Below are 254,042 nucleotides of genomic sequence, written 5' to 3'. Positions count from 1 at the left end.
ATAATTAACAAGGAAACACATAATAAAATGTCTTTGATAAACCATTGGAAAATAATACTGCTTTTCCCCACACACTCTTTTGCTAATGGACAAAAAGAACAAAGCATTTTGACTGGATTCCTCCTTTGATCCTATCAAGTTTCCTTTTATAGTCTTGTATTATACTTATTTTCAGAAATGCTAAATCGATTTAATAATTACCCTCTTCTCTTTGATACTGTCTTCTCTCCAGGCTTTTGGGACACTATACTCCTAGTTCTCCTCCTACCTATCTGACAATTCCTCAATCTCTTCTGGATTTTCATCCTGGTTATACCTGTTAACTATGGGTGTCCCACGGGACTGTGTCCTGAGCCCTCTTCTCTTATACCTCTACAATTCTTTCCTTGGTAATCCCATCAGCTCAGTATTCATCTGTATGCTGATGATTTTCAAATCTATTATCCAACCTAAACCTCTCTGTTGATCTCCAGTCTCACATCTCTAAATACCTATAAATATCTCAAACTGGGTGTCCTATACATATCTTAAATGTAACATCTCCAAAACTGAACTCGTTATCTTTCTCCCTAAATTATCTCTGCTTCCAAACTCCCCTGTTACTGTCAAGGCACCACCATCCTCCCAGTCCCCCAGGTTCTACAACTTAGGTGTCATTGTTGACTCCTCACTAACTCTTACTCCCCATATCCAAACTGTTGCCAAGGCCAGTTGATTTCACTTTTGCAATATCTCTCCTCTGACACCTGGTGCAGGCCCTCATCTCCTCTAACCTGGATTATTGCAATTGCCTATGGGCTGATCTGTCTGCTACAAGTCTTCCTGACTCCAGTCCAACCTGAATTCAGTTGTCAATCATTTTCCTGAAGTGTAGCTCAACCACATCACATATTTTCTCTCTCTCTCTGTGTCTCTCTCTGTCTCTCTCTGTTCTCTCTCTCTCTCTCTCTCTCTCTCTCTCTCTCTCTCTCTCTCTCTCTCTCTCTCTCTCTCTCTCTCTCTCTCTCTCCCCTCCCTAGCACTTATAGAATCAAACATAAAATCTCCTGTCATTTAAAGCCCTTCATAACTTAGTCCTACCCCTTACCTTTCCATTCCTCTAACATATTACCTACCACCATGTAACTTGCCATCCAGTGACACTAACCTTCTTTATGTTCCTCAAACATCATACATATCAGATTGGCCAACATGGCAAAACAGGAAATTGATAAATGTTGGAGAAGATGCGGGAAAATTGGAACACTAATGCATTATTGGTGGAGTTATGAACTGATCCAACCATTTTGGAGAGCAATTTGGAACTATGCCCAAAGGGCTATTAAAATGTGCATACCCTTTGACTCAGCAATAGTACATCTACAGCTGTATCCCAAAGAGATCATACAAATGGGAAAAGGACCCACATGCACAAAAATATTTAAAGCAGCTCTTTTTATGGTGGCAAAGAATTGAAAATTGAGAGGATGCCTATTATTTAGGGAATGGCTGAACAAGTTTTGGTATATGAATATAATGGAATACTATTGTGCTGTAAGAAACAATGAGCATGTCACTTAACCCCAATTGCCTTTAAAAACAAACAAACAAAAAAGAAATGATGAACAGGCAGATTTCAGAAAAACCTGAAAAGACTTGTATGCTCTGATGCTGAGTGAAATGAGCAGAACCAGGAGAACGCTGTCCACAGTAACAGCAATGTTGCGCGATGACTAGTATTAATAAACCTAACCCTTCACAGCAATACAAGGATCTAAAACATCTCCAAAGGCCTCTTGATGGAAAATGCTATCCACATCCAAAGAAAGAACAATGGAGTTTGAATGCAGATCAAAGCATACTATCTACTATTTTTTTTCTTCTGTTGTGTTTTGTTTCTTCTTTCTGGTGATTCCTCCTATTGGTTCTAATTCTTACTTACAAAATCACTGATGTGAAAATGTGTTTAATAGAATGTATATGTATAGCCTATATCAGATTGCACACCATCTTGGGGAGGGAGGTGGGGAGGAGAAGGGGAGAAAAACTTAAAACTCAAAATCTTATGGAAGTGATTGCTGAGAATTCAAAATAAATTAATTTTAAAAAAAGAAAAAGAAAAAACAAGACACTCTCAACTCTGGGCATTTCATCTGGCTGTCTCCTATGCGTGGAATGCTCTCCCTCCTTAACTATGCCTGCTATCTTCCCTGGCTTCCTTCAAGTCCCAGATAAATCTTACCTTCTTCAGGAAGCCTGTCTGAATCCCTCTTCACTGTAGTGCCCCGACCTTGTTGAAAGCTTCTTCTTTATCCTGTCCATAGCTCAACGACATACAGTTATTTGCCTGTCATTTTCCGTATCAGAGTATGAGCTCCTCATAGGCTGAGATTATTTTATGCATTTTTTTTGTATCCTCAGCACTTAGCATAAACATTTAATAAATGCTTTGTTTAATTGAACCGGTTTTCGTGTTAGCAGTTCTTGTGGGGAGGTTATTGAGAGGTGCTTGAGTGGACTGTCAAACCCCCATTGAGAAACTCCTTTTCTAAAGATACCAGAGGGATGACTACTTTGTGCTGCTATTTCCAAACCCAGATGAGAGGAAGGGATGCTTTGAGTCACTACCAGAAGGCTCTCTGGGCAGCTCCTTACCTCCTCAGCAGTCATTTTGATAGACAGTACCTACACAACAGAGGACTACCTTTTCTCTCCCTACTAACCCTCCAGGTTAAAATGCAATTGGGAAATTTTTTTTAAATAAATGAAAATAGAATAAAACATAAATATAGTTAATATTGTTGTACCAAGAAATCGGCTAATGAGACCCAAATGTAATTTAAAATGTGGCTTTATTAGCGCGGCTGCAAGGGGTATGCACATCCAAATCAAGCAGCCCCGATCAGGGGTCGAGCTAGGGTTTATATGGAAAAGAGCATGGGAAAGAAATGCCAGGAACACTGATGAGGTAATCCAAAGGTGCAGGTGTCTTTGGGGGCTATGGATGGGAAATTACAGGGAGTATACTAGACAGGGAGGGGTATGCATCTTTGGAGTCTTGCAGGAGGAAGAGTCCTTGGGCTGGCCAAGGACACCCCTCTCCCTCTGTCTTGATAAAAGAATGCTCTGCAACAAGGGAAAGCTTTCTCACAACACAGGAATTGGAGGCTTCCAGAGACATGATCTGAGGGCTGGGGCCTGAGCAGCCCAGCTCTGTGTAGCTGTACCAGGGAGGGAGATAAGGGTCATGCTGAGGCCCATGCGTGAATAACTGCTAGGCACAGTGACCTTGGGCTGGGGAGTGGTTGTCAGAGACAGTGTTTCTGAGACTAGGGAGAAATTGGGGCACAAGTACAAGCACAAGCACCCGAGCACCCCATCATTACAGGTCAGAGATCACACGAACTAGACCAGGTGTCCTGGTCTCTGGTATAAACATAATTATCTAAAGGATAATTGCAAGCTTTCTTATCCATTTGCATTGGAGGTATGGGCTATGCTGAGCTATGCAAGGGTACATTTCACTATTGTTTAGATTTAGGAGGAAAGAGGTCTGGGGCAAGATTAAGCACCAACTTTTGCTTTCCATGGCTTAAAGGACCTTACTAACCTAAATGGCAAAATAATGTTCTGCATTACAATATGTGGTTTTCTGCAAGGATCCTTGTGTAGGGAGGGGTTAGTGGCCTGTTTCTATTCGAGTTTGACATCACAGATCTAGACAGTAAACAAAACAGCAAATCAAGCCTTGATTTGTAGCCTCTTTCTTGATTTCCAAGGTGTAAATGCTCACACTGAAAATTTAACAATTGGCATTTCCAGACTGGTCAGAGCAGGCACCAGCATACCCCTGCCTGGGGTATTAATTAATTCCAACTCAGACTTTTATTGAGTACCTCTGACACAAGTCACTAATGCTAAGTGTTGGGGGTAGGGGAGGTTATAAAGACACAACCAAAAATAGTTCCTGCCTTCAAGGAGCCCACATTCTACTAAGATGCAATATATCCACAAATTAGAATTCTACCCACTAACTACTTTAAGGATCAAGGAAGGTTTCACAGATAAAGTCAGCTAGTTAGGCAAAATAAACATTTATTAAGCACTTAATATGTGTAGGACCAGGTTGGGGGGGAGGCAACAAAACAAGGTGAATACCTAGTTCCTGCCCTCAAGGAGTTTACATTCTAATGGGGGAACAATCCATAAATAACCAAGTACTCAGAAAAAGTATACAGTGTGAGTATACAGTGTACATGGGAGGTAATCTGAGAGCAGAAGGCATTAGCAGCTAGGGAGACCAGGAAACGCTTCCTGAAGAAGACGTAACTTGAACAGAGTCATGAAGGAAGCCAGGAAAAGTAAGGGGCAGAGGTGAGGGGACAGACAGTGCAAAAGCACTGACATGGAAGATAGTGGGTGCATTCGAGGAATAGCAAGTTGGCCAGTGTAGTTGGGTCCTAGATTACACAGAGGATAGTCCAGCGTAAGAAGAGTGGAAAGGGACCAATTACAAAGAGCTTTGCTTGACAAACAGAGATGTTTATATTTGATCCTGGAGGTAATAGGGAGCCACTGGAACTCATTGATCAGGGGAGTGGCCACACCTGCACTTTTAGAAAAATCATCTTTGGCAGGTAAATGGAGAATGGATTGGGGTGAGGTGAGACTTGAAGCAGAGGGACTAGTTAAAAAGCTACTGAAATAGCATAGTGCCTGGCACACAGTAGGCCTTTAATAAATGTTTATTGATTCATTTATTGATAGTCTAGGTGAGGAGTGATGACAGCCTGAATTAAGGTTGTGGTTGTGTGAGTAGAGAGAAAGGGAGAGATTTGAGAGACACCGGAAAAGTAGACATTCAATTGATTCAATTAAAATGTTTCAAAATTCTGTGATTAGATTAATTGAGGCAGAAGTGGAATACCCACCCTTACACATTCAACTTTCAACAAATGTTAAGGAGGGCCAGGCGCAGTGCTAAGTTGAGAGGAAAATAGAAAAGTAATTAAGTCCCACCCAATTCCTGCTCACAATGAGCTTGTGATTTAATCAAGATATGAACTGAGAGGCAGCATTGCAGAGTGGAGAGTGTCAGACTGTGAGTCAGGAAGACCTGTGTTCAAATTCTGACTCTGACACTTCTGGCTGTGTGATCATCAAAAAGTCACTTCACCTCTCAGTGTCCTAGGCAACTCCTAAGACTATAAATTGCAAGAGGGTTACAGAATTTCCTCACTAGAGTTCCCTATAAAAAGTCATGATCTGAATTTTTTTAATACAATAATTAATTTAATAGAAAGTAAAATATGATAGGTGTGTATGTGAAGTAGAAACATAGTCCTAGGAGAGAGCTGAGAAGGAAACAAAGCATTACGTACTGGGGTAAATCTTGATTGTCTGAGAATTTACCCCTCTCAGAGTTAGCTAAGAATGGGAGAGTCTCAAGTGAACTCACCTGAACTTTTGTCTGATCCAAAACGTGAATGTTAAGCTATAGAATTGGAGGTGAAGAGGGGCTTCAAAGTTGCTGAACTCTTTCAGATGGAGGGGTGAAGTACTGAGTGATTAGAATTGGAAGAGGATGGACAAAGACAACCTGACAAAACCTGACCTTATCAACTCATAGGGAACAATGCTAAGTCAATGTTTAGGCACATTTAACTCTGGTTTCTGAGTGTTAGGGTGTATGGGTGCAAGCTAGAGAAGGTGCTTTTTTAAAAAAAAATTAATTAATGCCTAAAATTGGTTTCCTGCGGACAAAAATGATAGATTACTATCCTATCCACTAACCATGATATTCTGCTAGTGAGGCAGGGGCTTATGGAATAAAGGGAAATAAACTGGATATATGAGTAAGGTTTCATTTAGGGGCTGCCTTCTTCATCTCCCTCACTCTTGTTGTTATAATTTAAAGCATAAGTTACTACTTAGCCATGACCTTGGTAGATGATACAATGACCCCTCCCCCACCTTCATTTCTAGTGGCTCTGGTTACTAACTGGGAAACTGTAACAAGATCCCTCAGACCCTGAAGCAATCAGACAAGTGACTTACCCCAGGGCAGCATGCCTGAAAAGAGATAATGATCCTAGTTCTTAAAACCAGCACTCATAGCTCTAACCCCTTTGACCCTCTTGATGAAATCTGGGCAACTGAACTACTTCTTCAAATGCAAATATTAGTAAGAGGATGACTAATTAAGCTTCAACTACCAGCTCTGAAGCTTGCCTGGGGAAGTGCTCCATAGGCATTAAGTTGGCCCACTTGTTCTTCACACCTAAGTACGAAACAGTTTAATCAGCCCACTTTCCTCTGCGACAGCTACCTGTGGGCAAGTCCAGGGTTTTTTTCCTTTTTGGGGTCTAGATCCCACCCTCATCAATACTCACTAAAGATACTCTTACTCTTATTGCAAAGAAGTGTCATAGAAGGCACATTAAGATCATTTAATTATGGATGTAGATGACAAGGTAATATGAGCGGTATCTGTGATTTTGTCACCAAAAGTAATCATAGATATTTTCTTTCTTTTTTATCTTAATGTATTTTATTTTTTAAAATTGTGAACTTACATACCCAAGAACATTTCCATAAACAAAATAGAACACAAAAAGAGGATTGTACATGAAACTGAGTCTCCATTTTATGCTGTTTGATTTTTTTATTTGTAAAAAATTCTGTTGCTTTCAACACTGTACTACTTATCTGTGCTTTCTTATATTTATTTTAAATTCTATTTTATTTGTTTTTATTAATCATAAATGTTTTCATATCACATTGCAGCTACTACAGATATCTCGAAGTATCATTTACACTCACTACTATGTAGAAATTGCCAAATATTAGACCTACCATTAGTTATATTACTGTGTTTTAAATTTATCTTTTCAATATCTTAAGGCAATGGTATTTCAACATAAGTTAATTTCCTTTGTAATCCCATGCATTTTATTTTACTCATTTAAAAACATTATCTGGAGATGGGGTTCGTGGATTTTGCCAGATTGTCAAAAGGGACAGAGAAAAAGGTAAGAACCCCTAATCTAATTCATATCCCTCCTTTTATGATTGAGGAAACTGAGACCTAAAAAGATTAATTAATTTGCCCAATGTCTCATAAGTAGTAAATGACCAAGCTAAGATTCGAATCCAGTGCCTCTGACTCAGATCCAGCATTCTTTCCATTGTATAATGCTTTCTAAATATCATTATCATTTTCATAATTTTTGTCAGTGCCATCAAAAGTTTAGGTCTGAATTAATCTGCAGAGATTCAACACTGCATTCAGAAAAAACCTTAATGAAAGGTAAAACTGAAGCCATTCTGGGAGGTAGAATTTCTCATCTGTCAGGAGAAAAAGTGCTTTATTTTCCAATTACACCACTTTCTAGGGTTTCTGTAACTACCGTATGTGAATATCAGGGGAACTAGACCATCTGCTCAATAGTTTACCAAGGAGGGTTTCCACCCAGAAAATGACTTGTCATTTCATTTTCTAGCACACAGGATTAAACATGTACAGGATTAATCTCACAGCTGAATGTCACACTGAATGCTAGGGCATGAGAGCTACATTCTATATTTAGCCTTTGTTCCCTGCAGATCTAAAAGCTGTGATTCTAGAAAGGTAATGGCAATCAGAGATGATTGAAATTAACCTGGAAAAGTCATGAAATACATAATTGATACCTACAGAGATTTATCCTTTGGCCTACCTGACTTTTTTCATAGAATGAGGTTTCAAGGTTCCTATCCTCAATCCTAGGATCACCATCATTGCATTCTCCATGTGCTTTCTCTCAGATGGGGTTATTATTATTTGCCTCATGCTGTGAATAGATGGCATGCTTTCTGAAATAATGCAAGGTTATAGTAATTTACTTGACTTTTCCGCAAAGAATTTGCTAACTACAGTTCACCTCCAAATGCTCCTCTAGGTTCTTTTTCGTTGTCAATCATCCCTAAAAGGGATCTTTTAGCAAGATTTGATGTTAGGCATGGTGGCAAATCCCTGCTTCAGGGAAGGCTGAACTTGGCAGATCTTTTGAATTCTAGCATTCTGAACTGCAGTGGGCTAAGCTGATTGAGTGTCTGAACTAAATCCAGCACCAGTATGGTGAGCTCCCAGAACAGGGGTCTATCAGGTTGCCCAGGTTCCAAATCAGCCCAGATAAAAAAACAGGTCAGGTCAAATCGACTCCTCTGATGATCAGTAATAGAATCTGACTGAGAGTGACCACTGACTTTCAACCTGGGTGAGACAGGGAGACCCAATCTCAAAAACAAACAAACAAACCAAGATTTGATAAGCTAAAACATTGAAACTGATCACACAAGCATTTTGATAGGAATCCTGAGGCTAAATCCTGGCCACTGGGAGATAGGTGTAGGAGTAGAAGGAGTGGAATCCTGAAAGAACATGAAGAGCCTAGCTGTGTTATGGGTATATTCAGTTATTTTCTGTTCTGCAGAATCTGAAATCAAGGCATAGAACAGGGAGCGGCAGAGGAGGGAAAGTCATTGTGAGTGATACCTCAGCAGAACCTTCAAGATGATCACTTGGGTATGTGGCAGAAGAAATCCTTGTTCAAGCAGAAATTGGACTAAGTGGCCTCTAAAGATCCCTCATGTGAGGGGTGAATGAGGGAATAAGAAGGAAAGAGACAAGGGAAGGTTTTTCACTATTCATTAGGAAGCACAAGTCACAGGAGGAAAGGCTTGGGGTTTCAAGTATTAGATTTGTTTATTTTTCAGTTTCTAGATTCTAACAGTTTACCAAATGGAAGAGGTGAGGAATGGCTTCAACGGGCTGCATCATCTTGGACGTGGAGACTAATTTCCAGGAACCGGAACACAAAGACACACCAGAGTCCATGGATCTTGAAACACATTGAGATCTCTAGAAGGGACATCAAAACATTCCTGTTTTATTTCACCTTTCATCATCTCCAACTCAGTTTACTTTCTGCAAATGGGTGGCTTCTTATCACTATAGGAACAGGTGAGATGAAATGTGATGCCCTCAGAGACCTAAGACTATCTTTTTGCCTTTCAAAAATTTTTTCTGTGCCTGTTGGTGAAACCGTTCCATTTTCAATGAAGCCATGATGTAATAGAGAAGTTTGACCAAATGAAGCCCTGCCTCCCACTACCCACACCCAAACTGCACCCCCACCCCCTTGCATTAGGCACTGATCATTGTAAAAAGTTAGAATGCTGGTCATTTGCCTTGGGATTTTTGTTGCTGCTTTTGTTCAGTTGTTTCAGTTATGTCCAACTCTTCATGACTCCATGTGGAGTTTTCTTAGCAAAGATACTGGAGTGATTTGCCATTTCCTTCTCCAGCTCATTTTGGATGAGGAACTGAGGCAAACAGGGTTAAGTGACTTGCTTAGGGTCACATAGCTAGTAAGTATCTGAGGCCAGATTTGAGCTCAGGAAGATGAGTCTTCCTGACTCCAGGCCCAGCCCTCTATCCACTGCACCACCTAGCTGCATATAGAATGAGATATAGGATTACAAAGGAAACTAATTATATTGAAATAGAGTTCTTAAAATATTTTTAAATGACCCAAAGCACAGCCCTTAATTCTGTCATTGCTCCTACTGAAAAATCTATGCACCTGAAATCCATCCATGAATCCCTGTGTTGTCTGTGGATAACAGGTCTTGACAGCAGGTCAAGAACCTCTGCTCTAAAGAAAGTCATCCTTTATAGAGAGTCCTTGGTCCTACATCATCCATACAAGTTATTCCCTGTGTGAAGGTGACATTGTGGAGCTGTCTTTTGTTGTTTCTTGAATCCACTATCACATGGACCAAGAGCATAGTCTGAGTACTCTTCTGCACAATGCCCAGGGACTCTTCTGCATGGTCTAGGGATATTACTACCTGGTCCAGGAGCTCCTCTGTTTGATCTCCTTCATCTAGTGCCAGTTTTTCAATGCATTTGGTTTCTTGAAGAAGTCAAATGAATATCCATTGCTCCCTCCAGGACATTGAATCTGAGTCTGTATCTATTTTCTCTCTATTTGCTGTCTCCTGTATTCTTCTAGGCTCTAGCATTCATGAGTAACCCTCTGTTCCCATTTTTAAAGACCAAGCCTAAGGTTATGACAACTGGCTATGAATCATCAAACAATCCTTAGAAATGTGGTATCCGTAGAACAAAAAGTACTTGGGATAAGTCAAGGCAATACACCTCATCAAAGAGACATCATTAATGCCTGAAAAACATCTTTACGGATGTAATTAGGACTTCACACCGTAAGGTGATTTCCTCAATGCCAGAACTAAATGGACAACAAGAATCAAGAACAATGCTTGGGTATACCCACTGGGCAGACAAAAGAGAACACGTCTTAGGAAGTTGACAGTGATATCCTGGAAATAGTATTGGGTAGTAGTCCAACACTTGGGTTCAAGTTTCGGCCCTACCACTTACTAATGGTGAAGCCTTGACATTTATTACGTGTGTAAGTTATGAGCAAGTCATCTCATCTTTGCAGGACTCAGTTTCCCGGGCAGTAAAATTGGGAGGTTGGGCTAGATGTCCCTGATCTCCTCTAGTTCTGAACTGTTTGGATTGTACAATGCAGATGCCTTGTTCTACATCAGACCAAGTGCACCTTTTACTTCTAAACCCTTCCCAAATGGCCCTCACTCATCAGAATTTCTGAGAACAGTGTAAATAAGAAAGTTGATAATATTTATTGAATAGTTGTTGTATGCCAAGTACTGTTATAATTGTGAGTCTGGTCAGATTTGTTTATCGAGTACAGATTTTCTCTCTGGTTCCACTCAGTAGAGGATATGGGGAGAAGGTGGCCTCTCTCACAGTAGGGGGGCTCCTTTAGCCATCCTTCTACCACTATCCATCTCACAGGCTTCTGAGTAAAGTAATTTGTAAAATATAAAGCATTATGAAAACATGAATCATCCGTATGCTTATTACTATCATTATTATTATGCCAGGAATTAGTGCCTCCCAGTTGAGTGCTCTTTGTTCAGTAATGCATCATGCAAAAGCAATCTCCTGTGCTCCTCACCCAGGAATCCCATGAGGTTTCCGAGAACCAGAACTAATTGTTCCTGAAGTTTCTAAGTGTTGTAGACTACAGATCTACAACTCTGCTCTTGTAATCCTTAATTATAGAAACAGCAGATGATTGTTCCCCAAGATGAATAGCTTTTAGTGGCTGTCATCTCCCTAGGACAGCTTTGTGCAGATAATTAGAGTTCCCATCTCCCCTGGAATTCTTGAAGAAAATACTGAGATTCTGTTTTCTCAACCAGAGAGAAGCAAGAGGGAGATTGGCAAAATTTCAAGACCCTATCTTCATTGACAGTCTGTTGTGCTGGGATGACTGTGAAAAGAGCCAACTCTCGGAATAGAGAAAGCAAGCTGGGAAGACATTTCCTTCTTCATTTCTGGCTTCAGAGGATAGGGCTGTTTTTAGTCAATAACCAGGGAGAGAGCATCTGTTTTCCCTTCCCCCACTCCTATACAATATGTGAAAGTCACGGACTGCTCAATAGCAATGCAGACAGCATCAATGTGTTACCAGGTGGCTATTTATAACAATTGTGAAAGGAGCTAAACAGTGTTTCTGAAGTGTGCAGTTTCTGTATTCACAACAGCCAAATGCTTAGGTGACAGAATGGGAGTGGGTTGACATTGGAGAAGTCACATGAAGAAAGACCATATATGAGTGTGCACATGCATGTGTCTAAATATGCAGGGCAAGCCCTACTAGGAAGTGAAGTAGGCAGCCCCCTATATGCTACCATTTGAGTGGTAGCAGGAGGTTCTGCCCATAAAGAAGCAATTTTCCCACTGGCTTAGCATTGTTCCACATCCCCTTCTGAACCCATCTGAAATCCTCTCCATAGGAGTCCTCTCACTGGTTAAGCAACATAGGAGGGAGACTGCAACATGTTTCATAGAAAGGGAGGAGTATCTCTAGTATTTGAGAGTGGGGGAAGGGGAACCTATCCAACCCATTTCCATTAGCACAGATTAATTTACCAAATCATTGTTAGTCCTCACTGGAGGCAGGGAGACAGTCCTTAGGCAAAGGTATGCATCTAGAATGGACGCCAGAATAGCCAGGATGGGTGATAGAGCATACCACTGAGGAAGGGCACCATTTCCAAATTAGGCAGAGCTTTGCTTTGGGTTGTGCTCATAAATGTATTGGTAGAAAAACAGGGCTTCTCCTCAGGGGTTAAAGAATGAAATGGATGATCAGCTACAAGCTCCAGGGGCATAGAGTTGCCAGCTGACTGGTGTCTTTGAGAACAGGAATTATGTTGCCTGCTGAGCCTTTACAGACTCCCTGGTATGCCTGGAAGTTAGAAAGAACAAGAAAGGCTTCCGCTGATTTCCAAATATCCATATGTAGCCCCAGATCTAAGATGGAAATTCATGGTTCCAACCAGAGTTCCAGTAACAAAAAACTCAAAAACAGCCCCAGCCACTGTCTCTTTCAGTGCCTCAATGTCACAAATAAGCAAATATATTGTCTATAGAATAAGTGTCTCGTCCATAACTGTATTAGTGAGGGGTTTTTTTTAACATTTGTAGGTACCATTATGATTAACATAATAAAAATTCGTTTGACAGCATTTTTGAATTCACAGTAGATTTTAGCACCATGTGTCTTCTCAATCAAGAGATGCTAACAGTGCAACTACTACCATGAGAGTTCTCATAATCAAAAAGGTTAGGAACCACTGGCCAAGGCAATTCAGCATGTTAGTGGAGAAGTGACAATTCATTAATGTTGATGAGGAGAACTCTCTATTGCTCTTATTGGAGAGTTCAGTCTAGTTCAAGGAGCACTGCTACCAAAATTTAGAGAATCTGATGCTGCGAAATTGAGAGGCAGCTAGTAGATATGAATAGACCAAGTTTAGCTAATTAAGCTCCTAGTCACTGCTAAGGAGTCTCCTATTCAGCCTACTAGTTCTTACTGTCCCATTGAGACAGATATACTGAGCTGTCTTCTGCGTGGTTGTCTGAGAGTCCTTGCTTCTTTATCCCTTAGCTCCACCTCTTACCACAGGGTAGGGTCACTGGTTATCAAGGAATATGTGAATTTGTATATCTAGCAGTTAGGACTTAGCTCTGAGAAGACCACGTGTGGATCACTGCATACGTGTAGGTCTTGACTGACGTGTTGGTTAGATTTGCTGAATGTAATTTGTCTTTTTATTCCTTGTTATAATGAATGGCTCTCTGGATGGGAGAAGGGGAAGCATATTCTGTTAAATGAAGGTGTTGTTTGTCTTTTGTTCTCAAAGGGGAAAGTGACATCAGGAAGGTGATGCTATGACTTGCAAGTGAATTGGATTTAAGTGAGGGAGGTCGATGCAAAGTCAGCAGCCTCACTTTCTCCTTGGGAGCCACTTGGGTCCAGTGGCAAGATATAGGTCAGGATGACTGGAGATGGCCCTGCTGTTAGGAAGATGTCAATAAAAATTTCAAAGGAAAAAAATTTTTAAGGAAAAAAATTTAAATATTTAACTCTGAGCCCCTACTCACTAGCTAATCTTACCTCTAATATTTCAAAAAGTGACCTAGGCATAATGAAGTTGTTACAGTTTCATTTCAGTGGTGTCCAATTCTTTGTGATCCCATTTGGAGTTTTCTTGGCAAAGACATTGGAGTGGTTTGCCCTTTCCTTCTCCAGCTCATTTTACAGATGAGGAAACTGAGGCAAGCAGAGTTAAGTGACTTGTCCACGGTTATACAACCAGTAAGTGCCTGAGGCTGGATTTGAACTTGGGTCTTCTTGACTCCAGGCCTAGCACTACAAAAAGGTAATACACAGTAATAAATAAACATACCACATTTCACCACATAATCTTTGCCACCACATAATCATCACCTCCACTTTTTTTAGTCCAAAAATTAAGCTTCATGGTATAATTTTGTCACACCACCTAAAAGGTAAACAGAGTAGCAATGTATCCACCAGTGGCATATGGATATACATTTATCTCACATGCATTGCAAGCTGTGAGTCTAGAATTCTCAGCACACGTGCATTGTCAGTATTCAATTTTAACATATCTTCACAAGTATTCTATGCATCCTAATCTTCCACCAAAGACAGTTTAGCAATAAATGATTTCCAAGTAATACCAGAACAATATATATTTTTAAAGAAAGCTTTACATAATGGTCACATCCCATTTTTTGGGCACAAATTTGGCATAAATTCTATGACGATTATGCGGTGAAATAAGTTATACAAAAAGTTGCAAGCCTACCATTCTCCCATATCCCTTTCCCAAATCCCTAAAATGTAGGATCATTCTGGACTCAGAAATTCTAGAACATAGATAGTTCGAAGCTTCCCTTGAATGGGGAAAGTACTGAAATAATATAGTTACCACAAGAGGATGACTAGACAAAGGCCCTCAGCCTTCCTATTGAGGATTTATGGGAGGACAAACATAAGAACTGCACAAGGTGGGCAGGCAAAGACCAGCTCTGATCTACTTTGTCATAGAGAGTATCCACATTGGTAAGATCATAGATCCATCAGAATACTGGAGGCAAACTGTAAATTCCTGAACCAGGTTAGAAGGCATCCACTGGAAGGTAAGCTCCTTGAGGGCAGGGACTGTTTCATTTTTGTCTTTTTAACCCCAACACCTAGCACAAAGCCTGGTTACTTAGTTGGCACTTAATAAGTGCTCCTTGAATTCAAAGGAATTGAAAAAGAAGAAGGAAATCAGATTAGTGGGGGAAATGGATAAAAGGAGATGTCAGGACAATTAAGGGAGGACTCTGTCAAAGACTTAAAAAATTGTCATCCTAATGAGATCCTGAATATTGACGTTTTTCAATAAGAATTGTCTATCCTTGACTATGGAAGTACTGTAGGTATCTGTGCATACTTTTTAACCAAGAAAAAAATCTAGTTAGAGATTATACTTACTCCACTGTTCTGCACCCAGTAAGTGCACAATGAATGCTTACTGACTGACTATGAAACCTGATTTACTCTTCCAGGGCATGACTGGCTACATCTCCTGAAGGACTGTGGTGTTTGTCTCCAATGCTATTGGCTCGTATATCCATTTTGGTGGGTTCTGTCCATTGTGAGTCTTCAATGGTATTAATTCCAATTCTGCTTTTTAAGGCATTCTTCTACTCATTGGGTTTTTTTTGGATCTCTTTTGCCATTTGGGTTAGGCTATTTTTTAAGATGTTATTTTCTTCAGTATTTTTGGGGGTCTCCTTTAGCAAGGTGTTGACTTGTTTTTCCTGATTTTCTTGCATCACTCTCATTTCTCTTCCCAGTTTTTCCTCTACTTCTCTTACTTGCTTCTCAAAATCCTTTTTGAGCTCTTCCATGGCCTGGGACTCATTCATATTTTTCTTTGGATGTAGGAGCTTTGATTTTGTTGTCTTCTTCTGGTTGTATGTTTTGATCTTCTTTGTAACCAAAGAAAGATTCTATGGTCTGACTTTTTTTTGCACAGTTTGCTCATGATCCCAGCCAATTACTTGAGTTATAAACTCTTTGTTAAGGTAGGGATCTGCTTCCAGTGTGGAGAATGTACTGTCCCAAGCTTCCAGGGTTTTGTGTAGCTGTTTTCAGAGAGACTTCTAGGGACCTGTAAATTTTCAGTTCTCCCAAGGTGGTACAATCAAGGATGAGGTGTTTACTCCTTTCCTGAGCTGGGCTCTGGTCTACAAGAGACCACAAGCACTCTTTTCTGCCTTGAAACTGTGAGAAGGATTCCCACTGTACCACCACTACAAGCTCCACCATGCCAGTGCTCCTCCTTGCCCCAGGACCACCACCTAGAACTGTGACCCAGATCCAAGCACAAGCAAAGCAAGAGAATCCTGCCTCAGCACCACCAAAGAGATCCCTGAAATCCTCCTCTGATCAGCCACTCGATTCCCCCTCAGTCTGTGGGCTGAACTCTGGAAGCAGCAGCCTCAGCAACCCAGGACTGGGTTGGTGTTTGTGGATTGAGAAGTCTGGAAACCACCACAGCTGCCATGATTCAGTCCTCTGAGGGCTGCTCCAGGTTTGCTGAGGCCTGTTTTGCCTATGTGCCTATGCTGAACTCCATTCCTCTCCCAGCCCAGTGTGATAGACCTTTCCAATCAACTATCCAGGTTGTCTTGGGCTGGAAATGTGTTTCACTCTGTCTTTTTGTGGGTTCTGCTGCTCTAGAATTTGTTTACAGCCATTTTTACAGGTATTTACATTTACAGGGTTTTGGGGAGAGCTTAAGCAAGTCACTGCTTTTACTCTGCCATCTTGGCTCCACCCTCAATGGTGTTAATTCTTATAAAGGGACCAAAGTATTATAGAAGGGAGTGTGCCCCCAAATATGGGGGCAGGGTGGTTGTATTTCTGATTTTGCTGTATCTTCAAAGTATACACATTTCCCCACAACACCTAGGGATACACCTTCTCCTATGCCATTTTGGCCCTTGGAAGAGTGGATTCAGACAATGCAGTTTCTATATAGCTTTGGTTCCACCAAATTCACATGAAAATGTGTAAGAGCTGATGGATGAGTTTGCATTTCAGCTATGACTGGCTGATCCTGAAGGTCATTCCTTGAGGCCTCAATGCTTGGCTGGCTGCAAAATCTGACATGGATTCCAGCTCCAGAACTCTAGTGACTTGCTCCCCTGACCTTTCACAGATCATGAGGTCATGGCTATTTCTAATTTCCTTCAATTAAAACAAAAAATAAATACAAAGAAGCAAAGAACAGAAACCCATATTCACAGGCCACATATCAGCCTCTCCCTTACAGGGGAGGGCCCAAGGTCTGATGCCTTATAGAATTAATTGTCTCACTAGAATTCAGCCAGGGGAAAAAAAGTCTGATCAAGAGCCTGGCTCTGGCTGACTAGTGCCTTTTGAACGTACCCCAGTTCTGATGATGTACTTATCAACTGTCTGCCTCTTCATCACACGATTAGCAGAGTGGAACCAGAATGTCTACATATACTTTAACTTTGAGAGCATTCCATTACACATTATAACACCCTTCTGGAAACAGGCTCTCCAGCCTCTTCTACGTAGGGGATTTCATCAGTCCCTCTATTACAACTGAAAGATTTGTAATCCAAGTGACAAAGGGGCCCTACACACTGAATTCTAAGCCATCATATCCTGAGTTATGGATTTGAAAGCTGTAAAGCTCTTATCATCATCCTTTTAGGAGAATGGTAAAAAGTGGCCTCAGGGATCATGGCAGTTTTTCTATCTCAGTGTCACCGTAGCATGTAAAAGACTCTTATTTCAGGGGCATGTCTCTATTATGTGGAAAAGCCTATAAGAATTATTCATCTAATTCCATAACTGGAGAACAGAGATGTGGAGCCTCTGACTGATCCAATCAATTTCATTAGATCCTTGAAAATTTTGTAGAATTATATTGAAGTCAATAAACATGTACAAGGAACATGCTATGTGCAGAGCACTGTAATTAGAGGGGACGGTGTAACAGAGGTTCCCAAAGTGAGTGATACCACCCCCTGGGGGGTGCTGGAATGATTGTGGGGGGGTGGAGATAGTAGCCTCAAGTACCACTGGGGGCATTGAATAAAAATAAGAGGGTGGTAGAAGCATAAGGAAAGAGAAGATAAGACAATTTTGAAAAACTGCTTGTACATGTTTCATCTGTCGTGTAACAGAGTTAAAGTTATAGTGATTACATTATTTTCCAAATAAACACACAAAATGCAAGTTATAACTGAACAGTGGTCAAGTTGGCCGACCAGGTCTTAATAAACAAGTGTTGGCAGGCAAGCTTGTTGTGCATTGTTGGGAAGTCCAGCATGCATTGGTAGGAATATGTATGTGTAATTGTTGAGGTTTAGAGATTTAGGAGTACTGAGACCCCAAAATTACAACACACAAGTCCTGCCCAAATGAATTTAACCCGAGCCTTCTTTCAGCCAAAGACAAGGTTTATTAGAACATCTGTCATATTTGCCAGTCTTAAGGAATCTAAGCATTTGTATCACAAATGCAAGTGGGCCAGATCTTAAGAATCTGAGCCACTAGTTAAATTGTAAGAATCTGAGCACTTTAATGGAGACTAGATGAATCTTATATACAGAAAGACTGTGGGAGGGATCCAGGAGTGGTCAAGTAGTCTAGAGTGACTGGAGGAGGGGTCTAAGGAGGATCTGGATAGGAGTGGCTAGTAAACTAGGGTGAACAAAACACCAGAGACCTGGAAGATGTGGTCAAGGGAGAATGGAGTCTAGATAGGATTAAGGGTGGGCAGTGGCGAGGTACAATTGGGAAGTAACAGAACAGAATTGGGAGATTGGGCATAGCCACAAGGAAAGGCCAGTTGAATGGATTACAGCCTCAGGCAAATGCCAGAGACTTGGGAAAAGTAGAGGGATTTTCTTTTTGGGGGTCCAGATCCCAAAGACATGGTCCTTTCCTTTTAGAGGTTCAGATCCCATTCCCGTTATAATGACTTGTTTGTAATAAGATACTATATGGTTACATGATGCAATATTCCATCATCAAAATTTCAATGCAGAGAAATACCACAAATTATATTTTTTCAAATGATGCAAATTTCAAAAAAAAAAAAATTAAGAGGTTAGAGATTGCCAAAAGGGTACTAAGTAAATTTCTTTCTTTTTAAAAAAAGAGAGTGGTAGCCAAATAAGTTTGGGAGCCTCTGGAGAGGTAAGATGTAAACTTTGGATAAGCCAAGATTTCTTCTCTTGTAGACCTAATAGTCTAGTAGGGAGACAAGATTAAGTGACTATAATACGTGATAAATACATGAGAGAGATGCAAAATAAAGAGTCATATGAGTTCCAAAATTGGGGAAGGTCTGAATGAATAGTGGAGATTAGGAAGACTTTGTGGAAAAGGAGGTATTTGTGCTACACCTTGAAAGGTCATGAGGAAATCAATGAGGGAAAAGAAGGGAAAACATTCCAGGCATGGGGACTGGCAAAAGCTGGGGTGGTAGTGGTGGTAGGTAACGAGTAAGGAGGTAGGAAAGTGAAGGACATGATGAGAAACCCTATAAAAATTAGTCTAGTCTGGCTAAAGCATAGAATGTGTGGTGAGGAGTAGTATGAGTTGAAGTAGACATATAGGATGCGGCTAGATTGGTCCTTCAGAGCTGTAACCAGAGTGGGCAACTGGAATTCTTTCCCAGGGCACCAACATTTAGAGAATACTAAATTGTGAACTAATCATGTGAACTATATGTAGCAATTAGCAAGAATAATATTTAAAACAGGAATCTATTACATTTGGTACCCCCGCAACAGATCCCCAACTGGGGATTTAATTGGTCTTGTCTGCCTGCTGGCAACCTTCTTCAGACATAGCTTAACAGTGTCTTGGAGTCTTTTCCTGTCATCTCTCACCACTGGTGCTGGTTTACTGGGCCCTCTCTCCCTTCCTACTCAGCTGAATTTATCTTAATTATTTCAATTCTTTTCAGATTATGAGTTATAAAGTTGAACTAAGGCCATATTTATGCTACTTGCCCTGGATCCCAAAATTGCTATCTAATCTAGACAGAATAAAGTTGTCTCTCCTTTGAGCAAAGAAGAGACATGATCATGTCTATGAATAAGGAAGATTACCTGACAGATAGGTATGAAGGATGGAAAGAGAAGATAGTGGAAACCATTTGTTGCAATAATACAAGTGGGTGGTAATGAAGAATTACTAGGTCAATGGGAATAGAGAGGTGGAAACTGACAAGAAATACTGCAGAAGTAGAGTTGAGAGGATTTGATAAAATTGGATATGGAGGTAGAGGGAAGAAACAAATAAAACATCAACATTTTAGATTCAGGGAATCTGGGTGAATGGTGGTGCTATGAACAAAAATAATGAAAATAGAAGAAGGAGCTGCTTTAGGGGGAAAGCTGGGCTTTGGATATGTGGAGTCTGAAGCATAATGGGATATTTAGATGGAAATAACCTATGGAAAGTTGAATATTCATGCATGGAACTCAGGGGAGAAGTCAGGGCTAGAGTTACAATGTTGGAAATTATCAGGGATAGTGGAAACTATCAGACGGGCTAAGAGTGCCTAAGAGGAGAGTAGATTGGGAGAAGAGGGTGAAGCAAACCACCTTGGGGGAACACCTAACTTAAGGGTTTCTAGGACATGAGAAGTGAAGTAGAAGCAGCAGCACAGAGCCATTAATTAGCAGGGTGGGGAAATGGGGATTGGGGAATGGCTAAGCAGAGCACCTTAGTCTTTCTCACCATTGTATTTTGTTTTTCTCATTTACTCTTCCTTCTTGAAGTCAGTGTCATGGGATCATTGCTCTAGAAGAGAGCTCTAGAACTAGAAAGGACCTCAGGGGACACCTAGGCCAACCTCTCATTTTACGAATGAGGAAACTGAGTTCCAGGGAGGTTAAATGACTTGACAGGTAAAATCAGAGAGCAGATTTATCTCATTTCTTCCTTCCCCCCACGCATTCTTCACCCCTACCCTTGCCCCATGTTTGTTGTTATACTATTGCCCCTAAAGCTATATGCAAAAAGGGGATCATTCTAAGAAACAGCCATCGGAGCATCACCTCTTGACTTCTTCCCTTCTCATTTCTGCTGAGGGGAATCCATCTCTTGCTTCAAAGCTCAGCTTTTCAGGCATCTGTTCTTCATTCACTATAGCTAAAAGTGCTCTCTTCCAACTTAGATTTTCCTAGAACAATTTGAAGCATCCTTTTGCCTTTATCACATCCTACTCTATCATATTTATTTATGTACATATTGTATTGTAAGCTCCACAAGAACAGAAAGTGTGTCCTTTTCCCCAGAATCAGACTTTCAGAGTTCAAAGGAACTTCGGTGGCTTTGACCCATGCTTGAATGATAAGCCTCTCTATAACCTACTTGATGAACCTCTGCTTTAGCCCTCCAATGATGGGGAACCCATTACCTCCCACAGTAGCCCCATTCTGCTTAGGGATGGCTCTAATCATTAAGAAGGTTTTCCCTACATAATCACTTCAACTTCTATCTAGTTCTGGCCTCAGTGGTCAATCTCTCCTTCCAGGTAACAAGCCTTCAAACATTTAAAGACGTTGTTTATCTCCCCTCTCCAAATCTTCTCTTCTCTGGGCTCAACAGTTCCCTCAATTGATCCTTTTGCCATTCTATTTGTTCTATGCTAAATGATCTTCAGCTTATCAATATCCTTTCTAACATGTGGAGTCCGGAACTGAACCCAGTACTCCTGCTGTGGTCTGACCAGGGTAGAGGTCACAGGTAATATCACTGCTCATTCTTGGAAATGATACTGCTCTTAATGCAGCCCAAGATCCCATTAGCTCACATTGAGCTTGCAGTCTTCTCATGACCTCCAGATTAATTTGGGTACAAGCTACTCCTGCCTCCCCCACCTTGTGCTTCTGGAATGGATTTTCTGAATCCAAGTGTAAGACTAACATGGATCCCTTTTAAATTTCATCTTGTTTGATTTGACTCGGTGTTCTAGCTTGTCAACATCCTTTTGCATACTGTGGTCCAGTGTGTCGGCTAGCCTTCCGAGATTTGTATTATTTCAAATAAGGTGAGATGGGCCTGAAGACTAGCAAGATTATTCTTATGGATCACTAGGCCAGCAGGCACCAGCTGTGAGTAAGGAGAATTGTAGAGATTTGCCTATGCCAAGTGCACAATTGATTTAATATTTTTCCACATCTACATGGAAAAACAATTTTTAACATTTTAAAAAAATTTTTGAGTTCTAAATTCTCTCCCTCTTTCCCTACTTCCCTATCCTTCCTCACTGAGAAAGCAAATAATTTGATGTAAGTACACATGTGTAGTCATACAAAACATATTTCCACATTAGTCATATTGTAAAAGAAAACAGATCCCCCCCAAGCAGCCCCCCAAGAAAAATAATATAAAGAAAAATATGCTTTGATCTGCATTCAGACTCCTTCGGTTCTTTCTCTGGAGATGGATAGCATTTTCTCAACATAAAATCCTATGGTATTCTCTTGCATTATTGTATTGCTGAGAATAGCTAAGTCATTCACAGTTGATCATTGTACAGTATTGCTGTTCTTGTGTACAATGTTCTCCTGGTTCTGTCCATTTCATTTTGCAACAGTTCATGTAAGTCTTTCCAGGGTTTTCTAAAAGCATTCTGCTTGTCATTTCTCATATCACAATAATATTCCATTAAATTATATACAACAACTTGTTCAGCCATTCCCCAATTAATAGACATCCCCTCAATTTCTATTTTTGCCACCATTAGAAGAGCTGCTATAAATATTTTTGTACACATAGATCCTTTTCCTTTTTTTTTCCAGTCTCTTTGGGATACACACCTAGTAGTAGTATTGTTTGGTCAAAGAGTATATGTGGCTTTATAGCCCTTTGGGCATAGTTCCAAATTGTTCTACAGAATAGTTGAATCAGTACGCAACTTCACCAACAGTGCATTAGGGTGTCAATTTTCCTGCATCCACTCCAACATTTGTCATTTTCCTTTTCTGTCATATGATCCAATTTGATAGTTGTGGGGTGGTAGCTCAGAGTTGTTTTAATTTGCATTTCTTTAATCAGTAGTGATTTAGAGTATTTTTTCCCCAAGTACAGAAAAAAATACTCTAAATCACTATTGATAAAAGATTTGAAAAGAACGTCTTCCTTTCCAGAAGAGAAAGAAACCCATGTTGACATAATGCAGAGTGCTATACTTGAGTAACAATAAACTGGGTTCAAATCTCACCTTCAATAGTTACTAGCTATGGTATCCTAGGCAAGTCAGTGAACTTCCCAACTCCATAAGGTACATTGACTTTCACAAATGTGTCATGTATTAGTCCCATAGTTGTTGTGAAGGTGAAATGAATTACCATATGTAAAGTGCTTCTGACACCTTAAAATACTATGTGAACACTAGCTATTGTTAAGGACATGCATAATTCACATTCACATAACCCTTTTAGATCAACAAAGTGCTTTCCTCACAACTCCTTTGAAAGGTAGATGATGATAATAAGTGTAATCATCATAATACTCAACATATTGAGAACATTAAACAATAGATGTAATGTCCAACACCCAAGGACTTCTGCAAAGCAGTCAGGGAAGGTTTCTTCTTATATCTCTTCTTTGGGGTCAGGTTCATTCTTCATCCTTTTGTAACATTCAGTTCTGATTATTCTGTGCTTGTTCTTTCCATTTATATTGTTGTAGTCATGTTGTAGCTTGTTTCCCTGAACAGGCTTTCCTTGCTTCTCTGTATTCATCATGTTTGTCGTTTCTTACAGCACAACAGCATTCTGTGACATTGGTGTGACATTCATTTCTTTCTTTCTTTCTTTCTTTCTTTCTTTCTTTCTTTCTTTCTTTCTTTCTTTCTTTCTTTCTCTCTCTTGCTCCTTTCTTCCTTCCTTCCTTCTTCCTTCCTTCCTTCCTTCCTTCCTTCCTTCCTTCCTTCCTTCCTTCCTTCCTTCCTTCCTTCCTTCCATCCATCCTCTTATAAGTCTTCCTAAATCATCACCCAATCATAAGTATAGAACCCAGCTGTAGAAACTGGAACAAGCAGCTGGCATGGCACTGGATGAGCAGGAGAGTAAAATGTGAAACTTTTAAAAATGCACTATGCCTGTACATAGGAAGAGTAATTTGTGTTCCTATATATTGTGAATGGGTAGGCATTTAAAAATTCTAAGCAACTAATATTTATTGAGCATCCGCTATGGCCCTGGGACTGTCTCAGGCTTTGGCATGAATGAAGCCTGGACATGTTGCCTTCCTAAATCATTCCAATCTTTTTCCTCATCGTCAAGCCATGGGGTTCAGGTGTGCTTTGTTTAGTGGATGTTTCTTTAAGTGGAACTGTTACTTTGTGAAATTCAAGGCAGATTTCTTATTTGCCCCAATTGAAACAACTTAATAACATCAATGTGACAGAAACTCAGCTGGAAAACCCACTTTGATGCATTAGAAAATCATCTCTTGAAATTACTGTGTAGCAATTCCCAAACAATGGTGGCTCTAGGCCCAGCTGCTGCCATGGACCTGAGCCTTTTGGACTCTGCTCTTTTCACTTTTGAATGACAGATTGGCCCATAAACACATAAAGGATGCCTGAAAGACACAGCAAGATCTGCTGGTTGAAGAGCACAGTCCAGAAGTGAAGAATGTTGACTAGAAAGTCACATGAGACTCACTCCCCAAATCTTCCTCAATAAAAGTGACCTCTCCCACTCCACATGAAATTCCTAGCACCAGGTATGTATTAAGGACTTAGGTCTTAAGGACTAAGACATTGTTGCCTGAGAAAAGTTACCTATTAAGTAGCTTAGTTATATTAGTTCAGTTGATTAAATCTTTACCAACTCACACTTAAAGAGCTTTACCATTTGCAGACTTTTCCCTGTTACAATGCTGTGAGGCAGGTATTACATTTTAACAAAGTTAAGTGACTTGCCCAGGGTCACACAGCTAGTAAGTGTCAAGTGTTTGGTCTGAGGCCGGATTTGAACTCATCCAGTTCCTCCTTTTATAGATGATGCAACTGAAAGAGCCATAGAGATTAAATGATTTGCCCAAAGATATACTTGCAGAAACAGGATTCAAACCCAGGTCCTCTGATTCCAAAGCTAAGCCTCTCCACTGTGCTATTTGCCCTTCCTTTTCTGTTATGTATGTATGTATGTATGTATGTATGTATGTATATGTGTGTATATGTATGTATGTGTATATTATATATGTATACTATATATACATATACCTAAACACATATATGTATATATATGTTATAGATAGATAGATAGATGGATGGATTGATAGATTCTTCCATGAGAATATAAGTTCCTTGAGAACAAGAGCTGTTTCAATATTGTATTACAGAGTTTGGGACAATACCAAGCACATAATAGGTGCTTATTAAATGTTTGTTTATTGATCATGTACAATTGGGATAAAAAGTCAGAATTCACAATTCCTGTCCTCAAGGAACTTACATTTGGTCTGGGGAGGAGGAGAGATGGATAACCACTCAGAAAGCTCAGGAATGACCTCATATCAGAGGAGACAACTGAGTATGATTCAAGAGGAAGCTAGGGATTATTGTTCCTCTCTCCTTCTGGAAAAAGACCAATGATATTGAAGAGGTCTAGAGGTTTTTGGTGTGCTGCTGGGAGCCCCTGAGATTGCGACGCTGGGCCCTGTCTGCATGAATTCAACCCAAATCTTCCAGCCAGAGGAAAAGTTGATTAGTGATAAATCACATAGGCCATAAGGATGAGCAGGCATGAGAAAGTCTCGGCCTTTTGGGCATGAGATTCTCAGTGTCTGAATGGGGGGCCAGGGTGGATCTTATATACAATAAAATCATTTTGGGTGGCCAGAGGAGGGGGCTGGGAAAAGGGTCTAGGTAAGAATTCTGATCGAAAGGTCTGAGAGATGAAATAGACAGTGGGAATAGATAATGAAGGGAACTGGAAGGCATCTGAGTAAGATCAAAAGGTGGGGCTAGGGCTTTCAAAGGGAGATAAGGAGCTGGGGTCTGTAGACATATGGGAGACAGATTCCCTTTGGGTCAAGGGGCAAAGATCTTTGCTTGAGCTCACCCCATCAATATCACAAGAATGAAGTCTTGATTTGCTCCTGAACTGGATTTGAATGAGGCAGAGCGCAAAAAATCATCAGCCTCACTCTGTCTTGCAGAGTCATGGAAGTCCAGTGGCAAGACAAAAGTCAAGACTCCTGGTGATGACCCAGGATGCAGTGGGTGACTTTGGTCTTCTCAAATTAAGATCTTTCTTGGGGCAGCAAGGTGGCACAGTGGATACAGCACCAGCCCTGAAGTCAGGAGGACCTGAGTTCAAATCTGGCCTCAGACCAAACACTTGACACTTACTACCTATGTGACCCTGTGCAAGTCACTTAACCCCAATTGCTTAAAAAAAATCAATTTGTCTGAGGCAGCTCTCATTCAATGGCTAAGGTGAGAATTGAGACAACAGATGCCCTAATTTACTGTCACAAAAAGATCAGTCTGGAAGGGAAAGACCCTCAAAGTTTTTGGCCAGAACAGGAAACAATGGCTATTTACACTCATTCTAAATCTCCAGAACCTAAACAACGAGCCACAGAGGCTTGAACTGGGGGCTATTTTTTTTTCTTTTTTAATATAAATTTATTTATTTTTTAGTTTTCAACATTCACTTCCACAAGTTTTTGAGTTCCAAATTTTCACCCCATCTCACCCCTCCCCCCACCCCAAGATGGCATGCCTTTTGAATATCCCTTCCCCTAGTCTGTCCTCTCTTCTCTTATCCCGTTCCCCTTCTATTTTCCTGTAGGGCAGGATAGACTTCTGTACCCCATTTCCTGTATTTATTTCCCAGTAGCATGTGAAAACATTTTTTTAAACATATGTTTTTAAAACTTTAGGTTTCAAATTTTTTCTCTTCCTCCCTCCCCACCCACCCTCATTGAAAAGGCAAGCAACTCAATATAGGTTGTACATGTGCAGTTATGAAAAACACTTCCATAGTAGACATGTTGTGAAAAACTAACTCTATTTCCCTTAATCCTATCCTGCCCTCCCATTTATTCTATTCTTTCTTTTGACCCTGTCCCTCCTCAGGAGTATTTATTTCTGATTAAACCCCTTTCCCAATCTGCTCTCCTCTCTATCATCCCCCTGCTCTCTTGTCCCCTTCTCCCCCTATTTTCCTGTAGGGTAAGACAGATTTCCATACGCAATTGAATGTGTATGTTATTCCCTCCTTAAGCCAAATTCTATGAGAATAAGATTCCCTCATTCTCTCTCACTTTCCCCCGTTTCCCCTCCACTGTAAGAGATTTTTCTTTTCTGTGAGAAAATTTACCCCATTCTACCTCTCCCTTTCTTCTTCTCCGAGTATAATCCTCTCTCATCCCTTAATTTTATTCTCCAGATATGACCCCTTAATCTTCAACTCACCCTGTGCCCTCTATCTATCTATCTATATATACATACATATATTTTTTTTTCCTCCAACTACCCTAATACTGACAAAGGTCTCATGACGTATAAATATCATATTTCCATGCAGGAATGTAAACAGTTCAATCTTAATAAGTCTCTTATGATTTCTCTTTCCTGTTTACCTCTTCAAGTTCCACTTGAGTCCTGTATTTGAAAGTCAAATTTTCTATTCAGCTCTGGTCTTTTCATCAGGAATGCTTGAAAGTCCTCTATTTCACTGAATGACTATTTTTCCCCCTAAAGGATTATACTCAGTTTTGCTGGGTAGGTGATTCTTGGTTGTAATCCTATCTCCTTTGCCCTCCAGAATATTATAGTCTGTGCCCTGCGGTCCTTTAATGTAGAAGCTGCTAAATCTTGTGTTATCCTGATTGTGTTTCCACAGAACTGGAATTGTTTCCTTCTGGCAGCTTGTAATATTTTCTCCTTGACCTGGGAACTCTGGAATTTGGCTATAATATTCCTAGGAGTTTTCCTTTGGGGATCTCTTTCAGGGGGAGGTCTGTGGATTCTTTCCATTTGTATTTTGCCCTCTGGTTCTACTATATCAGGGCATTTGTCCTTGATAATTTCTTTTATTTTTCATTGTCAAATCTTTTTTTTTTAATTTAAGTTTTTTAATTTTTTTCCATATGCTTTTGAGTTGAAAGTTTTTCTCCCTTTTCCTCCCCCCCACCCTCCCCATGACGGTGCACAATCTGATATAGGCTTTACATTTACATACCCATTAAACATATTTTCACATTAGTGAAGTTGTAAGTAAAAATTAAAAACAATAGGAGGAACCATCAGAAAGATGAAACAAAACTCAACAGAAGGTAAAAATAAGTGATAGCGATTCGACTTCCATAGTTCTTTCTTTGGATGTGGACAGCATTATCCATCCCGAGGCCTCTGGAAATGTCTTAGATCCTCATAATGCTGAGAAAGGTTCAGCTTAACAATCTTAGTCATTGCATAACATGGCTGTTATTGTGTACAAAGTCCTCTTGGTTCTACTCATTTCACTCAGCATCAGACCATATAAGTCTTTCCAGGTTTTTCTGAAGTCAGCCTGTTCATCATTTCTTATAGCATCCTTGATAATTTCTTGAAAGATGACGTCTAGGCTCTTTTTTTGATCATGGCTTTCAGATAGTCCAATAATTTTTAGATTATCTCTCCTGGATCTATTTTCCAGGTCAGTTGTTTTTCCAATGAGATATTTCACATTGTTTTCTAATTTTTCATTCTTTTGGATTTGTTTTATAGTGTCTTGATTTCTCATAAAGTCACTAACTTCCAATTTCTCTATTCTAATGTTTAAGGAAGTATTTTCTTCAGTAATCTTTTGGACTTCCTTTTCCATTTGGCCAATTTTTCTTTTTAGGGCATTTTTCTCCTCATTGGCTTTTTGGACTTCTTTTGCATTTGGGTTAGGCTATTTTTTAAGGTATTATTTTCTTCAGTATTTCTTTGGGTCTCCTTTAGCAAGCTGTTGACTTGTTTTTCATGATTGTCTTGCATCACTCTCATTTCTCTTCCCAGTTTTTCCTCTACTTCTCTTACTTGCTTCTCAAAATCCCTTTGGAGCTCTTCCAAGGCCTGGGACTGATTCATATTTTTCTTGGAGGCTTTGGATGTAGGAGCTTTGACTTTGTTGTCTTCTTCTGGTTGTATATTCTGATCTTCTTTGTCACCAAAGTAAGATAATATAGTCTGACTCTTTTTGCACTGCTTACTCATGATCCTGGCCAATTACTTGAGTTTTAAACTCTTTGTTAAGGTAAGAGTCTGCTTCCAATGTGGAGAATGTACTGTCCCAAGCTTCAGGGGTTTGTACAGCTGTTTTCAGAGATACTTGTAGGGACCGGTAAATTTTCAGTTCTTCCAAGGTGGTATGATAAGGGGCGAGGTGTTTACTCCTTTCCTGGCCTGTGACCACAAGTATTCCTTTCTGTCCTGTAACTGTGAGGAGGGGTTTCTCTTCACAGCCACTACCAGCTCCACCACGCCAACACTCCTCCTCATCCCAGCACCGCTGCCCAGAACTGTGGCCCAGATCCAAATACGGGCAAAGCAAGAGATTCCTGCCTCAGCACTGGCAAAGAGATCCCTGCAATCCCTCTCTGATCAGCCACTGGATTCCCCCTCAGTCTGTGGGCTGGAAGCTCGGGAAGCAGCTGCCCCCCACCCAGGGCCATGCTCTTGGGCAATGGAGCTGAGACCCTGCCTTCCTCTCTCAGCACCGAAGAAACAGACTTTTCCCACTGACCTTCTAAGTTGTCTTTGGCATTGGTGAATTGAGGAGTCTGGAAACCTCCACAGCTGCCCATGATTCAGTCCTCTGAGGCCTGCTCCAGGTCCACTTTGGCCTGCTCGCCCACACCACCCTGCTCGATATACCTTTCTGATCAATCATCCAGGTTGTCTTGGGCTGGAAATTTGTTTCACTCTGTCTTTTTGTGGGTTCTGCTGCTTCAGAATTTGTTGAGAGCCATTTTTTATGAGTATTTGGAGGGGTTTGGAGGAGAGCTCAACCAAGTCACTGCTTTCACTCTGCCATCTTGGCTTCTCCCTGAACTGGGGGGCTACTATTTGCTATTCAGTGAAAGTCAGAGTAATTTGGGTTTAAAGATATAGTCAAGTAGCTCAATTTGAAACACAGTGGGCTCTTCTAAAGCCTGTTTTCTCAGAGCTGTATTTCAAGAAATCATGAATAAAAGCTGCATAGGAAAAAAAAAGTAAATTATGCCAGCTTTTTAAAAAGTAATAAATAAATAAAATAAAAGTTTAAAAAAAAAATCTACCCTCAAACCTCAAAATGGTTTTCAAAATGAAAGTGACCAAAATTTCATTCCTATGGACAGAACACCCACATGTAAGGATATGGCAACCCAAGTAGAGAGAGGAGCACGTGTGGTAACGGAAGAAGGAAGAGGAGGAAGGGAGGAAGAGGAAGGAAAGAAGAAGAAGATGAGATGAAGACAAAGACAAAGAAGATGGAGAAGAAGAAAAAATATTGTGGAGATTAAAGCATTAAAATTTAGCAGCTGAATGGATATGGGTGAAAGGTGAGGTAGACGGTAGGGTCAATAATGAATCTGACTTTGTGGATTTAGGTGACCAAAGGGTGGTGGTATCTTTAGTGGAAATAGGGTAGTTTAGTGGAAATAGGGAAAGAACATAGGGGAAATATGATGCACCCCATTTTGAATATGTTGAAATTTAGAAGTCTACAGAACATCTAGGTAGAGATGTTCAACAGGATGGTTTACTAATGTGAGACTGGAGTTCTGGAAACAGGTTAGGACTTAATACACACATTTGGGAGTCAGGAATTGCTTCAAGATGTCAATTGTACCCATGGTGGGGGGAAAAGCATCCAATGAAATCACAAAAGAAAAAGAGTATAAAGAAGATGGGGCTTAAGATAGGGCTTCAAGGGATGCTCACACTTAATGGACAGAAGAAAGATAATGATCCAAAAGAGGACTGAGAAGGAATGGCCTCATTGGTAGAAACAGACCTTTAAAAAGCAATATTGTGGAAGCTATGTAGGAGGATAGAAAGTCCCCGAGAAGATGGGATGGTTGACAGTTTCAAAAGCTGCAGTGAGGGCAAATAGGATGAGGAATGAGAAAAAGCCGTTATATTTAGCAGTTAAGAGAGCATTGGTAACCTTGGAGACAGCAGTTTCAGATGAGTAATTTGGGGGAGAAGGAATGTTGTAAGGAGTTAAGATGGGAGTGAAGGGGGTGGAAAGAGAGGAAATCAGTGCAATGAGAGCAGATGATGCTTCCTAGGAAATATGAAATGATAGCTTGAGAGGATTTCAGGGTCAAGGGAAGGGTTGTTTTTTTTTTTAAGGATTGGGGAAACTCATAGGCATGTTTGTAGATGGCAGAGAAAGAGCTGGTAAATTAGGAGAGAGTGAAGATGAGAGAAAGGGAATGATTAAGGACAAGATCCTGTAGGAGATGGGGAAGATGTGAAGGGAGAAGAAGGAAATAATCTTTATATAGCCCCTACTGTGTGCTGGGCACTTTCCTAAGCGCTATCATCTAAACAGCTCAGCAAGGTAATTGGTGTTATGTAATGTAACCCATTTTACAGATGAGGAAACTGAGGCAAACAGGTTAAGTGACTTGCCTAGAGTCTGAGCCTGGATTGGCACTCAGGTTTTTCTGACAGAGTTGGGCAGCTAAGTGGCACAATGGATAGAGTACTGGGTCTAGAATCAAGAAGACCTGAGTTCAAATCCAGGCTCAGACTCTAGGCAAGTCACTTAAACTCTATTTGCCTCAGTTTCCTCATCTGTAAAAAATGAGTTGGAGAAGGAAATGGCAAATCACTCCAGTATCTTTGCCAAGAAAACTTCAAATGGGGTCAGAAGACTTGGACAGGACTAAACCAACTGAACAGCACTTTCTGACTTCAGGCCCAGCACTCTATCTACCGTGCCACCTCATTGCCTCTAGATAGAATGAGATATTACAAAATTATTATTGCCATTTTACAAATGAGGACACTGAGGCTCAGAAGTGTTACAAGATTTTCTGCAAAGTCACATAACTAGTGAGTGTATGAGCTGAGATTCAAATTTAGCTTTCTTTCTTGAGTTATCTAGTTCTCTCTCCACTATATCACTAGGATACCTAAGTCTGACTCATTTAGGTATAGAAGGCAACCTGTTCTCAAAAGCAAGGTACAAATAGTCTCTACTATGCTTGGAGTGAATTGATTAGGGTTCTAAGGACATACTGGATCTGCTTTCTGAGAAACAGCCTAGCTAAGTCTGGAGAGGCTTGTCAGTGGTAAACTGGCTATCTGGTGATGAATTCTTAGCCCATAGCTATAGGCATGGCCATCGTCATTTAGCAAGAACAGGGCCATCAGCTTAAGCTTTGATGGAAGAAGGAGGGATCAGGAACACCACAGGGAAGTGGGAGCAGAGTGGAAAAGGTAGTAGAAGAGAAGACATAAAAAGATAAGGTGGAAAGAATGGCAAAGACTATTTCACAATTTTTATTTTCATACCACCTTATACTTCTCTCTTATGTACTTGTTATGTTCAATTTTGTAATTTGGTGTGGAGTATATGTGTGTATATGTGCGTGTGTGTGTGTGTGTGTATGTGCCTGCCTACTATCCCCCACAGAAGACTGTCAGGTCTAGGAAGGCAGGGACCTCTTATTCACCTTGCTATCTCGGGTAGGCTTTGCACAGATTTCTGCACATAATAGATGTTTAAAAAGTGAGCTGAATTTCGTTGGATTGCTGAGGGCAAGAATAGTCTATTTGACTACAGATAGCCAGAATTTACCCAGTGTTATTGACAAATGGCCACAATGATGATTTCCCCCTCCCAAAAAAATTTTAATTCTTGATTCATGTTTTATACTGACAGATGTTTGTATTATCCATCCATTTTTCTCCACATTATAATCTTTTTCTTTAGGTTTTTCAAAAAAGACATAAAATTACTTTTAATTATTGTATCAACACACAGAGAGAGACAGTGTGGCATAGTAGATATGGGCTTGGAATTAAAATGTTTTGTTGGGATTAAAAAGTCTTGTCCAACTCTTCATGACCCCATTTGGGGTTTTCTTGGCAAAGATACTGGAGTGGTTTGCTATTTCCTTCTCCAGCTCATTTGACATATGAGAAAACTGAGACAAACAGGGTTAAGTGACTTTCTCAGGGTCACACAGCTGGTAAGGTTGTATTTGCCGGTCTTTGCCAAGAAAACTCTGAAGAGCAGGACATGACTGAAATGACTCAACGCCTTCACCAACTTCCTGGTTCCAGACCTGGCACTCTATTCATTGTGCCACCTAGCTGCCCCAGAATTAGAATGACCTAAGTTCAAATTCCACCTCTAAACTATACTGGCTTTATGACCCTGGAAAGCCATTTAAACTCTCACCTTCTACCTCCAACTCTCTGAGACCCAAAGCTGCAGAGCAGATGCAGAAGTACAGTAACGTAAGGAGTTTCCTCACTGGAAATTTCCCATACCAGTGAAATCACAGATCCCAACTCAGGGGGAAAAAAAAATCACCAAAACACCTGCTGTGTCGATCCTATTCAGATTTTTAAAAATTTTTGTGGATCTGTGACTTCATCAGTGCATCAAGTTCCTTGATGAGGAAACCCCCCCTCTACCCATGCAAATCCACAACTGTTTTGTTAGAGAATTACCTGGGGTAATTAATTACCTTTTTAATGTCACACAGCTAGTATGTGTCAGGGACTGAACTTCTACCTGATTTCCTGACTCAGAAGCTCTCTTTTTATTCATTATGTCATGCTGTCTCTCAGCCAACACACATTACATATTTATGGGGGAACCTGGTGCTAAATCAGTCACAGACTACCTGCTTCTGGGTTGGGATCTCATCTGTACCAAAGCAGCTACCTCACTGTGATCTATTGCATTATTCAGATACAACACATCGTGGGCGAATGGGTGTTAAGTGTATCCAATGGTGATTGTTTCTAGTGCCAAGAGATCACAGGTAATGTCTCATTACAAGGAACTTTAAGAAAGCATCCAAATTCTCTGGCTGTACTAGAATTTTATTAGAGAAAATAAATGGACTATTGACTGGCATACTCACAATGCTTTTTGTTAACACAGATATTTTTGAAATGGTATTTAAAATCTTTCAAGCCTAATAGGAGACTTTACAGATCATTTAGCTCAATTCTTTATTTTACAGATGAGTAGACTGAGTACCAGAGAAGTTGTGTCTTGCCCATGGTCACAAAGCAAGGTGAAACAGGCCAGGGACTAGAACCCAGATTTGCTAAATCTCAGCTCTTTCTGACTTACCACCACCCTGCTGCTTGGAAATTTGTCCTCCAAAACATTTGTCATCACTTGCTTATCAAGCAGAAGTGTTACAGGATTGCTAAATTCTATAAAGTATTTTTGTTATCTTTCGTGGAAGATTCTTTGTGAAAATATCTCACCATTCCCAATGACTTTCAGACAATTGCTGGAGAGTGATTGATATATATTTTTTTAATCTTATTTTTCCACTGGACTTTTTTTTTTTGCTAGCTGACCGATGTGTGAGACATTGAAAAGCCACTAAACTTTGGCCTCCAAACAGAATCTGTATCTTTGTTTCACACACAGAGTATGAGAGAGTATATATGTGTGTCTCATATATTTCTATATCCAAGTCAGTCTGATCCGTCTCAAAGAAGTCAGTGTTCACCACTTTCTTTTGCATTACCTTGAGTTACATGAATGCTTTTATGTGCAAGCATATGAATGTATTCATGTATGCACACATCTACATTTAAGCAAATATCTATACACAGTGGATGTGGATAGTATTCCTGAGTTGGACTCAGAAGACCAAACTTCAAATCCTACTTCTGACACTTATTAGGGGTGTGACCTAGGCAAGTCACTTAACCTCTATGAACCTTAGGAAAGGCAAAGTAAGTCAAATCTACAAGTATTCTAGTAAACATCTGCCAGGTACTGTGCTAAGTGCTGAGAATACAAAGGCTAAATAATTTGCAGTCCCTCTCCTAATGTTCTCACAGGCAAACTCCCCAAGACTCATCTATATCTATATATCTAGGTAGATAGAGGCTTTTAGCACTCTTTTTAAAAATATTTTCTTTTTTTAGGCAATTGGGGTTAAGTGACTTGCCCAAGGTCACACAACTAGTAAGTGTCAAGTGTTTGGTCTGAGGCTGGATTTGAATTCAGGTCCTCCTGACTCCAGAGCTGGTGCTCTAACCACTGTACCACCTAGCTGCCTGGATACAGGCTTTTAGACATTAAATTTAACCCATCCTGGGCCCGTCTCATGATTACCTTACAGTTCTCACACTGGCAATAGTCTTTGATCCTCCTATCTGATTGCTCACTTGGCCAGGCTTTGTAGGGTTCTGAACTTTCCTGAAGGCTGGTTAGGTGCTCCCAAGAACAGTAGAGTATAGTCAAGGACAAGCCAGGTACAGCAACTCCTCTAGCTGCTATTCCTTTCTCAACCTCCAAACTCCACTGCTCAAATGTTCCTTCTGGCAAGTATCTCGTGTTATTTCAACCCCTGACATCTCTGACCAACTGGTCTCTGTTTTATGGTGGGGGCTATCCTGAGACAAATGGCTTAGGGTTCATCATGTGGGCAAAGATATAACCCTTGCTATGTTAACACCCAGTCTTTCAGAGAATTCAGCGTCTTCCAAAATCTACACTATCCATATGCTCACACGATCCTAGATATTGGTTCTTTCTATTTGCAGAAGCTTCCAGGCCCCGCTGCCAAACCACTATTTAACATACTCCAGTCCTGAAGTTATTTTGTGAAACTACTGAATGGCATCGAAATTGCAGATATTTGGTTCCTCTCACAGCCACCCCCAATGCGAAGGAGATCCAGGGATGGATTGACTTGGCCTTTCTTTCAGCATCCGAATAAGCTTCAGTTGTGAGAAAGCTTTATACATTGCAAGGAGGAAAATGGGGAAATGAAAGAGAAAAACTTTTCTCTCTCAAAACCAAAGTAGAAGTGTTTATAAAATATTACTGGGCTCAAACAGGAGAATCAAGTGTTTTGAACTTCTGAGAAATGATGTATTTAGCAAAGCCTCAAGTCCCCAATGCCACATTCATTCCTTCTTGTTTCTCCTCATCCCCATCCCATCTCTCTCTCTCTTATCCTTTCTTCCTTTCTTTTTCTCTTTTCTTTTTTCTTCCTTTCTCATTCCTGGTTTCCTTTTTCTTCTTACACCTTTCTCTGCTTACTTTTCCATATTATCTATAAATATACTCAGATCTTCCCATTCTTTAAAAAAAAAACACCTTTCACTTGACCCTGCTATCCCCTGAAACTATCATTTTACTTCTCTCCTGCGTTCTACTACCATATTCTGATTTTTAAAAATAATAACCAACAATCACTGTCTCTTTTTTTAAAATTCACCTTTCAACCCTCTTGACTTCTGTTGTATTCACCACAGTAAACAACAAGCTCTTCAGTTGCAGAAACTATTTTATATCTTTGTATTCTCAACATAGAGTACAGTGTTTTGGACATAGTAGGGGCAAAGTTAGATTGCTTTCTGTTTGCACTGGGTATTCCTTGTATATATGTAGTAATTTGCCAGTTTTCTCTTCTTGAAATGTAATCTCTTTGGAGACTAGATTTTTGTCTTTCTTTGTATCTCCAGTGCTTATCACAGTGCCTAGAATGTAGTACTTAATAAATGCTTGTCACAGAACCAGGAGAACATTGTACACAGTAACAGCCACATTGTGGGATGACTGACTTTGATAAACTTAGCTCTTTATAGCAATGCAAGAATCTAAGACAACTCCAAAAGACTCCCGATGGAAATTGTTATCCACACCCAGAGAAAGAACTATAGAGTCTGAATGCAGATGGAAGCATACTATTTGCTCTCCTCTTCCTTTGTTGTTTTATTTTATTGCTTTATTTTCGTGGCTTCTCCCATTATTCAGCACAGGCTGTCCAATCTTACTGAGAGGAAGTGGGACAAAGGTCAAGAGTCATTCAGTTTTCTCTAATTAGCACAGCCATTGCTATGTTCACAGAAAAGAAGAATTGATACTGAGAAGATTAAAAAAGATTTGTTCCTGAACTATCACTCAGCTACTTTTCTGTTTGATAAAGTAGACCTCAGGAGACCGCATGAGGGGAGGGGAGGAAATGATGAGAGCCAGAGAGAGGAGGACTCCAGGGCCTCCAGTCTCTGGGGTCTCTGCTGTGACTTTGGGCACTGCTAGCTTCCAGCTTTGAGAGAGAAGGTGGAAGATGTCAACCCTCCTTCATGTTACTGAAGGTTAAATAGGAGATAATCGATAGAGGGAAGGCTCTAGGATGGAGGGGAGTTGAGACAGGCTTCAGTAGAAGGTGGGGTTTTAGCTGGGACTAGAAGTAAGTCGGGGCAGGCTGGAGATGGAAATGAGGGTGGAGAGAAGTCCTGGCACGGGGAATGTGGGGAGAAAATGTCTAGAGTCGAGAGATACGGTGTTTTGTGTGAGGAGCAGGCATGTCACTGGATCACTGAGTCCAATGAGTGGAGTGGGAGGAAGAGTAAGGTATAAGAAGTTCTGGAAAGGTAGCAGGGGGACCAGTCATGAAGAATCCGTCTGCATTGTCTAGAGGGTCCATATCTGTTGTGCACAACTAATTCAGCTCACCACAACAGTCAGGATCCTATACTAACTTTGAAGGGATAAGACCAGCTTAACCTTCTATCTCGAATGCGCATTGATGAGGAGGGAGACAAGATGGAAGCAACTCCATTTATTTTTAGCAAAGCACTTACTTATATAGTAAAATAACAGGAGCTCTTTCTCAAGTTACAATGACGTATAGCCCACGCTGTGTTCAAGGACAGTGCATGCATGTCCTGTGCGCTTATCTGACTCCAATCCCAGAATAGACTGCTAATGACCATGCAATAACTAGGGGAGTTAAAGATTGTTAAAGATCCATACAATGGAGCACTGAACCAGGCGACCTTTGCTCAAAGATCAGCACCCGGGAGGGGCCTTCACCCATCAGTGAGACCTCTCGAACAGCCTGTGGCCCTCTACATCCTTATAGATCCCTAACACATATCCCTTTAGCTGTTTTACCTCTGTCTGAGAGGCAGCGTTAAATGGTAGAAAATAGACTGGGTTTGGTGCCAAAAGACCTGGATTCAAATCCTGACTATGCTTCTATTAGTTTTGTCTGTAATATTGGGCAAGTCAACAAGCACTTATTAAGCTCCTACTATATGCCAGGCACTGTGCCAAGTTCTGGAGACACAAAGAAAGGCCAGAAAACAGTCCTGCTCTAGATAAAGTAGACCTCAGGGGATACTTATCTCAGTCAAGGGAGTACAATAAGACTAAAAACTAACAGGGACTTCTAACCAAAGACAGGTGACAGCTGAACTGGTAGGGGAGACAATAAGGAACCCCCAGGATCAGTCCCAAGAGTAAAAGATCAGAAGAGTTCAAAGGGTAAATCTGATCTTGGCTGAGACTCCTGGTAGCTTTACCGACTTCTTATTGTATCTGAGATTTTAAAAAATAAATCTTCTTTTTGACTTTTAAAGCCCTTAATGAACCCCAACTCCTGGCTAGGGGACATTTAAAACACAAAGAAAGTTTGAAGTTTAAAGAGAGACCTGAAAGATAATGGGCTAAGAGGCCTACTTGGTTCAGGGGAACAGTGCCATCCTCATTAGTCAGTGATCTGACAACCAAACCCTCCCCAGTAATGACTCAATCAGCGCATATTAGCCACCTACTGCATTCTAGGCACTATGCTAAGCACCAGAGATACAAAAGACAGTCCCTGCCCTCAAGGAGCTTATATTCTAGTAATGGGAGAAGTCAAGACTACATAGGAATAGGAAGACGTACCTAGGTGGTAGGTGGCACAGTGGATGGAATGTATTTAGAATTAGTATTTTGCCAAGAAAACCCCAAATGGGGACATGAAGAATTGGACACAACTGAACAACAACGTTTATTTTCCAAGTAGCTAGGTGGCTCAGTGGATAGAGTGCCAGGCCTGGAGTAAGGAAGACTCATCTCCCTGAGTTCAAATCTGGCCTCAGACACTTACCAGCTGTGTGATCCCAGGAAAATCACTTAACTCTGTTTGCCTCAGTTTCATCATCTATAAAATGAGCTGGAGAGAGGAAATGGCAACAAAGTAAAATGTGTACAGCAGAGAGCAAAAGAAAACACAAAGAAAAGATGGACAATTCTCAACACAACACCTAGTATTTAATATATAGGCTTTCTTGAAATGGAAATTTATTGGTATATATTTTGAATCCTCTATGTTTGTTCTGCTGTGCAAATGATGTGTTTTTTTCTTTATCTTATTTTACATTTAAGTTTTAATACATAAGTTTATAGTATGTTTCTTTGTCTTTTCTTATTATGTATTTAAGTTTTAATAAAAAAAAAAAAAGAAAAGAAAAGAAAAAGAAAAGGCATGCCGCTTCAGCATTTTTTGCCACGAAAACTCAAAGTGGGGTCATGAAGAGTTGAATGTGACTGAAACAATTTAACAAGCTCCTGAAGTCTTAGGAGGTGGTAGTTATGGGAAATGAGTAATGAGAATGCTCTCTGTTGGATTTAAATGCTTATTTACCTTTCATTCTTTTACTGTGTATTTCTTTACTTTATTATGATGTCACATGATTATTTTGGCCTGAGAGACACTTGTGGGCAATGGAGGTTCTTGAGCTATAGATTGGACTAGGTTCTTTGAGTGATGTGGACCTGGAAATAGACACCTGGAAGACTCATCAGGGGGCTTCAGTGCTACCCACAGATAGTCCGAAGCTTTGTATGCCATTTTTGCAATTTCTAAGGCACTTAGGTCATAGGATTTAGGAGTGCATCTCATCCAAATGCCTCCTGGGGAAACCAAGGCCAGTGACCTGGCCTGATCTTCTAGTTGCAAGTTGCAGTAGGAGGAAGAGTGAGAATGATAGGTCCAAGATGACCCAAATAGTCCATATAACTCTGGTTCCATCCAAGTTCTCTAATTCTAAAGCTAACACCCATCTTCCCCTTGCCATTCTTGCATTACTTCTGGCCAATACTAAAATCCTCACCTGATGATGGAAGGCAGCACCTTGAAAAGGGCTATAGCTTTCCACAACCCTCCATTTGTCAAATAACACTGCATTGTAGTTATCTGGGATTGAGTCTTATCCACCTATTAGACTGAAAGGCCCTGGAGAACTTTGCATCTCTAACAGTGCCTGACACATAGCAGGGCTCAGCACAGGAGACACTAAATAAATGTTTGTTTAGCAAATAAATGATGGTGAAAAATCCTCTGAACTGCAGGTTAGTGCTCCACCCAGCAGCTAAGATTAAATAAATGCCACAGGGCTGTACTCTAAATATGATTCCACATAAGCCAATATATCCTGGTGGGGGAAAAAAAACAAAACAAAACTAAGATTTCTCCAAGACAGATACCATGAGTCATTTTAGCAAAAACGCTCTATGGTTTAATATGGTTTTTATGCTGTCTATTAAGCATAACTTACATTTATGTAACAGTGGCTAAAGTTTACAGAGCACTTTTCTCATAGCAACTCTATGAGATAGGTAGTGCATGAATTCTATCCCTGGACCTCAGTTTTCTCATCTGTAAAATGAAAGGACTGGCCTACATGCCTTCTGAGTTCCTTTCTATCTCTAGAGCTATGATTCATTATCCTATGATCCAAAGGAACAAGGAGGTGGTGGGGCAGTAGAGGATTAAAGAGGGGATAAGGATAGATTTGGATCACAGTGTCTTAAGAGACAAGGATAAAATTTGGATGTGGAGGGGGCTGAATACAGAGACTTCAGGCCTTGGGTGCAATAATTTTCAAGGTGTCCAGCAAGGGGCACCCTCCAGAGCTAACAGCTCAGGCTGTCTGGGCTTCTGACTCAACTGACTCACTTCTTAATAGCAAAGAAAGTCAATTGTTTTAAACTGAACACCTAGGTGTTTCTAATTAGTTTTCCACTCTGTGGTGTCATAGGCAGATAAGTACCAATTAGCTAGCAAGTACCAATTAACTAGCTGGAAGGCAGAAGCAAGGAAAATTCTCAGTTTATGGGTTATAGGGAAAAAGGAGAGGGAAGACAGTTGAAAGAAGGAGTAGGGAACATGTCTATAGTAGAAATATCTTGTCACAAAAATAAAAATTTTTTAAAAACCCTAAGCCCAGAAAACTAGAGGTTTTTCTGGAATACCACAATACTTAAACAGGAATAATATTTTCTTTGACAATTCGGAATTGACAGAGGCTTTTCCAAGTTATACACAGTATGTACAGAAAATTTTTTTAGTGTAATTATCCCTCACTTAATGTTTTTTTCTACCACCCACTGTTCAGTGAAATCAGTCTCACTTTCACTCTTGGGACTGAATCATCCTCTCTGGCAACATGGGGATGGGGTTGTAAAGATAGATCACAGCTAGAAATCTCCCATCTCACTTCTGGCAAATGTGGAGAAGTGCACACTCTATGGACTCCAGGCTGGGGACCAGGCCTCCTGAACAAGTTTTGTGCTGTCTAATAAGGGAAATATTCGGGGTCAACAGGGATATTGTGGGCCAAGCACTGAACTAATTGAAAAAAGAGAGCAAATGTCCTGGTGGTTCATAGGTAAAAACCACCAAGATCTAGGGCTGGTATCAGTTTCCTCATTTTGCGAGTGAGAGGGTCAAATGAGCTCATTCCTAAGGTCCCTTCCAGCTCTGACATTTTAAATCCTAAACCATTCATACCCTCCTGGGAATTCTTTCCATCGAATTCCTGGATTGTCTAATAGGAAGTAATTTGGGTGTATGAGATACTCTGGCGAAGCACTTTTTCTGATTAAAAACTCCTAAAACAAAGGGATCATATTTACCATTTCCTTTCTTATCTCCCCAAAGTGCAGTTCAGTGTACAGGTTCCATGAATGTTTACCAGTCGACTGAACAAACTAGCTAGTGTTGCCCCTGCCACCCTTTCCTCCCCTCTTCTATCAGCAGCATAGGCTGCAGATTATAGGATGTGATTTCATAAACTTGGAGAGAAACATGCCCTCCTTCCCACATCCTCACACACATCCTCTACCTGCTCACTGATGCCTAAGATTCCACAATTAGAATCAGTCTCTCCATATGTATAAAGGCTATTGCTTGTACTACTTAACTCATGGGTACCTCCCAGAGTTGCCCCAGATGCTATAGAAACGTGAGCTACATTGGGGCAGCTAGGTGGTGCAGTGGACAGAGCACAGACCCTGAAGTCCAGAGGACCTGAGTTCAAATGTGACATCAGGCCAAACACTTGACACTTACTAGCTGTGTGATCCTGGACAAGTCACTTACCCCCAGTTGTCTAAAAATAATAATAATTAAAAAAAGAAATGTGAGCTACTGTTATTTATTCCTTTGGCTAAAGGCTTCTTGTCAAGGATTAAAATGAAAATAATTGGGGGGGGGACAAGGTTTAGCACACTAAACCGTATGGATCACATAATCCTCTTAACGGTAATGATTTATCAGAGCTTTTCCTCAGAGCAGTCAGAATGGAGAGGGAGACCATGAGGATGCTGAGAGGTTAAGGAGAAACAGAGGGACCCAAAAGGAGAGAGGGGCTCCTGGGGAACTTCCCTAACCAATCTTCACCCATATCACAATTCTTTCCCAGGTCAGTCCTATTTCTCTCTTAAAAAAAAAATCCTACACTCTTCCCTCCCTCTTCTTTTCCCATCAGCCCTATCTCTAGCCTGGAGATAGGGACCTCATTATTTTGAGCTCCCTATGAGAACAGCAATGTAGTTATTAATACAGATGGTATTTCCTTCCTATCCTAAGGCCTGGACCAGCTGTGAAACACAAAACAATAGACTTTTAAAAGATTCGACTTCAATTTCAGGAAGATTCAGATGGCCTGTTTCTAGAGGGAGCTATGAAACACACACATGCACACACATATCATGATCACTTTAGGAAAGATGACTTTCTCTTTGTTTTTTTTTTTAATTAGAGAGGAAACATAACATGTGAAAATAAATGCATTGATAAATTATCTTCAGAATATTGTCCTCATGACATTCAGGAAATGAAAAGGCTTTGAACACCAATGACAGATAATTACTCCCTTTTAAGGGAAAGAAATGAACAACAAAAGATAATAAAAGTAAAGGAAAATTAACCTGCTTCCAAACCTATAAACCCATAGGATCCCAGATGTAGAACTACAAGGAATCTCAGGGTCTAAATTTCCACTACTCCTCCCCACCCCCTACCTTTTACATATGAGGAATTGGGGAGCTAAGTGATTGGCTCAAAGTCATGAAGGTATTAAGTATCAGGACTTGAATACTTCTAGAAAATAGATTTGCTGCTAATACTGAATGATGATGATGATAATAATAGTATAATATATAGTAATATGTATTACTATACATAACAGTAATATAATATCTAATATAGTAATATAATAATGGTATAATATTTAATAGTATAATGAAAGTAATAATAAACTAGAATATTGATTTCCAAAGCATTTTTTATACATTATTTCATTTGCAACTCTGTGTGGTAGGTACTGTCATAATCTCCATTTTATAGATGAGGAAACTGAGGGCCAGGGTTGTTATGTGACTTGCCAGGATCACACAGCTAGTAATAACCTAAGGCAGTTCTCTATATATTTTAGAAGTGAGGCCTGTATCAGAGATACTGGTTGTAAAAATTCTTTCCCAGTTTTCTGCTTCCCTCCTAATTTTGAATGCAGTGGCTTTATTTGTGCAAAAGCTGTTCAATTTAATGTAATCAAAATTGTTCATTTTGCATTTCATAATGTTTTCTATCTCTTGTTTGGTCACAAATTCTTCCTGTCTCCATAGATCAGAAAGATAAACTAACCCTTGATCTTTTTGTTTGTTTATAGTATCAGTCTTTATATTTAAATCATGTATCCATTTTGACTTTAACTTGGTATAGGGTGTAAGATGTTGGTCTATGCCCAGTTTCTGCCATACTTTTTTCCAGTTTCCCCAGCAGTTTTTGCCAAATAGTGATTTCTTATCCCAGAAGCTGGAGTCTTTGGATTTATCAAATAGTAGATTAGTATAGTCATTGACTACTGTGTCTTGCATACTTAGCCTATTCCACTGATCCACTCTATTTCTTAGTCAATACCAAGTAGTTTTGATGATTGTTGCTTTATAATACAATTTAAGATCAGGTACAGGTAGGCCACCTTTGTTTGAATTTCTTTTCATTAGTTCCTTTGATATTCTGGATTTTTTGTTCTTCCAGATGAATTTTGTTATTATTTTTTCTAGCTCTATAAAATAATTTTTTGGTAGTTTGATTGGTATTGCACTGAATAAATAATTTAATTTAGGTAGAATTGTCATTTTTATTATATTAGCTCAGTCTACCCATGAGCAACTGATATTTTTCCAATTATTTAGATCTGACTTTATTTGTGTGAAAAGTGTTTTGTAATTGTGTTCATATAGTTTCTGGTTTTGTTTTGGCAGGTAGACTCCCAAATATTTTATAGTGTCTACAGTAATTTTAAATGGAATTTCTCTTTCCATCTCTTGCTGCTGGGTTTTGTGAGTAATATATAGAAATGCCGATGATTTATGTGGGTTTATTTTAAATTTGTTTATTATTTCAAGTAATTTTTCACTTGATTCTCTGAGATTCTCTAGATATACCATCATATCACCTTCAAAGAGTAATAACTTTGTTTTTTCTTTGCCTATTCTAATTCCTTCTATTTCTTGTTCTTCTCTAATTGCTAACAGCTAACATTTCTAGCACAATATTGAATAACAGTGGTGATAATGGACATCCTTGTTTCACCCTTGATCTTATTGGAAATGTTTCTAGTTTATGTCTATTGCATATAATGCTTGCTGATGGTTTTTGATAGGTGCTATCTATCATTTTAAGGAAGACTCTGTTTATTGCCATGCTCTCTAGTGCTTTTTTTTTGAGGCAACTGAGGTTAAGTGACTTGTCCAGGGTCATACAGCTAGTAAGCATCAAGTGTTTGGTCTGAGGTTGGAGTTGAACTCAGGTCCTCCTGACTTCATGGCTGATGCTCTATCCACTGCACCACTTAGCTGCCCCTCTAGTGTTTTTAACAGGAATGGGTGTTGTATTTTGTCAAATGCTTTTTCTGTATCTATTGAGATAGTTACATGGTTTCTGTTAGTTTTGTGGTTGATATTGTTATATCAGGCAGTTCTCAGAGGAAGAAACCAAAGCTATCTATAGTCATATGAAAAAATGCTCTAAATCACTATTGATTAGAGAAATGCAAATCAGAATGACTCTGAGGTACCACATCACACTTATCACATTGGCTAACATGACAAAACAGGACAATGATAAATCTTGGAGAAAATGTGGGAAAATTAGAACACTAATACATTGTTGGTGGAGTTGTGAACTGATCCAACCATTTTGGAGAGCAATTTGGAACTATGCCCAAATGGCCATAAAGTTGTGCATTCGCTTTGATGCAGCAATACCACTTCTAAGTATGTATCCCAAAGAGATCATAAAAATGGGGAAAGGACCCACATGCACAAAAATATTTATAACAGCTCTTTTTGTGGTGGCAAAGAATTGGAAATTGAGGGGATGTCCATCAATTGGGGAATGGCTGAACAATTTGTAGTATATGAATGTAATGGAATACTATTGTGCTATAAGAAATGATGAGCAGGCAGAATTAAAAAAAAAACTTGGAAAGACTTACCTGAACTGATGCAGAGTGAAATGAGCAGAACCAGGAAAACATTGTACACAGTAACAGCCACATTAAGGGATGACTGACTTTGATAGACTTGGCTCTTCTCAGCAATGCAAGAATCTAAGACAACTCCAAAAGATTCATGATTACTATCCACAATATGGAGTCTGAATTCAGATGGAAGCATACTATTTACTCTCCTCTTCCTTTGCTGTTTTATTGCTTCACTCTGGTGGTTCCTCCCATTAGTTCTCATCGTTCTTTATGTGATGACTAATGGGAAAATATGCTTAACTTGAATGTATATAGAGAGCCTATATTAGATTGTACGCCATCTCAGGGTGGTGGGAGAAGAAATGGGATGGGGAGAAAACTTAAAACTCAAAACCTTGTGAAAGTGAATGTTGAAAACTAAAAATATATAAATAACCTAAGGTAGGATTCAAAAACAGGTCCAAGTCCATGTAGCTCAAGGATGCACTCTCTATAGACACAGATGGTTATCCAGGGAAGTTGAATAGATGTGTAAGCTTCCCCCCAGTCTTTCCAGGGACACGAGCTCTGTGTGAATTTTCTGTGTGTATAACCCCTTTCTTCTCTGTTCCTCAGTACCAGTGGAAAGCAAAGTCTGAGTTTGCTCCTCCATGCCGTGGCTCTCTTCCTCACTGTTCCTTGGTTATGGCTTTCAATAATAATAATAACCCTGCACTGATGTAGTACTTTAAGGTTTGCAAAGTACCTTGCATGTGTTAGCAACATCCCTGAAAGGTAGGTGTTATTATTGTTATTCCCATTTTGCAGATGAGGAAAATGAAGCAGACAAAGATTAAGTGACCTTTTCCAGAGTCATACAACTAATAGGTATCTGAGGCTGGATTTGAACTCAAGTCTTCCTGATTCCAGATCTACTTCTATAATCATCTCTAGGTCTAAGAGTTTCCCTAAGACACTGCCCAGCTATGCAGGCTTCCCTTCAAAAGGACCTGTGTTCAATCTCTGTTGGGCAGCACTTTTTTCCTACTTGCTCTTCTTCATCTGCTGCCATTTCTGGGATCTTCCTCTCTAGGATCTTACTCTTCTGGAGTGAACTGGTTCCCTGACACCTATGTTCTCTGGAAGGCATACATGGAACTGTGTCAGCTTTCCTCCAGAGAACTGGAGCCTTGGTGTGTCAAAATGGCCTCTTTCTGTCTGCCTTGGTTATAATTTTCTCTGTGTCTCCTGTGTCAGCTTTCCTCCAGAGAACTGGAGCCTTGGTGTGTCAAAATGGCCTCTTTCTGTCTGCCTTGGTTATAATTTTCTCTGTGTCTCATATCTCCAACTCCAAGGGTAGAGCCTAGGTATTCTAAAATTAGAGGAAAATCATCTTTAATATGGTATCAATGGTCTAAGGAGTCCTCAGAAGCAAAGAAAATTCACACCTTAACAAGTAGACACCATCAATTCCAGATCAAATCTGGTTAAAGAATTTAGCATCTGATTGGCATTTCCCTGGAACACACTCTATTTACTATAGCATCATCTTATACATCTTATTTTTAACTGAGAGGAAGTAAAGTCAGGAAAGTGATAGGCATTTATTATACTCTATGTGCCAGGCATTGTGCTAAGTACTAGGGTTACAAATACAAGCAAAATGAAAAACAGTCCCTGTCCTCATGGAACTTATTTTCCAATATGGGAATGCAATACACAAAGGGGAGCCAAAAAGAGGGGTGGGAGGGAGGGAAGAGCAGGGAAGTTACCTGAGTGGGGGCATGATGACAAAGTCCAAAAAGTCAGAAGCAGAGTAGGGAGGAGAATGATGTTGGGCCAGCTTGGGTCCCTCCCCAAAATGGAGGCTCCAGGAGAAACTTTCCAGTGGGAGAAAGGAGCTGGCATGATGGAGGGATGTCCCAGGGTAAAAAGGTTGCAGAAGGAAGATTGAATATTCTAGGGTGAGGCACTAAGGAAAGTTCCAGTAACTGAAGCATGATGGCAAAGTCTCACAAGGTGGTAATGAAAAGAGCCCTGGATTTGGAATCAAAGGAACTGATTCCAAATTCTTATTCTACTCCTTGCTTAGATATATAGCTTTGGGAAAGTAACATCCTTTGGACCTTGGTGTCTGAGTTCATCTGTCAAATAAAGGGGAAGAATTAAAGTAGAGTTATCCTTTCCACATCACAGGTCTTCCTGACCCCAGACGCCAGTGCTCTATCCACTTTGACACCTGGCTGCCCAAAAAAAATTATTTGGTACTGGTTAAAAATAGAATAGTAGATCAATGGAGCATATTAGACAAGGAAGAATTAGAAATAACGGAGCTCAGTAACTTAGTTCTGATAAACTAGACAACACCAATTACTTAGGAAAGAGCTTTCTTTTTGACAAGAATTATTAGGAAAACTGGAAAGCAGTCTGGAGAAATTAAGTTTAGACCAACACCTTATGGAATATATTGTATGTTCAAAACTGATATATCATACGAATGTTAGAGATCATACCATAAATAGCATTATTAGTATATTCTACCTCAACATACCTTTAGCCATTGCCATGGGAGCTTTGGAATTAAGAAGTGACTACTCATGGTAGCTAGGTGGTGCAGTGGATAGAGCTCTAGCCTTGGAGTCAGGACGACCTGAGTTCAAATCTAGCTTCAGACACTTGACACTTACTAACTATGTGACCCCGGGCAAGTCACTTAAACCCAAATGCTTCACCAAAAACAAAACAAGAAGTGACTCTTCAAACATGAGCAGATATTTCCCCCACAGTAGATAGTATTTTATTTTTTTCCAATTACATGTAAAGACAATTTTTAACATTCGTTTTTCATATAAATTTTGAGTTCTAAATTTCCTCCCTCCCCTCCCTAAAATGGTAAGCAATTTGATATAGGTTACATATGTGCAATTGTGTAAAACATATATCCCTATCAGTCATGTTGTAAAAGCAGAAACAGACCAAAAGGAATAAAGAAAGTGAAGATAGTATTCTTCAATCTGTATTCAGACTTCGTCAGTTCTTTCTCTGGATGTGGAGAGCATTTTCCATCATGAGTATTTTGGAATTGTCTTAGATCACTGTATTTCTGAGAAGAGTTAAGTCATTCACAGTTGATCATCACACAATGTTGATGTTACTGTGTACAATGTTCTCCTGGTTCTGTTCACTTCACGCTTTATCAGTGCATCTGAGTCTTTCCAGGTTTTTTGAAGTCCTCCTATGAGCAGACACTTTTATCCAGAGATCCCAAATGATGTTGACACTGGAGTAGAGGACACCGGGGTAGCCGTGGGCACTAAGTTATAAACCTTGATGGCTATCAAACCTGAATCTGTTTTGTTATTCAATCAAGGAACAAGATAAAGAGAGAAGGAATCCACAAAGAGAATACTTATACCTCTTAAAGAAATAGTGTATCTGTAGAGAGGGAAGCCAGAGCCAAGGAGAGTGTGTATATATTTCAATCAGTCAGTCAGTAAGCATTTATTAAGCCCTTCGATGTGGCAGCACTGTGACTGGGAATATAAACACTAATAAAAAGAAAGATAGTTTCTGTCCTCAAAGAGGTTATATTCTAATGGAGAAGCCAACACACAAAAACAGCATGGGCAGGAGAGTGAAAGGAACTAGTGTGATGGGCAGGTCATGATGGAGAAATTCAGAGGAGTACAGTCAGGTGGGAGATGAAGAAATGGCTAGCCTTGTCCTCTTCCTTAAATGGATGTTCTAGGAGGAGATACTTTCATGCTTTCATATATTTCATGATTGATGCTTTCATAACCTTTAAGAATCTATACAGTCCCATTCCTACCCTAGAGTCATAGAGTGGGAATCAGCTTCAAGGTTGCTAAGGGTGTCAAGGCTGGCAGAGAGGTTGAAAGTGATGAGGCTGCCATTAGTCTTGGCAGAACTGGAGATCCTTGGCACATCCACCCCATGGGCCCCTTCTTCCTTGGGGATACTTGACACCCACTGTATCTCAGTACTAATATAAATTAAAGCCCTTGACAGGCTGGCTCTAGCCTACCTTTCCAGGCTTATCACGCATTAATCTTCTTTCCACACTCTACCTCCAGCCAGATTGGACTTCTTGCTGTTACTTGACAATCCATGACTTCCCTGGTGTCTTTGCGCAGTCTCTTCCTAATGCCTGGAACTAGGGACACCTCATCCTTACCTATGTGTTCAAAGCCTGGTTCATCTTTACATGAGTCTCTTTGTGATCCTTTCAGCTCCCTAGCAACTCTGTATTTACTTTCTAGATCTAACCACCAGGGGGAGCACATAAGTGAGGTGAGGTCCTATGGTGGCATCACAAGACACAATTTAGAGCTCTTCGGCTCAGCTGCTGTAAGAAACAACTTTTATTTTCCCACTTAGTACCATTTTGGGCTTGCTCTATCCAAAGTGGAAGGTATTTAGAAATATCTCAGACTTTATATTTTGGGTTTGTTTGTTTTAAACCATGCTTATGAAGCTCTAACACTAATCTTTCCATTTTGCTCTCCCTCTTGGGTCCAGTTCCCAGATCCATATTGGCTGAGCCAAATGTGTATTTATGTAATAACCCCTCTGGGCTTATCTCCCAGTTTGCTCTCATGCTTTTGGGTATTCTCCATGGGAATGACTGCTCTCAGATTCTAGTGTATCCTGTGGGTAAGCTGCTTCTAAAACTAGAGGTCACAAGCCCACACTAGGGTGCTTTGGTATAGCAATTGGCCAGTAGATGCCATTGAATCTTAGCAAAGGCATTTATTATGATGTATAGTAAAAGCAGCAATCAATAAGGGTTATTAAGCACTTACTGTGTGCCAGGCTGCATGCCAAGCACTGGTACTAAGTACTTTCTTAAGGAAAAATAAGGGGAAAAACAGTGCCTGTTCACAAGAGCTCACGTTCTAATGGGGGAGACAATATAAGAACAACTATGTTAGTATAAGACATATACAGGCTAACTTGGAAATTAGTTCAGGGAAGGTACTAACTAGGGGTGGGGGGAGGCCTTTTACAGAAGGTAAGATTTGAGCCGAGTCTTAAAAGAAGGCAGGGAAGCCAGGAGGCAGAGATAAGGAGGGAGAAAATTCTAATTATTGGGAACAGTCAGTGAAAATGTAGAGATGGAGTGTCACATTCAAGGATCAGCAATAAGGCCAATGTAAGTGGATTATAAAGTACACGGAAGAGAGAAAATTATTAAAAAGACTAGAAAGGCATGATGGGGCCAGGTTGCAAAGGACTTTAAAAGCCAAACGTGATTTTGTGTTTGATACCAAAGGTAATAGGGAGTTACTGGGTTTTATTGAGTAGGAGAGTGGCTGCACTTTTGGAAGATCCCTTTTGACAGCTGAACAGAGAATGCACTGAATTGGAGAGAAACATGGCAGGGAGACAAACCAGCAGGCTATAGTTTAGGCATGAGGGAATGTAGGTCTATACTAGGGTGGCAGCAATGTCAGAGGAGAGAAAGGGGCACATATAAGAGATGTGATGAAGATAGAATCAACAAGACTTGGCAACAGATGGGATATGTGTAATGAGCAAGAATTATGAATTGAGGATGATTCCTGGATTGGGAGCCTGGATGATGGGGAGGTGGTGGTGCCCTTAAACAGTAAGGGGAAAGTTCAGAAAAGGGAAAGTTGAGGGGGGCACAAAGATGATGAGATCTATTTTGAACATGTTGAATTTAAGATGTCTATGGGGCATCTAGTTAAAGATGTCCATAGGCAGTTGGAGATGTGAGACTGGAGGTCAGAGAGATCAGAGCTAGATAAGGAGATGTGTGGATCATCTGCATAGAGATGAGAATTAAATCCATGTCAGTTAATGCAATCTTGGAGCTAGTTAGCATAGAGGGAAAAGAGAAAAGGGCTCAGAACAGAACCATGGATTGGGGGGCGGGGCACCCATGGTTATCTGGAATGAACTGGATAAAGATCCAGCAAGGGAGACTGAGAAGAAGCAGTCAGACTGGTAAGAGAACCAGGGCAGAGCAACCTTACAAAAACAGGGAGAAGAGAATATTTCCAGGAGAAGAGGGTAATCAGTGATGTCAAAGGCTGCAGAGAGGCCAAGGAGGATGAGAATTGTTACAAAACATTCTCCACATTGTTGTTCATCCTTCATTTTTTAACACATAAGTCAGGGACGAACTCTCCCACAAAAATGTGTGCATGGCTTGAATTTAGATAATGAGGCACACTTGGGATACACGTGTGACAAAGGCAATCACAAGTCCTGTTATTTCAAATCCTGGAAGTTCGAATTTCTTATTGAATTCTCACATAGCTCCCTTTGGGCACAACATTTCTGCTGAAAAGGTTTACTCAGCTATTCCCAAGATCTACTTCTCTCTGTGTCTCTCTCTCTTTCTCTCCCTCTCCCTTTCTTCCTTTCTGTCTCTCTTTGTCTCTCTCTCCTTTTACTCCCTTCGCCTTTTATAGGCATTCACATTTCATTGATTTTTTGAATTATTGTTTTTTTATTTTTAAAAATTAATTTATCCCTTCTACCATTCCTTTTCTGCTGAATAAATTTTAAAAAATAAAAAATAAAGCCCTCAAAACATGGCTGTTAAATAAATTCCTATTTTATCCATATCTGAACATTTAAGTATCTTTCTTCATTTCAAGTTCATCACTTCTCTGTTAGAAGGTGGGTGGCATGTTTCATCTTCATTCTTTTGGACTCAAGCTTTATCATTTATTGATTAGAATGCTAAAGAATTTAAAAGTTGTTTTTCTTTACAATATTGTTATCATTATTCTCCTAGTACTGCTTACTTTTTACTCGAATCAGTTCATAAAGGTCTTCCTAGTTCCCTTTGAAACTGTCAATTTCATAATTTCTTATGGTAAATAATATTCCAGTAGATGGTGCGGTGGATAGAGTGCCAAGCCTGGAGTAAGGAAACTCATCTTCCTGGTCCAAATCTGGCCTGACACTTACTAGCTGAGACCCTGGGCAAGTCATTTAACCCTTTTTTTGCCTCAGTTCCTCATCTGACAAATGAGCTGGAGAAGGAAATGGCAAACCACTCCAGTACCTCTGCCAAGAAAACCCCAAAATGGGATTACAAAGAGTCGAACACCGGGAGTCTGCATTCCATAACTCTTCTCATGTAGTTTCCTGTGATGATGTTCTATTGCTACTTCCTATATGACCCTTCAACCTTAAGATCAGGATCAAAGTTGGAGCCTAGACTCATCTTCATGAGTTCAAATCTGGCCTCAGACATTTACTGCCTGTGTGACCCTGGGCAAGTCATTTATCCCCTATTGCCTCACCAAACATACACACACACACACACACACACACACACACACACACACACACACACACACCTATTGAGAAAGGTGGAAGAATTAGTTTATTCCTTAGACTATTTACTCTACTTATTCTAATATCACTGGGTTTTCATTTGAATTTAATCCATTGGATAATCCTCCTGTGTTAGATTTACCACAGAAAATGAATAAGAGTTGCATAGGATGGGCAGGCAGGGATGAGTTGCAACTTGCATTAATGGGGGGGTCCTCACATTGATGCAATCATGGATCTAGTGGAATATTGGAGTGTATTGGAGTCCGTGATGAACTAGAGCAGCATCGATCAGATCATTTTCAAAATGGCAGATTTTCTCTTATGAGCCATAATATGTACATGGAATGAAGTTTTGGAAGTAGAGGGTCCAGGAAGTTTTATCAAAAATTGTAATGGTGCTGGGCTTCAAATTTCTTGAGCATGTAACTGTACTATATTACAAAGAACCCAGACCTCAATCCAATTATGCCTTGATGTTTCCTTGTTAACACTCTTGAACCTTTACTGAAGCCCATAGTTACCTTATCATCAACATGACCCCAGGTGTAGTAGGTTAGGGGCAGGGGAAAATTATGAAAAATGTTTCTTACAGTACATCTCTTGGGATTCTGGGAGATAACATTAATGTAGTAGAAAGAACATTGGTCTAGGAATCAGGAGACTGGATTTGGAATCTGATTCTGCTATATAATGATAGGAAAATCATATCTGCTCAGTAGACAACAGTTTTCTTATCTACAAAATGAGAAGACTGGAGTAGGACAGTTCCCTTCTGTCCCTAAAGTTCTGTGATCTTTCTGTTCTTGGCATGCAGAGCTTCTCTTTCCATCTGTAGCCCCTAAACAATTCTCTTCAGGATCTCATATTTAAAGGAACAAAACATGAAACCTAGGAATCTTAATCCATTTGTTTTATGTTACTCTGAGTTGGGCCAGAAGCAGATCCCAGCTCTTCTGAATTGAAGCCTACAAACCCAAACCACTGGCCACCACAACCTCCTAAAAATAGTTCCTCAGAGCTAATAGCCAATCACTTTAGCTTGCCCCATATGGCAAAGGCAGAGCACAAATCAGAACTAAAGGCACTGCAGCCTTCAAACTGGGAGGGTCACAGCAGGCAAGAAAACAAATATAGCCTGGACTGTATTGTCCGAGGAAGGTAGTATAAATAACCAGGGATGGCATTTTCCTATGTACGGTCATGGTCAGGTTACCCATCGAGGACAGCATGACTAACAGCGGTAGGTGGTAGTTGAACAAAGGACACCACCATGAGCTCTGCAGGAGGATTGGTGTACAGTACCGTGACCCCCGCGATTTCACCTGGACAGACAGCTAGCCTCCAGGACATTCTTCCCTCCCTCCCCCAACTTTGGCTGGGAAGGCTGGTGTTTGGTTGCAACATCTAAAGTTGCAGAGGGAGATTGCTGGTTTGGATGAAAGAGAATTTGTTACTGTGGCAAAGAGCACAGGAACAGGGGGTGTGATCAGAGATAGATGGGGAGAGAGCTGCATAAATGAGACCCCAATGGCTTCAGTCATCCTCTTCCAACCTGAGAGAGTTCTGGCTTTAGAGTTATCATGGAATAGTTCCACTGAACAACCAGAAGCCTCTTCCCTCAATAATGTCTTATCTTTGTTTCTCTCTCTTTCTCTCTCTCTCTCTCTCTCTCTCTCTCTCTCTCTCTCTCTCTCTCTCTCTCTCTCTCTCTCTCTTTCTCTCTCTCACTCTCATTAGCTCCCACGGATTAAACTATCATATCTATGAAGATTGTTTATGAAATTAAATGGAATTGTTCCTCTACATGTTGCCCTCCACTGTAGCCTTATATATGTATGAGGAAATAAGCTAAGGTTAAATGACTTGCCCAGGATCACCCAGATTGTAGGTATCTGAGAAAGAAAGGCTTGACGCCCAGGCCAATCTTCTATCTACACCATCTAGCTGCCTCTAAATAAGTACTATTATTGTTCCCCTATTTTATAGATGAGGAAAATGAGCAATCTAGGATCTATATTTGCATTTAACAAAATGTTTCAGTGTCAGAGGCTGGTCACATAGCCGGAGTGAGGGATACCAGATAGGCCCACACTCATTGGGTTCCATATGTTAAGAGACCTAGAGGAAGGCCACCCAGAACATTAGAGGACTCTCCAATGGAAAATTTACAGGTGGAAATAGACAAGAATCCATATGACTTTTACTAGTTTTCTAAAACATGCAAAGTTTGGTGTGAACTGCATAATGAGAAAGCAGGTAAAAACAATCTGCCTTGAGAGTTTTTCCAGGAGCTAAACCTGGTCTGGGGTATCTTGTCCCAAGGTTTAGAGACCATTCCATTAAACTTGCCAGAAAGAAGCAACATGATAGATATTCTTTGATGGTGCAAACATACGGCCCCTCCCTGCTAAATTCCATCCCCAGCAAGGGCTGAGGGCACTGGCAAGCCTGAGATCTGGAAAAGTTCCATTGGCTGTAAGAGGAGGCCATGGAAGCACCTGGGGCCTAATTATACATACAAATCAGAACCCAAGATGTTCAGTCCAATCCATTCAAGGAATGAAGGAAAGCTGATATCCCAGGAGAGCCTGTACCCACTGGCTCTGGTCCCAGAGGCCCAGGGCACTCAAGCCTAAAGGACCCAGAAACTCAGGCTTTGTCTGTCTGAGATTCTGTAGCACCCTATATAGAGACAGATGAGCTTCACTGGAGAGAATGAAAAACATCTGACACCTGCCAGAAGGTTCCAGAAACCTTGGGTGCAAGGGTAGGCAGCAGGCATGGTCAGGTCTCCAGTGTAGCAGCATAATGTACTATCATCCTCTCTGCCTTTTCACATCACTCTCTGTCCATGCTCTCAACCACACAGTGCCTGGGGGATCCTAGGAAAGCCTTCGGGATGGAGGTTCAGGGCAGTGTAACAGGAAGGGGAATAGAGCTTCATAGTTTGTCAGTATGGCTTGGAGATAGCCATTCTACAGAGAAGGACACTGAGGCATATGCCTTCTTTCATTTATTCATTCAGAGGCATTGAGGTGGGGCAGTGGATAGAATTCTGGGCCTGGAGTCAGAAAGAACTGAGTTCCAATCCAACTTCAGATAGCTGTGTGATGCTGGGCAAGTCACTTAATCTCTATCCACCTTAGTTTCCTCAACTGTAAAATGGGGTTAATAACAGCATATACCTCCTAGGGTTGTTACGAGGATCAAATGAGATAATCGTTGTAAAATGATTATCAGAGTGCCTGGCACGTAGTGAGTTCTTAATAAATTAGCTATTCCCTCTCCCCCTTTAGCTGTAGGGATTTGCCCAGAGTCCAAGTGCTCAGTCTCTAATCGGAGTTAAATTACACGCCCCCCCCCTTCCTGTCTCTATGAGACTCCAGGGCCCTTTCCCTTCCCCATGGAAAGAATTCAGGGCTCTTTCCATTGCTATTATAGCCAGATCCTGGTTCTGGGAAGCCGCAAGGCCAGTAGAAGAAGTGGCAGACAGTTTATCCCAGCTTTCATCATGAGATGGGTCACAGAGGGTGCTCTAATCTGATCCCATGGCATGTTTTCTTCTGACCTTATATCTGTCTGACCAGTTAACCTCCAGCCCTAGCCCTGACCCTAATCTGCCTCAAAGGGCCAGGAAAGGGGGCCAATGGTGGCTGCCCCAGGGCTGAGACAGGCAGTGGGCACAGTGAGTCCAGAGGCTTGCCAACTGGCTTGGCTGAGTGGTTCTTCCTTCTAAGGTATTAGCTTTCATGACTGGCAGCGCTGCATGTCCAGGGGGTGAGGGGACTAAAATCTTAGTTCCTTTAAAAGACTCTAGGTGAATTCCAACCTATCTATGGTTACTGGGGAAGCTGGTCCTATCTTGGAACAGGAGCCCCATATAGATGTCTTTTGAGACCTAACCCAGGAACCAGGATACCCAGGTCTGTTACTTACTTCCTGAGTGATACTAAACAAATAAGGCCACCCTTTGTGCCTTCGTTTTTTTGATCTGAAAGGTGAAGAAGGAAAATAAATGTTGGTCGTTGTCATTTCTGACTCTTCATGACCCCATTTGGGGTTTTCTTGGCAAAGATACTGTAGTGTTTTGCCAAATCTTCTCCACTTCATTTTACAGATGAGGAAACTGAGGCAAATAGGGTTAAATAACTTGCCCAGGGTCACACAGCTAGTAAGTGTTGAAGGCTAGATTTGAACTCAGGTCTTCCTGACTCCAGGCCCAGCACTCTGCCCACTGAACCACCTAGCCACCCTAAAGTAATATATAGCCCCTCTCAATCGCATTGGGTATGTGGGGAGGATTCTTATAGTTCCCCACACCTTTTTATTTTTTTAATTAATTAATTTTTTTTGGCTAGGCAATGGGGTTAAGTGACTTGCCCAGGGTCGCACAGCTAGCTAGTAAGTGTTATGTGTGTGAGGCCAGATTTGAACTCAGGTCCTCCTGAATCCATGCCACCTAGCTGCCCCTCCCCATACCTTTTTGAAGAATAAAGAGATATTGGGCAGCTAGGCAGCACAGTGAATAGAGCTCTGGCCTTGGAATTAGGAGGACCTGAATTCAAATCCAGCTTCAGACACTTAACACTTACTAGCTGTGTGACCCTGGGCAAGTCACTTAACCCTGATTGCCTCATCCCCCCCCAAAAAAAAGAATAAAGAGATATATATATATATATATATATATATACCTTAGATATGTTCCACTCATCCAACATGAAAATGAAATAATATCACTTTTACTGTAAAAATTACAAGATCTAAAATGGTTAATCAATCAATTGATCCTTATTGACTGTCTACAACATGCAAGGGACAGCATTAGGGAATAATAAAGAAATGTGTATATGACCTTTCACATCTGGTGCCAAGGAGCCTGGAGTCACAAAAGATTTGAGTTCAAATCCAGCCTCAGTTACTTCCTAACCTAAAACGTGACCTTAAGCAAGTCACTTAACCTCAGTTTCCTCAACTGTAAAGCGGGAATAATAATAATAGCACTTGCCACACAGAGGTGTTCTGAGGATGCTAAGCAATATGCTTAGCATCTTAGCAGGCACCGGCACATAGCAGGTCCTGAAAGGCTTGTTCCCTCCCATTCCCTCTTTAGTTCAACAAGCCTTTATTGAGCACATATAATATGCCACGTGTGCTAAGATCAAGAAACAAAACAATCCTTGCCCTCAAGGAGTTTATATTTCCTTCCTTTAAGGAAGTTCCCAGTTTCATGAAGAAGAGAAAATAGCAAATGAAATAAAAAGCTACCATAGAGGGCAGTATGCAGTCGTGTCTTGGTCATGCCTTATAGATCACCAATGGGAAGACCCAGTCAGACTCTCCATGAAGAGTTGTAGCCTGTCCTTGTCCTCACTCCTCTGTCCCTCAGCATGACCTTTCCACAAACGACCAAGGAATGAGTAATAAACCAGGGACTCAAACTTCATTGTATTTCAATCTGATGCTGCCTTTCTAGACTCTGGACTATTTAATTCATCTCTGTATGCCTTAGTTCTCATATCTGCAAAATGAGGCTGACCATGGACCTAGCTACTACCCAAGCAGTCTGTACAGCAGAGGTGTCAGACATGTAGCCTTCAAGCCACATGTGGCCCACATCACTCTTGTGTATGGCCTGAACCTGATTAAAATGTAATTGGGAAATATTTATGAGCAGCTAGGTGGCTGAGTGGATAGAGCACTTGACCTGAAGTCAGGAAGAATCTGAACTCTTCCTAAGTTCAAATCCAGCCTCAGACACTTCCTAGCTGGATGACACTGGGCAAGTCACTTAACCCTGTTTGCCTCAGTTTCCTCATCTGTAAATTGAGCTGGAGAAGGAAATGGCAAACCACTCCAGTAACTCTGCCAAAATAACCCCAAATGGGATCACAGAGAGTCACATACGACTGAAACGACTCAACAACGACATCATGGGAAATATTTAACAAAATAAATTTAAAACAGTAGATATAGATACTATTAATGTGTGGTTTTCCAAGTCAACATGTGGCCTGTAGTGATCCTTCTGTATGACTTAGTGCCCCATTTCCATTTGAGTTTGACACCACTGGTCTACAGCATCTGGGGACCACAGGAAAGGAACCGTGAGGGAAATGATAGACATTGTTTTGAAAAATAATCAGCCAACAAACATTGACTGAGCAACCCAGCGTATACAGAATTACATATTGGAGGAAGGAGAGAAGACGCTGTAAAGAATAAACCTGATCTCTGTTCTCCTGTTCTCCAGAAGTTTATAATTAGTCAGTTAGATCATGGTACGAGGTCATAGGTTAGAGCCCATGATGTATGAAGTGCTTCTGTTCCGTGAACACAGGCTCCAACCCTGCTCCCAGTCAGATTGTCTCATGAATATGGCCCTCAACACAGTCCAGGGATATCAGGGACATCACCAAGGGTTCCATCTGATTGGGCCTGCAGTTTGGAGGATATCTGGAGATGGAGGAGGGGAGAATTATAGACATCCAGCTATAGTTCCCAGGTACCCCTTATCTCTAGTTTTGCAAGAAGTCCTAATTAAAGGCCTTGAAGGGCCTCAGTATACCCTTCCCCAGGAAATTATCTGTTATTTCCTTCTCTATACATGCATTAGGTAGGCATCATGGGACAGTAGAATACATGGAGATGCTGGAGTCAGAGGCCTGCCTGGGATAAAATCCTTCTTCTGACATTTGCTAGCAAACCTGGATCTTTATTTCCTTAAGTGAGGGGGTTATCCTCGATGGTCTCTGAATTCTCTTCTCTCTCTGGGCCTAAGATCTTATGATGTCTGAGCTCTGCACTTCTCTGGAGCCAAGCTCAGGTTTCTCCAAGAACAGAAACTGCCTGTTAGTTCCCTCCCCTTTTTTTGGGGGGGGGGTGGATGGAATACAAATGAGAGAACAGCTGCCCACATCCAGAGGATTTCCCAGAAAGGAGAGATGTTTGTCTTAAGGTGGCTGCTGTCTCAGCTGTGACCCCAGGGTATATGGATAGGAGGTTTGAAGGAAGCTCAGAAATTTGATAATAGGACAGAGAATCTCCACCCTCTTTTATCTACTCACCAAAAACCCTTGTTATCTGTAAGCAGTAAGAGCAAACATTCACCAGCTTTTGGTGAAATTTGCCTCAGCCCAGTTCAGAGTCCAAATATCACCAGAGCTGCTCCCATGGTGGCAGGGTATCGTGGAAAAACAATGGACTCAAAGTTAGGAGAGTTGAGTTTGTTTCCAGACTCCTAGACTTACAGATGTGACCTTGGCCAAGTCCCTTCAGCTCTCAATTTCCTTACTTGTTATTTGTTTTTTATTGACCTGGAAGTCTGATTCACGGATTTAGGGAATTCCCTGTATGTAAACTTCTTCTACTAGTGCAGGTCAACATAAGCATAGTCTTAAAAAGTTGCCCAGGATGAATGTAATGGAATATCATTGTGCTATAAGAAATGATGAACAGGCTGACTTCAGAAAAACCTGAAAAGACTTGTATGCTCTGATGCTGAATGAAGTGAGCAGAACCAGAAGAATGTCATACACAGTAACAGCCATGTTGTGAGATGACTAATATTGATAGACTTAACCCTTCTCAGTAATGCAAAGATCTAAGACATCTCCAAAGGCCTCATGATGGAAAATGCTATCCACATCCAAAGAAAGAACTATGGAGTTTGAATGCAGATTGAAGCATACTATTTGCTATTTTTTTTCTTCTGTTGTGTTTTGTTTCCTCTTTCTGGTGGTTCCTCCTATTGGTTCTAATTCTTACTTATAACATCACTAATGTGAAAATGTGTTTAATATGTATATGTATAGTCTATATCAGATTGTGTGCCATCTTGGGGAGGGAGGTGGGGGGGAGGGGGAGTAAAATTTAAAACTCAAAAGCTTATGGAAGTGATTGTTGATAAATCAAAATAAATTAATTTTTTTTAAAAAAAGAGTTGCCTTGGGTACTGAGAAGTTAAGTGATTTGTCCAGGGTCACACTGACATATATGATTTATGAAAGTGAAGCTGGTGACTTTGCACAGCCCTTCCTTACTTACATCCAATTCACTTGCAATTATCTATCTATGTATCTATGTATCTATGTATCTATCTATCTATCTATCTATCCATCCATCCATCCATCTAATAGACTCAGAACTTGAGGCCAGGTCCTCCTGATTACTATCTGAGGCCTGCTTTCTACCTACTAGGCCACAGCTGTCAAACTCCCCAAGTATAGCCTGAACCAGATTGGAAATATAATTGGGAAACATTTAACAAGACAAAAAAAAATGCAATAAGACATTTATACTAATTACATTATATATAAAATAAAGTTAAGGAGTTGGATTAGATGGCCCCAAAAGTCTATTCCAGCTCTGAACCCATGATCCTCTGATTTAATCAATCAATCCACATTTATTAAATGCCTTCCATGTGCCAGGCACGGCTAAGTGCTAGGGAGGCAAGAGGCAAAAGAGAATCATGCCTTCAAGGAGCTCATCATCTAATGAGGGTGATAAGAAATTTAAAAAAAAAACACATACAAACAAGATCTATGCAGGATAAAGAGGCAATAATTAAAAAAAAAAGAAAAGCACTGGAATGCTGAGGGATTCCAGAAAGGCTTCCTAGAGAAAGTAGAATTTTAGTTGGGACTTAAAGGAATTAGATCATCTTTTTCAGGTCAAAGGGGATGAAAAAAATATTTATTCCCTTGTGGTTTACTTTTCTCAGGGCTCTGAAATATGCCTGCGCTCTTTGTGATTCACTAAGCAGAACTCATAGTCCAGAAAGGAGTCATCCCAGCCAAGCTGTTTCCAGGAGGAATGTCCGCTGGCCCCCGTCCTGAGGAAGCTTCCCCTTTCTCAGAGTATGAGTGGCACTCTTTGCTGGGGGAAAGGGCACACAGTGGCAATCATGACCTCAAACTCTCTCAGCCTTTACTATCTTTGAGTACCCTGAGCTCTGTGAGGTAAGGGATTACTGGCCACATACCAGACAAAGGAAGAAACTAACCAGCCTCTTCAAAGTGCCTTGTTACAGCTGCCATGGAAACATGTTAAGCTGAGAATAGGGACCTTATGAATAAAAATTTGTTATTCTTAAGATACATTTGAAATATTTAAGGTATTTTTTTTTGGTGAGGCAATTGGGATTAAGTGACTTGCCCAGAGTCACACAGCTGGTGAGTGTTATGTGTCTGAGATTGGATTTGAACTCAGATCCTCCTGACTCCAGGGCCAGCGCTCTATCCACTGTGCTGCCTAGCTGCCCCAAAGGTATTTCTTCTTAAGAGATCCAATATTTGGGGGCAGCTAAATAGCAAAGTGGATAGAGCGCTGGCCCTGTAGTCAGGAGGATCTGAGTTCAAATCTGTCCTTAGACACTAGCTATGTGACCCTGGACAAGTCACTCGATACCGACTGCCTCCAAAAAAAAAAAGATTCATAATTTCAGCAGTGTAACCATTGTAAATGGCAATCCCTCTGAACCTTTGTGACAAAGGTTTTCACTAGCTTCCAGGGCCAAACAAAAATATGATCACCTTGGTATCTAGTCTTCTGGTAATGAACTATAATATAATGTAGAGTTTGTCTGTTGCTTCTGTAGATTTTGTGTGTATCTACAAGGGATTGTCTGAATGTGGCTTCTGGTGAAGAATGAATAGCTAGTTTTGGAATCTCACCTATCCCTCTCCAATGGAGACTTTGATTCCTGCCAGGAAAGGAGCAGGAGATTGGGGCAACAAAGCTAGCTTGCCTGCTCTCCGGAGATAGGAGGCAGTGGAATAGCATTTTATCTATTTGCTCCCTTAAATAGTTAGTCTAGGGGAAATGGTTTTTTTGGTCTAAACTTCTTCCCTGATCACTATCTCTTATGGGGAAAGGGGTGTAGCTGATACCTGAAGGTTTGGTTTCTTTCCACCAACTGTTAATTACACAAAAAACCATGAATATTGAATAAATCAATTCATTCCCCTCTCAGCCTTAATAATCCTAGTACTTTCATTTCCTCCTTTTATTCTTTCCCTCCCACGTAATTTTTAGCTTCCTTTTGTGTGTTTTCATCCCCCATTAGAATGTCAGCTCACTGAGGTCAGGAACTCTCTTTCTTTTTGCTTTTATTTGTATCTTAATACTTAACACAGTGCCTAGCACATATTGTTTGTCCTTAATTTTTGAAGAGATCCAGTAGGGTCATGGGGTGATGTCTTGACTTCAGTATGAAATGGATTTAAATGAGACACAGCCGCACAAAGTCATCAAAGTCACTCTCTCTTCCTGGAATCACTGAAGTCCAGTGACAAGACAAGAGTCAAGATGACTAGTGATGGCTCAGGATGCAGTAGATGACCTTGGTATCTTCGATGTCTACCAAATTCTAAATGCTCAATAGTGCCTGCTTCAGCTGCCTTTACGGCTGTTGGAACAAACTATTCTCATCCACTCATTCTGCCGGGGGAAGTCTTCACATGCTTGGAATGGACACTCCCCCCACAACTCACTGATGTGTTTGAGACCCATTGGCTACCCTAGACCTGCTTTAGCCCATCTGCTGAGATGACTTACTGGGGTGTGGGTGCTACACATGCTATAGCTTCTTGGAGTCACAGGTAAGAGTTGAGTGTCACATAGACCCCAAAGGTGGATGAGTGGCTCTGAAAATGGCTCAGCAAGCCCTCACACCTTGAATAGCTCTTAATAGATGTTTCCTTTTTTCCTCCCTCCTTTCCTTTCCTCCCTCCCTTCTTTCCTTTCTTTCTTTCCTCTTTCCTTCCCTCTCTTCCTTTCTTCTCCCTCCCTCCTTCCTGACGCATAATAAGCACCTAATAAATGCCTGTTTCCTTCCCTCCTTCCGCCTTCCCTCCCTTCCTTCTCTCCCTCCTCCTCTCCTCTCTGTCTCTGTCTCTTTCTCTGTATCCTCTCTTTCTCTCGCTATTTCTCTCTGTCTGTCTCTCTGTCTAATTGTCTCTGTGTCTGTCTGTCTGTCTGTCTCTCTTTCTCTCTTACTCAGACACACAAAATTAAATCATGATCTTCTCCACCCATGAGGAGAGTCAAATACAAATGATCCAGCCCTACAAACCCCAGATTACAATAACATAACAGCAATCTCAGTGGTGATCATGATTATGGCCATGATATTAAATCACGTTGCAATGTAATGGAAAGAGCATTGGATCTGGAATCAGAGGATCTGTGTTCAAATCTTGGCTCTACACTATTTGACTTTGGGTAAGTGTCTTAATTTCTCTGGACCTCTATTTCTTCAACTGTGAAATGAAGAACATGTACTAAATTACCCAGAGGTTCCTTTTCCCTTGAAACCTATGATTCTATATACACTATTATTATATAGTTAATATATTAGTAAAAAATATCTAATGCTGTATATTTCCAATGCCTATTAATGATACTATAAAGCACTTTCCTGGGAAATTTGCCCCCTTGTACCTAGGACTATCTAGCCTTTTCTGATTCATTGTTTACTCCCTTCCCCAGAGCGTGTCTCCAGGGGGGAATGATCTGGCAATTCTTTTTGCCTACATGCAGTGGCAACTCCAAATGCCTCATTATCAGAAAGGTGAAGATCTCCATGTAAGAAGGAGGGATTGCTTTTAGAATTCCTATTTAGGCTTCTAATTATTCCCTCTGTCCTCAGCCTCTGCCATCAGAATCCCATCCACAATGTGGAAGGCTTATTTAACAAGTCAGATATAGCCTGGCATGAATTTAAAAATAGAGAGAGACATGATGCAGGGAGCCATGCAACGTGACTCAGAAGCCAGACTGCCAGTAGGGAAGCCAATCAGATGTTTGCTGGGGGCGTTCATTGAGTTGTGCTGAGCTCTTCCCAGCATGGTTTCTGAGGAGCAGATACCCAAGGCAGTAAATCATGGTTATTTAAGGTGGATTTCTCTGAGGCACTTTAACATTCCTTCTTGTTGGTACATAAGTCAGGAGGGGGTGGAAAAGCAAAACATAATTACAGAGCTGTTTGTTCTATTTTAATTTTTGTCCTATGGTAATCTCCCTCTTCCTCCCCTCCAAGAATTCCTCAGCCTGACGATTTCCTATAAGTTATTTGGTCCAAATAATAAGCAGAACCTAAGCCTGTCAAGTCGAAAAGCAAATGTGTACTGGGTAGGGAGAAGAAATCAGCTATAGAGTATGAAGACCTGAATTCGAATCCTGTCTCTGCCAAGTGCTACCTGGGTGACCTTAGGAAAAGTCTTCAAAGGCAGAATGGTGTTGTCGATAGATTGTTCGATTTGGAGTTAACAGGATCTAAGTTCCAATCTGATTCAGACACTTTGTAGCTGTGTGGATCTAGGAGAGTCAGGGCCTCTCAGAATTCCTTTTTGGCATTTGTGAAATGTGAATATCACTCATCTCACAGGGCTGTTGTGATAATCAAATGAAATCATATGTGTTAAAGTGTTCTGCAAATGGGAGCTATTGTTGAAATCACCGAACCTCAGCTTCCTCACAAAAGAGAACGTTAGATGACCTCTGAGGTCCTTTCCTATCCATCATGGAAATGCATCCTGATATGGACTAGCACAGAGCTCAACTCTTGGTTATTTCCAGGTAAGAAGGGATCAGTGAAACCCACAACTTAATCCTTAAACCTCACTTTTGTCTTAGAATCAGTTTCTCCCCTTACCAAACCTTTTGTTAGAGCAACTAAAAGGTAGCCCAAATGACTAATAATAGCAATAGCTGATGTTTATTATGCTTTAATAGTTATGTAGCAGAGATTGAACTGACCTACAGGGCCATTCCAGGGACTATATTCCCAGAGTTCCTCCAGAAATTTCTGGGAAACTCCAGAGACATGGTGCTTAGGCCCTTTCAGAGATGAAAGGACTGGTCACTTTGGTTTGACACAGAAAACTGTGAGTGGTACCTTGGTCTCCCCCTTCTGCCTCCCCACACAGCAGCAGGGGGTGGGAAGAGATGGGATGCTGTGTCAAAAGGGGAGACATTCACTGGCTCCTTCTCTCTTCCTTTACAAGTGGTAAACACACACGCATACACATACACACACACACACACACTCTCTCTCTCTCTCTCTCTCTCTCTCTCTCTCTCTGAGTAGATAAGGAAGTTAGATAGAAGCAAGGTAGTGTAACCCAGCTGGTAGCTTTCTCACAGGGCACCTGAGGGTCTGGACCACCCTCTTCATCCTTTGTTTCATGATCAATGAAAAAGAAAAATGACACAGGGCTGGCAACAACAGGTGTGTTGACTCACACAGCAAGGTGTGATTTGAAGAAAGCTGGAAAGCCTCTCCTCCCGTCCTTCACCTCCAAATATGCCTGAAGTTCCCATGAATTCCTATAAGTTAAGCCTTAGATCCAGAAACACCCTACTAAAATCCAAACGTGGCACCATTAATCTATTAGTTCTCTAGCTGAGAACATGTCCTAGGAGGATGAGAGAAAAGACAAGCAAGGTAGGCTGCCTGTTGGGGTGGGCTCAGCAGAAAGACTTCATTGTTCCAATGTAAGAATTTTGCCTGCAGTCCTAGCACATCATACCTTGCCTTTACCTCTGGAGCAGTCCTTTGAGCTCGCCATTGTCATATGCTTGAGAGGACTGCAGTTAGATCCACCTTCCCAGAATAACCAGAGGTTCAAAGGTGACATTAGTTCTGAGAGTACAAGCCACTTTTTCAGCATAAATGCCAAGAAGCTCACAGCAAAGGCATCAGGATTTTATTTTTAAGTATTTTAAAATATTTTAAATTATTTTAAGTGTTCATCTGCTAGAATTTGCAAGAGAAGCAAACAGTCACATAAAGTGTTCATGAGGTCCATGACAGGTGGGCAAGTCTATGGGGAGCTGGGGTGGAGACAAGTCATTCATTTCCTCGGGGAAGATTTCCATTGCCTTTGGGATAATAGAACCATAAATTTAGAGCTAGAAGAGATTTTAGAGATCATCTAAATGTGGATAGAGCTCTGGCAAGACTCACGTTCCTGAGTTCAAGTCTGGCCGCAGACACCTACAAGGGGTGTGACCCTCGGCAAGTCACTTAATCCTGTTTGCCTCAGTTTTCTCATCTGCCAAACGAGCTGGAGAAAGAAATGTCGCACCAAAAACCTCAAATGGGATCACAAAGAGTCAGACACGACTAAAAACATCTTAACAACAACCTCCTGTCTTTTTAGATGAAGAAACTGAGGCCCAGAGAAAAGAAGTGATTTTTCCAAATGGTGCAGAGGCAACTAAATGGCACAGTACATAAAATACTAGTCTTGGAGTCAGAAGGACCTGAGTTCAAATCTGGCCTGAGACACTTACTAGCTGTGTGACCCTGGGAGAGTCACTTAACCTCTGACTGCCTCAGTTTCCTCAACTGTAAAAAAGGATAATAATAGCACCTACCTCCCATGGTTGTTCTGAGGATCCAGGGAGATAAACAATTGTAAAGTGATTAGCACAGAGCCTGGCATATAGTAGGTGCTTAATAAATATTCATTTATTCATGCAGACCCTCGATGCCGGCTTAGGTCCTTTGACAAAGTCCCTTCAGATTTTGAACTTGAATTGATTGTCAAGAGTACCTCCATTTGGGCAGCTAGGTGGCACAGTGGATAGAGCTCTGGCCTTGGAGTCAGGAGGACCTGAGGTCAAATCCGGCCTCAGACACTTGACATTAGCTGTGTGACCCTGGGCAAGTCACTTAACTCTGATTGTCTAACCCCCATCCCCCCCAAAAAAAAGAATGCTGAAAATGATCTTAACATGTAATTAGAAAAAATAAAATACTATAAAAAGCTAAATAAAAAATATTTAAAGGGGACAGCTAGGTGGCACAGTGGAGAGAGCACTGGCCTGAGTTCAAATCCAGCCTCAGACCAAACACTTGACACTTATTACCTGGGCAAGTCACTTAACCCCAATTGCCTAAAAAATAAAAAAAAATTTAAAAAAGAGTACCTCCGTTCTCCTAGTCACCAACATTTAGAATCTAAGAGACATCCTTGACTATTCACTCTCCCTTACCCCACATATCCAATTAGCTGCCAGGTTTTACCTGCACATCTCATCTCAGTGAGAGTTCCTACCTATGCGTGGGTATATATATGTTTTTGTGTGTAGGTATGTACATGGAGGAGACATACTCCCCTCTTTGACATTTAAAGCCCTTCACTACCTGGCTCCGGTCCACCTCTCCACGATTATTTTTTGCTATCTTCTCTCTTACCTCTCACGACACCTCTCACATTTTCACCTTCTTCTCCACTCACAGGAAGGACACCCATCCTGGTACAGGCCCTTATCGTCTCTCATTTGACCATTTCAGTGACCCTCTAATTGATCTCCAGGCCTCAAGTCTCTGGCTTACCATTCCATCCTCCTCAAAGCTTCCACAGTAACATTCCTAAAGCACAAGTCTCACCCTGGTATGACCCGGCTCAGTAAACACCAATGGCGCCCCTCTGCCTCTAAGATCAAAGGGGAGTTCTTCTCTTTGACGTTTAAACCTGGCTCCGACTTATCTCTCCACGCTTATTTTCTGTTCCTCTTCCTTGTTGTTGTGCAGTTGTGTCCTACTCCTTGTGACCCCATGGACCATATTGTCTATGAGGTTTTCTTGGCGGGGATACTGGAGTGGCTTGCCACTTCCTTTTCAAATGGATTAAGGCAAACAAAGGTTAAGTAACTTGCCCAGTGACACACAGCTAGTCAGTGTCTCAGGGCTTCCTGACTCCAGTTCCAATATTCTATCCAATGAGCCACCTGGCTGCCTCCTAGGCAAACAAGGGTTAAGTGACTTGTCTAAGGTCGCACAACTAGTCAGTGTCTGAGGCTGGATTTGAGCTCAGGTCTTCCTGACTCCAGGCCCAGTGTTCTACCCACTGAGCCATCTAGCTGCCCCTTCCTCTTTACAATTTTGTATACCCACTACCTGTAAGTACTTAATAAAGGCTTGTTGATTGATTGATTCAGAATGATAAAAATCATCAGCGATTCCAAATATTTCCCTTCTGTTCTTTTTTGTTCCTTTGCTCTACTTCTCTGCTAATGAACTATCACATAAGGTTTGGAGCTTCACAGAAAACTTTTCTTTTTCTCCCACCGTGGCCTCAAAATTCAGCCCCAGGAGCTACTACTCAAATGGGGTGATCTAGAATTGTGGCAGCTAGGTGGTGCAGTGGATAGAGCGCTGAGTCTAGAGCCAGGAACACCTCGGGTCAAATCCAGCCTCAGAAACTTACTAGCTGTGTGACCCGGGGCAAGTCACAACTCTATTGGCCTCAGTTTCTTCATATGTAAAAGGAGCTAGAAAAGGAAATGACAAACCACTTCAGTATCTTTGCCAAGAAAACCCCATATAGGGTCAGAGTCAGACACAATTGAAAAATGACTCAACAAAGAATTATGATGCTAGCCAGAATTCGCTGCCCTTTATTCTATTCTTTTTCTTTTTATATGTGTGTATATGTGGATGTGAATGTGTGTGATCCACTGATCAATTAGCCACAGGGGAACACAAGGTTACAACTAAGGTCATACTATAGCACTCATCAGCAAATTATTGGCTTTGTGTCAAACTATACAAGCTGGGTCAGCACCTAAGCCTTGAATAGCGTCAAGGTCTCCCAGATCCCGGGACTCTTTTCTTTACTAGAGTGTACAGCACAGAGATGAAAGGGACAGGCTTGTCTAAAAGTCCCTTAGCAGCATTTCATAACCATGTCCTGAGCTTTGTGGTTCCAGGGACATTAGCTATGTTCCTAATCCCCCCCAGCTGTCTTATAAATGCATGCCTTTGATCACAAGTGGTAGGGGTTTGAATAAGAGAGTATAGATGGATCAGCATCAAGAATTAAGCAGCAAGCCTGAGACTGGGGAAGGGGGAAAGGAGGGAGAGAGCTTTCCCCTTTTATCTTACCTTCTTCCATTTACTCTGTATGTGCCTTATATGTGCTTAGTCACTTACAGGTCTCCCCTGTTAGAAAGTAATCTCTTGGCAGTCAAGGAGAACTTTTGCCTTTCTTTTTTCACTTGCAATTAGTACAGTGAATGGCACTTAGTAAGTGCCTAATAAATGTTTGTTGACTGACTGTTAGAAGGACTGTCGGCACTGGCCCAAGATAAAGTTGTGAAGAACACACATCTTGCCTTTGGTGTCCAATTTCCCCTCCCTCCTCTTTCAGTACCTCCCTCTCTTAGCACCTCAATGCCTCTAGCTAAGGAATTAAGGCATTACTCCTTCCCAGAATTATTTTTATAAATCTCATAAAGATTAGAAGTCTTAAAGGACCCAAAAGAATTATTTTCTTTGATTGCCTGATGGATTCTTGATCTTACAGATGAGGACTGTCCTCCTCACCAATGCAGAACATGGTAATCCATGCCATTTAAAAAACATTTTTACATTTAATTTTTTCCCTCAATTACATGTAAACAAAAATGTTTAACATTCAATTTTTAAAAATTTTGAGTTTCATATTCTCTCCCTCCCTTCTCTTTCCCTTCCTTGAGAGGGCAAGCAATTTGACATAGATTATACATGTGCAGTCATTCAAAACACTTCCATATTAGCCATACTGCAAAAGAAAACTCAGACCAAAATAAAATAAAATAAATCCCAACAAGTATAATAAAGAAGTAAAAAAAAAGTATGTTTCAATTTGCCTTCATATGTCACCATTTCTTTCTCTGAAGGGGATAGCATTTTTCATCACTGAGTCTTTCAGAATCATCTTGGATCATTGTATTGCTGAAAATAGCTAAGTCATTCACAGTTCATCAATGTACAGATTTGCTGTTACCGTGTACAACGTTCTGGTTCTGATCATTTCACTTTGTATCAGTTCATGTAAGTCTTCCCAGGTTTTTTTTTCCTGAAGTCATCCTGCTTGACATTTCTTATAGGACAACAGTATTCTAGCACAATCATATGCCATAACTTGTTCAGCTATTCCCCAATCGATGAATATCCCCTCAATTTCCAATTCTTTGGCACCACAAAAAGAGCTGCTATAAATATTTTCATATGTATATGTCCTTTTCATTTTCCTTTGATCTATTTGGGGTATAGACCTAGCAGTGGTATTGCCAGATTACAGGGCATATATAGTTTTATAGCCTTTTGGGCGTAGTCCCAAATTGTTCTCCAGAATGGCTGGATCAGTTCACAACTCCACCAACAGTGTATTAGTGTCCCTACTTTTTCATGTCCCCTCCAACATTTATCATTTTCCTTTCTGTCATATTAGCCAATCTGATGCATCCATGCCATTTTATCCTATGCAATTCTTATTAAAGCCTTCCCATAAATCCTGCATAGAGGAGCTACTTGTGTGTTGGAGGCTCTCTTCAAGGTCTTTTAATGATTCTTTGATTGAAGTACAAAACTTAGACAATTATCCCTTGTTCATATTATTTGACCTACACATTTCCTTTTCTAGTCCTGTGTTCATGATAATGATTTTCACTCCATTTCTTACATGAAAGTCATCTGTGGCACTATACCTAAACCTACTAACAAGCATCAGGGAGCTTTCCATTGCCTTTTAGGTACTTCTGAGATAATAAGTTCCATGATTCCTAGTACAAAAGAGTAGGAAGGACTGCTAGAGCAAGGTCTGAAAGGCAGTAGTTGGAATGGAGTCACTGGCACAGGTAAAAGCATTAGCCTTCGTGAATAGAGGAGACATCTCTTCCATGAGTAGAGTGAAAAAGAAAAGAGAGGGTAATGATGGTGCCATGGTTTGATAAGTGAAGGAGGAGGGCTCAAGAATATCAAATTGACTCATTCTTCTCAGTGAATTAGGAGGCTAGGTTGTTGGCTATAATAGGGTGGGGGGAGAGGTAAAAAGGAGGTATGAGATAAAGACCAAATAGAAGGATGGAATAGGAGGATTATTCATAGCAGGGATAGCCCTGATGAAGTTCTGTACAATGAACCCATAATTATCTTCCATTAAGAGGTTCAAAAGATAAATGAATTTAATCTGAAACCACGTGGTTGCTACCAGCCTTTGTCCACCTTTTCCCACTCCACCACTTTCGCTGAGGAAAGTTAAAAGGGCACACAAAATTTCAGCATAACTGGTATTTTTAAAAATATCACAGACTGTCTTGCCTAAAAAGAGTCATCATTTACTTGCCAACCTTCTAGGAATGAGCCTCTCTGTTCTTGATTAGATTGGACATTGGACTGCAGATAGCCTGTCTCCAGGACTATATCCAAAGTCTTTCCAATTTTATATAATCTACCAGAGATTGTGTTTTGCTGGCACAGCCTTCAAGATTCCAAGATTACCTCCAGATCATGATGAGGATTTTTGTGGAGGAATGGACCTCTAACTGGAGAAATTCATTCACCCCATAGGCTATTTGGAATGTTGTGGTCCAGGACACTAGAAAACTTGGGAGGCTTGAGGTAATCTCTGAATTCTCACAATACTAATCAGTGCTGTTGTAAACAAAGACTCTATGGAGCTGACCTGAAAGCTTATGAGTTAATTTTGTCCCCAGGAAGATCAATATGGGATCCTGATGGGAGCTCCTTATGCAACAACTATATGAAAGCAGTTTTACTATGTTATCAAAGGCTCCTGAGAGTCCAGGCAACTTCCTTGTTGACTGTTTTTAATATCCTCACTGGTAGTTTTTACTTTCCTGGATTTATTAGTGCTTTGGTGACTGCTTTTACCATTGTTAGATGTGTTTTTATTAGAAGACATTTATCTGGACCCTCAGGCTTTGAGTTATACATTGAACTATACAAGGAATTGCAACTTGGATTAGGGGATATTTGAGGATATCAATGAGTTCCTGTGTTCCAGCTAAACTGGCCCACCTACTATTCCCAAACTCAGCATTTCATCTTCTATCACTATGACTTTACAAATACTATCCCATGGAGATGGAATGTACTCCCTATTCTCTTGCTTCTTAGAATCTATAACTTCCTTCAAGGCTAATATGATTTGCCACTTCCTTTGGGAATCCTTTCCCAATCCCCTTGTTTATTAGTATTCTCAATCTCTTTAAATTATTTTCTACTTACTTATCTGTAAGTGTTACAACCTGTTCTTAACAGAGTGCGAAATCTTTGCAGTGAGTCAGTACAACCATTTGGGAAAGCAATTCAAAATTATGTAAATAAAGTGACAAAAATGTCCATACTGGGATTCTACTACTAAGCATATAGCCTAAATAAGCCAATCAACTGGGGAATAGTTGGGGTTTTTTTTAAATGTAGTATGTGAATGTAACAGATTATAACTGTGCTTAAGAAGGACAAATTTGATGAATCCAGAAAAGCATGGAAAGATTTGATTCAGAGGGAATTAGGCAGAGCTAAGAAAACAATATACACAACTAGTTGTGTGATGTGTAATATTCAACAATGTAAATGAATAAAATAATCAAAAGTGAATGTTGTAAAATTACAAAGAATAAACATGATTTCAAAGAAAACATTCTGACTCCACTGCTTTGCTGAGATAGTAAGATCAAGAGTGTGGTACACTGCACCTATTTTCTGACTTTTTTCCATGTATTGATAAATTTTGCTGATCTTTTTGCTCTTTTTTTTCTTTAGAAACTTTTCTTGGTTATGTGGGATGGCTCTCTGGAATAAAAGAGAAGGAGAGATACTGGAATAAATTTTGGTTATGTTAAAAAAAAGATGGAAAAATTATTTTAAAAAATGTTTTTAAAGGAAGTTCTTCCAGTATTCCCCAATTGATAAATGGCCAAAAGATATGAATAGGCAGTTTTCAAATGAAGAAATCAAAGCTATCTATAATCATGCAAAGAAATGCTCTAAATCACTATTGATTAGATAAGTGAAAATTAAAACAACTCTGAGGTACCACCTCATACCTATAAGATTGGCTAATATGATAGAAACGGAAAATGATAAATGTTAGAGGGGATATGGAAAAATAAGACACTAATGCACTGTACATGGAGTTGTGAACTGATCCAGTCATTCTGGAGAGAGATTTGGAACTGTGCCCAATGGGCTATAAAAATGTGCATACCCTTTAATCCAGCAATAGCATGACTAGTCTGTAACCCAAAGAGATTTTTTTTAAAGGCTGGAGGAAGAGAGGGAAGGACCTATTTGTATAAAAATATTTTTTTGTGGTTGGCAAAGAATTGGAAATTGAGGGGATCATCAATTGATATATGACTGTAATGAAATACTATTATGCTATAAGAAATGAAGAACAGGATTCTTTCAGAAAAACCTGGACTTAAATGAACTGACATAAAGTAAAATGAGCAGAGGTTGTACACAGTAACACCAATATTGTATGAGGATAGACTGTGAATGACTTAGCTATTCTTAGCAATACAATGATCCAAAATAATCCCAAAGGACTCATGATGAAAAATGCTACCCACCCCCAGAGAAAAAAAAACTGATAAAGTTTGAATGCAGATTGAAGTATATTCTTTTTCACTTTTTAAATTTTTTATAGTTTGTGTACGTGTGTGTGTGTGGGGGCAGGATGTCTATATTTTCTTTGGCAACGTGATTGCACATGTATAACCTATATCAAATTGCTTACCATCCCAGGGATGGTGTAGAGAAGGGAGGGAGAGAATTTGGAACTCAGAATAATTTTTAAATGCTTAAAATTGTTTTTACATGTAATTGGGGAAAATAAAATATTAATTTAAAAGTTCTTCCAAAAAATACACTCCTTGAAAGAGATTTTATATTATCTCTGTGACCCTAGTATAGTACCTTGCACACAGTAAATACTTAATAAATGCTGATTGAATTGAATTGACTTTCCGCTGTATCTCAGCTTATAACAGTCGGGTGGCTGATGGGGCAGCTAGGTGGAGCAGTAAATAGAGCACCGGCCCTGGATTCAGGAGTACCTGAGTTCAAATATGGCCTCAGACACATAACACTTACCAGCTGTGTGACCCTGGGCAAGTTGCTTAACCCCATTGCCTAGCCAAAAAACAAACAAACATATGGGTGGCTGATGATTTATTTCACCAACTCATGAAGTTGAGCCTTTTGATTATAGCTATTTTAGGAGATAACAGACCAAGTCCTGACATGATCATTTTTACCATAAGAATTTTTGCATTCCTCTAAGGTTCAGCTGAGGTGCTTCCTATTCCATGAAGCCTTCCCTCAATTGTTATGCCCTCTTAATCCTCAAATATATTTGCCAAGCAAAGAGACATACATATTATTTCCACTCTATCCCTTGAGAATAGTGAGATCTGGAACAAGGGGTAGGCAGTCACCTATGATGTAGCATGCCAGGAGGATATAAGGTATACTTGTTAATATTATTATAAATAATGTCCACCAGAAAATTGTGCTCTCCATATTCTATGAGGATTTATTTTGCAATAAGGTATATATATTGTGGTGAAGACTCAATCTCTGCTGAGAGTGAATGAGCATAATTTTTCAGACATTGTCTAGAACATAAAAATGCCTATTTCTGCCTGAGAAAAAAGCTGTATTTTTCAACCTTTCAAATGCTTCCTTTCACCATCCCCTTGAAGCTTCAGTATCAGATGAAGCTACCAGGAAATAAAGAAAAGACAAATGCAGGGAGCTGCTAGCACAGAGATCTATAGGCTATGAGGGAAAAAAAAATATGCTTATGAGTTCTATGACCTTCTTGCCAGCCTATCAAAGTACAGTCACTCCAGTTCCTGTCTCCTATTGCCACTTTCCTTGTAGCTATGACCTTACTTCACAGTGACAGTGAGGAGGGAAGGGGGACAGAAGAACTCACTAATAGTAGCTTAACAGGGACAACTTACCAGCAACACTGAAATCTAAGGGCTATTTTCTCGGCTTCTTTGTGATTGAATCATTTAGCAATAGAGATAAAAGATTTTAAAGGGGAGGGTCTGTTTGGGGATTCTAAGCATCACTTTGTTGACAAGTTATTAGATTTGTTGTTTCTCCACAAAGAAGACTACTTGGTTAAGAAAGCTTAATATTGTTGGCAATATCCAAAAGGAAGGACAATGATTTAGCACATTTAGAGAGAAAGAAAGAAGAGGAGGAGGATTTACGGTCTGTGTAACCTTAGGCAAGTGTCTTAAATCTTTATAAGCCTAAGTTTTCTCATATGTAAAATGAGAGGGGTTGGGCTCAATGTCCTCTGAGGTCCCTTCCAGGTTTAAAGCCATGGTCCTAGGATCATAAGAAGATTGAGAAGTAGGAAAGACAGGGAGGAAAGAGGGCTGGACAAGGGATTGAAAACTGGTTTTTCAATGAGTTGGCTGAAAGGAGAGGAAAAAAGGAAATATTTGGCATTTCAGAAGCAGTGTGATCTTGTAGAAAAATCTAATTTCCTGGCACAAGGAGACTTGGAAACTGATCCCCACTCCACCACTGACTAAAGGATGTTTGCCATCACAGTCACCCCAGCCCATCCCCCACCACCTCTATGAGCTTCTTCTGTGTTCAGTAAGTTAGCTTTGATGAAGTAAAGATCCCTGCAGTTGTGGGAGGCAGTGCCACTCTCTGGGTTATACAAGACCAGGGCATTGGCCAGCTTTCCTGTACACAATGGGGAAATGTTCTCCCCAACAAGGGATAATATCTGGAGCTCATTCATCTACGTTAGAAAAGCAATGTTTTGTAGTAGGGAAATTAGCCTCATGTGGCTTCTGGGGTTTGATGTGAAGCACAGCTACAGAATCCACAAATACTCAATGCTCCTTTGTGCATTATCCTCCCTACCCAGCAATCTTCTTACAGTGACAGAGAAGGTACCAGAAGAGTTACTTGATGAAAACAGAAGTGAGGACTATGGAGCCATGTTGGTAATCTCTCAACAGTGGGCTCCCAGAGGGAAGGGACCCTGTCTTACCATTTGTTATAACTCCCATAACACCTATACTTAACAGATCTTCAATAAATGTGTAGCATGTGAATGAACATCACCAAGTTAATCCAAACAGCCGTGGTCCTTAACACATACAATTTGATGAAGAGGTTATCTTCTTAAAAAGAGATACTGAGAAATAAGGGGAAAGGTAGGAATAAAGGGGGCTTAGCAGTAACAGATCTCAAACTATACTACAAAATAATAACCGCAGGGGCAGCTAGGTGGTGCAGTGGATTGGGCACCGACCCTGGAGTCAGGAGGATCTGAGTTCAAATCCAACCTCAGACACATAACACTTATTAGCTGTGTGACCTGGGCAAGTCACTTAACCCCATTGCCTAGCCTAAAAAAAAAATGGCAACTACTAAAACTGTTTGGTACTAGTTAAACAATAGAAAGGCTGATCAGCGTAGCAGATTAGATAAAGAAGACCCAGAAGCAATTGAACATATTAGCACAATGTTTGATAAACCTAAGGACATCAATTACTGGGGTAATTATTCTCTATTTAATAAAGGATGCTGGGAAAACTGGAAATCCATTTTGTGCAAATTAGGATTAGATCAATTTCATACACCACATACTATAATAAATTTCAAATGGATACAGGCCTAAATACAAAAAGAACAATTCCCTCCCCCCCCAAAAAAAAATTAGAGAAAATACCTCGGACAACAATGGCTAGAGAGAGCATTCTTAACTAAACAAAGAGTAGAGATGATCATAGAAGACAACATAATTATAGGAAATTGAGAACTTTTTGCATAAGTGAAATCAGTGTAGTTAGAATGGAAAGAGTGAACTGGACAAAAATCTTTGCAGCAAGTTTCTCTGATAAAGATCTGATTTCCAAGATACATAGGAAATTAATACAAATATATAGGAATAAGAGCCATTCTCCAATAATTAAGTAATCAAAGCACATCAACAGTTTTAAATGATGAAATATCTAAATGATGAAAAGCTATCAACAACCGACTGAAAAATGTTCCGAATCACTAATAAAAGAGAAATACAAATTACAACAACTTTGAGATGATACCTCATATCTATAAAATTGATAAGGATTATAAAAGATGAAAATGGCAATTGTTGTAGAGGCTGTAAGGATAGGTAGAGGTAATAATGGATCCAACTTCTCTAGAAAACAAGACTATATTTTCCACTGGAATGTGGCCGAAGTGCAGGAAGGGTGAAAACAGGGATAATGGTAGCATCTGCTGTGAGAATAGGGACAGCAGTGGTCTAGCCTTCTGATCCACCATTGAGAGCATGCTAAAGAAGAGAAAAACAGAGGGGAATGTACTATTGCTAGTCAAACTGTGGAAACCAGCAGAAATTCTAAGCAGAGATCTGGACTTGGTGTGGTGAGCTTCCCAAACCAGAGATTTTACCATGTTTTTTGTTTTTTTTTATAATTTTGGAAACAAGTGTGAAGATGTATTGCTGAAAATGGGCACTGAGATTGGTAGTCTATTAATTACTCCAAGATTCCATCCTTTTTTGGGGGCGGGGCAAGGCATTTGGGGTTAAGTGACTTGTGCAGAGTCACACAGCTAGTAAGTGGTCACTTAGTTACTAAGTATTATGTGTCTGAGGCCAGGTTTGAACTGAGGTCTTCCTGACTCTAGGGCTGGTGCTCTATCCACTGCACCACCTAGCTGCCCCTAAGATTTACTTTATCACTAAATATGTCTTGACTGGTCTGGTAGCATGGTGAAAACTGAAGTTAGTTGACCTTAGAAGTTACCAGTTTTGTTTGTTTGTTTGTTTGTTTTTTAAATTGACTGGCAGCACAGTAAGCAAAAGCAGGTGATTCACCAGATGAGGTAAATTATAAATTAATGATACCTCCACAATCTAAACCCTATTCCATGTTAAATTAGGAATGAGTGGCACACAAATTATATGTCAAAACCAGAATTCTTCATCTTTCTTTCCAAACCTGCTCCTCCTCCAACTTTTGTATTGCTGTCAGGAATAATAGTAAGTTGCAGCCTCAGAGAACCTGGTGGTGACTTTCCTTTCTCTCAATCACATGTTAATCAGCTGCTAATTCTTGCCATTTCAACCTCTACATTTCCTGAATATGTTCCCTCCTCTTCAATCACATCAGCACTGCTCTAGATCAGGCCTTCATCATCCCCCACATAGCTACCAAATTAATATTTTTTAATTTTAATTTTTTTTTTTGGCAAGGCAATTGGGGTTAAGGGACCTGCCCAGGGTTACACAGCTATTAAGTATCAAGTGTCTTAGACCACATTTGAACTCAGGTCCTCCTGACTCCACAGTCAGTGCTCTATCCACTGAGCCACCCAGCTGCCCCCAAACTAATATTCTGAAAGCACCACTCATTTCTTGTTGAACCATAGGCAAGTCATTCCATTTTGCTGGGCTTCAATTTCCTCATCTGTAAAATAAGTGTGTTGAAACTAGATGGTTACAAATGTGATATCTTTCAACTCCAAATTCTATGAAAAAATTCAGTTTGGTTTCCTGTCCTTTTCAAGCACCTTTCTGTGAGAACTCCACCCATTTTTAGTTTTTATATATTTCTTTCCTGGCCCTCCATACCCTTACCCTAGAAGTAAGAAAGAGACTTAGTCTCACATGCAACTAAGTGGATTAGTGGTCAGCTAATTCAATATATAGACTCATTTTCATAGCAAAACAATATCTAGACAATGGTATCTGCCTAACCAGGATTTTTCACTGGGTCTAGAGAAAGACTAACTTTGGAAGACTGGAGTTCAAATCCTGCCTCCAATATTTATTAGCTGTGTGACCTTGGACAAGTCAACTTAATTTTTGTCTGCCTCAGTTTTCTCAATTGTAAAATACATCACAGGATTGTTGGGGGGACCAAATAAGATAATATTTTTGAAGTGCTTAGCATAGTGCCTGGAACATAGTAAGCATTTAATAAATGTTTGTTCTCTCCCTTTTTTTTTTCATTTTCATTTTAAATTTTTTTGTTTTATTTATTTATTTATTTTTTGTTCTCTCCCTTTTAAGAAGGCTAAAAAAGAGTCATTCTCTTCCAAAGGATTCTTATATTTTATTCATTGTAGGATCAGAGAATACCAGAATGTTAGACCTGGAAGAGGCCTTAGAGATCATCTAGTTCAATTCCTTCATTTTAAAAATGAGGAAACTGAGGACCAAGTCTCTTTGACAAGACACCTGCATCATAAAGGGTCAGTTTCCTTGGGCTTGTAGTGAATCAGTCTCCTGATATTTAATGAAAAGCTGCTTTCTTTTGTGGCTCTGCTCTCCCAGATCAGCAACAGAAATGACTGAACGCTACCTAATTATAATAAGCGGGGTTGCTCCAGAGAAGAGTTGAGGAAATGCACCTCCCTCCCTTCATTGCAAAGGTGGTGACTATGGATGTGAAATATTGCGTATAACAGTAGAAACCATTGATATGTTGGTAGTTTTGCTGAATTGCTTTTTTCCCTCTTTGTTACAAAGGATAGCTTCCCAGGGGAAGAGAGGGAGGCACATGTTCAAGAATTAATGTGATATAGGGGCAGCTAGGTGACCCAGTGGTTAGAGCACCTGAGTTCAAATCCAGTCTCAACTGGGTTGAATTTATAAGAACAAAAGTCATTCCCCAACTGATAAATGGTCAAAGGATGTAAATAGGCAGTTTTCAGAGGAATAAATTAAAGCTATTTACAGTCATATGAAAAAATGCTCTAAATCAGAATCTAAATCTAAATTAGAGAAATGCAAATCAAAATGACTCTGAGGTACCACAACACAACTATCAGATTGGCTAACATGACAAAACAAGAAAATGATAAAGGCTGGAGAAGATGTAGGAAAATTGGAACACTAACACATTGTTGGTGGAGTTGTGAACTGATCCAGTTATTCTGGAGAGCAATTTGGAACTATGCCCAAAGGTCCATAAAATTATACATACCTTTTGACTTAGCAATACACTTCCAGGTCTATATCCCAAAGAGATCAAAAAATGGGAAGAGGACCTGTTGAGGTTCAGGGGTTTAGGGATGTTGGGACCCCAAAATCATAATACACAGATTTTGCCTGAAAGAATTCGACCCAAGCCTTCTTTCAGCCAAAGATAAGATTTATTAGAACATCCGTCATATTGGCCAGACTCTTAAGGAATCTGTGAGCTATTATTAGCTAGATTGTAAGAATCTAAGCTGTGGCTAGATTTTAAGAATCTGAGTGACGAGATGGACTTTATATACAGAAATGCTGTGGGAGGGATCTAGGAGTGGCCAAGTAGTTTGGGGTGACTGGAGAAGGGGGGTCTAAGGACATCTGGATGGGAGTGGCCAGTAAGCTGGGGTGAACAGAATGCCTGGGACCTGGACCTCATGGCCAAGGGAGAATGGAGCCTAGCTAGGATTAAGGGTGCGAAATGGAGGTAAGACAATGGAGGGCTAGGCTAGGTTGAGAGTAACAGATAATTGGGAGATTGGGCATAGCCACAATGAAAGGCCAGTTGATGGGATTTTAGCCTCAGGAGAAAGCCAGAGATTTGGCCCTGTGGGAAAGTCCAGGGTTTTTCCTTTCTGGGGTCCAGATCCCAACCCCATCAGACCCACATATACAAAAATATTTATAGCAGCTCTTTTTGTGGTGTCCAAGAATTGGAAATTGAGGGGATGCCTATCAATTAGGGAATGGCTGAACAAGTTGTGGTATATGAATGTAATGGAATACTATTGTGCTATAAGAAATGATGAGCTGAGAGCAATTTGAAACTATGCCCAAAGGTCTATAAAAATGGGCATACCCTTTGACCCAGCAATAGCACTTCTAGGGCTGTATCCCAAAGAGATCATAAAAATGAGAAAAGGACCCACATGTACAAAAATATTCATAGCAGCTCTTTCTGTGGTGACAAAGAATTGGAAATTGAGGGGATGCCCATCAATTAGGGAATGGCTGAACAAGTTGTGGTATATGAATGTAATGGAATACTATTGTGCTATAAGAAATGATGAGCTGAGAGCAATTTGAAACTATGCCCAAAGGTCTATAAAAATGGGCATACCCTTTGACCCAGCAATAGCACTTCTAGGGCTGTATCCCAAAGAGATCATAAAAATAAGAAAAGGACCCACATGTACAAAAATATTCATAGCAGCTCTTTCTGTGATGACAAAGAATTGGAAATTGAGGGGATGCCCATCAATTGGGGAATGGATGAACAGGTTGTGGTATATGAATGTAATGGAATACTATTGCGCTATAAGAAATGATGAGCAAGCAAACTTTAGAAAAACCTGGAAAGATTTGTGTGGACTGATGCTGAGTGAAGTGAGCAGAACCAGGAGAATGTTGTACATAGTTAATAGTCATGTTGTGAGATGACTAACTTTGATAGACTTAACTCTTCCCAGCAATGCAGGTATCTAAGACATCTCCAAAAGTCTCATGATGGAAAATGCTATCCACATCCAGAGAAAGAACTATGGAGTTTGAGTGCAAATCAAAGAATACTCTTTACTCTTTTCTTCTTTTTTTTTGTTTTGTTTCTTCTTTCTTGTGATTCCTCTTTCTTATTGGTTCTAATTCTTCTTACATGACTAATGTGAAAATATGTTTAATAGGAATATATATGTAGAGCCTATATCAGATTGCATGCCATCTTGGGAAGGGAGGGGGAAAAAATTTAAAACTCAAAAGCTTATGGAAGTGATTGTTGAAAACTAAAAATAAATTAATTCTAAAAAAAAAAGAAACGAGCTGGAAGACTTCAGAAAAACTTGGAAAGACTTATATGAACTGATGTTGAGTGAAATGGGCAGAATCAGGAGAACATTGTACACAGTAACAGTCACATTGTGCAATGACTGACTTTGATTGACTTAGCTCTTCTCAGCAATGTGAAGATCTAAGACAACTCCAAAAGACTCATGATGGAAAATGCTATCCACATCCAGAAAAAGAACCATGGAGTCTGAATTTAGATGGAAGCATACTATTTGCTCTCCTTTTCTTTTGTTGTTTTGTTTTATTTCTTCTTTCTCGTGGTTCCTCCTATTAGTTCTAATTCTTCTATACATCATGACTAATGTGAAAATATACTTAATATGAATGTATAAGTAGAGCCTATATCAGATTACACACCATCTTGGGGAGGGGGAGAAAATTTAAAACTCAAAGTCTTATGGAAATGTTGAAAACTAAAAATAAATAAATTATATTAAAAAATAAATTTTTTTTTAAAAAAAATTCAGTCTCAAACACTTACTAGCTGTGACCTGGGCAAGTCACTTAACCCTGACAGCCCCCCCGCCAAAAAAAGGATTAATGTGATATAAAAACAAATGGTATCAACCAAAAAAAAGAGATTTATTTTTAAATAAAGAGGTAGAGGTTTATTTTAATAAAAGTAATGGAAAATAAAGACAGCCTTAATTTTGTTATAGAAGTAAGGCATGCTCACGCTCTCTCTCTCTCTCTTTAAAAAAAAAAGAGGCATTTCCATGTAGCCAAATGAGCTAACTTGTGTGCTACTGAGACTTATCAGCCCACACATATAGTTCTCCTTTATTATGCCAAAGTTTCTTCATCCTCTCTGGGGCTCTTTAGCAAGCAGCAACAGCATATAAACGTCAAAAAGTGTCAGAATCCTTGGAAAACATGTTGGGACAGTCCCCTCTCTCAGGAATATAGATAAACTTGTCCCATATTACAGATGGGAAAATAGTGATTCAATAGAAGAGTTAGAAATCTGTGCCACAGAATCAGACAGGACTTAAGTCACCATATCTATCAGCTATATCACTAAGTACTACTCCAGCCCATTTGATTGAATTCCTGCCAATTTGACTATGGAAAGACCACAATCAGTGCCCTCAAATTAGAACACTGTGTTTAATAATAACAATAACTTCTCCAGAGCTATTGCTAAATTGATACTTTATCTTTCTTTCCAGTGTCTACTAATAAAAGAAACCACCCAATGATTTTTTTTTCAAATTTTTGAGTTGTAATTCAGCCTTTGGATAAAGGACAGAATTATTAAGAGGATTATTTCTGTCCCAGACGTGTCTTTCTATAGCCACTAATTTTTTTCCCCTTTTTCTTTTTTAAAATGAAATTCATTGATTTTTAGATTTTTTTCCATTGCCCAAATTTGCTCCCAGTGTCCCTCCTTCTACCCCTACCAGAGAGTCATCCCATATAGCAAACATTTTAAAAGTCTGAATTATGTTTAAAATACCACACTCCCGGACCTCTCACTTCTGCAAAGAAGGAAGAAAGGAAAAAGCATTTATTAAGCACCTACTATGTGCCAAGTACTGTGCTAATTAATCCCTTTACAAGTGTTATCTCATTGATCCTCTGCAAAGCAGTGGGAGAGAGGTATCTTTTCATGTAACTTCTTTGGAGCCAGGCTTATTCTTTGTAATTTTGTAACATTCATTTTTTCTTGTTTTGTCATGTTTGTTCTTTTCATTTACACTGTTGTAGTCATTGTGTATATTATTTTCTTGGCTCTGCTTACTTCACTCTTCATCAATTCATATAAATCTTTCCGTGCTTCTCTGTATTCATCATAAACATCATTTCTTATAGCACCAGTGATATTCCATTATATTCATGTAAGAGCATTGGACCTGGAGCCCTCAGGAGGACCTGAGCTTAATCCAGCCTCAGACATTTAATAGTTATGTCACTTAACCTCTGCCTGCCTCAGTTTCTTCATCTATAAATTAGGGATAATAATATCTATTTCCAATAGTTGTTGTGAGGATAAACTGAAATAACACTTATAAAGCACTTTGCAAACCTTAAGGCACAATGTAAATGTTAGTTACTATTGTTACGTACTACAATTTGTTTAGTCATTTCCTGATTGATGAACAGCAATTGCTTTGAATTGAACATCTTACAATTTTAGCATTTTCTTTTGAATTCCTATAGAATCAGATTCTGTAGTAATTACTATAGTGTCATTTCACAAAAATCATTGAATAGAATTATTTGTTTTTAATTCTCTCATGCAATATTTTTAATGTAAGTAGTATTTTATTTTTTCTAATTACATGTTAAGATCATTTTCAGCATTCATTTTTTTGGGGGGGGCTAGGCAATTGGGGTTAAGTGACTTGACCAGAGTCACACAGGTCCTCCTGACTCCAAGATCAGAGATCTATCCACTGTACCACCTAGCTGCCCCTTCAGCATTCATTTTTATAAGATTCTGAGTTCTAAATTTTCTCCCCCTCCCTACCTTCTCCCTTCCCTAAGATGGCAAGCAATCCGATATAGGTTATACATGTGCAATCATGTTAAACATATTTCCACATTACTCATGTTATGAAAGAAGAAACAGAACAAAAGAAAAAAACATGAAAAAGATAAAGAAAGTGAAAATAGTATGCTTCAATCTGTATCTAGACTCCATCAGGTCTTTCTCCGGATGTGGATAGCACTTTCCATCATGAGTCTTTTGGAACTGTCTTGGATCATTGTATTGCTGAGAAGAGCTAAGTCTATCATAGTTGATCATCACGCAATGTTACTGTTACTGTGTACAATGTTCTCCTGGTTTTGCTCACTTCGCTCAGCATCAGTTCATATAAGTCTTTCTAGATTTTCCTGAAATCTGCCTGCTCATCATTTCTTACATCACAATAGTATTCATATTCATATACCACAACTTCTTCAGTCATTCCCCAATTGACAGCATTCCCACAATTTCTAATTCTTTGCCACTACAAAAAGAGCTTCATGCAACATTTATTAAGCAACTACAGAACATTATACTAGCTTTTGGAAAAGTACAAAGATAAATAATGCAAAATCTCTTCTCTTCATGGGGCTTTTAGAGGCAAAAACACGTAACTAAAAAGTATAATAGATAGTAAAATATCTATGCATTAAGAATACATCTCTGTAGCTGAGAAAAGGCTGGTTAGGCAGATACCACTGTCTAGATGTCATTCTGCCATGACAATGAAGCTATCTGTTGAGTTAGCTGACCATTAATTCACTTAGCTGCACATGAGATTAGGTCTCTTTCTTGTCTTAAGGGTAGGGGTAGGGCCAAGAAAGACATATATGAAGAAATATACATTAAGGTGGAGACACAATCACCAAAGATGTTTCTACAAAATATAGATGTATAAGGTAGATGATGTCAGTAGGGATTCTAATTCCTATATTGGAAATCCTTAGAATGTCAAGTCCAATGACAACACTCAGAATTATTTTTCTTATTATCAATGATATATAGGAATTGGAAATCATCAATGTCCTAACTCACCCTGAGCAAGTAAGTGTATGTACAGTGGAAAGATTCCTCCTACCTGCAAGTAATCTCATTCTCCTTGAATCACTCGCTGAACTTTGTGTGGACCTCACCTACAAAATTGCTGTATTCTAATGTGTATTACAGTTGTTTATATATATTCTATATTATAGTATGGTAGAGCAGATAAATGCTGGACTTGGAATCAGTTAGTCAGTGAATAAGGATTTATTGAGCATCTATTATGTGCCAGGCACTGTGCTAAGTAATTTGCATACAGAGAAAGGCAAAAGTCAGTAGTAATTGCTCTCAAAGAGCTCACAGTCCAATGAAGACAAGATAAGTACAATGATGTACAATAAGGACACAGGAAAAATTGGAGACAATTGACACAGGGAAAGCACTAGAATTAAGAAGCACTGGGAAAGGCTTCTTCTAGAAGATGAGATGTTAGCTGAGACTTGAAGGAAGCCAAGGAAGCCAGGAGGTTCTGGTGATAAGGGAGAGCATTCCAGGCACAGGGGACAACTAGGAGAAATGCCCATAGTCAGAAGATAGAGTGTCTTGTTCAAGGAGTCAGGAAGACCTGGATTCAAATCCTACTTGTGACATTTAATAGCCAGGTGACAATGGGCTAGTCACTTAATTTCTTAGCCCCATCTGAAAAGGGAAATGACCTAACAAAGTTGTTGGGAACCATGACTGCCATAATTCACATGAAGCATCACATACATTTATAATTATTATACCTTCTCTCCCCTACTATCATTACATTCTTTTTTTTTTATCTTTACATTCTTGAAAGCATTTCCTGAAAGACTCATATCTTAGTCATCATTGTGCAATACTTTGTATAGAACAGATGCTTAAGAAAAGTTTGTTGGCTAATTAGCTGAATGAATGAACCCAAATTTTGTGTCCCATGCTCTTCAGTGCCATACTACAAACCCTAACCTAGGGCTGGAAGAGCTAACACAGTTTATCAAAGTGCCACATGTATGCATGGACTGTTAGGCTCTAAAAACTTCGAGTAATATCCTTTTCTGCTAATTTCATAAAGACAGTGGCAGAATATTTAAGAGGATAATGTGATCATTAGAACTGTTTATATGTAATTTTGCTGTTGTTGAGTTGTTTCAGTCATGCCCAACTCCTCTGTGATCCCATTTGGAGTTTTCTTGGCAAAGATACTGGAGTGACTTGCCATTTCCTTCTTCAGCTCATTTTACAATGAGGAAACTGAGACAAACAGAGTTAAGTGACTTGCCCAGGGTCACACAGTAGTAAGTTTCAGAGGAAGGATTTGAACTCATGAAGATGAGTCTTCCTGATTCTAAGCCCATTGCTCAATCCACTGTACCACCCAGCTACCCTATTTATATGTAAACTTCATTATTAATTTTTCCCACATATGATTAGATATCAATGATTAATTAGCATCCCTCACACTCCTGTCAGAATGGGCCACACAATATGGTTTGTCACTGGTGGAAATCTTGTCCATAAATTCAAAGAGAAGTTTCTTTAAGTTTAAAAAAGAAAACAAAAACATTGTATGAGTCACTTCTTGATCATTCCCAGAGGGAGGGAGGCATTGTCTTTAATCTTTAATTGGAGTCAGTCAGTCAATAAGGATTTATTAATTTACTTTAATCCTCATAATTAGATTGGTGCCTTGGGTAAAAACTTACTTAATTTAATAGGCTAGCTACCTTTTGGAGAGCCATTATTTTCTGGGCTATAATACTTATTCAGGTTGTTTATGTGCTCCTAAGTCTGCATGTAAGTCTATCACGATTACTTTTGCTTTCCTTGAAATATTGTTAAACTCAAAATAAATCTGGATCACTTGTGGCCTTGCCCTAACCTGGGCAGAATGTTGATTTACACTTTATGGTGGCTGGGGTGGCAGACAGCATTTGGATTTGGCACACAGGTGCCCTTGAGAACTCAATAATAACTCACATTTATATAGCACTTCAAGCTTTGAAATTTTAAACTTTCCTTTCAACAGTTCTATGTGGTAACTAATCCCTTCCTCTCTTTCTCCTGCAAAGACCCCAATCTAGGCCTTCATTATCATGCTGCTTGGATTATTGCAATAAATAACTCCCTAAAATGTCTTTTCCCCTTCCTTCTCTCCTGTGGTGATAATAATCTTTCCTATGGATAGATATGGTCATGTCACTCCTGATTGAAAAATCTTCAGTGACCCTTTATTGTATATCGAGTAAAATTCTAATTGCGATGCCTGTCCTTCAAGGCCTTCCACAATGTTAGCATTCCAGATATATCTAATGTAACCAGCTTCAACAACCTCACCCACAGAGATAATAGATACTGTTACTGTATCTTTAAGAGGAAATGGATCCTGGTGTGACCATTAAACTGTCATTCTAAGAGGAGTCTGTTAGAAGAGGGAGAGTAGAGTCTGTGACCTGTTGTGGTAAAAGACTCATTGAGATACTGCCAGAAAGAATGAAGAGAATTTCTTGCCCAAGAGAATTGTTTTGACTCTTATATTGCAAAATTATAAATTATGAAGAGAATTCTTGAGAGACTTTGGCTATTATTTTGAGAGAACTGAATGGGAGGGCTTTGTTTCCAGAACTGAGAAGTCAATAGTTGGACCTTAGCTGTCGTCTTTCTCGCAGGCTACTGAAGCTGGTGTTGTACTCACATCATTCCCCTCCATGTGCTCTATAATACAGCCAAACTGGACAACTTCTCCCAGACACATCCTGCCTTCTCGCACCTCTGTCTTTGCTCAAGATGTTCCCTATGTCTAGAATACTCTCCCTCTTGTTTTTGCCTATTGAAAAATCACACATTGTTTAAATCTTAATGCAAATACCATCTTTTCTACAAAGCTTTTCCTGATACCCCTAGTTGGCAATAAGAACCCTCCTCAGACTTCACATTGCACTTTGTTTTGCAATTCTTTTATACAATTATATGATAATGCTAGTATAATACTTTGCATATAGGTGGCACTTAGTGATTATTGTATTATTTACCACAGTTTTGCGTTGTCCTTAGGGGCAATTCCTTGAATATATTTTATCTAAACTTTTTAATTTCTCTAAGCACCTAGCACCCAGAATGTTACTCTGCCCGCAGCAGACACTTAGTGTCTACATTGTTGTATTGTATTATTATAGTGTAAGAAGTATTACCCACATTTTACAGACAAGGAAATGGAAATTCAGATATTAAAATGAATTATCCTGGATCATACAATTGGTAAGCACAAGAACTAGGATTTGATTTCAGATCTCTTGTTTGTAAGCTACTTCTCAAAGAGAAGTAACATCTATATCTAGGTGCTAGTCATGTGTATAAATGTAATCATGAAATCTCATTGGTGGCTATATCTGGGGCAATATAATCTAATCAAATGATAATCTGCTCTCTGGGAATTTGGCAGAAAACCCCCATCCTATTTTTGGTAAGATATTCTCCTAACTTGGAACTTCTGAATTTTCAAAGGGAAAAACTCTTCTTTTCTAGATTTACTGCAATATTCTGAACTTTATTGCTACTGCTTCCCTCCTCTCTCCTCACCCTGTTCTGTCTCCACTGCTCCATTCCTCTTCTGTATTTGCCCTACCCTTCCTTCAAAGCTCAGCTCATCCATCTCTGCCACGGAACTTTCCCTAACCTAACCTGGCCAATCCTCAACATTCCTCATCCTACCCCACCTATGAATTCCTGTACTGTCTCTTCCTGCTATCAGACACTTAACCGAAGTTGCTTTACACTAATGAATGTTTATTTCTGTACACATATGACCCATAGGGTTCTACCTCTTCAAATTCCCAGTTTCTATAACATAGGCATAAGGTCAGTGTTTTCATGGTGATATTCAAAGAGTTTTTGATTTTGATTATACAATGTCCCTTATAACTTCCAAATTAGAGTGTGAATATTAAATACAGAAAGTAACCTTTAGCACTATCATTTAATATCTTCAACTCTTGACCAAATTATTTTTAAAGTTGCTACTCCAGCTGAGATAGTAGGTTCACAGGAGATGCTTCCTATTTGTCTATATATACCTGATGCCTGGCACACAATAGATGCCTAATATTGGAGAAGAGAAAAAAAGTAAAATGGAAATTGTTTTTTTTTCCTCTTGAGGAGAAGAAAACTTTAGCTGAACTCTGAACAAATCTCAGTTCTGAAGCAGGTTATGTTAATCATCCAGATGGTCTCATCAGTTTGCAGTGTACAGCACCATGGTCAGCTCCTGTGTGAATGGGAGTGCTTTCTCCTGCCTCTCGGAGAGGAGATAAGGCTTGCTCCTTGACTCACCAGTTGCTCATAGACAAGATTTATTTCAGAAATTGATTTCAGTGCTAAGCAAGGCTAACCTCCAACCTATTAAGGTACAAGAAGGACCTTTGTAAAAAATGTGATGCAGAGACGTACACTATGAAGGACATGAAGGTGGAGTGCCTCTACAGAATCACAGGATTTGAAGGGATCTCAGAGATCAAAATAAAAGTAACAGTAGCTGTCATTTATGTATCAATTTAAGGACTGCAAAGCACTTTATGTCTATAATTGTATTTAATCCTTAAATCAATCCCTTTAGATAGATACTAAAGGAATTAGTCACATTTTACAGATCTTTTGTAACTGGGGCTCAGTGAAGTTAAATAAGTTGCCTATAGTCCTATACCTAGCAAGTGTCAGAGGTGAGAATTGAGGGCAGATCTTCCTGGCTCCAGGACTCAAGCCACCATCCTAAGCTTCTAATCAATTTCTTTCTAAAGAAGAATTTCCTTTACAGCGTACCCTGAGAAATGGTCATTCAGCTTCTGCTAGAAGACCTTTTGTGAGAGGAATCCCACTTCCTCATGCGATAGCCCCTTCCGCTTTGAGGCGCCTTCAATTGTGATTGGAAGTTTTTCTTTACTTTCAGTCAATCAAGCAACCAACAAGAAATTGCTAAGTATTTCCTATATCCCAGCGCTGTGCTAAACACTCAAGATACAAGGAAAAAGCAAAGACAGTCTCTGCCCCTAAGGAGTACATACATTCTAACTGTGTTCAGTTACACTGAATCGAAATCTGTCTCTAAGCAACTCCTACCTATAGTTCCTAGGGTTGCCCTCTAAGGCAAATATTTTCCCCCCATACTGCAGCCCTCAGAAACCTAAGGTAACTACTGTGTCATCTTATCTCTAAGTCTTTTCTAAGATAAACATCCCCAATTTCTTGAACAGATTCTTACAGAAGTGGTCTTTAGTCCCCTCACCATCTTGGACAACCTTCTTAGAGGTATTTCAGCTTGTCACTCTCAAAACTGAACATGATGAACTTGATGTGGCCTGAGCACAGTGGGTACAATGGGAAAACTATAACCTTCCTCCTTCTTTAAACTGGTCAGTGGTGTGGTAGAAAGAACATGGAAGATGGAATTAGGAGACTTTGTTTACAATCCTGGCTTATTATGATAATTCCTTAATTATGTGTATATGTCTATGGGCAAATCATTTAACCACTCTGACCTGAGCTCAGTTTCCTAATTTGTAAAACAGGAATAATGATACCAGTATTAGCTATATGTCATGTTTATTTTGAGGAAACTGCTTTGAAAACTTTATAGACCTAATAACGGCATGATTATTCAATAGTATGAAATTTGTTCAAGTAAACAAATGAGGTGGGGTGTCCTGTTCAAATAAAGTGAAAGGATGTTATTCTCTTCTCCCCAACACTCCTCCCCCAAATAAATAAAATTACAAGATTTATGGGACTTGACAGAATGACTGAATTTAATGCTTCTTGAAGTTTTCCATTTCTGCAGGGTTTTGTTTCAAAAATAACAAAACAAGGTAAAATAAATTAATTTATGTACACTTTACAAATGTTGTGTCAATTGGGGGTTTGCAGCAACAATAATAGAAATGTTAATGCCATCGTTATTTGACTGTTGCAAGAGCTCAACCACCTGCAACTTAACAACATCCGTCATCCTGAGAATAATGAGCACACTGATCTTGTAAACATGTTTAGAAGCATTTGCGGTGGACAATGGAGGGTCCAGCTTCATCATACTCTTGTTTGGTGATCCACATCTGTTGGAAGGTGGACAGTGAGGCCAGGATGGAACCACCGATCCAGACAGAGTATTTCCTCTCAGGAGGGGCAATGATCTAGAAGAGAAAGGTACCATTCACAATGCTCAGACAAAATAAGAAAAGAATGGGGGGGGGGAATCCTAAGGTGAGAGGAAGAAGCTATGTAGATGAGAATTCCTGAACTCCAAGAGTTTCTCCTTGTCTTAGATGAGAATCATTGCTCAGTGAATTTGAAGATTTAAAAATTAACTAAGAATGATGAAGTCTCCACTAGCTTCCTGCCCCCTTTAGAATCCTACCTTGATCTTCATTGTGCTGGGGGCCAGGGCTGTGATTTCTTTCTGCATACGGTCAGCAATACCAGGGTACATGGTGGTACCACCAGACATTACATTGTTGGCATACAGGTCCTTCCTGATGTCAATATCACATTTCATGATACTGTTGTAGGTGGTCTCATGAATACCAGCAGATTCCATACCTTGGGACCAAAGGGAAGACAAGGGAAGAAGGAAGAGAGGTGGAGGTAGGAAGGGGAGGAGAAGGAAAGCAGAAAGAAAATTTTAAAAAGAAGAAACAAGCAAACAAACAAAAATAAATCAAAGTGAGCCATTTGGCTCAATGGACTTCTCATGAATTAGATTATAGACAAAGTGAACCCTGAGAAAGCCCCAGAGCAGCCTCTTACCAATAAAGGAAGGCTGGAAGAGCGTCTCCGGGCAACGGAAACGCTCATTGCCGATAGTGATGACCTGACCATCGGGCAGCTCGTAGCTTTTTTCCAAGGAGGAGGAGGAAGCAGCAGTGGCCATCTCGTTCTCAAAGTCCAGGGCCACATAGCACAGCTTCTCCTTGATGTCTCTCACGATCTCACGCTCAGCTGTCAAGTGGAGGGAAAAAATACTGATGGATTAGCTGGAGGAAGTGGAATATGGAAAGGCACAAATGCACGCCTGTGAGCACACTCACAAACCCATCTGCACATTCTATTTGCCTAAGAACCCCGAACCATTGGAAGCTGCATGTATGCGTGGGGGCAAGGACTCGCTCCTGGTTAGGCAAGGTTGAAGCCTTTGAAAAGTTCGTCCTTTCTTATTGTTAGGGGTGGAGGCGCTCTCGGGAGGAGGCGGCAGTTAAGGAGTCCAAGGGCCTGGCTGACTCCCATACCTTATTCCCCATCCCGATCTCCCTCTCATCGGCTTCAGGTGTCTACTGCTGCTTACCAGTGGTCACGAAGGAGTAACCACGCTCAGTGAGGATCTTCATTAGGTAGTCAGTGAGGTCCCGACCGGCCAAATCCAAACGCATGATGGCGTGGGGCAGCGCATAACCTTCATAGATGGGTACGTTGTGGGTGACACCATCGCCAGAGTCCAGCACGATACCTAGCACGGGGTGAAGAAGACAGATTGAAGAGGATGTAACAGATCTGAGTAAGAAAAGGCATGAAGTTACTACGTGCTCGCGCTCATGCACACGCACCGCACACACATACACACATCCCAAACGCAGCAGAGATATGGAAAGCTGCAGTAACATTTTCCTTCATATCAGAGCTCAGAGGGTTTGCCTCAGGCACTGCGAGGGGGAAGGTGGGATGTGGGGGTGCTAAGTGATAGGGAAGGATGTGTTGCTAAGTAGGCCAGTAATCATACTGCTCTAGAATTTGGTATGGGTTTGATAGCTTCTTTAGGGGTGAAGGTAGTTGCCTAGTAGTATTCTGGATCTATGAAGCCACTTGAGGTGCCATTTTGCTAAACACACACACACACACACAGAGAGAGAGAGAGAGAGAGAGAGAGAGAGAGAGAAAGGCGGCGCACATAGTCTGAGGGTTTTAAAAGCTGCATGCACCTAGCGCCCTTACTGATCTGACTAGCCGGGGAGGTGGGGAGGGGAGTTGTGGTGAGGTGGAGTGAGAGAACTGTAAAAATAAGCAGAGGGAGAGGGAGAGGGGAGTAGCAACTGGTTGGTAGATAGTAGTTCCAGTGCTGAGAGTCTGGAGGTGCTGTGAATGTGGGCCAGGATTTGTTTCTTTGTAAAAGCAGGTTCCTGCCTGGGAAGAATGCAAGTGGGAGGGGGTGGATTATATAGTGAGAATAGCTAGTGTGTGTAGTTGAGCGAGCCCAGAGGCAGAGGGCGGTACGCCCTGTCCGTCTAAAGTGTCTTCCTGGCCAGGTCCAAGACTGTTTCAGGCCAGGATGGATCGACCTCTTACCGGTGGTACGGCCGGAGGCGTAGAGGGACAGCACAGCCTGGATGGCCACATACATGGCGGGGACGTTGAAGGTCTCAAACATGATCTGGGTCATCTTCTCGCGGTTAGCCTTGGGGTTGAGGGGGGCCTCAGTGAGCAGGGTGGGGTGCTCCTCGGGGGCCACTCGGAGCTCGTTGTAGAAGGTGTGATGCCAGATCTTTTCCATGTCATCCCAGTTAGTGATGATACCGTGCTCGATGGGATACTTTAGGGTCAGGATACCTCTTTTGCTCTGAGCCTCGTCGCCTACGTAGGAATCTTTCTGACCCATACCCACCATGACGCCCTGGGGTACAGGAACGAAAAAAGAGAAGAAAAGGGGAAAAGCATTAGGCTCCAAAAAAAGGAACTTTGAAGTAACAGCTATCCGGTGTTAGGGAAACTCCCACTAACTTCGAGCCATTTCTATCAAGAGATCCTATAAAAGACGTTGAGGTTGAGCTGAGGGAGGTAATAAAGAATTTATATTTACATAGCACTTCAAGGTTTTACAAAGCGCTTTCCTCAATACCACCCCAGGAGGTATTTGGCACGAGTATAATTGCTCCCCCTTCCATTTTTTGGGGGGGTTGTTTCAATAGTGTCCAACTCTTCGTGACCCTATTTGGGGTTTTCTTGCAAAAATACTGGAGTAGTTTGCCATTTCCTTCACCAGTTCATTTTACAGATGAGGGAAACTGAGTCAAGCAAAGTTAAATTACTTGGCCAGGGTCACACAGCTAATAAGTGCCTGAGACCGAATTTTAACTTAGCTCTTCCCGACTTCAAAGTTGCCACTCTATCTATCCACCGTGCCACCTCGCTGCCCCACCTTCCATTTTACAGATGAGAAAACTACAGCTGAGACGTTACTTGGCCAAATCACCAAGCTAGTCGGTGTCAGAGTCTGGATTTGAAGCCACATCTCTTGATTTAAGTTCCTGAGCTATTTCCTCAGTATCCGGTATCCTCACTGGCTGGATGCTAGCGCCTTGAGGAACATTCAGGGTTGGCGCCCCTCGACTCGTGCGCCCCACCTACCTGCATTGGGGGAAAGGGAAAGGGTTTGTTGTGCTAGGTCTCACCTGATGACGCGGGCGGCCCACGATGGAGGGGAACACTGCCCTGGGGGCATCGTCTCCGGCAAAGCCGGCTTTCACCAGGCCAGAGCCATTGTCACACACGAGGGCGGTGGTCTCATCTTCGTCGCACATGGTGTCTGTTTTCTGCAAAGGGAGGCCCTATGTTAGTGCGCTGTTTTGCCACCCGATTCCCACCAGCTTCCCTGGATAGAAGCAGAGCAGGAGCCATGGGTCCGCCAGCTATCCGGGAAGGGCAAGGAGACGTGCGATTCAAAAAAGACCACTACGCTCCTCAAAAGCACTCACTCAGCAGTAGTATTCTACGTCTTGCCCTCCAGTTAAGTACACTTCAACTGCACACTTTAGCTGAATTACTCTGTTTCTTTCCAGCTTTAGGAGCCATGGGGTGGGTAATTCGTTGACCACACCGGGATTGGGCTGAAGGACCCAGTAAAGTGGAGATTTGTGCCCATGATCCTCTTTTTAAGACCTATGATCCAGGTTCAGTTCCAATCTTTCTCTTCCCGCCTCCCTGAATTATTGAAGTTGAGTTATTTCAGTCTGAAGATGTTATTAAAATAAACATGTCCATATGCCCTTCTTATACACAGGGAGAGAGGGAAGCTCAGATAGTTTGGGGACCTTTAACAATAGACGAGAATTCGTATCACTGGTTCATAGATTCACAGCTAGAAGGGACCTTAGAGATAAACCATCTCAATCCCCTCAGGTGGGACATTTCCATCTGACTCATTTGACCCTAAGTACAGACGAAGGTTGGAGAAGGGAGCTGAATTCCTCCCTCCTCCTCCCTCCCCAAATCATCTTTCCAGGAAGCTCTCTTTTAACTATGTTTGCCTGAAGAATTTCCCCACCCGCGTTCCTCGCCTGCTGTCGCTGTTCTAGCAGCTGTGACTGAGTGGAGCTCCCTTGTAAAATCTCAGTCTCTAAATCCGAAAGGCTTGGATGTCAAAATCACTGTGTCCTCTCACTGTTCCCCTAGAGGTGGGGAGTGAAGGCTGATCTCTCATTGAGGAAAACACCGTCCTTCTAGCTTCCTCGGTTGGATCTGGAGCTTACTTTAGGAGCGAGTTATCCTCTGCTTCCTAACTGTCGGTGGGACTTCAAGAGGGACTTCCTAGTCCTTGAGATGGTTAGATTCTTTTTCAACTAAATCTGGGATGGAAGGGAAAGAGGAAGCCCAAGGTAAAGTGGCGAAGTTGGGGAGTGGTCCCTCGGGAAGTTGTTGAAAGCCCGAGAAGCGGTGTAGGAAAGGGCTCGACGTGAGCAGCGCTGGGAAGAAGCGGTTCTGTGCGCTTGACCAGTGGGAGACAGTCGGGAGGGCGGTGTTGAGCTGGGCTGATTGTTGGTCTCTACACTAGAAACGGTTCCCACTTTCCCTCCTTCACACCCTGGCTCTCCTCCCCTTTCTTCCCTTTCTCCCTCCTCCCCTTTCCTACCTGTGTGGGTGGCTACTAGTGCCTCTTAGCTCCGACTCGGGCCCCTGGGTATGCCGCGGGAGGCGCTTCTCTTGGAGATGTCGGGTGTGGTGGGTCTGCAGCCCCCGGGCAGGTTTTTATATAGCCCGCGGACTCTCTGCTCCCCGCCCCCGGACCAGACCCGCAGGAATGTCTCTACCCTTCTGTAGCCATATTTGGGTGTTGGGCACTAGAGCCCCCTCCCCTCCGGTCCCTGGGCCTTGGCCCCCAACCCCCGAGCTCTGCCCAAAGAAGGAGAACCCTGGCCGTGGCCCAGGTAACACGGGCCAGGCCGTATAAGGAGTGTCTCCCCGGGCTTGCAACTCCTCCCCAATCCGCCCCTCCAGCTGGTCAGGGGAGTTGGGGGCAAGAGAGAGGGTCAGTTCGGAGGGAGGGGAAACAAGAGGGGTGCGCACGTGAGTACATGGGTGTGCACGTATGTGCGCACTCGCGTGTATGTAGTGGGGTGCTTCCCATCCCTGATCCCTAAATGACTATGAACATAAAGCAGTAATTGAGAGGATGGGTTTGGGGATATCAGAGGAAATGTGAAGGGTGGGCCCCCGCCCTCGAGGTGCAACCCCTACTTTTGTTCCTTTTCACACCCCACCAAGCATTACTGACTGACATCTCTTGGGAACAGAGAGGAGGCAAGTGTGTAAGTGTTGGGGCTATGAGCAGGAGGGGAGGAACAACAGCTGCTGTCCCGGGATGCCTCCTGCGAGTTCATCCGCCTGAGAGAAAGGGAACAAGGGCACTCCATTGGTTTTCCATCACCCCACCCCAAGGGGAGAAACAGGCGCAGCTGTGCGGGAGAGAACAACTGACCAGCAGATCTGAGGAGACTCGGAGAGAAACCACGGGGGCTCCCAAGGCCAGGAGCCAGGCAAGGCTCATACACTCCCAAGGCAGGGACCCAGTCCATCAAGGAGCTGTCCTCCTCCCTCTGGCTACCAGAATGGGGGGGATTCCCTTCACTCTAGTTTTCCCGTAGAGTTTAATGGTTATAACCCAAACTCCTGGCACTGCCCCTACCCTCGTTTCCCTACTCTAGGACAGGTGGACGGGAAGTGTGAAGCAGGAACAGTTTACTAGCGGGATGAGGAAGGCAAGAATAAATGATTAGAGAAATGCTACTAAATAGAATCTCTGTTCCCCCGACTCCCCTAATTAAAAGGGCGTACAGTTTCGGTCCAGCAGTTTGGTTTTTTTGTTGTTCGGGTTTTGTTTTTTTTCCCGCCACCTCAAAAGGCTATATAAAATCAGCTTTATATATAGAGTATGATTCCCATTCCTGCGAAGACAGGTCACTTGCCAGGATGCATTGGAAAGTTACCATATACCTAGAGCCTGGGGCATCGGATTCTATTTATATCTCTGATATGTTAGAATCTATTTTTTTTCAATTTTCTAAATGGATTTGAATTTACTTATGTCAAAGTGGAGGTCCGGTACGAATTTGAGGTCAGCAGAGTTTACAGGCACAGTTGGTGGTGACTGTCTCATTTTTTTTTTTGATAATTAGAACAGTAGTAGCCTGATTGAAAGAAGCAGATTTGAGTGTTTTATTTATCCTCAAATTTCAGGGGCGATTGTCAGTGGTTTTTTGGGCAGTGGAAAATCATTCTGGAATTATCTATTTTTCCAACAGTAGTTAAGTTTCTGGTTCATTACTGAAATAGCAGCATTTCACATTTGTCTGAGATCAGCTACTAGAACAGGTGTGGCTTTTCTTAGGGAGGGATAGAAAAGCAAATGCTACACGCACTCTTCTATTCAACAGCATCTATTCCTCTACATGGTCAAGGGCAAAAGAAACCAGCTTAAAATAGAGATGGGGGAGCCCAAAGTTTCTGTGGCTTCATAGAATGCTGTTATTTCTTCTACTTCTTCAAGGAGTTTTTCTCTTTCTTAAGCTTCCCAATTATTTAGTATTGGCTAAATGGGTCAAGAGAATGAAGAAAGCTGCATTTCATTCTTAACTCTTTCCTATTTGATTCTATGGGAGATGGAAACATTCAGAAAACGTAACCTGCCAGAAAAGTGGAATATACTTTTCTAATGGAATGACTAGTTTGGGTCCTTGGGGGATGGTAAGCAATTTGCTTTCAAACAATAGCTGTCTAACTTTTTTGTTTAAATTTCAGTGGGGAAGGGAAGAGGAAAGGAGTTTTAAAAGTCCAACTTAGAGTAACACAACTTTAGCTATATATAGCAAGGTCTTCCTATCTGACAAAGCCCATTTAGAGTCAGTTTCACAAGTACATTAAAGTTGCTTATGAATAAAACATGCAAAAGCTAATGGAAATCAGCTACTAGAGACACAAGACATGCCAGGGATGCTGAGAGGAAGAGAACATGCTATTCAGGGATTTCCTTCTGCCTCACAGGATTGAAACTGGTTTAATTGTCCTCTAATTGTGCCTCGTAAGAGCTACAACAGTGCCATTACAGACCCATTAGATTCCCATGGGTTTAAAGGGCAGGCTAGACAGGTATTTTGGGGTGTTGCTCATACATACATGTACAATTTTGGGAACAATAGACTGCTTGTCCCTGGGTGAGCTGGTACTCTCTGGATAACATTTGAGAACTATCCATCAATAAAGGCCAACCATGCAGGCTTTGCTTGACAGATTCTGTTTGGCAATATTTCTAAAAGCCCATGTCTTTGATGCTCCCCAATGGGGCCCCTTCTGCTCCAACCTAGAAGCTCCTTACCCACCCCTCCCTCCCATCCTATTTCCCAGTATTCCCTCATACCTCCATATCCCAGCCTAAATGTCCTTCTCTTTTCCTCCTTTAGTTTATCTACTTTTTTTTAAGTTTGCTTTTTTTTATATGCCTGTTCCTTTCCAGAGACTCTCTTCTCCTTTCCACCCTCCCTAAATACAACTTCAAGGCCCAGTTCACATTTTTCAAGAAGCTTCCTTTAGTAACTTCATTCCGTTTGTTCAACAACCAAGCGTACTTGTGGAAACCCTGGATATTGTGCTGGGGCTAGAGGGAGGGGAGAGAGAAGAAATACTCCAAAATGACAGCTCGCTCGCTTTGTACTCTCATAGCCGTTCCGTTTTGTAATAGAATATTTTTTTAATGGCTCAGCTCAACAAACATGATACATTTGCATTGCATGAATGCTTGCTGACAGTCTCCAGTTGTTTCATGTAGGTTGAGTCATCCAAGGAGCTTGTAAACTTAAGAACGGAGGCAAATAGCACTGTGCATACAGCAGATCCTCAATAATTTTGAAAGAATGACAAGTTAGACTGGAGTTGTTATAGTTTTACCAGTGTTACTATGCCTGACAAAAAGAGTGAGAATGGGTAAAAACTAAGTCAGGATCTTTTTCTTACATTTCATACAAACCAGATTGGTTAAGATGTATAACAGCCAAATGACTTGGGTTTTCCCTTTTCCTGTTTGGGAGCTCTTTTCACCTCAAGCTGGCCCATCTGCTTCTGTGCAAGTCTTAAAATCTGACCAAACAGAACAGCATGATTTTCCTCTCCCTCCCTTTTCCATTGTGCTTTATTTCTGATTATCTTTCTTACAAAGACAAACAAAAAAGTTAAAAAGATTAGTGCCTTTGCAAGTTACTAAGATGGCTTTATAAAAAATAAAGCATCAGTGGTATAAAATCAGAATTAATTATCTGATGGTTTGGGATGATGGAATCTGTATATGGCACCTGAAAATTAGAGGGACAAAAGTGTATGTCAAGCACTTCAATTAAGACACTTGGTGTTTAACTGGAAGACTTTTAAAGTGACATATAGGAAAAGCTCTTTTTTCTTTATGTATCCTCAGGGATTAAAATGTCCAGGATTAGGCAGGTGGGGCTAAACCTATATTTTCACAGTGCTCAGCCCCAACACAGACAAGGGTGTCAGATTTCAACAGGGTAGTTAGTGTTTGATCTCCATGCTGGGGTGGATTTTACCTTTGCTCAAATTATTGGAGAACTGAAGGCATATAAAGTACTCTTTCACTAATATCAAGATCAAAACCAGCTGTGCTAGCTTAGTTCTAAAAAATAGCCCCTGATATTCACAGTAGACATAAATTCTTTAAGAACTGTATACTATGTTACAGATTCCAGAAGGGGAAAATATATTCAAATTTTAAACAAAAACTAGGTTAGCATGACCAAACTGTATGACAGTAAAAATTAAACATTTTCTATTGAGGAAATGAGTTTCAAAAAAGTTCTTTTACCTTACTTCTAAAACCCTGCCCTAATTGTTAATACATCATTTGCTCAATCCAAGATCTTCATGACCTCTTAACCACCACTCTTCTTAGTCTTCATCCTTGTTCTTTGTGCTGAATTTACATTATTGCCACATCATATTTTCCCTACTTATTGCCAGAGAAAGAAGTCTTGGATTTCTGAGGGCATTATAGAGCTCTCAAAGGCAGAGGGCCCCAAAATGACCACCTTGAGGTCAGCAAAGCATGCTTTTTTGTAGAAATACCTATCTGTAACTGGGCATTTACTGAATAGGATCACACTAAATGTTTATCATGATTTCTAAAAGTTATTCATACATGAGATTATTTCTATATGGGTATTCCTTTTCTTCCCCCCCCCCCCCCCGCCGAGGCAATCAGGGTTAAGTGACTTGTCCAGGGTCACACAGCTAGTGAGTATCATGTGATCGAGACCAGATTTGAACTCAGGTCCTCCTGACTCCAAGGCTGGAGCTCTATCCACTGTGCCACCTAGCTGCCCCTGGGTATTCCTTTTTAGCAGAAAGATATTCTATGGTGTTATTTTACAGAAAGCCATTATGTAAGAATGGGTGCTCAATGCTTTAAACTGAATGTAAATATTTTACCAGCAATGTTTAACTTGGGTTAAGATATAATCACTCAACAAGCATTTATTAAACACTTACCATGTGCTTAACATTGTGCTAAATGTTGGAGACAAGGGAAAAAAAAACTAAAGGAAGAAATGAAACAGAAATTCCTGATTTTGGAGCTGTGGAATAGAGAGTTGGTATATCTATAATTTTCCAGGAATAAAATATAATCTTATTGACCCAAGCAAATAATAAACTTTAAAAAAACACACATTCATATGGTACCACCCTGATCCAATTTTTAGAAACGGAATAAACATAAAAATTATTCTATATTCTAGTATTTAAATCTAACTTGATTTTTTTTAAATGTCACTTTTAAAAACTTATCATTGGGCAAAGTGGTCAAAGGATAGTTCTCAAAAGAGTGGCAAACTATTAGCAACCATATGAAAGGATGCTCTGAATCACTAATAATAAGAGAAATACAAATCAAAACAACTCTGAGTTTTCACCTCATAGCCGTGCAAACTGACAAAAGTGATTAAAAAAAGGGAAGTCAGCTTTGGAAGGGCTGTGTTAGGCAGGCAAATTAATGCATTATTGATGGAACTCTGAATTAGTATTACCATTCTGGGGAATAAATCATAATTATGCAAATAAAATGTCCATACTCTTTGACTTGGAGATTCCAGTGCTAGGAATATACTCCAAGGAGATCAATGAAAAGTCTAAATATACTAAGATACAGCATCACTTCTTAAGGCAGTAAAGAACTGGAAACAAAGTAGATGCCCATCAATTGAGAAATGACTAGGCAAATTGTGGTACATGAACGTAATAGAATTATTTTTGTACTGTAAGAAATGAAGAATATGATTAATAAAAAGAAGCATGGAAAGACTTCTATGAACTGATGCAAGTGAAGTAAACAGAGTTAGGGGAAAAATGTACACAATGGCAAAAAAAAAAACAACCCCCACCAATGTAACTGAAAAGAACTACCACAAAATAACAGATTAATGCTGCAAAATAATAGCCTGAGTTTGATCCCAAAGGAAACAAATGGGAAGATGCCTCCTCTTGCTCCTTGGCAGAAGTGAGACTCTATTAGTGTGGAGCACTGTATACAACAGCTGTTTTTCAAAGTGTTGACTGGTTTTTCTGAATTTTTTTTCTGTGTTATAAGGGATGGCTCTCTAGAGTAAAGATACAGAAGGAAATGCAGATGACATAAAACCAAAAGATATTGATAAAAATCAACTTTTTAAAAGACCAGAAGGGAATATTTTTAGATTAAAAAATTAGCATTGATAAATCAAGCCAGCAACATAGAACTCTTATCAACCAATGACCTCTTGATTACTAAACTGTTAGCCTTCATCATTTCTCTTTTTGCTGAATGTAATAGTACAGTCCACCCCCTTGATTTATGGTCCTTAGCTTCTACGGCACTGTTCTTCCTGGTTCTCCTGTCTGTCCTCCCCTCAGTCTCCTTCACTAGTTCATTTTCTCTCCACTGCTCCCCAAAAGTGGGTGTCCCCCAAGATTGCCCTCTTTTCTCCACATTCCCACCTGCTCTAGTACCTTCAGTGATCATTACCTTTCTGCAGGTTAAGTCCCAGATCAAGTATGACAGATTTCTTCCCAGAGTTCAAGTTTCATAGCTATTTTGTACTCAACATACCCCAAAATTGAAATCAACATCTTAATCCATTATTTGTGCCTTTTCCTGGCTTCCTTAAGTATGCAGTCAGACTCAAAATCTGTGTCACTCTTCTCTCTTCTTTCTCCCTCCCTGACTAGTTTATTGAGCAGGAAAGTGACATGGCCAGATCCATGCTTCAGGAATTTAGGTCCTGAATTAGGGTGATAGCCATGTGAGCAAAGAGAAAGCTACAGATGTGAGAAATGTGAAGGCAGACCTTGCAAGTGACTGGATGTGTGGCATAAGGGAAGGTGAGGATTCAAGAATGAAACTAATATTTCAAATGCGGTGGAAAGATGGTGCTGCCCTCAGCAAAAATAAGAAAGTTTGGAAGAGTGATGGGGGGAGGGATGAAAAAGGAGGGAAGATGAATTTGCTTTTGGATATGTTGAATTTGAGGTGGTGATGGGGCATCTAGTTCAAAAGACATTTGATGTGGGATTAGAAATCAGAAGAAAGATTAAGGCTGGGTATATATAACTGAGATTCATTCATATAAAGACTGAACCCTATACAAGTTAGTGTCACCATCTTGTGGTCCAGGGCAGGGTCTTGGGGGTACACCACACTCAGGGGTCAGGATACAGATGAGGATTCAGCAAAGGAGACTGAAGAGTGGTCAAGTTAGATAGAATGGATCATCCAATCAGTAAACATTTATTAAACACCTACTATGTGCCAGGCACTGTGTTAATCATTGAGTTTACAAAAAGAGAAAAAAGGCAATCCCGGCCCTCAAGGGGCTCACAATCTAATACGGGAAACAACATGTGAACATGTACAAACAAGCTACATAAAGAATAAATAGGAAATACTTAAGCGGGAAGGCACTAGAATTAATGAGGGACTGAGAAAAGCTTTCTGTAAAATAAGTGGATTGTAGTTGAGACTTACAGGAAGCCAGGAAGTCAGATGAAGATGAGGAAGGAGAGCACTCCAGGCATTGGGTGACAGCCAGAGAAAATGCCTACAGCAGAGATGGAGTAACTTGTTCATGTAACAGCCAAGAAGCCAGTGTCACTGGATCAAAGACTTATGTGGAGAGGAGCAAGGCATAAGGAGATTGGAAAGGTAGGAGGTGATCAGGTCATGAAAAGCTTTCAATGCCAGAGGATTTGGGGTTTGTTCCTAAAGGCAATGGGACGCCAATGGAGTTTGAGTCAGATGGAGACACAGTTGGGCCTGCACTTTAGGAAAATCACTTTAGTGGTTGAATGGAAAATGGAGTGGGCAGTCCTGAGATGGTATGGTCTTCTATGATAATATGGAAGGACATGAGTAGGATTTAGGGGGAAAGATGATGAGTCATTTTGGACATGTTTAGTTTAAGATGTCTACTGGATATCCAGCTTGAGATTTCTGAGAGACAGTTGGAGATGAGACTGAGTTACGGCAGAGGGGTGTGGACAAGATAAGTAGATCTAAGAATTGTCAGCATAGAGATGTAATTAAATCCATGGGAATTGATGAGATCACCAAGTGAAGTGGTACAGAGGAAAAAGAGAAGAGGGCCTGGGCAACATCTATAGTAACAGGGTATGATCTAGATGAGGATCTAGCAAAGTGGTCAGATAGGTAGGAGAAACAGGAAAGAGTGGTGTCCTCAAAACCTAGAGAAGATATTATCAAGGAGAAGAGGATAATCAACAGTGTCAAAAACTTCAGGGAGGTCAGGGAGAATGAGGACTGTGAAAAGGCCACTGGATTTAGCAACTAAGAGATCATTGCTAAGCATGGAGAGAGCAGTTTCAGTGAAATAAGGTCAGCAGCTAGTTAAAAAGAATGAGGAGATAAAGTGGAGGCACCAATTGTAGACAGCCTTTTTGAGTTTAGCTACAAAAGACGAAAGAAATATAGGACAAGAGTTAGCAGGGATGGAACCATCAGGTAGAAGAGAGATAACCCAAATTGTTTATCCTGGCCTCATAATGTAGCCTTTTCCCACACTACTTTACTTAACTTATTCTACATTACATTCGACCTTGCATTATATTTATCTGTGTAAATGTCTTGTCCCCCTATTAAACTGTAGGCCCTTTGAGGGCAGGGACTGTGCTATTTTTCATCTTTGTACAACCTAGGACATTGCCTTGCACAGGGGAGCCATTTAACCAAGGCTGAACTGAAGTCTGCCATTCTTTGGAGAATATCTTGATAGTCCTATTGCTTAGGAAAAATTTAAATGGTTATCCATATAAGAAATTCACAAGCATTACCAAATATAAAGACTGACTCTAATTTTTCTTTGAGTACCAAGAGATATTACTAATTGGGTTTTTGCTGGCATAATTATGGATGGTTTGCTGTGAATTCCTTTGACACAGAGGTTTTTAACTTTTTTTTGGATCCTGGACCCCTCTGGAAGTCCAGTGAACCCTATGGACACCTTCTCAGAATAATGTTTTCAAATAAATAAAATACATAAAAGATTTTAAAATAAATCAATTGAAATGGTTAAACTTTTTTTAAAAAAACAATTTCATGGACCCCAGGTTAAGAATCCCTGCTCTAACAAGATTTTTTTTTTCTGGTGGGGGGAAGGGAGACTGGACTGGATTTCTAATTTTATTAGTGTATGGATCTCAGGTGATGAAACTCCCTCTATCAATGCAGACAACTGTTTTGCAACTTAGTCTTACAGAGTCATGGGGATGTGGGTGGTATTGAGTGGCAGAATTAAGTACTAACATCATAACTAATTTACAGTCAGATATTCAATGTACATATTACAGTTGACAATCTGCTTTCTCTTTTTTCCAAATTGTTGCTATCCCTCTATTCCCAACCCCCACACTTAAACTATGCTTAATTTGGGGAGCTCTAATTTATGCCAAATTCTCATTTACAAGTTATAAACATGGAACTAAAAGAATTAAATTGAGGGATAACTCTCTAGGTTGCTAATGCATTTCTTTCCTTTGTTAGCCAGCACATCATTAGCCTATTCTTCTAAACACATTCAATCTTTTAATATATAAGCTTCTATTACCCAAGGTGAAAAGAAAGACAGATGTATTTTATAGAACTAAGAACCGATCTCTCCTCAACTAATTTAACTTATGACCTTTTCAGCTGTTGGATCAAGTTGTTTTAGCAGGCATCCCACCAGAAAACCACAAAGTATGAATATGGTAACAACTCCCTATCCAATCTCTAGCTGTTAAGCCATCTGTTAGATAAAGATTGTTTGATGACATTAGTCAGGATAAAGCAGTTCTTTAACTACTACCCTCATATTCTAAATAAAATTAAATTGTAACAGAGAAGGAAAACCAAGATCAATGATTAATCATCATTTTGGGCTAATCTGTGAACAATTTCATATTCAGTGTAAAGAATAAAGTTGCATTAGATCTAGGGTAGATCCCATACTAAAAATGCGGTTTTTGAGGGTAGGATTGCTTATGGGCTTTGGTTTCGGTTACTCTTTTACTAAAAAGAATTATATTTAACTTGATTATCCATCACAAGTTTAATGAAGACCCATTTAAGTGTGTCTTAATTTGAACTATTAGATGAAAAAGTTTCAAATTATTTCAGTTTTGCCACCAATCCTCCCTTTGACCCCTTAAATAAAAAAATAACAATTAAAAATTCTGTAAGGTTTTTACATCTCTGGATATTTTATCCTTAAAAGCATATGCCAGATGCCCCAGATTGTCTTTAGGGTGTACTACAACAGAATTTTAGAGTGGGAAGAAGTCTAGACTAACCCTTCATTTTTGAAATAAGGAAACCCAGAGTCAGGATATGAACCTGAGTTTCCCTGACTCACAATCCAATGTTTAAAAAAATAATATTAAAAACAAAGGTCAACAACTATGACAACCAAACAATATTAAGTGGTATTTCTGGAATTAAGAGAGATTTTTTAGAGTGAAAAAGGAAACAAATACTGCAGGAATGGAAGACCAAAATTCCATAAAGGCATAAAGATTTTATGTCAGTTTCCAAACAGAGTACAAAACAAACAACACACGATTTAGCCATAAACTTTTTTTTTCCTTTTTGGTGAGGCAATCAGGGTTAAGTGACTTGCCCAGGGTCACACAGCTAATATGTGTCAAGTGTCTGAAGCCGCATTTGAACTCAGGTCCTCCTGACTCCAATGCTAGAAGCTCTATCCTCTCCACCCCCTAGCTGCTCCTAGTCATAAACTTTTAAACATTTTCAATATAATGAGATCAAAATGCTCCAAATCTACACATTGATACAATTCATTAAAAACAGTTAATGCTTTTGAAAAAGAAATCACATTTGCCCCTGGACATAATGTTCATAATTTGCTTTCAAAACAAATTCAAAGTAAGGATTGCTCTTTAAACTTCCAAGTTCTTCTGCTTGTAATAAGTCTTTCACCTCTGGTAAATATTCACTAAGCTGAATACCTGTAAACATAAAAATATATTAATAACTCCATAAAACTTGTCTACTCAAGAAACCTGGCTGAATGCAGAAACATGTATGCTTCCATTAAAATTACATCACTCTTTCGAATTTGAGAAATGTCCTATTTTAATTCTGTTTTGTTTAAAAAGGCACTTAAGCAATTCTAGCAACATAATATTATTAAACAGAAGTTTTATGGAGCTGAATGAACTGCTTGGATTAGTTTAAATATCCACCATTAAAATTCTATTCCAATGCTTCACTGATGAGGTGGAAGTCACAGGTTTTTTAAGTAAATGTCAATGGAGTGCAAGCTCTGAGGTGGAAAGGCAATTTATATATGCATCTAGCAATAGACTTCAGTCCAGCAATGGTGCATCTTCACGCAAGGACCAACCTAGTTAACTATGGAGTGGTTCACCACCATAACAGTGAACATTTGGTGCTGGATTACCTGGCCACAGTATCTCAAGTAGACTGGAAAAGAATGGGGTGAGAGTGTGTGTGTAGTGTAAGACACATTGGTAGAGATTATAACCAACAGAGATGAAATGGCAAAACTTTAAAAAGCTAAGCTATAAATTACATACGAAATACATGCTATGGTTCTGAAATAGTAATTTTTCATTTTCACACTTACTTTACACTTTCAGTTAACACAAAAACTGTTACAATTAAGAATTATTTTGAAAGTATTTCCAAAAAAACTGCTCTATTTTTTGTTTCATTTGGGGGGGATATTTAAATTAAAAAAACACTTGTCATTTTGAAATTTTGGCCATATATAGGATTGATTTCATAAGGTATTACAATTTTAAGGTTAAAAACCACACAGCTTTAAGGAATCATTTTGTTATGTGTTGTCCATTAAAAAAAGACTTGGCTGAATTGTTTAGCTAAATCAAAATGAGATATTTTGCTAGTATAAAAATGACAAAGGTCCAAGTAATAATTTTTAAAAAGTGTCCATTAATGATTATAATACAAAAATGTATATGTGCAGACAAGTCCATTTTCATAAATAATTTCAAAAATAAGTATGTGCATTTTCTTCATTTAATAAATAAGATCTATTAGCCAAGTTTCAGGTTCAAAAAACCAAGTTACTTAAGATACCAGACAGAGGTTCTCAAAATCAGGAATTGTATATTATTCTTAAGGCTCTTTTATATGCAGTAAACGTTTTGGGTTTACTCATATTAAGAGAATAAATTAACAATTTAATAATTTAACATTTCCAATAAAGACTTAGTATCCTTAATTTCCTATGAATAAAATGATGCTCATATTAATTTGTAAAGGGGTAGTTTTGTGAGAAAAAAATATGTAAATAATGGCAAACTTTCTTATTAAAACACATATATTTAACCCTAACATAGGGTCACTGTAGTTAGAACTGGAAAGGATCTCAGAGGTCTCCAGTCAAAGCCCCTCACTGATTTAATGTTGATGGGTTTTTTCCTGCAGAATTAAAGGCATATTTTGCAAAAGGAAACTGTATAAGCAATTTAGACAGAGTCCTTAAATAACTGAGTAGAAAGGTGACAAATAAATTGATGATATGCTCACACTTAAGTATACCAAATGTCAACCTCAAGTATCTAGGCTGTAGCCAAGAGGATGGCAATGTGGAGCAGAAAGTGGAAAAGATCTGGTGTCTCAGGCTGAATTCTGATGCTGCCTCTTATTATTTACTGTGATGGTGGCCAAGTGACTTGTACTCCCTGGACCTCAGGCTTCTATGAGTGAGAAGTTTGAGCATGATGACTCCTAAGGTCCCTTCTACCTCTAAACTTACGATCCTATGATCTTAGCTTATTGATACAACAAAACTACATGGATTTCTAATGTTATCTTCCCTTATTGCCAAATCTTGAAATCTATGTTTTATAAAGTAGGTACATTCTAGTCTTCCATTCGTGGATAGTGATATACTTGGGGCTCCAGAAAACTAAGGAGCTGAGCCAGCTTTGCAACTTAAAAGAACATGAGGCACCAAATCTTTCCCAGGGACTGGTAAGTATTAAGGAGTTTAGTCCAAATGTTCCCTGACTGCTCTAATAAAGAGACAAATGTGAAGAATTAATTAAAGAATTAATTAATTAAAGAAAAATAAGAGTTCCTGCCCTCAAAAAACTTAGAACTAATCACTTACCGTCTTTTAAAAGTTTCTCCAAAATTTTCACAAACATACTGTCTTTAGATACTTCAATTGGATCATCTTTACCATCTGAACTGGACCAACTACAGAACAAAAAAATCAGCATAAGGTTTGAAATTTACTAATTAAAACCTTACAGATGACTAAAAATATGGTGTCTTGTGGATGGGAGGGGGTAGGGCAAACATTATGTATCGGTTACTGTCCTTTCTTGAAGAGGATCAAAATGAATCACTATGCTAGAGTCAAGGTACAGTGTGTCTGACTGGGGCTGATCAGACCAATACGAGCTTGGAAGGTCCTACAACAGGTCGGGCACAAATAGCCCATGTGAAGATTTGGGGTGGATTCTCTAAATTTGCGCATCTCAAGTTTCTTCAGAGCTACTTCAATTCTGCTTTGCTCATAGAGCACAGCACCTTCTCTGACGTGGGCGCACCATGCTGAGTGGGCCTGTGGCAGTGTCTCCCATGTCACAGAAGATTATGTATCTAAGACTAATTAAAGATTTTGGAATGTAAGAGATGGATACACTAAAATTTTCCATAATGCATCCTGAACTTACCTAGATATTTGGCCAGAGCTGGACATGCTATACAATTATTTAATCAGGAAATCATACTTTAAAAATATCACTTAAGTAACTTGCCCAAGGAAATACTGAAGCCAATAGCAAAATGAGTTTTGCAACCTAAAGCATGATTTCCCAAAGAGCAGGCAACAGCCAGAATGCATTAACACGTATGTTTTTTAAAAATTCAAGTAAAAATGGGCACTGTTCCTTGAACCTAAATAGGGTTACACATACGAAACTGGGAAAATTTTTGTCTGAAAGCACCTAAATAAAAACCACAGGCAAGTAAATCTACATGGTCAGCTGCAATCTATACTCTATAACATACTACATCTTCAATTAAAACAATGATTAAAAATAAAAAAGAAAGAAATCAAGATGAATAACTTTGTATGAGTGAGGTGGAACACAGAATTAAGTGGACTTGCTGGAAGCTTTTTATGATGGCTTCTGAGACCAAATTAACAACAATTTTAACTATCTGGGAGTGCTCAGAGGAGGGAGGAGGTGACAAAATAAAAATAGCTCTATTCCCTCCAATAAGGAAAATGGTGAGCAAGGGAAAAGTTTTTAGCTGTCAGGCCAGGACATCTTTAAAATTCCTCTCTAAGAAAGAGACCCATGCCCACAACAGACTATCTTTAATCCTTCTCACATGGCAAGTTTTAAAAGAACCACTGCCATAGATGGAAATGAAGAATACCTAGGAAGACAACAGATACACATAAAGGAGAGGCTTGAAAATTTGGATACTACATTCTCAAGTCTAAGAATTTTTAATCAAAATGAAACTGGTACCTCTGACCTTAGCTTTGTGAAATGGAAAAAAAAATCAATTTCTACATCCCACTCCCCTGCCCCAGTTAATATAGAAAAATTGCTCTGCATTCTGGATTTCTATAAATTCTAAATACTAATAGACTTACATCCTTGAAATGTTCCATTTTTGCCCTTAAAAAAAAAAATCAAGGATCACATTGCTCCTTTCCAAAACCAAGTCTTAACGTCCTTACGGGTTTACTTTTTGTTTTGTTTTTTAAATGGGCAAGGGTATTCAACTACAAATGACATAAGGAAAAATACATCAACAAATTCTAATGACCCAAATGGACTAAATACATTGTGCTGTTAGGTCTTACTTGTCTCTTTGAAGAGCTTTGCAAAGGATTTCAAGTTTGAGGTCATTTATGTTTATATCTTCCTCCTTCATAAAAGAAAAAAAGTGATTAAATCCTTATTTCAAAAGAATTATAAAAATCACTTGTTTCTCTCTAAAACTTCATACCACATTCAGATTCAAGGCATGTCAGCTCACAATTATGTACTCTTATTCTATTTTGGTTACTTGGCGATAAGAGATAATTATACTTCTTGTTCAATGGTGGAATATAATTACAGTAGAGCCCCACTGCTATGCGCAGGTAGAGGCTTATATTAACTGCATGCAAGAAGAAAAAAATTACAAAATCACATGTGATGAAGGCAGAAAGGCTGTACAAGTCCTAATATAAATTCATTTTTTGAACAAAGAAAAATCATTAACATAAATCCAAAGACAGTCTGTTATTTTTCTCTACCTTTTAAATTATTATGAATCATTTCTTTAGTTTTGTAGCTTTAAAGATACATATTTACACATTGGAAATTAATGCTTTATGTTAAATATTTTCCTCTTCTCTCTTTAAAACATAATTAATCCCTGGAAAGAATAACAATAACCTATTAGGTCACTAAGAGAACCTTATGTGAACTTATTTATCAGCATGATAACACGAGAACAGCAGGAACCTTAGGAAGCAAGGAGTTTAACTTAAAGTTGGATCTTGAAAAGTCATACATAACTTGTGATAAACATTTTTTCAATTTACTTCATATACTCAGAGCCAAGTTTCAGAAAAAATGAATATAATCAAGAATTATCACCCAAAACTTTGTAAAAAATGCTAAGGTCCTGCTTCTGTGGGGAACAATTGGAAAAGATAAACTGACAAAATTGATAAAGTTCATATCTGACTAATCAGGTATAAAACTAAAGAAATAATCCACGTCCCTTAAACAAATTAAAAACCAACAGCTAACAATCCTTGAGTCCCTACTACTTTCAAGTAGTGGAACCAGGTACTAAATGCAATGGCTATCTGTAACTTACAATGAGATAAAGAAAACCAAATATACAGGTTATTCTTTTATCACCCAAAAAAATCTTGGAACAATCATTCAGGAACTTGTGGATTTATTTATAACATAACTGAAAGAGGTCACTGCATCTTTCTTTAAAGGGAGACGAATGCTGGGTTCACCATTACTGAAGGTACTTAAACAGAGGTGGCATGACTTAGTTCCATACATACCTCAAACTCAGTATGTCCAAAACAGAACTCTTTCTTTTGCTCCTCAAACCTACCCCTCTTCCAAACTTCCCTGCTACTGTCAAGGACACCGTCAAACATCGAATCACCCAAGCTTGCAACCTCAGTATTATCCCTGACTCTTCACTTTCACCCACCTATATATCCAGGTAAGTCCACCAAATCTTGTCATTTCTCTTCTCTGTTCACATCACATAGCTACTGCCCTAGTTCAGGCCCTCATCACTTTTCAGCTAAGTTTCTGCAACAGCTTCCAATTTGTTCTCCTTGCATTAAGCTTTCCTCTACTCCAATTCATCCACTACAAAGCCACCCAGGTGATTGTCTTAATACATAAGTCTGGATCATGCCACCCTCCTGCTCAAACGCCACCAGTGGCTCCCCACTGCCCCAAGATTAAATACACTTCTTTCTGACGTTAAAATTTGTTCACTATCTGCCTCATCCCTACCTTTCCAATCTTAGATTTTATTCTCATCCTCACATTTTGCAACCCCACCATATTGGCATACTTACTGTTCTGGACACATGACCCTCCCATCTCCCATCTCCATGACTTTCTGATGGCTGTCCCCTGTGCCTATAATATGCTCCCTCCTATCTGTACTTCTGGGAATCCCTGGTTTCCTATAAGACATAGTTCAAGAGCTGTCTTCTACTGAAAGCCTTTCCTGGTCCCTCTTTCTTTCCCCTACCTTCTAGCTGCTTATAAATTTCTCTCTCTCAAAACTACTTTGTATTAATTTTGTATATCTTCTGTATGTAACACATATGTACACATGGTCTCTCCCATCAGAATGTAAACTCCATAAGGGCATGGATTGTTTCACACTTGTCTTTGTATCCCAAGAACTTAAAGTGATTGGCACACAGTAACCACTTAATAAATGTTTATTTATTGACTGATTCATATGTGTCTAACAATGGCTGTAGCTGCAAACCAAAATTGCCATCAAATGGCCTACTAAGAAAAACATCATTTTTTGGTCACACATTTACCCTTACAACCACACCCATACAGGATCCCAAATGCTTGCTAGTACTGTCATCTCTGAATAACAACTATTATTTAATCCTTCCAGCTGAAAACATGAATCTTTTGGGTAACATTTAAAAATTATTTTGAAAAAGATAGACTAACCTGTCACCAACACATTCAGGTCTGAGTGAGCCAATGAGTCTCTCTGCCACTTAGTTTAAGATGAAGGATTAAACCAGGTCATCTTTAAAGTTTCTTTCAACTATAAGTAAGTTCATGATTCTATGATCTGTACCTATGAAAGTACATTTATACATGATTTTCTGAAACTATTTAAAATAGCAGATCAGAGTATATTTTGAAATGAAAAAAAGTACAAATTGGTTCTCCAAAGTTTTAGAATTAAAAACATCAGGTATGCCATCAAGTACAGAATTCTGTATCAGGGCATTCAAAGGACAATGTTACATTACAACACATTATAGCATGCAATATACCCCCAAAATATACTGACAGAGGACACAGAAGTGCCAAGTTACCCTGAATGCACTTTAGCGACAGAGACAGAAGTAATGGTCAAAGTGTCTCTGTGCCTTAAAAGAGACCTGGGCACTTCCCTTGTTTACTGACAGAAGTGTGGTCTTTCCCATCGCTGTCAAGATTATATGTATGCTTCCAAAACTGTAAGGATAAGCCTCATTAACCAACAGAAAAGAAACTCACAGCAATCCCATAACATATTTCAGAACAAAACAAGCTTATTTAATTCCTTTTGCATTCTTAAAATAAAGGAAACTCGCTATCTAAATGCGTCTAAAAATAAGAAGTGGCAAAACTGGTATCCTCAGTGCTACAGATACCTTGTAATAAAAAAAAAGGATTCAAGGGACAAGTACTGTTTGTAAAAGCTGTTAAATATTAAAAATCATGCACTGTCACATACTAGCAACTGTTTCAAACCATAAAACAATTAAAAAGTACTACATTTTTACTGCTGCTTATTCACTAGCCTCGAACCCCCAATCCTTGATTCCTTTATCCCATCTCCAATCGTATCTTGCCAAACCCCAAACTTGGATCATTCTCACCACCAAACACTTCCTCCACTTCTACTCATGTGGTGCTGAATGAAGCTGGAGGAAATCATGAAACTGCTGACTGCATCCACTATAAATTTTAAATCTGATTTCCACTGGGCCCTCACTGAAGTAAAGCAATCTTTTTACATCGCCTTAACTGATTCTTTTTAAGAAAATTATAGACACGCTTTTTTTTTTGCCAATCAGCAAAAATACACCTTTTCTCCCTCCCATCCTCATCCTCCTCCCCCAACTGAGAATGAAAGAAAAACAAAACCTCTACTACATACATGAATACTCAAGCATAACAAATTTCTGCACTGGCTACATCCACAAAATATATATGTCTCATTTTACACTCTGAGCCTTCATATCCCCATCAGGAGGTGGATAGCATGTTTCATTAGTCCTCTAGAATTGTGGTTAGTCATCACACCAATCAGAGTTCATACGTCTTTCACAGTTGTCTTTTCCATATTGTTGATTTTGCAGAAATTGTTCTGCTTCTGTTCACTTTGCTCTGCATCAGTTAATATTAAGTCTCCCAAGGTTTCTCTGAAACCCTCCTCTACTTCTTAGAGCACAACAGTATGCCATCACATCTGTATGTCATAATTTGCTCAGCTTTTCCCCATTAATGGCCATCCCTTTAATTCCTATTCTTTGCTATCTTAAAAAGAGCTATAAATATTTTTGCATTTTCTTAGATGGTTTTGCTTAATCCATCACTTAATGTATCCTTCCTCTAATTTCTTCTTCCTTTTCCTTCCTGCTTTCTGTTGAGTAAAATGTATTTCTAGACCTGAGAGTGTGTGTGCGTGTGTCCGTGCATGCGTATATTTTCCCTCCTAGTTCAGAGGAGAGTAAGGTTCACATATGTGCTACTTCCCCATGCCCTTTCTGAGTCTATAGATGTCTACTTGTGCACCCTGATTACATGAAATATTTTTCACTATCCTTCCTTTCCTTTCTTTTTCCCTTCCCCCATTCATTTCTCTTCCCTTTTCTTAAGATATCAAGACATAACAGAACCACTCTTAGGCAGGCCCTCTGTCCAAATAGATTCCATCTATGATCCCCGATGACAGGGTTCAAAGGGGACAGATGTATCACTTCCCTATACTTGAATGTAAGCAGTTATTATCTATTGGACAGTTCAAACTAGATGTTCCAGTTCCATAGGTATCCTAAACTCTACATGTTCAAAACAGAACTTAGGTTCTCTCCATGCCAATTCTTCTCTACCCCAACCCTATCCTTTCTCCAAACTTTCCCAATTTTGTCAAGGGCACTGCCTTCTTCCTTCTAGTCACTTAGCTTTGCAACCTTGAAATCAAGCTTGACTCCTGCCTCACATTCCACCCACATAGCCAAACTTGTCATTTTATGTTCATTACATCTCTCAATTATATCCCTTCCTCTAAATGCACACAATTTCCCTTCTGGCCCTTCTTTCCTCTTTCCTGAATTATTAAAATAGTTTAGTAATTGATGTCTTTGCTTCAAGCTTTCCCCCTCTCTAATCCACCTTCTACCTAGCTGCCAAAGTGATTCTCCTACAGAACAGGTGTGACCATATAATGCCTCTGCCCAATAAACTCCAGTTTACTAGACCTAGGAGCTCTCTATAAACTCTAGGACCAAGCATAAACTCTGCTACTTGGCACCTAAAGCTCACCACAGTCTGGCCCCTTCTTAGTTTTCCATTCTTCTTACATATTACTCGCTTCTACACATTCTACTATCCAGGCAAACTGGCCTTGTTGCTGCTCTTCTCCTCACACACAACTCTGTTTCCAATCTCCCAGCATTTGCACCGGCCATGCTCCCTGCTTAGAACGCACTCCCTCCTCACTTCCACTTTTTGGAATTCCTGATTTCCTTCAAATTTCAGCTCTAATATCGCCTTTTGAAGGAGAAATTCTCTAGTTCCCCCCAGCTACTAATGCCTCCCACCTCAGGGTTGTCTTATATGTGTTTTCTATGGTTTTATATACAACTACATAGGTGTGTTGTCTCTACTAATAGAATGCAAGTGTTTGGAGGGGAGAGAGACTGCTTTACACTTGTGTCTCTATATCCCCGCACATAATAAATGCATGTTGATTGAGCAAATGGATCAAGAAAATGAGAGAAGGGGTTACACTTGACAAGAAGTTAGGACATTTCTTCCTTAAAAACAGCATAGAACAAATCTAGGTGAATATACAGAGCAATTTTGAATTGAATAACAGGGAAATCTGAGGAAATGTATAGAGACTACAGTGAATATTTAACTGAAATCCTCATGGTCTATTCAAGAGAATGTTTTAGAGACTGGGGAATGTCCCAAAGCTTAGGTTCTGGAATTAGTACACATGAAGTATGTCAAATAGATGTTCCAAATGGAAGGATTTTTTTTTGAGAATATAGGAAGAAAATGACATCTACGTAGGATATAATAAGAAAGGGAATTGGTTCCAACTGAATAGTTTTCCTGGTTAGGACCAAATATTATTACTATTTTTTTTTTACCTATGATAAAGCTTCCTGAAGAATTACCATCTAAATATTCCAATCTAATTGGTTAATTTTTAGGTTCTCTTTTTCCCCTTTATATTTCCTCTCTTCTTCATAAAGTTAAAAGGTATGAAATCTAACACTGGTAAGGGATTTTAAAGAGACATTCTTTTATTTTGTATGATCTTCTCAACTCATTTTCCTCAATTTACCTCATCGATGTATTCTAGCAAGTCTAGAGCTTTCTTGAAGTCATACTCATTGGCTCTTCTGTTTTCCTCACATATGTACAGCTATGGCAAAAAAAAAATGAGGTAAAGAATTATTTTTAGTGAGATCACAGGATAGATAACAGCTTATCCTTATCCCCAGAGTTTAGCATAGTGCCTGGCACAGAGTAGAAGTTTAATACATGTTTACTGAATTAACAGCTTTTAAGAATTAGAAAGATCCATTGAAGTTCATCTAGTCCAACCCCATCATTTTACAGATGAGGAACCCAGAGAGGTTAAATGATTTGCTCAATGTGATCCAGGTGACATATAACAAAACTGGGATCTGAACTAAGGTCTATGACTCCAAATGCAGCACTGCTCCCACTATATCACAACATCTCTCCATAGGGACTTCTGGAACAGTTAAGAAGTGGCTGTAAGACTGTGTAAAATACATACGTTGATCAGCTGTGGTGCAGTCAATACTGGCATTGTACTGAGATTAAACTGTTTCTCAGCTAATAGCTGCTCAGGTATGGTCTCCTGATGTAGCAGAAAATGTTCTTGCTCAGACATTTCTAGTACACAAAGGAAAAAAGAAGAAGAAATACCAATATAAATTCCAGGTCCATTTTGTTACAGCAAAAATTTGAATTTTTTTTTTTAAAAAGTAAGTTCAAAGACTCTCTTAGATCTGTTACTGTATGATCTTATGTATGGTTTAATTAACATACAAAGTGGACAGAAACCTGGCCAAATGACATATTTGTAAAAGGCTCTTAGCACAGTGCCTGGCACACAGGCACTATATAAAATACTTATTCCCTTCCCTTTCCTTCATTTCCCCCTGGGCAACACCAAAGTCAGACTGTTGAAGGTAAGTGACAAACAGGCTAACAATTATCCCATATTCATGAATGGTGGTTTCTTTATAACACTGTCTACATGTTTTTGCTTTTTTTTTTCCCCCTGAAAAAATGCTTTCCTCCAGTGAGGTTATTACAGCACAATTTCATTAAAATGAGGAAACTTCTTATTTAAAAGTTTTTGGTTTTGTTTGGTGAGGCAATCGGGGTTAAATGACTTGACCAGGGTCACACAGCTAGTGAGCGTTGTGTCTGAGGCCTGATTTGAACTCAGGTGATCCTGACTCCAGGGCCAATGCTGTACCCACTGCACCCCCTATTTAAAAGTTTTGAGAAAGACTTGCCCATGTTAACGTAGGATGAGAATACAAAAAGATTATAACTAACAAAATAATTGGAGCACATATATTAAATATCAAAATATCACCATTAAAAGGTTAGGGGAATCAGAATATTGATTTATAGGTTACTAGTTCTGACAGCATTCTCATTACATGATATAGTAAAGGATAGTGTTAAATTTAAGGGGATACACTAAAATGTCCAAAAACAAGGGAAAAAAGGAAGGAAACTGGAATAAATATTCATTTAAATTCTTTAGGTTTTGAACACATTGTTAATTCCTGGCAGAGTCTGAAAAACTTGCTTCTTCTTTCACAGTATGAACTATGTCTACAGACTATATATACTTTAAAGTAACTATGTCAGCCATTATGGCCATTTCTTTAAAATTATAAAGGACAGAATTTTAGAATTTCAATGAAGGACACAAATAAAATAATGTGGAAAACTACCACCAAGTTGTAAATTGTATAGGAATTTCTAATTATTTCAGAACAATGTTCATGATTGTGGTTATGATTTTAATTCATGAAATTTAATCCTAGTATGATGAATTAACAGCAAAGACTATTGCATGCCTTTGCTTAATTATATTCTGGGAGTGTACTTTGCAGGAAAGTTGTCTTGAGTGTCTGTTGGTTATTGTGTGTTGTAGTAAAGCAAACTATCAACAAAAATATTTTTTAAAAAATGTACTTATGGCACGGTAGAACAAAATGATACATCTTTGTCTAAAAAAGATATTGAAGGGGAAGCTAGGTGGCACACGGATAGAGCTCTGGTCTTGGAGTCAGGAGGACCTGAGTTCAAACGTGACCTCAGACACTTGACACTTACTAGCTGGGTGATCCTGGGTAAGCTCCTTAACCCCAAATACCTCACACACACAAAAAAGAGATATTGAAATATTTCAAGAAAATTCAATTCAGCAAGCATTTATTAAGTGATGACCACAAACAACACTCTGCTTGGCACTGAGGATAAAAAAAAACAAAAAAACATCTTCCCTCGAGAAGTTTACATCCTATGATGTAGCATATGTATAATTTAGTATAATAAAAAGCGGAAGTGATCAGGACAAAGAGATAGATACAAAGAGGTCTCTAGGAATGTCTGAGGATGGGAAAGTGGGGAAGGCAATATTGAAAAGATGTCTCCTGAGCCAAGTGTTGAAGAAACATAAAGGTTCTGAAATGCTGAGGTGAGGAATGCATAATGGCTTGTGCCATTGATCAAGTTAAAGTAAAATGTTTTATTCTTGGAACACAGATGGTCACATGCCAGAGATCAAAGAAGTGGAAAGAGACCAAAATGTACATAAACACCTGGAAGGTTAAGGGGATGCCCATCAACTGGGAAAGGCTAAACAAATTATGGTGCATGAGTATAATGGAATACTATTATTACACTGCAGAGATAACAAAAGGGATGGATTTCAGAGAACCTGGGAAGACTGTATGAATTGATGGAGTGAGTGAGCAGAACCAAGGTAACATATGATAACAGGAACAATGTGAAAAACAGAACAAAACAAAACTCTGAGAGCTAAATACAATAACCAATAGACTCCTGATGAAGAAGCAATGAAGAACCTGAGAAAGAAGTGGTGGACTCATGGGAAAAATGAGACATACACACTTGAATATGCTCAATATGGGAATTTGTTTTGCTTGACTATGAACACTTGCTCCAAAGAGTTTGTCTTTCTTTTTTTTCCTCAGTTGGGGTTTGGGAGGTAGGGAAGGAGAGTAGCAATAAGGTTTCAAAAAAAAGAAAGAACAGTATTGAAGCAGGACAGTTCTGAAAATTACATGCAGAAATTATTATACATTTAAAAGGAAAAGCAAGATAAACATAATAGAAATTCATGTATAAGTCTTTTCTTGTTCTACTTGATATAAAAAAATCATTTTATTCAGACTTTAAGTTCAGTTAATATCTATTACATAAAGAAGTGAGTAACTTTATTATAGTGAAATATTTAAATATCTGCAAATTATTCATTCTACATTACAAGTAGCTGTTAGCATATCTGATTTATACATGTGTTTAATCCATGCGAGTTTAAAATGTACTTGTGAATTTATTTTTCAATGATCAATAAGGTATAGAACTTAAAATTAAGGATTGATATTTAAGATACACAGGAATAATCATACAATAAGTCTAAGGAAAAACATTTCCCTTAAAAGAAAGACTGATATGTACTGACTGGAATGTACACCATTCAATGATAATGGAAAACAGTCTCTTTATACTAACATAATTAACAAGCCTTGATTTAGTTCTTCCCATTCCTCACCCCTCACATTTAATCAGTTACCAAATTCTCTAGATCTTACCTCCACATCTTTTATGATCATTACCTCCTCTCTACTCATATTACCTCCTGGTTCAGGCCTTTACCTTTCACCTAGACTACAGTAATAGGCTCACTTGTCCACCCATCACAATACTGCCAAAACAATCTGCCTGTGGCACAAGTATGATCATGTCATTTCCTTGTTCAGAAACCTTCAGTGGCCCGTGGATTAAAAATACTAGCTCCTAGCCTGGCATTCAAGACTCTCTATCATTTGGATCATTGATACCAGGCCAGCCTTCCTTCCCATTACTCACATTCGTATGCTCTCACTTCTAACAAACCATACTATTAGCTATTCCCCAAAGTTGATAACCCATCTCTTGACTCCACAAATTCACAGAAGCCTTTGCAGGGCTAGGAATGGCTGCCCTCCTTATCTTTGCTTTTCAGAATCTTCCTTTTCCCTCAGGGTTCAGCTCAGGTGCCTTTCTCTCCATAAACAGGCTTCCCGGATTTCCCAAGCTCAAAGGACTAGTTCCCTCCTCACATTTTCCTAGAGAACCTTGTCTGTTTCTTCTTTGCCCATATCACTGTTTTGTGTCATACTTATCTGTGTACAAGTCATATCCCTCCAAGAGGAAATGTGAGCTCCTCTGGGGCCAGAGAAATATCATACCTAGAACGTGCTTTCACAAGAATCCGTATCACAGTGCAATTGCTTTGATACCGTTTTAAAATTTATACCCTGAGGCCAGCAGAGGGCCTCATATATGGTAGGGACTGAGATGAGAACTAGGCCTGTGATTTCATTGGCAATGGAAGTTCCCTGTGCCAATGCAGGTCAAAACTTTGTAGGGCAAAGATACTCTAGTCATTATGTGTCAGAAGCACGACTTGAAACCAGGTCTTCCTGGCTTTGAGGACAGCTCCCTCTCCACTATTCCATGAGGCCTCTGTTAATAAATGCTGGTTAAATACAATTTATCAAATTGTCTCTTCTGCCTTTCAAAACACTCAGTCCTTTTACCTTCAATTTTTTCTTGAATTAAATCTTCTGAAAAATCTGAAGCTAATGCAGCTAATTTACTCAGGCCAAGAAGCGTTTTCTTTTTTGCAAAGTAACGAGTCTCTATATTTGCCAAGCCTAGAAGCGTTGTATGAGCCTAGAATAAATCAAAATATAAGAAAATATTAAGATAATGGGTAATTATTACTTTGAGGAAGCTGAAATACAGAACGAAGAAAATTCAAATATATAACTTCTTTTTACTTTACACAGAATCATAGATTCAGATCTGGAAGGAACTTTAGAAGCCAGAAAGTCCAACTTCTTCAATTTACAGACGCAAAACCCTACATAACATGAGATTCAACTACTTGTCAAGGACAAAAAGAATAAGTTTCTGAGGAAGGATGTGAACTCAAGCCTTCCTAACTAAAAGTTCATTGACTTATCCATTTCATTACTGCTGTCTCATCTGTATCATGATGTATCAACAAAAGCACCCCTTTTTGACTAATTTGTGGAAAGTGAGGATCCTTCAAGGATCCACACTCCACTATGGAAGACCCAAGACTAGGACCTAGACCAGGGGTGAGGAACCTGCAGCTTTGAGGCCACATGAGGCCCTCTGGGTCCTTGGGTGTGGCCCTTTGACTGAGTCCAAGTTTTACAGAACAAATCCTTTTATTAAGGGGATTTATTATGTGAGGTTTGGATTCAGTCAAAGGACTGAACTTCAGGACTTAGAGGGCCACATGGGGCCTTGAGGCCACAGGGTCCCCCATCCCTGATCTAGGCTTTAGTACAGCATTTTACCAAACCTGTCCAAATATAAACTGGGATAGGAGTCTAATAAAACAGTCACTATAATCCTGAGTAAACATGTTCTGATTTCTTTGGGGGGGAGTTTGTGAGACAACTATTTCTTCTCTTTGCTATCACAGAGCAGTTGTTAGTTGCCAGGGCAAGGCTGGAAGCCAGTTTTCTCGAACTCAGTAGAGAATATCTGATAACCAACACCAATAAATCAAACAGATTAGACAACTAGAGCTTCTTTGTAAAAGGAGGTAAGTTATGAATTATTTATATTGATATTTTTACAAGCAATAATCAAAACTACATCTATTTATTCTGTAAAAAAAACCTTCTTTACCTTTTCAAAGTCCTGGCTATTGATCTCATGTAACCAGCTGAGGTGCTCATGGGCCTGCAAAAAATTTGTTAGCTGTCCGTGCTGAGAAATGGGCTGCGATAATAGTTTGCCACGCTTTCCCTTCTCCAAATACCAACGGAAGAGGAAATCTGAAAAATTCTATTAGGAATAAAGCCAAAAACACATTAACATACAGTTAGTACACTCTGGATAAAAAAAATATGTAATAATAAAACGCCATTTATTCACAAGTCTTATTTGGTCCCCAAAACAGAAATATTCTAAAAACTGGTTTAATCTATATGATATAAAGGCACACAATCAGAGAGCTGAAGTTACTTTGGCAGTGATCCATGCTAATGTCTTCATTTGAAAGAGGAGAAAATAAGGCCCTAAGAGGCTAAGGAACTTGCCGAAGGCCACAAAGCTGGCAGAGATGCCATGGCTAGGAGGACTTCTGACTCTTCATGCAGTTCTCTGTTCCATATAGCCTACCCACTAATCAAAAGTGCTTAATTAAACAACTGACCACAGAAAACAAGCAGAAAGGAAAAGTTTCCTAGAAACTGTAGATTATTTTGCCTAGTCAATGAAAGAAGTCCTGCACTTTTGAAAATGTGTCCATCTTACGTTAAGGAAGGTGGTTTTAAGGAGCAAAATTGTCATGTTTTATACATACATATGTTGAGGGGTGGTCATGGTGTGATGAAGAGAAAGTCAGGCCCAGAGCCAGTAAGAATGGGGCTCAAGTCCCCCTAAGTCACTTTGCAACTAAGACCACTGTATAAGGTGTCCTGGTAAAGGGAATTTCCTCACCAGAGGGTTCCTGAGACCAATGAAATCTATCAATCTATCTCCATCGCTGCATATCTGTCTATATATGTATGCATCAAAATCACAAGATCATAGATCTAGAATTGGAAGGGTACGTCAGAAGCTATTTAGTATTATCCCCCTCATTTTACAGAAGAGGAAACTGAGGCCCAGGAAGGGTAAGTGATTTGTCCAAGGTCACACAGGGAATAGGTTCTTCAAAGAACACTGGTCCTCTAATGGCAGAGCAGTGCTCTTTCCACCATTCTATGCTGCCTCCCTAATATAACAAATGATGGCAATGTTTATCCATTTGTATTAACTAAAAGGCTATCTGCTGCTCTAACTATTTGGGAGCTTGACTCATTATATTCAAAACAAAACTCATGATCTCCTTCCCCTAAAACCAACATTTCAGCAAATGTTCCTATTTTTGCTAAGGGTATCACTATCCTTCTAGTCACTCAACTTTGCAACCTTGGGATCATCTTCCAATTTTTCTCTCTCCACATTCAAGAAGTTGACAATTTTTGCCAGTTCTCCCACAAAGTACTTGTATCTGTCCCTTTTCTAACACAGGCATCACCAGAGGTCAAACCCTCATTAACTCCTGATAGCTAGACTGTTACAACCTCCTAACTTTCAAAACTTTCCTTCTCTAATCCATCTTTCACAGTCCCCAAAATAACCTTACAACATAAGTCAGATCATGTCTCTATCCTGCTCAAGAACCTTTAGTTGCTCCCTATTGCCTCAAAGATAAATGAATATAAATACAGTTGTCTGGCATTTAAAGAAATCCCTTTAGAACATCATTTCTAAGTACTTTCCCAAGCTTATGTCACATAAATCCTCATCACGGTCTAAGTTCCAAAGTGTCCTACCTTAGTGATCTTTTCTACATTCACTACTTCCTCCTGCCACTTGTGCCTTTGTCCCCTCATTCCTAGAATGCACTTCCTCTTAACCTCTGGGTCTCACAATATGCTGATCCAATCCAATCCAATCCAATCCAACCCAACAAGTATAAGATACCAGCTCGGGAATACAAAGACAAAAGAGAAAACAGTCTCTTCAAAAAGCTTACATTTCACCAGAGGAAGGTGACATGTCAACATGCTTACTTCAACATTCAACTCCCTCATTACCTCCTCCAGGAAGCTTTTCTCCTATTTCTCTAGTTGTTAATGTTCTTTCCCCCATCATATATATCGGCGTATGTGCTGTATCTTCATTCCTAAGCAACTAGGTGGCTAGAGAGCAGGATCTGAAGTTGGAAGACCTGAACTCAAATCATGCCTCACACACTAGCTGTGTGACCCTGGGCAAGTCACTTAAACACAGCATGCCTTAATTTCCTCACCTGTAAAATTGGGATAATAATGACACATACCTCCTAAGTTATTGTGAGGATAAATAAGATAATATCTGTAAAGCACTTTGCAAACCCTAAAGTACTAAATGCTAGTTATTATTATTATGATTGTTATTATTACCCCCCCAAAAAAAAACTGCCTTGAGGGCAGGGACTACTTTGTTTTATCTTTACAAACCCAGAGGCTAGCATAGTGCCTTGCAACAGGCTCTTAATAAATGAATGACTGATTGACTGATTTAGGATAACTGTACTTTCAAGTTTTTTTCTGAACCTTTAGGGAGAAAAAGATAAGCAGGATGTTCCCTTGTGTCCTTGCTGCATCCCATGGAGAACTGGTTTTTCCATTTTCTATGGGAATTTAAAAATAAAAAACAAAGCAAAAAAAGCCCCTTCTCTCTGAAATGTCCAAGCTTAGGGGAATAAATATCCCAAAAACCTCAGTAAATTTCAGTTATGGTTCCATTACAATGAAATGACCCCTCTGACTTATTTGATAATTCAAGACACTGTTAACAAAATAATCATTCACAAAAACGCTACTTGTTACAGAAATGTCCAAGCTATCAGAGCCACAGAAACCCAGTAGAGTCCTAGAAAGAAAAGAACATTAACTTAGAGTCACCAGACCTCACTTGACCTCCTGGCCCTGTGCCTATGGGTAAGGTACTTAATCTCAGCCTTGGCTTCCTTGCCTGTAAAAGGGGATGGTACCTGTATTACAGAGCTCAACCACATCATTGACAGGAAAGTGAATTGTGAATCAAAAAGCACAATAAAAAGCAATTTATTCTTAGGGTCAAATATTTTCTTTGAGAGAAAAAGGAGAAAGGGAATAGGCATTTGGACTACTTATACAGAGCCTACTATATGTCAAGCACTCTTCGAAGCACTTTACAAATATTATCTTACTTGATCCTCACAACAACTCTGGGAGGTAGGTGCTGCTATCATCCTCATTATACAAACAAGGAAAACTGAGGCAGATAGAGGTTAAGTGACTTGTCCAGGGTCATACAGCTAGTCTGAGGCTGAATTCGAATTCAGGTCTTCCTGACTCCAGACCCTTTGCTCTGTCCACTCTGCCACCAGCTGCCTGGTGCAAGAGAAAGAGAACTTACATTGGAAAGATCATTCGGAGCCAGAAGACCTAGGTTCACTTCTCTGTTACTGAGCAACCTTGGGTATGTCCCTGAGCTTCTCTGGATCTCATTTTCCTCCTCTATATAAAATGAAAGGGTTGTACCTTTCAACTTGACCTCTAAAGTTCCTTCTAGCAATGAACCAATGATGCTCTAAGTATCAAATTCATGAAGTTCAAATGAGATGATGTACGTCAAGTCTAAAGCACCACACAAATGTATACTACTACTTTTATTTTCCCCTTTTAGGAGTAAAGAGGGCAAACATTAAACATAGAGGCTGAGCTTTCTGAAAGTAGGGTATATGTGTATTTATTTTTAGCAGTTCTCTTCTTTATAAAGTTGTAATTTGCTAAACAAATTAGAAGACAATTTGGAGAAAGCAATTCAGTTTTAAAATTAATAGGGAGACCTCATTAGCAAAGGGAAAAAAGATAAAAAGCAAATCATTTTCATTAATTCATTCTAAGTCTCTAAAATGAAGCACCAAGGATTAACATTAAGGGTTTGAGCATTGTTATGTAACTGGGAACTTTAGTGTCTCAAGACATGACTAGGTTCCATGACTCAATTAAACATAACTAGAACTGCTACAACAGAAAACCTTTAAGAAGATGGCCAAATCTGAGATGAGCAGGCTCTAAACTTTCCCTCTAAGCATTCTCTTATGCATATGCAGCTTCTTATATTCTATAAGTGTTCATGAATCACAATGACTTTTGCTATACTCATTTTCTTTCCAAACAAATATTAGATTTAGAATGTTGAGGCTATGCTGCAAGATTCTCTGCCTAAACATTACACTGTGTTACCTGGTCAGCAAACTGAGTCATGTAACGCTGTAGTCTGGCCTGGTTATCAGTTTGCTCACACATTTGAACCAAGATATCAAAGTCACAGTACTTCTCTGCCAATGAAGCAGCCCACTGGTGCTGTCCAAGAGAAACTATGAAACCAAAAGGAGAAGAAAAAATGTATTAAGCAACTACTTACGTTAACTTAGAGAGAAAAGCATAATAAACTACACTATTTAGGTGGAAATACTTCAGCAAGTTCAGTACTTTCAGTAATTTCATCTTTGCAAAAAATTTATGTGTAAGTCCATCTTTAATCTATTTTAAAATTAAAATGTTAAATAATGAGAAGTTTAGTTAGCGGATTTAATTTCATGCACTATACAAATTTATGATAGATACAATCACTCCAATTACATCTGGAAAAGACATTACTGTTGATTCGTGATTAGTTTCAATTAGGGAAATTACATTAAATTGCAACTGATTTAACTAAAGAAATTTTACTAAACATGTGGCTTTCTCTTTGTATTTTCTGCAAATAAACAGGAGTACTTACGAAGAGGAGACAAGATATCTGCTCTTTTTTGAATGTACTCCATTTCCAGGTTGTTATACCTTTCTTGATCACTGGGTTTGTCCACAGATTTAAGCTGAGAAACATAACTATCCAGGTAAGAGTCAATTAGTGCTACAAGCTGCTCAGTTAGGATGTTTCTCAGATTGGTATCTACTTGAGGATAAACCACCTTCAGAACAATTCCATGTTGTCGAACTATTGCAGTTCTTATGCCAGCAGGGCCACTGGTTGCTGTAAAAACAAAGAGGAAAAAAAATTCAGAAAAAAAAATTAATTGTATCAGATACAAAAACTAAATCGTTACATAAGTGTATAATCACTCACCTAAAATTTAAATAATTTAGCTAACACTTCCGGAAGAGGCAGGCTGCAAATAACATCACTCACGGCCCAGCTTCTAACTATGTTTAGAGATGATCTGCAAATTATTTTCATTGACACTTTGTTTTCTGTGTTCAGCAATTCTGGGCAGTTTTCTTGTATTATTTCTTGCCTTGTAGCATACAGGTTTTTTGATTCGTAGTGCTTTTCTTGGAGATCTATAATCCTTAAGTTATCTATACATCTTTCCTTTGAGACTGCTATATTTTACTTGTAAAAGCATTTATCATGATTTCTTTTAATGATATTGCTTTCTCCCCCTCTTCTTCTAGACTATCCTTCACTTTTGTGTAGCTCCATTCCCAATAAATGATTCTTTCTTTTTTTTCCTTGGTGAGACTTGCTACTATGGACTCAAGTTTTCCTATTGAACCAACAATTTCTGCTGTGTGGGCATAAATTCTGCTCTCACAATTCTTATTTCTCTTTTAAATAGTTCAAGAATACCATGATGGATTCCACGCTCTCTTGGAAATCCATAGGGGCCTCATCTTATCAGGTGTTAATTAATTTTCCTTTATCTTGTAATATTTAATTATGGATGTTTGGACTCTTTTGCTTGATCTAGAGGCCATATTCCCTTCTGTTATTAATATTTTCCCTGTTACCTGGTTATGCTTAAAGTCTTTGAGTTTTATTTCTCCTGAGATCTTTGGTAATTTTCATTCTTTTCCCCGTATTTTTCCCTATTACTCACCATCTGACTTCTTCTCCTTTGATGATAGTTTTCCTGGGGGGTTGGATATCAAAGCCATCTCTGCTTCTTTCCACATTGGACAATTTATGGCTCCCAAGTTTTGATCTCTGCTCCAACTGAATTATGGGGGGGGGGGGTCCAAAACTAGCCCCAGTTGGATGCTAGGCTCTCTTCCTCAGGCTTAGTGAAATATCATATTTTGTCAACATATGTCCTGCCCCAATTCCTTTGCTCCTCAGTTCTCTCTACCTGAGCTCTCTCTTCACACTTAGTGCTGATGTCCCAGTCTGAGCAAGCATGTGTTGGGGGAGGGAGCAGTAGAATTTTGAATTTTTATTTACAAAACTAGCTTATGGAAAAATACAAACTCATGGATACAATAAACCATTAGAAATAAAATTTTTTTAACAAGCAGTAATAAAACTAGATTTATGTGCTTAATTTTTAGAAGCTTACCTGTCCAAGGAACATATTCAGGTTCTTTTTCTGGGAGTTCTTCCATTCTATATAAGGTATTTCTACTTTGGCGATACTGACTGGCTGCTTGTAGCATATCCTGGGAAAACAAGAAATTACTTATTTCTGAAAATGGAAATTCAAAATATTTTTGAATTTAAGCTGAAACAAAAAAAAATCTAACTATGCTACTAACACCTATTAAGATGTGTACTTGAAAAAAAATTTCCAATACTTTACGTTTCTATTACCATAAATTCCAGTTTTTTAAAAGAACAGATAAAACTAGAAATGTAAGCATCTTACAAAGAAATTTAATTAAAAATTAAATAGACAGTACTTGGCGCATATGCCAGAATATTCTCAAATCGATGTAATTTCATCAATGTGGATGTTCCTTCCAATGATGCTTATCGCAAGTTAGGCATGCCAGCCAAGTCTATGCAGCTCTTGTCCATGTCCTCACATAAATTCATCAAAAATGATCTGCCTAAAATGTTGGAGACCTGCTTCACTTTCTCTTGACATCAGGATGCCAGTGGTGCAATCAAACTACCTGTGTGGCATCACTCACTCTCTTTATGTGACTAGTTCATCTTTTTTTTCCTGTCTTATTGACATTTTTTATTCCTGTTCTTCACTGTTTATGTGGTATTCAAACCTCACATATTGCCCTCTATGCAATATTCATTTTCAATTCTTTCAAAATTAATGTGTTGTATGTCTCTCAGTCATACAATAATACTGGAACAGATAATTCTTACTTTACACAAATTCACATTATGCAAATTCAACTTTATGTAAAGAATTGTGAAAAATTAGTTGAGGATAATGTTGCTTGCTATTGTCAGATATATGAGGAAAAAAGAGAACCATTGTTCAAACATGTCTCAATAGCATCATAAAAAAAGTTGAACAGCCAGCCAGCAGTGATAAAGGCTAGGGGTGAAGGGGAAACATTTTGCACACTTGTGATTATTTTGCCATATAGTACTGTGCATGCTTTATCATTAACTTCATCTTTCATTTCATAATTCTGTTTATTATCATGGTAGATTATTTAATATACCTGCAGTTTAATACATTTTATGACTTGCATAAAGGTATCATTTTGTGTATGTCTTTCTTAAACAGAAAACTGGCAAAGACCTTAGCTTAAAAAGGCCAAGGTCCCCACTGCATTTGGGGCCATCTTTAGTTGTCCTGATTTATATCTTGCTACTGGACCTAGGCAGCCCCAGAGGAGAAAGTGAGGCTGGTGACTTTGCACAGCCCTCTCTCACTTAAATCCAATTCACTTACAAGTCATGGCATTACTTTCATGATACCATGGTCCTCTTTGAGAATGGAAGAACAAACAAGTGAAATGGGGGTGGGCATAGGGGAAAATTTGTGTTACGTAAAAATCACTTTACATAGAGGTCTGCAGACTGGTCCACTTAAAGTGAGAACTGTCTGTATTTTAAAAGTTAAGCCTGTTTCCAGAAGCCAAGAGTCTTTCAAAGAATTTGATGTTTCCTGAAAGCAAGCCTGACTGCTTTCTTCCTCTAGTTTTATTCAAGAGGTTTTATTTATTTATATTTTTGCTCTCTTTTGATCCTCACAATTCTTGGAGGCAGGTGCTAATATAGCTCCATTTTACAGAAGGAAAACTAAGTAAAATGTTAAATGACTTGACTAAAGTCACATAGCTAAGTGGGGGCAGCTAGGAAGTACAGTGGATAGAATGCTAAACCTGGGGTCAGAAAGACTGGAATTCAAATCCAGCCTAAGACACTTACTAGCTGTGTGACCCTGGGCAAGTTACTTAATCTGTTTGTCTCAGTTTCCTCATCTGTAAAGAAGAGATAATAGTAGCACCTACCTCCCAGGGGTGTTGGGAGGATCAAATGAGATAACTGTAAAGTGCTTAGCATAGTTCCTGGCACAAGCTAAGCATTACATCAATGTCAGCTATTAGCGGTAGTAGGTATCTAAGGCAGGAATCAAACTCCGTTCTTCCTGATTCCACGTCTGATGCTCTATTCAATACATCACCTAGCTACCTCAAGTTGCCAATTTAATCATGCGGCATATCTGTATAATAAACATTCTTCATCTACTTGGTCTTTCCTGTTTGCATGGTCAGGCCAAACCTATTTTGGGTGGTTACAGTTCATTTCCAGTAGGTTCTTTAATATTTCAGGGCTTGATGCAAACAGCACGTCATCCACAATCAGGAACATCTGGAGGACCACACTATTCATGGGAAATTCCTCTTAGATATGTTCTAGATTTCCTACACCTAGGTGATAGGCAGAAACCTTCCTATTGTACGCTTTAACTCAAATTTATAATCAGGGAGTCATTAAAAAGGGCTGTTTGTATTGTTATATTTTTTAAGGACTCAAATTATTTTCCTATATGGATGCTAGATAGCTTACTGAAAGAGAATCTCAAAGGCAGTATTATGCTTTACTGAATCAAATGCTTTTTCATAATCACCAAACAATAATTATTGCACAGCAAGGATATATCTTTCCAACAATTTTGAAATGGGAAAGACTATTACTGTGGAACTGGGATTCTTGGCCTAGGGTCCAAGGACTTGTAATGGTCTGTCCTTACTAGATCTCATAAACTTGGGTGGGGGAAAAATTATATCTTTATCTCAATATAATTGGTTTCCTTTGTAACACTATGTATTTTATTTTACGAATTTTAAAACATTAGTCTGAAAATGGATTCAAGAGCTTCTCTAGGCTACCAAATGGGTTTATGACACAAAAAAATGCTAAGAACCCTTGCCATGGAACAGCACTTGTGAAAGTTTACCTGTTTGCTTCTTAAAACCTCTCATCATGGACGCCCCTAATTCATATATAAATGAACCTGAGAAATATTTTGTAGAGATGGGAAAGTAGGCATATTGGTTGTTGGTTGTTGGTGTTGTCTCAGCTGTTTTCTTCGTGGGCATAAGTAACGCAAGATTTTTTTCTACACTTGTTATTTTCCTTTCCTTCAGATACCTTGAGAATGGATACCTCAATGCCTTCATAATTTAATCACCTTCAGCATGAAATCTCCTCTATATATATGATCCAATCTGACAGCTTATCCTACCTGCAATTCTATTTAATGCCATTTTATCCAGGACTGTAATATTAAAGTGCAAGTGAATATTAGACTTCAATATCTTAGAAACATAAATGTAAATATTTAATACACATCAGCCTTAAAAAGTTTGAAAATTCTAGACATTCCTTCCCAAATAAAATACTTTAATATGCCAAGAAGAAATAAGGCAACAACTAAACTTAGCCCAAACACAGTATTCATTGGTAGCATTATGAACATAGTAGGTGTTTAATAAATATGTATTATGTGGTTCATAACTATTCTTCTAATAAAGTTTTACTATGATGCTTAATCTGAGGAGAGGTACACAGCATTCTTAAAAGTTAAGCCAATGGAGTACACATTCAGGAAAATAGAGTACTAACAATCTAAAAAAACTTCCAGTACTGCCCAAGACTGTCTTGAGGAAAAGCCTGAGTCTGAGTAGGATGGCAACCTGGTTTCTTGACTTCAGGAATGCATGGACCTATCTACTATACTATGGAAGAGTTATAATCTATATTGTGGAAAGAGGGCCGACACAGTAAGGAAATAACAGATTTTTTGAAGTACTGATGCACAGTTAATCACTTTTTTCCCTTTTCTTTTGTTTTTGCTAGGCAATGGGTCACATGACTTGCCCAGGGTCACACAGCTAATAAGGGTCAAGTGTCTGAGATGTGAATTCAGGTCCTCTTGACTCCAGGTGGCTGGTGCCACCTAGCTGCCCCTAATCACTTTTTTTAAAAAACTCATTATAATGAATGTGTGGCTAAAACCACAAATTCCTGAATAGTTACCAGAATGGAATATCTGGGAATATCTGAAAGAATTTTCATTTCTTTCCATACTCACTGTCTTCCAAGCCTGAAATGCTCTCTTTCCTCATCTCTGCCTCCTGGCTTCCTTTAAGACTCAGCTCAAATTACATCTTCTACAACAGGCCCTTCCTAGTTTAATATTTTCATTTACTGAAATCTAGACTTTTCATTTGTCCTTTAAATAAGTGTACTGCACTACATTTTAGTACCTTCAGGATGTTATTCACATTGACCACCACCTGAGCCCATTCAACAGATTCCATTGGGGTATCTTTCAAGATTTGCTCTTCTTGTTCCAATAAACATTCAAAGATGGTATCTATCTGTGATACCTGTGAAAAGAAACACAGAAGACTTAAAATGAACATTAAGGTACACATTTTGCCAAGAGATACAGAAAAATACTGTGACAAAATACTGCATACATTTATGTCAAACACCCTAAAAAGCAGAGACATGAAAAGGTTATTTTAAAAATATGATTAAAAACACATATTTAAAACCAAAGAGACAGACCTGCAGTGGAGAAGCACTGGAAGTTTTTCCAACACAAACAAGGGTAATGTGAGGATAGTACCTTTCTCTACTATTGTCTGGCATAGTTCTAGAAATGCTAACTATAAAAACTAGAGAACAAAATTTAATAAAGGTAAAATATTAGCAAATATAAAATCACCAGTTTTCAGATTATATGATGATTCACTAAGAAAACTCTAGAAAATCAGTAAAGAAACTGAGATTATTATTAGCTTTATTAAAATAGCAGGATACAAAAGTAAATTCATAAAAGTCATTAACATATCTATACTATATAAGTTGCAAAGAAGGTTCCAATCAATATTAGTAGAGGAAGTTTCTCACTAGGAGTCCCCAACATCAAAGAACTCACACCTGATTTAAAAAAATAAAAACCAAGAAGAAATTATATTAGAAATTCAATTTAAAATAACAATAGCTAATATTTAAACACTGCTTTAAGTTTTGCAAAGCACTTTACATATTCTTTCATTTGACCTTCACAATAATCCTATGATGTAAATGCTATTATGTCAATTTTTATAGGTGAGGAAACTAAAGCTGGGAAAGGTTAAGTGACTTGCTCAAAGTTATACAGCTAGTAAATATCTAAGGCAAGACTTGAATTTAGATTTTCCTGACTTCAACTCCAGCACTCTAGCTACTATACCACTTACCTACCTTATACAATGTATAACATACTGAAAAATTAACATCCTAACACACTCCAGACACTGAACATTCCATTTTTCCCCAAGCCTTATGAACTAACCCTGTTCTTCATTCTTACTTCCATCCCCTCAAGCTCTCAGTTATTTTCCAGGCCATCACCCTTGCATTAGCTACAGTATCCTCTCTTCTGTATTTAAACACCTTGGTGAAATAATTCATGCTAACTTCTATTCTTAAATACCTTGATCTTTGTCCTATCACAATCATACCTTGCTAAACCTCCACCCTAGATTGATTCCACCATATGTCTCCTTTGCTCCTATTCATGAGTTACTGGATAGAGGTGGAGGAAATAATGAAACCTTACCAAATGGGGCCACTACAAATTTGTTATGTAATCTCAATTTGGCTCTATCTTCAGCGAGGCAATCATCCTGCTGCCCCCTAATCAATTTCATTATCCCACTCTCCACAGCAACTATTCCAGATTTTTTCATCTTCCCTCAACTTTCATAGTAATTCTTCCCTCCAAACTCTATGCTGTGGAACTTGCCTCATATTTCACCACAAAAAAGGAGGCACAACATGGTGATCTCCAAATTTTATATCACTCAGGCATCTTCTGCCTTTATCTCTCTTTCAATCCTGTCTTGGATGAACAGGTGGCCCTTTTCCTTGCCAAGGACAATTCCTCTACATGCACCCTTGATCCTACCCCTCCTATCTTCTCCAAAAGACTATCCTCACTATTATTTATACTCTTTCCCTAATCTTCAGTCTCTATCTACTGGCTCCTTCCCTGTTGCCTATAAACATCCATGCTCCTCCACCTTTAAAAATCCCTCAATCCACCCATTGCTACTGGCTACCATCCTATTTCACTGCTCCCCTTCTCTGCTACATTCTTTAGCTTGGTGCCTCTATTTCCTCTCATCATTTGCTTCTAAATCCTCTGCAATCTTGTTTCAAACCTTGTCATTCAACTGAAAGTGTCTTCTCCAAAGTTACCACTGATCTCTTAATTACTAAATCCAAAAGTCTTTTCTTGACCCTCATCCTACTTGACCTATCTACAATCTCTGAAACTGTTTCTCACCTCCTTCTGGATCTTCTCTCGTCTCAAGATCGTCTGGACACTGCTTGCTCCTGGTTCTCCCATTTATCTGCTTGCTCCTTCTCAGTCTTCTTTGCTGATGCCCACTCACCAAGCATGTCTTCCAAAGCCTCAACTCTAGTCCCTTTATGCTATCTCACATACTAATTCATCAGCTTCCATACTCAATTATTATTATTATGCAGATGACTCCTAGAATTCTATTTCCAGCAAGAGTGGCTCTCTTGAGCTCTCCAGTCCTGCATCATCAACTCCCTTTTAACATCTTGATTTGGATACCCCACAGGTATTTCAAACTCGACACGTAAAAAACAGATTTCATTACCTTTCTCCTCAAACTCTCCCTTCTTATTTATTCAAGTAATAAGCATCTTTATATTAAATGTATATATATTACATATAACATGCAATATATTGTATTATATATTTACATACATAATTATATTATATATATTTGCATTATAGCTTTACCAAATAGATAAATACCAAGAAAGGTAACACCTTACCTCTCTAAAAAAGACATCTGCAGGAGTAAGACTTGGCGGAACATCACGTTCTCTCTTGTTTAAAGCATTTAAGATAGCAGTATTCACCAGGTCAGAAAGTCTAGAATGGTGGTTCTTGAGAACAATGGCAGCTGACAACTTTTCAGCATGCTCACAGAGCAACAGCCGGGTTGCCATGGGCATCCCTCTTAATGGAGAAGTGCCCAGACGGTCAAATAAGCCAACCTTGTAAAAAAGATAGACCACACGCTCTTAGGAAGGATTTATACTAACATTTTAAAAATCTAGTTAAATTTTCACCCAGATTGAGTTTAAGAAACTCCCTTTGATTCTTATCATATTCGACCCTTTTCTAGCCAAGGTCAGGGAGCTCTTGTAGGCTTTTCATCCTCATTCTATCAGCAGTATCGAAGAAGTCTAAGGACAAACTAAACCTGAGGAACAACTTCAGTATTTCTTCTTGGAGATACCCTTTCCTACAACTTGCAGACCTTCTTGATTTGATACCTCCTTCTTGCCTTGACTTTTGACATTATCACCTATTCACCTTGTAGTTCTAAATTTTCAGGTATATCCTTGACTCAGTAGCATTTACCAAATATTTATTTTTATGAAAGATAATTTTTTTATATTGTTAGCACTGAACAATTCTTATATGTGAAACTCATTCTGGACATATAATGAAGTTAGATCATATTATATCACTACATCTATTACGTTACTGTATTTCCATGTTCAGTTTAGACTTATCTCAGTAAATTTTTTTAATGAAAATAAACAAAAAACACACTTAGATAATTCAACCTATGACATAAAGGAACAGGTAACACAAAAGAAGAGTAAAAACATGACACAGATATATGCAAATCCTTATATGAAATTCTTAAAAATTCCTGCTTAGAAGGAAGACAGAAAGTTTAGGGGATGAATTGTACAGTAAATATAGCACTAAAGTTCTCTTGCTAGGGTTAAAGGAATAGAGTAAGCTCAAAATTAAAAGGATGTAAAATTCAGGACAAAAAGCCCTTAACAGACCCTTAATGATAGAGTTAAAAAAAAACCTCATCATAACTATGTTAATGAATTTCAGTGTTTTTTTTTTCTTTGTTAAGTCAAATACTATTTCTTGAAGGAGACTAATAAATGACTGTGGGACAATTATATCCAGCAGTAAACATTCTTCCTAATACATATTTAAGAAAACTCCAACAATCTGACCAAACAAGTTATTTCTTTTTTTGATGAAAATGGAGAACTGGGTTTAAAATACTACCTCTGCCACTCATTAGCTAGGTCACCTTGGGCAAATCTCTCTGAACTTGGTCCTTCATACATAAAATAATAATAATATTCATACCAACTGGATAGGGCTGTTGTGAGAACATTTGGTAAACTTTAAAGCATTATATAAATAAGACCTTTGTCACATCTTCCTTAATAAATCAATTTTTCTTACCTCCCCCTCCTAAATTTCAAACTTATTTTCATGTTACAAAGTTCCTCCCCAAATTTCCAGAGTTTTTTCTTCTTAAATACAGAAAACATAGGCTATTATTCAGTTATGATTACAGATCATGCCTACTACAATGGCAGCACTTTCAATAAAATACATTGAGAGGACTGGATTTTCCATTGTCTTCACTGTATGGACTGGAAGAAAATTGTAGCACCTCATAACTATTAAATAGGCAAAAATGGTTTAAAAAAATACAGTAAGACAATGTTGGTGGGATAACTAGAAGATGGGCACAGTAGCACTACTGACTAATAAGGGAGTTTTGAATAGTCTAATGACTCTGGAAAATAATTTGGAACTACGTGTGAAAAGTCACTAAATTGTTCATATGCTTTGATCCAATAATTTCTCTACTAGAGTGTGTATATGTGTGTATGCGTGTGTGTGTGTGTGTGTGTGTGTGTGTGTGTGTGGAGAGAGAGAGAGAGAGTATATAATCCAGGGAAATCAATGACAGAAACATACACACACACACAAAATTTATAGCAGTGCTCTTTGTGGTAACAAAAACCTAAAAATAATGGATAAATAAAATTGGCATTTGAATTTAATAGAATATTATGCCATAAGAAACAATATGAATAACTCGGAAATTTGGTTAGACTTGTATGAACTGACACTGAGTGAAGTAAAAAAGTAGAACCAAGAGAACTATACACACAATGACCAAAATGACAGAGAGAGAAAAACATTAAAGAACATTAGAACTCAGATCAATGCAATTACTAATCTAACTCCAGGAGACTAATGATGAAATGTACTTCTTTGCTCTCAGCAGAATGGAGGTAGAATGTAAGGGCCGAATGGGGTATATGCTGTCAGACACAGTCAATATATCAGTTTGTTTTAACTGTATTTCTTTGTGACAAGAAAGAGATCTACTGCAGAGGACAGGGAAGGAGGATGAAAGACGCTGGGAAATGAAAGTATTGGTTTTTAAAAGCATTAATAAAACATTTGTTTAAAAAGATGTGGTAAACCCACATGTCTCCAGGAGTGTTTTGGTCCTGGGTATCTTAAGTTCTCAACAATTTAGACTCTTACTTGATGAATAAAATCCATAAGGAAACAATGGGCTTTCATTTTGTCTTCTAGTTGATGAAGAATAATAAGTGATGTATTACTGAATCCTGGCGCTTCTGTTAAAACATAATAATAAAATTTGAATACTGAGCGTGTTCTAGTTTTATGTCATTGCTAATAAAAAAAAAAGACAAAGAAAAAACCAAGCATTAGGCACACAGAAAGACAGCTACTGGTAACATCACCCAAGAATTATAAAATTTAAAGCAACATTTTTGAGACTGAAATAATTCTTTGCTTGGACTCTGATTCCACTTTTTAAAACAATTCTATTGCTATCAGGAGAGAGATCCTCCCTCTGATATTTCTGCATAATCATCTCACTAAAAAAGTTTAATCATTTTATAGCACTTAAAGGCTGACATCTATAGAGAGCACAAGCCATCAACTGGGAAGCAAGTAGGTATACTCAATTTTCTTAATTTCAGCAATGGAAACTACTCAAAAATAAAACTACAATGCAAACTCTGGTAGTCTTTTATAACTAACAGAGGATAAAGAAGGACACTCTGATACCAAGAGTTGTCACTTTTGTAGTCATACATGTGATTTATGTCGGCTGAAAACAATAATCATGTTAAATTCATTATTTAGTTCCTGATCATATATGCTAAATATCTAAAAATTATAGTTAACAATCTACTTTAAGAAGTGAAAAAAAAATTGCTGTAAATGTATCTCCCAAGATAGCATAGTTAGCAGATTTTAGAGCTGACCTGCAAAAATATATTCTAGGCCCAATGCAGTCCAGATATTCAAAAGTAAATTCTATCAAATTTCTACAGTACAAATAACTCCTAAATTAATAAACCTTATTCCAAAACATAGATAGATATGGTAAACTACCCAATTCTTTACATGAGCAAATAAGATGTTGATCCCAAAATTGAAAGTCTTTCCCAATCCCAATTCTAGTGACTTCCCTCTGTTGGTTATTTCCTATTTATCCTGTATATAGGTTATACGTGCATAGTTGTTTGCATGTTGTCCCCCCAATTAAATTGAGCAATTCTCGAGGGCAGGAACTGTCTTTTGCGTTTCTTTGTGTCCCCAGAGCTTAGCACTGTGGCTGGCACATAGTAAACAGGCACTCAGTGACTATTATATCTTGATTTCACAAATTGTTATAATAGTGGTTACTACTGTAATTTTTTTTGGTGAGGCAATTGGGGTTAAGTGACTTCCCTGGAGTCACACAGCTAGTGACTCTGAGGTCACATTTGAACTCAGGTCCCCCTGACTCCAGGGCCGGTGCTAGCTACCCCTATAATTTTTTTTTAATAAGAAAAAACTAAAACACCCTTTTCTTTCTCAGAATAATGTTAAAACAAATGTTAAAACCTTATTTTTAAATTTTCTTACCCTCAGGGACAGATTCAGCCCATCGTGGATCAGACGCTGGGTAGTCATCCACCAAGTCAACACTGATTTGGGTCACAGCTCTATCTAGTTGAATGTCAGAATTCGAATCAGGATGAGATGAAAACAGTTCATCAACCATGATTTGAGCATGAACTAGATCTTTTCTGCAATAAAATTGGAAAGGTTTTAAATTACACAGGTATATAAATAACCATCCATTAGATTTCTTTCACTGAAGGAACAAATATAAGAAGTCAACAGATGCCTAATCTGATTAAGAGAATAATTCTGAAGAAATTAAATTGATTTTGTATCATTTTAATATTGATTCTATTCTGTAATTGAGCCAATTCTGCATTACTACCCCATTTTGTATGATTACTCAAGGCAGATTTGTTTCTTTGCCTATGAGCTAACTTTAGAAGCTCAGTTCTCCTGGTAATTACTGTTCTATTTTTGCCTCAAGGAAATCTATTATCCTTGAGGGATGCAGGTGGACACCAGGGAATCTGGTCTAGTCTCTTTTCATAATCATCAAACAATTAACACAATGGGATCTTTTAGTCGCTACATCTTTCAGTCAACTGAAAAACAGTAAAGATACATAGTCCATGGCTGAATATTGTTTATGAAATCTTGCATGTTCCTTACTAATATATATATAGATGGGAAAGTAGGCATATAGTATGCTTTTCCTGGTATAAAGTCTGAGAATTTTTCTATAACTTGAATATCTTTCTCTCTTTCTACTACGTTCTCTACTTACCCCTCAATGCCATAGTAATTTTGTCTCTTCCAGCATGACAGTGCAATAAGGCTGCTTTGTCTATTTTTGTTGTTTTTAGTGAAATTCTTACCATCTCTACAAGCACATTCAGGACTGTGACACTAGAGTCCTAGTGTAATTGTTCCACTTTCCTTGATGATGATAAAAAAAAAGTGTGCTATAGTAATCTTTACAGATCTTTTTCATCTTTCTTCTGTTTATTGTCTTCTCTCCATTTTCATCCCTAAATGTTCTACAGAATAATTCTGCTTAGTTGAATTTCTAGCCACAATTTCTTTAAATAAGTTTTACTCTTCAATGATTCTTGGATTTATGAGCCAATATGATTCATATCTATTGTCTTAATTCATAAAATTTTACAAACATGTTTATATTCTAAACTGGTGCTGCCCATGGCTGCCATCTCTGCTTGGTAAATAGGTCAAATATTTGCTGTCCAAGGAGCTTTCTGAGATCTGTTTTTTTACTGTGGCAATATATTCACAATGGTTAAACTTTGGTATAAAATTTTTATAATCAGTGTTCATGCAATTTCTGTGGTGTGTTTGCAATTTTCACTGCTAATTTTTTAAATTTAAAGTTCTCCACAAAATCTTTCTCAGATTCCTTAGAGTGGTGTGGAGGTCATGACCCTAAGGACAAAGAGATGAAAATGAAAGTCTTTGTACTTAAGGAGTTTCCAATCTACTGAGAAGATACAATAGGTACACACATAATTAAAGTATGGAAAGATGTAGTCCACGATGCAATATTGTTTAAGAAAGCTTGCTTGTTCCTTAATAATACCTTCTAAAGTATAGACAATACTCAGATTTTTTAATAGATGGAAGAACAGGCATATAGTAAGCTTTTTGGGGTATAAATAAAATCTGAAAATTTTTCCATACCTTGCATATCTTTCTCTCTGCCTTATATATTAATCCTTCAATGCCCTAACAACTTTGTCTTTTCCAACAGTATTTGTCTCTTATGCCTAGAATGCACTCCTTTCCCCCTTAAAATACCTTGTTTCCTTCAAAACTCTGCTCAAGCACTACTTTCTATATGAAAGCCTTTCCTGATTTTCAGATTCTAGTGTTCTTCTCCATAAAAAATTTACCTCATATTTAGAAGCAGCTTTGAATATGTATGGCTCTAGGGGCAGCTAGGTGGCACAGTGGATACAGCTCTGGCCCTGGAGTCAGGAGGACGTGAGTTCAAATCCAGTCTCAGACACATGACACTTACTAGCTGTGTGACCCTGGGCAAGTCACTTAACCCCAATTGCCTCACAAAAAAGAAAAAAAGGAAAAAAAATATGTATGGCTCCAGCAAGAGACTGAGTGTACATACTCACATATATATTAACATGAGTATGTGTGTGTGTATATAATATATATTTATATATGTGCAAATGTTACCTCTACAGTTAGAATGTAAGCTCCATAAGGGCAGGGACTGTTTTATTTCTGTCTTTGTTTCCTAAGTGTCTAGAACAGTGCCTGGAATGTGGTAGATACTTAATAAGTACTTGTTAAATGCTTGATCTCATACCATAATACTCTTAAGTAGCTGCAAAAAAAAAAATACCATGAAAATACTGCAATTTACACACCAACATTAGTTGCTAAGAATACCGAAGTAGAGAATTCCATGAAGAACTTGCTATCACCCTCCAAACTAAATCTACACACTTAACGACTTCAATAAAAAGAAGGGGAAAGGATAGGGTGGTAAGAAATAGCATGATTCAGGAAAAAAAGTACAAGAGAGACCAAAGCAGTGTAGATTACACAGAAGCCTCATGTCTTTATATCATGAACATTTTCTTCAAGAAATTAGTTGACATGTGCTAGCTATGGTATGCACAAACAATATCACACACACACACACAAGATTATATTTTAAAATACAGGAAGTGGGAATCATCCATAAATCAGCTATCTGTGTATAGTTCAGAACTGTCAGTGCAAAGATCAGAATTAGTAAGAAAACAAATAATGAAAGCGAGATTTATGACACAGGGGTGGAAGCTGGCCCAGAATGCACACGGATGAAACACCACTGGTAAGACTAGGTGGTAGCCATTGTGTGATGACTAACTTTGATAGACTTAGCCCTTCTCAGCAATGCAAGGATCTAAGACATCTCCAAAAGTCTCATCATGGAAAATGCCATCCACATCCAAAGAATGAACTATGGAATCTGAATGCAGATTGAATGCAGTTTGCTCTTTTTTTTCTTCTGTTTTGTTTCCTCTTTCTTGTGGTTCCTTCTAATGGTTCTAATTCTTCCTTACAATATGACTAATGTGAAAATGTTTAATAGGAATGTATATGTATAGCCTACATCAGATTGCATGCCATCTTAGGACTAGATTCTGTTTGGCACCTCCACTGCCTAGGCTCACTTCTGGGTCATAACTCACACCACTTAGAAAGTACCAAAAACTTCTAAACCCCCAGAACTATCACTGAAAACAGCAATGTGAAAAAGCCTGAAGGTTGAGACAGTGCCCCTCCACCCCTTACACCTGAAACAAAGCCTAACAATAACAAATTCCAAATCAAGAAATAGGGTGGAAAAATACAACAACAACAACAAAAGAACCTGACCACAAAAAGCTATGACGGTGACAGGGAAGAAAAACAGACCTAATTAAAAGGTATGAGCAGGGAACTACATTTTACAAAGAGGAACCATAGACAAAGAAGAAATAGCAATACTTAACATATATGTACCAAATGGCATAGCATTGAAATTCTTAAAAGAAAAGTTAAATGAATTACAGGAGAAAATAGACAATAAAACTATACTAATGGGGGACCTCAACTTTCCCCTCTCAGAGCTAGATAAATCTAACTACAAAACAAACAAGAAAGAAGTTAAAGAGATAGAACCTTTGAAAAGATTTCTGGAGAAAACTGCATGGGAACAGAAAGGAAGATATCTTTTCTTCAGCTATACAGGGCACCTTCACAAAAAATGACCATGAATTGCGGCATCAACACCTCACAACCAAATGCAGGAAAAACAAATATTAAATTCAACTTTTAAATAGCATAATATAATAAAAGTTACATTTAACAAAGGGCTATGGAAGCACAGATTAAAATTTAATTGGAAATGAAATAATCTAATCCTAAAGAATGAGCGGGTCAAAGAACAAATCACAGAAACAATCAATAATTTAATCAAAGAGAATGACAAGAATGAAACAACATTCCAAGATTTGTGGGATGCAGCAAAAGCAGTACTTATGGGAAAACTTATCTCTAAATGTGTACATCAATAAAAGAGAGAAAGAGCATATTAATGAATTGGGCATACAACTAAAAAAACTGGAAAAAGAACAAATTCAAAATCTTCAATTAAACACCAAAACAGAAATCCTAAAAAAAATCAAAGGAGAAATCAATAAAATTCCAAGCTAAAAAAAAAAATAACACCATTGAACTAACAAATAAAACTAGGAGCTGTTTATACAAAAAATAAAATAAAACAGATATCCATCAATTAGGGAATGGCTGAACAAGCTGTGGTATATGATTGTGATAGAAAATTATTGTTTTAAGAAATGACAAGTAGGATGCTTTCAGAAAATACCTGGGAAGACTTATATGAACTGATGCAAAGTGAAATAAGCAGAACCAGGAGAAAACTGTACACAGTAACAGCAATATTGTAAGATGATCCATTGTGAAAAACTTAGATACTCTGATCAAGATAATAGTCCAAGACAATTCCAAAGGATCCATGATGAAAGATGCTATACACCTTCAGAGAGAGAAACTGATGAACACTGAATGCAGAGTGAAGCATACTTGTTTCCATTTTATTTTTATTGTTTCATTTTATAACATGGCTAATATGGAACTATATTTTGTACAACTTCACATACATAATCAACATCAAATTGTTTACCTTCTCAATGTGGGAGGAGGGACTGGGGAAGGAGGGAATTTGAAGCTCAAATTTTTTTTAAAAATGAGTATTAGAATTTCTTTTTTACATATAATTGGGAAATATTTAACAAAATTAAAATAATTTCTAAATAAAAAAATTAAGGAAATCAGACAGTGGAATCAGAACATCTCTTTAAAATGGCCTAACTCTATCAATGCCTACTTGTTAAATGCTATGGCTACAATCACCATAGAAATTCTCAACTGATAAATATTCAGGGAGCATAGTGCAGTGGATAGAGAGCTGGTCCTAGAATCAGAAAGTCCTGGATTTCAAGTCAGACCTTTGACATATAACAGCAGTGTGTCATGAACAAGTCATAAAACCTCTCAAAGCCCCAGTTGTAGGTCTTATTCAGTGAAAGAAATACTCGGGAGAATTCCTTACATAGAAGGTTACAAGTCGAAGCCAACCTATTCTCTTACTCAAACCTCAGGACCCTGCAGTATTCTATGAAACCTAAAGGGATAGACATGTCATAAGGATTGTTCATTTATTCAACAGTGAGTGCTACTAAGTGTTGTAAGGAATGCAAAGGCTAATAGATAGCATCTTATTATGTTATCATAGGACATATCCTGCTCCTGATAATGTATTCTGAGACCTTTGGTAAAAAACTCAGGATTTGTTATGAAATGATTTGCCACATTATATCAGTGTAATCCAACAGAAAAGCACTCAACTGGGAATTAGAAGTCTTAGATTTTAGACCCAGTTATGCCACTATTTAGCTCTATGTATTTTGGTAAAATCATTGGCCCTCAAGTTTTCCTCATCTGTAAAATAAAAGGACTGAAACAGAAGATCCCTAAGGTCCCTTTTAAGCTCTGAAATTCAGGGATCCCTTTCCATCTTGACCTGGGCTACTGAAAATCTGCCAGAACTTTCACAGTGAAGTCACAACATTTTTACAACACATATGGCCAGATGAAGGAAAAACTAGGAACCACTTCTTAAGGGGTGGGTCTTCTAAAACAGGAAAGGCTTGTCTCATTGCACCCCCTACTGACCAGAAGACTGAACACAGCAATGAAAATAGTATAAAGGATAAATGTAAAAAAGCAAGAACTTTAGAAAGGTAAGTACCTTAGAATGCTAGTCCAGGGATTCCCAATTTTTTTAGGGGGATGGAGGGAGGGGGGAAGAAGGGGAAAAGGGAGAACTATTTTTCATTTTCCAGAAACCTTGAAATCACGAGGGTATGCCTTCAAACACAGGTACATACTAACGCTAAAATCTCTGACCAGCACAAAGAAGGGGGACAGAATTGACTACTGTGTTCCTTCTCTCCTGAAAATCCCCTCATTCACTGACAGGGGCACATGGGCAAGGTATAATAATAGTAATTGGCTTGGGAAACTAACAAGTAAGGTTCTCAGATCTAATACATCTCGTAGTTCCTAACCTACTGGCAAGAAACCCTTGATCTAGCCCAGAGATCTTATTTTACAGACAGCAAAACTTAAGTTGAGAGGTTAGATTGCTCAAGGTCACACACCTTATTAGTGACAAAGCCAGAATTAGAATTACAAATCAAATATATTCCCTAAAAAAAATCATCACTCTGAAGACTATTATTTCATATTCCTCCTAGGAAAGAACACTTATGTTTTTTTTTCTATTTCACATCAAAGTACATTAGATTAGTCTGCTGCATTTATAAGTCTAGTTTTAAGATATGCATAAATAGACCGCTCTTACCCCACAACACTGCAAAGTTCAAAGTCACACCTTAGTGTCATTAGCAAAACCTCCAACTGCAACCTTTTGAGGGTCTCTTATAGGATTGATCATAAAATTCTGAAGTGAAATAGACCTTAGCATTCACCTACTTTAAAATATTCTCATTTAAGAGACAAAGAGGATGAGGAGCAGAAAAGCAAAGAAACTTTTCCAGGTTCACACAAGTGATCTCCTAACGTAGTGGATCTGGGATGCCAATCCAGGTCCTCTGAATTCAAATTCATTACTTTCTTCTTCACCCTTCACCTTCACTCTGCCTTTCCAACTTGCTAAACTTTTTTTTTAAGTGGCATATTGAAATAAAATTTATCCTTAGACTTATAGTCATACTTCACAAATATTTTATACCTGCAGTACTGGAGAAAAGCAGCTTTTAGCAATCTTGTCTTGTCTTCTTGTGCTATGACATCCATTTTTGTAGTGTTTTCAAAAACTGGACTCTGGAATAACAAATTATATTTTGGAGATGGAATCACCAGAACATTTAAAGTTGTTGGAATAAATAACTACATACAGACTCATAACAAAAAATAACGTCCAAACATGTGCAGAACATACCTGTAGGTTTATTTGAGTTATTTATAAAAGCAAACTAAGCAATACTAATCTTAATTTAATGCAATAATCATTTATTAAGAACTTACTATATGCCAGGAACTATACTAGTTAACAGAGATACAAAGATAAAAACAGCAGCTGCCACTCTCAAAATGCTTGAATCTACTGGTGGGGACATATCCAATAAGAGAGTACTGGGACAAACTAGAGATCACAAATAGAACTCTAGGAAAATTAAGGAGGGAAAGCTTTCAGCTGGGGGAGGATTAGAGAGCATACCCTAAATTGAGCTTAAATGAAAGTCTAAGACTCTAAGAGGCAAAGAGGAGGAGGGAGGGCATTCCAAAAAGGCACCATGGCAAAATGTGAGATTTTAGAAAATGAAATTGAAGACTTAGCTTTGATATTTACTTTCTATGTGGCCTTGAAAAACTCACTGTACTTCTCTGGGTCTCATCTGTAAAACAATACGGTTAGACTAAATGATTACTTGCATCCCTTCCAGGTTTAAAGCTATGATCGTATGGTTATTCTAGGCATAGAGAATGGTCAGCATGAAGGTACAGAGACAAGAGAGAGCACTTCAGGTTCAGGGAATAGTTAGTTTGGCTACAACAGAGTACATGAAGAAAAGAAATCATGAATAAGGCTGAAAAGGTAGGTTGGAACTAGGCTGTGTAGGACCTTAAATATCAAACTTTTTTTTAATATGACTATAAGGAAAACTGCATGTTCGTATCCTTTGACCATTTATCAATTAACAATTAGAGAAATGAAAATTAAAACAACCTTAAGATAGCATTTTACACCTACCAGATTGGCTAAAATGACTGAAGGGGAATGTGACAAATGTTGGAGGGGATGTGGAAAAATTGGGACACTAATTCATTGTTGGTGGAATTGTGAACTGATCCAACCATCTTGGAGAGCAATCTGGAATTATGCCCAGTTATTAAACTGCCTAAACCCTTTGACACAGCAATATCACTACTAGGTCCATTTCCAAAGAGGATTAGGGAAAAAGGAAAAGAACCTATACATTCTAAAGTGTTAATAGCAGCTCTCTTTATGGTGGCAAAGAACTGGAAATTGCAGGGACGCCCATCAATTGGGGAATGGCTAAACAAGTTGTGGTATATGATTGTGATGGAATACAGCTATGCTATAAGAAATAATGAGCTCAATGATGTTAGAAAAACACGGAAATACTTGCATGAAATAATAAAGAGTGAAATAAGCAGAACCAAGAGAACACTGTATATAACAGCAATGTTGTAAAAACGACTTTGAGCAAATGTCATTCTGACTATTATAAATGCCCAAATTAACAATAAAGAACATATGAGGATACACACACACCCCTCTATGTGTGTCTAATGGTAGTGATCTCTAAGGTGAGAGTGGAAAAAAGGAAATTTATATGATAATATTATATATTTTAAATGAATAGTAACTTGTACATAACATATTTGCAGTTTCATGTGCAATCATCTTTTTTATTATACTGTGTTATGGAAATGGTTGTTTTATTCCATAAATTAAAAATAAAATAAATTTCTAAAAAATTTCAAACTTAAAAGCTATGATTTTATCCTTCAGGCCAGAGGTGTTAAACATGTGGCTTCTGGTTGGCAACACTCCAGGGTGCAGCCCAAACCAAATAAAAATGTAACTGGGAAATATTTAACAAAATGAAAATACAGTAAAATATAGATATTATATTTTAAAACTAAAAGTCAATATGTGGCAGGATCCTTATGCAGTTTGGCGGCCTCTATTTCTATTTGAGTTTGACACCAATGCCCTGTGTAGTAAGTTCTAGTGGACTACAAGTTCAAAATCAGTCAACAATGTGACAGGATCAGCAAAACAGAGCAACAAAACAGAGCACAAAAGATCCTTGTGGCCAAACTAGAAAGTCAAGAGTCTCATTTTATACTGTCCTAGTCACAGAGGGGCCACATTTTAGGAAGGACACTGATAAGCAAGAGACTATCCAGAGGAAGGTAGTCAGGATAAAGAGGACCATGAGTATCCGGTGAGAATAACTGAAGGAATTGAGAATGTTTTGCCTGGAGAAGAAAAGATTTAGGGAGGACATGAAAGCTATTAATTATCTGAAGGGGCATTAGGAAGAAGGATTATACATATGCTCTGAATCTCAAAAGGGTGGAAAATAAGATTGAGTGAAGTTGCTGAGAAGCAAATTGAGTCTTGAGGTAAGGAAAAAAAATTCCTAACATTTAGAAATAAACAAAGATGGAATTTGATGTCTTGGGAGGCAGTTGGTTCTCCCATCATAAAAGGTTGACAAGAAAATACTGAATGACTACTTCTTGGGTATTTTATAGAGCGGATTTCTGTTCAGCTACAGGTTCAACTAGTGGCTCCTGAAGTTCCTTCAAGTTCTGAGTTCATGTAATTCTGAGCCAACCTGTGATGTGAGCAAGTCAGTGATGTGATCAGAATCCTGCACTGCGAAGATTACCCTGAATGCTATGTGACGGTTTTAATGGGGAAGTGAATAGGTAGGTATCTATAACAATAGCCTAGGCAGATGATGCACACTTCAACCACGGCAGTGGTAGTAACAGCAGTGTAGAAGATATAGGTGCAAGAGATGTTGTGAAGGTATAATCAACATAATTTGGCAAATGATAGCTACAGAGGATGAGAAAAAAGGACAGCATCAGAAATAACTGAGATTTCAATCTGAGAGGATTGTGGTACTGTGAAGAAAAAAGAGAAGTTGGGAAAGTAGGTGTAGGGTAAATGATGATAACTTTGGCTTTGGATGGCCTGAGGTGTTAGGAGATGCAAGCCTGAATCTCAGTTAAGGAATTAGGTTAGGATATAAAGATTTGGGAGTTGCCTGTGTACAGGAGATAATTAAACTTGGAGAAACAAATGAGAATATCGGGGAACTCCAGGGTAGAAGAAATGATGAGAAAATAGAGGCAGAGTTCTGGGGTAATAATCACTTAGGTGGCAAAAGGATGATGAATCAACTTGGCAAAGGAGACCAAGAAGGATCATTCTTTTTAAAAAAGATAAACTAAAGTACTACAAAAGAGATTCAGACATTTTAAGGACATGGGTCATGTCTAACACTACTACTTATACTCTTTTGCAACAGACTAAAGAATAAGAATAAAGAAACCTTTATTTCACAATACACAATTACCTTTTTTCATTTATCACAAACAATATTATAAGCAAAATAATTCATCATAGTTAATTGTCTTGAGGTTTTCTTTTTGTTGTACAATATATAATACATTGTGTTCCAATGAATATCAAAATTTCTTATAATTTCTAAGTTTAAATAACACTCATTGTTAGCATGTCTAAAGAGAAAAATATAATCCAAATATCTCTACTCTGCCAAATAAACTTATAAATTTTAAATTGATTAGACGTTTTATATTACATAGGCCTGGCTTTTGTTTTTTTCACCAGAAGCATAAAAAATGGTGAACTAATCCAAACTATTCATTATTTTTAGTCTTTTCATATAATATTGACAAATCACTTGAGACACTATATAATACCTCATTATTTGGTCCAGCAACTGAAGAAGCCAAGGAATCCTCGAGGTCTTCTGGTAATACTGAAACATTTTCCCTAGAAACAATTGCCACTAGTCCACTGTTTCTAGAGAAAAAAACTGGAAGACCAGCACAGGAACCAGCTCCTAAAATACTATCTCCTAAAAGAAAGAAAGACATAATGACAAAGGTTATATAACAGAAAGGAAATATTTTTCACAAAATATTTTATGGTTCATAAGTTTTCCTTAATCACAAATAAAACTTCACCTGCTAACCATGATCTAATCAATTAAACATAAATGAAAGGTATTAAAAACTTTTAAAAATAATTATGTTTCAAAACTTATTTTTTCCTCTTTAATATTTCTGCAAATCAACACTCAAGATCTTGGAGACAATTGAGTGGGAAAAGGAGATGTACTGAGAATTAGCAGGGATGCTGGGCCTGCTGGCACACACCTAGAATTCCTGCTAATTTGGGAGGCTGAGGGCAGTCAATCTCTTGAGTTTGAGAGTTGTGAGGTATAGTGTGCTAAGTCAACTGGGTGGCTGTACCATGTCAACACAATGCCCAGAAAGAGAAAAACCGGTCCAGGTCCAAAATAAAATAGGTGAAAGCTCCCAAACCAATCAGTAATGGGATCGGGTCTATGAGTAACCACTGTATTTTCAACCTAGGCAAGAGGAGACCTGGTCCTCAAAAAAAAAGTTTTTATTAAAAAAAAATCTACAGAACCGAGTTAAAATCTGGATTCCTGGCAATTATTAGTGTGACCAGGGCCAGTCACTTCCATGAATTCAGTTTGCTCACCTTTAGCATGGAGATAATAAATAACACTGGTATTACTTACTTCTTAAGACTGCTGTAAAGCTAAAAGCACCACATAAATATTGTTTTTCAAAGTAGAAGAGGTAGTTTGTACAACACAAAGAGCCCTGGGGAAAACCTCTAGTCAGGGAGCCCTGGCTCTCATTCTGGCTCTTCCACCAATGAGATCTGCTGTATGATTTTATCCAAGTTGCTTAACTTCTTGGGACTTCAATTTACTCCTCTGAGAAATTGGGGGTTTAAATTAAATCACCTCTAACATTTCTTTCCAAAAGTCATAATGGTGGAGATAAAAAGCTGGTTCTGTGTCCTTCCATCTTAAAGATAATCATACTACTACAGTAACAAAAAAGATGGCAAGTTGATATATTGTGCCATATGGCAAAGTGGGGGTCTTGGAGACCGGGGATGCAGAATTACATAGAACTATGGACTCTACTTTCTAATTTTATCCATCTTGCCAAAAGTAATTTAATAATATTTACATAGTACCTACCATAACCAGACCACTGTAACAGGCATTTTCATCACCTCTTATTCATCAGTTTCTTTCCTATCTACTTCTCTCCTCTAGAGAAAATATTATTATTTTCTTCCTCTTAACAGCATGAAAATTTTACTATAGCTTCCCCCCTGCCCCAGTAAAACAGTGACATCCATACTATGCCCAAAGGGCTACAAAAATGTGCATGCCCTTTGATCCAGCAATAGCACTTCTAGGGCTATATCCCAAAGAGATCAAACAAATGGGAAAAGGACCCACATGCACAAAAATATTCATAGCAGCTCTTTTTGTGCTGGCAAAGAATTGGAAATTGAGAGGATGCCCATTAATTGGGGAATGGCTGAGCAAGTTGTGGTATATGAATGTAATGGAATACTACTGTGCTATAAGAAATGATGAACAGGCTGACTTCAGAAAAACCTGGAAAGACTTATATGGTCTGAGGCTGAGTGAAGTGAGCAGAACCAAGAGTACTTTGTACACAATAACAGCCACGTCATGCGATGACTAATATTGTTAAACTGAACCCTTCTTAGCATTACAAGGATCTAAGACATTTCCAGAGGCCTCGGGATGGAAAATGCTGTCCACATCCAAAGAAAGAACTATGGAAGTCGAATCGCTGTCACTTATTTTTACCTTCTGTTGAGTTTTGTTTCATCTTTCTGATGGTTCCTCCTATTGGCTTTAATTTTTACTTACAACTTCAGTAATGTGAAAATATTTTTAATAGGAATGTAAATGTAAAGCCTATATCAGATTGTGCGCCATCTTGGGGAGGGTGGGGGGGAGTAAGGGGGAGAAAAATTTTCAACTCAAAAGCATATGGAAGTGATTGTTGATAAATCAAAATAAATTAAATTAATAAGATTAAAAAAAAACCGGTAACATCCATTATGGAAGTAGGGATAAGTGTCGTGTAAGGCTTTGAGGACATTATATATGGAGAACCATTAGACTAGAAAATAAAGTAAAAGGATGGTAAAGATGATTAAGAAGTATAAGCCATGCTTCCTGTAATTACTACTTTTACCGTGAGCACTGAAGATAATTTTCTCTTGAGGTAAAGAACATCTTCCAGTTCCTGTGGAACAGGCAAAGACAGCATTTTCACCATACAGATAGGCAGCCTGGTTTGAAAAATCAGGGACCAACAATCGGGACATCACCAGCTCTTCAGACTGAATAATTTCATTTAAGATTGCAAAAAAGCAAAGAAAAAGAAGATTACCTTTTTTGTGTGCTTAACTACCTATTTTGTGTTATATGTGAATCTATACAAGAATAAAATATTTAAAAATTTAAGCCTAAGTCAAAAGCCACCTACAATAAATGAGCCACAGACAACTTCAAAAATAAGTTTATGTACAAGTGTATAGGAAAATAAACCATTTATAACCAGAAAATCTAAAAACTAATCCTATCAGTAAATAATAACTAACAATCATAAAGTACCTGAATGTATATTGTGCTTTACAAATATTACTTTATGTGAGGATAATAAAAATACTCCAAGGTAGGCTGCTATTATCATCCCCAATTTACAGATAATAAAACTGAGGGTGTCTGAGGCAGAATCTGAACTACACTCTTCCCAACTTCAAGTCCAGCACTTTATGCTGCCACCTAGCTGCCTAATTCCTAGATAGCAACTATAAGCATTATCCTCACAATTTTACAAGTGAGGAAATTGAGGCACAATGGGAGTAAATGCAGGGAGCCAAAATTTGAATGCAGATCTTCCTGACTCCAAGTCTAACACTAAAATTTTCTACTAAATGTGAGGGTTTTTTTTTTAAATCAAATGGTTCAAAATATTTAAAATAATTAATTTATTGATTTAATTTAGAATTGACATTAGCATAGGACATTTTTACTCTTATTTCCCTGACCAAAAACCTGAGGCACAGAAAAACTAAGCAACTTGTCCAAGTTAATATAAAAGTCAGTAACAGAATCAGAAACAAAACCAGGTTGATTCTCAATCAATCAATAATCCAAAGGATGATCAAATTATCAGATGAGCTATTGCTATTGACAAGCAACATTTTGCTTTCTAGTTTTACATAAGGCATTAAAATATGTTAGGATTTTATGAAACTGACTCATTATAATAAGAATTCAAATTTTGAAAAAGTCTCATAAAATGCATATTTTAATATTTTAGCAATTTTCATATGAAAGTCTTCAAAAACTAAATGAAAAGATTATAGTATACAATTTAATTTATACTGATAAATTCTGACTTTAATGGTCCTGACTTTTGATGGCTTCTGCTAGAACTTATATAAAGGTCTGGTTCCGCTCCCACTTGTCTGATCACTGCTCAGTCTCCTTTCTCATGATGCCTGTCCTGGCCTCTCTAGTAGAATGTACCTTACAGCTCTACCCTGGGTCCTCTTCTCTTGTCTCTAACCTCTCTCCTTTAGTGATTTCATCAGCTCCCACAGGGTTGGGCTGCCATCTCTATATAAGTGACAAATCGACATATTCAGCCCCTTGCTCTCTCACCTGAGCTCCAGGCCTGCAGTACCAAGTGACTCCTGGATATCTCTACCTAAATGATCAATGACCATCTCAAACAGAGTATACTCAAAATAGAACTCATCTTCCCAAACCAGAAGTTCTTGATCTTTTTGTATCACAGAACCCTATGGCAGTCTGTTAAGGAGCCCTTCTCAAAACAATGTGTTTAAGTACATGAAAATTACATAGAGGAAACCACTTACACTGAAATACAGTTATGGAAGTAAAAAAACAAAACAAAACAAGTTCACAGACCCCAGGCTAAGAACCTCTGCCCTAAACTCACCCTTTTTCCTAACCTTTCTATCTCTATAGAGGGTATGACCATCCTTCCAGTCACCCAAGTTCTTAACCTCAGTCATCCTGACTCTTCACTCTCTTACTTCCCTCACTAAATCAGATGTTAAGTCTTGTCAACTCTATCTCCAAAACATCTCTCACATTCCTCTCCTTTCTCTACTCATGGCCACCACTCTAGCTCAAGTCTTATCACCTCTCACACGGACTACTGCAATCACCTCCTAATTCATCTTCCTGCTCGTACTCTCTCCCTTCTCCCAATTCCTCCCGCTGAAAAGCTCCAGTGGCTTTCTGTAACATTCAGATCAAATATAAACTTCTCTATTTGGCATTTAAAGCTCTTCCCAACCTTTCCTGTCTTCTCCATGATCCAGTCACAATGACCTACTTACTCCCCCATACCCATAACACTCCATTTCCGGACTCCATGTCTTGTACTTAGTGCGTCCTATGTCCAGAATGCTCTGCTCTCACCCGTCTGACCTTTAGTTCATAGCTCGTTTCAATATTTGGCCTAACTTTCATTTTCTGCAAAAGGTCCTTCCACACCCTGCCAGCTTCAAGCACTTTTCCCTCTCAGATGACTTTGCACCTACTTTGCATATAGTTTGTACATATCTAGTTATTTATACATTATCTGTCTGAATATCACATAAAATCCTAGATAGTAAGGCTCATTTTTGCCCTTTTCTTCCCCATCCCCAATGCACACTATGATAAATGCTTGACTGACTAGATCACCTCAGAAATCCCAACAAACTCCAAGATTCTATGACATGGAAAAACAAAGATTTAAAGCAACAAGAGATAGGTTTCCAATACTTTTAAACTAAAGTGCATAAATATTTCCGCCATCATTCAAAACAAAATCAACATAATTGCGTAATTCCAGGCTGATGATTTAAATAAAATTCCACACAATTCCTTACCTGAAAAGGTGGATTATACTGGGTAACTTCAACAGTAACTTCCCCAGAGAGTTGGTAGCCAGTATCCTCTACTGTTATTAAAGAATAATATGTGAGACATGGACTATCTCCTGGGTGCCATGCTGATGCTAAAATCACAAGTCCATCACTATTCAATTAAAGAGAAAAAGATTCTCAATAGAATATCTAATCAGTCCTATAAATTCATTTATTACTGCCTAGGGAAGATTACACACAGCAATGATGATTATTTGTTCAAGTCTGTGAAGTTTCTATTTAGCTGTTCACACCTCTTACCTCAGAAATCCAGGATATTTTTTTTAATCAATTACACAAATTTAAGCCACTGATTCTTCAGATTTAACACTTTCTGAACTAGCAAAAGAATCTTACTTCTTGCTCTCCCACCCCTAACATCCACTGGAATCACTAATATTTCTATTCAATGAAAAAAAAAATGAAAACAAAAAGACAACTTCTCACCAACACCAAAAATAAAATAAAATATAAAAATGAAAGAAAGAAAAGAATTACTATCCTTTATAAAACAGCATTGAATCTGAAATGAGTGAAATGCCTGACAAAAGTATCTGACTGCACTAGTAAACAAGTTCTGTGAGGTTTTTTTAAAACCACACATTGAGAATAAGAAATCCTAGTACATATCTTAATTATAAATCATACCTCAAATAATCTAAATTTTTCTAAGCTATACAAAATACAGGCATTTTCCTTATGAAAATTTTACATTCTAAAAAACAGATTTATAAGTCAGCTATTTGGAACTCATGAAACATTTCCCATAAAAACAATATTATAAATGGTGGTTACCACATAAAATCACAGATCGAGAGTTGGAAAAGATGTTAGAGATCATGTAGCCTAGCCCCTTTGTTTACAGACAAAGCCTTGAGAGGGTAAAGAATTTGAAGTTTCTCCATGAAACAGAAGAGTCAGAATTTGAACCCAGGCTCTCTGATTCTAAAATCTGATCTATGTTTCCTATAATACACCACTACCAAAAAGCTAGCTCAGATCTTTCTACAGAAGACAGTTCGGCTGAACTTCAGTACTTGAACAGTACTTCTATATGAAATGTCACTTTGAGCGTCACCTTGGAATACAATTATATTTACCCCTCTCCTCTTCCACACTAAGAGAAAGGGAGCAGGCACAGCACTGCTGAGGCTGCCTAAAACACTGGGAAAGGTGAATAAGAAAGGATCCAAATACCTCCAGTGACAGTGTTACTGTCAGAAGAGTCTCTGCTGTTTGATATGACCAGGATGTTTTTACAAAGTTGGATATTCATATGTCAGAGACTAACAATGCACAAAATGTGGAATCAAAAAGACCATTCAGATAGATAAAATATGGAACATGTGGAAAGGAAGAGAGAAAGGGAAAGGGAAAGAATGCTCATCATTTTACAACAGCATCAATGATTTTTACAAACTACTACTATCCTTTCTTCCTTGTAAAAAATTAACTGCTTAAAAAAAAAAATTAACTGCTTACCAATTCTGCTGCAAATCCAAGTATTCAATGTTGACACCCCCTTTGATTTCTTCATAATTACTTTCTGACCCCTAGAGCAAGACATGGATTACAATAATAAACATAATTAAATTTAAAAAAAAACAGACAAGTTACTCAATGATCACAGAATTCCCAGATTTTTAACTGAACATAATTCTTCAATTTTGCGAAAGTGACCTGTATGTTCTCTTGTACAGAAATGCTATGTGGCAAGGTGCTCTACAGAAGTACTACGTTCTCTTTAAAGATAAAGAGAATCAAAATTAATTTTGTTTTGAGAATTTTCAGCTACTCTTTAAAATAACTGGAGGCAATCTCCTCTTAGGAGAGGGACTCTCAATAGAGAATGGTGCACACATTACCAAATAGAGTCACTATATTGCTTATTTTTGACTCTTTCTCTTTATTACAAGAAGGTTCAATGCCTGGTGGGTAACAGGTGTTGGGGATAAACAGAAGTGAATTATATAAAAACAAAAGGGAACAATAAAATGTTATACAAGGTGTCAGTCACAAAAACAAAGCTGAAAAAATCCACTGGAGAACAATTTCTCCCTTACCCAAATTGCATCTGTGATGTTCTCCTTAAGGGCTTTATTTATGTCCCAACTTTGGCCTTGTCTTTCTGAAGTATTATCTATTTCCCATTTGCTTAGGGCTGAACTTGTAAGGGTATAATAACTCGCCTTCTCTTTGTCCCAGAGGACACTGGAAAGCTGCATGGTAGAGAAAAGTTATTCTTAAGTCAGCTATAAGAAATACAATTTTTATCACAAACTCCAAATATATTATGGTTTTTGGCTATTTATATAATTCTAGCACAATCATTTCTGAGATAAGACCTTATAGAAAGGGGGCAGCTAGGTGGCGCAGTGGATAGAGCACCAGCCCTGGAGTCAGGAGGACCTAAGTTCAAATCCAGCCTCAGACACATAGCACTCACTAGCTGTATGACTCTGGGTAAGTCACTTAACCCCAACTGCCTCACCAAAAAACAAAACAAACAAACAAACAAAAAGATCTTATAAAACTATAGCATTCAGAACTGTATAGATTTATGTTGGTAATCTGAAATTTGGCTTTTAACCAGTATTTTAACTTAGGTATTAACTTTTAACTTAGGGATTATGGTTATTATGTACGGAGAACAATAAATGAATATTTATCTGTATAATAAGTATTAGGATCTGTTAGAGGAAAGAGATTCTGTAGTCAACTTTAAATATATTTTTATTAAAATAACTTTATTTTTAAGAATATTATAAAGTAAGAATATGGTTTTAAAGTTATACAAAATATTGATAGATACACCATTTGGTCACTTTGATGGCCTATGCAGATAAGTCCTTAATAAATATTATTTGATGAGGATTCAGAGTTGCACTTCTTGAGTGATTCTCTAAGACTGTACTACTATTAAAGAGAATAATATACTAAGTCATCAGAACTTTAGATTTAAGTAGAAAACTGATTAGGTTCACATTAGTCCTTTCTAAAGTCCTTTTACCTTCATTTTTCAAACTTACTGTGTGGTCACTGCTGGGAGACAAAATTCCTAAAAGAGAAGAAACTCTTCGACCAATTCCTGAAAGCATGCCTTGACCCTGTGGAAGGACATGTTGATGAATCTTGCTCAAGTTATCAGGTATCAATCGAATTAGCTGCGTCCTTGAAGAGGCCAAAATAAAGCTTCCACCCTAGGAAAAAATAACATTGCAATCAAAATAACTTCTAACATGGAAACTTTTGAAGGAAATGAACAATAATAACAAAAAGAATACTCTCTACAAGCAAAATCATATACATCTTAAAACTAATTTTAAAGTATTAAAATGAAAAGTCCTGTTGCTTCTGTTAAAATACATAGCAGCCCACCCAAATTTTGCAGAAAAAAAAGATTTTCTGCATAAACCCCCCAATTTCTGAGTCATGATCTCCATTTTTGTAAAGACTGTTCAATTATAAATTTAATACATCAATGATTAAATTTAATGATAATATTGATAAGTCCATTAATCATTAAGGAAAAGCTATTCTTCACAATTTATACTGTGACTTCTAGTGACCTGATAAAAATAACCTGTTTCTCTAAAATACTGTTTAAAACAATTCCAGCCTATCATGTGTTAGAATTCTATTACAGCATTCACTCCCCATACTAACACATCAAGATGTAGGCTTGAATTGAAGACTTTCCCCAGACTAACTCACTGCTTTTCTTTCTTCTGCTTTCCTGCAATACCACCTGGTCTGATCACTGGTCCCATTTTTCAACCATCCAACTTCTGCCTCCCAGATGCCCCACATACATTTCTGACACAAAGGAAAACATGCACCATACCTGTACAGATGTTAGAAAACTCCACACCTTGTCTGTACTTCCAAAGTCGACAGAAGTCTCTACATAGCTGTCTTCATGCACAAGGCTGGGCCAGTATCGAACAGATCCTTCTCTGGTGGCAACCATTATAGCCACAGACTTGAAATTAAATTATATTAAAACACACTTAGCAATTATAATATATAGGAAAACTTCTGATGTAATGATTTCAAAATGCCAATAAAGATGGTAGTTTATAATCTGAATATGAGAAAAGGTTAAATAAAAGCTGTACATATTTTTGCTTTTGATTCAGACTTATGACTTTGCAGAGAACCCCAAGTGGAAACTCATTCCATCGATTCTAACTTAAGTCTTAGAGGGTTGTCAGGAACACTTTATTATTTTTTTTAAATAACATTTCATTTTTTCCTAATTACATGTAAACACAATTTTTAGCATCCAATTTTTTTTAAATTTTGAGTTAGAAATTTTCTCCCTCCCCTCCCTCATCTCTAAGATGGTAAGCAATTTGAAGCAGGTCATATATGTATAATCACATAAAACATATTTCCATATTAGTAGTCATGTTGTAAAAGAAGAAACAGACAAACAAAAAGAAAAAACCCATGAAAAAATAAAGTGAAAAACAGTATGCTTCAATCTGTATTCAGACTCCATAAGTTCTTTTTCTGGAGGTGGATAGCATTTTTCATAATGAGTCCTTTGGGACTGTCTTGGATCACTGTATTGCTGAGAAGCACTAAGTCTTTCACAGATGATTATCATACAATCTGGCTGTTACTGTGTATAATGTTCTCCTGGTTCTGCCCCCTTCACTCAGCGTCAGACCATACAAGTCTTCCCAGGTTTTTCTGAAGTCTGCCTGCTCTTCATTTCTTACAGCACAATAGTATGCCATCACTACCATATACCACAACCTCTTTAGTTATTCCCCAACTGATAAGCATCCCTTCAAGTTCCAGTTCTTTGCCACCACAAAACAGCTGCTATAACTATTTTTGCACAAATAGGTCCTTTTCTCTTGGGATACAGACCTAGCAGTGGTATTGCTGGATCAAAGGGTATGCACAGCTTGATTTGCCCTTTGGGCATAGTTCCAAATTGCTCTCCAGAATGGTTGGATCAGTTCACAACTCTATCAACAATGCATTAGAGGAACACTTTAAGTTTGATTTGTTTAATAAATGTTTATGTTATTTACCTGAATAGAATGGACTTTATACGTTGCAGGGTGGGAGAGGGCTACCAAATCAGCACTCCACGGGAAATCACTGGGTGGTAGCTGAAGTTCTTTGCAAACCGACAGCTGTAAGATAGTACCAAAATATATGCCTCCTCTGATCAAACAGAAATGTACACGAGATTTCTCTCCTTTCCCTTCTGTTCTGAACTCTGACCCACTGCTCAAAATTGCTACATTACACATGTGCCAAGTGAGTCAAACTTTGTTACCACTTCCCCTTACCCCTTAAGGAAAATAGGCCCTTCACTTCAAGGCCAGGAGTGCCATCTCAGCCATCATCCACAGAGGTAACTCCTGGGGAGATGGGGTCTGGCAACCTCAACTTCAGCCCTCACCTCCTTAGCAGTCATAGCTCCTTGAGGATCCAGAAAAGAAAGTTTTCCCCACAGTCCTTGGCTCTGTCATATGACCCCATATCAGAAACTCTAGAGTTTTATTCATGAAAATGACACTAAGGAAAAGGCATCATCATCATCTGCTTTGTCACTGCATCTTTCTAAGGACCACTGAGCTCTGCCATCAGACTTGCAGCTGCAATTGGCCCCAGCAGACCGTGAACTCCTTGAGAGCAAGGCTGTTTTACTTTTCTCTTTGTATCCCCAGCACCTAACAGTGCTTTGCATATAGTGTTTAAAAAATGCTTTTTCATTCATTCTTTGCAGTTTAAATTACAAAATATTTTTTAAATCAAACTTTCATCTTCCTATTATTATTTTAAAACAAAGTAGCTCAAAGAAATGACTAAAGAAGTATGTTAGCTACTAGAACAATTGCTTGGCTACTGTAATTATTTCCTTTTCCTTTAAAAATTAAGTAGTGTTTTCTTAGTTGGTTTGTTTGCATGTAAAGTTAATTCTTAATTATTATTTAATTTCATGCTTTTGGTTGCCTCTTTCCTGTCTCTCTCGGCTAGGCACCAAGAATTCTTCCTAACTGGTTTAGTGGGATCCTTTGCCCAATGATATTACTTCCATAATAGCAAAGAAGTCATCCAACTTTGAAAGCAGTGAGCAGAAAGAAGTGAAGCCTCATGAGCAATGTATGAGAGGAACTACAATAGTCAGAAAGTCAGGAAGCTATGGATTACCTTTGCACTTAGACAAATCTATTCTCCCTTTGCTATTAGAATGGCTTTAAATTACCTTAAAAATTTTATTAAACATTGTACAATATCTTTAATAGCACCAATGCTATGGCAGGTTCTTTCTAGTTCTTACATGAGTAGACTCTAAAATCCTGGCTGAAAGACAGTGGAATCGGTCCAGCCCTCTTAAACCAATCTGCTATCATCAGTCTATTCTGCTCCATTTCCTACAAACTAATTTTGATAACACTGGTACCCCAGACTTTGGCCTTGGTCACTGACACTCTGCCCCCAGCACTGGCTTTCAATTCCTCCCTAACTGCCTACTGATTCTGACTTGATGTCAGCATTCCTGACCAGTACATAGGAATGATTTCCACTTCAATGTTCTAGATGTGACCATTTTCTGTGCTTTTGGCCAGATTTTCCTCAATCTGGAATACATTCATTAAAAATTTATGTTTCTTTGTTCAATTAAATTAATAGTCAATTAACTAAACATGAATCTCAAGAATATGTTTAGAAATTCTAAAAAGGGGAAAAGGGAGAAATGACTCATCATGTTATTTCCCAACATATCTGTATACATACACAGTATCATACAATTACTTTATAAAAGTAATGAATACATACATTCATAAAAAGCAATAATAAAAGCATTCATAAAGAATTGTTTTGCTTATTTCTAGCCAACATTCATGCAAAATTTTTTTCAATTATTTAATTACTCGTCTCTTCTTTACAAAGTTATTACCTTAGCAACTGGTGACTGACCAATCCTCCAAATAATGAGTCTTTCTTTGAAGACCAGCCATGCCCATCCACTTTCATCTATATGGACAGTCAACTGATCATCAGCTGAGAAAGAAAAGGGAAATTATAAGACAAGCCTCAAAATAGGACTTCAAATACAAGAGAAGCTAGCAAAACTGAAAAATTTATAACATTACGGCAAAACCATACTAGACTGTAGACCTTTAACCTAAAGGTAACTTAATCTAATGTGAAACTAATTAAAAATAAAAAAATCCTCCGATGATTCCAAGATCATATTTTTTTTAATACAATCACTTTTAAAAAATACATCTAAGCAGCCATGTAAAATCCCAGAGAGAATTACTCTGAAAGAAGACCGTTCAGTAAGGGCTCTAGGGGCAGCTAGGTGGCTCAGTGCATACAGCACCTGCCCTGGAGTCAGGAGGACCTGAGTTCAAATGTGGCCTCAGACACAAAATACTCACTAGCTGTGTGACTCTGGGCAAGTCACTTAACCCCAACTGCCTCACCAAAAAATAAAAAAATAAAATAAAAAAGGGCCTCTATTTCCTTATCTGTTTTTTAAAAGGGGGGGGATGGGGTGGTAAGGCCAAGATATTCAATAAGCTGACTTGAAACCCTTACATTCTAGTATCATATATAAAACAGAACCTCCAAAATGATTTCATTAAACAGAATGTTAAACATGCTTTTGGCAAAACTTAACTAGCATACTGATGTCACTCTATTATTGCGGTAATAGAGAATAGTGATAACATGGGCAAATAAAATCTTTGATCATCTAAAAACTGTTTTCATTCATTCACAAGCTCTTTCCCACTGGAAAAAAATAGCTACCTGTTAATATTTATGGAAATTTTACTTATTTGAGTTTATCTCTCTCCCTTTATATGTGATAAAGGTTAATGATATCTGAGGACACATGAATCAGATGAAGGAAAAGGACGAAGGAAAAGGAAAAACAAATGGCAAGGATAAATCCACAAATATGATGATCAAATGCTATCTTTACTAGAACTATTTTTGCCCTGGAACTTTTTCATACTTTAAACGGCTCCCAATTTTCATTTATTTTAAATAAAAGAAGTACAATAGATCAAAATCCTCTACTCCACAGGGACTACATTCCTTAAAAGTCCTGAAATATCAATGCCATCTTAGTAGGACTCTGTGAGGAGCAAAATGTGTGCTATGCAAACCTACACAGCCCAATGTTCCAGCACCATCTTCCCCGGGTCTTCATACTTGAAGGTCAACAAGTCTAATCTCATCACTGTTGCATTCATTAATATTGAAAAGAGGTGGAGAGGCTGGAATCTGTACCAAGGAAGTACTGTCCTCACTTGGTGAGGTCACAGATGCCTAGAAATGTGGGAATCACTAGTGACTGCAGATGACAATGCACTCTTTTGATGATGGGACTGCCGAAGTGATGTGTTTTTAAACTGATGGAATGCACTGGGCTTTCCCTCTGTCATATTGGAGGTGACTAGTTTATAAAGGGAGATATGTACCCCTGAGGAGTCAACCTAAACCTCCACTGAAGGAGGTCATCTGGAGTGAACTGTGATATTTGGGATAAGTGAACAAGGAGCCAAATATCAGGAACTGACTCAACAGTTCATTAAGAAAAATCATTCTAACCTGCAAGCTTCAAAACAGTCTTTCCTTGGCATTTCTGAAGGTTCAGGGGATCAGGGTTAGAATTAGATTTCAGGTGGAATATATGTATACTGTATACTCTATATATTGCCATAATAATTATATGATATATATGTATACTTCCCCATATATGTATATGTATAATGTCATATATAATTGCCAAATCTAATGGCCTATTCTCACCTCTCATCCTTCTTGAGTTCTCTGCAGCCTCTGACACTCTCCTCTCTAGGTTTTCATGACACTGCTCTCTCCTAATTGTCTTCCCAGTCGTTGATTTGCTAGTTTTCAGTCTCCCTGGCTGGATCAGTATCCCCTAAGGTTCTTCCTGGGCCCTCTTCACTTCTTCCTCTATACTATTTCACTTGTTGATCTCATTAGCTCCCATGAATTCAATCATCATTCCTATGCAGATGATTTTCAAATCTATTTATCCAGCCATTACTTCTCTCCTGACCTTCAGTCTCACATCTCCAATTCCCTACTGAACATTTTGAATGGGATATTCCATAGCCATCTTAAACTTGTATGAAGAGAACTCATATTCTTTCTGCAAAAATCTTCCTCTCGGAGCAGCTAGGTGGTACAGTGGATAGAACTCCAGCCTTGGAGTCAGGAGGACCTGAGTTCAAATCTGGTCTCACACACTTGACACTTACTTAGCTGTGTGACCCTGGGCGAGTCACTTAACCCCATTGCCTGGCCAAAAAGCAACAACGACAAAAAAAATCCTCCTCCCCTCCTTCTTATTTCAAGAACACCACCAACCTCCCAGTCACCCAGGCTCACAATCTAGAGGTCATCCTTGTCTCCTCACTCTCTCTCTTCTCCCCCATAACCAATTTGTTTCCAAATCCCGTAGATTCTGCCATCATAACAACTATTACATATGCTCCCTTCTCACACTGTCATCACCCTGATGCAGGTTTTCATCACTTCATGCCTAAACTTAGCATTGCTTTCTGGTTGGTCTCCCTGCCCCAAGTCTCTCCCCACTCCAGTCCATGCTCCACTCAGCAATCAAATTGATCTTCAAACAGGAAATCCTGTTTGTGTTTTAAAGCCCTTCTCCACCCTTTCCAGTCCTCTTATACCTCATACTCCTCTCTCTACCCTGCGATGCAGTAACGTTTGCCTCATTGTATACTCAGTATTTAAACATGCTATCTGGCACTTAATAAACACTTATTGACTGACTAACTGTTCCTTGCACATGATACCCTATCTCCTAACTCCATCATTTTCACCGGCAGGTAACCCCTCCTGGAATTCCCTCCTTTCTCATTTGTCTCCTGGCTTCCCTAACTTCCTTCAAGCCCCACCTCAAATTGTACCTTCTTCAAAATACCTTTCCCTTACCCTCTTAAACTTAGTGACTTCCCTGAGATTATCTCCAATTTATGCTGTACATATCTTATTTACACATAGGTATTTACATATTATCTCTACCATTAGACTGTGAGGTCCTTGAGGGCAAGGACTATTTTTTTAACTCCTTTTTAAAATGTTTATCTCCAGTACTTAGCACAGTACTTAGCACAGAATTAAATATTTAATTCATGTAGAATGATGGTAGAAATTTTGACGTCTAAAAATTACTGCTGAAATCCTTTATAAAAATTCTAGGAAACTCCAGGGGCATTGTGATAGCATATGTGAATTAAAGTATAAATATCCCATTATTTAGGGAAAAACCAGCTAATCAAGTAAAGTCAGCAAGCATTTATTAAGTATCTACTATATGCCAGGCACTATGCTAAATGCTGGGGATTCAAAGAAAGGCAGAAAAACAACCCTTTCCCTCAAGGAATTCACAACCTCATGTATAAGTAATATGCGAACAACTATGTACAAACAAGGTAAGTAGGAGACAGTCTCAGAGGAAAGGCACTACGATTAAGGAGTGCTGGGAAACACTTTTTCTGGAAGGCAGGACTTGAGCTGAGACTTGATAGAAAACGAGGAAGCTTGGAGGTGGAGGAATTAGAAAGTTGCAAGCATAAGGACAGCCAGTGAAAGTGCTCAGAGTTAACAGATAGAGTGCTATGTGCAAGCAACAGCAAGGAGGCCAGTGTCACAGTATGTGGGAAGGTGAGATGTTAAGAAAACCAGAAAGGTCATAATTTGGAGCTGAATCCTTAAATGGACAACATGGCTAACCCCGAACCTTGTCTTTCTCCACCTTCTCTCTATAATCATGACTGACTAAAGGACAGGGAAGAGAGGCAGAATGTTTTCCTGTTTCTTTTGGAATTTCTTCTATAGAATTTGTTACAGGTTTCTCATTCTGAAGGCAGAATCCTCTGTATAAACATGTCAAAGATCACAGAAACAGATCCTCCCTTCACCATGTGTGATCCAAAGATTACAGTAATAAGACTTTAGGAAAGACTTTGTTAATATCTATGCTCTCCTTGGTTTCTACTGTAATAGTTAGTCAACATCCTTCATTTCAAAATCCTATTGGCCTATTTTGCAGGATTCGAAACCCTCATGATACCTATTATTCGACTTTTGATATTAGTTTAGATTTTGGCTAAATAAAGGTTAATGCTGTTAAGGTTTAATTTGGTTACTCTGGAATCAACCACAGTAGTCATTTTGTTATTGAAGTTACTAGTTACATCCCTCATGGTCTTGAATACACTGTGAAAAGCAGAGTCAAGCATATATAGATGCAAATCATAAATTCTGATCCTTTATTCTTAGCCTAGGCTTTCACTTAAAGTTTCTAAAATAGAAACATGACCAACATCACCTACCTTCAGCCAGTGCTAGAGCTTCCATAACTTTAACAGGAAGAGAAGATCCAAAAGTTTTCACATCATAGTTGACAGTCTCACTGACAGACTGGTGCTGTACCATTCTCGTGGGTGTTCCACTAAATGAAATAAAACAGTTTGTCATTTGTTTCGTAATTTAATTTCCTCCACTAACTTAACTTTCACATAATTTTAAAGAAAATCTAAAAACAGGGGACAGGAAAAAGAAAAATGAGGTATTGTGGAAAAAGGACCTTACTGGTAGTTAAGAAGCCTAGGTTCTAGTTTCAACTCTGCTAATAACTGGTTAACTGGGCTTGGGCAAGTAATTTACTTCTCAGGGTCTCCGTAAAATATGACTGGACTAAACGATCCCTTCTAGTTCTAAAATTATGAGTTTATATGAGATATGTGCTCATTTATGGTACTATATAAGAAAACTAATGAATCAATTAGCATCTAATATAGAGATTTTTGTTGCCATACTACTCTTTACAACAAATAAGGTAAAATGGAAATACTTCATTCTCATTTTTTAAATTATTCAAAATGCAGTAAAATTCCCATTTCAACATTTACAAAGCACTTATTTCATATACAGCACTCTACAAGCAAAGAGATAAAAGGATTTAAAAAACAAAATCATCGTTCTTAGGAACCTTACATTTTATAGTAAATAGTACCTTATTATTACCTTATTATTACATGGATCTTGCAATGAAATTCAAGTATCTTTCCCATGTACATACACAGTGCTCTCTCACTTGAAACAATGAAAGGTCTATAATGTGGTATTTTAAGTAGCTAGGTGGGACACTGCTGGATAAAGTGCTGAACTCGGACTTATGAAAACATCAATTCAATCTTGCCTCAGATACTTACTAGCTGTGTGACCGGGAGCAAATCCTTCAACCTCTTAACCTTCAGTTTCCTTATCTGTAAAATGAGGATAACAATAGCACCCTCCACCTCTCAGGGTGGTAGTAAGGATCAAACGAGATAAGTAAAGCTCTTTGTGCAGTATAAATTGCAGGTTGTTATTATGGGGCTTTATATTATCTGAAGGGTTGTTACTTCAACATGGGCAGCTGAGGAACAAATAAAATGAACTTAAAGACATGGTTCTTGTTCACTACAAATTTTCATTAAAGCAACAAGTAACACATAAAAACATTTTGTAGAGCATTCTGCCCAAACTGGACGTATTAGAGATGAAATCACTTGTTCAAAATGCTTGTTTCTTTTCCATAGAAATTATAAAAGTAATTTCTCCCATATTAACTATAAAAGTACTAATCTGCAACCTTTCTACTTCTAGAACAAGGAAAATCACTATAGCAAATTCTGCTCAAAGAAAATTTCTAAGATAAAGATAAAGATTCTGCAGCCTCCCCCCCAAGCTTTGGTTATGAAAAATACATAAATAGGGAGAAGCCAGCTCCCTCAAATATCTAACTCTAACCACTCCTTTACTTTTGTTTTTAAAAATATTTTTGTTTTTAAATCTTATTTGATATTTATTTTTTCCCAATTACATGTAAAAACAATTTTAACATTTTTTTCTTTCATATTCTGAATTCCAAATTCTCTCCCCCATTGAGAAGGCAAGCAATTTGACACAGGTTATACACAAGTAGTAATGCAAAACACAGTTCCAAGTCAGTCATGCTATGAAAGAAAACACACCAAAAAAATAACAAAAATAAAGAAAAATATCTTTGATCTGCATCCTTTACTTCACATATGTAAAAAAAAAATTTCTTAATCACCTAACATATACAGAGCATTGTAATAGTCACTACGGAAAAAGATAAAGCTTAGATAAGTAGGACAAAGTCCCATTCATAATGGAATTTAGAATCTACTAGTGTCATAATATCATAAATTCAGAGCTGGAAGGTATCTAACAGGTCATGCTCCTCCTTTGATAGATGAGAAAACTCAGGCTTAGAGAGGAAGGAACATGGCCAAAGACACGCAAAGAGCCAAGTGGCAGAGCCTAGATGTGAACCCAATCTAACCTAAGCCCCTGTCAGGGCTGCCTTTCTAGAGGGCTAATACAGAAACACAACGAATTGCAACACAATATACTATATGTGCATCAGAAAGTTGCAAAACAAAGTGCTACCTTGAATGTGAGGCAGAAAGGAGATTACTATATGCTACTTGGTCAGTAGCAATTAAACAAATAAGTCAAGTTGTGGAATGAAGAATACTATCCATTCCCCACCACTTAGATGACAAATTGATATTCTTAAAACATAGATCTGATCATGTTAGTAACCTCCCCTAAATCTAATGGGAAGAGACTGGGAGGGGGGAACTGGACATTTATTATCATGTTTCTCAGAGCAAGTCACTTAACATCTCAACCCCAATTTTCATCATGCGTAAAATAGTGATTTTGATACTTGCATGACATAAAGTTCTTATAAACTGTAAAGCACTACAGGAATGTGAAAACAACTAACCCTCTTCTCCCCAACTCACTCTAGCATTTTAGCTCATAAGAATGCCCATAAAGGTGCAAATTCAGGCCAGCAAGCAGTTTCAGGAGCAATAGTATATGATTAAATGTGCTTTCTGCCCCTTCCTTGCAGTCTACAAATATATCTATGTCTCTTCTATGTTTGTTAAAAAACAAAACAAACAAACAAAAAACCACACCTTCACTTGACCCTACCATCCCCACTAAAAATTGTCCTCTACATCTCTCCCCTTCTGAGGACATACTTCTTGAGAAAAATATCTCCATTTTGGTGCCTGCACTTCCCCTCTTTTTACTGGATTCTAAATCTTCTGTAAACTGGCTTCCAAATTCATCATTCAGGGCAGCTAGATGGTGCTGTGGATACAGCAACAGCCCTGAAGTCAGGAGGGCCGGAGTTCAAATGCAGCCTCAGACCAAACACTTGACACTTACTAGCTGTGTGACTCTGGACAAGTCACTTAACCCCAATTGCCTAAAAAAAAGAAAAAACAAAACAAAACCAACAACAACAAATTCATCATTCAATTGAAACCATCATCTCCAAACATTTTTGTTCAGTCATTATTCAGTGGTATCCAATTCTTTGTGACCCCATTTGGGGTTTTCCTGGCAAAGATATGGGAGTGGTTTGCCCTTTCCTTCTCCAACTCATTTTACAGATGAGGAAACTGAAGCCAACAGGTTAAATGACTTGCCCAAGGTCACATAGTTAGTGTCTGAGGCCAGATTTGAACTCTGCAAGATGAGTCTTCCTGACTCCAGGCCCAGTTATCTCTGTCCATTCTCCAAAGTTAACAAAGATCTTTTAAATGCCAAATCCACTGCCCTCTTCTCAGTCCCCATTCTTCTCAACCCTTCTGGAGCCTCTGACATTGTCAATCTCCTGTATATCCTTTCTTCTCTGGGTTTCATGACACCCTGCTCTCCTTTGATAATCTTCTATCTGTTTTCTTGGTCTTATTCACTGGTTCTTCATCTATGTCATACAAACTAACCTCACATTTCCCTCAAGACTCTGGGCCTGGGCCCTCTTCACTTTTCCCTCTATATTATCTCAATATATTTCCCTCTATATTATGTCAGTAATTTCAGTCCCCAAGGGTTCAATTAACATCTCTATGGACGTGATTCCCAGAACTATTTATCCAAACCTAATCTCCCTCTAGAGCTAATCATGCATCATCAACTGCCTTTTAGACTCTTCTCAAACTTGATATTCCATGAACATCTCAAACTCAGCATGTCCAAAATAGAAATCCTTTTCACCCCCAGTCCCCACCTCCCAATCCTCTCTTCTTCCCAACTTCTTTATAGTCAAGGGCACCAACATCTTTTCTCAGTCAGAGGCCTGCAACTTCGGTGGCATTCTCACTCTCCATGTCAAATTCTGTCACTTCTACCTTCACAAAATCTCCCATATATGTCTTTTCTCTCCACTTACATAGCCACCACCCTAGTTCAGGCCCTTATCACTTTTCACCTGGACTACTGCTATAGCCTTCTAACTAGTCTCCCCAATTTATGTCTCCCCTTCAATTCATCCTCCACTCAGCTGTCAAGATTAATTTTTCTTTTTTTCCCCTTCAATTTTTTAATATTTTTATTTAAAGTTTTGAGTTACAAATTCTATCCTTCCCTACTTCTCCTCCCCGCCCCAAGCAGTAAGTAGATATAGGTTATACATGTGCAATTACGTAAAACACTTCATATCACTCATTTTCTACAAGACTGAATAAAAGAAAAAAAATTAAAGAAAGTGAAAAATAGCATGCTTCAGTCTGTATTCAATCAATATCAGTTCTTCCTCTGGAGGTAGATAGCATGCTTCATCAGATCACTGTATTACTGAGAATAGCTAAATCATTCACAGTTCTTCATCAAACAATATTGCTGTTACTGTGTACAACTTCTCTTGTTTCTGTTCACTTCACTATACATCAGTTCATGGAAGTTTTTCCAGGTTTTTCTGAAATCATCTTGCTTGTCATTTCTTACAACACAATAACATTCCATTACAATCATATACCATAGCTTGTTTAGCCATTTCCCAACGATTTCCAATTCTTAGCCAACACAAAAAGAGCTGCTATAAACATTTTTGTACAAATAGGTCCTTTTTCCTTTTTTCGGGTATCTTTGTGATATAGACCTAGGAGTGGTATTGCTGGATTAAAGTGTATGCACAGTTTGATTGCCAAAGTTCTCTCCAGAATGTGCGAATCAGTTCACAACTCCATCAACAGTGCATTAGTGTCCCAGTTTTCCCACATACCTTCCAACATCCAACATTTTCCTTTTTATTGTATTTGCCATCCTGATAAGTATGAGGTGGTACCTCAGAGATGTTTTAATTTACATTTCTTTGATCAATAGTGATTTAGAGCATTTTTTTCATGACTATGGATAGTTTTGATTTCTTTGTCTGAAAACTGCCTGTTCATATCCTTTGACTTTAACTCAGTTCTCCATATATTTGAGAAATGAGGCCTTTATCAAAGATATTTGTGGCAAATATTTCCCCCAGCTTTCTGCTTTCCTTATAATTTTGTTTGCATTGGTCTTGTTTGTGCAAAAACTTCTTAATTTTATATAATCAAAATCATCTATTTTACATTTTGTAATGCTCTCCTTATCTCTTCAGTCCTAAATTCTTCCCTTATCCATAAATTAGACAGATAAACTATTATGTGTAAATCACGTACCCATTTTGACCTTTCCTTAGTATACAGTGTGAGATGTTAGTCTATACCTAGTTTTTGTCATACTGTTTTCCAGTTTTTCCAGCAGTTTTTGTCAAACAATGAGTTTTTTGTTCCAAAAGCTTGGATCTTTAGGGTTTATCATATACTAGATTACTATGGTCATTTACTATAACGTAATTTGTACCTAATCTATTCCACTCATCCACCACTCTACTTCTTAGTTCCAGATTGTTTTGATAATTACCACTTCACAATACAGTTTGAGATCTGGTACAGCTAGACCACTTTCTTTTGCTTTTTTTTTTAACTGACAACCCTGAGCTTTTGTTCTTCTAGCTCTATACAATAATTGTTTGATAGTCTGATTGGTATGGCACTGAATAAACTAGACTAATTTAGGTAGAATTGTCATTTTTACTATGCTGGCTTGGCCTATCCATGAGCAATTAATATTTTCCAATTGCTCAGAGCTAACTTTATGTGAAAAGTGTTTTATAGTTGTGTTCATATAGTTCCTGGGTTTGTCTTGGCAGGTAGACTGCCAAGTATTTTATATTGTCTACGGTTATTTTACATGGAATTTCTCTCTCTATCTCTTGCTGCTGGGCTTTGTTGGTAATATAGAGAAATGCTGATAATTTATGTGGGTTTATTTTGTATCCTGCAACTTTGCTAAAGTTGTTAATAATTTCAAGCAGTTTTTTAGTTGATTTTCTAGGATTTTCCTAGTATGAAATCATATCATCTGCAAAGAGTGATAGTTTTGTTACTTTACTGCCTATTCTAATAACTTTAATTTCTTTTTATTCTCTTATTGCTATGTCTAACATTTCTAGTACAATACCGAATAATAGAGGTGATAATGGGCATCCTTGCTCCACCCCTGACTGCACTGGGATGCCTTCTAACTTATCCCCATTACAGATAATGCCTGTTGATGGTTTTAGATAAATATTACTTATCATTTTAAGGTAAACTCCATTTATGAATTTTTCTAAAGAATAAGTCTGACCAGACTTGTTACCCACCTGCTCTACTGGCTCTCTATTACCTTCAGAACCAAGTATAAAAACCTCTGGTATTTAAAGCTCTTCATAACCTAGTCCTCTCTGACCTTTCTGATCTTACACTTTACTGCTCTCTATGAATTCCAAGAACCAGTGACACTGGCTTATTCGAAGCTCTTCACATACAATGCCTCCTTCTCAGTGCTTCTGCACTATTTTCCCCAGGCCTGCAAAGTTTTGCTCCCTTACCACTGCTTCTCAGTTCCTTGAATACTCAGTTCCAGTTCCCTCAGCTGATAGTGTCTTCAGCTTCTCAAAATACCTTTCTACCTATTCCGTATATATCTTGTGTGTACCTAGTTATCTGCATGCTGTCTCTTTCCACACACGAATCCCTCCAGTCCCCCAACATTTGCTTCTTAAGGATGTAGCACAGTGCCTGGCACATTTTAAGCTCTTAATAAATGCTAGTTGACTGACTTCTGGGCTTTGGAATCAGGAAACCTGAACTTGAGTGCTGACTCTTAACATTTCAGCTGTATCACTAACAGCCAATCACAACCTGAGCTTCAGCTCGAGCATCTGTAAAAAGACGGCCATACTTGCACAGAGGACTTCACAGGGTTTTGGTGCGGAAAGCGCTTTGTAACTTAAAACGTTCAATCTATATGTATCATTATGATTATGACTGCTCAATAACAACCAGCACTTTCTGGTGGTGGGTGTAAGAAAGCTTATGGGGGTGGGATGGGGAGATATGGGGAGGGGCACTTTCCTGTGCGCTTTCCATTGCTCGATTCAGTGCCACCAGCATTCTTTGGGCAGGGCAGGGCCAGGGCAGGCCGAGCCGGGCCGGGCCGAGGGCGGGGCACTGGGACACAGGCCCCACCCAAGGTGGTTGGTCATCCCATTCCCAAACACGCCGAGTTCGTACACCACGCAGGGCACGGGGTACGCGCGCGGGGAGGTTGCCCGCGCAGCCCCACGGGATGTCATGAGACGGTGCACGCAGCAGTTGAGTGATGAAGGTGGGGGAGGGGGTGGAAGGAATCACTTACCGCGCGCTCAGGGAGCTCCGTCGGCTAACGGGCGAGAACAGCCCAGGAGAGCCCACGGCTGACCCCAGGGTCAGGCCCTTCCTACCCCCCGGGCGGGGCGTGGAGACCGGCGTGGATCCCCCCAACGGGCCCCTGCGGACCCCAGGGCCCGGGGTCCGCGGGGAGGCGGAGGCAGTGGGGAACATGACGGGACGGGAAACGCTGTATGGATCCAAAACACGGCAGCTGAAGGGAACGCGGGCCGGTTGAAAACGAGGCGCGCTGCGATGACGTCACGACGCCCGCGCCCTCCGGTGTTTCCGGCCGCATGATTGGGCCTGGCGCGCGGGTCGCATTTGACGGGAGTGAGGTCGGGAGTGAACCCGGAAGTGAAACCGGAAATCCCGCCTCCTTTCTCCCGGAACTTGGGTCGGTCCCACTTATGGCTAGGCAGCCGAGCTCTGTGGTTTTTAGACAAAGACCCTGAAGGTACTCGCTGGGACAGAGGTGGGAAACCTGCGGCCTGCGGCCCTCTAGGTTCTCAAGTGCGACCGTTTGACTGAATCCAAACTTCATTCTAGGCCCTATGAAGGGTCTCCAGGTTTTAGGTTTGGCAGAAGTACAAGAGCATCACGAGCCGCCAACGTACCGAAAAGAATTCTTTGCAAAAATCCTACTTGCTCCTCTAGTCAGCGCAGTGGGGCGGTCTGTAGAGTTTGAACTTGGAACCAGAAGACCCGAGTTCAAATCCTGCCTGTCATATTTAGCGGTTTAGCCCTGGACAAGTCACTTAACCTCTACCTCATCTAAAAAATGGGGTAGTGAGGGTCAAAGGAGAAAACACGAAACGCTCTTAACCTGTAAAGCGCTTTGCAAACCTTAAAGCAACGTATAAGTGCAAACTATTATTGTTCCAGACTTTCTGAGTCTGGAAGATGGTGTAGAAAGAGTGCGACTTGGAGACAGAATCGGGGTTTAAATGTAGACTCTGCCAAGTTTTCTCGTCTCTATCTTGGTCTCTTTTCTGTGACCCCTTTTATCCTCTGGCACCACTACCACCCTGGTGCAGGTCCTCATCACCTCACACCTGGTGTCAAGTCATTTCCTGACCCCAGATCCTGTTGTTTCTCTCCTTAGTATATATTTTATTTGAGCACAGTTATTTTGCATTTGTCTGCATTCTACAATAAATGCCTTGAAAGCAGGGAACGTCTTTTGCCTTTCTTTGTATTGCCTGAGATTATCACAGTTCCTGGCACATAGTGGGAGCTAAATAAATGCTAGTTGACGTGGCAAATCACTCAAGCGCCTAGGGCCTCTGTTTCCTCATCTGTAAAATTAAGAGGTTGAAGAGATTGACCTCTGAGTCCCTTCCAGCTATGACTGCATCTGTGGAATTTTCCATATAGGTAGTTGGATACTTCCTTCATCAAATATTTATTGGACACTTGACAGTGTTCAAAGCACTGTGATTAACTCATGTGAATGAATAAATGAATGAGTATTTATCAAAGGATTACTTACTACAGGTTAGGCTTTGATCTAAGGAAATGGTGTCTAGTAAGGGGAATTTTAGTCTTTAGGAAGTTATGAGAATGATGAGTAGAGAGACAGTAATTGTTTAACATGCTCTTTCCAGAAGTTATGGTAGTATTGATTTGCTTAAGGTTCCCACTCAGTAAGGGCTACTTAAACACCTACTGTGGGCCAAGCACTGTGTTGAGCACTGGAGCTTAGCCCAGAGCAAGAGGTGAGTAGAGGGTACGGTTGGGATTATAAGGCATGGCTCCCTGGAATGGGAAAGAGGGAAGATATTGGGAAATGTAGTTGATATAAAAATTAAAGATAGTCAATGGCAACAGCCCTGGTGTCAGGACGACCTAAGTTCAAATCTAGCCTCAGACACTTACTAGCTATGTGACCCTGGGCAAGTCACTTAACCCTGATTGCCTCCAAGAAAGGACAAAAAAATGAAAGATATCCATGAAAAATTATTTTAAGAAAAATTGTGGTGACCATGTATGTGGTAACCATCATTTGTGACCTTAGATAGAAAAAGTCCGAAGTCATATCATAAGGGGGTGAGAACTGAGAGGGAGGTGAAGTGGATGTGACACTATACACAGCTTTTTGAGAGTTAATTGAAAGGTCTTCTGGCTTTTCCTCATATACAACAGCCCACCTCCTGACTGGGTGCTTGAGAACTCATACCTGGAATACCCCCCTCCTCCTCACCCAAACTCTTAGAATCCCAGGGTCCTTCAAGACTCAGCCCACAGGCTATTTCAAGAGACCTTTCCTCATCCCTCTCTCTATCCCCCACCCCTAGCTGCTAATGCCTTCCCTTATAAAGTTCCTTTCCATTTACTCTCTCTATATACATGCATGTATCAATATGCCTGTCCTTGAGGGCAAGACCTGCTCTTGCTTTTTTCTTTGTGTCCCCAGTGCTTAACACAGTGCCTGGCACACAATGAGTACTTAATAAATGTTCTCTGATTTGTTGATGGAGTCAAGTAATTTTTTTTTAGGGTTAAGTAGATAATGCATAGAGATTTAAGATGGGAAAAGATAATGGTGGAATAAAATCCAGGGCACAAGTAGAAGGTGGTTAGCCTTGGCAAGGAAAGGACATTGCTTCCTGTAATTGTAGGAAAGAATGGAATATAAAATTGAGGTCATTTGAGGTGCAGAACTGGGAAGAGAGAACTTACAATGAGATGGTTTTAGTCTTTTTTTTTTTGCCAATGGGGTTTAAGTGACTTGGCCAGGGTCACACAGCTAGTTAAGTGTCAAGTGTTTGGTCTGAGGCCAGATTTGAACCGAGGTCCTCCTGACTTCAGGTCCGGTGCTCTATCCACTGCAACACCTAGCTGCTCCCCAGGATTTAGTGTTTTTCAACAATATGATATGTCAGGTTCTCTAGTTAGGGCAGAAGAAGGTGATGGAGGTGGTTTGAAGGAAGAGAGATGGAAGTTTGGAATGGTTGCTCTGGGCATTTCAATGGTCCGCTAATAAACAAAAGGTAACAGGATTCCTCTGCAGCAATGAGAGTAAATTGAAATTATGTAACATAAATCTGTAGTGAATCCAGCCTATAGGTTTGTGGGATTACCTCCAAAGGTGTTCAGTAGTGCACTACTAGGAATTGGATATGGATAGGAGTGACCCAAGAATGGAGTTTGAAAAGGCTTCTTTGGTTTCTCTACCATTCTCCCTCCCCCACCCCTACCCCACTACCAGTACCTTCATGACTCCTCCCACCCCTTTTCAGCTTTCTTTTGTGTGTGGTCTTCCCCCCTTAGATTGTAAGCTCCTTGAGGGTAGGGACGCTCTTTTTTTGTATTTGTATTAAAAGTGTTTAGTGAAGTTCCTGACACATAGTAGGTTAATAAATGTTTGACTGTTGTCAAGATCCCCATGCCAAGACCACCTCTCTCTTTTTAATATCAGGAGACACCCTGTTTTCCAGAGCTAAGGCTTGGCAAGCAAGCTGTGCCCTGAGCTTGGAGTAATAACAAACTGTGCTCACCCTTTGGATGATCTCTACTGCAGCAAAATCCCAGAATTGTTTCTGCCCCAGCTACAAGTGGTCCCTAAGCTCTGTCAAACACCTGCAGGAAGCATGTTCCGGTCATGAAGCTCTGCTATGAATCACACTTGTCTCGTTGTTGTTACCCCTCATTGTCATGGCTACAGCTCACTACATAGCCACTGCTATATGTACCAAGGTTTGGCCCCAGCACACATCTAGCTTCCCTCCTCCAGCGAAACAAAGAAAGCTTTTTGCTTGTGACCACTGTTGGCTCTTTGTTTTTATCTTACTTTATTTTTCAGAGTTAACTGTGATTGTGGTAACCTGTGTGAGTTCTTTGGTATTTTCAGAGTTAACAGTGGTTGCACAACATACTTATTTGGTTTGTCACAGCTAGCAGCTGGGGCATTATTTCTGCGAGCTTTCTGGTATTTCATTTTTCAGAGTTAGCAGGGGTCGCATAACCTCTGACTCTTTGGTCATTTGTTTTCAGAGTTGACACTATTGACTTCCAAAGTTGTCAGATCTGTAAATGGATCTATTGCCGTGGCAATCAACTACCCTACATATTTACTCCAGGTAGCTAGAAAGAAACTATACATGATTTATAAAAACAGAAGATGTTAATAAAATCTATTTTTAAAAGAAAAATAATAATCTACATGATAAAGTATTAGAGGAAGAGTGCTTTTCCTATAGGAAATTGGAAAAAAATTTGCTATTCTTTTTTTTTCAAATTTGTATTGCAAGGTTTTGTTTTTGTTTTTATGCTTGAATCTGCATAGCTGAATATACACTTAGATAAGAAAAGACACTAATTAATAGTTATAAATTTTAATCCATGATACAAAAGTTTACAGGAAAAAAAACCTGAATAGGGCAATGCTAGAAAATAAAATATAGTAATCACATTTGGAAATATCTGTATGGCATGAGGAGATTTAGCTTTTTAATTGTGCTTAATTTTTTTCTTTTGCAGGACCAAAGTAATGATACATATAAAATAAAGAATACAGGTAAATCTTTTAAAGTGATTGTCATAGATGTACTTTTTTTTTGCTGATCCAGAATATACGGTGATTTATTAATAAATTCCCTTATGTGGAAATAAAATGTAATACTTGATGCTTTTGTTTCTTTTGTTCACACACAAACTCTCACTCTCACACTCTCTCTCCCTCTCTCTCACAGATGCAGCCTTCCAGTGCAACCAGAAAATTAATGAAGACCTAGCATAAGGGAAAATCTTCATTTTAAAAAAATCACTTCCTAGTTATCAACTTAAAATGAATACAAAAAGCACATGTTTTGAGGCAACGTGAAAATTAATGGTACTGATATGGAAAACAAGTTCAAAGGTTTTCAGCCTTGTTTTTAGGAATTTGAGATATAAGATTACTGCTATGAATGAAAGAAAAATATGCTTTTTAAGTTTTACATTCAACAGTGATTAGCTTTTAATTGTAATTACTGTTTTTGTCTTATAAAAGACGCTAATAATAAAAGATTCCAAATGTTTCAAGGTTGGAAATCTCAATATGTCAGCCTTAAATTCAAGGAAATTTAGCCAGTGTATACAAAGTTGAAAATTTTGGTTTGCCTGAGAAATTACCCGCTTTTTATGTTATTCACCAAGCGTTCAACCTCCACATAAGTAAAATTCATTGCATGACATCAAGTGGAGAACTGACGCTAGGTGGCACCTCTTCTCTTGTTTCCCAAAGCATTCCTACTATTACATACATGTATTCAGTAAAAATATATAAAATGAGTCTCCCCTATTCTGAAGCTCTCTAGAATAGCACAAAGTTGTTAAAAACAAATATCACCTCATCAGTTATTCCCCAGGTACTTCCAAATAATTCACAAACCCTTCAAACCAGAGAAGAATGTGACTCAATATCAATTTACCCCTTACCCCTTAAAGTTTCTAATTTTATATATAATTCTTAAAATTATGTAGTAAGGCTTAGCACATACAGTTAATACAATGACCCAGTAATGAAAAAGGGAAACAATACTGAATGTACCCTGCCTCTGCCATCTTGGTTAAAAAAAAAAAAGTGGGGAGGAAATTCTAGGTTAAAAACAAAACGAGGCATATTTTATCAGTCATGGCCAATGTATGGATTTGTTTTGCTTAAGTGTACATTCTTACAAGGGAAGAGGTCTACTGGAGGCGGGAGTAATCACTGAGAATGAACAGTTATATAAAAAGGAAAAAGAATCAATAAAATAATGTTTTTAAAAGGGCTGCATTCTCATTTTACGTAGCTCTCCCAAGAAAGCAACTGGACCACAAAGCAAACGAACATCCTAAGGGAATTACATAGAAAGCTAAACTGGCCTATAGTAATCAGGCTTTTAAATTTAATTTCCCTTTAAAAAACTGTCATTTGACAATGTTTCCAACGTATATACCAAGAGACAAAAGAAAACTATATGCTACACTATATTCTAGTATATAACAACACAAAAGAAATTATATAAAACCTTAAAGTAGTTTTGGTGGTTTAAACATTTAGAAAGTTACAATAATTATTAAAACTCTGAATAAAAAGGTTTTGAACACAGTTAAGTTTCAAAACAGTATTTTGTACACTTTGCAAAAATATATGTTTCAAATAACTTGAAGCTTAAATTATAGACTTCATACATATCCTCCAAGCTTTTTTTAACCCCGGTCTGTTGCTTTGTTTTAAAATCTCTGGCATAGATTTACTTCATATTGTACATTTCATTATGCTGACATAGAGCTCTGCTTTTTCATTAATTTTCTATACAGCCCATCTGGATTTGAAAGAAGTTCTTCATGTTTTCCACATTCAGTGATTTTTCCTTGATCAAGAACAGCAACCATGTTAGCATTTTTAATGGTAGACAGACGATGGGCAATAATCAATACGGTCCTTCCTTCCATTAATCGATCAAGAGCTTCTTGTACAAGATACTCATTTTCAGCATCCAGTGCACTTTCAGAGGAAAACAAAAGACACAAAAAAAGCAAAATGTTACTCATAAAATTTAAGTGACCATGTATAGTATATATTTGTGTATTTATTGTGAAGTACTACCCTTTCATTAGTGCTGAATTTTTATGACACCTAAAATTGCTTTATGGTTCTTGAGTGAAACATGTTATAAATAAAAATAATCTTGACAACCTTCTTACCTTCATGAAAGGACTAGTACATAAAAGCATTTTGCAGTACAGTATAATGGGGAAAGAATATGGAATACTGATCCAGAAGACCTGGTTTAAAAACCATTGGATTGAAACTTTGCTCAGTGATATTAGGCAAACCACTCCAGTTCTCAGTTCAACTATTCGAAAACTGATGCTAATACTTACATTATCTACCTCAAAAAGTTAGGAGGAAAGTGCTCTATAAGCCTTAAAGCTCTTTAGACATAAACTCTACTTTGCAGTGATTGAAAATGAGGAAGAAAAATAATGTTTAAGTGAATTATCAGCAAGTATTTGATGGAGAATAGAACAACAAATTTCTCCTGAGTATTTTTTCTAATTGCAGCACAGTTTGTGAAAAAGACCATACAAAATAATTAAGATGGAAAAAATGGCATTTTTGTATTTTTTCACTTTGTGTTACAGAATCAAAAGCATCTACTGAGGCTAGAATACATACTAACAAAATTTGTGTATGTTTTCAATTATCCTTACCTGGTTGCTTCATCCAGTAGAAGAATTTTGGGATTCTGAAGAAAGGAAATATTTAATTAGGAGATAGGTAGTAAAACACCAAGTAGTATTATATACTATATAATATCAAGTGTAATTCCACAAAAAGAAAAACTGGAAATATTTATTAAAAACTCTCACTTTCTTTTTTGACAAGAATTGATGAGAACTCAGTGTTTCATAAACCTAAAAACATAAATTACCTAAGAAAGGACTACCTATTTGATAATAAAAGCTGGGCAAATTGGAAAGTAGTATAGCAGAAATTAAATTTACACAAATATACCATTCTGGAAAATATATTTTAAATGGCTACATGATCTGATTAAAGATAACATAAAAAAAGAAAGCAAATAATATATATAATTTGTTTGCCTCAGTTTCCTTATCTGTAAAATGGGGATAATAATAGCACCTACCTCCCAAGGTTGCTGTGAGCATCAAATGAGATAATAATTGTAAGGCACTTAACACAGTGCCTGGCACATAGTGAATGCTATATAAATGTGTTACTACTACCACTCCCACCACTGCCACCATGACTATTACTATTGTCTGACAAGAACCTTCAAATTGTTTTATGTTTGCCTTTTATCTTCACATCCATATTCCAAACCACAAACCACTGGATTTACATGTCCCCTAATTTTACAGAATGCCAAATGGTTTCAGACTTACCTTCAGCAGAGCACGAGCAATTGCAATGCGTTGTTTCTGCCCACCTAATGATGAAAGTCATTTTTAAAGTTAAGCTTTAAACAAAATTTTTCTGTTTAATCACAAATCACTAGTGAATTAGACAAGGTGACACCCCGATACAGTTAAGTCGTGGGGATGCAACATTTTCAGAACAGAAGGAACAAAAGGAGAGAGAGAGAGAGAGAGAGAGAGAGAGAGAGAGAGAGAGAGAGAGAGAGAGAGAAAGAGAGCTGTGTGTGTGTGTGTGTGTGTGTGTGTGTGTGTGTGTGTGTGTGTGTGTGTGTAAGCACCCACCTATCATACCTTCATAGTTGAGAAAGTAGAGGAGGATCCTGACGGCATGCAAAAAAATCATTTCAGTTCACATGTTTTGTAGTGGATATAGTTTTAGGTTTAGAATTATGGAACCTGAGTTAAAATTTAGCCTATATGACTTTAGGCAAGTCAAATTATTTGGGCACTGGTTTCTATTTAAAAAACAAAGGAGTTGGACGACATCATCTTTAAGGTCTCTTTCAGCTCTAAATCCTATGATCTTATTTCCTTCTCCTAACACTTCAAACCCTGGTTTAAGGCAAGGAAGCATGTTTGAAGATGGGGGAAAGGGACTTCTTGGTGGTGGAAAGACAGAGAAAGTAGGACTGTCAGCACCACCTTTGCTGTCATACTACCCTTTCCTCACAGGATCACAGATGTAGAGCTGGAAGGGACCTCAGAGGCCATCTTGTTCAACCTCTACATTTTAAAGAGGAAAAATGAGGCCCAGAGAGGGGAGGTGATGTGTCCACAGCTTACTACAGGCTGAGAAGGAATCTGGTCCCAAGCAGATTTCAGCACACTTCCCACTGCACCACAGTGTCTCTCCAAACCCAATAGACCGGATGACCTCCAGCACTATTATAACCAGAAAGGGGACAGAAGCATGCATCTTTTTCTACTTTCCTAAAATACTGAGCTAGAATCTACAAATAAAAAAGAGCATATGAATATCAGTTATCTCAGTGAAAGAAAACACCAGCAGAATGAATAAGGTAACAAATATGAAAGGACTTTTAAAATGTTAAAGCACTGTTCATATGTATGTTCATTCTTTTTTTTTTTTTTGGCAATTGGGATTAAGTGATTTGCCCAGGGTCACACAGCTAGTAAGTATCAAGTGTTTAGTCTGAAGGTGGATTTGAACTCAGGTCCTCCTGACTTCAGGGCCATTGCTTTATCCACTGAGCCACCTATCTGCCTCCTTATTGTTGTTCATTCTTGTCTGACTCTTCTGGACCCCACTTGGGGTTTTCTTGGCAAGGATATTGGAGTAGTTTGCCATTTTCTTCTCCAGCTCATTTTACAGATGAGGAACTGAGGCAAACAAGGTTAAGTGACTTGCTCAGGGTCACACAGCTAATAAGTGTCTGAGGCCAAATTTGAACTTGGGTCTTTCTTGACTCCCAACCTGGCATTGTATCCACTGCACCACCTAGCTGCCCAATACTACTGCTATTCACATATGAAGTATTTAATATTATTATTGGTAATAAATAATGAAGATCACCAACCTTATGGACACCTTAACATTAATTAATGCCACTACAAAGTGTTTGAACAATTATATATTGAATTTTTTTTGCCAAAGATGATATTACCAAGCAGTAGCCAACTACAACCCTTCTGGTAAAATGGAGGAATATGGGGCAACGAGGTAGCAAAATGGATAAAGCAGTGGCCCTGGAGTCAGGAGGACCTGAGTTCAAATCTGGCCTCAGACACTGACATTTGCTAGCTGTGTGACCCTGAGCAAGTCACTTAATCCCACTGTGAAACACTGGACCTTAACATCTGCCCTGGCAATAGTACCCTGTACACCCTGGGCACTGATATCTGATCTGCCAACATGCCTACATGCCTGTGTTGTACTCACTGGACTCTTGGACCTCACTATCTCCACTGCTACAGAAACATAGGGCCTCTTCATCTGCCCTGAACATTCTTTTGTGTGTGGTTTCTCCCAATTAGACTATGAACCCCTTCAAAGCTGGGCCTTTTTTGCCTCTCTGTTTGTATCTCCAGCTCTTAGCATAGTGCTTGGCACTGAATAAGTGCTTTTTTTCATTTATACAATCTGCCATATAGAACAATACAAAAGAAATCCGGTCCCTCTTCCACATGACAGTTCCTTTGCAAATTCCCTCAAGCCCAGTCTTCTTTTCTTTAGGATAAACATTCCCAATTCCTTCAGCTCCTCTGCATATGGCAGTTTCCACACCAAACATCATCCTGGGTGGCATCCTCCAGATGTTATCTATGCTGGAAGTATGACATCCAGAAGGAACTCAGTAGTCGGGCAACTAGCATTTATTAAGCACATACTATGTGCCAGGTACTATACTAAGTGCTGGGGATATAAAGAAAGGCAAAAACCAGTCCCTGCTCTCAGGGAGCTCACAGTCTAATGAAGGAAACAACATGCTAATAACTACATACAAATAAGATACACACAGGATAAATTAAAGATAATCTCAAGGAAGGCACTAAGATTAAGGGGGATTAGGAAAGGCATTCGGCAGAAGGTACAACTTTAGCTGGGACATGAAGGAAGTTAGAGAAGCCAGGAGACAGATGGGGAAGGACAGAATTCTAAGCATGGGTTACTGCCAATGAAAATGCTTGCAGTCAGGAGATGGAGATCAATATCAGCGAACCGAAGAATACAAAGAGGAGAGTGAAGAATAAGAAGACTGACAAGGCAGGGTGGAGCCAGGTTATGGAGGGCTTTGAAAGCCCAACAGAGGATTTCTATCTGATCCTGGAGGTGATGGCATTCCAGAAGTGATCTGGCATCGAGGATGGTGGGCCTTCTGTCTCTCTTTATCCAGCCACCAAACTCTTATTAGTTCAGCGGGTAGAACACAGGCCAGGAAAGGGAAAATGCTGAATCCCAATTCTGCTTTTGATTCATTGTGTCCTTCACTTTGAGCAAGTTAATCTGTCTTAGGCCTCTCTAGAATCTGTGTCCTCACAGACTGTGCCAAGTTACAAAATATCTTTATCTTCAACCAGGAATGAGGAACCTGTGGCCTTAAGGCATCAGGTTCCGAATCATAATAACAATTTACGGATCCTTTTGGGTTATTTTTGTTTGCTTATTTTTATGCACACAACAGATTTTCCAGAAATTTTTGAGCGTACTATAAACCAAAATATAGTGACTCAAACCTATCTGTCAAATACAAAGTGCCACAAAATTGTGCAATAAATAATTGAGGACCAATCTTTTTGCTTCAAAAGTCAACAAAGACATACCTGAAAGCAGAACACCCTTTTCCCCAACCACAGTATCGAAGCCTTGGGGAAAATTGTTGATGAAAGTAGCAGCATTAGCTATGTCAGCAACTTTCTGGATCTCTTCACGAGTCATCAGGGAAGGGTTGTCCGCACCATACGCAATGTTTTCAGCAATTGAGCAAGAGAACAGAATCGGCTCCTGCAGATTCAAACATATCACTTACTGTAGATGCAGCAGAAGTCAGCAAACGTCTCCGCTAAATATGACAAAGCATGCACTTCAAGTGCCTGCTGCACATCAAGTCTTCAGGACATGTGACAGCGAGTAGGGAAGGCAATGATAGGTGAAGGAAATCCGCTTACTTTACTAGAAGACTGACAGGCCTCACTGGAGCTTTAAGCTAGTGTCAGATACCTCCTGATGCTGGCAGGCACACGTGTGTCAACAGTCACACCCACTTCTAGGTTCCACACTCACCAGTGCCAAGAATATCAACAGCACAGCCACCAAGGAATGGAGATCTCTGTGCCCCATTTCTACACTCACAAACTTAGCTCCCCTACCACCTTCCTGCACAACTGAGCCCCTCATGGCTCCATAATTTCCCCCTTCTAAATAGGCACAAATACTCCCGATTCCAAGTGGTGGGCTTCAGGAATATGACCTAGAGCGAGTCACTTTATCTCTGAGAGATTCTGTTCTTCCTGCGTAAAACAGAGACTAGGATAGCTAGGTGGCACAGTGGATAGGCCAAGCCTGGAGTTAGAAAGACTCGTGGTCCTGAGTTCAAATTCAGCCTCAGACACTTGTGTGACCTTGGGCAAGTCACTTAATCCAGTTTGCCTCAGTTTCCTCATCTGTAAAATGAGCTGGAGAAGGAAATGGCAAATCACTCCGGTATCTTTGCCAGGAAAACCCCAAATGGGGTCACAAAGAGTCAGACAACTGAAACGACTCAACAATAACAACAACAACAACCACAAAACCAAAGCAGAGATTGTCAGGCTGTGTTTCTGTTTATCTCAGAGGATTACTGAGAGGATCTAATGAGAGACTATACATACATAAAAGTGCCATGTGAACATAAAGCATGATGCAAATGCTGTCACTTTATTATACACAACCGAGGCATGGAAAGTGCTAAACGAATTTAATTCATTAAAAATATCACATGTGTCTCAGACACTGGCAGACCGTTATTTGAAACTAAATAACTGACCTTAAGTACTTAAATGTTTGTTTGAAATATAGCCATTACTCAGTCAGCATTACATGTTCAGCACTTATTAAAGAAAAGTAAGTGTTTACAAAGGAATTTTAGGATATTATTAGTTTTCTTCTTTCTATTTCACAGTTCTCCATGAATTCACATAGCCGGCTTTATTTGAGAAACACAAATTTAAACTCCACAGAGTGGTGGATACAGTGCTGCACTTGAAGTCAGAAAGATGTGCATTCGAATGCAGCTTCAGACACTTATTAACTATGCGATCCCTGGGCAAATCACTTAACTTCAAGCCTCAGTCCTCCCCCCCCCCCCCCCCGGCAGTAAAATGAGGATAACAAAAGCACCTACCTTACAAGGCTGTTGTGAAGATCAAATAAGATAAAATATATGCAAAGTGTTTTGCCAACCTTGCAGTGCTATGTAAATGCTAGCTATTATTATTTATTATTGAGAGGAAGCATGGTTAGAGAGCAGTGGTGTCAAATTTAAGTAGAAACGGGGCCACTAATCCATATAAAAGGATCCCTGCCAGCCCCATATTGACTTAGTTTTAAAATGTAATGTTATCTTGCTAATATGGAAATAAGTTTTGCATGACTTCACATGTATAATCAATATTATATAGCTTGTTTCCTCAAGGGCTGGGGGAGGAGCAGAAGGAAGAGATAGAATTTGGAACTTGAAACTAAAAAATTAGTGCTAAAAATGTTTTAAAATGTAATTGGGAAATATTCAACAAAATGAAAATATATTTCAAAAGTAACATAAAATGAGAATTAAAAATGTAATGTAATCCATATCTTATTGGGTTTTTTTATTTATTGCTGTTAAATATTTCATAATTACATTTTAATCTGACTCAGGCTGCACTGGGGGCCCATAGGCCTTAGGTCTGACATCTCTGCTGTAGTGGACACAGATAGGATCAGGTTCTGCCTCTGACCCATAATGGCTTTGTGGGCAAGTGCTCTAACCACTGACTAAGACCGTAAGTCGGAAAGAAGATGCTGGTGTACACTAGTAGAGAAAACTTCCTCATCTGGGGGCTCCCTAGATAATAAATGAAACTACATATCTAGTTCCCCTCTCTACTGTTATTATTTGCTCTCCTCTCATATAACTTTACCAACAGCCATTCCAGCAACAGAGAGCTGGCAGATGTTGAGCAATTATAAGAATTTTGGTTTACCTGACAATGCATTTCCAAAGCTGTTTGGCTTTGATTCAAAGCAAAGGGAAATGATGAGATACCTAGCCACAACCTGAAATATACATACACCTGACAATGACAATCCCTGCCTTTTAAGGAGATCCATTTTCCGCATCTATTTTGCTCGCTAGTCTTTGAAGCATTTTATCCAGAATAAGATCTGGTGACAGAGAAAGCAAATAAAACAAGTTTCCCTCTTTCATCATTGTACACATACTGACTGCCCTTTCAACTCTTCTTGTCATCCTCAGGACTGGCTGCCTCACAGAAGTATCACTTCCTCTAGTACCCGGTGAAAATTTAGTGTTACATCTGTGTGAAGGCACCCCAGGTTTCATGGAATTGTACTTCTTGAACGCTTAAACAAAAGACAGTGGCTTAACTGTTCAGTGAAACTTCTATTCCTCCTTACAGGAAGGTAGCAAACTAGATTGAAAACAAATGACAGCAAAGGAACATATATGAAAGAATCCACAGGAAAAACGGAACAGACTGTCATCACTCCATACCTGGCTCACTGTCCCAATCTTAGATCTCAGCCAGACCGGATTTAACTGACGGATGTCCCAACCATCGACAGTGATATTTCCTTTTGCAAAGTCAGGGAGAGAGAAGGCAGAAAATACATCAGGAAGAATTGAAGAATTTCTTGATCCTAATGATCAACCCAGAATATATACTGGAAGAATTCTGTGGGGAAATTTCAGACTCAAGTTTTTCACAGATCAAATCCAAAGAGAACCTAAAATTTTAGCAAGAATTAGCTCCAGACCATAGGGCAGTGTCCTTCAGTCAGTATTTGTTGATGATAAGAAAAGTTATCAAGATACACCTCTGGAAACAAAGGTCAAAGGGGCAGCTTAGGTGGCGCAATGGATAGAGCTCTGGCCTTGGAATCAGGAAGACCTGAGTTCAAAACTGGCCTCAGACACTGCAAGTCACTTAACCCAATTGCCTCACCACAAAGCAAAAAAAAAAAAAGTCAAAGTTATGTTCTCTCTTGTCCTCATCTGGGATGATGTAAACTCTGGATTTAAACATTTAATTAACTGGAAACTTTTTGATATCCCTCAGTTTACCCTCCTCTTGAGACAGAGGAAAAAGAACAACCAGTGAGTTGAGCAAGACACTCACTGTAACACTTGTTCACAATTATAATGAGTGCCAAACTTGTAGTCACATTAAATTATGGAAAACACCATGGGATCATAGCTTTATTATTTAAAGGGACCATCTAGTCCAACCTCCTTAATTTCACATAAGGAAAACAAGCCCAGAAAGGTTAAATGAATTTCCAAGGTCACACAGGGAGTAGGAGACAAAGCCAGCTAGTCCTCTGATGCCAGCGCTCTTTCCACCATATCACACTGCCTCAAGATCTTAGTCTCTCTTTGGCAGGAAATCCTTGAACTCAAAAATTCATGGAAAGAGGAGGCAAGTTTTCAATGTGTTTGTTCTGTAGAGGAAAAAGCCTCAGGTGAAGTCCAGTAAAGCTCACGACAGCACAACTTGCTGCTCAATGGATCTGGACACACCAGGAGCCAACTCCATCACTGTCTACTTAAATGGCCACAAAATGTAGCAACAGGTTGGGCCAGCTCTGCATAGTCTTAGTACGAAGTATGACTCCATGCAGGAGTCATAGGACACCTTTCTTCTTTCTTAGGGAAGAGATAAGTACAGATAAAATTTTTCTAATTTCACAGCTAACCAACAGGGTTGAATCAGTGAAGCACTAAGTCAGAAAGCCTCAGATTACCTGTTTTCTCAGTCTAAAGTAAAATCAATATGTATTTATGGTGTACCTCCTATATTAGAGGAACTGGGCTAAGCGGAGTTGTGGGATACCAAGTGGTGTATATAATCCCTGTGATAAGGGAGGATAAAAATATCTTTGGGGAAATAAGACAGAAACTATGAAAAGTTAAAAGACTTCAATATTTCAAGATAATAATCGAGAGATTTGAGCCAATTATATATAGAGTGGCAATTACTGTCATAAGTTAATAAAAGGGTAGCTAGGTGGTGCCACAGTGCACAGAGTGCTGGGCCTGAAGTCAGGAAGACTTCCTGAGTTCAAATCCAGCCTCAGACGCTAGTTGTGTGAGCAAGTCACCAACTCTATTTGCCTCAGTCCCTCTTCTGTAAAATGAGCTGGAGAAGGAAATGGCAAGCCACTCCAGTATCTTTGCCAAGAAAACCCCAAATAGGGCCACAAAGAGTCATCATGACTGAAATGAATGAATAACAATAACAAGATATTAACCACTGATGAGATCTGCCCAGGTGTGCTGAAAGTATTTAAAGTACTTTTTAAAAATAAGTTACACAACTCTAAACTATAAGCAAAAAAAAAAAAGAAAAACTAGACCTTTTGAATTTAAATTTTATTTACAAAGAAACTCAAAATTGAATTTAAATGACTGACATAAAGAAAAATGAGTTAAGATAATCACATATAATTTAAAAATATATAACTATATCAGTGAGAGGGCTGACATAGCCAGAGTCCAGGTTTTCTTGAACTCTTGGCTAACATAGAACTTTAGCAATGTGTCTGAAAACTGGACTCAACTGCATTTTTCCATCTCTAATTTCAAAGGCTAAAAAATGCAGCTCATGAAAATAATTTCCAGATTTTTAGACTGGAGACATGGAGTTTAAAATCATACTATGATCCACATTCAAAGTAAGTAGCATTTTCATTAGGAGGAAAGCGGGCTAAGTACTATCAACCTTCAAAGTTCACCAGGAATTAAATAGCCTATTATATTTTTTACCCTTTCTCCCAATAATCTTGCTTTGGGGTTGGGCAGAATGCTTGCTGTAGCTTGTTAAGAAGACTTAGGTTATACCTTAAAAATAACTTCCTGTCCCTGGGTTAAGCTTTTTACACTAAAGAAGATGTGAACATATCTTTTTTGGTCTGGACCTGTGTTTTCACTAATATGAGGAACTGTGAAATTCCCTCTGGAATTCCATATTTGACATTATTCTGCAGCTTTTCACAGTCTTAGAATTGTCTCAGGCACGAAGAGGTGAATTTTTTTCTCCGAATACATTGAGGAACATCTTCCCATAATGACTTCGGTGTATTTCAGCTTACAAGTGAGAAGATGAAGTAGATGGCCTCATGAGGGTTCTCATTAGTGTTGACGGTAACATCTACATATGACCTCTTCCCAGGCAGGAAGACCAAGTGAACAAAAGCTCAGACCTCCCCCAAGAGACAATGATGAGACTAGATTTACAAAGACAAAGAGTGCCTGGGTTCAATTCCTGGCTCTGCAACTCATTAACTGCAGGACACTGGTCAAGTCATTTGAGCTGCTAGGGCCTCAGCTACCTCATATATAAAATAAGGGAGCTGGATTAGATACTTAGGTTCCTTCCAGTTCTAAGCCATTCAAAATGTGAGGATGCAGAAATATAGAGAACTATATTATGCCTACTGGGGAATTCTTGCACAAGGTAGCTACCAAACTGGTTAAAATATCATTTTGTTGGGCAAGTGACATCTGGAGTTTGATTCAGCATGGTGTATATTGGATAGGGTACTCAACCTATGAGTAATAAGACTTGGATTCAAATACCCCCTCTGAAGTGACCTGTGTGATCCTGGACAAGTCATTTAACTTCTCTGCTCTTCATTTTTCCCAACTATAAATAAAGGAGGCTGGAATCAATGGCCTCTAAGGACCCTTCCAACTCTAACTATATGATCCTATCATCCCTCAGTTTGTCCTCACTCAGAGCACGGATGGAGAGAATGAAGGACCCAAGTTCTTCTACCTTCTAAAGTTTCTCCATCTATATATTACTTACCAGAGACAGGATCGTATAGCCTTAATAAAAGTGATACCACTGTGGATTTCCCTGAACCACTTGGGCCAACCAGTGCTGTGACAGATCCAGATGGAATTGAAAGGCTAAAATCTTGAAAAATCTTCACCTCTGGGCGAGCCGGATAAGCAAAATCTACTCCTTTGAACTCTAGAGCGCCCTGGAAAGTTTCTTCATCTAATAAAGTACCCTCTGAAATAGAAAGCAAGACATAAGTCATTTAAATAGAAAATCCAACTTGGGACAAAAGTCACATCTGCCAAATTCTTGAACGAACTCCATTTTAAACCCCAAGAGAACCCAATGTAAACCCACCATTAAAAGGGAGTACTGGCTTTCTCTCAAGGAGCTCCCAGAGGCGTCCTCCAGCACCTAGGCCTTTCATCATCTCTGAATAGAAAGAACTCAGGCCTGGGGTGGGAAACAAGAAATACAAACTTGAAATAACATCAAGAAATAATGATTTCCCAGAAACTGCTAGGAACATCAGCAACTCTATGTAATCAGAACTTCATGTGAAAATCTCATGCCCTTTTACAGTTTATGATTCTCATCCCATAATCGCATTTATTTCTTAGAGAAGCTCTTTTTAAAGTTATATCAGCAAGACATAAAAAGACAAGCTGACCCAAAACCTAACTGCATTTGTGTGCAAGTGTCTGCATCTGTGTATTTATCCTGTACTTCTTAAGTATAAGAAGAGCTCATTTTACAACTGAGAAAACTGAGGTTAAGAGAGAATCTTCCTATGGGTAAAAAATTGTACTTTTCACTCATGCGTGCACACACACGTATATGTGTGTGTGTGTGTATGTATGTATATGTATATATACATACACATATATGTATATATACATACATACACATATATACATATAAATATTTCCCTATCTGTCTAAAGAGAAAGCCAAGAAATCACAAAGATCTCATTTCTGTAGAGTAAAGAATTGAAAGTAGGGGGAGAAAAAGGCAGCATGTTATGAAATAAAGAAAACCAGTCCCAGAGTCAAAAAGCCCTGGGTTCAGACTTGACCTCTAACACATCTTCACTGAATAAATGTTAGGCAGTCTCTTAATCTTTCAGTGCCCCAGAAAACTTTCTAATACTCTAGGGTACAGAGCAGTAAGTGATCTACATTGGTTAAGGGAGTTTTATCACTGTTAATTCCCTGTACAAGAAGTTCTCAAAATATGGTCCAGGGTCAAATGCGGGTCTCTGAAACCCTTTCAGGGGATCTGCAAGGTCAAAACTTTTTTTTTATAATACTAAGACATTTTAATTTCAAATACAGTAAGTACAGATAGCTATAACCAACATAAACAAAAGCTCTTTGGGGCGAACTCAATAATTTTTTTTGAAAAGTTTAAAGGAGTTTGATATAAAACATGCTGAGAACCATTGGCCTATACTAATGGAACTGCAAGTCTGAACCACCTCCCTGAAAAAAAAAAAGACAAAAGGAATTAAAAGAAACCAAAACTTCAAAGCAACCTCTTCAGAAGTTATCTTCCAAGCATCATGTAATTAGTGTTCAATAATAAAACCCCCCATACCACATCACACCTATCAGACTGGCCAATATGACAAAACAGGAAAATGATAAATGTTGGAGAAGATGTGGGAAAATTGGAACACTAATGCGTGGTTGGTGGAGTTGTGAAATGATTCAACCATTTTGGAGAACAATTTGGAACTTTGCCTAAAGGGCCATAAAAACATGTATAACCTTTGACCCAGCAAAAGCACTTCTAGGGCTATATCCCAAAGAGATCACACAAATGGGAAAAGGACCCACATGTACAAAAATATTCATAGCAGCTCTTTTTGTGGTGGCAAAGAATTAGAAATTGAGAGGATGCCCATCAATTGGGGAATGGCTGAGCAAGTTGTGGTATATGAAATGTAATGGAATACTATTGTGCTATAAGAAATGATAAACAGGCTGACTTCAGAAACACCTGGAACGACCTGTATGGTCTGATGCTGAGTGAAATGAGCACAACCAAGAGAACGTTGTACACAACAACAGCCACGTTATGCGATGACTAATATCGATAAACTTAACCCTTCCCAGCAATACAAGGATCTCCAGAGACCTCGTGATGGAAAATGCTATCCACATCCAAAGAAAGAACTATGAAAGCTGAATTGCTATTTTTTTTCTCTTCTGTTGAGTTTCATTTCCTCTTTCTGATGGTTCCTCCTATTGGTTTTAATTTTTACTTACAGCACCACTAATGTGAAAATATGTTTAATAGGAATGTAAAGGTACAGCCTATATCAGATTGTGCGCCGTCTTGGGGAGGGTGGTGGGGAGGAAGGGGGAGAAAAATTTTAAACTCAAAAGCATATGGGGCAGCTAGATGGTGCAGTGGATAGAGCACTGCCCCTGGAGTCAGGAGGACCTGAGTTCAAATCTGGCCTCAGACACATAACACTTACTAGCTGTGTGACCCTGGGCAAGTCACTTAACCCCATTGCCTAGCCCAAAAAAAAAAAAAGCATATGGAAGTGATTATTGATAAATGAAAATAAATTAATAAAATTTTAAAAAATTGACTATGTAAAAGCCGGCCTGAAGCTTAATATAAAAACAAATAAACAAACAAAACATTTTTAAAAAAGCCCCAGAAGCCAGTCTTCTTTTTTTTACAATCTTCTTCCTCAGTAACAGTATATGCTATTAGATGGATGTTTAAGAAAGACACAATCCATTAAGTGGATAAACCACAGTTGGCCTAAGTAGGCCACATTGTGAAAGCACCAATACTTACGGGTCTCTTAAATAAACATGTTGTCCTTTGTAGGATATTACTAATCTACTGTTAGCAGGATGTGTGCTTGGGGTTGTCTTTCCAGCATATGCACATTAGCTTTAAACAATAATGTTTTTAAACTTTAGAGTTTTTGTTTTATAGGCCCACCAGAGGATTCTTGTAAATTCCAAGTCTCCTTAAAGCATTTAAAATAAACTTTGCCAAAATCAAATGCATCTATTTCTCAAGGATTATTGATTGCACCAAGCGAGACACACTTGCATCAGTGGTGAAAGGGACCTCAGAGATAATCTAATTCGCACTTTTCATTTCTCACTTGAGGAAACTGAGGTCCCATAGCTAGTCAGCTGTATGGGCAGGTCTCCTGTGTCATTGTGCTCTCCTACCAAACACACCCTCCTCTTATCAAATACTCCTTATGATGACAGCAAGTCAAATAACGGCCTTGTACATCAACTCCTTATTTCTGTGACTCCCCAGACATTTCCTTCTTTTCTCCCCAATTTAAGTCCTTGAGAGCAAGGACTGTCTTCCCTTTTTTGTTTCTATCTTGGCACTTAGCACAGTACACAGTAAATACTTAATAAACGCTTTTTCATGCACTCATTTATGACAACCGCATACATTTATAATACCAGCTGGTCAAAGTTGAGATACTCTGTGTAGCCATGAGATGAAATGGAGATAATTCATAATCTTGGCCTCTTTGGCACCATACTCTAGTCAAATGGCTAAATCAAGTGATTCCAGAAAAGACAGGACAGTACTTTCCCATGTTTTGGGGCTGTAAACTACTTGTGAGGGGCAGCTAAGTGGCGCAGTGGATAGAGCACGGCCCTGGAGTCAGGAAGACCTGAGTTCAAATCCGGAATCAGACACATAACACTTACTAGCTGTGTGACCCTGCCTTAACCCCACTGCCTAGCCAAAAAAACAAAAACAAAAACAAACAAATAAAAAAAAAACTACTTGTGAACTTGCCAGGCTGGAATCAATAGTCAGGGATAGAAATATCTGAGACAAAATTTGATAACTCTATGAAACACACACACATGTATATGTATATGTATGCATGTATATGTATATGTATGTATATGTATATCATATATATACATCTATCACCATTATCACATCTACATATGTATGCTCACAACAATAACTCTATGAAAAATAAGAAGGCTGTATTTCAATGACACATTTCTCTGTCACAAAATATATAAGCAGATTGAGAAATAATAGGGGAGGCAGTGGATTGAGGGTCTAGGATGTTACATTTTGAAAAATCATTACATTAAAATAATGCCAGGAAATAAACAAAAATATACATTTTGGAATCTTGGTGCAAAAGGAGGAAGAGAAGTCAAGGGTTAGGTTAAGGTTACAACTGTAACTTAGCTGCAGTAAAAGCATAATCAGCCAATCATTCAACAAGTATTTATGACTGCTTGGCAGATCTTCCGAAGTTTTGCTAGTAGGGAGGGCATGAATAAGGCAGGAAGGCATGGAAATTCAGAAGTACACAGAAGGATCCCCTAGTGGGGAGAAGAAGGGAGAAGAAGGTCAAGAAAGAAAACTTCCCTGACCTTACAATTTTGCCTAGGGCTAGTCCTGTTTACTTTTAGTTAGGCAGGACAGACAGGTTTTCTTTTTCCAGACGGCTGCAAAAACAGACAGCTTTGATAGAGCAGGACAAAGGAAAAAATTAGACGGAAGGAAGAGATGGTGACAGAATCATTGGCTTTTATTTCATGTACAGTTAGTTAATTTTCCCCCTCTAAGTCCATTATTTCAGTGTTGAATTTTAAAAATCTTTTTTTATATTACTTACCACTAATGCTTATTCCAACCCAGAAAGCATACATTAGGAAGGAAGAGAGTTCACCCACTGTCATGTGGGCACTGCCCATCAGCAATCCACCTTTGTAGAGGACAGAAAGTATAATCAGATTCCCAGAAAATCCTGTCTGTCAAAGGAAAAATACACAGAAATCAAGTCAAAACAAATGGATGTGTCACCATGAAACATTCTGAGTAGTAAACAACCACAAACAAAAAACCTTTTCTCAAATGCCATCTGTGTAAATATCAGAAGTAATCTTATCATCAAAATATAAAGATAAGACTTAATTTGGTGGAAAGAACAAAAACAAAAACCAAACCCTAATGGCCTTGGCCTTGGAGTAGAACAGAGAAAATGTACTTCTTTTACTTCTTCACAGAAGTAGAGGGCTAGGAGACAGTAAATATTTTGTCGGATATCATTGACAGGTTGGTTGGTTTCACTGAAATGCTTTTATTCATCTTTCTTTTTTATTCTTTGATGCAAGGGATAACTTTGTAGGGGAGACTTACTGTTACTTCAAGGTGTATATATGTATATATGCATGAATGTACGTGTGTATATATACAAGAATATATATGTGCATATAAATACATGGGGTGGGTAAATTCATATATATGATGGGGTGTATATCTATATACACACACATACATAGGATGGGATGGAGATACATATATATGTGGGGATATATATGTATATATGGGATGAGATAGGGAGATACATATATATTTATGGGATGGGGAAAATTCTATATGAATGATGGGAATATATATACACTCATACATATATCTCACACACACACACACACACACACACACACATATATGGAATGGGATGGGGATACATATGTGTTGTTTTTCAGTTGTGTCTGACTCTTCGTGACCCCATTTGAAGTTTTCTTGGCAAAGATACCGAAGGGACTTGCCATTTCCTTCTCCAGCTCATTTTACAGATGAGGAAACTGAGGCAAACAGGGTGAAGTGACTTGCCCAGGTTCACCTAGCCAGTAAGTGTCTGAGGCCAGATTTGAACTGAGGTCTTCCTGACTCCAGGCCCAGTGCTCTATTCACTGTGCCACCTAGCTGCTATCTATATGTACGCATGTATGTGTGTGTAATCGATGGTTCTGGACTTGTGATTTCAATGGTAAAGGGAGCTTCTGGTGAAGCATTTCCTCTACCAGCACAAACTGGTACCTTCTCTTTGAAGTAGACTCTTAAAAAGCTTTCTAAAACACTAAGACGACCTGCCTCACAGCAAGTGAGGAAGGGTAAGCGGTAGTGCTTGAATGCAGACCTTCCTGGTTCCAAGATCAGATCTCTATTCACTATGCTCTGCTCCCTCTCAGATATACATGCTTAGTGTTAACTGTGGATAGCACTAGTCTGGCCTATTAATGTAGTTTATTAATCTGTAATTCTCACCTGTTTTAATCTCTCTTATGTATGTTTCCCAGTCTCCAAACTCTCCAAAATCCAAACTGTAGTCTTTCTGGGGTTTTATTTCCTTCTCAATCCAGAGTTTTAAATACAAGGATTTTTAACCCTGACATGGCATGAAATGACCTTCTCAGACTTGTGCCAGAAGACTGCATATTTCCACCATAATTCTAACATGATATCATCTCTTCACCTCCAAAAAATGATTTACTTACTGCTCCAAAGAAGCCTGCCCGAGCAAATGCCTCTTTCTTTGCTAATTGCATCACATGATCCACTTTGCTGGTGTATTTCTCTATTTCATTCAGTTCTTTCCCAAAAGCTCGGACAGTTCTTATGTTTCCAATCCGTTCTTCAGCTAGCTGGGTGGGACAACAAACATTTTGTTAAGAGTCATGTTCCAACAGTTTCTAGGAGTAAAACTGTAGCATGGCTTTGCTAATCTTTAAAGACAATTTTGAGTTCCAATGTTTTTTCAAATTAAAAGTAGGAGAGTGGGAGAAAAGAGATATGGGGGATATCTAGGTGATGTAAAGACAAAAAATATCAATGCAATTCTATTAAACATTAAAACATAATTTTTCAAAAACTGTTTCCCATAGTTGAGAATTTACCCTAAGAACATTATCACAAAGGAAGGGAAAGCTATCTATTCAAAGTCATCATAGCACTATTTAAATTATGAAAAACTAGTAACAATTTAAATGTTCAACATCTATATACTGGTTGAAAAATCTACGGCAGAAACGCATAATGGAATACTACAAAGCATTCAATAATGACAAATATCAAGTATGGTTAAAATACATAAAGACTTATATGAACTACCTGGAAATTTACAAAGCAGATTCCCCCCCAAAAAATCATATACTCATTGACTATGGCCTACCCTCTCTGGCCCCCCCCCCAAAAAAAAAGTAATGGAGATAATGTGGGGAAGTGAGAAGTTCATATTATTTTTTTGCCAAGTTGAATCCATCTTCAGATGTGAGTGGCAATTAGGGTCCCTCTCCTGAGAGCTGAATGGGGCTCTATAAGAAAGGAAGATATTAGAAGAATGGAAGCATAACCTCTTGCCCTATAGTCAAGTGACCACAACACCTTTCCCCTGTAGCTACTGAAATTGCACAGGGTCCCTATTTTCTAAAGCCTTATCTATAAGAAATAAAGAGGAAGGAATAAGCTTTACCTGTGTGGCCTGTGCAAGGGAATCCTGAGTCATCTGGGTTAATTTTCGTAAATACCGTCCATAAATCACTGCTAGGATAGATATAGGAGGCACCACACCCAAAACAAATGTAGCCAGACTGGGAGAAACAAAAAACTGCAGAAACAGAAAAAGGGGAACACTTCACACAGTTCTGAAGAAAGTCTTAGCCACTACAATACAAATGTAAGTATACCAGATCTACTTTTTCTTTATCAAAAAAATTTTTTTTGGAAAAAATAAATACCTCTTGCATCTCCTTTTTATTGTAAAGATGGGGGGATATGGGTGTTGTATATGGTGACTACGAGATATAGTCTGTGTTGGCTGAGTTTGTTTTATTGTTTTTTTCTTTATTACAAAGAAAGACCACTGGGAGAGGATTAAGAGAGGGTCTATTCATAAATACTACTGTGATGTTACCAAAAAAAAAGCTTCAGTAAAACTTCAGATAAGTAAAACAAAAATAAAATATGCTTTTGTCCAGATAAAGAAAAAAATAAAATGTACATTTCTGCTTTCTTCAGTGATTTTGTTTCTCCAAAAATTCTACAAAGTAGTCTCAAGGAAACATACAATATCACATAATTAAATTGTATTTATAATGGGACTTTCAATTTTAAGATATTTAAAATGATTTTTATTCAATCTTCATATCTATTAAATATCAAAAATGGAATCTCATTTAATAATAACAAACATTTATATAGCACTTACTACGTGCTAGGCACTGTTAAATACTTTACAAACATTATCTCATCTGATCCTCACAACTCTGGAAAATGGGTGCTATTATTATCCCCATTTTGCAGATGAAGAAATTGAGGCAAACCAAGGTTAAGTGAGTTGTTCAGGGTCACACAGCTAGGATGTGCCTGAGGCCAGATTTGAACTCAGGTGCTTCTGACTCCAGGCCCAGCACTCTGTGCATTACAATGCCACTGGGCTGCTATTTCCCTGTGAATTGTTATTGTTTTATCTAATTTGACAAAATAGCCCATTCATACCTCTGGAAGCTAAGATAGAATTAAAAGCTAAATGACAGTAATTAGGTAGATTTCAAAGTATTTGAACTTGTAGACCCGAAAAAGTAGTTATTGTTATTAATAGTTTAGTTTCAGCTTGGAGCAATGTCTCAGCAGAGTTGCCCCCAGGATCTTTCCTTGGCCCCATATTGTTTAATATTCATAGAATGAAAGTCTCTTGTGGGCAGGGACTATCTCACTTTTACATTTCTCATCTTAATGATTAACACAGTACTGGGCATATGGTAGATGCTTAATAAAAGCTTGAGTATTTAATGATTCATGAATGGCTTGGATAAAGGCATAGAGGGCAAAACAATCAAGTTTGGGACAAAACTGGCAGGAGAAGTTACCACACTGAATAACAGAGTCAACATCTAAAATGATTTTAACAGGCTAGGATATTGGGCCAGATCAAATAAGATGGGGGTTTTTTTGGGGTGTGGGCCAGGCTAGATGTGATTTTATTGATGTAGGGGACTTCTCATAAGGAAAATTCCCTGTATCAATGCAGATCGGCAACTGTTCTGAAGCTTAATATTCTTGGAGAGTTTCCTGGGGACACAGAGAGGTTATGCAATTTCCCTGGGTCACACAGCCAGAGGGAGAACTTTAGAATACAGATTTTCCCGACCAGAAGCCAGCTCTTTATCCACCATACCATCCTGCCTCTCAAAAAATGACATTTAATAGAGATCAATATAAACTAATTCTTGCTTTTAAAAAACTCCCTACATACAAGATGGGAGAAACATGGCTGGACATTATAGTTCATCTGAAAATGATCTGAGCATTTCTGTACAGTTCACTGAGTCAACAATGGGCTATGATAGTCCCCAAAAGTTCATGTAATTTTCTATTATAAAGACTACACAATGAGAAGTGTCCAGAACTAGACGCGATGATCCTACCTCACTCTCCTCTGATCAGATCAGAGTATTTTGTTCATTTTGGGGCTCCACTTTTTAGGAAGGACATTGGTAAATCAGAGAGAACAACCAGATGATGATAAAGAACTAGCCAGTCACTCCATAAACATTTATTAAGCACTTACTACATGCCAAGCACTGTGGGAAGCACTGGAGGAGGACAGTTAGGGAGTTAGAGATGTTTAGCCTGGAGAAGATGTGGGGAGGTTTGGGGGAGGAGAGGAAATCTGCCTTCAAAAGTGTTTGAAGGAATGTCATTTCATGCAAGGTATCTTAGACTTGTTCAACATGGTTATGGAGAGTGGGATTAGAAGCAATGAGTGGAAGTGACAAAGAGGCAATTTAGGCATAACATAAAAAAAAATTTTCAAAAAATTATAACTGTCCAAAAATGGAATGGGCCACCTCAGGAAGGGCTGCACCTTGATGGAGGTCATCAGACAAAGGTTGGAGGACTCCTAGTCAAGTAAGTGGTGGAGGAAATTCTGGTTCATATCCAGGTTGGACTCGATGGCTCTGAGGGCCTTTCCCAGTCTGAAATGCTGTGATTTTGTTATTTGTTTTCCCATTTTATACATTAAGTATTATCTTCAATGAGGTAATCATATCATTATGAAAAAAATTCATTTACTCCTAATTTTTAAATGTTTTATTTTATCAAAAGCCTCTTTATTTGAATTATTTTTCTTACAGATATTACATTTTTTCCCCTTCTAAATACTAAACTGTCCTTGAATTACAGGTATAAATCCTACTTGTTCACAATACTTTTCTGATATATTTTATCAATTTTTTTAATTACATATTTGCTAACACTTTATCTTATGTTTTTATACTGGTGCTTATTAATGATCTTGGCTTATAATTTTCATTCCTGTCAGGCTTGTGAAACAAAACCCCACTTTCATCAAAGAAAGAATCTAGTAGCATGCCCTCGTAGACACTCATAGGGTAAGGCCCAAAACAGCCCCCTAAAAACCCCTTCCTTGAAAGGTTGCCTGAAGTTATAGTCCTATCAACTGGCCTTTCCTTATCGCCTATGCCCAGCCCAATCTCCCAATTCTTTGTTGCCCTAATTGAGCCTAGCCCTCCATTGTCTGTTATCTCAAGATGGCCCCTGGCTACTTCCTACCCTTGATCCTATCTAGATTCCACTCAACCTCCCAGTCACTCCCATCCAGATCCTCCCTAGACCCTCCTCTAGTCACCCTAGCTTAATGCCCACTCCCATCAAGATACCCCCTTCTCCCAGCTCCTTCTCCAGTCACCCCAAACTACTTAGACACTCCTAGATCCTTCTCATACTCTTTCTGTATATAAGATCCAGCCTGGCCACCATTTAGGGGCTGAGACTTCCTCATGCCCACTCATCCTTAAGAGTGTCATAAATGTTTAGATTCTTTAAGAATCTGACTGATGAAGTCTAGAGATTTAGGAGTGCTAGGACCCCAAGATCACAACACTTGGGTTCTGTTCGAAAGAATTCGACCAAAGCCTTCTTTCAGCCAAAGACAAGGTTTATTAAGGATCTGCCATATTAGCCAGACTCTTAAGGAATCTGAACATGTGTGAGCAATTGGCTGGATTGTAAGAATCTGAGCCTGTCATAATTTTGGGGTCCCAGCACTCCTAAACTTAAAACGTCAACAGAAACAATCAACATAATAAAGATACTGTTTGTTCTTTGAAGGGTTGAAAAAATTCACTTGTGGAGCAGCTCATTAAAGGCAGGTCCGATATTTCCTTCTCAGATCAGTCTATGTAGGTTATCCATTTCCTGGTTTGTCAGTTTGGCTATTTTATATTTTTGGAGATACTTACCCATTTCATTTAAGTTATCAAATACCTTAGCATAAGTCTGAATATTTTATTAATTTTGCTTTCATTGTGATCACCCCTTTGGGCATGTTTCTAATTTCAGTAATTAGAATTGTTCATTTTCTTAATTAAATATATTAATAGTGGCTTGGTCTTTAGAGATAATTTATCTCATATATCAGCTTCACATAAGTACTGAACTGTTGTGTCCTTTCAAAAACCAGTTCCTGGTTTCCTTTATCACTTCAGTTGCTTTCAGTTGTTTTCCATCTTACTAATTCCTTCCTTGGTCTACACAGTTTCCTGCCTTTCTATAGTGTGTTGCTTTGTTTACTTTTTAAGTTCTTTAAATGCAACTCATTAAGTTTCTGATAGACCAGGTTTTTTTCCCAAAGGCAGACTACAGACACACAATGGACTTGATGCAAAGTCCTAAGTAGAACTCTAGTTGCAGCCCAGTAGCTTCCCAAACTACTGCTGTATCCCTCAGATCATACTACTCTACCACTTTTTCCATAATTAAGGAAGAAATGAGGTAGCTAAGCTGACCTTATCAGCTTACCTCTAGCCAATTACTAAATATGAACAGAATTTTTCTTGTGTAGGGAAAGTATTGAAAAGTTGCACCCTACCTAAAAACTATGCATGCACCTGAGATATTTGGAGAAGACTATTTAAGTACATGCCCCTTTCAGCAGGCTTCTTCCTTCAACTGAGAAAGAGAATGAATGCCAAAAGGTTAACTTTGGTAACAGTGCCTTAGACAATGTAGGTGCTGAATGTTTATTGAATGGAATGGGATAGAACTGAACAGTCCTTCCTTCTCTGAGCTGCCAGGAAATTTGGTTTTGTGATTTAGTGTTTTTGCCCTTGAAGGCTGTTTAAGGCACAAATAAGCTGGAAAATGAAGCTTAAAAAAAAATTTTTTTTGAAAAATCATTTACTAATAAAAGATTATAGTCTCCATCATAAATACAACATGTAGAATGAAAACTTTCCTGTGGACTGGAGGAAAGAAAGGGAAGAGAGAAAGTGAAGTGTTGCTGAATGCTAGATTCTGTAAGAAAGAAAAAAAAATACAAAGTATTAAATATTTAAAAGGTTTGCAACTTAGTTTCTAATTTTTTGAGATAAGCTTTTCTATTCAAAAGTAATTAGATAAACTCAGGGGAAATCCACTACATAACTGCTCTAATCTTTCACTTTCCTTGGACTTCCTTTTTCACTAGGATGGTCTAATTTGTATTACATTGTAATTATTTGTCCATGCCTTATCTCCCCAACTGGATCCCAAATTCTTTAAGAGCAAAAGCTGACTGTCTTGTGTGATTTCTGTATTCCCAGAGGCTTAGCACAGTGCCTCGGCAGAACAGGTACTTAAATAATCGTTTATATGGAATTGTACTGGAATTGGAGAGTTACAAACAGACAACACACTACCACCTTTTTTCCTATGGGGGGAAAAAAAGGAGAGAAAATTGTCACCATGTTGCAAAACAGAAATGGAATGCTCCAGGGCTTTTCTCTCCCAGTGAGATTAAACTGACATTTGTCACTACATGAAGTGTTCCTTACCTTTATTATCCTTAAGCCCTGGGTGCAGAGTCCTGGGAAAGCCAGGGTGCAGGGCATATACCTGATGCCTAGTCCTTTGAAAAAGGGAGAGCAGCATTTTCAGAAGACTCCTTGAGAAAGGAAGTAGAGGCTGAAGAAAATATGTAGTGGCAGCCTATAATGAGAAGTTAGTTCTACTCATCTCTTTCTGAATTGTTAGCACTTATCACTGCAGTTTCTCTGTGTAGAGAGTTTAAGTCAGAACTCTGGGCTAAGCGAACGCTTCGAAGATTCATCAGAAAGAGCTCAGTGAAGCCTCTCGCCCAATAGAAGCCCTGGTCCTGAATGTACCAAACGTGATCTCAGAAAACATACCATCATTCCGATGCCAACTGAGGCCTGAGCTCCAGCCCTCAGCCCGTCAGAGAGATTTTCAGTGACTGAGCGCCCCAGAAGTGCTGTGTCTGAGGACAGGCGGTTAATCAGCTCTCCTGTCCGGGTCTTGTCAAAAAAGGCAACCTCTTGCTTTAGAACAGAGGAGAATAAGTTCCCTCTCAATCTATTCACGATGCGCTGGCCTGTAAAAAAACAGAACAGAAGCACATCAGGTACAATTATCATTCTACTGAAATGTCCAACAACCAACTAGCAATTGAGCCTAGATTCACTGCGGTATTCAACTTGCTATGACAGCATCTGGCAGAACAAGTTTCGCTTGTTCACATGGCAGAAGAAGAATATCCCAACACAGTGCTCATCCTTGCAGCAGCACGGCATAGCAGACAGAGTGCCCAAAGTGGACTCAAAAGTCCTGGGTTCAGTTCTGCACTTGACACTGGCTATGTGATCTTCAGTTTTCTAAGCACCTCTCCGATCCTATAAATTGGAAAACAGTTATAGATATGCATTGGTAGGGGGAATTGCCTCACTCAGAGTTCCCTATATCGGGGAAATTAAAAGTCTGGAGAAAAAAAACAAAAACAAAAAACCTAAACTTGCTAGGTCATTGGAAAGGAAAACTGTTTTTCTTTTAATAACAATATAGTCTACGGAAGCTAAAAGAGGGATGTATTGCTTAAATAAGGATGAACTAACAAAGATTTTTATTCTTCTTTGTAGAGCAGAATTACACATATAATCTTACAGCCAGAAAGGATCTTTGAGATCATTAGACCAATTTAATGTGTACCTAAAACACAAATCCTTGTTTCAGTATCTCAGACAAGCAGATGTCCAATGCATGCTCACACACCACTAGCAAAGGGAGTGCATCACCGTCTCAAGCAATCTGTTGTCATTTAGTTCCCAACAATCCATTTCATTTTCAGCTCTTAGGAGCTGATGCTCTTAGAGTAGGCTGAAACTTAGGTGGTAGTAGTTGACAGAAGCATGGATTTGGAATCAGGAAGACCTGAGCTCAAATCCCATCTCAGGCACTTCTAGCTGTATAACCCTGGGCAAGTTCCTTAACCTCCATCAGCCTGCTTTTTCATCTGTAAAATGGAAATAGTGACACTACCATCCTCCTAGAATTGTTGGGAGGACTAAATAAGACAAACATTACTTTGTAAACCTTAAAATGCTACATAAATGCTAACTATTAGTTTGTCCTGCCTTCCAAGTCTAGACAAAATAAGTATAATCCTTCTTTTGTTTGATAACTTTCAAATATTTAACGTGAGTCGCGGCCATGCTTCCTCTAAGTCTTCTCTTCCTGAGGCTAAATATCCTCAAGTTCTTTTAAGTGGACATTATATGGAAGTAGTTTTCATTTTCCTCATCATACTAATTTGGTGGTGGTAGCAGGTGTGTGTGTGTGTGTGTGTAGGGAAGTCATGATACATTATAGCTTGTCAGTGTCTCTTCTAAAAGTAGGGTGCCTAGAGCTGAACCAAACTGCAGAGGTGATCTGACCAGGGCTAATTACAGTGGGACTGGCTCTCATTCAGGACACTAGATTTCTCTCGAAAAGCTTCACTCAGATTACTCCCAGCCTAAACTGGATCTTCCCCAATATTTCCCCTTTTCTTTCAATGATATTATGCTTTTCCCTATCACCCAGGCTCAAAACTCTTAGGTATCTTGGATTCTGCCTTTTCCTTTGCCTCTCCTATCTAATCAGTCATCAAGACCTATAAGTTCAACAATACTTATTAAGTAATGACTATGTCCAGGATACTGTATTGGGTGCTGAGAGAGACAAAAAAATTAAAACATTATTCCTGCCCCTATAGAACCTTCAGTCTTACAGGGGTTGTGTCACACAGATGAATTAGCAGCCTTCTGGTCAGGAAGGTCTGTTCTCTGCTCAAAATTTTCCAACTATTCTGTAATGCTCATTGCAGAAAACTCCAACTCAGTGGGCCTGGCATTTCAGGTACTCCACCATCTGATGCTATTCCATACTCTTCCTTTCCCTTCCTATATGCTCCAAAATGGATTACTCTCTGACTCCAAGCCCCTTCCTCCTGCCTTTGCCCAGTTTGTTCCCTAAGTCTAAGCTCCTTCCCAAGTCTTTACTCTTTGAATTCCTTGAAAGCCCAATTCAAATGCTAACTCCTCCAAGAAGCCTTCCCTGCTGCCTCACAACTAAGCTCGTCAACAGTCTTGCCTCTAAAATTGCCCATAGAACTGTTCTGTAATGAAAGCATGTATCACAAAATAACAGGTATTACAGCCATCTATTTTGTAGTGTTATCCGCCTCCTAGAATGTAAGCTGCAAGTTCTTAGGAGGGCAGGATGCCTGATGAGCCTCACTACCTGGATATCCCAGCAGCATCTCAAATTTATTTGTTTTGTTTGTTTGTTTTTGTTTTTTAGGCAATTGGGGTTAAGTGACTTGCCCAGGGTTGCACAGCTAGTAAGTGTCAAGTGTTTGGTTTGAGGCTGGATTTGAACTCAAGTCCTCCTGACTTCAGGCCTGGTGCTCTATCCACTGCGCCACCTAGTTACCCCAGCATCTCAAATTTAACATGGCCAAAGTGAACTCATCACCTTCCCCTCCTAAAGTCACACCTCTTCCCTTGAGGATTTCTATTATTGCTCCTTAAACCCTTTTCTCGTCAGTCACCCAAGTTCATAACCTTGGCCTCATCTTTGACTCTTTCTTCTCCTTCACACAAATATCTGTGAAACTCTGTTAATTCTGGCCTTGCAACATCCAATCTCCTCTAGCTTTCATTCAGATGGCTGTGACTATAGTCCAAGCTCTTATCTCTCCTGGACCACTATAGCCTTCAAATTAGCCTGTTTCCTTTTCCTCCCTTCTCCAATCCATCTTTCACACAGATGCCAGAATACAATTCCTAGGGAATATGTGATCATATCTCTGTTTTGATTGGTGGCTTTCTATTTAAGAAGCATTTATTAAGTGCCTAATATGTGGCAGGCACTATGGGAGGTACTGGGAATACAAATACAAAACGAGAGAGGGAGAGAGGAGGAGAGAAAAGGAAGAGGAAGGAGGAAGGTAGGAGGAAGGAAGGAAGGAAGAGGCTCACTGAAACTTTTTTTTTAAACATACAAGAGTATAGAAGGAAGAACAGTAGAAAACAGACAAGCAGGACAGCTTTGAAAGTTACAGGTTGATTTTGTTATATACTTTAAAAAAGAAAAGCAAGCTGCAAATAATAAAGATCCATAGTTTCATGTAGGGTCATCTTTTTCTGTTCCACTCTATACACAGAAATACTCATATTACTTTATGTTTTTTAAAATCAGAAAATTTTAAGAAATGTTTAAAAAACAGAAGGCTAAGTATGTGTGTGTATTTAGGGTAGGGCAGGATTAGAGAAGACTCAGTATACAAGGAAATGATGGTCATATAAAAAATAAGAGTAAACATAAAACTAAATGAACAAAGGCTGGGGTTTATCCCTAAATGTGCTTCATGTTCAAAGTTCCAGGAAATATTGATTAGAAAACCATAGCCTGCAAAAGTAATAACAATAATGGCTAACATTTACGTTGGCTTTACAGTTTATAAAATTCTTTATTTACATTATCTCATTTGAGAATGTAGGTCTTTTCTTCTCCCCCTAGTTGTTACCATTCTTTCCTTCTTTGAGGGCAGATAACAGTCTCTATTTCGTCTTTGTATCCCCAGTGCCCAGCAGAATGCCTTATGAAGTAAGCATATAATGAGTGCTTGTTGAACTAAAATGATCTTCACAACAATACAACTATGACTACCCCATTTTACAGCTGGAAGGAAACAATGCTCAAGTTAAGTGATTTGGCCAAGGTCACACAGCTAAGTAGAAGAGCTGGATCTAAACCCAAGTCTTTTGTCTCTGGGTCTGACTCAGAATCCAGTGCTCCTTCCACTAAGCTAACCCTACTAAAGTCCAGGTGAAACATGAAGGCCAAGATAAAGTTTACAATATTAGAGTGAAATACTTCTTTGGGGTGGTAGACAGTCCTTCTTACCTGAAGTCTGCATGAGGTAGACACGAACTGAGTTAGCAGCAGCACCACACAAAAACACTCCACTCAGAAGGACGCAGAGGTGGGTCAGGTTGTTTACATAGTCCCCAGTAGGATTTGTATAAATGACATCGATAATCTTTCCCAGGAAGAAGGGAGCTGACATGGTAACGACGCTGGACACAGTCAGGAATCCAACTGCAGCTAAAAAGAGGAAAAACTGAGAATCCATCAGAACTTCAGCAGCAAAGAAGGTAAGAACACTGACTTCTCTGCCCAGAATTCAAGTTGTTGACACTCCCTTCTAAAAATGTCTCCATTAGGGCAGATTGGGAAAGAGGGTAATCAGAAGCAAATACTTCTGAGGAGGGACAGGGTCAAAAGAAAGAATAGAATAAATGGGAGGGCAGGATAGGATTAAGGGAAATAGAGTCAGTTTTTTACAACATGTCTACTAAGGAAGTGTTTTGCATAACTGCACATGTACAACCTATATTGAGTTGCTTGCCTTTTCAATGAGGGTGGGTGGGGAGGGAGGAAGGGAGAAAATTTGGAACTCAAAGTTTTAAAAACACATGTTTTTAAAAAAATGTTTTCACATGCAACTGGGAAATAAGAAATACAGCAAATGGGATACAGAAGTCTATCCTGCTCTATAGGAAAATAGAAGGGGAAGGGGATAAGAGAAGGGCAGGGAGAGACAGAAGAGAGGGTAGACCAGGGGAAAGGGTATTCAGAATGCATGCCATCTTGGGGTGGGGGGAGGGGTGAGAAATTTGGAACTCAAAAACTTGTGGAAGTGAATATTGAAAACTAAAAATAAATAAATTTACAAAAAAAATGTCTCCTTTAGATACTTGTAGAAAATCCACTTTGTGGACTGTCTTTACCCAGCATAGATCCAGACTATGGTACTCGGGTGATCAAGGCTGTTGAGTCCCTCTTATCTGCTCTATTACTGACTCATTTCCTAGATGGGTTTCCTGATATAAATATTCTCTACATTAGGAAATGGTAACAAATGAAGCTAAAACAAAATTACTTTACAGCTGCTCTTTTCACAGTAGCCAAGAACCAGGAACTAGCTTGGAGGACAGCTGTCTATACTCTCTGCCTTCATCTACTTCTTCCACTCTCACTCACTCCTCAACCCCTTTGCAATACGGCTTTCAACCTCATCACTCAACTGAAACTGCTCCCCTTCTCTCACCCCACACATCCAATAGGCTGCCAAATCTTGCCATTTCTACCTCCACAACATTTCTCTCATCCGATCTCTTCTCTTCACTCACACAGCTATCCCCTTTATTTCAGGACCTCAGCATCTCCTCCCAGATTATTGCAACAGCCTCCTAATTGGCCTCCTTGCCTCAGTACATCCTCCACACCACAGCCAAAGGAATTTTCCTTAAGTGCAAGTCAGACCACCTGACTCCCCTACTCAACTCCACTGGCTTCCTCTTTCCTCTAGAGTAAAAATTCCTCTGTTTTATCTTTTAAAGCCCCTCACAACCTGGTGCCAACATATCTTTCCAACCTCATTGGATATAAACCCCTTCTTCCCCCAAGTCTTGCACTCTGCTATACAGACAAACCAGATGTAGAGATTCTTCATTCTTGGCATTTGTAGCTCCAGCATCTAGCACAGTGACTGACATAAACAACAGACATTTGATAAATGTTTATTGATTGTTGATTGGAGGAAACTAAGAAGAGTCTGTAATTATGACTTTGTTTAAGGAGCCTACTTTATTTTAGATGATGATGATGATGATGATGATGATGACAGTTAATGGGAAAAAGTTACTGAGCTCAAGCTAGTGGCAACCTGAGAGTCTCAATGGAGACAGAGTGAAGAGGATCAATTTAACAAGTATTGTAACATACTTTACCCAGCAGTGAAAGAAACTGTGAGATTTTATAAGGGAAGAGGCCACAGTGATACTTAAGTTGCAAACTTGAGTAACTCTTAATGGCCCATGCATACCAAGGCACTGGAAAGCTTTGATTAATCAGCTAAGTTTAAATAAACGGTGGAAATCAGTCCCTAATATTCACTTCACTTGTGATAAGGGACCATCTGATCTCAAAAGACAGTAAGGCATAGGAAATAGAGGGCTGGCCTGGGAGACAAGACATGGATTCCAATCCTGTCTCTTGACAGACTAGTTTGTGGGACCATGGGCAAGTCCCCTAAGCAATCAGGGACCTGGGCAAGTCTCTAATGCTGTAATTATAAATTGCTGATCTTCATCAGTGAAGAATTCCCTATACCAACGAAACCATACATCTGGGTCCCCCAAAAGAGGGAAGTATGTCTTCTTTGTAGCCAAACACTCAAAATGCCATGCACAGTGCCTTGCGTGGGGGAAGAATTCAATAGCCATAACAAATAGATGATATCTTTGGGGTAGAGGAACACCATGAGCACAGATTCAAGTGTCCCCAAAGCTTTAATAAGCATAAAACTACACTAAGAGTTTCAGGGCATCCTATATATCTAGAATCACAAATAAGCACACAGTTGTTTATCATAATGCAAACAGTAAAACGAGAAGATAACATTACTAGCAAGAAAAAAAATCTAGGTGAACCAAGAGGGAGAATAACTAGCCACAAGAATACTGTTTCAGTGGCTAGATTCCAGTTCTGACAGAGCTCTTTTAAGGACTTTCATATAGGGTTCCCAAACATTTTGTTAACAATAGATATTTCCAACCCAGCCCCTCTACCTTGTCTTGTGACTACCTAACATTTCAGTTTAAGGTATCACATTTATATAATCATCAAAAGCTTGAATACGAGTCACATGGCCAAATCTGTACCACATGGTTAGTTAGTAGAGGTGTCCAAAAACAAAACAAAACAAAACAAAACAAAACCCAACTCTGGAGAAATCTGGACCGATGCCTTGAACCCCAGATGTATCAAGGGGACTGGGTCCTGACCCTATGCATAGTTCTTCACTACATCTAAATGACAAATCTAGACTCATGAAACTCTGAATCGGAGAGTATAGAGGCCAGTGTACTCAGCAATCATAATCATCGCCCAGTGGATGTTATAGAACTAGACAATAAGTGCATTTCAAGCCTTTTCCAAAGCTTGGCATACTGTCTCCAAATCCCAAACTAATCATGATAATTGAAGCAAGTCTAGAAACACAAACGATAGAGACTAACTCAGTATTAGGAGCAGAACAGTACCTGGTGTTTAAAAAAAAAAAGCAGTGCTTTTCTTGATCCATAGGAGAACTTTAATAAATGTTTGTTAAATTGAATTAACAAGTATGCTGGGGGTAAAGGAATATTCTGATCAACTGAGGATCACCCTTCTTGTGGAAACTTTCTAGAACACTTTGTTGCATTATTAAATACATTACACCAAAACACTTAAATGTTTCTTTGAAGGATATGGGATAACAATTATTATCATCATCATAACTGGCCATTATATTGTTTTCTGTTCTAGCAAGTATTTTATACACCTTATTTCATTTGATCATCACAACAATTTTGTGCGATAAGTATGAAAGTATGAGTCCCATTTTGAAGATGACAAAACTGAGGAGAGAAACTAAGTGACTTGCCTACAAGTTACTCACTGCTAAATGTCAGAGACAGGATTCAAAACCCAGCACTCCATCACTTTTTTGACTCAACTGCCTCAGGATTGCAATTATAGACATAATTATGCATTAGTAGTGACACAGATGAAATAAAGGAGCAGGAAATTGAATTGGATCTTTAAAGGGTCTTGGAACAAACCCTAGGACCTTTACTGTTATTAATTCAATATAGTCATGGATCTGTGACTTCTCCAATGTGGGGATGTCCTCCATCTTCACATTACCAATCTGAAACCTACCTATAAATCAGTAATTAAGAATTAAATGACCATCTGAGGCTCATAAAAGCTGATTTGTCCATGGTCACACACTTAAGCCGAATTTAAGGAAGGATTTGAATCTTCCTCACTCTAAATCTAGCACTCTGTCCATTATGCTAAGCTGTCTCTCAGTTCTCTGACTGAATATCTGATCAGTTTATTTTCTTGGATTTTGCCACTTTTTGTAAAAGCAAATGCAAAGCAAAAAAAAAATCAAACATTTCAGTTACTTTTCCATAAGCTCAAAGATGTAGAGGTAGATGGGACCTTATAAATAACCTTCTTTTAGAGGTGAAGAAATTGAGGCCCAGAGAAGTTGAATGATTTTAGGCCACACAGGTGGATGAGTGAGAGTCATGAAATGAACCCAGGACATCCAACTCTAAAGCAGGGCTTCTTAATCTTTTCTGCATCCTGGACCTCTCTGACAGTCTGGTGAAAACTATGGACTCTTCAGAATGGGGGGGGGGTTGTTTGTTTGTTTGGTTTTTTTAGGCAATTGGGGGTTTTAAATGACTTGCCTAGGGTCACACAGCTAGTAAGTGACAAGTGTTTGGTCTGAGGCCACATTTGAACTCAGGTCCTCTTGACTTCAGGGCCGGTGCTCTATCCACTGCTCCACCTAGCTGCCCCAAGAATAGTGGTTTTAAATTAATAAAATAAAATACATAGGGTTGCAAAGGAAACTAATTATATTAAAATACAGTTATCAAAATATGTATCTTTTTAAGGTTCCTGAACACCAGGTTAAGAACTCTTGCCTAAAGCCAAGACTGGGGCAGCTAGGTGGTGCAGTGGATATAGCACTGGCCCTGAAGTCAGGAGGACCTGAGTTCAAATGTGACCTCAGACCAAACACTTGACACTTACTAGTTGCGTGACCCTGGGCAAGTCACTTAACCCCAACTGCCTTAAAAAAAAAAACTAAAGCCAAGACTCCTTCCACTCCACTCAAGTCTGCTTATCCTTTTAATCCACCTCCTCTGGTTTTGCTTTTTTGTCTTTTTTATTCCTAGTACCTGGTACAGTACTTAGCACATGGTAGGTACTTAATAAATCCTTATTAAATGAATATGAATTGCTTTGCTCAAACCTCTCAGGTTCACTAAAGTTTTCAATTCAAGTATCATTTGAGGCTTCTCATAAAATTCTATGACTTCTTTCCATTTCATGAAGTATACACTATCAATACTTAAAATTAATCTCCTTTTCTTCCTGCATTTCTCAGATTCTCAACAAGTCCTCAATATCACCTAATCTTAACTTAGCAACTTTTGCCCTTAAGTAGTCATCATCCTTTTGATCCTCAAAGTGTGTTAAAACTTCTCTTATTTTGCTTTCCTGATATTTTGCCAGACCATGAATTCTAAAGAGTCAAAAGAAAGGAATCTGTTTGCAAAAGAGAAAGGTAAAATATCATGAAGATAAGGTAATAGGAACATGGAGGGTCCCTGGCTCATTTCAGAGACAAGGTCCTTGCACTGGCAATAAGAAGGGTCTCTTTTTGATGATTTTATTGACTCCTCTGTATTGCTCTCTCCCTTCCTGGTGTGGTATTTCTGAGGTCAATCAGTAAGTACTTGGAATTTCACTAATACCTCATCTGTTTAAAAAAAAAACTAAAAAAAGTGGTCAAAGTATGCAAATAAGGTTGATAAAATAGTCCCAAGATTAACCTACACCACAGCACAGACTTTTTATCAGGAACCTAAAAGGCACCCTGTAGCCCTCAAAAGATGCCTTAAATTAAAACAAGCAAAGCTAGTTTATCATTAATGGCCTGGGGGAATCTGGACTTGGAGGGCACTGAAGGAAAACCTTAAAAAGAATCCTTCATAGCAGTGTTACTGTTTATAGAGCACAAAAATGATTGGGAAATGATTAAATAGCATTTTTTCACACAAATTATACAGCATTTAAGAGTTCTTTTTTTTTCAATGTGGCTGAATGATTAAGCATTCAGTGGTTCATCCTATCAGTCAGATAGCAAGAACACACAAAGTAGTCTTTCTTATCCCAGCTGTCCCACCCTAGAGCCAGGCAGCAAACATCTGGAATCTCAAGCCACCTTTTAGTTGATGAGATAAACAACTAACAAGGAAAAAAAGCTACAGAGCAACTTTCTAACTAACCACATGAAGAAACTTGCTATAAATTCTTACAACAAAAGGAAAAAGTGGAGCAGTGGAGGTTAAGGTTAGAAGACACGGACCAGTTGTTCTTTAGAAGGAGAATGACAATTCTAAAAGATATTTTAGGCACGTGTCTATAAGCTTTTCGTATGATGGGTTCTTTTTTTTTTTTTTATAAAGGCAATTAGGGTTAAGCGACTTGCCCAGGGTCACATAGCTAGTAAGTGTCTGAGGCCACATTTGAACTCAGGTCTTCCTGACTCCAGGGCTGGTGTTCTATCCACTGCACCACATAGCTGCCCCATAAGTTTCATATTGTTGTTGTTATTGTTATTCATTTTTCAGTTGTCTGACTCCTTGGACCCCATTTGGGGTTTTTCTGGGCAGAGATACTGGAGTGGTTTGCCATTTCCTTCTCCAGCTTATTTTATAGATGAGGAAACTGAGGCAAATAGGGTTAAGTGACTTGCCCAAGGTCACACAACTAGCAAGTGTCCAAAGCCATATTTGAACTCCAGAAGATGAGTCTTCTTAACTCTGGCCCAGCACTCCATCCAATGCACCACCTAGCTGCCCTGATAGGTTCTTTTAAAAATATACAAATAACTAATTTATCTTATACAAGTTTGTTTGAGGTTCAATTTTTGCAGACATCTTAACTGATTTGAAATATCTGACACACTGAGGAAAGGACCAAAAAGAAAATAGTGTCACTATTCTAATTTAGAGTTTATGTTTTTAAAAATAATTTTATCAGTGCCTTGTTTTTTGGTATGTGTATGTTTTAGAAGTTTTATGGGCATAGTTGTAAAAACAACAATAATAACACAACTACTTTTTAACTCCAGCCTTTGAAGGGTTGTATGGAATTAACCACTACATAACTCAGTCCTTTAAATATGGTAGTTCTCTTATAAGTAACTTAAAAAATTATTCATGACTGATAAACCCTACTTCATTCTGGATCCATATTGCCAACACCTTAATCAGTTTGAATGTGTCCTATAAGCCAATGAACCATTATGACTTCATGGAAATTTGCCCTAATACTGCTGTGACATAAGGCTTCTAGCTTTTTTTATGTTTTGTTTACTTTGTATTTATTGCTATATATGTTCTTTTAAATAGCAATATTTTTATCTTATTATTAAGCTGTTCCTTTTAACTATCTCCAAATAAATTTAAGCAAAATTTTAAAACCCCAAATACATAAATACACAATCCAGCAAAACAAATCCCCAAATTAGCCTCATATATCTCTTTCTGCATTTTCAGTTCATAACCTCTCTGTCAGAAATTGAGTGACAAGATTAATTTTTATTCTTTTGGACTTGCAAATTATTATTTAACTGATCAGTTCTAAAGCTTTTCAAAACTGGCTTTCTCTATAAAGTTATTATGTAAATTGTCCTCCTGGTTTTCCTCTCTTTGCTATGTACCAGCTCAGAAGTCTTCTCAGTTTCCTCTAAAACCATTCATTTCATCATTTCTTATGGCACAATGACATATTTTCTTATGTTCATGTACCATAATTTGTTTTGCCATTCCCCAATAGGACAGCCCATTAGTTTCCAATATTTACTTACTGTAAAAACCAATCACATTCTCTATGGAAAATCCAATACCCTCTCCTAACACCTTAATCCCAATTTAAGGAACACAAGTTTTCAAATCTACATATCAAAATATCAACCCATTTCACAGGAAAAGGAGGTATGCTTTGATTTATTTTAAGACTGTCATTAGCTTTATTTTCTCAAAGTATCAGCATGGCTGAGTATAAATGCATACACTTGGGAGAGGAATGGCAGATCAGGGTTAGTATGATGACCTGGTAGAAGGAGAACTAAAATTTTCTTAAAAAAAAAAAAAAGAAATGGAAAAAAAAATCATCTTGCCCCTAGGTTACTAAAAATCGACATAATTTTCTTGAGTGTCCCTTATTAGAGATGTAGTATATCATTGCTACCAAAGCCAGATTTTATATTTTTAAATTATCTAAATCAATTAGAGCAAAAATAACTTACATTTGTCTACCATTTTATGCATGACAATGTGCTTCCAAATACGTTTGAGTCTCATAACACTATAGGCAAGTATTACTGTTCCTTATTTAGGATGAGGAAAAGAAGACTGAGAAAGCTACCAAACTTTCTAAATTCTCAGTAAAATACTTTTTGTGTTGTTTGCTAGGCCCAGGGTTCTTAAAACTGGGCAGGGATCCCCTATGGAACCAGTGTTTAAATTTCAAGGGCTCCAAGAATGTGGATGGGAAAAAAATTTACACCTCATTCTCACTAACCATTAAGTGAAATTTAGTACTTATGCAGGCAACAAATAACAGCTCGTCCAAAGGGTCCATAAGCCAAAACTGTGGTTAGCTTAACTGTGGTTAAGAACCCACAGTCCAGACTTACATTTTAATCACAGTCGGAAACTCCCAGTATAAGGTACTCCCAGTGTGGAAACTCTTCAAAAATACCTTTAGGCAATGCTCTCAGGATTGTGTAGAGTGCCAAGAAGTCACAGGAACACAGGTTTAGAATCAGAAGAGACCTCAGAGGTCAACTAGTGTAACCCCCCTCATTTTCCAGATGAGATAACTGAAGCGGGGGCACCAGCCCTGGAGCAGGAGTACCTGAGTTCAAATCCAGCCTCAGACACATACTAGCTGTGCGATTTTGGGCAAGTCGCTTAACCCCAATTGCCTCAAAAAGAGAGAGAGAGAGAGAGAGAGAGAGAGAGAGAGAGAGAGAGAGAGAGAGAGAGAGAGAGAGAGAGAGAGAGAGAGGGAGAGGAGAGAGGAGAGAGAGAGAGAGAGAGAGAGAGAGAGAGAGAGAGAGAGGAGAGAGAGAGAGAGGAGAGGGAGAGAGGGAAGGAGGAGAGAGAGAGAGAGAGAGAGAGAGAGAGAGAGAGAGGGAGAGAGGGAGAGAGGAAGGAGGGAGAGAGAGAGAGAGAGAGAGAGAGAGAGAGAGAGAGAGAGAGAGAGAGAGCGAACTGAAGCCCACAGAGGCTAAATAACTTGTCCATGACCACACAGCTAACAAGGGTCCAAGGGAAGCTTCAAGGCAAGAAACTCTATCCCATACACCATTAGACTGTGAGCTCCTTGAGAGCAGGGACTGCCTGCCTCTTTTTGTATCCCTAGTGGTTAGCAGGGTGCCTGGCATATAGAAACCTCTTAATAAATGTTTATCGGTTGATTGATGCTGCCTAACAAATCAACTTAAAATGACAAGGTGCCTGCCTTCTGAGCATTTACCATCCAAACACTTACTGGTTATATAAACAAAGGCCAATAATAAGTGTAGAGAAAACTGGATTTTAAGTCTGAGGACCTAAGTTTGAATCACTTCATATAGTTGTCTCATTTCCCTCATCTATAGAATGAGGGATTTGAATTAGATGATCTCTGGGGTCCCTTTCTGAACAATATTCTATAATACTATTAACCTATCTGAACTTGTCCTCTCATCTGAAAAATGGGTAATAATATTCACACTCCATATGTCCCAGGATGGTTTTGAGGAAGAAGCTAGATAAATTTTTAAATGCTACATAAATGTGTTGGCATAGGTGGCACAATGGACAGAGCGCTGGGCCTGGAGTCAGGAAGATTCATTTCCCTGAGCTCAAATTTGGCCTCAGACACTAGCTATGTGACCCTGGGCAAGTCACTGAACCCTGTTGGCCTCAGTTTCCTCATCTGCAAAATGAGCTGGAGAATAAAATGGCAAACAACTCCAGTATCTTTGCCAAGAAAACCCCTAATGGGAACATGGAAAAGTCAGGCACAACTGAAACGACTGAACAAATATTTAATAAAACATCAGGTTTGAAGAGATAGTCTTCCATCCTCTTCTGCCTCTTCACGATTCTCAATCAAATCAGCAGTCTTTTGGAGAGTCTCTAAAACTCTTAAAGTAATTGAGAAGAAACATGCCTTTTAAGGTTTTTGTTCGTTTGGTTTTTTGCTTTTTGCCTTTTAAGTTTTAGCTGACTCCTTAAAATTAGCATTATTTCCTGGGAATAGGGATGGCAATTAGGCTTAGGGAATTCCAGGAAGAGGAATTTTCTTCTGCCAATGTAGGTCAGCACTTTCTCTAAACCTTAAGAGTAGACCAGAGCACTGATAAGTTATTGTCCACTTATACATGTGAACAATATGTCAGAGAGGCAGTCCTGGTTTTGGAGGGAGCTCTCTACCCACTATACCTCTTGGTATAATTTCATAGGATCCTAAATTAAGAGCTAGGAAGGGCCTCCAAGGTCATTTAATCCAACACTTCAATCTGCATCTTAGAGATGAGAGAAATGAGCCCCAGAGAGATGAAGAACGCATCCATGATCACATAGGGAGTAAGTAGCAGAGCTTTGATTCCACAGCTTTCTATTAAACCATGCCTTGTCTCAGCTAGTACTGGTGACAAACTAAGTCACAGAAACTGCCTTTTCACCATTTGAATTATGATTTTTGGGAAACTATAAACACATACTTTGTTATTCATTTCTTTTAAGAAATTACTTATTTTCCCCCAAAACCAAACTCTGTAAGATTATAAATTGCAGATGAAATGATGATCTGTATAAAACTGAAGTCCTAAGTTGGGGGGGGGATATTTCAGGCTGTTTTCAGTGCTCCCAAGATTTAGCCACAGTTTCTCAAAGCTTTTTCACTTCCAGATCCCAACTCTAAACATATTAATTGCTCTGAAAAAAGTTTCAAACTAATCCAAGGTGAGGCAATAGGAAGTCAGTAGGCAGAAACAATATTGAGTAATCAGAAAGTTGGAACGTTTTTCTTTTCACTCTGTGAAAAAAAATAATTACATGTTTCATACATTTTCCTTGAGCAAATACTATAAATTATATATAACAATAAGAGTATAACTACAGCTAAGGCTAACCAATAAATATCTGAAAGCTGGGTCCTCTTCTCCTTTCACTATATTTTATTTTCTTTGGTGATCAAAGTTCCCTTTGTCTCAACTGCTATCTCTATGCAGATAATTCCCAGGACTATCTCCAGCCCTATTCTCTTTTCTAAGCACCCTTCCTGTATCACCAACTGCCTACACTTCAAACTGGATGACCTGTAGACATATCCAAAGCAATATGTCCAAAACATTGCCTTTCTCCCCAATCTTCCCTTCCTCTGAACTTCCTTATTCCTGGAGAATGTTCCACCATCCTCTCATTTTCCCAGGTATCCAACCTCAGCATCCTCCTGGATTCTTTCCTTTTACTCACCTCACATAATCAATCTGTTTGCAAGTCTTAATATTTCTACTTTTATAACATCTCTTGTATACATCCCTTTCTCTCCACTCACAAAACCACCGCCCCAGTTCAAACTTTCATTGTTTAATGAGTCTCACTGCCTCAAATTTCTCCCCACTGGAATCCATCCTTCACAAAGTTGCCAAAATGATTTTCCTAAATGGGAGGTCCGATGCTCTGCTCCTCTGCTTAATAAACTCTAGTAGTTCCTGTTGCTTCCAGAATCAAATATAAAGTCTTCTGTTTGGCATTTCATGCTCTCTGAAACTATCCCCTTCCTACCTTTCCAGATCATGACCTACGACCTACATGACATGAAGATGTACTATATCCAGGCCTTTCCACCAGCTATCCCCTATGCCTGTAAAGGTCTTCCTCCTCACCTCCACCTCTGGACATGACTTACTTCTTTCAAGACTCAGATCAAACACACCTTCTACAGAAGTTCTTCTCTGCCCCTCCCCACTCCCCCCAACACAATTAAGCCTTCTCTTTATTTTATATCGTCCTATTTACATGTAGTCTCTCCCATCATTAAATAAGCTTCTTAAGGTCAGGGGCTGATTTTTGCCTTTCTCTGTATGCCCACAGCTTAGCACCATGCCTAACACATACTGAGTTCTTAGTAAAGGCTTGCTGACTGACTGAAAATTCATCCCATTTTGAAAAATAGGATCAACCAAGTTTCTAACTAAGCAATTCAGACATACCGAGATGTAGATGCTCTCTACTTGACCTGTTTCTACTGACTATATGTTGAATTACGAATAGAATGGTTTTTGGGGGGAAAAATCAGTCAAACTCATCTGTTAAGTATTCTCTTACCCCCACAAGCTTGTGAAGCCCCAACTTTCACAAAAAGTAACGATAACAAACCTGCCCCCTCACTTGAAAACACAAAATCAGAGGTGGCTAGAATGGATTTGGAACTGAGACCTGAAAGAGGTCCATCTCAACCCACCCCCTCATCTATAAGATGAAGGGTGAAAGCCAGAGACTCTATAGCCCCAGTCACAAAAGTATTAAGTGGCCGAGTCAGAATTCTAACCCACTTCCTCTACACCAAATCCTTTCCACTGCGCCACTGAGAGAGTTTTTGTCCCTAGCAGACGAAGAAACTGAGGCTCAGAATCGGAAACTGACTTGCCCACGGACATGCAGGCAAGCTAACGAGGAGCGCTGAGATTCTTCGGGCTCCAAATCCCATGCTCCTTCTTGCCTCATCCTACCTTTCTCTTAATTAAAAAAAAAAAAATTAAAAAGTTGTGCACAACTCAAGACTGGTCGCGACGGCTCTGACCGTGGCAGCGGTCACTCACTGGTCACTGTGGCCAGCGCCGCCGGCCCAGCCTCCCCGGTGGTATTAGGCAGGAGACCAGAGTGCCCGGAGCACGGGGGCCCGCCAGTGGAGGCAATGCCAAGGGCGGGGACGCCGGGGGCGAGGGGAAGCCCTACCTGTTAACCTCCAGCGCTCGGGATACGCCAAGCCCAGGAGCTTCTTGGCCTCGGATCGGCCGGCGGCCGGCTGCGGAGAATTGTCGCGGACGTCGCCGCCACTTCCCGCCGCGACAGTGGCCGAGCCCTCGCTCCCGACCCGGGCAGCAGCGGCTCTCTGAGCCGGCCTGTCTCCCGCGCCGGTCGACCTGCACCTGCGGCTGCCGGAGGGCCCGGCGCGGAGCCCCAGGAGCCGCGCGAGCCGCGCTGCCTGCCCCAGGGACGGCGGCGGCCCGGGGGCGGCGCTGGGACCGCCGCTGCAGCAGCGCGGACGCCCCAGCAGCGGGGAGCGGGCCGCGGCCAGAGCCCACTGGGAGGAGCAGCCGCGCGCGCGCCGGAGCAGCAGCAGCAGCAGCAGCGGGGGGACGCCGCCGCCGCCGCCACCGCCGCGGGCGGGGAAGCTCGCCATGGGGCCCAAAGTGCCCCGGCCTCGGGACACCCGCCCCCCACCCCGGGGAATGCAGCGAGCGTCACTAGCGCCCGCGCTGCCCACTCCGTAGCTCCTGCTTTTGTGCAGAGGGGCCGGTCCCCCCACCCCACGTCTGCCCCCGGGGCCCCGGGCGGCGTAGCAAGCTGAGCCAGTGCAGGAACAGCGGCGGAGGCAGCGGCTGGCTACTGAGGCGCTCCAGCGCTAGGGGCTGGTGCGCTGCTCCTCCGGCCCCGCCCGCCGCCTCCCGCTGTGCCTGCCCTTGATAACTCTGCTCCGAGTTTCTGCTATGTCATCCTTCCTTATCTAAGACCCGGGAGCCACTCCGCAAGGCGCAGCCTTCCCAGGGGGCTCCCCATTTCCCTCTCCCCCACTCCTCACTCTGCAGTCGACACCCCAGTCCCAAGTATTACTCGGGCCTTGTAACCCAATGTCTTCGGTCCCACGGCCCCCATAAATCTGAGCTATGCGCCTACGCTTCTCACACCCTAGCCCACAGACTGCATTCTGCTCTCCTTAGCCTTGTGTCCCCATCGCCGGTGCACGCCGTCCCCTATGTTCATCCCTTCTTTTCTACCCAACTTCGGAGTAAATTCTGACTCGGTCTTCAACCGACAACCACCAGCATCCTAGTTCCGTCGGCCAAAACACGTGCTAGTCCATGCGCTTCCCTAAGGAGATCACGTCAAGACCCATCTGCTCTCCACCTCCTCTGTCCCCTCTCCACCCCTAACATTCATTCTTCTCCATTCCCCGAGGCCTAAGAGCACCCACTACCTACTCCCTCTCTCCTGAATCTGTACCCTATCTCCGACTGTGCCCGTAACAGCCGACAACTATAAGTATATTCCGAAAGTAATCCACCCCTTTCCGAGGTCCCCCTTATCCTCCTGGTCCCCCGCCGCCCACCCCGACACAGCTCCCTACAGCGCCCCCTGCTGTTTCCAATAGGGCTTCGGCCTCAAGAGAGACTGTTTATTCCACCAGGCGCCACTAGAGGCATTAAACCAAGGGCCCGGGCTGAAGAGCAGAAAGAAGCGCGGGGAAAGTTTGGGATTGAATTCTGCTACTGCGCGGTACAAACTCTGGGGAGCTTTTTCGCGCTCCTCACCAGGTTCACCACGCCCCCTTGTAATCTGGGAACACTTGGGCGAGCCCTTTCTCACGCCGGCGGCCAAAGAAATACGGCCAGACTCGATCAGACGATGCCAAGTGAAAGGATGAAGGGAAGCTGCCGCGAGGGCCGCGGGAGCACAGCCTTTATGTCACGCCGCCGAGCCGGTGCTGCTGCACTGACAATGTCGTTTCCCCCTAGGTCCACAACTAATGCCAGACATTCAAAGAATGAAGTCCAGTGGGCAGAGCGCCTGGCTAACGGTGGTGATGACGGCGATGATAGTCATAAACAACTAACATTTATGTAGAGTTTCATGTGTGTGGCCACAGACACATTCTCTCATCCTCACGAGAACTCTGTGAGGTAGACGCAGGTATTATTATCCCCGTTTTACAGATGAGTAAACTGAGGATTAGAAACTCATTTGGTCCTCAGGAGAACCCTGTGAGGTATACACAGATATCAGAAGGCCCAAGTGGCTTTTTCAGGCTCTCGCTGCTAATTAAGTGGCAGAACTTAGAATCAAACGCTGGTCTTCTGGGTGCAAATACACACCTCTTGACACGATATCGCCTCTGCCTCCTAACCCTGCCAGCCCCTACTCCATCTCCCACTAGTTCCCAAAGAAACCAGAAGGCCTGCTCACCCTGGTCCTCTTACCATACCCGGAAGACCTTGCTCATTTTTGTCTAAGGGTTTTAGAAAAGTTTAGAGCAGAAAGAGTTCTGCGTTTTGAGGCAGAATAAGAATGGCACCAGCTGACAGAGATGATATAGCTCTTTCGTTTTACATACATTATCTCATTCAGTCCAGATCCACTCTACAACCTTGTGAGATGAGCTCTAGGGATATTATCACCATTTAACACTTCAGGAAACTGAGACTGAGAACTTAAATAACTTGCAACGCAGTAAGTGATAGAAGTAGAATTTGAAACCAGGTCTTCCTAAACTCAGCCCCTTTCGAGATACAGAAGCAGTTTGTCAGGTTGTAGCCGTGGAAATCATGGGGGGTTGCTGTGAAGTCTACTGCAACTCTGCCAAGATAGAAACCTGGTTCTATGTCCTGACTCTAATAGCAGTTGTGTAACCTCTCTGTGGGTCTCAGCTTCCTCATCTCTAAAATGGGGATAATAATCAAATGACATACTATTTGCAACGTGCCTGGCACAAATTAAGTGCTATATAAATGCTGGCTATTCTCATTAGTAATGCCAGCAGGAGTACCTACCTCATAAGGGTGTTGTGAAGGTCAAATGAGACTTCATGTAAAGTGCTTTGTGGAGCTTGAATTGCTACTTACACCCATATCCATGGTCAGCTGTGTCTATTATTATCATTCTGACTTAGAGTCTAGAAATTTTTCTACACTGACTCCAGCAGTGATTTAGGAAACACAGTGGAAGATGTGATGGGAGAGTAAAGGCTGAGAAGCAGCTGGGATTGAATAGAAAGAGCCTGGGATTTGTACCTAAACTTGAATCTAAGTTCTGTGAATGCCTAGGTGACTGAGGCTATGCAAGTCATGTAATCTCCTTAAGGCTGTTTTCTCATCTGAAAAATGGGCATGATAATTCTTACACTAAAAAATTGTGGCATAGTGGATAGAATACACAAATGGGCAAGTCACTTAAACTCCTGGTGTCCCAGAATAAGAAGAAAAGGGAAGGAGTTTCTATACTGATGAAATAGTAGGTCTGAAACATCACTGATCCACTACCTCTCTGCATCATGCTTCCCCCAGGATAAACTCAATAAGAGAAATCTCACCTGCAGGGTGACTGCTTCAGCTTTGGTACGAAAACTCTCTCAGTACTCTCAGTTGCCTCTCCTCTCTAAGTAGAGGGCAGAACAAACAAAAACCTCCCCCAAAGCCTCCCTTTATAGAGGGCTCAGAATTTTCTAGCCATCTCCCATTTTCCATTAGCTTCTTGCTGACTTCACCAATATCATGGCCCTGAGCTTCACACTATCTGGTCTGGTCCCCTCCCCCTTTTCAACTTCCTTTTGTGTATTGTCTTCCCCAACAAGATTTTAAATTCCCTAAGGACAGGGATAATCTTTCTTCTCCTCATAATATCTATATTTCCAAGCCCTTTGCTGGTACCTGGCACTTAGTAACTTCTTAATAAAAGCTTATTAACTATTGACAATCCCTGCTCCCAAACCTTTCTTTGCAGGATTTAAAAGTTGTGTTATACAAAGATGACCTATCATTTTTGTGGGACCTGAAAAGACAAAAGAGAATCTGGCCTTTAATTTATAGGTAGAAGGCTTCTCTCCCTCTGCAGTGCAGGTAACTGTCTCAACTCTTCTGATGTGTGCATACCCTTTGATCCAGCAATACCACTATTAGGTCTGTATCCCAAAGAGATCATAAAAAAGGGGAAAGGACCCGCATGGACAAAAATCTCTATAGCATCTCTTTTTGTAGTAGCAAAGAACTGGATATTGAGGAGATGCCCGTCATTTGGGGAATGACTGAACAATAACAGAATACTATTGTGCTATAAGAAATAACGAGCAGGCAGACTTCAGAAACACCTGGAAACACTTGTATGGACTGATGTTGAGTGAAGTGAACAGAACCAGGAGAACATTGTACATAGTAACAGCCACACTGTGCAATGACTAACTTTGATAGACTTAGCTCTTCTCAGCAATGCAAGGATCTAAGACATGTCCAGAAGTCTCATGATGGAAAATGCTATCCAAATCCAAAGAAAGAACTACAGAGTTTGAATGCAGGTGAAATGCTCTTTTTTTTCCCTCTTCTGTTTTACTTTGTTCCTTCTTTCTTGTGATTCCTTCTTTCTTGTGATTCCTTCTATTGGTTCTAATTCTTCTTCATAACATGACTAATGTGAAAATGTGTTTAATAGGAATGTATATGTATAGCCTATATCAGATTGCACGCTGTCTTAGAGAGGGAGGCAGATAGGGAGGGGGAGGAAATTTAAAACTCAAAAGCTTATGGAAGTGAATGTTGAAAACTAAAAATAAATTAATTTTTTAAAAAATGATGAGCAGGTGGATTTCAGAAAAACCTGGAAAGACTTACATAAACTGATGCTGAATGAAGTGAACAGAGCCAGGAAAATATTGTACACAGTGACAGCAACATTATGCAATGATCAACTCTGATAAACTTAGCTCTTCTCAGCAATACAATGATCCAAGACAATTCCAAAAGACTCAAGATGTGATATGCTATCCACATCCAGAGAAAGAACTATGGAGCCTGAATGCAGATCAAAGCACACAATATTTCCTCTCTTTTTTTTTCTTTCTCTTGTTTTTCCCTATTGTTCTGATTCTTCTTTCACAACGTGACTAACGTGGAAATATGTTTAATATGATTGTACATGTATAGCCTATATCAAATTGCATGCCATCTTGGGAAGGGAGGAGGGAAGGAAGGCAGAAAAAATTTTGGAACTCAATATCTTATAAAAGTGAATTTTGAAAACCATATTTATATGTAATTGGAAAAAAATACTATTAAGAAAAAAATAAAATCTTCTGATGGATGCTTCATTCTAACATGGAGTCAACCTTGGGTTCTGGAAAATTATGCCATCAGAACACAAGCCCTACTAAGGTCCAACCAAGTCAGAAATTCTTCAAGTATAAAGTGGGCAAAGTCTGAGAAACAGCTGAGTTAGGTTCGGAGTGGTTTAATGTCAGGAGGTTGACTAGCAGGGATGATTTTTTTTTTTAGCCAAAACAAATTGTGAACCTTCCACCTGGAGTGTTATGATCTATGGTCACTGATTCCTCTAATTAGTGTTCCCATTTCTTTTCCCTCTTAAAAATGATGTTGCCTTTAGTTATCTATGTACTGTTTCCCTACAATAAAATGTAAGCTTTTGAAGAGCAAGGGACTGAAGTATCTTTTTTTCTTTTAAATTCCTAGGCTGGCTTAGCAGTGCCTGATACTTAATAAACATTTACTTTATAAATGCTTGTTGATTTGAATTAAATTAAGGGAAGGACCTGAGCTCTAATGAAATCATGGCTCATTTGACAAAAATATTGAAGAATAAAAGTCTAGGTGATAAGATGCTCTAAGAAGGTTAATCTGGGAGCAGGGTTTAAAACAGCCTGGATGGTGAAGAAACTGGATACAATGAAACCACTTAGGAAGTTGTGGCTTTAATTCACTTCATTCACAGGTACACACATTTCGTGTGGTTTGCCCTTCATTCTTGAAGAGAACCATGACACCAAGAAGATGATATTATGACTCGCAAGTGAATTGGATTTAAGTGAGGGAGGGCTGTGTCAAGTCACCAGCCTTTCTCCTGCAGAGTCACCTGGGTCCAGTGTCCAGACACAGATCAGGACAACTGGAGATGGCCCAGCGGTACACACATAGAACCTTCATAAAAGGAAGAGTAACGCTATGGGTATTACTTCTGTAACAGGTCCCCACTTTGCAGTATGTAAAGATATTTCTGCTTCTTTCTGGGAGACTTTGTAGAAACCCGAGGCTGTGATGAGTTGAGTCTTCCCTTAGTTGCTGAACTAGCTAAAAAGCAGGTGCCACATCAAGTAGAAGAGCTGGCTTCCTACTAGTGGCTCTCTTGCCTTCCATATGCCAGCCAATAAGATATGATTCATAAATAGAGGAGGAGGACCTTCTAAAGCCCTTCCTTCTGTAATGGCAGCAAGGGACTGCTGCTCCCCACGTGGGACAGGGGATTAGCCTGGGATGTGTTTCCTTCCTTTAACATTGACCTTAAAAGCTTCAAAAGACTCTGGAATGAGAAACAGCAGGTTTGTGGGTTCAGCAGCATTGGGAGTGGACTGGAAACAAGGAAAGTGTCACCATCAGACAGAAAGCAAAACCACTGGAAAGAAGATCAGACTGTGCCCAGTAGATGTGCAATATAAATGGCTAATTAGCAAGCTTACAAAGAAATTGGATACCAAAGAGGCTTGAATATTAGCTTTCTAACTGAAATTAGTACATTGGTACTGATAATAGCAATAATTTACTGGATTCTGTTCAAATCAGTCTATAATTCTTTACTGCGTATTAGTAGTTATCTACTTCATAAGAATACTGTGAGGCTCAAATGTTTCTCTGAATTCCTTTTTTTTGTCATTTCTTACAGCAAAATAATATTCCAATCTTTTTATTTTGGTCTGGATCTATAATTTCATGTGTATAGTCAGCCAGGGGCCACTGAGAGGTTTATTCACTTCCTCATGGTCAGGAAGCCTATGGGGAATAGAGGGACTTGAATCCAGGTTTTCCTTGAACCAGTTCTCTATTCACTATGCTATGCTGCCTCTCCTATATTCATAGATCATAATTTTTTCAGCCCCTGCCCAAGTTATGGGCACTCACCTTGTTTCTGGTTCTTTATGGCTACAAACAGTGCTGCTGTGAATATTTCAGTATATACGAGGGCTTTGCTTCTATCTTTTGCTTCCTTAGGGTTATATGCCCAAAAGAGAAGTTGCTGGGGCTTTTCCATTATTCTCCTTCAATAAGTCTTCAAGTAGAATCTTACAGTTCCAAGAAAATAATTCAGGTCTCACAGGTGTTTTACTTTTCGTGGCATCTCAATTCTCTTTAATTTTGCTTAAACTTCTAAAAATGAATCATTGTGAAATAAGCTGAAAGTAGTTTCCACTGACAAAATTTTATGCTCAAAAGCCTCCCCCACAAACACTATAAAAGCAATAGTATAGACACTTAAGGTAGGCTGGTGCTCTGTAACTCAAGATTTAATGTCAGAGGCATCTATAACATTTTTTTAAAATGTATTTTTATTCATATTTTTACATTACTTTCATTTCCAAATATGTTGCCCAACCCACAGCAAGTGTTCCCCTGTAACAAAGGTTAAAAGAGGGAAAAAAGCAGTCCAGCAAAATCAACCAACATATCAACTGTCTGAAAATATATTCAATGTTCAGTTCATCTCTACAAAGAAGGGAGAGGTACAAATTTTTTTTTCCAGCTCTTTCAGGCCACGCTTGATTATTATAATTACACAGTTTTAATTGTGTTTTTTAAAAAATTCTTTCCATTTAAATTCTCTTCTCAAATAATAAATTTCATTGATATCTTTTTGTTTTTACATACCTACTTTTTCCAAAGAACTTCACATTCTGATAATCATGCATATTTTCCTGTTTCTGCTTCCTTTACCTGCATCATTTCACGTATGTACTTCTATGTATAATAGGAAGTTATTAATGACATTAATAACTATGTATAATAACTTCTCTTAATTCTTCAACTGTATTGTTTCTTATAGCATGATCCTATTCTATTACATTTTTTTCTTTACAATCATGAAATTTACTGAGAAGTAAAAAGAATACAAAGTCCAATGATATTTCTTGTTAGTCAATTACCAAACCAAACCATTTTCAAAATTCAGTCTCAATGGCTCAATTACAACATATAATCCTTCATGCATTTGTTAAGATCATACAACTTTCCTTAATTGATACAAACACTGAAATTACTGTAATCAATAACCTTCTATTTTTTCTATTTGAAAAAAATTGTAAACAATTATTTTTCAGTTCTGAATTTTCTCCTTCCCCCGACCCCTCTCCCATGCATTAAGTAGGCAAGAAATATGACACCTTTTACATATATATATATATATATATATATATATAGTCATGCAAAATGTATTTCCACTCTGGCCATGTTGGGAGGGGTGGGAAGCAAGAAAAATAAAGAAAGTGAAAGAAAATATGCTTCAGTCTGTATTCAGAGTTCAGTTCTCTTTCTGGAGGTGGATAAAATTTTTCGTCATTGAGTTCTTTGGGATTGTGGTGTATCATTGTATTGATCGAAGTAGGTAATTCTTTCATAGTTGATTATCATTACAATATTGCTATCACTATGTATGATATTCTCCCAATTCTGCTCACTTCACTTTGCATCAGCCCATAGAAGTCTTCCCAGGTTTTTCTGAAACCATCCCCTTTGTCATTTTTATTACCACCCTGAGTTCTATATATACATTCCTCATAACCGTTAAATGTTAAGTCTGATCTCACCTTCTCCTTGTCTATGCAAGGGAAAAGTGAACCACCAAATTGGGAGGAACTATTCTCACTATACGTTCTCAGTAAATCACTTTTATAAAAGCTAATCAAGTCTACTGGTTGATCGTCAAGGGCAGCATGAAGATGGAAACTCATGAGTGTTAGGAGGGTAGTAACCCACAGGGTTACCCCTATAACTTCTGAAGTAGTAGTTGGCCCTCTGGAGACCCAATCTACCCAATGAATATTGGAGGAGTGAACCCCAAAGGGGCATTACACATTAATTTATTACAATTTGTTTAGCTACTTCTCATGTATTGAGTATCTTCTAGTTCTTTGGGTAGAATACAGGCCTGGAGTCAAGAAGACCTGAGTTCACACTTACTACCTGTGTGACTTTGGGCAAGTCACTTCATCTCTGTTGTCTCAGTTTCATCATCTGTAAAATGGGGATAAGAATAGTATTTATTAAAAAAAAATAGTATTTATCTCCCAGGGTTGTTGTGACGATCAAAAGAGATAATAATTGTAAAACACTTGGCATGGTGCCTGGCATATAGCAAGTGCTATACAAATATTAGCTATTGTTAAAAATTATTGTAAACTTTCATTTTTATGTCACGTTTAATTCCCAATATATTCTTTCCCTTTCCTTTCCTCAGCAAATCATCTCTTGCAACGAAGTAAAAAGAAGGAAAAAGAAGGGACAGTTCAGCAAAATTAACCAAGACATGCCAAGCCTGGTCATTCAAATTATACAGTGTTCAGTTTTGGGTTTTGTTCTATTTATATTGCTGTAGTCACTATGAATATTGTTTTCTTGTTTCTGTTTATTCTACTCTTTTTAGTTCGTATCTTCCCATGCTTCACTGAATTCTTCATAGCATTCCTTATAGCACAGTACTATTCCACTATATTAAAGTATTGAAATTTGTTTAGCTATTCCCCAATTAATGGGCATATACTTTGTTACCAGTGCTTTGCAACCACAAAAAAGTGCTAATATGAATATTTTGGTGCATATGGTTGTTCTGTTGATAAGTCATGTCTGACTCTTCCTGACTCCATTTGGGGTTTTCTTGGCAAATGTTTTCGAGCAGTTTGCCATTTCCTTCTCCAGCCCATTTGACAGCTGAGGAAACTGAGGCAAACAGGTTAAAATGACTTGCCCAGGGTCACACAGCTAGTAAGTGTCTGAGGCCAGATTTGAACTCAGTTCCTCTTGACTCCAGAGCTGACACTCTACTTACCACACCACCTAACATTTGGGTGAAAGGAAGTACAAACAGAACTATAGTTCTGTTCACAAAGCTCTTCCACAAAGCAGTATCATCCAGTCAGTGTTGGGAAGTAGATATGGACCTTAAACTGTCCCCTTGATATCTCTGGGATTTTCTTTCTCCAGCTCTAAATAAGGATAATTAGCTTCTGCCTACCTTGCAGTCTACAGATCAGTATAAAGTTCTCCAACTTCCTCTAAAAAAGGCAGCAAGAGCTGTTAAGGCTGTTGGTGAAAAGGAGCTCAAATGTGAAGATTAGAGGATTAGAAATTAGAGACACCCAAACTAGGGCTACTTCTTAATTCAGACAATGCAAAGCAAAAGATCAAATCTTCCCGTGTTATAAAATGCCCTCTTGCTAGAGGTAGGGATACATCAAAAGGGCAGGATCTATTAGCCTTTCATGAATGAACTCAATAGATTTAGTTGCAAACAAGTGTTGAATTCCAGAGAGGACTTTATTTGACAGAAACTTGAACTTGGTTGGGTTTGTTTTAAAGGCAACTCCACCTACTATTTATCATACCTTTCAAAAGGGATGGACAGGGGACCAATTGAGGCAGCAGCAGCTGTGACACCCAGGAGTAAAACAGGTAGCCAAAGAAAGCAAAACAAAAGCCTTTCAGCTGGCACAGTCTGTGATCTCATGGGTGGTAATTTGACTCTATTTCTTTTCCTTCTAACTAAAGCATGCAGCTCATTCTGTAAAGGGCAGGGTAGTGGGATGAACCCTAGAGGTGGAGTATACAGCCTGGTCAGTGAAGCATGCAGGGGAAAAGACTTCCACTGCAGTGGGGGCAGTGATGCTGCAACATCCTTAGAAGAGGGTAGGATTAGAGCTCTTTAATCATTTGGGCTGTGTCCTTTTTGTTGGTGCTAAGTATGTAATTTGATCTCTTTTGCAATATTGTTCCTTCAGGCTAGAAGTATTGCATATAAAAAGCTCCACCCCCTTTGACTTTGATAGCTTCAATGTTTGGTGCAGCCTCTTGCACAACATGGAAAAAACTGAGGTGCCATTTTTGTCTTCTCCAAAGAGATTCCAGGGAAAGGAGATCCCTTTGGTTAATGCAATACCTTACAGGCAGTAGGTGCATAAAGAAGGTGCATTTGATTGACAGATGTTTAACCTTAGAATCACCAACTTGAACAGCTGGGTTATTCAATCAACTGCAACTATGGATGTTGCTGATCCTATTCCAGTGCTTGTCTAGATTTGAACATATATGCAGAACCTTGCATAGCTGGGAATACAGCTCAGGAATGTTCTACTGAAAGCTATGGGAATGAAAACAGACAACTGGGTCTAATCCAACATTCTTTGCCTAGGCAAATATCACTTTTTTTTTCTTTTTTGGCTGGAAAAGAACCAGAGGTTAAACCCAGACTTACTAAAAAATCTACCCTATACTATTTTCTAATCCCTCTCTAGTTTCTTCTTATTTAAACATTTTCCCCCTCTTTCCCATCCCCAAGCTGAAAATAAGCTTGAAATGAAATGTGTAACTTAGGCAGTAGTGCTTAATTTGCCTTCAGGGAAGGCAGGGACCACCCTGGTCCTGAAACAGGATATAAAGGAGTTGTGACATTATTCCATGACTTCCTACATGTCAAGTTAACAAGCATTTATTAAGTACTTACTACATGCGATGCACTGTGCTAAGTGTTGAGAATATAAATGCCAGCACAAAGATAAAGTTCCTGTTCTCAAAAGAGCTGACATTCTAAAGAGGGAAAATTACACACAAAAGACAGCCAGAAAAGGGGGTGAGGGAAGGTGGGGGAGGGAAGCAAAGAACATGCCTGGAAAAGTTGGGAAAGCCAGGAGTACAGCCTGGAGAAGAATGAAGATGTGGCTGCCTTTTGTGTTTTCCTTTAAAATGAAGTTGCCCAGCGGCTGAACAACCTGTTCGGTCCAGCCCATTCCAGCTCAGTCCTACATTTGTTTCTCCTTACTGTGTGTGCCCCTCCCCCCACAAAAAAGCTCTGTGTATTGGTGGGAGAGTATGTCTCTGATTGGGGGAAATGCTTTGGAACTAATATTCTTGTTATACTACTTGGGTAAATGCCTTTGCTTAAAAAAAATGGAGTCTACTAATTTGTTAAAAGAAAGCACCCCAGTGGGGGGTTCATGAACTAATGTTAGGATAACCACATACAGGCTTGCTCCTAGAATCTTGTTTTTTTTTTATGGTTAGGCAATGGGGTTAAGTGACTTGCCCAAGGTCACACAGCTGGTAAATGTTATGTGTCTGAGGCCAGATTTGAATCCTAGAATCTTGAAAGTACCAGCAGCTACTCCTTTCAGGACCAAAACTGCTAGTGCCATTATGAGCCCAAAGTGTTTGTGAGGGGGCTACACTTGTATATATACATGCCATTTCCCCCATAGAATGTAAACTTCTGGAAGGCAAGGGCCGTTTCATTTTTGTATTTGTATACCTAGCACAGGTCTACAGTAGGCACATAATAAGTGCTTGTTTGTTGAGTGACTCTGTCCCCTTCAGTAGCTCTGAAGCACATTCACTACTTGGTTGTTTTGGCTGGTTCTTTTCTTGGCTTTTTCCTCTATCTATTCATCACTCTCTGAGCTATCACCTGTGCCTAGTCTCTCTAGTAGTCATGTGACCTCTACCCGTAGCATAGGCTCCCTTCAATCCTCAAGATTAGAGTGCTACCAATTTATGTTTAAAAATTCTTTTCCCATTCTCCCTCCATAATTGGGCTTCTAAGTTTCAAATAGGAAATACCCGGTACACTGCCACCCCTCAGCCTATCTGCAGAGCGGAGATAACTGACATGCCCTAATACCCTCCAGACTCCTTTTACTGTCTCTATGCATTTTTGGGATGAGGCCCTTGTGTTTCTTTCCTTTCTTTTTTTCTTCCCTGTTTAAAAAGAATTTTAAGTGGACATTTTATTAGTGCTTTAAAAAATCAGTTCCATTTCCCAAACATACCTTCTGTCCACCCAATACTCATTTCTAAAAATGAGAATTAAGCTAAACAAATCAACACATTATCCATGGTTTGACAAAGAATACCTCATCCTGCCTCTGTAGTCAGTCCACTAACACTCTTTGAAGAGGAGGGAAGCTTACTATATAGTCAGTCCTTTGAAGACACGGTTTTAGAGTTCTGTATTCCACGATCATTTTTTCTTTGCATGAGGGTAGTCAATGTGAATTGTTAGGTTCTGCTTATTTTTATTCTATACCCTGTTGATTACCCTCTTCTCCTTGACACTCTCTTCCCTCTAAGTTTTTATGACACCACTCTCTCCTGTTCCTTTTCTTACCTGACTACTTCTTTTCAATCTCCTTTGCTGGATCTTCATCCAGAACACATCCTCAATGATAGATGTCCCACAGGACTCTCTCCTCTTTTCCTTCTTCCTCTATACTCTTCCATTAGGTAATGTCATCAGCTCCCAAGGATTCAATTATCTCTCTCCTGATGACTCTTAAAACTACTTATCCAGCCCTATCCTCTCTCCTGACCTAGTCCATCTTCACATCTCCAACTGGCTAATTGACATCAGTAACTGGGTGTCCTATAGACAGCTCAAATACAGCATCCTCAAAATTGAAGTCATTAACTTCTCCCTAAACCTTATTCTCTTTCTAATTTCCCTATTACTGTTGAAGGTACCACTATCTTCCCAGTCCCCCAAGCTCTCAATTCTGGTGTCATCCTCAAGTCCTACTACTTCTCACCTGAGTATCTAATCAATGGCCAATTGGTCAATTTTCACTTCATAACACCTCTAGCATATGCCCCCCTTCTCTCCTCTGATACTGCTACCACTCTGGTGCAGGCCTTCATCAACTCATACCTAACTATTGCAATAATCTAATTGGTCTGCCTGCCACAGGCTGTCCCCATTCCAGCCCATCTTCCATTCAGCTGACAGACAAAGTGATCTTCCTAAAGTCAGGTCTAATCATATTCCCTGCAACACCCCTCTCCTCCACCCCCCAATAAACTCCAGCAGCTTCCTATCACCTCTAGCATTGAGTATAAAATCTTCTGTTTGGCATTCAAAGCCCTTTATAAGCTGTCTTCCTCTATTACCTTTCTGATCTTCTAATACCTCATAGTCCACTATATGCCCTGCCACCCAGTGACACTGCCTCCTTGCTGTTCCTTGAACAAAAAACTCCATTTCTTGAATCGACATTTCTGCTAGTTGTCCCCTATGCCTGGAATGCTTTTGTTCCTCATCTCTGCCTCCTGGGTTTCTTCAAGTCTCAGATATAATTTCAGCTTCTACAGGAAGCCTTTTCTGATTCCCTCTTAATTCTAGTGCCTTCTCTTTGTGGATTATTTTCAATTGATCCTACATACAGTTGCCTGTACATAGCTGTTTGCATGTTGTCTCCCCCATTGGACTGAGAGCTCTTTGAGAGCAGGAATTGTTTTTTGCCTTTCTCTGTATCCCCAGCACTTAGCACAGTACCTGGTATGTAGCAGATGCTTAATAAGTAGTTTATGGCTAATTTACTCTATTTAAACTACAATTAATTTGAGAATTTCAGCATACAAAAAGAGAGAGGTATCTGTGCACTAGTTTATATATGCCTTCAAGTTTTCCTGAATTATTGTCATTTCTATATATCCCCAAACCATCATGTCACAATATATTTACCCATTTCCCCAATCAATGAGCATACACTTTGTTTCTAGTTCTTTGTTACCACAAAGAGTGGTGCTACAATATACACATTTGTATTTATCTCCTTGAAGTTAGGAGTTTAGTTTTTGTCTTTTTTATCCCTTGCACCTACCATAAGTTCAGGAACATAGTCGGTACTTAAAAATGTTGTTAGTCAATATGGAATCGTTTCCTCTGTCTGACCTTTTTTGGCTATATACCCAGTAGAAATATCACAATATCAAAGGATATTAAAGTTTAATGACTTTCAGTATCATCACAAATTATTTTCCAGAATAGTTAGATACATTCATACTATACTAACAATGTATTAGACTGCCTGTCTTACCCTAGACATTCCAACAATTCCCCCTCATTGATTATACTCAGTTTTGTTGTGTAGGTGATTCTTGGTTTTAATCCTAGCTCCTTTGACCTCCAGAATATCATATTCCAAGTCCTCTAATCCCTTAATGTAGAAGCTGCTAAATCTTGTATTATCCTGATTGTGTTTCCACAATACTTGAATTGTTTCTTTCTGGCTGTTTGCAATAGTTTTCCCTTGACTTGGGAACTCTGGAATTTGTCTACAATATTGGTGGGGACTTTTCCTTTTGGGATCTCTTTCAGGAGGTGATTGGTAGATTCTTTCAACTTCTATTTTCCTCTCTGGTTCAAGAATATCAGGGCAGTTTTCCTTAATAATTTCTTAAAAGATGATATCTAGGCTATTTTTTTGATCATGGCTTTTAGGTAGCCCAATAATTTTTAAGTTATCTCTCCTGCATCTATTTTCCAGGTCAGTTGCTTTTCCAATGAGATATTTCACATTGTCTTCTATTTTTTCATTCTTTTGGTTTCGTCTTTTGTAATTAGCAATTAGCTTCCATTTGCTCCATTTTAATTTTTAAGGAATTATTTTCCTCAGTGAACTTTTGGATCTCCTTTTCCATTTAGCCAATTCTGCTTTTTAAGGCATTCTTCTCCTCATTGGCTTTTGGACCTCTTGCCATTTGGGTTAGGTTATTTTTTAAGGTGTTATTTTCTTCACTATATTTTTGGGTCTCCTTTAGCAAGCTATTGACTTGTTTTTCATGATTTTCTTGCATCACTCTCATTTTTCTTCCCAGTTTTTTCTCTACTTCTCTTACTTGCTTCTCAAAATCATTTTTGAGTTCTTCCATGGCCTAGGATCAATTCATATTTTTCTTGGAGGCTGTGGATGTAGTAGCTTTGACTTTGTCTTCTTCTGGCTGTATATTTTGATCTTCTTTGTCAACAAAGTAAGATTCTATAGTCTGAGTTTTTTTTCACTGTTTGCTCATGTTCCCAGCCAATTACTTGAGTTATAAACTCTTTGTTAAGGTAGGGGTCTGCTTCCAGTGTGAAGGGTGTTACTGTCCCAAGCTTTAGGGGTTTTGTGCAGCTGTTTTCAGAGATACTTCTAGGGACCTGTAATTCCAACATGGTATGATCAAGGGCCAGGTGTTTACTCCTTTCCTGACCGGGGCTCTGGTCTATAAGTGACCAAAAACACTCTTTTCTTTCTTTCTTTTCTACCACTACCACAAGCTCCACCACACCACTGCTCCTCCTTGCCCCAGGACTACCACCTGGGACTGCAACCCAGATCCAAGCACAGGCAAAGCAAGAGAATCCTACCTTAGCACCAGCAAAGAGATCCCTGCAGTCCTGCTCTGATCACCCACTTGATCCCCTCACCATCTGTGGGCCAAGAGCTTGAGAAGCAGCCGCCTCCCCAGGGCTGCGCCAGGACTGGGGCTAGACCACACTCTCACCCAGATCTAACAGACCTTTCCTACCGACCTTCTAAGTTGTTGTTGGTGTTTGTGGATTGAGAAGTCTGGAAACCTTTACAGCTGCCACTAATTCAAGTCTCTTGAGGCTTGCTCTGGGTTTGCTGAGGCCTCGTCTTTGCCTGTGCGGCCCAAGCTGAACTGTGCTCCTCTCCCAGCCTGGTGTAATAGACCTTTCCCATCAACTATCCAGGTTGTCTTGGGCTGGACATTTGTTTCACTGTGTTTTTGTGGGTTCTGCTGCTTTGGAATTTGTTTAGAGCTATTTTTTATAGGTATTTGAAGAATTGACTCCATCAGTTCTTTCTCGGGATGTAGGTAGCATTTTTCATCAGGAGTCTTTGGGAATCGTCTTGGATCATTGGATTGCTGAGAAGAGCTAAATCAATCATAATTGACCATCACATGGTCACTGTTACTATGTACAATGGTCTCCTGGTTCTACTCACTTCACTCAGCATCAGTTCATGTAAGTCTTCCCAAGTTTTTCTGAAATCCACCTGTTCATCATTTCTTATAGCACAAGTTCTGGTATATGAATGTAATGGAATATCAAGCACCATCTCCTGAAGGAAACCCTTCCTGGTTCCTTGCTAGCTATCGATGTCTGCCCCCAAAGGCTTCCTTTCATCTACTCTACTTTGTATGTAGCTTGTATGAATGTCTTCACGTACATGTTGTGTCTCCCATCAGAATGTACGTTTTTTGAAGGCAGGGACTATTTTTGCTCTTTCTATGTAGGCTCAGCACTTAACACAGTACCCAAAAGTGCCTAATAAATGCTTGTTGATTGATTAAGACAGAACATGATAGCTGTCTTCAAGTATTTGAAAAACTATCATATGGAAGAGGGATCAGATTTGTTTGTCCTGGTTGGCCCCTGAGGGCCAAGGCAGGAGTATGGATAAAAATTGCAAAGAAGCAATTTAGATTTGGTATTAAGAATGATTTCCTAACACACAGCTGTCCAAAAGTGGAATAGGCTCTCAGAGAGACAATGGGTTCAGACCCCTTAGTGATCTCCAAGCACAGAATGAATGAACAATGGGAAGTAGGTTATAGGTGGGATTGTTTTCAGGCAAGGATTGGGCTAGAAGGCTGATGAGGTCTTTGCTAACTCAAATTTTGTGATTCATCTTTGAATAGTATTTTATTTTTTTCCCCAGTTTCATGGTCAAGAAAAATTTTAACATTCACTTTTACAAGATTTTGAGTTTCAAATTTTTTTCCTCCCTCCCCTCCCCCTTCCTAAAATGGTAGGAAATTTGATATAGTTTATACATGTACTATCATGTAAAAACATTTCCATATTAGTCACAGCTGTGAAAGAAGAAAAAGATCAAAAGGAAAAAAAAACATGAAAAAGAATAAAATATGTGAAAAAAATACTTCGATCTGCATTCAGAATCCGTCAGTTATTATCTGGATACGAATAGCATTTTCCTTCATGAGTTCTTTGTATTTATCTTGGATCCCTGTGTTGCTGAGAAGAGCTGAGTCATTCACAGTTGATCATCACACAATGTTGCTGATACTGTGTACAATGTTTTGCTGGTTCTGTTCATTTCATTTTGCATCAGTTTGTACAAGTCTTTTTGGGTCTTTCTGAAATCTGCCTGTTCATCATTTCTTATTGCACAGTAGTATTCCATTACATTCATATCCCATAAATTGTTCAGCCATTCCCCAATTGATGGGCATCCCCTCAATTCCCAATATTTTGCCACCACAAAAGGGCTGCTATAAATATTTTTGCCCATGTAGGGACTCTTCCCTTTTTGATGATCTCTTTGGGTTACAGACCTAGTAGTGGTGTTGCTGGATCAAAGGCTATGCACAGTTGGGTTGCTCTCTGGGCACAGTTCCAAATTGCTCTCCATGTGATTCATCTTTGATCGCCTTTCACTATAGACTAACAACAGAGATATCTGACAAATTACCAGTGTTAACACAGTTTCTACTAAAAATATGAAGGGGGGGTGTTGTTTGTTCACAAGAATATCCCCCAAGAAGGCAGATATCGACACTAGTAAATTTACAATTTGAGTGGATAAGGTTTGAAACATAGCAGAACATAAAGGAGTCCTATTCCTCCACCTTTTGGTAGAAAACTGGAAGTGAAGCAATGGAGAGTGTATGGAATGACTGGATAAAGTCAGGAGAGGGGGACAAAAGACATCTGAAAAAGAACAAAATCTTTTACAAAAGTGCAAACCAGGAAGGTTTTTTTAAAAAAACTAAAAGCGGTTTCCCAATAACTGAATTGTTGAATTTTAGGAAATTATTCTAACCAAAGACCGTGAAGTTCAGGCTCCTTTCATTTTGCAAAGCTGCTATGAGTGAACAGAAACATATTCTCCAGAGAGCTTAGCTGAACATTTGTTTATGCATTTTGAGAGCATACTTGGCCTTTGAACAGTGGTAAAAATGAAATCCTATTATAAGAAATTCTTTAGAGTGCTTTTGTATTGAAGAATTTTGTTATAATGTGGAACAGGGTAAGAAATGAATGTATGTACAAAACACCTTCCTGCATGAGTTTAGGGTACTTCTTTTCATTTAGCTAACTCACTACAGAGAAACTGAACATTAAAAACATTTTCATCTTTAGCTCCTGCAGACTTGAAATTGTAATTTCTAATAAAGTATGCTCCTAAATTTCAGTAACTTACTCTTATATTGCACTTCAAAGCTTACACATGTTTTCCCCACAAGTTTATGGGGTAAATTCTATAATCTCATCCACAATGGTACGCCTTCCAAAGATACAGGGTGGAATCCATCCATCTGTTTTCATCTTCTGTGACTCTTCTTCCCAGAAATCTGCCACAGGAGATTCATTCAACATGCAGGAAAGCATCCTGAAGGCCTTGTGACATTAAGTCAGTGCCATTGCAAGATTTAGGCAATCCCATCTGGTATCCCTTGCTTTTACTACATGGCTCCATTCTGGATACCTTCTTGTGCACAAGGTAAGTAGTGTAAATGCTCTTAGTGCCATTTTGCAGATAAAGAAACTGGGGCTCAGAGAAGTAGTTTCTTCATGATCACATTGGTATCAAAGCTTCTGTGTGGAGGGACTTCAGGCATCATTTAGTCATAGAACTGTAAATACAGAACTACAGGGGACCACAGTGTAATGTTCATTTTTTTTGGGGGGGCGAGGCAATTGGGGTTAAATGACTTGCCCAGAGTCACACAGCTAGTAACTGTTATATGTCTGAGGCCGGATTTGAACTGTGGTCCTCCTGACTCCAGGGCTGATGCTCTATCCGCTGCACCACCTAGCTACCCCATGTAATGTTCACTTTTATAGATGAGGAAACAGGCCCAGAGAAGTGACTTGCCCAAGGTCTCTCTCTCTTTCTCTCTCTCTCTCACACACACACACACACACACACACACACACACACACACACGCATGCACACACAGTTCTTTAGCATCATAGCTTGGAATGGGTTGTCCTAATCTCAGCTGTGAAACAGATTTTATCTGTAATTTTGTAAATGGACCCATGGTTGAGGCATCTCATATGCCTCTTACCTTTAAAGATAAGGAGTGTGTTACCTTGCCATTGCTGTAAAAGGCCCATAAAGAAGCGGAGAAAATCAGCAAAATCTTCAGGATAAAATATTCATGAACTGAAAGCAGTATGTGAAAGACTCAACTTCAATAAACATTTATTAATGGGAGGAGCACGATTAGAGTAAATCACACCACACCAATTTGCCAGCTTTCTTTTTTCCATTTGAGGATGCTTTTTCATAAAACCTAACTTGTAATATTACTTTAAGTGGGTCTTGACTTGGAGAGAGAAGAAATAAGTATACAAATCCACAGGAAGTGGAGCTCAGCCTTCCTAGGTGCTGATTCATTGAACTGTCTATTGAAATGACTTTGACAGTTGAACCACTGCCTCATTAAGCAAAATAAATCATCATAAAACATAAGCCTCTTTTATTTCACCATGAACTTGCCCTTCAGTTTGGACACACATGCAGGATGCCCAGCTAAAAACTTTGGCCCTGTAAGAATAAACTTCAGAGACAGGCCCCTTTGTTAAGTGAAAAATAGCTCGTCTAACATAGCAGCAATTCACTGAGCCACATTCAAGATTTTCAAGATGAGCCTGGCATCGGTTCCTTAGCAAGTGGGTACTTCCTCTAAGTTGAGGGAATCTATTGGACAGTGGTATAACTGCAAAAGAGTACTGCTCTTAGAAGAATTAGGTCTGAGTCCAAATGGCTCTACCACCTGCTATAGGTGAGCTAGGGAAAATTGCTTCAACTCCCTGTTTCCTTAACTGTGAAATGGAAATAGTAAATATTGTCTGTCTCTCATATTCTAAGGAAAGCTCTTTGACCTTAAAAGTGCTGTAACATGATAGGAACTAGCTGAAGTGAATGCTATATGAATCTTAGTGCACCTCTGGAAGTCCAATACCTTCCCCCCATCCTCCCATCTGGACCTATGATTGCATGGACTATCAATACTTCGTATAGGTAACTCACTCTTAAAAAGTTGCTTGGAACACTGAGTGGTTAAAGTGACTTGCCTTGAGTCTTAGGGCTTGTATGTATCAGTCATACATTTATTAAGTGCTTAGTATGTGCCAGGCACTATGCTAAGTGCTGGGGATACAAATATAAAAAAAAAAAAAAAGGAAGACATTATTTCTCTGAAGGAGTATACAGTGTAATTGGGGAAGATGACAAATAAGTCCCACCATAGGGTAGCCAGGTGAGAAATTAAGAGATGTCTGAGCTGAAGTCCCACCTTCAATGAAGGCTTTGGAATTCATGGCTCCACAACCCTATCAGAGGGTGGTGAAGAGGTGGAGCATCAATGAGACTGATGAGATCTTACAGGATGATGAGGTTTTCTTCCTAATGAGCTTCCTAGGACAGAAAAGTCCCAAAGCAGAACAGCCATGTAAGAAATAAAGAGAAGTTTCAAGCTGAGTGCCCTCTTTAAACGGAGGTTTTGTAGTTAGTCCATGGCTCTACCCTCCAATCAAAGGGATAGAGGCAGGACTTGAATCCAGGTCTTTCTTTGAAGGCTGGTTCCCTATACACAATGCTATGCTATCTCTATTTGTAGCCCTTTGTTGTTGAATTTGTAGAACTTTGAATTAGTAGGCATAAGTCCCCCCCCCACTGTCTGACAGGTTGGTCTTTTGGGGTCCCATTAACATCTAGGCCCCAAGCCGTAAATGTCCAAGCACTACTTATAACTAGGACTTAAAATTACATAAGAAACTGGGTGTGTGTGTGTTCGGAACAATAAAAAAAAAAAGAGGTCCAGTGAGAATGATGATACATATATATCCAAATGCATAGATAGTATGACAACTATGCAGCCCACGAGGACCTATTTCTATGTGAGTTTGTCACCATTGGTTTTGGATACAGCCATGAAATCAATAGATCTAGATGCTAGCTCTGGTTCTGCCATCGTGACCCTAAACAAGATCTAATTTCCATCTGATTCTTTCCTCTCATGTATCATAAGGATAATAGTTAATTTTTTTTATAAGAAATGATGAATATAAATGAAAGATAATTGAGTTCTATGATCATGTTTAGTACAATACTGGTGGGTACTCGATAGAGACAATGAAACATGCTCTATATACCAATTTTTGCTGGATCTAAAAAAAAAACAAACCAATACAGGGCTATATTTTTTTCTGCCAGTTTAATATCAAGAGCTAGGAGTGGTCCTGCTTCATCCAATACAAAAAGCTCTGCCAAAAATGCCAAAATGTTGTGGAATGGGTTTGCTACCTTTCCCCTGCCCTCCTTTTAAGCCTTAAGAACTAAACTGTGGGTAACTGCCATATACAGAGCTAATTCTAGGGTCTGTCCAGTAGAGAAAATCTCCCTTCTTTGGAGGCCCTGGGCAGTGATTCAAACAGGTAATCACTGGATGAGGTAAGTGCCTACTTTACTGTGCTTTCACATCATAACACATCACACACACACACACACACACACACACAACACACACACACACACACAGAGCCAGTCCCTGAATATCACCGTGGAGCAAACCTCACAAAACTACATGTTGTCTTTTGTAAATTCTGTAATTTTTTTTAAACAAAGGGCAGTCCTTTGCATTTGTTAAAAACAAATATAAACTTTGTGTGATTACCAGTGATTTGTTTTAACCTACATTTCCTATTGCTTGCCTTGCCTGGTGCATAATTTTCTACAGATATTGATATGATGTAATAGGTGGCTTTTTTGGTAGCATGTTTAGTATAAAGTTAGGTAAACTGCTAAATGTCGGCTTACAGAATTTTGGAGATTTGCTAATTCTAGGGCTTTTGTGAGCTAATTTAAGAAATTAGATTATACTATACTCAATGAGGAAATGCTTAAAAGTTTACTTTTCATCCCTCCCTCAGTGGCTGGCAGGCATTAAGCTAATTATGAATTAAACATTTGCAATAATACTATCAAATGAGATAATACATATAAAAGTGCTCTGCAAACCTTAAAACCCCATATAAATGACAGTTATTATTGTTCTTCCTCCTGCTGACTGTGAAGAGCACAGGATAAGAAAGTTGTTATGGATAGACAAATAAAATGGTGAATGATTCCTTTGGACTAGGAAATTGTTCTGCTGAAATGTTAATAGGATTTCAGTGTAATTGCTAATACTAATGCAAAGCTGATGTGGGAAGTTTATATTTATGGGACTCTATGAATGAGAGAAAACTGGGAGAAAACAGAATTCTTTCCTCCTTCCCCCTCAGTGACTCACCTGTGGGGAATTACATAGTTTAAGACATGAGAAAGCAAATTAAAGAGGATGTATTTACTATTAGCTGTAAGTACCTGTCATAAGGACATAATTCCTTGGGAGAATACATGGAAGAATGGAGAAAGGAATCATTCCTGGAATGTTTCCAATTTACTTTAAACTGATCTAGAGCATAGCAAAGCAGGATAAGACAGACCTTGGAAGGAGGCATTGCTGCTTTTAATTACAGTATCACAGGTGTCCCTGTATGAGTCAGTTTTAGATTCCAGCTCGAAGAAAGGCTCTCCAAACAAATAGAAGGCCATTTCAGGACTTTCCAGCTGCAGTCAGCAAACCCTGTGTATGCTTTGGCATCTGCGAGATTTCAGGCTGCAGCTGGAGGGAAGCCTACAGTCATTTACACTGCCCTACAACGGCCTCTCTGTCCCTTTATTGTTCACAGCATAACCATTAATAGAATTCATGGAGCACTCAGTTCTTTGGCATTTCGCCATGGAAAAGAAGGTGCTTTAGGGCACACACTAAGAGTTGCATACAGATTGCAGTCTGAAACACCAAGTACCCTACTACAGGCAGCCCTAATGCAAACCAATGATCAATCAGTGTAACCTAGCTTTTTTAAAAAATAGCATTTTATCCTCTCCCAATTACATGTCAACATGATTTTTAGCATTCATTTTTATAAGATTTTGAGTTCCAATTTTTTTTCTCCCTCCCTTTCTCCTAAAATGATAGGAAATTTGATGTAGTTTATACATGTGCTACCATGTAACATATCAGTCACAGTTGTGAGTGAAAAAGATCAAAAGAAAAAACCATGAAAAAAGTACATTTCAATCTGCATTCAGAGTCCATCAGTTCTTTATCTGGCTATGGATAGCATTTTCCTTCATGAGTCCTTTGTACTTATCTTGGATCCCTGTGTTGCTGAGAAGAGCTGATCATTCACAGTTGATCATCACATAATGTTACTGATACTGTGTACAATGTTTTCCTGGTTCTGCTCATTTTACTTTGCATCAGTTCATACAAGTCTTTATGGGTTTTTCTGAAATCTGCCTGTTCATCATTTCTTATTGCACAATAGTATTCCATTACATTCATATGCCATAAGTTGTTCAGCCATTCCCCAATTGATGGACATCCCCTCAATTTCCAATATTTTGCCACCACAAAAAGGGCTGCTATAAATATTTTTGTACACGTAGGTCCTTTCCCCTTTCTTATGATCTCTTTGGGATACAGACCTACTAGTGGTATTACTGGATCAAAGGGTATGCACAATTTGGTTGCCCTTTGGGCATAGCTCCAAATTGCTCTCCAGAATGGTTGGATAAGTTCATAACTCCACCAACAGTGCATCAGTGTCCCAATTTTCCCACATCCTTGCCAACATTTATCATTTTCCTTTTTTATCACGTTAGCCAATCTGAAAGGTGTGAGATGGAACCTCAGAGTTGTTTTAATTTGAATTTCTCTAATCAAAAATAATTTAGCGCACTTCTTCGTATGCCTATAGATAGCTTTGATTTCTTCAAATGAAAGTTGCCCATTTATATCCTGCCCTACAACCATTTATCAACTGGAGAATGGCTTGTACTCTTATAAATTTGACTCAGTTCTGTATACATTTGAGATATAAGGCCTTTATCAGAGATATTGCTCTAAAGATTATTTCCTAGCTTTTCTAATTGTGGTTGCTTTGGTTTTGTTTGTGCAAAAGCTTTTAAATTTAATATAATAAAAATTATCTATTTCACATTTCATAATGTTCTCTATCTCTTGTTTGGTCATGAACCTGTACCTCACTTCTCCTTTAAGAATTTGGATGCTATACCACTTGGTGCATATATGTTTAGTACTGATATTACTTCATTGTGTATGGTACCTTTTAGCAAGCTGTAGTTTCCTTCCTTATCTCTTTTAATTTGGTTTATTTTTGCTTTTACTTTGAGATCAGGATTTTCACACCTGCTTTTTCTTACTTCAGCTGAAGCATAATAGATTCTGTTCCAGCCCCTTACCTTTACTCTGTCTCTGCTTCAAGTGTGTTTCTTGTAAACAGCATATTATAGGATTCTGTTTTTTGATCCATTTTGCTATCTGCTTCTGTTTTATGGGAGAGATCCTCCCTTTCACATTCACAGTTATGATTACTGCTTATTCCCCTCCATCCTATTTTTCCTTCTGTTTGTTCTCTCCTTTCACCCTTCTCTCCTTGAGTGTTCTGCTTCTGTCTACCGCCTCCCCCAGTTGCCCTTTCTTCTGTCGATCCCTGCCCCCACCCTTTACTTAATCTCCATAAGATAGATTTCTATATTCAACTTATTGTGTATACTATTCCCTCTGTGAGACAATATTGATGAGAGTAAGGTTCAAGCAATGCCCATCACTGTAATAGGTTTTCTGCATCTCTTCATGTGAAATAATTTACCCCATTCTACCTCAGCCTTCCTTCTGCATCCAATGTACTCCTCTTTCTTATCCCTTAATTTTTTTTTGTTATTCTCTCAAATTCATCTTATACCTGTCCCCTCTATCTACGTATATTCCTTCTAGCTGTACTATTGGTGCTACAATTTTCTTTTTAGGCAATTGGGTTAAGTGACTTGCCCAGGGTCACACAGCTAGTAAGCGTCAAGTGTTTGGTCTGAGGCCGGATTTGAACTCAGGTCCTCCTGACTTCAGGGCTGGTGCCCTATCCACTGTGCCACCTAGCTGCCCCAGTGGTACAATTTTTAAGAATTACAAGTATCATCTTCCCATGTAGGGATGTAAACAGTTCAGCTCCATTGAATCCCTTATGTTTTCTTTTCCCTTTTTAGGCTTCCCTTGGGTCTTGATATTGGAAATCAATTTTTTTTTCCAATCCTGGTCGTCTTAGGAAAGCTTGAAATCCTTCTATTTCATTGAATGACCATTTTTTTCCCGTTGAAGTATTATGCTTAATTTTGCTGGGTAGGTGATTCTTGGTCTTAGTCCTAGCCCCTTTGCCTTCTGGAATATCATGTTCCATGAACCCTCTGATTCTTCAATGTTGCAGCTACTATGTCCTGTGTAATCCTGATTGTGGCTTCCTGATAGGTGAATTGTTTCTTTCTGGCCACTTGCATTATTTTTTCCTTGACTTGATGGTTCTATAATTTGGCTATAATGTTCCTTGGTGTTTTTATTTTGGGATCTCTTTCCTGAGGTGATTGGTGGATTCATTCAATGCCTATTTTGTCCTCTGGTTCCAGGGTATCAGGGCAGTTTTCCTTGATAATTTCTTGAAAGATGCTGTCCAGGTCCTCCTTTTGGTTATGGCATTCAGGTAGTCCAATGATTCCATCTCTCCTACATCTAATTTCTAGGTCAGTTGTTTTTCCAATGAAGTATTTTACATTTTCTTCTATTTTTTTTCCATTCCTTTGCTTTTGTACTTCCTTTTCAATTTGGCCAATTGTGCTTTTTAAGGAGTTGTTTTCTTCAGTGGATTTTTGTATCTCTTTTTTCATTGGACCAATTCTACTCTTTAAGCAGTTGTTTTCTTTTTCCAAACTGTTGACTTTTTTTTCTTCATAATTCTCTTGCATTACTCTTTTCCCAATTTTTCTTCTACCTCTCTTATATGATTTTCTTTTGGGGGGGGTTAGGCAATGGGGTTAAGTGACTTGCCCAGGGCACACAGCTAGTAAGTGTTATGTATCTGAGGCCGGATTTGAACTCAGGTCCTCCTGAATCCAGGGCCGGTGCTCTATCCATTGTGCCACCGAGCTGCCCCTCTTATATGATTTTTAAGGTCTTCCATGAGTTCTTTCTGGGCTTGAGACTACTTTCTGTTTTCAATTGGGTTTTTGCCCATAGGTGTTTTGACATTGTTGTGCTCTTCTGAGTTTATGTCTTGACCTTCCCTGTCAATATAATAACTTCTTGTGGTCAGATTCTTTGTGGTGGTTGTTTTTTTGTTCATCCTTTTGGCTTTTTTCCTTTCTTTTAAATTTAAGCTCTGCTCTTGGGGTGAAAGTGGTACTGTCTCAGGCTTCTTGTGCCAGGGGCTGCAGGACCTGGCTGTTTACCTGGTGCTGCCCTGAGGCCCATGGGGACCCTTGTGTCTGGTACTGCACTGAGGATGTGGGGTGGGGATGGCTGGTGCTGCTGGAAGCCTAGGAGTCTGGCACTTACCTGGTGCTCAGCTGGGGTCCTAGTGCTGGTGTCTGGCATGTGCTAAGGTTAATGGGGTGTTTTTGCATTTCCCCAGGGCTAGGCTGAAGCACATGAAGATCTGGTCGCTGGAGATTGCCTGTTCGTCCAGGGCTATGTCAAAGCACATAGTGGGATCCTGGTGTTAGCATTTGCCTGCTTCACTGCATTGGGACTCAGGATCACCTGCTGGTTTGATGAGGTGAGGCTTGCTGGGACATTTCCTGTCCTGGGCTGTGTTCCCCCCTTACCTGAGAAAGATCTTTCTTGCCAATTGTCCAAGTTTCTTGGGTTAAAAGATTGTTTCACCCCATCTTTTTGCTGGTTCTGCTGTTCCAGGATTTGTTTGGGGACACTGTTTTATGGTTATTCAAAGGTGAATATGGGAGAGCTATGGTGATTTACTGCTTACTCTGTCATCTTGGCTCCTGGAAGTCCATAACCTAGTTTTATTTTGTCTGAAGTCAGAAGTGTCTGATAGGTATATTTCTGCCAAATTCAATAAATGATTTCCAGCTCATATATAGGAGGTAAGGGTTTGTGGCCTGGCTGGGAAAGAATGGGAGATAAAGATTGAAGGCAGAGACTCTACATACTAAGATTAAAGACTTAAGCTCACCAGAGCACTAAAAATTTGATGATTATACTCCCTTTCTGGGAAAAAAGTTTATTGTGTAACTAAAATGGTAACTGATTTAAATCTTCCAGTAATAAAAATGGATTGAAACTTATTTTCCCATACTTTAATAGTTTATCACATGTACAAACTAATTTTGGATTCTGTTACATGTCTTGCTGACGGATCTAAAAGAATTCCCTTTTCTTGTTCATATTGGAACCTAAGTATCCTGTTCATTTACATATTTTACTTTATGTATTTGCCCAGTCCTTCTCCTTTTAAGTCCAGAGCACTTTATGGATATTATTAACTCAAACGTTTAGACACCCTTCAGAAGTGAAGAGATTTTAAATGTTTTACAGATGAGGAGCCAATCCTAGAAACACTGACAATCCAAGTAACAAATGGCAGTTACAAACAGCATTTCTGACTGGAAAGAAAAAAAATATTTTCAAATATCAAAAAAGAAAACTTCAAGAAAAGAATACTTAAAACAAACTTAATGTATTTCACTAAGAATAGTAGTCAGTCTATCTTGGAAATTATCCAGATAGCTCTTGAAGTCCATCAGGAATCCAGAAATGTTGTTTATGTCACATATGTGTTATAAGACAATCAACTGGAGAAAAAACCTTACTTTTTGATTTTAAAAGGTTTTTTTTCCTAGTCAAACGATTGATTGCTTTACATTTTAGGATCTAGATTCTAACTCCACTGGTTTTCAGCAGTCTGCTCAGTTGCTGCACATTTTTTTGTTTTTGGTGAGGTAATTGTGGTTAAGTGACTTGCCTAGAGTCATACAGCTAGTGTTATGTATCTGAGGCCGGATTTGCTTGAGTTCTCCTGACTCTAGGGCCAGTGCTCTATCCACCCTGCCACCTAGCTACCCCTGCTTTACATTTTTTAAATTGATATTTTACAAATGTATGAAGATGGAATCATTATTGATTTGTTCTTTTTCCTCATTTCAACTGAAAAAAATCACCTTCTTTCCCCTCAGATTAAAATCCTCACATCAGTCCTAATAATGTTTTATAGAACTTTATTATTATCATTAGTACATGGGATGCTGTGGATAGAGGGCTGGCCTCAGACTCGGGAAGATGGGGGTTCAGGTCATGCCTCGAATTCACATTAGCTATATGACTACGAGCAAGCAGGACACACAATCTATCAGTGGCCCCAGGTAACTGTCTAAGACTTTTACATTACAGAAGAGCTGCTGAGATTGGTAAAAGGAGTTTACGTACCAGGCCTTCTCTATATTGATGAAATCACAAGTCCACTATCTCCTCCTGCTCCTCCTTTCCCCAAATATGAACAAGGTAATTTAAATGTAAAGAAAGAAGATTAGTCATTGATAACACCTGAAATAGTTGGGGATTCTCCACTACTGAAAGGGTGTGGCCTGTTCACTAAGACTGCAGGGAGAAATTATTTGATCTTTTAGAGTCTTAAAAGTATCACACAGTTTTGCCACTAAGTCCCTAGAAGGTTCAGAATTACTATGAATTTGCGCAGGTAACTTCATGAGCATTAGTTGAGATGTGCCTAAGTAGTAGCTTAGTTTTTAAAAGGATGAAGCAATTTGCTCAGTATCATTAACATTAGTACTTTCAACTGTCAGGACTACAAACCCTGAACACAATTCCCAAAATGGAAAATCAAAGTCAGCTCTTCCCTGAAATAAATGCAAAACCACTAAGCAAAAGTCAGTTTTGACATAATTGTCTTTTATGCTTATTACTTGCACTCACTGAAGTTAACTTCTTCAGCATTCTGTCACTCACAGGTAGGTGGTGACTAGGTTTATAGAACAGGTCAAGGGCAGGAAGCCAAAAAGCAAACAATTGCATTCCTTAAAAAATGCAACTGAGCTTCTGTGTGCTCCTGAAACAATGCAGGAATAAATAAGAACTGGATGTACATATTGAGTACATAATGTAACTACAGTTTATTCTGCAATGTTCTACTTGGAAAATGAAATCTGAGAGATACAAGAATCTTTTAATCCACGTATATACACATTGACTTGTGGCAACAACCAGAGCTACTTTGTGGACCCCAAAGATCTTTTCCATGTCCAAATTTAAATAGGTTTAATATAATTTAATGATATTAAAAATACTTGTGTTCATTTATAAATATATTTAAATATTACTACAAAAGTAGAAATAAACAATTTGATGTCTTTTCTCCTTTTTCTATCTTTTATTTTACTCTCATCAGTGATATTCCTGTAACCTGATTATCTCCCTTCTTCCTTCTCATCTCTGCTATTTTCTTACTAAGCCAACCTTAGCAGATGGAATTTTCTGTGGAAAAATACATTTTTTAGCCTTTCCCAGGCTAACAAATATCATAAGAGTGATGCTGTGGATGGCAGTGAGTTACCAACATTCTACAGAAGTAAAGAGTTGAAAGACTTGCTACCCTGATCAAGACAATTCCAAAGGACCCATGATGAAAAATGCTACCTCCAGAGAGAGAACTGATGAATTCTGAATCCAGATTGAAGCATACTTTTCAAAAACTTTCTTTATTAAAAAAAAAGAAAAAACACCTTTCTTTATTTTTATTGTTTTATTTTGTTCTCTTTTGCAACATGACTAATATGGAAAATTTGGCATGATCTCACATGTATGACTGAAATTAAAGTGCTTGCCTTCTTAAGGAGGGGCAAGTGAGAATTTGAAACTCAAAATTAAAAAAAAAGACTGCTAAAATTTTTTATATGTAATTGGGAAATATTTAATGAAATAAATAATTTTTAAAAAGAAGTGAAGAATTATCCCTGTTGGTTATAATTTCAACTTTAGTATGTTTTTACTTTCCTTTAGTCTTTTTCTTTTATGTTTTGCCCTGATATTAATTCATTTACAAATGCTAATGAGGAGTCTCATCAATGTTTCTAAGTATATTTGGTTCCTGTCAGCTCTTCATCTACTACTTTAAAGATATTTTCTTAAGATCAGAGGGAGAAATTATTTGATCTTTTAGGGTCCTTTAAAAGTACCACAGCGTTTTGTCACTAAATCCCTATAGGACCTTGGGTAAATCAATTAACCTCTCTGTGCCTCAGTTTTCTTAAATGTAAAATTATGGGCTTGAAAACATGACTGAAAAAAAAAAAGGGAGCAGCTAGGTGGTACAGTGGGTAGAGCACCGGCCCTGGAGTCAGGAGGACTGAAGTTCAAATCCCGCCTCAGACACATAATGCTCACTAGCTGCATGACCCTGGGCAAGTCACTTAATCTCAGTTGCCCTCACCAAAAAAAAAAAAAAAAGAAGAAGAAGAGAACACATGACTGCTTAAGGCTCTTTCCAGTTTTAAATCTATGATTCTATACCTTGAGGATACTGAGTCTCTATTTCTGCCTCCTCACATAAATGAACACCTCACGATCCATTTGGATAAGCAGCACAGCCTTTTGAGGACTCAGTTTTCTCATTTATAAAATAGTTAAATAATATTTACCCTAATTGCTTCACAAGGTTGTAAGGATAAAATGATATAGCTGATGTTACAGCAATCTAAAAAGCTACTATACTAGCCACATCATATACACACAAGTCTTACCTATATTTTCCATTACTCCCCACTCTTTGGGGATAATGGCAAAAGATACTTTATAAACGTATCTTTTATACATAAGATATTATAGTCAAATATGAGGCCAGAAGTAGAAAAAAAATCTTCAGGCACAAGATTAGGACACTTTAAGATGAGATCCTATTGGGGCAGCTAGGTGGCACAGTGGATAGAACATTGGCCTTGGAGTCAGGAAGACCTGAGTTCAAATCTGAGCTCAGACACTTGACATTTCCTAGGTGTGTGACCCTGGGGAAGTAACTTAACCCTGATTACCTCACCAAAAAAAGCAAAAAAAGATGAGACCTTACTGTATTCACCTCCAATAAAAACATATGCCAGTAGGAATTTGGCCAAATGCACCAAAGATGAATGGTGCTTGTGATATAATTTTTAGGCCACTGATATGTATCGCCAAATCTAAACAGATAAGTAGGATTGGTGGAAATTTACTAAGCTAGTTAGTTTTTTATTCTACTTGGCAAAATGGTTTAAGAGAATTCTTCTCATCTTCTTTAGTCCTGGCAAGTGATCTAGGATCACAAAAATAATCCGGAGGAGTACCTATGCTATCTATTTCTGATAGGATACAGTTTAAGTTGGGAATCTTCAACATTCCTAGTACTGTTCTTCAAAATCTGACAGTTCAAGAGGAAAGAATTAAGAGCACATCTCAGTTCCAGACTCCAATATAGAAAACCTAGAAGGTGCAGATGCTTTGTTCTAAGTTAACCTACAGATTAGAGGAACTCCTCAAGCTCCATTTTTCATGACTTTGGAAAGGCAAACAATTTTTCTAAGTCATTTTTTTCAGTGCATTTGAAGTACTGTGTGATGGACAAATTATTCTTTAAAATCCCCATTATTTTCTACAAAGCAGGTTTATTAACAGAGAAGCTAGAATATGTCCACTAGCAAATATAACTCTTTACTGAGGGGGAGGCATAACTAAAAATTCCAAAAAGTAAAAGATGTATAACAATCTTAAGCTTC

At 39.1% G+C, this 254,042-nt stretch overlaps 3 protein-coding genes across 3 annotated transcripts; all 3 read right to left on the bottom strand.

Annotated features, from left to right (window-relative positions):
• Nucleotides 1–91,448: 91,448 nt before the first annotated feature.
• Nucleotides 91,449–96,659, bottom strand: ACTA1 (actin alpha 1, skeletal muscle). Its single transcript, XM_021000483.2, has 7 exons — nt 96,551–96,659; nt 95,094–95,234; nt 93,991–94,315; nt 92,996–93,157; nt 92,461–92,652; nt 92,072–92,253; nt 91,449–91,847 (listed from the first exon to the last, which is right to left on the bottom strand). Exons 2-7 carry the CDS (start codon nt 95,220–95,222, stop codon nt 91,704–91,706), a joined length of 1,134 nt encoding a protein of 377 aa, XP_020856142.1. The 5' UTR covers nt 95,223–95,234; nt 96,551–96,659; the 3' UTR covers nt 91,449–91,703.
• Nucleotides 96,660–107,001: 10,342 nt separating this feature from the next.
• On the bottom strand, nt 107,002–174,586 carry NUP133 (nucleoporin 133). Its single transcript, XM_021000463.2, has 26 exons — nt 174,285–174,586; nt 167,027–167,145; nt 162,580–162,683; nt 160,700–160,804; nt 159,496–159,633; nt 158,681–158,851; nt 157,715–157,870; nt 157,134–157,204; nt 155,616–155,763; nt 152,894–153,041; nt 150,527–150,684; nt 146,766–146,857; nt 139,943–140,106; nt 138,542–138,636; nt 135,982–136,206; nt 133,383–133,505; nt 129,257–129,356; nt 127,702–127,953; nt 127,161–127,294; nt 123,019–123,177; nt 121,890–122,025; nt 117,809–117,927; nt 117,347–117,427; nt 111,348–111,412; nt 109,629–109,717; nt 107,002–107,472 (listed from the first exon to the last, which is right to left on the bottom strand). Exons 1-26 carry the CDS (start codon nt 174,467–174,469, stop codon nt 107,336–107,338), a joined length of 3,474 nt encoding a protein of 1,157 aa, XP_020856122.1. The 5' UTR covers nt 174,470–174,586; the 3' UTR covers nt 107,002–107,335.
• Nucleotides 174,587–178,616: 4,030 nt separating this feature from the next.
• On the bottom strand, nt 178,617–222,071 carry ABCB10 (ATP binding cassette subfamily B member 10). The gene is made up of 13 exons (XM_021000435.2): nt 221,527–222,071; nt 208,775–208,975; nt 204,721–204,923; nt 199,002–199,136; nt 198,028–198,174; nt 196,362–196,497; nt 192,071–192,166; nt 191,738–191,947; nt 188,422–188,501; nt 185,492–185,672; nt 182,177–182,220; nt 181,481–181,515; nt 178,617–180,770 (listed from the first exon to the last, which is right to left on the bottom strand). The coding sequence occupies exons 1-13, from the start codon at nt 221,972–221,974 to the stop codon at nt 180,539–180,541; spliced, it is 2,148 nt and encodes a 715-aa protein (XP_020856094.1). The 5' UTR covers nt 221,975–222,071; the 3' UTR covers nt 178,617–180,538.
• Between the last annotated feature and the right edge of the window lie 31,971 nt (nt 222,072–254,042).

This window comes from Phascolarctos cinereus, unplaced genomic scaffold (genome assembly GCF_003287225.1).
Source record: "Phascolarctos cinereus isolate Bilbo 61053 unplaced genomic scaffold, phaCin_HiC Scaffold_5;HRSCAF=322, whole genome shotgun sequence".
NCBI classification, from domain to species: Eukaryota; Metazoa; Chordata; class Mammalia; order Diprotodontia; family Phascolarctidae; genus Phascolarctos; species Phascolarctos cinereus.
This window is presented reverse-complemented; position numbering and strand designations above follow the sequence as displayed.

Excerpts from the sequence above, each read along its gene's own strand:
- ACTA1 (XM_021000483.2), bottom strand. The coding sequence starts at position 95,222 with ATGTGCGACGAAGATGAGACCACCGCCCTCGTGTGTGACAATGGCTCT. Across the intron at positions 92,653-92,995 it reads TTACTCCTTCGTGACCACTG|CTGAGCGTGAGATCGTGAGA; the intron begins GTAAGCAGCAGT and ends TCCACTTGACAG. Across the intron at positions 92,254-92,460 it reads CTTCCAGCCTTCCTTTATTG|GTATGGAATCTGCTGGTATT; the intron begins GTAAGAGGCTGC and ends TTTGGTCCCAAG.
- NUP133 (XM_021000463.2), bottom strand. The coding sequence starts at position 174,469 with ATGTTCCCCACTGCCTCCGCCTCCCCGCGGACCCCGGGCCCTGGGGTC. Across the intron at positions 157,871-158,680 it reads CTCCCAGCAGTGACCACACA|CTTTCCAGTGTCCTCTGGGA; the intron begins GTAAGTTTGAAA and ends TCTACCATGCAG. Across the intron at positions 111,413-117,346 it reads TGCTAGAATACATCGATGAG|GAGGAAGATATAAACATAAA; the intron begins GTAAATTGAGGA and ends TCTTTTATGAAG.
- ABCB10 (XM_021000435.2), bottom strand. The coding sequence starts at position 221,974 with ATGGCGAGCTTCCCCGCCCGCGGCGGTGGCGGCGGCGGCGGCGTCCCC. Across the intron at positions 208,976-221,526 it reads CGAGCGCTGGAGGTTAACAG|CTGCAGTTGGATTCCTGACT; the intron begins GTAGGGCTTCCC and ends TCCTCTTTTTAG. Across the intron at positions 188,502-191,737 it reads GCTATACGATCCTGTCTCTG|GAAATATCACTGTCGATGGT; the intron begins GTAAGTAATATA and ends ACTTTGCAAAAG.